General features: G+C 51.8%; 5 protein-coding genes across 5 annotated transcripts in view; 2 read left to right on the top strand and 3 right to left on the bottom strand.

Moving 5' to 3' along the window:
• Positions 1-724: 724 nt before the first annotated feature.
• SLC29A3 (solute carrier family 29 member 3) lies at positions 725-9909 on the top strand. The gene is made up of 5 exons (XM_018079887.2): positions 725-973; positions 4381-4463; positions 5188-5414; positions 6416-6578; positions 7230-9909. Exons 1-5 carry the CDS (start codon positions 725-727, stop codon positions 7897-7899), a joined length of 1392 nt encoding a protein of 463 aa, XP_017935376.2. The 3' UTR covers positions 7900-9909.
• An 18166-nt stretch (positions 9910-28075) lies between these two features.
• On the top strand, positions 28076-211879 carry CDH23 (cadherin related 23). The gene is made up of 68 exons (XM_029962592.1): positions 28076-28142; positions 32418-32495; positions 63470-63612; positions 66854-66901; positions 67122-67214; positions 103028-103222; positions 107136-107264; positions 114121-114199; positions 123700-123812; positions 125728-125916; positions 134165-134314; positions 135092-135250; positions 149642-149706; positions 150261-150498; positions 151057-151162; positions 151552-151679; positions 154843-154915; positions 155165-155281; positions 155642-155754; positions 157885-157992; positions 159223-159412; positions 160087-160232; positions 160708-160927; positions 161868-162020; positions 163123-163236; positions 164390-164538; positions 172421-172481; positions 173350-173498; positions 174552-174687; positions 174884-175272; positions 175365-175466; positions 176001-176003; positions 177007-177156; positions 177894-178022; positions 178132-178260; positions 179190-179417; positions 194780-195001; positions 195084-195203; positions 197003-197183; positions 198046-198179; positions 198427-198636; positions 198789-198896; positions 199392-199494; positions 200329-200454; positions 200541-200744; positions 200966-201424; positions 202269-202385; positions 202893-203117; positions 203201-203370; positions 203617-203754; positions 203910-204029; positions 204455-204632; positions 205355-205566; positions 206111-206305; positions 206559-206669; positions 206832-206961; positions 207130-207393; positions 207489-207650; positions 207757-208013; positions 208261-208358; positions 208446-208566; positions 208739-208818; positions 209104-209144; positions 209445-209505; positions 209904-210033; positions 210115-210237; positions 210421-210534; positions 211418-211879. Exons 1-68 carry the CDS (start codon positions 28076-28078, stop codon positions 211742-211744), a joined length of 10080 nt encoding a protein of 3359 aa, XP_029818452.1. The 3' UTR covers positions 211745-211879.
• On the bottom strand, positions 166270-166686 carry CUNH10orf105 (chromosome unknown C10orf105 homolog). Its single transcript, XM_008931932.2, has one exon. It carries the CDS (start codon positions 166684-166686, stop codon positions 166270-166272), a length of 417 nt encoding a protein of 138 aa, XP_008930180.2.
• On the bottom strand, positions 182832-193217 carry VSIR (V-set immunoregulatory receptor). Its single transcript, XM_018079961.2, is given in 8 exon segments — positions 182832-183542; positions 183800-183987; positions 184408-184435; positions 185891-185998; positions 187257-187304; positions 188002-188308; positions 188310-188455; positions 193076-193217. Coding segments are annotated over 8 exon segments (927 nt in total). The 5' UTR covers positions 193140-193217; the 3' UTR covers positions 182832-183504.
• Positions 211880-212950: 1071 nt separating the features above from the next.
• LOC103764990 (prosaposin) overlaps positions 212951-215969 on the bottom strand; it is an 8208-nt gene continuing 5189 nt past the window's right edge. The window contains exons 6-14 of the mRNA XM_029962591.1: positions 215602-215772; positions 215287-215343; positions 215071-215079; positions 214847-214954; positions 214561-214647; positions 214283-214459; positions 213827-213907; positions 213574-213681; positions 212951-213495 (exon numbers count right to left, since the gene is read on the bottom strand). Of these exons, the coding sequence (XP_029818451.1) occupies positions 213460-213495; positions 213574-213681; positions 213827-213907; positions 214283-214459; positions 214561-214647; positions 214847-214954; positions 215071-215079; positions 215287-215343; positions 215602-215772 (834 nt within the window). The 3' untranslated portion in view covers positions 212951-213459. The remainder of the gene's footprint in view (positions 213496-213573; positions 213682-213826; positions 213908-214282; positions 214460-214560; positions 214648-214846; positions 214955-215070; positions 215080-215286; positions 215344-215601; positions 215773-215969) is intronic.

The raw sequence follows: 215969 nt of genomic DNA, 5'->3' as shown, positions 1-215969 counted from the left end.
CCCTGCCGAGCCTCCCGCTGCCTCCCCGGCCCCTCTTCCAGAGCCGGGTGACGTTGCTGTGTCTTTATGAGTCATTTCGCTCAGCCCGGCTGACGTCGCGTTTAGTTTACGAGCCGCCCCGCACAGCCCGGGTGATGCCGTAGTAGTTTACAAGTCGCTTCGGAAAGCCCGGCGGTGTTACTACGAGTTTACACCTTGCTCTGCGGAGCCCCGCGGCGCTGCTGGTTTGCCGGCTGTTGGTTTTTTTGGAGCCTCTCATGAGCTCACTGAGGTTTCCTGCTCCTGCAAGGCCGAGGGCACGGGTTAATTATTAATTATGGGCGGAAATGTGGGTGCTGCTGGGGTGGAACCTACCATGTCCAAGTCGCTTTTCCCAAGTCTTTCCACCTCCATGCTGAGCCAGTTCAGCTCACTCATGCAGCACTGGGGTGCTCGGGCCCCCGGCACAGGTTGCACAGAGGAGCCGTGGCTGCCCCATCCCTGGAAGTGTCCAAGGCCAGGTTGGAGCAACCTGGTCTAGGTGGAAGGTGTCCCTGCCTGTGGCAGCGGGGCTTTGGAATGAAGATGACCTTCCATCCCTTCCAACCCAAACCACTCTGTGATCCCATGATTTGCTGGGGCCAGGGGAGGATGGAGCCCACCCACAGCAGCCTGTGGGCAGCAGTTTGTAACCCTACTGTGATCACACCCTCGCAGGTGGTTGTTTTTGCAGCGTGCCAGCACAATGCACCCGGCAGCCGGCAGCGTCCCCCCAGACCAGGAGCCCCTGATCGAGGAGCCCCTGGGGAACAGGTACAGCCGGCCCAGGCCAAGCGACCACTTCCATGGGGCCTACGTTATCTTCTTCCTCCTGGGCATCGGGTCCCTCCTGCCCTGGAATTTTTTCATCACGGCAAAGCACTACTGGATGTACAAGCTGCAGAACTGCTCGGACAAAGCCGGCCCAGCGGGGCAGGCACCGTCGGACCTGCGGGTGAGTGTCCTGCTTCCAAGGCAGGGAAAAAAAGCTGCTTCCCTTCCTGACTTGCTCTTTTTCTCCCTCCACCTCCCCAGAAGGTGAGTGAACATCTCCTGGGGTCTCACCTGCTGCAAACCAGAGGTAGAGGTATATTTGGGGAGCACAGATAGTAGCGAGAGAGATGCTTAAAACCACTTTGGGGGGGCTGTCTTCTACCTGCATTTGGAGTGGTAAGGTTTAAGGTGTGTCTAAAAAATCGGGCTAAGGCTGCCTTTCATAGGGCAATTTCTGCAGTGCAAAGTAAAAATATCTTTGTGGTGGGTTGTTCTTTTGGTTGTTTTTTTTTTTTTTTTGTCCTTCAAGATCTGGCAGGTGTGACATGAATATGTCCTTGCAGCAATAAACATTTGGCTTCTGGCATATGGGGTGAGGAGCTTGTCACAGGGCAATTGATGAGACAGCCTTGGGGGGGCACGTTTATAGCCTCCCTCTTTCTCCCCAAAAAAGCTGCCTTCTCTTGCTCCTCCTGCCACAGCAGGATTACTTCCCTGTGGCCCCCTGGCAAAGCTATGGCTTTGTTTCTTGGTGGATGGAAAAAGTGTTGGAGTGTTGAGGCTGCATTCCGTCCTCCTCCTGAGGCCGAGCTTGTTCAGGTGGTTTGGGCACTTTTTGTTTTCATATAAACACAGAGCCAGGTGCGACGCCCACGTTTGCCCTCTGATTTCTCACCCCAGTACACCCACAGCTCTTTTAATTTTAATAATTATTAAGCCAGCTGCATTTTTGATGAGGAGGAAGCAGAGTGCTCCTACCAGGATGCTGAAGTACAGGTCTGCTGGTGTAAATCGCAGTACTGAGCAGATTAAACCGATGGAGCCCAAGCCCCTGCACTGCCTAAAGACCAAAGCTGTCTGCCCCTGTGCTAGTGAGGGTGGTCAGGGAGGGGTGATGTGTGCACAGAGGGGGTGAAGCATGCTCTGCCACCACATGGCATGGTGTTCTCCCACATTCCCTGCATCCCACCCACTGTTCATTGCTTCTACATCACACTGGTCTGAGGCAATTCTTGAAAAAGCTGGTTTTAGGTAGGGTAAGTATCCCTAGGTGTCTTCTGGCAGAGCTGCATTCCTGGTCAGATCAGCCATTGCTTTGTTGAAAAGGTTTTTCTCCTCTTTCTCCGTGGCCACGGGACGATGCTTTTTCCTCCTTCTCGTGAAAAGCAACGTGGCTTTTCCTGCAGTTGAGCCTGATGAAAATTAAACCAGTCAGCCCCATTTCTGCCCTGGGATTGTGAGTCCTGGGGCTGCAGCAGGAGGGTTTACCTGCCCACGGAGCTTGATTCTAGAAAGGTGCCTCTCTTCCTGGCTCCAGCCTGCTCCTGTCTCCAAACCTGCTCGCTGCTTCCAATTTCATGCTCTGTGCTCCAGGTAACACTCCAGTGCCTTCAGCCACCATCATGGACCTGGGTTCCTTTTCCAGCCTGGCAGGAGCCCAGCTGCCAAGTCCAGGCTGGAGCAGAATAAAAACTACTTTGCAAAAGCATCTTGTGACTAATTTGCCACCATGATGCCTTGTTCTTGTTTGGGGTTTTTTTAAGGCAGTGTGCTTGGAGGTGCTGTAGTTAATATGAGCTTAAACACTGCCATTATGTGCCTCAGCTCCATGGCTGAGGGATAACACCTTCCCCCAGGAGAGGTGGAGCTGGGAGGAAGATGCCAGGTTTGCTTTGGGGTTTATTATTATCTGGGCTCAGCAGAAAGGGAGAAGAACTAGGTGTAACCTGCACTGCCAAAAATGTGCTCTGAAAGTGTCTGTGATGAGTGGGAATATCCACACAGGGAGAAGAGTTACCACTGGAGGTGGATTAAAACCAACGAGCAGGAGAGATGATTATGGAGCCTGATGTTTTCCATTGGTCCAGACAAGGATTAAATTTGCCACCCACCATTCTGCTGCTGCATTAAAAACATTTAATATTTGCCCAATTTTCTTCTCACTGCTGGTGTTAGCCCATTTGTTGGGAATGAATGAATGCTTCTTGGGGATGCTCAAAACACAGCATCTCTGCTGGGTTACTTTGAGTACACTTGTGCTCGGTGCAAAGTGCTACAAAGTTATTTTTCCTCCCCAAAAGCAAAGGAAAATTAACTTGGAAGTACATTGAGTATCCACTGGATGGCTTGGGGGTTTATTTCAAGTGGGTTGGTAAATAAGTTGTAGCCAGCATTTTGCTTTGTGTTTCCTTCTGTAATTCATCGTGGGGCTGTGGAGCTTTGAGCCTCCTGCTTGGCCAAGCCGGTGCTGTAAGCACAGGCATTTGTGTCTGTCTATCTGGACCCTCTAGGAGTGATTATTACACTTCCTGTTGCTTACAGTGAACCTTCTGATAGGGAAGGATAGATGAATGTGCTTGTAAACTGATTAAAATGATACAAAGCTGTAAAAAGAAATAATACAACGTGCAGAGAAAATGCGCCAAGTGCCTTCTCGTGCTTGGACATGATGGGCCCTGTCTCTGTAGCTGCATAACTGCAGAAAATGAAAGCCTATATGACAGGGATACGTAGGTCATTGTCTTCTTTGTGATCCTTGTCCTACCTGCTTGCTGAGATTCCTGCAGAAAAAAATGGGATTAAGCACCTCGAGGGGAGGAGAGGGAGCAGGCGCGCTTTGACACATAAAGTGGATTGAAAATGTAAGCATTTGGCTGCAATCTTGGCCAAGAAATCTCTCTCTGTGCTGTGGTTATTGCTTTCTGTGCTCCCAGCCTGACCTCTGGGCTGGTGGGGATTCACTGGAGCTGCTGCCAACCTGCTCAGATGATGCACAAGTCCGTGGAGTTAATGGGTGTGGAGTCTGAATAGAGTTTCTCTATGAGTTTTATGTGTGCAGAGAGGGAGAATGGGAGGGAAAGTCATGTCCCTGTGTCCCTGCTCAGGCTGCTTTGGCATGAGCTTGTTCTCACGTGTGGTGTCCTGGTTGTTCCCATCTTGGGCTTTCGAGGCAGTTGGCTAATCATAAATCAGGACACAAAAGCATTAGTATTATTAAAACCAGCCCTCAAGGACAAGAAAACAGTCAGGGAGTTTCTCCAAAATGCTGGAGCCAGCAGGAGAAATCCAGCCCTCCTTATTTCAGGTGCTGCCCCATGGGGCCAGTGTGGTGGTATGGCAGGTATTTCCTTCACCTTTTTTCCTTCTGAATTTGTGTCCCTAATTTCCTGAAATAGCCCAGGGCTAAGGGAAGATGAACTCCAGTATTCCCATGGCCTGTTGCCCTGAATAGTTTGCAACATGTGCTACAATGCAACGAGGTGGACACCTACACCATAACTCCCTGTTTAGGACCTGAAATTCGTGTGTTGTTCTTCCCCTCCCCACCCAGTCTTTTTTACTTTGTTTTTAATTTTTTTCTCCTGGCAGGACTATTTTGAGAGCTACATCTCCATTGCTTCCACTGTGCCCTCGGTGCTGTGCCTGATTGGAAACTTCTTGCTTGTCAACAAGTAAGTGTTGCTCTGATCCTGGGTCCCCAAGCCGTGGCTTTCCCTGGCTTTGCTTCTGCCTTTCTCTGGCTTCAGTCTTGATTCTCAGCTCAGCCTGCCCTTCCCTCAGGGGGAGGCCACAGGGCATCCTGAGCTCAGCCTCCCTGTGCAGCCAAAATTCCCCCTCCCGCCTCTGCCCGAGTTGCAGCTAGCTGAGATGAAGCAGGGTGAAGCACCTTGCTCCCCACCACAGCACCCAGACCTGCACTTGGCTTCAGTAAATCAGTTCCTAATAAATTCCTTGGTTAATTGCTTGGAAACAAGTTTTCCCTCTTAAAAATACCCTTGTCACCAGGGGACCGGCTGACAGAAGCCATGCTCATTCAGGCAGGAGTGATGCCTTATCCTTGTCTTACCAGCCCCCTGAATTGGGTTAAGAAATGGACCATCTGCACCTTGTTGCAAGCTTGGCTTAAATCTACAAGGACCTCAACCCTTCATTTGTACCCTTCCTTAACCCAGATCAGGTTTCCAGCCATGTGTTTGTGTGCCTAATCTCCAGATCTCAGCTGCTGGACTGGCTCCCTGCCTCTCTCCACCTCCTCATTGCTTTGTATTCCTCATCTCCCCCCACCTCTCTTTATTTTCTTCCCTCCCTCTGGCGGCAGAGGAGTTGCTGTGCCCCCTGTTGCACCTTCATGTTGCAGTTTAAAGGCAGGAGTGTGCTGTCCCCCGCTGTCCCCAGGGTGCCTGCCAGCGTGCGGATCCTGTCCTCCCTCTTTGTCATGCTGGCCGTGTTCCTGGTGATCACGGTGCTGGTGAAGGTGGACACCTCAGCCTGGACCACCCCCTTCTTCGCCCTCACCGTGGGCTGCGTGGCCGTGGTCAGCAGCGCCTCCACCGTCTTCTCCAGCAGCATCTTCGGGCTCAGCAGCTGCTTCCCCATGAGGAACCTGCAGGCCCTGATCTCAGGTGGGTGACCCCCGGCCCTGCCGGGATCGTGCACTCGGGCTTCCCCCTGGCTTTCTCTCTGTCTCTCTCCTGCATCTGGGGCTTTGTCACACGGGGTTTATTTTAGAAACTTGGCTTTGCCTAATGATAAAGGGAAGTTGCTGATGGAGAAACACGCTCGGTCACATGAGCTTTGGTTTCTGTAAATACCCATAAACTGACCCTGGATATTTGCTGGCTGCAGGGAGAAAGGGAGAAGGAGATGACATCCCTCTGCTTTGCTATTTCCAGCAGAGGGATCTTCAGCTTTGCCTTGTCTCCTCCTCTCTTTTTAGCATTTCCATGCATTTCCATGAGTGATGAGGGGCAGGTTGGGAGCTGTGAGTGATGAGCTCCCTGGAGCTTTGATAACATTATAAATGTGCTGTGGAACGGTTGACAAACCAAGAGGGGAAGGGGAAAAACTCAGGATGGAGAAATTTTTCCTGGGGCCACGACAGGAATGTTTTGATGAGTTTATCCCAGAGGGGGAAAGCACCACATTCCTGAGATGACATTCCTGCTGCTGGTGGCTTGAATTCCCATCTGCGGGAGTGCAGAAGGGAGGTGATAATGTGTGTGCCAGTGGAAAGATAGGTTTAGGCTTTGGAAAGGGTTTGTACTTTCTCTGCAGGACTTGGGACATGCAAGCTCAGCAGATTGGTCCCATCCTGACCCATGTGTGTGCTGTGGCTGTGCTGGAAGGGGATGCAGGATGGGACCCACAGACACCCATGTTGCAGTGAGGTGTGGAAATGGAGAGGAGGTGATGTGTGCAGCTGCTCCCTCAGCCGGGTTTGGGGACCAGCACGAGGGGCAGGGGGTGAGCTCTGTCCCCCGGGGAGCTGTGCGTGTTGGAAGGTGTGAGTAAGAGGAGGATGCTGGTTCTGGGTTCCCCCTCCTGTTCTCTGTCCCTCACCTGTGCCCTCCTGGGTTGGTCTGGCTCAGCGCCAGCGCTGAGCTCCATCTGCTCCCGCACACAGGCCAGGCCATGGGCGGCACCATCAGCGCCGTGGCCTCTGTGATAGACCTGGCAGCAGCAGCCGATGTCACCGACAGCGCCCTGGCCTATTTCCTCACTGCTGACATCTTCATCGTGGTCTGCATCATGGTGTACCTGCTGCTGCCCAGGCTCGAGTACTCCAGGTGTGTGCGCCCGCTGCCAGGGCATCCCGTGGGCACGGGGGGGTTTGCTGCTGTCAGTGCCGAGCAGGATTGCTGGGGGGATCCGTGGGATGCTCTCTGTGCTGATCCCTGCCCTGTCACCCCTCAGCATCCCAGTGGGAGCGCTCCGGCGCCTCCAGCCACGCTTCCCCATTTCGCTGAAACCACAGACCGAAACTGGGTTTCTGGCTGAGTTTCTGCCAAGCTTTCTCAGGGGCACCAAGTGCTGATTCCGGGGCTCCCAAAATCTGTGGAGTCAGCTGAGAGCTGTGATCTGGAGGCAGCCAGCCAGGCCCCCACAGGGCATCCGTCTCTGCCACATCCTGCACTGTTGTATGTGACCCGTTGGTCTCGTTGGTGCTTGTAACCCTCAAAACCCCCTGCCCCCCAAATGCCTGCATCCCCTCTGTGAACCATCAAGGGTGTAATGCGATCCCCACAGTGAGGAAAAGGGGGTGGTGGGTCTCTGAGGGTTTCATCTCTCTGTACGAGGTGGGAGCTAGAGGTGGGATGTAATCACTGGGTCCAGCGGGCATCCCTGCATCACCAGCTTCTCTCCTGCTCTCTCTCCAAATCTCAGTTTGTATTCCCCTTGCACACTGCCTAATAGGCTCTCTCCTTCTCTTTCTCCAGGTATTACCTGAACAGCCAGAAGGAGAGCCCATCTCTGGCCACTGTGCCACCCGACAGCTCCGCAGAGGACAAGGCAGAGCCGGGAGGCACCACAAATTCCTCCTTCCTCACAAGAAGCACTGGCATCCCCCCACTCCGCCCCATCCTGCAGAAGACCGCCCTCCTTGGCTTCTGCCTCTTCTACGTCTTCTTCATCTCCATCATCATCTTCCCTTCCCTCTCCTCCAACATTGAGTCAGTGAGCAAGGACTCGGGAAGCCTGTGGAGCACCAAGTACTTTGTGCCACTCACCAGTTTCCTCCTGTACAACTTTGCCGACTGGTGTGGGAGGCAGATCACGGCCTGGATCCAGGTGCCTGGCCCCAAGAGCAAGTTGCTGCCCGCCCTCGTCCTCCTCAGAACCATCTTCCTCCCTCTCTTCATCCTCAGCAACTACAAGCCCCGCGCTCACATCCGGACAGTGCTGTTCAACCAAGACGTCTACCCGGTGGTCTTCACGGCACTGCTGGGGCTGAGCAACGGCTACCTGGGGACACTGGTCATGGTCTACGGCCCCAAAATCGTGCCCAGAGAGCTGGCCGAGGCAGCAGGGGTGGTGATGACGTTCTACCTCATGCTGGGGCTGGCTGTGGGGTCTGCCTGCGCCGTTTTCGTGGTCCACCATGTGTAGAGAGGCAGCTGGGGCAGGAGGATTCCCTCAGTTTGTGGTGCTGCTGTTGGATATTCAGGGAATTTTTTTGCCCAGAAAAGTCAGGCATGCCGTGGTTTCGAGGCAGGCTGCCTGTCTTGGGAGGGGGGTGGTTGCATCCAGGGGGATGCAGAGGGAAAGTCTCCCTTCTGGGAAGGGGTGTCCCCTGTGCTTGGGGACGTCCCAGCAGACATGTCACTCTCCAGCTTAATGGAGCAAAGAGACCAAAAAAGCCTCATCCTTGCCAGGGAGCTCAGGGAAGCACCAGAGGCCCTCACCCCAGTGCCAGTGAGTGGCTTGTTGGGGCCACCACGCTGGTTTTAAGCTGAGCCCAGGACTTTTGGGGGCACCTTGGGTTTTGCTACCTCGCTGTTGCAAGTTCAGCCCTGCAAGGGTTGGGTGGTCTCGGGGGGATCCCCCATCACTGAGCTGTGATGGTGGTGCTGAGCTAAAAGGGGTTTGAGCCCTGGAGCACCTTAACACAACTCTGGGAGCAGATAGCAGCCGTGACAGGGATCAAGGCACCGTTTTGCACACATTTCATACAGTCATTCCAAAAAAAAAAAAGACATATATAAGGGAAACCTTTCCACTTGGGACTCTTGCTTGCTTTAATTTCTTTCAGGTAAAATGTAATTGAGGGATCATCCACATCCCAGCAAGGTGCTGTCAGTGCTGGAGCTGTATGTTGTGGCCAACCTGAGAGCATTTCTCCTGCTGTGACCATGGGGTGGTGGTTGTGGACACCAACTTACCTGTCTGACCTCCAAGGAAAGTGAAATGCTGAGTGGTCCTAGCCTGATGTTTTTAAGGTGGCTTTAGTCTGTGTTGAGAGAGGTCTATGGAAGGCAGGGAGAGGTATTAGAGGGGCTCTGGTGTGATGTTCTCAACAGAAATCTGGTTAATTCATGTAGACAAACAGCATATGGTCTCCAGATGTTTTCAGAGGGGTGAGCTACTGTGACACCCAAAAATACAGACCACCCAAAGAGGACTGGCTTTTAAAGTGGCTTAAACTCCCATATGCTAGTGCAGCCTGGCCTAAATCCAATTATTGCATTTATTTTCTTAAATTGGCTGGATTTATGGTCTAGGAGAGGTGAACTGATAAGCAAAGGTGTGATGGCAGAGCTTTACATTGCAGTGATGCCTGAGGGGTGCTGTCTATGGAAAATACTTCCTTTAAGACTCGGTTATTAGCAGATGTTCTAGTAGTGGGATGTTCTCTCAGTATCTCCTGCTTGTAGTAGTGGTGGAGCTCCTGGTTGGGGTTGCCAGGCATCTCCATGCTGGGCTGGATGTGGGGCTTTGCTGGGAGAACAACAGGATTTAGGGTGGTTATTGCTACGGGGTGACATGTAGGATTGGTGGACATTGGGGTTTTTTTATAATAACCCTTTCCAGCATTTAGTTTGGGCCTGTTGGCAATACCCACACAGAGCTTTGCTTTATGGCTGATTTTTATTCCAACATAAAATCCAGACACAAGTGGAAAATGTACCGGGCATGTGGCAATGAGGAGCAGCTTTGTGGCACATGCCTGGGCACGTGTGGGCTCTTAATCCTGTCCCTTTGGTGGGTTTGGAGCCCTTCAGCCCCCACCACCTGGCCAGGGACTGCCCTGACCCAGGTGAAGGTCCATCCAAGGGTTGAGGGTAGGGATGCTGGGTGCTGCTCAGGGGGTCAGTGCTCCCATCGCCTCCCTGGGCACTGGAGTAATGCAGTAGTTGGTCAAAAAGCCCAAACCAACTTTGTGCTGGCAACCAAAAAGTCCCTTTGTGGCCTTTATGCGTCCCATGTGAGAGCCTGCCCTGTGCTCTGCTCTCCCCAGCTTGTATGTTTTCCTCCCATCCAAGGAATGATGAGATTCTGCTTGTTTTCTCACTGCTTTGCATTTCTGCTCCTCCTCTCCTTCGTGTTACAGACCAAATACCTCTTGAGGCAGAACTTAATTGTGTGGTACCATTGCTAATAAAAATAATTCTTGATCCTGTGCAAGTGTTGGTGTCTGGAGTGATTTCTCTTGGAGATGCACTGATGCACGGAGTTTTAGCTGGCATTTTTCCTTCTGGTCATCCCTCTCTCCCAGCCTAGATTGCAAACTCTGAGAAATCACTGGCAAGGGCCAGGTGAAGGAGCTACAGAAGAATTCCTTTGAGAGCCTGGTTGTTCTAATTGAACATCTCCAAATGACGCACAGGTAGGTGTGGAGAGTATTCTCATGGCAGGGGGAAGTGAGCAAAAAGGGAATTTATCCTTTGGTTTTTGGTGGTATTCAGTTCAGGAGGGTTAGAGAAATGAGGGGAAAAATCAAATAGGGCAAGAATCAGCTCTGTGTATAAAGCAAGGAGTGCTGGTGGGAGTGCTGTGGGATGGGGGTGGATGGTGCCAGGAGCCTGAGCCATGAGCCTCTCGGCGATCCCCCTGCAAAAGAGGATGAGTAATTTATAGGGAATGGCATATAACAACAGAGAAGTCATTACACTACCTGAGTGAAGTCACATCTGCTGCTCAGTGTGGGCTATATCAAGGAGCTCAAGGTAATGAAAAGTGGGATGAGGAGGGAAACGGTGGAGGAATGGAGGATGGTCTGTCTTGGGTACACCAGTCAAAGTGCAGCCACAACTTATGTTTTTAGGGTCTTCCTTACCTGCCCAAAAGTGCATTCCCAGGCTTCATTCCTTCGATTAACACCATCCCCTCGGCTGCTGGAGAGAGACTGGCAGGGTTGTAGATGTTTTCCCCATCTCCCAGCCCAGGGAGGTGGGCGGTGCCGGCGCGCCAGGGAAGGGCCACATGCTCTGCAGGGCTTGGCCCCATCTCCTCCCTGGCTGTGAATCGAGCAGCTCAGGCATTGCAGAACTCATGAGGGTGAGCCCACGATGTGGAAGTGAATCCAAGACAGGCAAAGACATCCCTGCACTCGGGGCCGGCATCGCTGCCGTTCCCACCAGGAGCATGGAGAGCCCCAGTGCTGCAGAGGGCTGGCAGCCCGGCACGGTGGGAATGCTGTCCCTGCCCCATGCCGCCTTTTCCAGCAGCCTTTGGAGTTAAATCCAAGTGGCTGAGGGGGGATGAAAGCTGGGAACTGGCAAAGCAGCAGCAGCAAGGCAGGAGGGCGTGGGGAGCAGGAGGGGAATGGATGAAAGGGCAGAAAGCAGAGGGGACGCATCTGCAGCAGCTTCAGCTCAAAGGAGACCCACTGAGCCTAGGCCTGACCTCTTTTTGTCCTCTCTCTCATCTCTGTGGTGCCAGCTACCCCTCCCTGCTTCACAGCTGGAGCAGTTAAGTGTTGGTATTTGGGGCTTTAAAGCAAACAAATGTGCTGGAGGAGGAAAAGGGAATTTTTGCTTTGGAGTGATACTCATTTCCCATCATTGCAAGTGGCTTTCCCTCATTCTCTCTCATGTCCAAAGCCTTGTCCAGCCTCTCCTCACTCAATGGAGTGCCCCACAGGGTAGAAATGCTGCCTCTGTGACACCAGGCTTTGCATTGCAGAGGCTTTGGGGCAGTGCTGTTACCCTTTGGGAGGGGGGAAGCACCTCTGAAACAACCTCATTATCCTTCAGCATCACCTCGGTGGTGGCCAAAGAGAAGATCTGCTGCCTCCTGGCTGTTCCATTGCACGTGTTTTGGGGCAGGACTCATCCTTTCAGTGTTTGGACAGGATGCACTGCAGGTCAAAAGTGGGATTGCCTTCGTTGGACCGACTGTGGGAATGGAGACTACTGGTGATACAGGGGCAATGAGTGAAGAGCTGTCACCCCACAGCAGAGCAGGTGATGCTCTCTGACGCCTCTGCAGCCATGGCAAAGGTATTTTCAAGGTAATTTAGCTCTTGGCACTTTTTCCCCTTTGTTAGGGAAGCATCTTCCTGGAGATGGACATGTGACTCAAGGGCTTGAAATCCTTGGGTGATGAGGCATCAGAACAGATTGCCCAGAGAAGCTGTGGCTTCCCCATCCTTGGAAGTGTTCAAGGCCAGGAGCAGCCTGGTCTAGTGGAAGGTGTCCCCGCCCATGGCAGGGGGTTGGAACAACATAATCTTTAAGTTCACTTCCAACCCAAACCATTCCATGATTCTATGAAATGTGAGTGGTCATCCTCTTCAGCAGGGGCTTGGGGAGGGTCACCATCCCCAGCAGATGAGCTGAGCTGGATCCTGACCCTCTGTAGGTGCCCCAGAGGAAAAAAAAACTTGGCTTTGAAACCTTGCCAGCCAGCTGCAGGCTTGCCCGGCTGCTGTTCTCCTTTTACATGTTTTATGGAGTAATTTGTACTATATTTACACAGCAGTGATAAACAGTTTTTAAAATGGAAGCAAAGAAAACGCTGCTGGATGAATTGTTACAAAAAAGCCCTGTTTGCCATTCCAGCAGGGGGAAAAAAAGGGATAAAAATCACCGTCCTAGGGACATGCTGTTCGTCAGATCTGGGTATTTTTTCCCTTGATTTGTGTGCCTAATGTGAGCAGAAGAAGTCGCAGATGCATGCTGAATTCTGCAGGGAACATATGCATGCATTTAAATCATTTACAGCATTTACTGGTGCAATTGTAAAGCACATTATTTTTCTGCATTTGTAATTAGGCTCCAAACAGATGGTGAAGGACTGTAGCTCCTGATTAGACAGGCTTGTGCTCTGTTGGACGGCACTGCAAGAACAAACTGAGATGAGAAACTTTTCCTCCTAATTTATCACGCCGTGGCGGGGGAGTGGAGGAGCTGGGGCTGGCTGGGCATGAATTCCAGCGTGCCTGGAGCAGGCTGGGCAAAGCTGAACAAGCCATCCCCCTGCCCTCCCTGCATGCTGATGGATGGGGCGTGCAGACCCCCCTCCCAGCTCATCCTCTATCCCGGATTTTGTGACCACCCCCCCTCGCTCTGCACTGCACAGCTTGGGGTGCCAGCAGCACGGGAGGGAGTGTCTGCTGTGACAAATGCTTTCAATATGAAGCAGGCTGTTGGGGGGTACCCGAGAAGGGGCTTTGAAGCAGGAGCAGCCCCGGGCTTGTGGCTGCCTGGCATTAACTCCGCTCTTCAGCATCGCCTTCTCTTTGCCACCCTGGCGAGCCCTAGGCGTGGTGAGGCGGGTAGAGCTCTGCTGGGGCAACCTTGGGAGTTTCCCGTTGAATATTCATCTCCAGGACCTGGCTCCCATTTTAACTGCATCACCTTGGAGACCTCTCAGACTCGTTTTTGCCCTTAAACAGCACCAAAAGCCCTTCATGGCCAAAGTGCAAGTACCTCCACGCTGAGTCTGGGGGCCGTTGCACACACTGTCCCTCCAGCTGGGCAGGAGTCACCCCTCACTATAGTCACCCCACTGCCCTGTACTCACACTTCATCACAGGTGTGTGAACCCAGCCAAAATGGATTGAATGAGAGGCAGCTGTAAGAGCAGAGCATGGCAGAAGAGTATAATGTCAGACTGAGCAGCTCAGGTAGACCCATGGGGCTGGAAGTGGTAACACTGGGCAAGCAGCAGAGGAGCCCTCCAGGATTCCCTTGAGGCAACAGTGTGACCAAATTTCCTTTGTGTCCCCTTTTCTGGTTCCCCCCAAGTTGTGGACATGGTGGTCACCTTCTCTTGAGTTTTTATCCTGCTACTCCACTGGGTTACTAGCAAGGGTAAACACAGGTGTGCCCAAGGGTTGGCCAGGAGGGAGGTCATCGTCTACCTGGCACAGCCCTCTGATGCTCCCTGACCCCGAAGAGGGAACAACCTGGACACACAGCTCAGAGACCACACTGCAGGGAAGGTGACCCAGAAGGGGGGATGACGGCAGGGGACAGGAGCCTGAGGTGGGGACATGTGGAGGGCTGTGCCTGTACAAGGAGGCTGCGCCTGCACGTGGATTCTCTGTGCCTGTAGATGGCACCTTTTCCTCTGCTGAGGAAGAAAGAATAAACCGAGCGGAAGAAAGAAACCCGAGCAGGTTAAGGTAGGGCTCAAAGCTAAGAGAAAGATGCCTTAGTGTGTGGTGTGAAGAGACTCGGGGTAGTTATCTCCCAGCCCCCCAAAGCTGCCCCCTCTCGCTGTCGCTGCCCTCGATCCAGGTCACCTGGATCAGCACTGAATCCTCGTTACCTCGGAGTTTACTAACATTCCCCATCAGTAGGAAATTACATCAAGGGCTGTTTCAAAAGCCAGTGGAAAGTGCTTCCAGCTGCACGGAGGGTTGGTACAAAGGGGTTTTTTGCCCTCACTAACCATTTCTGGATGTAACAAGCCCAGCCTGGGGCCACAGGGTGCTCTGGCACCCTTGGCAGGGGACAGGTCCTGCTGGCTCTGACTTGGGTTGCAAAGGGAGACGATGCATTCTGCAAATAGGCTGCTTCAGGCTCTGCAAAGGGCAGAGCTTCCGAGCTTCAGCCAGGTCCTGCAAGGCTTTTTGGGGCTCACACTTTGATTCCTCTTGCCATGTGTTACCACCATGTGTAGCCCCCACTGCCCTGTCCCAGCTGGAGCTGGTTTATCCAGGGATAGCATACCTGGACCCACCTGTAAACGTGAGCTGGTGAATGATGCTACAGAATTAGGCACGTGCTACAAAGGTGTGCCCAGCTACCACCCTTTCTATTGTCTCCAGATGGACTATCACCTTACAAAGATGCAATTTGAAACCCAGTACTTTTAAAGGGGAAAAAAGACCCCCAAAACCAGCTGCTTTTCCAGCACTTTTCTTCTCCAGAGAGAGAACTCCAGCGATCCCTTAACTTTGTTCAGCTTTCTCACCAGCCTCCCCCACTCATAAATTCCTAAACAAACAGCATGATCCTAATATTGGCCTTAAAATTCTGTGTGAAATGGACCTGGAAATTAATTTCACACTGGAAAAGCCAGCACTGTCAGCCACAGCACAGGTGGTCAAAAAGAAAACTCTATGACTGCTGCACAAATTAATTCTGTGACACGGGCAAGAGGGTAGCACCGGGAGGAGCTGCCCCCTCATGCCACCATCCCAACCCACCCCATGACATGGCATGCTGGAGGGCTGTGGGAGATGGAGGATACCACCATCCCTATGGGGCTTGTGGTCTGAGGGACACAAAACCACTTTGCATCCCGAAAAGTAAAAGAAGCGGGGGGGGGGCATGGGCTGCATGTGCTGAGCATAAAACCCTCCTGCACTTCTGCACAGGTTTTATTTACTGGGGAAAAAAAAAGGGATGGCAATTTGGGGAAGCACATCAAGGGATCCTTGTGGGAGACTGCTGGGAAAAAGGAGGCGTGAGGAAATGACTGATGGCACAGTATTGCACGGGCTGGTTGTCAGGCAGCTGATGTCGGTGCTGACCCTGGATTCCACAGCAGTACATGGTCCATGGCAAGCAGAAATAATTCAATACCTTGGTGGGGCAGGATTTTCACGTGTCCATATTTCACCCTCTTTCCATGTGATATTTCATCTATTTAGAGACAAACAGTGATCCCACCGCTCACAGCAGAAGGGCTGGGGAAGGCAGAGAGAGGAGTGATACACCGTGGGGAGAGCTGGATGCAGGAATGTTCCGTGGTTAGATGGAAAATGAGCAGGGGAGAAGCCCTGCAGTACAATTTCAAGGTTGAGTGAGTGGTGCCAGGAGGCTGTGAAAGGCTCTGCCGAGCTGCTCCATGTTTGCAGGCAGGGTGGAGAGGGGAGGTCACAGGATTTGCCACCCAAAAAATCAGGTTTATAGTAATGAGCCCGTGGAGAAAGGCTGGGAGAGCAGGGAGGTTATGCCATCCCTTCAGCTCCCTGCTTCAGGGTTGGCAGTAATTACGGTGGCCTCCTATCCCAGTAGCAACTGGGAGCATCCCTCTGCTCACAATGCATCACTTTCCTTTATTCCCTTCTTTTCCCAGCTAGGAGCCTGTTAAAAGGCACATCCCCCGTGGGCTGGGTCTCAGAGAGATGTGGCTTTCTTCAAACAGGAGCTTGGGAACATCAGCTCAGTGAGTCGGTTTGAGGTCCAGCCTGCACACAGCTATTGCTGTTCCTGCCTGATTTAAACCGAGCTTGACAGGGAGGTACAGATCACAAGACACTGAATTCCTGTGGGTTTCATGAACCTAGGCACTGAAACCCCCCTTAGTCCTCCCTTGCCTCCTGCATGGGAAAAGGTGCAGCCTGTACTCCACTGGGAATGGGACCAGGAGCCCAAGCCAGACCCCCAGGCCAGGGGGAACTCAGCTTTGTTAGAGCTGACTTATGTAAAACAGGTGACACTTCTTCAAAGGAGTTGGGATGTGAGCGGAAATCTGTGGTGTGAAGCCAAGGCGTAGGAACTGGGCAGAGATTAGGAAGAAGAGAGGTGTGCTTCTATTTAAATAGAAACCCTGACCTGAATTCACCAGGAGAGTCGTTAAGTGAGACATCCCCTGTGCAAAGGCAGAGGGCTACAGCCATCCAGGCCTGAAACGTGTCTTCAAGTTGCTTAACACATGGTTTTGCTTTGGTTCCTCCCCTCTTTTGCCATTTCTTCCCCTGATTAGTTCTCTGATTGTATGGACGTGCCTGGGATGAACATAATGTAAATATCCTGGCTGTAGGCTATTAAGAAGGCAAGGAAGGGCTAGAGATCCCAGGAGGAATAAACTCCCCAGACTGCAATGGGCTCAGCTCAGCAGGATGCTCAGAGCCCCACACGTAACAGCCCCACTCTTTGCCCTCCTTGTGACCTCCAACTTCAGTGCAAACTGGGGAGGGCAACTCCTTAACAAACCCAACACAGCCCAGGTGTGATGGGAGGAAATTATGTGCTGGCACCTTCATTAGGGAGCTCATGGCACTCACCTGTTTGCCAGGGCCTTTGGTTTTTAACCCCTAAGCAGCTGCAGGTGTGCCAGGGCTGAGGGGAGAGCACCAGGACCAGACCTCCGCCCAATTCAAACCAATCAGCCCTGTGCTAATTGCATAATTAGCAAAAGCTGCTCAAGGGAGGCAAAGGCATAATTACCCCCTCCTGCTCCTGTAGGGGTATTTGCCTACTGATGCTCCAGGAGGAGAGGTGTTGAGGTGAGTAGAGGGGAAGGCCCCCCCATATCCCTGTAAGTGTTCAGGGCCAGGTTGGATGGGGCTTGGAGCAACGTGGTCTAGAGGAAGATGCCCTTGCCCATGGCAGGGGGGGTTGGAATGAGATGATTTTTAATGTCCCTTCCAAACCAAACCATTATAGGATTCTGGGATTCCCAGGCAAGGCTCAAAGATGGGCTTTAGCAGCACAAACTGCACTTGCTTAGTGTTTTAATTAAAGAGGTCACGATGGGGTCTGGTGGGATGGTAAAGCTCCTCCAAGTCCCCCGTGGTGGGAGGCTGGTGTGTGTAGCAGGGCAGGACCCAAAGCCCTGACCCTCCTGGGATTCAGGGACATGGAGTCACCCCCTCGGCATGAGGATTGATGTGACTGCAGGTGGCTTTTTACGGCTTTGTTGCTTCCGAGAAGGCAAGAAATGGGGCGTAGCAGTGAGATTTGGCTTGTAGGGAGGTCTCAGGGCTGGAGGCAGGAATGTCCTGCCAGATTTAGGAAAGCTGGGAGGGCACGGGGTTGGGGAGGAGCAGTGGCAAGAAGGGTTAGTTGGAAATGTGGATCAGCAGCACGGCAAATACAACACGGTGTCTGTGGAAACCGAGGAGGCTTCGGGTGCCCGGGGGAGAGGAGCTGGGGAGGGACATTGCGGCTCTCTTGGCACAACGTGCCCGGATCGCCTTCCCGCTCATGTATGATTTACGTGCTCCGGGTCCTGCCGGCTGCTGTTGCACACGGGGCGGATAAATAATAATAATATTAACAAGAAAAAAAATAATTCAAGCCACCGAGGCTGAGTTGAACTTCGAGTAACCAGCGCCTGCCTCGGGCTGAAGTTATGTTTGAAGCAACCGCTGTCTGGGGGCGGGGGGGCGAGCCCTGGGCTTGAGGGGCGATCCTGGGATTTGGGGGGCTGGGAGTCCCCAGGGAGGGATCAGAAGGGGTGGAAGGTGGAGCCGGCGCTGAAATCCTCGATACCTGGGCAAGGGGCGCTGCGCCGCCCGCGTCAGCTCCTCTCGGGCTCCTTCCTTTCCCCTCCCTTTCCTCCTCCTCCTCCTCCCTCCTCCTCCTCCTCCTCCCGCGGCGGCTCACGCGGCTCCAGGGCGGCGGGGGGGAGCAATGGGGGGGGGTCGCCGCTGACACCGGACCCCGACACATCCACCGCAGGTAATGCCCGCCGCTTTTCCTTATTCCTCGTGTATTTCTTTATTTGGGAGGGGTGCGGAGGGGGGGGCGAGGAGGATGCGCGGAGGCTTCGGCATCACCCCTTCCCTTTGCCGGGGGGCGGCTTTGCGCGGGGTCCCTCTTGCCAAACCTCCTTGATTTGCTTTCGCTGAGGGGACAGCTTTTTGGGGGGGTGAGCCCTGCCATTACTGATATTGTTTTGGAGCGCGGGGAGTCGCTCAGCGCGGTGGTTTCAGCGGCAGGAGAAGGGGGAGCCCAACCTTTCTCCCCTTTTCCCAAAACTAATGCTGTAAATGTGTGATGGGATCTGCTGTCCTGCCCCCGAGGGAGGCAAACGCGGTGCCCCCTCCCTCCCCCATCCCCGTCTCTAATTTGCAGTTTGGGCTGCTGAGAAGCTGCAAAGTTTCTGGGATAAGCCGGGGCCGAACTTCTTCCCAGACGTGGGAATGCTGCGCCGCAGCCGCGAGTGGGGGCTGAGCCGCAATGGGAGCGGTGGGATTTTTAAACCCCCTCAAAACATTATTTAATAGGAAAGCAGCGTTTTAAAACGCTGGATCTCTTCAGAAAACACTTTATTTGGAATTTCCCCGCAACCCCACGATTCTTGACTTGCTGCTCTTTTCCTTCATCCTCCACAAACCCCGCAATCCTCTTTTCTTTAAATACATGTTCTCTTGACCACCTTGCCAGCCACTCTCGTTTCCCCAAGCTGCTGCTTCTCTCTTATCCACCGGTGTTTTCCGGGAAGGGGATGCTGGAACGGGACATTTCCTATGCTGATGCATGTTTTCTTTATTGTTGGTTTGGGGTTTTTTTTCCCCTGTGCTGGGGGCAAAGCCGTGTCTGGCAGCAGATTCCCTGGGCAGGAGGGATGTCCAGGGGGTCAGGAGGGCTGCCGGAGCTGCCGGAGGCTGCGCGCAACAAGCCAGGCTCCTTCCCCGGATCTTCCCGGTGCGTCCTGCAGCAGCCTGGGATACCTCGTGCAATGTAGCCTCGGCACGAGATAGAGCCGGTGCATTAAAAATGTTTTAAATTTATTTTTTTTGGGGGGGAGGGATGAGGGGGATAAGGTATTCCCATGGGAAACTGGCATTTGCGAAAATCCAGGTGAGTGTTTTGACAGAGTGAGTTTTATGATTGTCTCTCCTTCCCCCCTGTCCTGGGGAACTCGGGGAGGAGAAATCCCTTTGCAATTCCATTTTCCTTTACCGCCTTCCTCCCTCTTGTTTAGGAAGGCAAACCGGAGGTTTTGTAGCACAAGTCAAGATTGTGTAGTGAAAATATACGTTGGTTTGTCTGAAGACCAGGTTGTAAAACACTCTCTTTGTGGGAAACGGTAAAAATTGATGAGCTCTCGTCGTTTCAGATTTTTTTTGGTGATAAGTGGGAACGGCAGTGTTTGAAAGAGGTGGGAGCTGTGGGGCTTGGCTGCTGTGGCTGAGCCTGGTAAGGGCACCCAGCCCATGTGCCAAGGGGCTGCACGTCCCTCCCAGGAGCATCCCCTGGATACAGCAGGGATGGAGGCAGCACCAAAACTATTTTCTGGCTGCCCAGCTGCAATAATCTCCAGAGTAATGTCCATGGCATGGCAGTTTCTCTGCTGACCCAGTGGGAGTGTGCAAAGGAAAAGGGCACTGCAATCCCCTTCAGAGCACACCCCTGGAGCAGCTGGGGTGGTGAGGACCTCTTAACTTAAAAAGGATTTAATTTATGAAGTTTCTTAGATGTTCTGTGTAGATGGTCTGGAGCACAGATTATTTTTGAATTTAAGAAGCTTTAGGATATGGGATTGTCTTGATGAGGGGCTGTGACCTCTTATTAGGGTGTAAAACATCCCAGCTGCTCGCAGCCAGGATATTGCAGCCGGGCTAATTGAGCTAGAGCTTTGCTTTGGGAGCATGAACAGTTCCATGTGCAACCTAAACTTCTTTGGTTTTTTCCCCAGTACAATGTCTTGCTTCTTCCAGTTAAGACTTAATAATGTTGCAGGAGAACTAGGGTTCGTTTTGGGCTTTCAGGGTCCAAGACCTACAAACGCGACAATTCCTGCCTTCATTGTTACGTTGTTATCCGACTCTATTTCAGTGTATAGATTCTGCAGCTGAAATGGGGAGAAATCAGGAATCCCAGTGGTTAAGACTCACCCAAATCTTGCAGATGTCCTGGATCTTGCCAGTGGTCTGGTAAGGACCAGGATGCTGTGGCAGGGACTGGAATAGCATTTATCCACGGGCTGTGCTGAGCTCTAACTCTGGGCAGGAAACACTTGGTTGTGGAGCCTGGTGGCTTTCAGTCCACAAAAGTGAAAATTAGATACTGGGAAGAAATCCTTCCCTGTGAGGGCAGTGGGGCCCTGGCACAGGTTGCCCAGAGAAGCTGTGGCTGTCCCATCCCTGGAAGTGTCCAAGGCCAGGTTGGACGGGGCTTGGAGCAACTCAGTCTAGTGGAAGGTGTCCCTGCCCATGGCAAGAGGTGGCACTGGATGGTTTTTAAGGTCCCTTCCAACCAGAGGGGCAATCCTGGGCACACATGGTCTCTTTTGCCAGGCAGCCTCCCAGAAGCATCCCTTTGAACCCGTGTCCTGGGAACAAGGACCTTGCTGGCTGTGTCTTGCAATGGAAACTGCTCTGGGTGTGGGAGGGCTGTGCTGTCCCTTCCAGAGCCTCTGCCAGAGCCTGAATTGCTTTGCCCTGATCTGTGTGTTTGATATAACAGCTGCTCTCTGGGGCAGAAAGAAGTTCTGCTTGGAGTATGCCGGGGAGAGAGGGGCACTGGGGGCAAATTCCTGATGGAAATAGAGGGATATGCTGGAGCCTGGGCTGCTGCACCTATGGAAAAGGCATGTAGGAGAGAGACTGAACAGCTTTGAGGGTCCTCAGCCCCATCTGGGGTCTCAGGAGGGCTTGCATGAACAAACCTGTCACCGTGATGAACTACTGCCATTAATCCAAATAACTCCATCTCTGCTGAAAGCCTTTGTCTTTCTGTTCAGTCTCTGCTCTCCAGGGCTGCTCCTCAGGATCAGGGGATGCCTCCCAAGTGTCCCTATCTCTCTTTCCCTGTGCTGGCTCTCCCACTTCGTTTTCTCCCTGATCCTGCAATTCCAGGCAACGAGTGATTGGCCCCAGCGTGCCCGCAGTGTTGCTCCATCAGGCAAAGCTTCCCTGTTCTCAGCTGGAACAGCCAGCGGGCCTTGAAAAGGTCTGGAGCAGCAAAGTGCCTCTCACTGGAAGTTAAGTGAGCTTTGTGTGAAAGCAGCAAGGACACTTCCCTCTTGATTTGGATGAGGAAAGAAATGGCCTGAGAGCCTTTGCAGCTCTGGTTGCTCAGTGTGAAGGGGGTTTTGTGGGTTTTCTTAGGGTTGTTGTATTTTTTTCCCCTCCCTCTGAAGCATCCCTATTTCCCACTCTTTTTAAGGTCTGCCATTCCAGTCACCATAATTCCAAGCAAACAGCCTTGTTGCTTCCTTTTAGCAATGTAAACATCCAGCACGGAGCTTAGGAGTAGCTGGAGGCAGGGAGATGGGATGAGATCCCAGGTGCACGCACAACCCAGGTCCTGGGCTGGGAGCGGTGTCTGCTGCGCTGAGTGTTGACCAAGGGAGATGGAGTTAAATAACTCACCCATCCTCTTTGGCAGGGCTTTAAAAGGCAGTTTGGTGGCTGATTGTGAAGAGCTGGTGGCTCTGAGGCTGATGACTTGCTCTTGGGGTTGATGCTGAATTCTTTACCGTGTCGCTCACGCTGTCACGGGGGGATCCCTTAGGGTGACGCTTGGGCCGTGCTCCCTCCTGCTGCAAAAAGGTGATGCTCACGTTGAAAGCTGCACCTGAACGTGGCACAGAGGGAGGTGCTGTGCCAGTCCCTGCCAGCAACATGCCTCTTTTTTTTTTCTCTTTAATTCTACTTCACACATCTTCTCCTCTTTTTTCCCTCTAAACCCCCAACCCCAGCGCGTCTGACGCGGCGCAGGCAGGAGTGCCCCGGGATCGGTGGCAGTGGTACAGTTGTGCTCACAAATGATGTGTGGCAGCTGGAGCATGTTGGACACTCCTGCGTCGTTTTGATGGCAGTGCTTGGAAGTCCAGCCAGGCTGCTGCCCACCCTCAGTCAGAGGGAAGCCTTCCTCTTCCAGGCAGGGCACAAGAAGAAAGTGTCTGGCATCCCATTCCTGAGCAGTCTTGGAGTCAGGCCTTCAGCATCCTTACATTTGCCACTTTGTCCATTTCTGTATGTTTTTTAAGAGCCTGGAGGGAGATTCCTGTCTTGTAAGACCAGACTCTGTGTGTCACTTCACTGCATTCAGCTTTCTACTTTCTCCCAAAGCAAGAATTCCCACCCTTCTTTCTCCCCCCTCCTTTTTTTCCTCCCTCTTTTTTTCTTTAAGCCAAACTCTGTTGCTGTTGGCTGCTTTTCCACCTTTTCATCTCACGTTAGCATCATTTGCTCCACAGCTTTGCCGTGTTGCCTCCGTGTTGGTGCAGCCCAGGAGAGCCAGGAGCCTGTTGGCTTGGTCTCAGTGCCCCATCCCAGCCTTCCTCCTAATTCAGGAGCTGCTGTTCCAGCTGAAGTGAAGTTTTGTGATGGAAAATGGTTGCTATGATGCCTATGGTGATTAGCAACCGGTGCTGGAGACTCCATGGAGCCAGTGCTGCCCCACTTAAATAAATTGGGAAGATGCTGCCCTCGCCGTGGAGGGATAGGTGGCAGTGACTGATGCAGCAGGGAATGAGGATTCCCTTCCTGAAGCTCCCAGGGTGTTATTTTAATACTGAATGGATGCAGAAGTGAATTGGATGCATTATTTGACTTTGCTTGGTGATGCCACAGTTTTGTGCTGCTGTGGAGGAAGGCAAGGGTTGCATGTTGCTTATGCAGAGTTGTTGGAATTATCTTGTGGCAGGGACTTGGAAAACCAGTGTCCCTTTCAACCTGGACAAAGCTTTCCTGCATGGACTGAGATGTTCTAAGATGTTTTCTTCTGGGCTTGGGTTTTCGGTTAAATAATGTGTTAATGTTTCTTGCAGCTAATGTTTGTTTCCTATGGGAAAGCAAACGTCTGGAAGCCCCAACCAAAACGTCCTGGTTTTGAAATGGAAATAAACTGCTGGAACTGTGGGAAACACTTTGGTGTTATGAGTTGTTAGTCAGTAACAGCTCCAGCTTTTTCCCTGGAAGAAACAAGGTTTGAGTACCCCAGTTGATGCTGGCTAGGATGTGCAGAGCTTTGTGGGGAGAAAACACCCCTGTCTCCGACCTCAGCCTTACTTTTGGGATAAAGGAAGGACAGAGAGTGTTTTCCATGCTCTTTCTCCTGCAAGTACCACCTCAGGGCTTAGGTGGGTCATTGCAGGTACCAGCAGCTGTGCCCTTTATTCCCTGTGGGCATCCATGCTTCCCACCATGTGCACACCAATATCCTGGCCTGTATTTATTTAACAAGGAAATTTTATTTCCCCTCGCTGCAGGGAATAGGAGAGGAAAAAAAAAAGGGCAAATTTTTTCACTGGGAACAAATCTCATTTTCAAGAGTCCTGACAAAATGAGCCATAAAATTACAATATTTCAAAGTGCTTTGTAATTCTAGCGGGGACGGCTCTTCATCATGGAATCTGAAAGCTCAGAAAATATAAAACTCATTAGATTAAAATAAACCACCTACCGCACGAAAGAAAAGCTTATTTATCAATATCAATTTACCTCTGATTACCCTGTTCTGCAATTTGTTATTTTTGGGAATTATGATTCGGGTATGGCTCATGCCAATATGGGGGTGGGAATAAAAAAATAAGAAAAAAAAAATCAAAATTAACTTGTAATTTTTTTTTCCTTTTGAATCCTGCTTATTGTAAAGCCCTGGCCAAGAGGCAATTGTAATAAGAAAAGGTGGATTTCTGGTGGTGCTTGTTTTTAAGGAGCAGAGGGATGGGGAAGCTGGGAAAGCAGAAGTGGTTGTTTTTTGGTGTGAGGGATGATGCCAAGTGCTGTGCTTTGCTGAAGGGGGGTCTCAGGGGTGCTTCCTTGGATGCGTGTTTGGTGGCTGGACCGTCTCCTGGCCACTCTTCCAAGGGGACCACAGTGGTTGGAGGAAGCTCGGGAGAGTGGGCACGGATGGGGTGCTGGGGAGAGAGGTGTCCTCCAGGAGCTAGATGGATTCCACGGACACGGTGGCATCCTGGTGGCACCTCAGGAGCGAATCCTTTGGAGGGATTCCAAATCCTTTGGAGCGAATCCTTTGGAGGGAGGTGGGTGGGCAGCGCCGGCCGCCGGGCTTCCCTTTCTGGGGGACGTCGTTTGTGTTTCATCACCGGAAAAGGGGCTTTTTGGGAAGGCACGTAGTTTTCTCCCGTGGAAGCCGTTTGGGAGATGCTTTGATTTACACTTCCATTTCTTCTTTTTGCTCCTAGAACAGCGCGGAGCAAAGGGGGAGAGGCTGACACTGTAAATCCTGAGGTGCAAGTGCTGCAGTGCTGTTTGGGGAGGGGAAGACCAGGTTGGGGGGAGAGGGGCCAGGGACTCAGGGAATGATTAAAGGAGCTCAAATGTGGAGCATCTCTGCCAGCCCAGCTCCAAAACCGCAGCTCTGATGGAGGCAGTGGAGTGTTTTGTGTGTGGAGCTGCTCTCATATCCAGGGGCCCAGCAGTGCCTGTGAAAATAACCACGGCAGGAGCAGAGCCCTGAAGCTGATGCTTAGGCACCCCAAGAGCAATCCATGGCCTGGGCTTGAGCAGTGGGAGCATCTCAACTCTGGTTTTTCACAGAGGTGAGGTGGTGGGAGGCTCTTGGAGGACCACTGGCATGGGGGCATGCCAAGGGCTGGAGCCAGCACTGGCCGGTCTCCATCTGTGTCCCCACATTTAGGGATGCAGTGGTGCTGTTTAAGTAGCAAAAAAGCCACTTCCCGGGCTTGGGAAGGAGGCATTTGGGGAAAGCGGGCTGAAAAACCTCTGCTTGACCTGAGCTGGTTCCTAAACTTTCAAGCCTTGGACTCATTTGTGGTGTTTCCTCTGGTTCCCGTCCATCACCATTTATGGAGGCTCTGCTGCTCCGTGTGCCCCAGGGAGCAGCTGCCAGCAGATGGGGAAACCTCTGGTTTCACATTAGTGCTTTGGCAGCCAGGAGGCAACAGTTGAGTTCCCAGGGACGACTTGCCCAGAGACATTATTATGCTGGAAACCACACGGAATGCTTCCTCCAAAGAGCCTCTTTCAGGCAGAAGGTGCAATTTAATATGCTCTTAGTCACAATTTTTAAGTTCTCCCCGGAGACTTCTCGATCCCATTCCTTAAATTTGCAATATTCGAGTGAACCATCTCGGGGAACCAGTGAAGAGCTGCAATATTAATGAAGACAGGGAAAATCAAAATGACATTTCAGGCAATTACTTACATAATGAAGTGACTGACTTGGAATATACAATATTTAGATTTATCAGGACACTCGAAAGGGGATGCTGTCAGCTGCCTTGATTTCTGCATCACGTAAATTGTTTTTCCACTGCCCTGTTGCTTTTTAAACACGGGCTGTGAAGCCGGAAAATAATGTTTCCGCTCGCTTGGGCTGATAGTGGTGCTGCTTGAGAGGAAAGTTAGTGTTCTCCTCAATGGCATTTTGGCACTGCAGAAGACAGAGAAACTCATTTCTATCCTATCCTCACTGGCTGCAGCACAGCGAGCTGGGGCTCTGCACCCCAGGGTTTGATGCTGGCCAGGGGAGATGCAGGGGTCTGAAACGGGGATGTTGTCTATATCTGAGATTTTCTCCTCCCCAAAACTTATCAAAACAAGGGAGGAAATTGAGATGTTTGGTGTTTTGCTCTATTGGAAGAATCTGTTCTGCTTTTGTTGGCCGGATCTAAAGATTTAAAGGGCCTGTTAGGATGCCTGGCTCCTGGGGAACTGGTGATTTTTGTTTAGAAATTGGTTTTTTGGATGCTCTGCTGATACTGAGCACTCAGAAATCAGAAGCTTGTTGAGGGGTGGAGGTTTGAACTCTCCTGCCCTTTCCCTGTTTGCTGGGGAGGCTGGCATGATACACCTAAAAGTGAAGCCCTGCCAACCCCAAATGTCTTCTCAGGCTTGCACTGAAATTCCTAAAGATGCACAAAATACACCACAGCACCGTTTCTCTTGCCTAGGCACAGACCTTTCCTCCCAGATGTTTTCTCGTTGCAAAATAGCTGAAGAAATTAGAATTTCAGGCCCTTTCTGCGGTGACAGAATTGTTATGAGCTGTCTTCTCTGACACATCCATCAGTAAAACTAAAATACGTGCAGCTATTGCTTTGAAGCTCCTGTAGGAGCATCCACGAGGGTGCCCATGAATCTCTTGGGGGGCAGTGGAGTGCAGAACCCTCCACCTTAGCTGGGCTCCCAGCTGCAGTGCCACGTGTTGGGATAACTGCCTGCTGGCATTGTATTTAGTCTGTATAGAGCAGGATGCTGTGAAGGGAAGGCTGAGCTGCTGCCTTTGGGGTAAATGGAGAGGAAAAAAGTTAAGCAAGGCCAGGCTGGATAAGGCTGGGAGCAACCTGATCTAGTGGAAGGTGTCCCTGCCCATGGCAGGGGGGCTGCATCTAGATGGTCTTTAAGGTCTCTTCCAACCTAAACCGTTCTGTGCTTCCATGAATGGTGGGCAAAGGTGGTACCTCGGGTTTAGGGATGAGCTGTCTGTCTGGATGCTCCCCGGGTGGGAATCACACGTGTCACAACAGCATTTTCAGGTCTGTTGCTTCAGTGATCTGTCCTCCAAGTGCTGCGAGCACCAGGTGAACCAAAACTTGTTGTGCATAGGACCAGTTGCAAGTGTAACGAGTCCCTGCTTGAGCTGGTGAATGGAAAGAGGGATTTATTACTCGTTTCAGCCCTCTCTGCTCTGGCCAGCGCTTGATCTCAAGTGGGAGCTGCTTCCGTGTTTAACTGCAGGTTCATCTCTGTGCTTGCTGTCCCCAAGGATGGCTGTCACCTCTGTGCTCTGTCCCTGGGGCTGCTGCTGCATGGATGTGCCGTGCTGGTGGGGGAAGATTCCCCTGCCCCACAACTTGCACAGCACCCACAGAAAACACAGAGAGCTTCAGAGACGGGTCACTGTAGTGTCCTGTCAGCCTCAGGTTCTCACGAGCTGCCTGGGGGTTTCCTTGTGCCTGTCTGCTGTGTGCCATGTATATGATTTATGCTTGCCCCTCGGGTGGGATGTTTTAAGATCCACGTGTACGAATTTACTTCCAAAGTGGGACTTTGCTGAGGTTTTGTGGGACTGGTTTGGAAAAAGCTTTGGATGTGGTGCTCTGAACCCTGAGCGAGGATGTGGCGTTGTGTGTGCAGCTCCTTGGCACTGTTTTATTCTGGTGCCTCATCATGAGGAGCCTTGTGCTGTATTGAATGGGAAGCTGGGGAAATTTGGGAGGCAGAGATGCAGGCCCGTTTGCCAGCCTCTCTGCTTCCCGTGCTCCTGCAGTGGCTGTTCTGCAGCCACCCAGGTGGTTGAAGAGGTTTGAGGGCCTCTGCTTTGTCCTCCCAAATCCTGGTGCCTCTCCAGTGATTCTGGGTCAAGCTTCCCGTGCCGCTCTGCCAAATCATCTTAAATCCTTGGTGCTGACAGCTCGCTGCTGTGTCGCTCCCGGGTTGCAGCAGCTCTTCCTTACCCTCAGCATCTCCCTTTGGTGCTGGAGCAGCTCATCTCAGCTGGGGCTCCTCCTGTCCTGACCACGGAGGTCACCGTGGCTCATCCCCTCGCAGCAGAGGAGCCCTTGGAAAGTGGGAAAGAAAAAATGGAGCCCCCGCCCCAGGTTAATCCTGGTTTTGATTTGGCACTCGCCAGGAGGATGGTTGGGGCTGTGTGACCCCAGAAACAAAGCGTTGGTGTCCTGAGTGTCCCCTGGGGCACCGAGCCTGGTTTGGAGAGACAAGGTCACATCCATGGAGTGCTGGACTTGACACTGCCTTTGTTCTTTGACAGGAACCATGAAGCGTCGCGCTGCCGCCGGCAACTTGCTGCTCCTCCTCTTGCTCCTGGAGCTGGTCTGTCCGGGTAAGTCATCCTGATGTCTGTCCAGTGCTCTCTCCCTGCTCGGGGGCTCAGGTTTGCAAGGAACAAAGGTAATAATTGTTGTGTTTGTGGTCTCCTGATGGCTATGCAAAGCAGCATTGCTGGGGTGAAGGAGGGATGTGGCTGGTATGGGTAAGCAGATCTCTGCCTGCATCCCACAAAGTCCTGGGGACCTGCACATCATGCTCCTGCTTTTCTTGCAGTCATTAGTGACTGCACACCTGGCATCAGATGGCCCTTCCTGGGAGAGAGCAGGTGGGGCTGGAAAGAGCCTTGGAGGAGGATGGATGTTCTGGTGAACCCAGCAGTGGTAGTGCTCCTGGTGTATCTCAGTTGCGAGCCCTTGGCCAATTAAAGGTGTGGATTCACCAAGTCAAAGCTGGTGGTGGACCTGGCATCAGGTCAATTTATGTAAATAAACCCTGAAGAAACCTAGAGGGAGTGATCACAGGCAGGATGTAAAGCAGAAGCTTGTTAGCTGTTCAGCAGCAGAGGTGTTGCTGGCAGGGCTCTCTCTTTGCTTTCAGCAGCAGAATTGTTACCTGAACTGTGCTTTAATATATACTGGAGGGGAAACAACTCTTCTCCAAGCCGCAAAACCCCTTGTCTAATTCCAGATGGAGGGAAGACAGGGTTGTGGGTTGGCAGAGCCTCCACAGTCAGCTCTCTTCCCACTGTTTCTCTGGGTCTTCCCTGGCATGGGGGCTCCTGGCAGGGAGCTGGTGGGACAACAGCCTTTTGGTGTAAAAAATGTGCCTTTCAAGACAGGTTTTGGCATATCACAGGGTGCATAAGTACTGGAAATGTACAGCAAAGCTCCATGAAAATTGGGATTGTTACACAAATGGCCTAAAACCCCTGGGTGCTGGTGGGGGAGAGGGTGGCTGGGCAGGAGCTTGCCTGTGTGGCTCTTGCTGATAAACAATAGCGAGTGTGTGTCCATTTGATAGCACTGTGCCCTTTGGAATAAAGGCTTTTTTCCCCCTTTCTTCCCCTCCTGAAGCCTCAAGATGGCTTGCCCAGATTGGCAGCCTGATTAAGCAGTCAGTGGATGACATTAGCTGTGACTGACAGGCGCAGTCAATCTCCCTCTGGTGTCGTGTTGGATCAAGTGTAGCCTTGCTGGGTAACTGCCCTGTCACTCCTCTGGAAGGGGGGAAAATAAGTAAAAAAAGACAACACAGCGAGTCCTTTGGCCCCTGGAGAGATCACTTCCCACAAGTGTCCAGTGTGTCCCATTGGGGTGGTGGGTTTTGTCTGCCTGGTTGGGGGCTTGCTCCTTCGTTGCAATAACAAACTGCAAAGCCTTGAAGAGGCAGCACATGGAAACAGGGATTTGGAGGCTTATAGCAGAGCAGTGTTCCAGTCCTTCTCTCCTAAACCCTGCCCAGGGCTTGGTTGTCATCTCCTTGATAAGCAAGTGCTGGCACAACTCCTGTCCCTGGGACAGGGAGAATTGTGTGGATGCCCTGCCATGCTCCCTGGGGACTGCAGGTGATGGAGCTCCTCTTCCCAGGAGATTTACAAAGCTCCTGGCAAAGCCATGAGCTGGGGAAATGCACAAGTGCAGCCTGAGTGGGCTTGGAGTGTTGTTTGGAAGAGGCTGGTTTAGCTCTGGCTTGGCAGTGGGGTCTCCCTGCTCCTACGTGGCTACTGCTGCAGTCACTGGAGATGAGCAGAGACCTCCATCCTCTCAAGTTAGGAGGGACTAAGGGGTCCAGGACTGCCATGCTCTCACACCAGCAATGGTCAAGGATGTGAGTGCTGACTCTGGAGGGCAAAGCCAACAGCAGGTTTTATGGGGGTAACGTGGAGCAGGCATGGAAGACACACACCTGCAGGGAAGAAAATCCCCCAGAGCATCAAAACAGCATTGATTGTGATCCCTGGGAGCCTGCTGGCAGCTTGTGAAGGAGCAGAAAAGGGTTACAGGTGTGTGTGATGAAGTGATGGTTTTCTGCCAATGTGCAAAGAGCCATGTTAGAATCACAGAGGGATTTGGCTTGGAAGAGACCTTAAAGATTGTCAACCTCCAACCCCCCTGCCATGGGCAGGGACACCTTCCACTATCCCAGGTTGCTCCAAGCCCCATCCAGCATTGCCTGGACGCTTCCAGGGATGGAAGCATCTTCATGGCGGCCTCTGGACTAGCTCCAGCAGATCCACATCCTTCCTGTTCTGAGGGGACTCCTCCTTTTGTTGAGGGCTACAGGCATGGTACATCTCAGGGTGTAACTGGATGGTTGTGTAAGTCTACCAGAAGGAAAATCCAGCTGCTGATCCACTAGATGAAGCCACAGATGATGGTTGGATCACAGTGATGCCTTTGGGAAAGCACGAACTTGCTTTTAGGATACGTGGCATGTGGTCGTGATTCCCAAATTAAATTCTGCAAGAGGGCAGGTGTCAAGAAAGTCAACAGAACATTGATAGCTCTGGGTTGAATGTGAAAGGAAAACTCCTGGCCATCCTAAATTGAGCAGCAGGACACGTGTTGGGAGCCTTGTGTTTTGCAGAGCAGCTCAGTACCTTTCGGCAGCACCCAGGTTATGGGGGTAAGAGCTCGTGGCCACATCTGAGACAGGGAGAAGTCCCTGCAGGCATTCCATGGATGCAGCCCTTGGCAGTGGTCTGGGCTATGGGGGAGCTGGAAGTAGCCGTGGTTGGGATGTGAGTGTTGAGACTGGCCAGGGAGACAGGGCTGATGGGGCTGTGGCTTCAGCCACAGCATCCCTTTGCTATTTTGGGGGCCTGTCTTCCATTCATCATAGAACACATCTATCAACATGACCTATTTTTTTGTAGCATCCAAATGCTTCCTCTCCATCTCCTCCCATCACGCACTGCCCTTTGGAATTCTGGCAGTGTAGTGACAGCCCTGCTCTTTATCCTGGGATTTGCAGCCCAAAGCAGTGGCCTGCCTCCAGGCCCTCCTTCTGCATTTCCCAGCTCTCAGTTGCCACTCACTCTCCTCTCTTAACACACAGATCCTGCGTGCTGGGTGGTTTGGACACCTCCCAGCACCTGCTGCAGCTGGGTTTGGAAAGCACAATTCGTGTTTAGTTTTAGTGGTGATATTAAGAAATGTATTTTGAAATAGAGGGGTTTGCAGAAGTGAGTCCTTAGTGCTAAGGGCTGCTTGAGGTGTTTTAGCTTCATTTGCCCCCTTCAGAGCCTGCTGGCCCCAGCGTGGGCAGCCAGTGATGAGGGTGCTCCAGAGCCCCCAGAGATGCCCTTAGCTCTAAAATAACCCACTTTGTCAGGGTGCTTCTCATTTTCTTTCCAGATACTTAACTCCAGAGGCTGAGATTTAAATGTGCCTTTGCAACAGCACTGCTTCCAGTGCTTTCCCACTTCTCAAGGTGCTTAACCAACCTGGTGCCTCGGGAAAGAAGGCAGTGCTGACTGAAATCCTTGCCTTGTTATGGAGGGAGCCCTGGAGGAGCTTGGGCTGCTCCCCCATCCTGTGCCCATGTCCCCCCAAGCAGGTTTGTTTGGATGCACACCTGGGACCTGTGTTTCAAAGGTCTTAGGAGCATCTCCCTCTATTGGGAGCTTGGGCAGGCAAAGGAGATGCTGGTCTCGTCCTTGTTTCTGAAAGTGGGATGCCGAGCACACTCAGACAAACCTTCTTGGAAAATCGTTGTGTTTCTCTCCCTGCCTCCTTTTTCCCTGCATCCCTCGAACAGTAGATCTTTCCTGGTTGACTCTTTCCCTGGCTCAGGCTACAGCTGTTGCTCTCCTACGTGCTCTGCACTTGACTCTGTCACCTAATGAGGCTGCGGTCCGGGGGCAGGCTCGGAGCTTCCAGCTCCATAAAAAGGGAGTGGAAAGAAGTGAGCCTGGTTATTAAAGGTGAAAGGAGGCAATTAGAGGGAAGGGCGACTGGGTGATGGGAGAGGGAAGGTGCAGGGGGTTTGCTGGGGTTGCTGATGAGGCGAAAGGCTCTCGAAGGCATTAATCAGGCAGTAAAACAGTAATGGATGTTCCCAGTCCCTGAGCTGTCGGCTTCCCCCTTCCCCTCTGCCTCCACCCTGCAGAGGAAAATACCCAAACCAGAAAGGCCTGTAGAGGGAAGTGACTCCCCAGCTAGCTTCAATGGGGGACCTCATGGTGCTTTCTGTCCTCCTGCTATCCCCTATCTCAGGGTTACCCCACACCATCACAAGCCTGGTCCCCCGTGTGCATTCCCGAGCCTTTCCCAGCTGTGCTGGCCCATGCCAGGGAAATAACTCCTTGCTTTTGTCCTCTCCCCAGGTCAGGGCAATCGGCTGCCATACTTCATCAACTACTTCTTTGACACCTACCTACTGATCAATGAGGACACACCTGTGGGTAAGTAGGATGCGCCCATGGGCAGGGGGGTGTCTGCTGCTGCCTTCCCCCCCCCTCAAATGGAAAAGCATTGAAGGAATGCTTTTGTTTTGATTGGCAGATGTAGCTTTTCTTTCTTTCTTTAGCTGGGGATTGGTTTTTAGTAAATGCAGAAATCGACCCGGTCACTCTCGGCGCCTTTCCAGGCTCTCAGTCCATTAAACTTGTGGTCTTCAATCAGGGCTCGTGACTGGCTTCTAATGTGGGAGGAATCGATTGGGAGCGGAGGGCATCTGGGATGGAGGCCGTGGAGGCCCCTTCTCACATCTGCTGCTGCCTCCAGCTGTGCAGCCTGAGCAGCACCCTCCCAAAAAAGGGCTCTTGCTGCACCCACGTCATCCCCAGAGCTACTGAGGGTTGGATGATATGGGAGAGGTCCCCTCTAGTGACCTCTCAGCTCAACCAGGGCTTTCAGCTGAGCCTTCTGTCCCTTCTTGGGGTCCCCTTGGTTGCATATTTGCAGCCCATGGTGTCCTGCTGAGTGGGATTTAGGGTGGCGTCAGAGCAAGCAGGCAAGACATGGAGTCTTGGTAGCATGTTTGGATAGGTGGTGGAGGCTCCTGGGTGGTAGCTCTGCACAGAGATGCATCCTCAGGAGAAGTCCTGGAAAGGGAGAAGGAGGGAGAACTGGTTGGGAACAGCTTAATTGAAGCACTTCCTCTTGGAAGACCTTGTTCTCCAGGTACTTGAGCTTGAAATGCCTTTCAGGAATTGGACTGAACTTCTATTTTGTCAGAAAATAGGGGAAGATTTCTGACAGTCTGCTTTCCAGTGAGACCTTGTGCAAGTCAAATTGCTTTTGGAATTACTTTGGGGGTTGAAATTTATTTTTTTTTTAACTTTGTGTTACACTGTGTATATATATATATATATATATTTATATAACTGACTCTTAAGAATATTGGCACCCTGAAATTTTGTTTCCAGATGCACTGGAGAGAAATGTCAGCCTGGAAAGTGTTGACAAGCAGTGTTTCTTTGTGTCCTGCTGTGGGTGGGTGTTCTCTGAGTTCAGACTTATTAACTTTTAAAAAAAAATAGGTATTGTCTGGAAACACTTTTCTTGGATCCTGAGTGTGAGTAGCAGAACAGTATGTGGCGCCGGTTCCCTAAAAAAAAAAGGTGCCTCCTTTTTCGAGGTCTGCTCAAGTGCCCATCCCCGTGATGTCCCTCCCCACAGCATCCCCAGGCTCAGCCCTGCCTCACACGAGACCCAGCAGCTCCCTGCTTGCTGCCTGCTATGCCGAAAGGGATCTTAAGCAACAATTAAGAGATCATTCCCCCTCTAATCACTTACAAGAGTAAATTAGTCTTGTCAGGAGCTATTAAGACAGAGAGCTCGGAATTCATTAGGCGAGATTGGGCTGAGGGAGCTGCTGGTGCTGCCGCCGGTCCAGGCTGATTAATTTCTCCCAAAACATCATCAATGCCCATCTGTTTCATTTAGGTCTGGGGAGAGCAATTTTCAGGTGGACTGACCCTCTAGTCAGTTATTTCACCCAGAAGTAATGGGAACACACACACAGGTGTGGAGGGAGTCGGAGACGTGAGCTCCAGGAAGGCAGAGGTGCTGGGCAGGGAATTGCAGGAGATGGGGGGAGATGCCTGGAGAGAAGGATGAGGAGGAGGGCTGATGACTGGTTGGGCTGTGGAGGCATGGGCTGGAGGAGGTCCTGAGAGAGCCCAGGCCAGCTGCCAGCAGCTGTGTGGCCGTGTGTTCTGCACAGAAAGCGGGAGTACCGGGTTAACAGCCCTTGGAGGAAGAGTTTGAAGGAGAGGGACTGTCCATCTTTATCGTGCTGCTCATTACCTTAAGCAAAATCATTCCAAGGGCCATTTCTTTTAATCCCAAACCCTTTGGAGGGCTGTGGATAAGGGAGAGTGGTGTGGCTCTGGATGCCAGGTGAGTTGCTGGAGGGCCCTGGCGAGGTGTGATGTGAGCTGGGAGGGCGTTGCTGCTGCTGGGGTTACCTGCAGCCCTGCATTTGTCAGAAGGTGGGCATGGGCAGGCAGCACTCTGGGCTTCTCTTGGTTGGGGTCCCTCCTGCTGCCAAAGGAACGTCCTCTTAGCATAATGTAATGACTGCAGTCTAATTGCCCAGCAAATGGATTTGCTGTGAGCAGGACAGGAATGGGAAAATGAAGATGATCCATCATGTCAGGTCTGTAACTAGCCTTATAACCACCTAGCTTGGATTCACCCGAGTTTCTCTGAAAGCTTTCATGCCTCAACGCCTTGCAAAATGCATGACAAAAGAGGCCATTCAGACGAGTGCAATTCCACTTTCCCTTCATCCTAGCGATAACATTTTAGCATGACTGGAATAATGTTGTCTTAAAAGAGTGGGAAACACTTTAACCATTGCACTTGAGGTGATAACATGCACTTGGCCTTGCTCTTGGGCCATGTCATGTCAGGGACACAGTCACTTGGGTGGGCTGGGGACAATGTGTCCCTCCTGCTCGTCAGACCTTGGTAACACATGCCTTGCTTAAAACCAGGAGTAAATCTGAATCTTAGGCCAGGTTGGATGGGGCTGTGAGCACCTGTGGGAGGTGTCTCTGTTTATGTCAGGGGACTGGAAAGAGATGATCTTTCAGGTCTCTTCCAACCTAAACCATTCTGTGATTCTGTGAAGGACCGGTGTCCTCTGTAAAGGCTGAGCAGTGGATGACATGGGGAAACCCACTGGGATGAGCATCCCCTGGGCAATGTGTGTGTGAAAAGATGCTGGTGAAGCTGCTGACAGCACTGGGGACAGCTGACAGGTGGGAGGGCTGGGCTCTCCTGGGACTTCTCCAAGGCTGCTGCTTGATTCCCTGAGTTATTCCTGGACAGCAGAGAGCACAACTGAGGCTCTCGGCTCACTGGGATGCTCTCCTGAGGGCCACTGGGATGCCTCCAGTGACTGGTGGGATGCTCAGCCCTGGGTCCCCCAAAGTTGGCTGCCTCAGCATCTCGTCCCGTGTGTGAACCCGTGGCAGAGCAGGGCTGAGGAGAACCCCCAGCTCAGCAAGTCCCACAGTCAGGGCTCTGAGAGCGACAGCCTCGAGGGGTGCTGGCTCAGCACAGTGTGCAGTGACCGGGGCTGTGTTTGCTGCTCAGAGCCTCCTTTTCCTTCCCTTTGGCTCCGTGCCCCTCCCAGGAGGCACGGGTTGTGCCCTCCATCCCCTGGGCTCCCCGTGCTCGGAAAGCAAGGCGGATGGATGGCTGACAGGGAATTTCAGGGGTCGCTCCTGCCCCCTTTTTGCTATGTGCAGTTTTTGCTGAGCTGAGAAACACCGTGGCTCTGGGTATTTCTCCACTAAATTAGGAAGGGCAGAGCTGAACCTTGCTCTTTTTAAGCCCTACTTCAAAATGGGTTGTAGTGGATGTTTCCCATGAAGTTGTGTCCTGGTGTTTCACAGGTTGTGGCTCTCATTGTGCCTCTGAGGCTGTTGCAGCCTAAGAGGAGCCAGGGATAGTGGAGTAGCACTGAGGTGTAGATGTACTTTGTTGGCTGGTGGTGATTAAAGGGTGTAGGTTGGCGTGTGACACCTCGTGCCTGCTGGGATGGAGAGTTATTTCACAAGAAAACTGAAGAGGAACATGGTATTTAGCAGGCAGGGTTCTGGCTGGTGACTCTTCACGTGGATCTGAGGCAGCACATCCCTCTGATATTTGTGGGTGACTTGACTTGATTCTCCATCCTAGGCGAGGACCAGTCTTCTCTTCTCCAGGCAGGGAAGGCTGCCATCCTCCACACACAGTATCTGCCATTTCCAAAGCAATCCTCTCTTCCAGCACATCCTTTTGCTGCAGTGCTCTGGTCCTGGACAGCCAGATGCTTTGGCACTCAGGGATGGTCCCCGGGGGTGCTGGGCCACTCAAGCTGCTGCTGAAGATATGGTTATCTGTGTGGTATTGAGCACGGGCTAAACCTGTTTGATCCCACAGCTGTAGGCATCTGTAGGCTCCTCCATGGCACTTGCCTAATGCACCACGGGAAGGAAAAAGGAAAAAAAAAAAAGCTGGCTCTCTGGTCTCTGCATCCTTCTGGGCTGATTAAATCGTTTCAGAGCTCAGATATCCATGCATGAGGCTTGGGGGCCATCTGTTGGGGACAGCTTTTGATGGACTGGTTATCTGAACACAGCACAGCCACGGGACCCTTCTCCCTTAAGTGTCTCCTGGCCTCCCCCCCCAACTCTTGCAGGGATATGCTGCTGTTGCTGGAGAGGGAGAGCTGTTGCTGCTCTTGTGTCCTTCTTGCTCAAAATTAAGTACTAAAGCTAAAAAGAGAAAAATTAATGTCGGTGCACCACAGGGTTAAAAGTCACAGTGGCAGGACCAGAAAGTACCCTGGGCATGCTGTTAATGAGGTGCTAATTGGGTAGCAAGGAGGTGGGGCTCAGAGAATGGCTTTAAAGCTTGGGGTTAACGCCTCCAGGAGTAAAGCAGCACGGGGCACATCGGGAACATGAGGCAAGAGCCTCTGTGAACAGTACAAGGTAGGCTGGCTTTTGGCAAAATTTGGCACGTTGGAAGGTGCTTTTGGAAAACGTGGTGGCCCCTGGTAGTAGAGTGGATGGAGAGCTTGGAAAAGCCTCCTTGACTGTAAGAAATGTGTATTAAAGCAGTGGCTGTGCCCTCTTCACACCGGTGCTGCCGGGAGCTCCCTTCCCATGGCTTCAGACTTGGCTGAATCTGTGGACTGGGGCCTCTGTGCCTTTGTTTGGTCTAATTAAAGACAGCCCCTGCCTTCCCTTTAGAGGTGCTCTGTCCAAGGTCACTGTGCAGTGGATTAGACTTCCCTCCAGCCTCACCAGCTCCAGCCAGGTGTCACTGCCCTCCCCACAGCCAGGGCTGCGCTCAGCTGGTAGCAGGAAAACCATCCCTGTGTTTTGTGTATGTGTGTTAGTTTGCTGGAACAGCTCCAGAAATGCTCCACAGGAAAGATCATGCCCTATCAGGAAGGCAAGGTGGGAATGTGAAGTGGGAGGAAGGTGAGAGCTGAAAACCAGGAGACCTTTTCCCACCCCAGCGACACCGATGTTGAGATTGGTCGAGATCTGTTTGTTGAGGGTTTTTCTTCTAGTCTGCAAAGCTGATTTTCAGCCAGACCAGCGTTCAGGTATAGTTGATGGTGGGATTACTACAAGATAGGGAGGACTTATAAAAGTCAAGATGGTGCAAGGAGAAGGACTTGGGGGTGCTGGTGGGCGAGAGCTGCACATGCCCCAGCTGTGTGTGCTGGCACTCAGAACCCCCCTGCCCTGGGCTGATCCCACAGCAGGGGCAGCAGGGCAGAGGGGGATTCTGCCCCTCTGCCCCTCAGGTGAGACCTCTCCCCCCTGCAGAGCTGCCTCCAGCCCTGGGGAACAGCACAGCAAGGACATGGAGCTGCTGGAGCCAGTCCAGAGGAGGCTTTGGAGATGCTCTGAGGGCTGGAGCCCCTCTGGTCTGGAGTCAGGCTGGGAGAGCTGAGGGTGTTCAGCTGGAGGACAGAAGACTCCTTCCAGTGCCTGAAGAGGCTCCAAGAGAGCGGGAAAGGGACTTGGGACAAGGGTCTGGAGTGACAGGACAAGGTGAAATGGCTTAAAGCTGGCAGAGGGCAGGGTTAGATGGGATATTAGGAGAAAATTCTTTACCCAGCAGGTGGTGAGGCCCTGGCACAGGGTGCCCAGGGAGGTGGTGGATGCCCTATGCCTGGAAGTGTCCAAGGCCAGGTTGGACAGGGCTTGGAGCAACCTGGGCTAGTGAAAGGTGTCCCTGCCCATGGCAGTGGACTTGGAATTAGATCATCTCGAAGGTCCCTTCCAACCCCAGCCATTCTGTGAAGTGGGCAAGGGAGGCTGTCCTTCCCTTTGCTCTGATGTTGCCTTGGATCAGCTCCAGCTGATGCTGAAACCACGGTGCTGCAGATAAATAATCCCCAGCAGGGAGGGCAAGCACAGAGCAAAAGTGGGCAAGTGCATGGTGGGAGTGGGTCTGTGGCTGGTTACAGAGTTTGGGGACTGACAAGGGAGTGAGGTGTTCATAATGGCAAAAGCCCCACAGAGCTGTTTATCTGACAGAGAGAAGGTGAGCTGGCGAGCACAGGGAGACCCTAAACCCCTTGGTTTTCCTGCTGGGTGGGCTGGTGGTGGTGGTGTGGCAGGTCCTTGTTCATCACCCCTGTGGGGTGTGTGCCTGTGTGCAGCTGACAGAATTGATTTGGCCTTTTACAAAGGATCATTACAGAGGAATACACCAGGCTGTGGCCACGGGAGAGACTGCGTATTTTTGAATAGGAAACCTGCCTCACAAGCTTTATTCTGGATATCACCGAGGTTCCCCTTCAGAAAGGGAGGCTGTGGGCATGTCACCTTATCACCTTTGCCTTGAGTATACACGGAAAGTGATGTTATCACTCAATGGCTGTTTACTGCTTAAAACTGAATTTTCAGGATTCTCCAGTGCTCTGTGAAGGAGCAGCCTTGTTTCTAAGTGTGGTAACAACCCTGATGGACAGCAATATTTGAGGAGAACTTAAGAAGGGCTTCTCAGCTTTCCGAACTCAAACCTTGTTTTCCATCGCTTGTCGTTAGAAGGCCCGTTGATGAAATTACTTGTTGAGCTGCAGAAAGTACAGCGTCCTTAATGAAAACTTAAGGCTAGAAAATCAGTTATTCCTAACATCGGGAAACTCAAGGAAAAAAAAAAAAAAGGCCCCACTCCCACCCAAACCCTTAACCCTGCGTCATTAAATTAATCACTTCATCAATCACTTAAACCTTCCTATCTGCTTTGCTAATAGGCAATAACGTTAATGCTTATGTTTAAGAAGGGGGAGAGAGAGAGAGGGAGAAGGAAGAAAGTGTATTTGCAATATGGATTCATTAACATGCCAGGGTAACCTTGCTTCTGGCAACTGCCTCGTCAGGCCAGCTAAAGGTTTGATCTCGCCACCTTTTGAGCCCTTGCACGGGGTCTCAGCTCTTTCCAAAGACACAGAGAAAGATGTGTGAGTTTGGTAATGAGGTCTGGGGTGATTTTTTTATGTCTGAGATGACTTTAGCAGCACTAATTATCTGCACAGCGTTGTCTGTAGGAGCTTCATTTGGGGGCTGGCTTCTTCTTGGCTGTGCCCCATTCCTTGTTACTCTGGAATGCCTGGGCTTGGATGTCGATACTGTCCTAGCTCAGTGAAATTGTGTTTTTCCTGGCTGATTGGAGGCATTAGCACAGGTGACAAACCTGGTATAGAGCAGGAATAACAATGTGAGACAATCATAGGAAAGCAAAAAGCACAGGGTAGGGGGAAAAGTATCTATGTATGGATATGTGTGTATTTATTCAAGTTAGGAGACTCTATATATGTATCTTTGTGGAGGTATTAATCTTTTAAGGGAATATATTGTGAACCAAGAGTATTTCCCTGTACTGTAGGGAAATACTTGCATTTCCATACACTCATAATTTTTATTTTTGGTGGAGAAGTTGAGCTGTGACTTCACTTTGAATCTGTCAATGGGCTCTCGTTAAAAAAAAAGCTCTGCTTGTGATAAACAGTGATAAATATGCTTGTCAGAAACTTGATACATTTGGGTTGTGTGAGCTTAAAACAAGAAGGAAAAAATCCCCCAACACTCCATTACCCCCAACCTCTGTGTTTGCACTCAGCATGTTCATCCCACGTATCTGCAATCTGGATCTGCTCCACCACCCTCTGGCTAATTTCCTTCACTGAGGAGCAAAGCAAGAGGATGTGAGGGGAGGCAGGGCCATTCCCATGCCTTCCCCAGCGCTCAGGAGGAGCCCGTGCCAGGCTGGAGGGGAGCGATGGAGCGTCACACGCCACACTCTGCCCTCGATGTGCTTTGCCGCCCAGCCCGGGGCTGGGTGAGGTGGCAGGTGTGTTGGGTGACAGGTGCTGGGATGGATGGTTTGAAGATGGGCTGGCATCCAACTGCTTGCACAGTTCACAGTTTATCCCTGGAATGCTGTGGAGGCACACAGCCAGCTCCCGAGGCAGCCGGGTGAGGTGGTGAGAGGGCTGGAGCACCTCTGCTCTGGAGCCAGGCTGGGAGAACGGGGGGTGTTCAGCCTGGAGAAGAGAAGGCTCTGGGGAGACCTTGGAGCCCCTTCCAGTGCCTAAAGGGGCTCCAAGAGAGCTGGAGAGGGACTGGAGTGACAGGATGAGGGGGAATGGCTTAAAGCTGGCAGAGGGCAATGTTAGATGGGCTACTGGGAAGAAATTCTCCCCTGTGAGGGTGGGGAGGCCCTGGCACAGGTTGCCCAGAGATCTAGATAGATAAATACCTGAGTGTTCAAGGCAGGTTTGGAAGGGGGGTTTGGAGCATGGCAGGAGGTTGGAACAAGATGATCTTCAAGCTCTCTTTCAATCCAAACCATTCCGTGATTCTATCATACCCTCAATGGCTCTTTTTAGACAGTTTTTTAGACTCGTACAAAATTAACCTTTTAGATAAAGGTTAACATAATAGGTCACTGTGGAAACCCTTGTCTTTAAGAAATAAAAAATTCAGACTATTCATCATCACCACCACTTGGCAGTTGTTGCCACCTGGTGTAAAAAAAGCCAAAAATCCCAAAGAAAAAACAACAACAAAGAAGGGTAAAAAATGTCCAGCTTCTTTTCACCTGCGTCAAGATCATCTGAGAAATTAAAACGTGAAAATTCACTTAGCGGGTCCCCATTATGGCAAACCACCACATTCCAGTATCAAAATCAGCAGGTAGAAGAGAGAGAGCCCTTCTGGAAATGCACATAGGTGCCGTGGCGCTGGGATTGTGGCGCTCCTGCTGTTGGGAAGCGCCTGGCTGGAAACCTGCCCTTATCCCCCTGAGCATCCTCTGCTTGGGGCCAGGGTGGTGGGAGATGTTGCTGTGTTGACTGTGCGGGGTCACCTCTAGGCAAACTTGTTTTATGACGTTTCCCATGATTTTGGGGACCGTGGGTCACCTCAGTGTTGTGGCACCAATCCATCCCCTCCCCATCTCCCGGCTTTTAAACCGGTTCATCTCCAACCTGTGCTAATGCACCTTTTCTGCCTTTTAGTGGCTTAATGTGCTTGATTGGCAGGGGGAGTTAATAAATTGGTTCCTCCTGTCAAACTGCTCCAGTACATTGATGGCTTTTGAATTAACCACTCGGGGGTGGGGGGGAATAAAGCCGGAGCCAGCGTTGTTGGACAGCGCAATGCAAACATCTGCTCCGCTTGCAGGGTGGTCAGAGCCGTGAATAAGCTCCGTGCACTCCCTCTCCTAAAGATTTATTAATATTGCTCAGTACGCGAGGGGGAAAGATTTCAAACACTTGACATTTAATGGTTAGTAACTCAATTTTATTCCATTCATCTGCATGGGTTTGTCAGGTGCCTGCTCCGCCGAGGCTCTGGGATTGTATCACGGAGGTTGTCTCGCTGCCTGCGTGCAATTAGGGGGGTGATTCGGTGCCTGAGTGCGGAGAAACCTCTTTCTTTTTCCTTTCTAATTGATTATTAGCTTTAAGGTGAGAGCTGGTGTTATGGAATGTAATATCCTCTCATAAGCAGTGATGCAATGGTGTTCCTTGCTCCGCTGTGTTGGTTTCAAGCAGTTAATTTGAAAATAAGAGGGGGGGGAAAAGATTTTAAAATGTAGAAAGTCCAAGGGAGACCTAATTTTGGGTGTGGGGAGGAGCGAGGAGCATCCTCCCAGGCAGAGATTGATGGTTGTTCCTGATGATTTTGGGAAATAGAGGGGAAGAAATAAGATATGGCAGAAGACTGTAAAATAAGTAACAGCACTGCGGAAAACCTTGACTCTGGAAAACGCACCTTTTCCCACATGACAGCAGTGTCAAATTAAACCCATCCTGCCGGATAAAACAACATTCCCTCACAGAGGAGCACGGATGTCCAACTGGGTGCAGTGGGGTGGTAAGGCAAGAAGCGAAGGGACCACACAGAAGGCACCATCCTGCCTCCGCATCTCTCCCACCAACCCTGAAGCAGCTTTTCCAGGGGCACAGAGGGCGGGGAAAAAAGCATCTCCCTGGATTTGCAAGCTCTTCTTTCTCTTGGAAAAATCGTTGCAGTGCCATCAGGTGCGGAGTGGGCAGGGACAGTTTGCAGGGAGCAGAAGCCACTGCCCATGTACCTCGTACTTTGGTGGGATGGAGGAAATAGTCATAATTAATTAAGGCTCTGTGTTGGAGAGGGCAAGGGGAAGAAAAATTCCAGGCTGATATCATCACGCTGAAACAGGGTGATCTCATGGAGCCATAAAAATTGGCAGGATCCTCCAAGTTTACGCAGTGCTGGCAGCAGAGTGAGCCTCACCAGCGCTGAGATGCTCTGCAGCCGGCTTTTGGCAGATACAGGTAGAAAAGGTGTCTCCTAGGAGAGAGGGGAGGCTCCTGCCTCCCCAGATTTTAAGCCAGGAGCTTGATTTTGCATTCCAGGTTGTAAGCTGGAAGTGTATTTCTTTTATTTTGCTTTGCACGCTGCTTGTTTCACACCTTGACAAAGAAGAGACAACATCCTGTTGCAGAGCAGGCTTGCAAGGTGTGGAGGGAGAGCATTTAAAATGCAATTTGCTGATTTCCTTCCTTTTTTGTTGTTGTTAAAGAAATCTGTGTTCTTTCAGTTTCACTCAAGAACACTCTGTTGGCTCTGGGAGTTGCTGGAGTGAGTGATTCAGTAGCTGCCCGTGGCATTTCATGTCCCTATTCCCAGTGTTTTAACCTTTGCTTTATTGTGGCCCTTGGTTCTGGGGAGCAGCTTTGGGATCCTGCTTGGTGAGGGATGTGGGCTTTCTTTTCTGCCTTGCTTCTGCTGGGTCTTACTTCCATCCCATGGCACAGAGCCTCGTATCTTATGCTGTGCAGAAGGAAACCCTGTGAGGGGCTTGTATGGGATGTGTGTGGCAGAGTCTTGAATGCAATTAATATCCTGGAGAATAATTTCCTGCTCTCGGCCCTTGACTGTTTTTTTAACCTTTTCCTTTATGGCTAAATTAAAAATACTGATCCTTCAGGCAGTACAGGGCAGTGCTGGGGCTGACACAGCCAGAGATCTCTTCATTACAGACATCAAGGGAGGGTTTCTTTCTTCAAAAGTTTCTCCTCTTCCAGTGCCTTTTCCATAAGGGACAGATTTTGCTGGTTGTGTCTTTATACTCAGCAGTGAGTGCCTGGCTTTTCTGGCTTCAGCTTCCTAAACAGAAGCAGCAGAGTGGGAGAGAAGGCTCAAGGGTTCACAGAGAGCGGGTTAGTTCATATTGAAAGCCAAAATTGCTGTGCTTGGTGGGCATCCTGCTGTAAAATCAACTGGAATCTGTTGGAGAAGTTAATTTCTAGTGGTGGTATTCCCCCTCCCTATCCCTCAGAAATTTAAGCTCCCCCCAGGGACCAGCAATACTGCAGATGGTTTGGGCTTGCCCCTTGTGTATCCTGCATCCTGAATCCAGTGGCATCATCCAGGCGAGCAGAGGGACAGTTTTCGGTGTGATGTTGATCCCAGAAAAGAAGGAATGGTTTTGTGTCCTGGATCTGCGTTCAGCCTCTTTTGAACAAGATGGAACATCAATATTCAGGTGCCCTGGTTGGAGGGTGCTGTGGGGTGGTGACAAGGGGTGGCTGGGGGACCTGCTTCACCAGGCATAGGCTCATCCCTGTTATCCGTGAAACCCACTGCCTCGTGCAAGTGGAAGTGGCCCCAGGTGGTTGGATAATGGCATCCTTAATTGTGCTCTGAACGAGATTAACTTCTTATCTGGCAGTTTGACATCTTTATTGTTATTAATGTGTGAATAATAGAGTGTGGTGGGTTTTTATGCATCACTTTGCTAGCAAATGTTTTCCTTTTGTTTAGTGGTGTCTGTTACTTTGCCACCTTCGGATTCCCAGGCTCCAAGGGCAGAGATCCCTGAGGTCAGGGAATGCTGCTTGTATTTCTGTCCTTATTAAAGGGTAATTGCCATTGCATTGCTCCTCTTCCCCTTGACTTCTTCTTTTGAACTGTGAGTAGAGGTGGTGGCAAGCAACTCCTCTGGTGAGTCTGGAGCTTTTCGTGACAGTGGGAGGGGTAATGGAATGGGACACAGGGCCTAGGGACCATCTAAGGCCAATTGGAAGGAGCACTGTCTGTGGGCAGGGAAGGATGGCTGGCACTGCTCCAGAGACAGATTATTATAGCCCTAAAAAATTTTAGGGCTATAAACCTATACCCTATATGGGTATAGGTTTGCACCATTTCCCATTGCCTGGACAAAAGGGAGAAAATGATCAAAAATGTTGTTGCCTTACAGTGGGGAAAAAAGGGTTGGTCATGGGAAATGGCTGCTGCTGGGGATGAGGAGGTTTGGGATGCAGCTGAGAATGAGAGGACTTGAGATGAGGTTTGGGATGCTGGGATGCAGCCAGGGATGAGTGCAGGTGCCCAAGGGGATGCAGCCAGGGATGAGTGCAGGTGCCCAAGGGGCTGAGGGTGCTGTGGCAGAGGCTAGAGCTGTGTCCCAGAGCAGTAGGGAAGGGGAAAGGAGCTGTGGAGGGTGGGAGGTGGCTGCAGTCTGTCAACTCCACAAAAAGTAGTTCCTGTGATGTAACTTGCTATTAAATGGGATAACAAGGTCAATAATGCCTTTGCCTGGGAGAGCTTCAGCCAACACTTCTATCAAAACCAATATTAATTTTCACTAATTAGGAGCTGCAGCTAATGAGTGTCACAGCTAATTTACCTCATCCATAACGAGGGAGAGGAGGGGGTCAGGCACCTGGGATCAGAGCCTACAAATCTGCCTCCTCTCTGCTCCCCCCTGCTCTCTCTGCCCAACATGCTTTTGTCACCTGGGTGGCTTCTGTCTGTGGGGACGCGGGGATGTGTGTGTGTGTGTGGTCCCCCCTGCCTTCCTTGGGGTGTGGGAATGCTTTGGGAAGGCAGGGAAGGAACAGGTGTTGGCTGCTCCAGCCTGAAAGCGATGGAGTGACTGATCAGGTGAGGCAGAGAGCAGTCGGCATCCTGACGTGGCCCAGCTGGCAGGGTGGGCTGGTGCCAAGGGGGAGGTGGGCAGGAGACCCACTGGCTGCTTGGAAGAGCATGGGGGAGCTGCTGGAGCTCAGCCCAGAGAAAAGAAAGAGCTTGGAAGGATGTGCAAGGAAAATTTTGGAAAAGAAAAGGATGCCTGTTGTCCTGAAGGGGAAGTTGTACCTAGCGCAGGTTCGCTCTTGAAACTCTCAAATTAATTTCGAAAGCCTTTAATGTACCTTTTATCCCTTTTCTCTTCTATGCCTTTTATCCACACAAGCCAGCCTGGAAAGCACCCTGAGCACCAAATGATGAAGTAGTTAGTCTGTCACTATTCACACAGTCTTCTGACTCACTTAGGGAGTCTCTCTCTCTGATGTATCATTGCTGTGGGTCTTTGATTTCGTGACGAGTGTTGCAAACATTTGTGGGATGAATTTTTGTAAGCAGGTACCTTGGAGCTTTGCAGATTGTTTTCCTGCACAGGTTGCAGGCAGGAGCATTCCGTGGATCTTGCCAGCAGTACTGATTTGGAATTATCTCTGTCTAGCCTGTAAAGTTGATCTGACGGCTCAGGCAAGGGAAGAAAGGGTACAGCGATCATCGTATCCCTCTGAAACATCTTTATAGTCTATGCTTTCTAAACAAGCTGGAGCCTAAGAATTATCCACAGGGATTATTGCTTTTAAATAAGAATACACTGGAGAAATTTGTGGTCTGCTGTCAGAGAGCTCATTGTTCGGGATAGCTAAAATTGACTGAATAAATGATCATCAGTTTTATTCGCGTTGCCCTGACTATAAACCTCAGGAGTCTTCCTTGTCGGAATTGATCTGTTCTGCTGGCAAAGCAAGCAAGCAGCACGTGCACCATCAGCCCATCCTAACACACGTTGTAGGAGAACAGAAGGGCTGTTGCCTTGTCCAAGGCATCTTTCGTAACAGACACCCTCCTGTTCGGGGTGTCTGAGGCCTTGAGAAAAGGGTTTGGCTTTTAGGTGTGTCCAGAGAAACTTGCCTAGCAAAGTGATGTGCAGGGAAGAGCCTCTCTTGGAAACCATCTCACCCAGAGCATCCTTTAGGAGCATCCCTTGAGGCTCAGGTGGGAATTGCTTGTGGTCCTGGCTCTCATCCATATGAATGATGGGCTTTGCCTCTGGCAGCCCACTGAGTTGTTTTTGCTGCCAGTCCATATCCAGCTGCCCAGCTAGTCCTGGCTTGGGCTGTTTTATTTGATTTTTTTTGAGCTGTTGATCTGTGAAATTGCCACTCAGTCTGTGGCAGCTCCTGGCAGGTGTTTTGCCTCTACCTGCTCCAAAACTTGCTGTACCTACAAATGCCTGGGCTTCTTATTCCTCACCAGCTCCTCCCACATCTGTCGTCAGTTGTTGGGGCATTTGTTCCACTGATTCCACTGTTTTGAGCAAAAAGACACAGTTTGCTGGTGTGTTCTCAACACCAGAGGCACATTTGGGTAATCTTAGGGGGCATATCCCATCCTAAAGCAGTTATGCAGTGTGGCTGTGCTGCCTTTGGATGGCAAATTCGTGGCATTTTGTTAAAGTGCTGGGTGAAGTTGTGTTTCCCAGGTTTTACCCTGATTTTGGTGGCACCTGTTGGCTGTTGGAGCTGCAGTACCAGCCATGATACAGAACTAATAGTGTGGTGCTGACAGTGAAATACAGGCAAACAGCAGCATGCCTGAACTGCGGGATGGTGTTTGTGCACAGGGAGATGTCACCTCATGCATCAAACGTCTCGTGGCAATGGATCCTTGAACAGGAAGGGCTGGAAGGAGATTGTTTTACAACCCTCTCACCTTTGCTCTACGTGCACAGGTGGGACTTGTGCTGGGTTGGATGGTGGGCTTTGGCTGTGTCTCTGTATCTTTACCCAGTATGCTGAGGATGTGGGATATGTGAGGAGTTCAGGGTGGGGGGCTCTCACACCTGCAGGGGGTTTTCCTCCCCAGTGAGAAGCTGTAGGCAGGGCTCTGCTGGCATAACATGGTTTCCCACTGAGCAGATGGGATCTGTGGGACTGCCTGAGCAGCTTGAGGCCGGGCATGGTATCTGGTGGCTGTCCCCCTCCCCTGCCCTCCCTTGTGCCCTTTGCTGGGGCCCAAGGTGGCTGAGAAAGTTTCTTTGAGCTTATTGCCCGGGAAGAGCGACCTTCAGGCAGAGTTCCTGGGGGGGAAAAAAGCTTCCCCAACCGTGACAGATTTGACTATAAATCTCCAGATTAATACCCAGGTTCCCAAGGTCTGTCATCCTGCGTGCAGGGGAGGCACGTGAGCTGCTCAAAACCAACGCGCCGACTCATCAGTCATTTCGCGGGCGTGTCAGGGGCTGAGGCTGCGGGAAGCCTGGGGGCACGATCCTGAGGGGTTACAACATCCTCAGCTGAGAGCATGCACAGGCATCCCAAAGCTTGAGAAGCCTGGGATTATGTCGTGGGCAAGAGATGGGAGAGAAGGAGGTGGTTTGCACAACCGCTTAAAAATACCTGGGGTGAGGAGGCGCAGGTCTGGAGCCTGGAAGTGTCATCTCTGGGGAATGGCTGAGACCCCCAGTGTCTCTTTTTTCACGGAATATGCTGAGTTGGAAGGGACCCACAAGTCTCATCCAGTCCAACTCCTGGCCCTGCACAGGACCCCCCCCAAGAGTCACACCATATCTCTGAGAGTATCATCCACACACTCCCTTGAGCTCTGTCAACCTCAGTGCTGTGCCCACTGCCCTGGGGAGCCTCTTCAGTGCCCAGCTACCCTCTGGGGGAAGAACCTTGTTCTAATATCCAACCCAAACCTGCCCTGACACAACCTCAGGCCATTCCCTCAGGTCCTGACATTTCTTCTTCTTCTTCTTTTTTTATTTTTTTTTTTTTTTGGTTATGGAAAGAGTCAAACTGGTTTTAAAATAGATTTTCCATGGTTATCTCTTATTGGAACAGGTATTAAGTTAGTTATGAATTTCTTACACTTTCAGACCTAGGAAAATCCTTCCCTTATTCCTTTTACATTCACTCTTGGTTGATAAGGTTTATTAGCACTCTTTAATAACCACAGATATAATCTCAGCCCAAATTTGAAGAATTTATGGGAGCTACCTAGGCCAGGGTGCTCTCTGTATCCTGTCAAGGACAAGGGCTAGGATAAAGGATAACCAAAGAAGAAAGAGAAGAAGAATGGCTGTGTTATAATGGAAAGGGAGAAAAGAGGTGCATTTCTTGCATGCCTCTGTGGCGTGGTTGGAGTGGTGGATTGAGTTTATTTTGAGGGGTTTTTTTAGGTTTTCAGCTGTGTCTTGTGCAGTGGAGATTTCCAGCCTCTGGGACCGTGTCCCCAGGGCTGCAGGATTGCTCATCCTCTCAGATCTGATGCACTGAGACTCAATCACGGGGATCCATGAGGTCCTTCTGCAGAGCCGAGGGGCCAAATGTCTGGCTGTGGACAGGAGTTTTCTGAGATGCTGTGAAGGGGCTGGATTTGCATAAGTTGGAGGCTGGTGCTCCAAAGGGGCTGGGGAAAAAAAAAGTACCCCTCAGGGCAGAGGGGTCTCTGATGTTTACAAGTAGCAAGGAGATGCTGAATTTGGTGGTCAATACCCATTTCTCCCTCAATCAGGGCTTCAGGGGAAAGAGAAGCTTTGAAAATCTTTACCCTGAGCAATTGAAAGAAAAAAGCCTGAAACTGTTACTTATTGGATCACTTTTCTCTTCACAAATTTCCACTTTTAGAACAGTCTGTGAAACCTCAGTGATTGCTTTCTTTTTGCCTTCAAACAACCCAGCAGCTGGGATTTCACATGGAGTTTTGTTTTCAGTTTGGATTGTAAAGTTTTATTTGGTTTTACATGTGACTAAGGGAGGTTTTTTTGAGCACTGGCTGATCTGGACACCAGGTGAGGGGTTTGTGGGCTCAGCCACCCCTTGCAGCTCTGACCCAGCTTGCAGAAAGGTCACTTGTCACAGGTCACCTTGGCCACGGGGAATCATAAAATCCTGGAATGGTTTGGGCTAGAAGGGACCTTGAAGACTATCTCATTCCAACCCCCCTCTGCCACAGTCAGGGACACCTTCCACTAGCCCAGGTTGCTCCAAGCCCCCTCCAACCTGGCCTTGGACATTTCCAGGAATGGGGCAGCCACAGCTTCTCTGGGCAACCTGTGCCAGGGCTCCCCACCCTCACAGGGAAGGATTTCTTCCTAACCTTTGTCAGTTTAAAGCCATTCCTCTTTGTCCTGTCTAGTAGAAGACCAGAACTGTTCCTGTAGCAGGTTTGTTATTTCAGACATGTCACAGGTACTGTATAACCTACGGTTGTACACTGTCAAGGAGGAGTCTGGGCTTGTTGCATGCCCAAGGGATAACATCAGTCTTGGAAAGAGCCCTTCACTGCTTCCTTTTTCACCCTGTTTCTCTTGCTGCTGTGCTGAAATTCCTGCAGCAAGTGTTTCCTGGGGTTTTGAGACAAAAGGCAGCTGGGCAGGTAGGATCCTGAATCAGGAGCCCCGTGGATTCTTGCAAGGTGCTGCGGAAGTGACTGAGAGATGTTTTTGCTGGTGTTTGGCATGAAGTCAGTTAATTCTGGTGTTCAACTCTCTTCTTGTTCCCTTTGTGACAACTTCTGGGCACACTGGTTTGTGGTTTTCTGAGGAAATTCAGGCAGGCTGGATGCTGTGTGTTTGTGTGAGGATTTGTTTTTGTGCAGGTGCTTCCGCAGACCCTTGGAAAGCTCTTTCTGGAGGTAGTTTACATTCCATCAAGATGCAAAGGCATTCCCACCTGACCACAGTGACCATTTACATGGTGTGAGCAGTCAGTTGCCAACACTCAGAGCGACAGTTGCAGGAGCATTTATGAGAAATCCTTTGCCTGAAATATGTTTTTAATAAACCATTCACCGAATATATTCAAATAACAAATAAATTCCTGCAAATCCGAGTCTATTTGCAGACAACTCGCAAATGAGAAAGGCTAAATTAATTGAATGCTTTAGTCACTGGGGATAATGGTCCAGCTGTAACAGAACTCTCCAGATGTTTGTTTGCAGAAGAGTGTGCTTTCATAGGAAAAGAAAAACACTCGTGGGTATATTAACTCAGAAACAAGTTTACAGCTGTGTGCTTGCACGCTCTGCCTTTGCACTCCCACCAGCCACTGCGGAGCTCTGTTCCAAGGTTTCCTTTTGCAATAAACAGCCTCTTTATTTCTTGCTCATTGTCCTCTTGGCCATGCTTAGGCATCTGTGACGTCCAAAGTGAGGCAATGGCCCTGTGAAAGCCTCCCAAGCTTCAACAGTTACCACCCTCACTGTGCTCCAGGGTGTACCACGTGTTCAAGTACAGCTGGACCGCTGCTGTTTCCAGTTCAGGCTGCTGTGGCTTGGCTTTTCCCTTTGATTTGGGTGGGTTTGCTGCACAGGACCGTAGATTGGGAGAACAAGGCACTGTGTGTGGAGCTTGCAGGGATGAGTTGAAGAGCTTTGGTCGCTGGATCTGGTTTAATTTCATCTGAGGACTGGAGCTTTGCCCAACTCCTACCAGAGAAGCTAGGCTTTATCAGTATATTGGAGTCATCAGCCCAGTGAGCTTCATCCGTTTCCCTCGGTCTTGTTTCTGTTGTTAAACAGCCCAAGCTAGTTTTGAAGCCCCGTAGCCGAAGTGCCCCATTACTCACAGGAGAGAGGACAATGGAACGTGGGGCCGCTCTTAAATGTCTCTCCACGTTGGTGTCATTAATAACAGCAACACTGGCACCACTTGCTCCTAAATAGCCTCATTTATCAACAAGCAATTTACTGTGGTGACGCAGATAAGCTCGTGCCTCAGATACCCAGGCATCACCTGCCAAGTCTCTCCCCACCTCCTCTTTGGCATTTGAGAGGGAGGAAGAGGGAGGCATGGTAGGAAATGCTCCATCCACGTTGTGACAGTCGTTGCCGGCCCCAAGGAGTTGGGTTGTGCTTTGAGTCTGGGACCGATGGATGAAGGGCTTGATGAGTTGCACGTGTTGTGTTTCTCGGGCTGTCACCTTTGAGGAGTGACTTCAAGCACCTGGTTGTTTCTCTTGGTTCTCTTAAAGGTTTTGTTTGCTTTTGTTGTGGCTGCCCCATTCCTGGAAGTGTCCAAGACCAGGTTGGGTGGAGCTTGGAGCAACCTGGACTAGTGGGAGGTGTCCCTGCCCATGGCAACGGGTTGGAACCAAATGGTCTGTAAGGTCTCTTCCAACCCAAATTGTTCCACAGCTCTACGACCCAAGGGGAGAGAGGAGCAGGAAATGTAGCCTTTCCAAAACTGCTGCCTTGGGTTTCAAATTCCTGGCCCATTACTGTAAGTCTTGCTTTTACTGCAGCCATATCTTGGAGATCAAGAGGTGCTAACTCGGCTCTGTAGAGATAAATCAAGAAGGGATTTTGCTGCATCTTCATTGTAACAAGACAGAATTCATCACCCAGCACATGTTTTGAAACCTCAGAGAGTTACAGTGACAGTCCAAGGCCGATTTGATTACGGATCTGAAGTCTGCAGGCAAAAACCTGACCGCTGGTACCATTTCCTTTGGCTTTGGGACTTTGCTCCAAAGCACACTCTGGGGCAAAAGACCCTGTGATATTTGAGCTCTATGTATCTCAGTTTCCCTGAACCATTCAGAGAGCAGAGCAGCTGGGCCATAGGCAAGTGCAGCACGGAAGGGTTTGTATTCCCTGTGAGACTGAGAGCCTCGGGGATGCTTCAGCTTTTGTAAGGCACAGATGAGATTTCAAATAAGACATGAATGAATCCAGCTCGCACTTCACTTGTGCAAGTGTAATTTGCTGACGGGTTTGTTTTGTTGTTTTGTTTTTTTTTCCTCTTTTCCCCATTCATATTGATCAGCTCCTCAAGCTTGACAGGGCTGCTGGTGGAGGAAAGCAGTTCAGCACTGATGTTTGTGTGGCTCTTAGCAGGGCCTGTTGCAATAGGGCAAGGTGCAATGGTTTTAAACTGAGAGTGAGTTGATTTAGATTAAATATAAGGAAGATTTTTTTTTTTTACAGTAAGGGTGGTAAAGCACTGGAACAAGAGGCCCCATGCCTGGAAACATTCAAGGTCAGGTTGGATGGGGCTCTGAGCAACCTGATCTAATTGAAGATATCCCTGCTCGTGGTAGATGGTTGGATTAGATGCCTTTAAAGGTCCCTCCCAACTCAAACCATTCTGTGACTTCTCCATTAGCATTGCTGCCTTACTGTTCTGGGGGTGTCTTATACCTTACAGGTGTCCTGCAGTCCTGCTCAGTGCCAGGGCAGTCCTGGGACCTGGTCCATAGCCATTGCAACCTAATGAGCTTTATCTCTGACCTCATATTAATTGCAGAACAACTTCTCTTTTCTAATTAACACAAAGCTATGTTACCTTGTCTGGCTAAGATGCAAAATACCGCGTGTGTCACCTTACTCATAAATCATTTATTTATACCAAGTAGCAAAACACCTCATTAAATAGACTTCTGGAGTCCTGCTTTTCTTCTCTTTACCCTGGTGTGTTTCTAGAAAGCTTGAGGATTGTGGGTCACCTTCATCTTCTGATCTCCTCTGCCTTCCTGCTTTCTTGTACAGTGGGCATGTACCCCTGTTTTTCCAAGCTGAGGAGAGATAACCCCCACCTGTACGATCCCAGTGCAGCTCCTGTTGGTTTATTGCATCCACTGAGGAGAAACTAATCCCTGGAGCTAGGATTTGATTTCAGTCAGCAGAGCTGGTTGGTGCTCTCTGGACATATGGTAACTCTGTGTCTTCCACATGCTCTGGACCCTTTTTTTCTGGGAGGGATGGCAACATCTCATCTGTCTTGATGGCACGTTTTGGCTCAATTTATATTCGAGGCAAGCATTGTCCAGTCTTTCCTAGTGAGAGTGCGTGGCTTGCTTCAGCTGGCTTTGTGTCCAACTGGCAGATGCCTCTGGAATTACGGATGCTCAGCATCCCTGCTGCTCCTTGGTTTTAGCTGGCAAGGCACCTCTGGGTGGTCAAAAAGGGAGGGTGCAGTCAGTGAAACTTCTGGGAGGAAGGTCTCCTTGTTATGTCCATGAGGACCCTTAGCTGTCCCAAGAAAAGTGGTTCATGGTCATGAGGGGGACTTTTCACAAGGCATGGGGTGACAGGACAAGGGGGACTGGCTTTGACTAAAAGATGGGAGATTTAGATTAGATATTCAGAAGAAACTGCTTCCTGTGAGGGTGGGGAGGCCCTGGCACAGGTTGCCCAGAGAAACTGTGGTTGCCCCTGGATCCCTGGAAGTGTCCAAGGCCAGGTTGGACAGGGCTTGGAGCAACCTGGTCTAGTGGAAGGTGTCCCTGGCCATGGCGGGGGATTGGAATGAGATGGTCATTAGGATCCCTTCCAACCCAAACTATTCTGGGATTCTGTGTTTATGGGACAGCTCTCAGCCATGTCTTTTAAAGAAAAAGGGTTGTGTCCCTAAGGAGGAACACTTGACTTTCCGTAATTTATCTATAATTTTCATGAAACTTGTAGGAATGCTGTGTTTTCTGTGGTACAAATCCTTCTCCCACCTTTGGCTCTAGCTTGCCATGGAGACTGGGTGTTGTTTCCCTCCACACTGGCACCTGTGACAGGGTTTCCTTTGAGTTAGGTAAAAAATTAACTTCTTTCTTTTTGGAGTGAATTGGGGACAAGGCAGGAAGGAACAAAGGAAATATCCCTTATTCTTTCTGTGCTGTTTCTGAATTCAAAAATTAATTAGAAAAGGATATTCTGTGGATTTAGGGTTTAAACTTTGTGTCAGAAATGTTAATCAAGACTGCATTAGGTAGGTTTTCCTTGAGGAGTTAGGGGGGAGGGTGTTAAGGTTGTTTCATAGTTGGGCAGGAGGTATGTGGAGCAGAGCTCGTGGGGGTCTTTGGCCAAGCAGAGGGAATGGGTTTGCCTTCAGAGGTGGGGAGCACCCTCCTCTCTGCTCCCCAGAGCTGCCAGAATTGGGGTTTGGATCTCACCCAGTCAGTGCTGCTATTCCAGGGCTGGTTTGCTGACAGCTTTTCCAGACCACTTTTAAGAGCCCCAAGGCAACGTTGGGGCTTTTTTGCCGTTATTTAACACCTCAGTAGATTTCACTGCTGGGATGTTACTGCAGACCTCAGATTTATGTTGTCCTTTTCTTTTCTGCTCCATCCTGCCTCCTCCCACCTCTCTACATGTGTCTCATGAACAGCTGCTAGTCACAGGAGGGCAGCTCCAAGGAGTGAGGCTGCACCTGATATTTGGGGTTTTTCCAGAATCCCCTTCCCTGGTCTCGTGGGTGGAGCTGTGTGGGTATGGATATAGATCTCAGGCTGATTTCCAGTTGCCAGCGCTGGGAAAGAAAGACAATATTCCTGCCCAGGTTTAATTGGACATTGTCTTCCCTGTTCTGCAGTGTTGCCTGTGCTCCTGAGAATTCCCCTGGTCTTTAGGAAGCTTCAGGGTTTGTAAGGCACCGAGCGCTTTCCTGGACATCTTGTGCATTCAGTCTTCAATTTATGCTCTGCCATAAAATATTGAGTTAATTTCATGTGGTCTCCCCTTTATAACTCCAGGATGCTCAGTGCTTATCCTTCCCTTGGTGTTTATTCCTCCCTCCCACCTTTCGTATTTATTCTCTAAGTTTACCAGACATTGACTATCCACTCTAGAAAGTGTAAATACTTCAATTTCCCAATTCCCTGCTGCTCGCCCTGTTCTCTGACCCTTCTCAGACAAAGGTGTGAGTGAACCACCAGCTAATTTCCTTTAAAATTAGTTGAAAACTTAGTGCCTTGAATGGTTGGCTCACCTGCAAAGCTCTGCTTGGGAACAGGACCACATCCTAGCTGCAACCAGCTCCTCTCCTTCCCCCTCTTGTTGTGGGGATGAGGAGAGAAGGACAGATATCAATAAAAGTGAATGAGACTTTTTGACAGAGCAGCTTCTGCAAGGGGAACTTTTTATTTTTCATAATTTTTTTTAAGGGTGCAAACAATGGATGGAGCAGAATTTGCATAAAACTCATTAGAAAAAAAGTACAAGTTTCATAAATCTTGTGATAAATTAATGCGATATCATTCCGAACATGATGTATTAATTTTAGGATGAAATGAATGGGTCTGTGATCATTGTTGGTAATTATGAGGCTCCCAGGCAGTTTGGAGAGGAAATTATTTTTAAGAGGGTTTTTTGTAAGTGTGGGGACCCTTTTCCCACTGGGAATATCTTAACAAACCCAGACTCCTCCTTTTACGAGTGTTTCTTTTCTTATTTTACTCTCCTGGGTGTTTGGGTGTTTTATTGGGGTTTTCTTTTGGATGCAAGTGTATTTACTTCCCTCCTTCACGCTGATGCAGCCTGTTCTTTGGCTGACAAAAGAAAACAAAACTCCTTTGAGTTTTTGGCCTATTCTTTATGTTCTCTCTTGTCCCAGGGAAAACCTGTGGGGTTTTAAGTGAAATGGAAGGCAGGAATTACTGGATCCTAGTCTGAGCGGGCAGGGAGAAAGGAGAGGCAAGGCACCCCTGTGACACTGCTGCTTGCAGGGGGTTTGCCCAGGGATGAGCATTTTCTTTTAATCCCTTTTTCCCAGACAGATTTGGAGATACCAGAGCAATATTGAGGAGTATCAGTGATTTTGGCAGCAATGTGCCAGTGTGGTTGGAGAGTTCTGATTAATAAACCCCTGTCTCCAGCCCAAGGAGGTGCCAGTGAGTGAGCAAAGGCTGTGCCCTCCATCCACAGAATCATGGAATGACTGGGGACAGCAGGGACCTTAAAGCTCATCCAGTTCCACTCCCTGCCATGGGCAGGGACATCTTCCACTAGCCCAGGTTGCTCCAAGCCCTGTCCAACATGGTCTTGGACACTTCCAGGGATGGGGCAGCCACAGCTTCTCTGGGCAACCTGTGCCAGGGCCTCCCCACCCTCACAGGGGAGAATTTGTTCCTAATATCCCATCTAACCCTGCCCTGTGCCAGTGGGAAGCCATTCCCCCTTGTCCTGTCATTCCTGCCCTTATTCAAAGTCCCTCTGCAGCTCTCTTGGAGCCCCTTTAGGCACTGCAAGGGGCTTTCAGGTCTCCATGGAGCCTTCTCTTCCCAAGCTGGACACCCCAGCTCTCCCAGCCTTTCCATCCACTGAACACACACACCACCAGCGTGAAGCCACATGTTTAAAAGTGGACATGGAGAGCTTGTCTGATATCTGTGTTGCTGTAAGACCTGTTTGAAGGTTGATGGAGGGTAGTTGTTCTGTCTTACCTGTGTCAATGTCAGTGTTGACTTTATTTGGAAGGATGCCACTTCTGTGCCCATATTCATGCCAGCACCCAGTGACTGCGTGCATAGCACCTACCAACAAAGCCTCAGGATTCTGTTTGTTTTAATGGCAATGTCTAGAAATTTCCATATGCCGTTGATTTTTTTGTATTTTCCCCCTTCTTATTTGTCTTATAAAGTTAACCAGAGTGCTCAGTAAACAGCCAAGTAAACCAAACAAACCCTCTGTATGGTTGCCCTCAGTACAAACACTCGGCTCTTCTTTACCTGCTGTTGCTCCCTGCCTCTTAAACAGCTTTAAAACCCCTTTTAAACATCTCTGTGAGAGCTGGGGGGACCAAAGGCAGGCGATGCCTCTCTCTGAGGTTTACCACTGCCTACCAGATCTGCTTATGGATTCTGTCTTCACCCTGACTCCTCACTTAAATAACTAAATACAGCAGAAAAGATGCTCTGCCTCTGAGCATCTGAGGAACTAGGAAAAACTCCTCTGCTGTGCCTTTCACTTCCCAGCTTGATAAACTCCCTCAGAAATGGTTTTGACTGCACGTATTTGTTTTCCCTCTTCCCTGTCACCCCTGGGTTTGGCTCCTTCCTCTCCCATACCTGACGGCAGCCGTGCACGTGGTTCCCGGACCAGCTGCTCCAGGGCTTTCCCCCCCTCCACCACTGGTGAAGAGCTCCTGTTTTTCTGATGGCAGGAGCTGCTCTTTTCGTGTTTCTTTATTACGAGACCCTTTTGCAAAGGTGCTGGTGTCTCCCTGTCCTTTTTGACTCGCTCTGCAGTGTGGTAATTGTAGTGGAGGCAGCCTTGGTGGAGGGGAAAGCTGATGCTCCCCATTAGCATCTGGAAAGAGAAACTGTGTAATGTTGAGCTCAGCCTGAATTGTAGGAGTGGAAACTTTCTTTGCTGAGTCCTTCTGGAAAGTGTTGGCTCAAGGGGTTGAGCCCTTTCTGAGAAGGAGGTCAGGGAGTGTCTGTTGAGGTTGTGCTTACGGAATGAGCTTGGAGACAGGCCTGGAGGTGGATGAGTGGGATGCCTGTGTACCTGTGATGTGCTTTTAGGTAACCCTGAGCATAGCTGAGTGGTGTTGACCAGGGTTTAAACTCAGCACGGCTGTGTGGCAGGAGTTCTGCTATTACTGTTCACCCAAGGGGTGCAAGAATGGAGATGGAGACACCCTGGTGCCTGCAAGAGATTTCCTGATCCCAGGTGTGCTTTGGTTGCCCTCCCAGCCCCCTCCCTGGCATTGCCCCCTGCACATCAAGTGAGGTCTCCTGTGCTCTGTCCCCAGCTCTGGATTTGTCCTTTCCAGGAAAGTAATCCCAAACATGGAAGAAGCTTCTGCTTGCTGTGACCTCCCACTTGAAACTAGATTTTGCTTTACTTTCTTTGCTAGGAAGTCACTGTCCTTTCCTCTCCCTGCCATTGCTTGGAGGTTGCTCAGCAGCACAGAAATATTGACGTTTCTTCTTTTCAAAGTCTTTGGGAAAGGGCTTTCTTTTCCCCCTCTTAGTTTTTTTTTTTTTCTTTTTCTTTTTTTTTTACCTGAAAGTTGAAAGAGAAAATGAATTAGAGGTAAAAAAAGGGAACAGGTGACAAATGAGAAGAACAGGGTTGGAATTTCAAGATCAAATCCTGCCATCAAGCACATCAGAGGCCAGGCTGCTGTGATGAACTGGGCTAACTGGAGATGCCTGTGCTGGGGTGACTGGGGCAGGAAGGCAGGACCAGGTTGTCCCAACTGCTTTCCAAGGAAGGAGGGGGAGCCGAGGAAATGCTCTGGCAGCTACTTTGGAGCAAAAGTGTGGTGGTGACCTTTGTGTCAGGGGACCCCTTGCTGCAGGGTGCGGTTGCTAAGATGATTTTTAACAACATTTCTGCTGAATGGCTGCTGAGGGCCCCCTGTGCCAGCTCTTGACTTTGATGGAGGACCACAAACACTGCTCTTGGTATCAGGGCTGTCTCCTTCCTGCTTCCCTCCCCAGCGTGTCTGGGGCCTCTGATCCGTTTGCTGCTGCTCCTTAGAAAATCCAGGGAAAAATCCTGCAAAGCCCCTGGTCCCTGAGCTGAGTGCCCATGGTGCTGGCTGGCAGCTCTGGTGGCAGCCAATAAGCTCTGTGGTGACTGTGCCTGCAGATACGACCCAGAGCTCGGGGAGCCAAGGGGAAACGGTTTTTAACTCGTTGTTAAAAACAAGGATTAAAATGCTTTTTATATGAAAGTGTAACTGATGCCTGAAGTCTTGAGCCCAAAAGCCAGTGTAGTCAGCAGAGACATTCCTATTAACTCCACTTGGGTATGAATCAGACCTTTTAACAGAGAAGCTTATTAAGCAACTAATGAGAAACCTGCCCCTTCTGTTGGATCCCAGTGCCCTCCATCCCACCCCAGCCCATTCCTGTCTGGACTGTGTCAGCATCTTGCTTGGGCAGCTTCTTCATCCTCAGACTCCCTCCCTGACCCTGAGAGTCAGTGCTTCCAGAGCCCTCAGGGAGCTCTAGGATCCTCCCAGAGAGTGAGTTTGTTTTTTCTCTTCTCTCATCCCCCTCTTGAAAGCAAAACCAATGGAGAGGAATTGGGATGGGCATAACCCCTTTTCCTGCTTTCCTCTGTGGCAAACTGGAAGGGCAAGAAAAATATAGAGGTTTACAGCTGCAAGCAGGATACTGAGACAAGAGTCCCTCTATAGGATGGAAAAGTAGACCCCATGAAGCAGCCACACTAAAAGAAATGTAACAAAATCCGAGCAGGAACAAAACAGGAGGCAAAAACAGCAAGGAAAAAAAAAACCTCCTGAGGTCAATCAAAGTTCAAGACTTGGAGAAAGAAGAAAATCTGTGTATGTGTGAGAAAGAGGGAGAAGTAGCTGTGATTGAGAGAAAGGAGGCAAAAGGAGACGAGATAAATTCTGATTATCTGGTGGAATCAAGACACTTAACTGCCCTGTCTGATTCCTGAGAGGAAACAAATGGAGCCTATAACTTTGCACTGCAGAAGGATAATTTGTCCCTGTTTCCTCAGCCCTTGCTGGAGCCAGGACGGTGCTTGGGCTGGAGGAGGCTTGAACAGCATCCTCAGCACGACCCCAGGGACAGATGGGAAGGTGTTTTTCTTTGTGAGCCACCCTGAGAGGGGTTTCTGGCAGATGTGGTGCTCTACAGAGCCTGTCTGAGCAGGCCCCTCTGCTTCTCGATGATTTGCCAGCGATTCTGACACTGGAGGGTTTTGGGAATGCCAAGACCCAGAGCAGTTCCACTGTTGCTTCCGTGAAAGAGGGTATGGAGTGGAGCTGAGTATTGCTGCCTCTGGGGCTTGCCTTGGTCTGGCTTCACCTACAGGTGGGACAACAGCAGCTCCCCTGGGATCACCCCGGAAAATGGGAGTTCTGGTGCTCTGCTGAGTGGTGGCCCTGGTCCAGATGCTCCAGCTGTGGAGCTTTACCTTGTGCTGTCCAGCCAGTCTGCTCATTTTCTGTTGGTGCAGGAAGTGAAGAGGGGGGGAAAGTAGGATAAAAGAAATAAATACAATTAATTGGTGCTGAAGAAATCAGTGGAAGGCAGCTCACACAAACTTCTCTTGTGATGGTGGAAGTGGTGAAGTTTTAATACCACACTCCTAAACTTAGGATTCCCTTGGGGTAAAACTTGTAAGAAAAATTGGGACAAACCAACTGTGAAGTCTCACTTCTTATTTCGGGCTCTATTTCTTATTATCTTCTATTTAATTTGTTATTTTGGTCTGTATTTTAGACATTTGTAATCCTTTTTTTTTCCCTGTAACGAGCTGGAGGTGCTCTGAAGGTAGGATGGTGATTACTTGCCTGATGGAGGGGTAAGGGAATGGGAAAAAGAGCTCTTAGAATTTGGTATCTCAATTACGAGGGTTTGTTTAGGATGGAATTTTCCTCTGTTACAGTGCAGCTCACACTTTAAAGTTCTGAGCTGCCCTATCCGTATCCTAATGAAGTTTTTTGAAGAAAAGTTGAGAATGTTCCTGCTGTGTTTCCCTTTTCCTCCTTTACCCACTGAATCTGTCCTTAATTTTACTCCTCTGGGAGCAGAGGGGGGTTGATCCCAGAGTGCTGTTTCCCAGGGATCTGACTTCACAGACTGACAGGTGCAGCAATGGGAGGTGGGATGCTGTGCTCTGCCCAGAAATGCCATGCCTCCCTCTCCAGGTTATCCTGAATTTAGGGGCTAAATTCCTTGGCAGTGAGAAGTAGCTGTAACGCAAAGAGAGGAGAGTTAAATATTTGTTTGCTGGCTGATTGATTGATTGATTGATTGGTTGTACAACTGGGTTTGCAGCACACAAACAATAAGCACAGCTATAATTAGAACTGGGTGGCACATGATTTTCCTATTCAGCAGGAATTTTAAGATCATTTCCCTTCCAGAAGTGCAACCAAGAATTCTTGGAGTTTGAAGTGTTTGCCATTCTGGAGGGAATTGCAGATGGCCTGTTGATCTGGGAGGGTTTGAATGGGATGTAAAGGGTGCAAGGTAAATTGTGCAGAATAAAGAGGCATGACCCTGGATTTACTTTGTCTTCACTACTGGCTTTCATTTTTGTGGGGGACTGACAGAGTCTTGTTGTTTCTTGAGGAAAAGGAACCTTTGCTAAGGATGACTTTGGATGTCCTCCAGCATAAAACCAAGCTAGTACCTTGTTTTATATTGAGGTTCCAAGGTTTGAGAAAGTGTAGGGTCTTAATTTCTATGGTGTTGGCTGCACTGAAGAAGTGGGAGCGTTGCAGATGAGCAGTTTGGTCACGTGTTTGGATTTTGTCTTTGTCCAAAATGTCTTTGATTGTGACCCATCACTCACTTGCACCTGTGTTGGTGGAAGGAATTTTTTCCCGGTGGTTAATTCTAGCTGCTCTTTTTGAAGCAACTGCTGTTCCTTCTCCAAAGAGAAATTTGTCTGGGTCGGGGCATTGAGTCTTGCTGTGCTTTCATGGAAGAGTCATTGCTAAGCGTTACATTTTGTCCTCAAGACGACCTGAGTCATCTCACTCTTCTTAGTCAGAGATGAGGCAGTTCAAGCTTTTAAAGCCTTTTTTAAGGGAAAAGCACTTTTGCTAGCTCTTGAAAGTTTGTGGCTTCGTCTTGCATCCAGTCTTGAAGATCCACCCAGCCCAGCAGCTTGTAAAATTGCAACCTTGGCAGAACCAGCTCTATAAAAGTTACTCCTGCATGCCCAAAGAGCATTGTGGCTCTGCCAGACAGGGCATGGAAGGAGCTTCATGCACCTTGCATGCTTGGACCCCCATACCTGCAAGAATGGCCTTGGGATATTCTCCACTGCAACTGTGGCCCACCAGCCTTCTTTGAAGGTGTTTGGAGCAGGGTCATAAAAGCAAATACTTACCAAACAAGCCCCAGTTACCAAGGGCTTCTCCTGGCTGCTTGGTCCTCCCTGTTATTTGCCATTCCTGTTATTTGTCACCTGAATTTGAACCAACAGCAATTTTACATGGCACCCAATGAGGTGGGTGGCCTTGGGACCTGCCAGACAGCTGGGTCCTCACTCAAATGTGCTTCATCAGTGTTGCAGGACACTAAATTTTTAATCATAAAGTCATGGCGGGTGAAGTCAAATGCCTTATAGGAGTCTATTATTTCTTTGCAGTTACCTTTATCTGCCAAAATTGTAATCTCGTCAAAGAATAAAATCAGGTTTGTTTGACAAGGTCTATTTTCCATAAAATCGTGTTGACTGGCATTAATTATGTTCCTATCGTTTAATTTCTTATTAATGGAATCTCGTATCAGCTTTTTCCATTATTTCCCCTGTGATTGATGTAATTACCCAACCTCTCTCTGCTCTCCAAGCTGCAATGCTGCTTTTGCCCTCTGTTCTGCTGGAGCTTCCCTCCCCTTCCCAGATGGGTGAAATTTGGGCCTCTGTTCTGCTTGGCCCGGTGATCTGAGTGCTCTTGTACTGCCAAACTTGGCCCATGCAGAGTATGTGCCCCCATCCTCAGGGCCGTGTGGCCGAGGAGATCTCCCATCCTTATCCCCCCATCCTCAAGGCCAGGCAGCCAAGGGGATCTTCCATCCCTGTCCACTAGCTTTTTCCCTCCTATTTGCTCCCCCATCCTGCTGAGGAGAGCACAGAGAGCAAGTGGCTGGGTGGGCGACAGGCAGCCACCCATGGCGAGCTAGACATGGCAGGCTTTGAAGGTGCTCAGAGGTGTCGTGGAGAGGCCAAAAATGATTCAAGGGGATTCTTCTGGGTCTGAAATAAGGGGGTGGTGGCTGTTCTTTGCTTTTGTTGCTGTATCTGCTGGTGGTGCCCCTTGGCAGGGAAGAGTGTGAAGGAGGCTGGTCAGTGCTTACCCAGAAGAGGTGTGGGTTCCTCCACTGTCTCTAGTGCCAGAAATGGCCTTGCTTGGGCTGGACTAAGATGACTTTCTCTTTTGAGAAGGACGAGGAAGGAGAGGATCTGTGGTCCAGCTCATCTGTGCCACACAGAACAGTCAGACCATTCACAGCCTGAATCCCCTTGAAGCACTGTAGCACCAAGGGAGAAGAGTTCGGGGATGGTTTCAGGCCTTCCACAGACCTGCCTTCTCTGACATGCTGAATGTTTTCAGGATTTCTCCCTCCCTGCCCAATTTGGCTCATGATTTCTCTCCTCTCCCCCTCTCCCAGGTTCCTCAGTGACTCAGCTGCTGGCCCGGGACCTGGACAACGACCCGCTGGTGTTCGGCGTGGTCGGGGAGGAGGCCAGCAGGTTCTTCGCCGTGGAGAGTGTCACCGGTGTCGTGTGGCTCCGGCAGCCCTTGGACAGAGAGGTAATGCTGAGAGTACCCTCTGCTGAGGGGAGGGAAAAGCCCTCTCTGCTCAGATAGGTGGTGGCTCTGCACCCTCGGTGGGTGTTGTTCCCACACGGAGTTGGGAATCCAGATGTGCCCCCATCCCTGGTCACCCTGTCTCTGTCTCCAGTTCAATGGGGACATGGGGAAATAAGCAGGGAGCTCTGGTTTGATCTGGCTTGCTGGTTTTCCTGGATGCCAGAATAATACCTGTGACTCTGGAAGGAAAGGAAATAATAAATGATCTACCAGAGAGTCAGGATGCTCCTACAGTCAGGGAAATCTATGGACTCTCTCTTTAAAGCTCTATTTAAATTAAATCCTTTGCTATTTAGAACAGTGTGTGAAGAGATGTGAGGTGTCCCTGCTTATTCAATCTCATCAAGACTTTTCATCCTCTTGTGGATTCAGGCTGCTGGATGCTAAATTTGGCAAGATTCTTGCCTCAAAGCTGTTTCACACCCGTTTTCCATGGCAGCTTTGGTGTACAAGGATGGGATCCCATCCAGGTGCCTGCTTTACTAATCCCTGGCCCTTGCCGCATTCCTGGAGCGAGGAAGAAGGGACAGCACAGGCACTTGGACGGGAGCTTGGGAAGACTGGGAAAGTACTCCATGACTTGGGCAATGTGCTTAATTTCCCCTGTGCTTGTGTTGTCTGTATTTAGTGCTTCCTTGGCCAGCAGCAGCGTGGTGAAGATCAAACCCATTAACACACCTCAGGCACTGGTGGTCCCAGTCAGAGCCAGCCAGAGGTTGGGATGTGGAGGAAGCAGGGTGGTGGATGCTGCTCAGGCTGTGGTGGTGGGGAGGGCAAAGCCAATTTCACAGCATTAAGAGCGAGGCTTTGGGAAGATGAAGTGTTTTTCTTCACCCCTCTCCCCTCCGCCTCCCCGTGCCAACAGCTGCTGGCATGAGTCATAAATCTTCCCTTATTCAAATGCCTCCTGCTTCCCCCCACTCATGATGCCAGCCTTAAGCCAGGGAGGGCGATCAAGAGATTTTAGGGGTCTTTTCATGGAGGTTGGGAAGGGAAGGAGCTGAGTACAGCTCAAATTTGTGGATAGGCTCAGCTGGGAGAGGAGCCTGTACCCATCAGCTCATCCCAGAGGCTCAAAGTCAGAAGAATACATGGAAGATGGTGAAGACAGACCAGTGCATGGCTTGGTATGGGTATGGGAAAGGTCTAAAGGAGATGGGAAAGGTGTAAATGGCTATTTGTGGTGGAGGAAGCAGGACGGTGTGGGAGGGAAGGGGTGGATGGAGGTGGGCAGCAGGCTGGGAGCAGAGAACCAGCAGCCTGGATGCACGTGATCGGAAAGTCGGGGGAGAGAAAGCCATGCAAGAAAAGTGCTGGGGAAGGAAAAGCAAGGAATCAATCCTTGCACAGTGGGAGAGAAAAAGAGAAGCTTGAAAAGGGAAAAGGAGTCATAGCAAGGTAAATAATGCAGGAAAAGGGGAAATAGAGAACAAGAGGAAGGAGTGAATGTATAGAGGAAAAATGATTTTAAAAAGTTTTGGGTTTGTTTTTTTTTTTACTTCTAGGAAGATTAGAAGGAAAACATTTTTTTTTTTAAAGACAGACCTTGAGGCTAAAGAAGTATCTATTAAAATAATTTGAGACAGAAATTAATAAGTGGCAGATTTCTCGGATTATTTTATTAAATTTTTGAAATTCAAATGCTCAATGGGTTGTTTCCTGTCTCCTGTTTTAACTTTCTTCCCTATTGTGTTGTCCCTCATGGATGAGTAGGGGGAAAAGAGGACTGAAAGGCTCTGATGCAGCAGGGTGGGATGTCACGGGGAGCAGAGGATCTCCTCCTCTCCATCGGGATTTCAGGTCTTCCTTCTGCCTACAAGTACTGTCCCAAGGCAGGAGCTGGGAAAGGCTTGGATTCCTGGCTGTTTGGATGGAGGGGGGCAGATGTGGGGACAGGAGGAGGGCACGCTCTGGGGAGCTGTTCCCTAAACCCTTCTCTTAGAGGAACTGCTGCCCTGGCACAAGCAGAGCTCCTGCTCTGGGCACTGGTGGCTGCTGCCTGTCCCTGAGTGATCTCATTAGGGATAAATCAACCAAAGCTGCAGCAGGGAGAGCCATTTCAAGCTTCCTTTCCAGCCTTTCCTGAGTGATGCTTTGGAAACATCAAGTTGCTGTGCTCCAGCAGCTCAGACAGGCCAGGGACACCAGAGGTGGGAAGGGATGCGGGATGAGGGAGGGATTGTTGGGATTGGAGGGGAACAAAACACCAGCTGGTACCAGGTACCAGGTAGGTGTGGTGGCCTGAGTCCTCTGGCCATCCCTGCAGGATTCCTTGGTAAAACATGAGTGAAATGATTCCTGGTGGTTAAGAAAGGCCAGGAAGAGAAAGTCTGCCTCCACTGGCAATATCCTCCTGCCCTGATAGAAAAATAGTCCCCTTCCCCACTTGTCCCTCACCTCAGTGACTTTAATATATCCCCATTTCAGACCAAGCTGTTAATGTAGTTAAAGCACTAAGGGGCAGAGAGGACTGTACAGTCATTTTCATAGGATTTCAGCCAGTTCTTACTACAGACCGTGGACTTATCCCAGTATTCCCAACAATATGATAGATAAGTTGGGAAAGCAGCAGCAAGATTTAGAAGTCCTCACTGACACTGTGTTGCACTGTCATCTCAAACAAAAACTGACTACAGAGCTTTTACTTCGGACTTCTTCCTCTTTTTGCATCATCTCTGTGTCTTGCAGGTGAAGATGGAGCCGGGTCACAGTACACCTTGGGTGGAAAACTGCTTTTCTCCCCCTTCCACTCATTCTTTCTCGCTGCCCCAAGCAGTCAGCCCATGGCATTAGGTGCTGGGTGGGTGTGCAGAGAGAGCTGGGGTTTGCTGGCACCTGCAGAAGGTTAAAGAGTGGGCTCCTCTCACCTACTTGAGCCTAGTTGTCTGTTTAAATGCTCACCTGCTAGTCAGGAAGTCAGTTCCTTGGTCCCTTCATCCCTCTGAGCCAGGACAGAGCATCTCTCTGTGCCTGTGGAATACATGGGAGCCCCACTGGCATCCAGATTTCTCAGCATTTCCTTTCCAACTCAGGTAATGGCACTCAAGCGCCTCTTCTCTTCTGGAAGGTCCTGAAAGCATTTTGTGTGTAATAATATTGGCTAAAAGTCCCAAGCCTGCCATCTGCAGATAAACGCTACAGTATCTTTAATTATGTGTTTTTTCTTCTCTTTCCCTTTCAGACTAAGTCAGAATTCACGGTTGAGTTTTCTGTCAGTGACAGCCAAGGGGTGAGTGTGACTTCTCATTTCATGGTCTGTGGCACGGATGGAGGGGAGCAGGGAGGGTGAGTGTGGGTCACCAAGGGACCTTCTGCATCACCCCAAGGGCCTGGGGAGTGGGGTCACCCCTTGGTCCAAAGCCAAGTCAGAAAACACAGCCACAAAGTGCAGGCTTTAAAGGCACACATAAAGCTGGCACATAACCCTGCTCTTATCCTTGTGACTGCAGGTGATCAAAGGGACAGTCAACATCCAGGTGGGAGATGTGAATGACAACGCCCCACAGTTCCACAACCAGCCCTACAGCGTCCGCATTCCAGAGGTAGGGATCAGCACAGCCTCTCCCTGCAGCTCTTCTCTCAGTGGCCACTCTTGCTGCATGGTTGCCAGCACAGAGCTGACTGTATGTGAGGGCTGCTGATGTACAGGACTGTCCTCCTGCCCCGGACCCTTGTGGGGTTGGAGGAGGATTAAACCTCTGGAAGTTACTGCTGTGTGAAAATGGGCAGAAGCCAAGTGATGGTGTTGGGGGAAGGCAGGTGGAAGAGGAGATTTGGAGCTTTGTGCAGCCTTGGTGACAATATTTCTTACGACAAATGGGAAGTTTGAAAGTAGGTGTAAATGAGAATATGTGTCTTTTCCTCTTTCTTTGAGCAGGGGGGATATGCAGCTCTTGTCACAGAGGTGACCTGTGGCAGGAATAACTATTTCTCCAAATTCCTGAATTCTGTCAGAGTACTACTCAAAGGCTTCTGCCCTGGCTGGTGATTTCCTTTAACAGTTCCTTAGCAGGACTTGTCCCACAATGTCCCTGGAATAAAATAGGTAGGAAGGGGCCACAGGAGATCATCTGGCCCAGACTCCCACTAAACCAGCGAGAATTTTTATGTTAGATCAGGTTGCTTAGGGCTTTATCCAGCCAAGTGTTGCATATCCCCAAGGACAGAGTTTCCACAACCTTCTGCTGCTCTCTGTGCTGGCCGTTGCAGGGGAGGTGACATCCACTCCTCCATCAGGGAATGCTGCTGCACCTGCAGCTTGGCTTGGCAGAAAAAGGCCAGGAACTTACAGGTCTGATGTGAATTTAGACTTTAAAGATGTGGTTGCTGGTGCTAGGAGGAGAAGGTCAGGATATTCTATTTGAAATAGGGGATTAGTAGGGCATTTGACATCTCCCAGTGGAGGAAACGTCTTCCTCTTGTACCCCAGTGCCAGGGCAGAGCCAGTTTTTCCCAGATCGTGCCTCGAGGTGTGGGTGAGGTCACATGTGCATTAAGTGTGTGAAATCAATCGGCTTTGGTAATTGAGAGGTACAGAGGATTGTGTTACCGTGGCGTACTTAATATGCCAGCTGCTGCTGCCCCACCGTGCTGGGCTTTGATCCCCCCCTGTCCCTCTGCTGAAAGGATGAGGTTTCTTCATTAGAGTTCTCGTGATGTATGAGCCAAGAGTTTCAGTCTCATCTTTGTGCCAAGTCATCTGAAACCTCCCTGTGAGAATGACAGTGGGTCAGAGTCAGTTCTGCTGCTCTTTAAGGCACGAGCGGTGCAGAAACGACTTGGACAAACCCACACGAGCTGCCCCTCGCTCTCACCTTTGTTTGGGCCTCTGGGGGCTGGTAGGGGGCTGTCCTGCCTTGCTGCTGGTCCTCCCGGTGCTGCTCTGCCTGCAGAGGTCTGCAAAGCAACAGGAATGTCACTAGGACTGCGGGAGAACACTCTCCTCTCTCCTGCCCTCAGATTTATCTCCAGTTTTGCTGTTCCTCTGCCACAGAGGACTCCCTTCTGGTGAAAAGAGATGGAAATGGGTTTCTGTGTCTCCCCTGGGCAACTGGGGCTGTGTTAAGCCCTCGTGCTAGTTTGGAATCATAGAAATCCCAGAATGGTTTGGGTTGGAAGGGACCTTAAAGCTCATCTTGTTCCACTCCCTGCCATGGGCAGGGACACCTCCCACTATCCCAGGTTGCTCCAAGCCCCATCCAACACTTCCAGGCCTTAAGCACTTCCAGGGATCCAGGGGCAGCCACAGCTTCTCTGGGCAACCTGTGCCAGGGCCTCCCCACCTCACAGGGAAGAATTTCTTCCCAATATCTCATTTAAACCTACTCTCAGTTGAAAGCCATTCCCCCATGTTCTATCACTACATGTCCTGGTATGTAGAAAATAAAGGCTGGCTGAGGAAAGGGAACTTCCTCAAAATAAAAGTAAATAAAAGAACAGGAGGCTGAACCTTAGAACCCCTCTCTGGCCCATCACACGTGGGATGTGGTTCTGCTGGGAGGGATTTCCAGGACCACCCGGCTGTTTGGGGTACAGCAATCCCAGTTATTCCCCCCCATTTGGCTGCTGTGCACTTGGCCTTGGGAGGTCTGCTCTTCTGGAGCTTGGCCTAATCTAATTATAAGGTGGTGTGTGCCAGTTTCCAGTTTCTGTCCGTGATCTTTAACCAAGGGCACCGATCAGAGGTAATGAGCCACAAATGCGTTGCTCCGCCAGCATCCTGGAGGCACTTCTGTTCTTCTGCCAGGGAGAGAGCCTTGCCTTGCCTTGCCAGGCACTGTGAGAGCAGGAGATGGGGTCCCACCACCTTAAGATGACCCTCCAAGGGCTACAGCCCACAGGAGATGTCAGCAATAAACTTCTGCTGTGTGTGGTGGCATGGCTCTCAAGGAGGTGTCTGCTTGGCTTTGACACCTGTGCTGAGCCGCAGGTTTTCCGTGTTGCTTGTCAAAGCTGGCAGTGGAATGTGCCAGAGGACACTCAGGGGAACCAGCCCTGGTAGGGGGTGACAGTATCCCCAGGTCACCCCATGCTTCAGGGTGAGCAGTGAGGGTGCAGGTACCAAAATCTGCCTCAAAGAGCACCCAGCCCAAATTGAAGGGCCTGTGGATGATGAATGAAGAGGGGCTGGAGCCTGGAGAGAGAGAGAAGAGGCAAGTGTGGCTTTGAATAGACTGGCTCTGTGCAGATTTGGCAGCTAATGAGGGTTTTTCTCTTTTTAATTTTGAGATAAATGGATGTATCGATTCGCAGTTGTCGTAGCTAATGGAGCAGCAACCGAAAGGCTATTTAAGCCTCGCTGCTGTTGTGTGGCGCTCGGAAAGTCAAAAGAAGAGTGTGCATAAATAAATGGAACATGAAGTAAACTGACCTTTAAAAACAATACTGCCTCTAAATACCCATCCTGGTGTTTTACGCGGTCCGCTTGGTGTGAGAATGGGAATTTATTTGGGCATGGGCTGCGGACTGTGATCCCTCCCTGGCGTGGGGAGGGGGGGGAGGATGCCCAGTTTAACTGCGAACTCCTCCGCACCACAGCGGCTCTGAACCCCCAGACCAGGGATCGCTCCGGCGTCAGGCTGATGCCACTGGTGCTCTGAGCTCGTTGTGTCTTAATGGCATCCCTGGCACCTGCCTGGAATAGCTGAGGGAAGGCCCCGTGTCGGGAGAGGGATATTGCTGCAGCGTAATCGTCCAGCCCGTCTGGGCAAGGGCGCCCCGTGATTTGCTTGTCAAAAGGCACCGAGGCGGCACGGGCGCTCTCAAGTCTGTAAAGAAAAGGGGAATCCTGCTAGAATTGGCAACTTAATTCACCAAGCTGGCCTCGACAGAGCTCATTAAGTTCTCGTGTATTCATTTCAGGCTAATGGCTGTCATGCTGGCTGCTGTTTGATTTGCCGTAATAGACTTTTATGGCTTTCCAGTTTGCGAGGATGTGTGTGCCTGTGTCTGTGCCCCGTGGTGCTGCTGCAGGACATTAGTTAGCCACTCGTGTGCTTGCTACTTTGACCTTCAGGGTTTGCTCTCCTCCTGAATGCATCCCTTGTACTTCACCTCCTGCTCCCTCTCTTTTTTTACCCTCCTCACCCGACCCCAGGGTACCACGTTTCTGGGAGTCTCAGGGTTTGGCTTTTAAACAAGGAGAGATCTATTGCCAAGCCTGTTGTGGCCATGCCTCAGTTTCTGACAAATCCAATCTGCTTTATCTAATCTCTTTTTCCATTTGACTGGATCTGTAGGGAACTCAGAGTTGTTGGATTGTCATGGTTCAGTGCTTTTAGGTGAAGCGAGCAAGCAAAGTGGAGCCAAGGCCCTGTATTGGTTTTGTGGTACCCTGGTGTGATGGTGAGATCAGGGTGGACTGTTCCCCCTGGATGCCTGCTGGGCTTTCCTGTCCCAGTTCCAAGCAGGAGATCTTCTGGGGTTTCCAGACAACTTCCCCTTTGCCTTTAACAGGCTGCCCAGGGCAGTGGTAGGGTCAGCATCCCTGGAGGGATTTAAAAACTGTGTGGATGTGGCACTTGAGGACACGGGTTAGTGGTGGCTTTGGCAGTGCTGGGAGAATGGTTAAGCTTGATCCTATAGAGGGCTTTTCAAACTTAAATTGTACTACACAGTGAACAAACTTCAAGTCTAGTACCATCTTGGTTTTCCCTCATAATCCCCCAACATCCTGAGCTTACTGATCAAGTTGAAACCATCCATGGCCTTTTCTTGGTCCTGGAGCATCAGTAGTTCTCACATGCTGGCATAAAGGTCACTTCACTGTTGGTTACTTTGCTGAATGTTACCTCAGGAGATTTCTGTTGGGGTTTTCTCTCCTTTGGTGCTCTCCCCACCTCAACCCTCCTGTTATATTTAACACAGAGTGATTTATGAAGTAATGTTTATTACATTTTGGGATTACAACCCCCCATCCCTGGGACTGTTCAAGGACAGGTTGGTTGGGGCTTGGAGCAACCTGGTCTAGTGGAAGATGTCCCTGTCTGTGGCAGGGGGTTGGAACTAGAAGGTTTTTAAGATCTCTTCCAACCCAAACCATTCCATAATTCTATGCTCTTCCAGCAAAAAGCTGGCCTCAGCTAGCCTATGGGCCAGAGACTACCACTCAGCACCCCAACCATTCATGGAATGACAGTTGCACCACAAAAAAAGCATCTAACTTGATGAGGACATAGTAATTATAACAGAAGTCTGTTTTCAAAAGGCTTATAACCACAACCATCCGCCTTGCCAGTGTGCTCATCTCATCCTGAATTCAAGCGAGCATCCACCAAGTAAGAGGCAAGGCTGTGGGAAAGGAGTTTAAAAATGGACAGGGAAGTTTCTGGGCAGCACACAGCATCGTTGAGTCAACTACAGTCCAGCTTGCAGGTGTCGCATCTCCTGAGCTCGGCCCTGATTTACCAATTTATTGTAATTGGGAGCTGCCAGCAGCAGCAGTCCCTTCTGCTCGGGGAGCAGCCTCTGGGATTGAGCCTTCACAAGCTGCTGGTCACCGTTTCCACCCTTAATATGGTGATGGAGTTGAAATCGTGGCTTTTACAGTGTTTTTTTCTTAATTGCTCAGAAAAGTATTTGGCGGGGAAGGGGGAGAGAAAGGAGGGGACTATCACTGCCCTGTCCCATTACACAGCCTGGATCCAGACCGTGCTGCACAGTGAGCAGGGGCAGGGAGGAGCAGGGCAAGGCCCAAAAGCCCTTGCTGTAATTAAAATTATTATTTTGCTTTAATGGCAATAATGCCAGTAATTACATCAGTTTCCCTGCCATCCTGCCTGGGCTCTTCAGGGGCTCGTATAATTCTATTGCCGTGCTCGGCCTGATGCCGCGCATACGAAGCAGCTGCAGCGAGTGTGAGCTCCCACTCCAGCTGCATTAGCCATTCCCTTCCATGCTCCCAGCCACCTTTTGGGGCTTTTTTTTTCACCCCCCCCCTCCCCTCCTTTAAATAGCGAGCCTTTTCAGTGAAGGTGATGATAACAGAGCTGATAAAGAAGATGTTCCTACCACACCGCAAAAAATGGGCTACAATCATTTCATTGCTGGCTGCTTTCCTTCCTTGTTTCTTTTTTTCTCCCCCCCCCATCTGTTTTCCCCCCCCCCCCTTTCTCTCCACTCATTGTTTTCCTCCTCTCCTTACCTTTATGTTTCTGTGTTGAGTTTAGAACTGAACAAGTAATTTACAGTGAATAACTTATCCCCCAAATCCAGCCTTCCCTTCCTTCCACCACCTTTGAGCGTGCAAAACTTGCAAGCATCTTGAACAACTCCTCTGCAAATCAGATATACTGTTATTTGTTTATTCAGGGTGTTTTGTTGGGTTTTGTTGTTTTTTAAAACTTCCTAGAAAGGCAACAAACAATTTAGTGAATTATTCAAGCTGTGTTCATTAAACAAACTGGTTTTCCTTCCTGGGTAGACCAAGCACCTCCAACTCTCCTCCATCCTGGCACCCCATTGGCATGGCCAGTGCTGCTGATCTCTCACCTCCAGTGCCTGTTGGAGAAGTAGGAGGTGAGGATTTGACTGGTGAGGGGATCTCTGTTGCACAGGTATGCTGTGATAACCTGCAGGTGAAACGTTTCCCAACCTTCCCGAGCATCCTCATTTTTATTTGTGGCTGGGTTTCAAAATGAGCCTCCATCCACCCCGAGGGGTGACAAGATAACTGGTTAAATCTCCATTCTGGCTCCACGGAGCTGGTCACCATGTATTTCATAGAATCATGGAATGGTTTGGGTTTGAGGGGACTCTAAAGATCATCTAGTTCCAACCCCATGCTGTGGGCAGGGACACTTTGTACTAGACAATTTGTTTTGATATTTCTCCTTTCCAGATATTATTATTATTATTATTATGCGTTTAATTACTTTTCCAACCTTGTCCAGCAAACTCACGGAAGCGGAGACACGTTTTGAAGGGTGTGCCTTCACTTCAACAGCCTTTAAGTGCAGCTGTACTGCTCACTTCTTAAAAACCCATCTTTTAGCTGGATGAGGTAAACCTTCTGAGAGGGTTTCATCAACTGTCTGATCACTGGGTAGAATATAATATCCCTCAAAGAAATCATGGCTTCTCCCCTCATCTCTCAATCCCAGCCTTCATGATCTGCCAAGATGGAGCTCTTTCTGTGTTGAATGTTAAAACACATCTTTGCATGGAGAAAATTGGCAAGTCAAGATTTAGCCAAAGGTGTGGTGGGACACCCGTTGTTGTCAGTAATTGAGAGACTGTGCAAGGCCCATCTCCTGGCTTGCACTGGTAGGGAAGAGCAGAAAGAAGGGAGCTGAGGAACTAGCAGGCAGAGAGGGACTGAGGGAGGAGAACAGTGCACAAGTCATTGGGTTGAGTTTGCGCTGACGGGTGGGACGTCGTGTGTGTTTGGGTATGTTTGGCTCTGGGGCGAGTTTGTAAATATTCATAAAAGTCCCCACTTTCCACATGCAAGCAAAACAAAAATGGGCTGGGAAGTACAGGCACTGTCTTGGGCTTTCCTTCTGGCTGTCAGATGCTGCCAGTGTCCTCGGGCAAGAGCTCGGAAGCACAGCAGGCACCAGCTGCCATCTTCTCCCTGCTCTTTTCCCCCAGGATGGCAGAAAGGGGCTTAAACAAAACTGACTGCAGTGCATTGAGTAAAACAATGTTTGGGCTAAAGGGTTTGCACAACCAATATTGTAGATGTCATAGAATCCTGTCATCATAGAATCCTGGAATGGGTTTGACTTGGTAGGGAACTTTAAAGGTCATCCAGTTCCACCCCCTGCCATGGGCAGTGACACCTTCCACTATCCCAGGTTGTTCCAAACCCTGTCCAACCTGGCCTTGAACAATTCCAGGGATGGGGTAGCCACAGCTTCTCTGGGCAACCTGTGCCAGGGCCTCACCACCCTCATTTTAAATAACTTCTTGCTCTGAAGCCCTGGTGAGACAGAGTTGGTGCTCAGACCTGGAGCATCCTTCTCTCTGAAGGTCATCTGGGAGCAAGTTTTTGTCGTTGTCGGTGATGCTTTTACTGTGGTGTCACATGGAGAACGTCAGAGGGTCTCGAGTGACGTCCCAGGGACAAAGAAAGTCTCCACTGTCCCTTGTCTGGATTCACCGGTGCATAGGAGACCCTGGTCCTTTAATACACGTGACCGAGGAGGGGAATGAGAGATGCAACAGAAACTACTGGGGCGGAAAACTCCAAATGGCGTGGAAGTAATGTGTAAAGTGTCCTGGAGATAACAGTCATTTCCACCAGGCAAAACTTGGGCTCCTTCTGCAAGGGTACTGCAGCAAGGAGGGGGGCAGCCTGGAAATTAGAAATAGTCATGCTGTTCTGGCCAGTGTAGTACTGGAGTGGGAGAGGGGGACAAGGGAAAGCAGGAAGGGGAGAAGATGGCAGATTTAGAGCTGGAAGGGAAGCCAGTGTGGGGCAGCAAGAGATTCAGTGCCTCTGTGGAGGAGCTGTCGTGCTGGGAAAATAGGAAATAGTCTTGAGGCAGAGGAAGTGAAAGTGTGCAGCAGCATTCTCTGAGCATGGGGAACCCAGACAAAGAGGGGAAAGGTAACTTGAACAAACCAGTCATCATTACTTGTGGAAGAAACGGGAACAAGGAAAAGCAGCCTCACTCACTGAGTTCCTTCATGTGGGTACTGAGACCATGTACCTGTTGATTTCAAATCTCTCCTAGTCTCATCCTTGAGGTCAGGACAGTGTCTGAGCTTAGAATGGCTGATGCCAAGTGGTGATGGGTCCTCAGGATCCTCTTGGCCCTGTTGGCAGGGGGTTGCTCAGACCAGGCATGTTCCTCTGGAACAGAGGCAGTGGCTTGTGGTCCTGCAGCTCCTCTGGCTCGGGCTGAAAGGTCTCTCCCCCTTTTCCAGGGGACATTCTAGCCCAGCTCTCTCAGTATAATTACACTTACACATCTGGGCAGCAGATGGCTTCAAGGTCTCTTCCTTGTCCCCTGCAGGAGGAAGGGCTCTGTGCTGCTGGGAGCGGGCAGAGGAGCGAGGAGGTAACGAATGTGACCTGCTGGCAATTAGTTTTGTTTTATCTCCCTTTCCTCTGGTAACCATCTTCTCCCAGAAGCCCGGGATGTAACTTATTATCTCGTGCCAGCCAGCAAAAGCCGCATCCTGTCCCTTCACATCCCTGTTTTGTTTGCCTCCCTCTCTGTGCATCACCCTTGGAGCTGGAACATGCCTGGCATAGGAATGGTTATTAACACGTTCAGGTGGTGAGGGCACTATGTGAGTGGCAACAACTCCGTGCCAGGAAGCAAAAGACCCGTCACTGAAAATATATTTAATATTTTTTACCCACGTAATTGTGCAGTTTGTTGGTTTGGGCTCCTTTTCCAACCGCAGCTCCTAAATTAAGGGATGATTGAGGTCGTGCTGGAAGGTGCTTTGCGAAGGGATGCTGGAATTTTGGGATAGAGACTCTTTCCCACCTTCAGTAACCAAGATCAGCAGCAGATCCAGGAGGTAGGCACATGTTAGATCCTCACTTCGTGCAGCATAGGGAGGTGAAGCTGGAGCTGGCACAAGAGGCTTTTTTTTTCAGTAAAACCACCATTTTTAATTAAGATGGAAATATTTGGGGAAAATGTTGCCATTTTGACAGCAAAGCTGGGGAGAAATAGCATTTCAAAAGAACCATAAAAATCGCTCTTGCAATAGATTCATTCCAATTTCTTCTTCAGAATTGCATTTTGTGTTTTATTAGTTTGTAATGTGTCAGTGACAGTCATGTATAATAAGCTTTCTACTGCTGGTCATACTTTGTGATAAAATAATAGACTAAATCTGCCTCTCTATAAGTTTTTTAAATATTTATGTGTGAACTGAACTATTTGTATCAGTTTTGAACTATTTTCATTACAAATGGAGGGAATTTGATTTAAGGAGAAGTTTCAATCAGGATTAGGCGGCCATTATTTAATTTCAACCATTAATTGCTGTGGGAACTTGAAATGTGGTTGATTTATTTTGTCAGTGTGAATAATGAAGAGAGCAGGGAAAGTGAATATAGGGTTCAAGGCAATTTTGGTTCAAGGTAAAGAAAAAGGGAAGTTTGTAGTTTTGGGGATTTGCTTTATGGGAGATTTGAAAAATTTATTTATTTTTCTGAGTGAGGATGCAAACCAAATGTGGGTGGAGGTGGGTTGAGGTATTGGGTGGGAAGGCTTGGCCTAGGGACAGTGGGATGCTGAGCTGCTGGCTATCTACAGAGCTGATCCCCACCTTTGGGATGTTTCCCTCAGGCTCCCAGGACCAAGCAAACACGCAGTAAATGAGTTTTACAAATACACTTTTGTGGTTCTCCTGCCTCCCTGCTCCCCCGTTCCCAACTCCTGCTGCCTTCCTGCTGCTCCATCTTGCTCTCCAAATGTCAGGCTCTGCTCTTTCTTCAGCATGAGCGGCTCGTGAGGCGGTTTGGGGCACACACGTGTGTACAAAGGCTCTCGACAAAGGGCTGTGCAACCTGGGGCCGTGCCCTAGTGCAGTTTGTCTCTGAAGAATTAACAGTGAAGAGGTGCGTGGATGAGAGGAGAGAGATGGTGGATGTCACCTTGTGCAGGATGATGGTTGTTTGTCCCTCTTTTCCAGCCTGTTCTGTGTGGTTGAGGGGCCTCACTGAGATGCCAGGAAGGTGTGTTCAGTCACAGCCTGACATCTCTGAGCTCAGGTGACCAACAACCTCCTTGTTTTTCAAACCTGCCTTGGCTTTCATCATATGTCACTTCCACAGGCTTGTCCTGCAATTTTAAATCAAACTGGAAAGGGTAATGGGAAGGAGAGGAGGGAGAAGAGGAGCAATTAGTTAAGTCAGCCACCTCCTGCACAGCCTGCATGTGGTGAGTCTCAGTTGCTCACATGTGTTTGGAGGCACCTCCTGCCTAGGTGACCTGGAGTCTGGCTGTTTGTGCCGGGGTGGCCATCAACACTACCTTGCAACTGGCATTCAAGGAGGAAAAAAAGGGTTTGTAACTGATAGGCTGGTATGCTTATCCAAGGGATGCTTTTTTAGCACTCCTCAGTTCATTACCTTGAGTGGAAGATGTAAATATCTTTCCCTAATTAGTAAATCTTTATTTAGAGGTAAGTTGAGAGCGTAGTTCTCTGAGCTGTGGAAAAAGAGGGACCTACCTGTGCTTCATCCCATAACTGGAGCTGGATGAACAGCCTGAAAGGAGAACTGGTTTTGCTGCATATGTGATTTAGACGACCCCAAACCTGCACGGGTCAGGAGCTACTGAGCCAGCACTTGGAAAATCACTCTATTAAACGTGCTGGAAATGCATGGCCAGATGTGTGTTTTCAGGTTTTTCAGCCTCCCAGGAGGAAAAGCTGCCCCACTCCATGATGTGCTGCCCGTGCCTTGCCTTTGAGGGGGGCTGAGAGGGTTGAACACAGAGCTGTTCCACTGCAGTGGAGAGCTGATGGCCCGTGAAACACCCAGGGGGTTTTTTGGCCGGTTGGGAAAATAGCAGGACAGGTGGATGTTTTGTTTTCCCTTGTCTAACTCACACCTTTGGGGAAAGAAATTTTGCAAAGAGGCTGTTTCTGCTGGTATGAGCCCCGTGGGGATTGCGGCCCTGCAGTTCACCCCAGTCCTTGCAGTCTGAGGGAAATGGGTGTTGGGGAGAAAGGCCGGGAGTTGTGCAGGTGGGGATGAGCATAACTGCCTTGCCTGCAGGGTTCTGCGTGGGTCTGTGGACTGCCTGAGCTTCAAGAGGTGGGCTGGGAGAACACTGGAAGCCTGATTCCTCCTCACGTGATAGGGATCACCAGCCTGGTATCCCACCACATGTCGCGGGGCTTTGCTGCAAGGCTTTCCCTCGGTGACCTCCTTTCCGAGGACCTTGAACACAAGACTTTCCTGGTCTGAAGGGCAGGAGGTACTCTTTCATCAAGGTTGCACCTCCAGAGCACGTGCTTCATCATCTGTCCCTCATCATCACCTTAACCGGTGTCTTGCCGTGCGCTCACACATCGTCTTTGATCTGCTCAGACAATGTCGGGAGGAGGTCAACTCTTCTCTGGAAGACAGCAAACCTGTTTTCCACTTAGTTGCATGAAGCATTGAATGCTTCACCGCGTTCTTTTGTTATGGTGACACCTCTGAGGAGGAGTGTGAAGTGTCTGTGCTGTGCTGACCCATCTCTGTGGGGTGTACGAGGTGTTCGGCGACCTGAGTGGGAGCGGTGGGTGCTGTCTGCTTGCACCTCACGTGCATCTCCAAGGAGCCTGATATCCACCTGTTTGGGGCTTGGACTGTGAATGGTAGGAGGGTGGCTGGCAAGGAGAGGAGAAGGCAGCCTCGAGGAGATCTTGGGGAAAGGCAGGGAGAGGAGAGCGGAACCTCACGCCGGCTGCAAAGTCGCATCCCTTCTGCACGTTCGCGCTTGAAGCTGGGCTGCGGCAGGCAGGCTTCGTTCTGAGGGGGGATTTGGTTAAAGAGCCTCATCGGAGCGTTATGGAATCGGAATGTGAAGGGTAATTGAGCTGAAATCCATTCTCTCCCCGCAGCCCGCGCTGCAGGACCCGCTGAAGGGCCCTCGAAGGCCAGCCTGGGGATCCTGCTGGAAGAGCGGGAGGTGGGAGTGCACCCCCTGGGCTGGGTCCCCTCAGCCCCCTCCCTGGGCTCGCAGGCAGGGGTGGGAGATGGTCACTACAGAGGTGTTGCAGAGAAACCAGACTAGTGACAGGTGAATGTTTTGTGTGAAATGGGCATAGAAAGGTAAAATGCTCCTGAGCTGCAACCTCCCTTCTTGCAGGCACTGATCCACCCTCCAAAGGAGTCCCTGCGGCTCAGGTGGCATCTCCCTGTGTCCTGCTGTGGTCGCATCCTCTTGCTGTCCCCCTTTCTCACTCAGGATGTCCACCATGCAGCCCTGTGCTTCCTGTGACAACCAAATGCCACCCACGCATGGAGGTGCTCCAGAGCATTCACTGGTGTGGCCAAACCAGTCATATTTTGGAATAATCAGAAAGACTAGATGATTGAAACTTTTAACAAAAAGAAGAATGTTGCTAGTTGGGATTAATGTAGTTATTAAACACAGCGGGGCCCTGGTCCCTCGTCTCTCTAGTCAAGGGAGTTTGTGGGAGGGGATGGGGGCTTGGAGAGCTGCTGATGTCGCCTCAGGGAGGGGATTAGCAGAAGACCCCTCCATTTTGGACCCCTGGCACAGCAACAGCGTGAGGTGCTCGGCCCGATTGTGCACCTTGTCGTGCGTTATTGATTGCTGAACAGGCACAGCTAAGTGCCTCTCATTAATATTTGTTTTGGTCTTTTCCCTGAATTCTGATGAGTGGAGGAGATGCTTCTTATCTCTCTCCTGCAGGTTTTCTTTCTAGAGGATTCCTCTGGCTGGTGACAAACCTGGGCTTTGTAGCAGCTCGTCCCGCTTTCGGGAGGAGGGATGAGTTAGTAGCTGACATGAAATCTTGGGAACTATGCAGAAAGAAAGCAAGGAGCCAAAATTAACACCAAATTAAGAGGTAAAAATGCCTCTGCTTGTGTCATCCAGGTGAAATATGGAGTTCCAGGCTTGGCTAGGTTTGTAAATCTCTTACAAGGAACTCTGGGCAAGTAGGTCGTGCTGGCTAAACTTTTAAATATATGAGCTAGAAGGACTGATGGGAGCTGTGGAGCAGGTAACCAGGGAGTGCTTCTCAGTCAGTGCTTTTGTAGCTGGCTGTGAGCCTTCAGACTGAGAGTAGAGGCTGTGGCCAATTGACACGTCCATAGCATCACAGAATACTTTGGTTTGGAAGGGACTTTAGGGATCATCCTGTTCCACCCCCTGCCATGGGCGGGGATACCTCTCACTAGCCCAGATTGCTCCAAGCCCCATCCAACCTGGCTTTGAACACTTCCAGGGATGGGGTAACTGTGCCTTCTCTGGGCAACCTGTGCCTAGGCCTCTGCCTTTTAGGTAGTGTGAGTTCTTATTTCTCTCCTCTGTCCCTAACCCTGATGTGGGTGGATGACTCTTCCCTTCCCTTTCAGTCTCCCTTCACCCAGGTAGCAGGGACTCACCATGGCCACAAGGGCCTGAATTGTTGGCTTATGACTGGTTTCTCTCATCGACTGAGTCATGAAAGGGATTTCTGACATTTGACTGTAGCTTGAATAGGGCAAAGCACTATTTCTTTCTGTCTTGTATAATAATGCCTTGTTTGTTAGGCTTGACTTAACTGCAACTGGTACACCCAAAGCTATTGAAATGATTCTGAGCAGCCGTTTCTGTCTGCTCAGGTTGTACTCCCAGGCACTTAGGTGCAGCTCCTGGAATGAAAGATTTCTGGTATGCCCAAAAGCAGTGAAGAGAGCTGTTTTAATGTTGTTGCTTCTCCAGCTTTTCAACGGAGAGTTGGGTTCAGGTCTGCTCTGAAGTGATATTAGAGTCCATGGAGCATGAGAAACTGCATTTGTTTGTGGGTTACAAATGAAGACCTGTCAAAAACCTTTTTAAGCAGTGACAGAAGTTTTTCTTTTTCATGATACATTTAACTTTTAAAGGCTTTGCCTCACAAGGAGGTTCAGCTCTTCTCCTTCTCCCTTTCTACGAGCTCAGAAAAAATGATCAGCAAAAGTTACTCTTTTCTTTTTCCTTTGTCTCCCCATTTGTTTGATAGGGTGTTTGGATCCTCTGGGGTGCTCTTGCTTCTGGAAAATGGGGTGGCCAGGACTGAAGGGGGCAACAACACTGGGAGAGAGGGGGACTGAGACATGGGCTCCTCCTTGTGCTTGAAGCAAGTGCTTTTCTTATGGGCAAAGGGTGCAGGTTATTTCCATCGATTTGGTGTCAGGAGATGTTTTGCAAAGGATAAATGTGTTTATAGGATTTTTGTTGTAAGAAGTAGGACGTCATTCCTGGACATGGGAGTTTGCTAAAGGACTGTCACATCAGCTCTTCATCAAGGTGTTTCATGTTGCAGCCCCATTCCGAGGTGCAGGTGGCGTGTGAAACATGGTATTGCTCATTGCTGTCTGCTGCAACTGAACCTTTTATTGAGTGCAGACTCTGGACAGGCACTGGGAAGCTGGTTTCAGACACCGTCCCTCAGTTTTTGTGCTCCCAGATATATCCGTGCCTTCTGTCTGAGCATCTGAAACATCTGCCTGGCTCTGGGTTTAGAAATATAATACGACTGGACACGTACAGCATAAAAAAGAGTTGTCAGAGTTGATGGGATTGTGGGGGTTTTTTGCCTCCCTCCAGTCTCAGCTCAAGAGTTGTCTTAAAGCATCTGTGGGGAAGGTAAGAAGTTGTCACAACCAGTGTTTTTGTGGAAGCTCAGGAATGTGAGCGCTCTGTCCGGAGTTAAATACCACAGGAGGACGGGGGATGCCAGGATATGGGCTGGTGGGTTTCAGCTTTGATGTGGAGAAGGTCTCCTCTTGTTTAGGTCCTTCTGCACCAGGGTTGTGGGGAGGATTCACACCTCTGTTTTCCTCCCATTTACAGGCACAGGTGGTGTCACAGCCTCAGTGGGACTGGTCAGTGTCAGAAACCCAAAGAGCTGCCAGCAGGAACCCTGGGAGGGGGTGAGGAGAAGGAATTAAATAGAGGAGGAAGGAGAAGAGCTGCATGGCACTCACTGAAGTAAATCTGCCTGCAAGGACCAAAGGACCTCACTTAAGGAGAAGAAACATGCTCTTGAGTGTTTTGGGGGATTTTAGCCATCCAGTGGGATTCCTTGGAGGGGAAATGGTGGTGGTGACACATGGTGGTTCCCTGGATATCCCAGACAGTCTGAGAGAATGAGGTGTTCATTAACTCATTCTTCTCACACCTTAAGTCCATTTATTTCAGTTTCCTTGGGCATCTTCTTTCTCCCCCTCCTTTTTTCCTTGGACAAGGGATGGGCATCCCTTGGCTGTGGAGTTGGGAGAGTGGCTTCCGCTGCTGCCCCATCCTGTACCATCAGGGTGGAGAGGGTTAAGCACACCCAGGGCTGCTCGGGGTGCCCCAGGCAGCATTTCTGCTCATCTCCAGCTTGTGGGGGAGCAAGAAGGTTGGCCAGATCTATTTTCCTCTGGGCAGTGGACAGGTAGGACCCATTCCTGCTTTCCCTCCTCCAGCAGCTGTGAGCACAACTGCTCATGCCCAAGACTGTGGAGCTGTTCCTGCTCCAAAAACTGTTCCTTTCCATGTATTTTCCCCCAAATTCCTTTGATCTCGATTGCTGAACTAACAGCAGAGTAGATCTTACTTGCTTCCAGCTCGGCACATTCCTGCTCTGTGTCTCTTCTCATCCTGTGCTCCCACCAGATGCTTGGGCTGCTCAAGGCCCTCTGCTTCTGGGGTGTCCTGTGGTCCACAGGCATGTCCCATTGCCTCAGAGCCTGTTCCTTGTAGGTCATCTCATATTCCCTGCCATAGTGGTGAATGGAGGGCACCAAATATTTCCTCTCCGCTCTCCCTTGCTGTGTTTTTCCAGCAGGGATTTCTCTCACCAAGCTTGCTTGTTCTAGGCTGTTCATTTTGGGTTGGCACGCTGAAAGTGCTTTCATTTAACAGACCTTTTATCAGGGTTGATTTTCTGTTGCTTTTTCCCTTTGGGTGTGCTCAGGGGAATTTATTCTTTTTAACAGGTTTATTCCAGTGTCAGGTATTGCTTTTAAAAGGCTGAGAGGGGGGGCTTTGATTTGTTGCCTGGAAAAAGTATTTGGTTTCTTGTTCTATTCTTTGAACTGGGAGGGAGAAAGGAAGGGATAGAGGGATGGAAAAGAGAAGGAAATAGCAACTTCTGCCTCTCTAGTGACAGCTTTTTCATCCTGTACATGTGTTTCACACTTGCTTGTGTTCCAGTGTCACCACTGGATGGGTCCTGCTGCTGGTCCTGCAGGAATCCTAATGCAGAGAGGGTGCCAGACGTCTCCTTGTGTATTTTAGGTGGCACATCTCTATTTCCTGCAGGTAACCAGTACCAACACAATTACCCATCTGCATGGCTGCTGGCTGGTGTTACTATTTCTGCTGGAGCTGTGCTGGTGTTATCAGTTGTATTCCTGTAGGAATAAGCACTTTTTCAGCTCTTGTTGTGAGGGTGTGAAGACAGTGATTCTCTCTGATTTCTCAGAGAAAATGTGTGAGCTGACTGAAGTTCCCCTATGAGGACTAGGGGACTGGGGGCACGCAGACAGGAGGATTTTATTATTTTATTATATTTCTTTCCAGTGCTATTTTGCCTTTATTTCTCCATTATGTTCCACAAGTCTCGAGTTTCTCATAAGCAGAGCTAGAAGCAGGGTTTTGGTTTGGAGATTTGGTTAAATCTCTAGGAGGGAATAAGTTGAGAAATACCCCCATACATCTCCCTTGCAGCTGAGGGCAAATTTAACCACTGATTCCAGAGCTTCCGAAAATGGCTTTGTGTGAAAATGAATTTTGGCCTCTCAAAGTTCAAACATTTATCCTGAGCCAGAAATACACACAGATTTGCTCTCTAATTTAATAAAGCCATCCAAATAATATGATTTCTCCCATAACCATCGTTTATGTTTCACAGCAAAATGATAATGAGAAAGTCATTAGAAGTAATAAACAAAACAAAACCCACACAGCAAATCCTTCACCGAGCCTGACTGATGGGAAGAAGAGCAGCATTTGAGTCTTAGGCCACATAATGTTTGCCGGGTGCAGCTGTTTTGAAGTAGATGTGTTCTTGAAACATTATTTTGCTTGTTGCATTTTAATGGGATTTCGCTGGCAGAGCAGGTGGGCACCAGCAGAGCGTGGGGTTGAATCCTGCACCCGTGCCAAGCTGGAATTTCTGCTCTCACCCCTTTGGGAGTTGGTTGCAATGGGTGATTAACAGGCATCGTCCACCCCAGATCTTCCTCCTCATCACAGCTTTGACAAGGTGCTTTTTTTAAAAATTTCCTACTTAAGTCGAACCAAGTAAACTGAATGTGCTCAGAACAAGAACTACAGCAAGATATCGAAAGTCCTCTCTTCTTTTTATTTATAGCTCTGTGTGCACTTAGGCTGCAGCCTTAATACTTCTGGGTTATCCTCAGCCAGGTGAATTTTTCTTTGGCTTCAGTGTTTTGCTTCAGTGGGTGTAGAGATTGTATATTAGAAAAAAAATTCTTCACTGAAAGGGTTGTCCAGCCCTGGCACAGCTGCCCAGGGCAGTGTTGGAGTCACCATCCCTGAAAGGATTTAAAAGATGTGTGGATGTGGCACGAGGGGACATGGGTGAGTGGTGGCCTTGGGTGAGTGGTGGCCTTGGCAGTGCTGAGAGAGTGGTTGGACTTGATGATTTTAGAGGGCTCTTCTAACCTCAATAATTCCATGATTTTGTGTGAGGTGGCTTTCATTTTGGAGTGCTGGCAGGGCACAGCAGAGGAGTGGTGTGCTGTTGTTGGGGGGCTGCTCCCACTGCCTGTGCCGGGAGCTTCTGCTATTCCATGAAGTTCTGCCTTGGGCACAGCATTTCCAGAACCAACATCACTGCAGTTATTTGGCTGACACAGCCACGCTGTTCCAACTCTGGCATTCATTCTTTTTGGCCCAAAATAACCCACATCTCTTGCTGCTGGATGTTCATTCGGTGCCTCTTGTCCAGGTGTTGGGGGAGGGATGGGATTTTGGTAACAGCAGATATCTTGTGGCTTGTTGGGGCTGTTGGGCTTTCTTACAGGTCTCTTTCATTGGTTTTCTGATTTGAGGACACCTTTTGTTGGTTTTTGTGCTTTAAAAACTCACAGTGAAGGTAGGTGGACCCAATAAATGCCTTCTGACACAGACAGGGGTGGGATGCTGGAGGAAGCAGGATTTAGTAGTGCAAAAGGTTCAGCTCAGCCAGCGTAGGGTGCCAGGAGTGGCGAGGAAGGAGTTTTCTCCTGCTGTCTCCATTTCTCTGCTCCTCCCATCCTCTATCCCTTATCCCTGGGCTTCCCCATCCTTCCAGCTCCCAGAAGAGCTCCAAGGGCTGGCTGTGGCACTGGTGGCGCTGAGCCAGGTGTGCCAAAGCTTCTCTGAGCTGGAGGCTGCACGTGCAGCTCCATCTCTATTCCTGTCCAAGAGGGGCTAATGCATCCTTATTTTTTGACCCTCCTTCTCTGACCTGAGCTAAGTGCTAGCGAATAACTCCTTCAATTAAAAAAACAAACAAAAAATCTTTCATTCTTCTTACATTTAATAAAAAATAAACGCTAATAGAAGAAACTCTGCTGGATAAAGGTTTTTGGAGAGCATTGCTCTTTTCCTACTATATAGTCTGCCTGAGGAACTAAGTGGTGCTAACCCAGAGATATAACTCCTCTTTTTACCCTCCTTTGAAAAAGAAATGGTACATCCAAGCTGTCCCTGGGCAAACTCTTGCCTGATGACATTTCAAAAATTGCTCTTTCAGGCTTTTCCTCATCTCCCCCCCCAACCCTTGCTTGTGCTGTGGTTTCCCTTCTCTCTCCTCCTAAAAGAAAATGTTATTTATATTTTCACCTTTGAAAAAAGTAGTTTTAAATAAATAAATAAATAAACAGGCTGGAGCTGCACAATGGTCAGAGAGGAGACAGTTCTTCTGGTTTTCACTCATTTTGCCTACCCAGATATGCTGTGAACTTAAAAATCCTCTGAGAAAACGAGACTCCTGGGCCTCCTGGCTGCTTTCATCCAGGAGGAACTTTTGTATTTAAACATACTCAGTACTTTGAACATGAGTTTCCCCCAAGTCACTGAGAGCAGCTTTCAGGCTGTGTTTTCAGCAGCCTGATCTTGGCAGAGAGCTGCTGGGTGCCTGCAACCTGCGCTCAGTGGAAAGCTGGAATGCCCAGAGGCATCCTTGTTAAAAATGAGCTCCCTGTTCGTGTCCAGAGGGCAAATCCTGTTTTCCAGGAGACTGATCCTAAGGATGGTTTGGCAGGTGTACAGCTGCTGCAGCAGGAGAAGTGATGTTGTCCTGTGTTGGCGTCCTGGCTGCTTGGATGTGCGGCTGTCCCTGGAGAACAGGATGACTCCTGCGGGAAACGGACTCTCCCGGGGCTGAAAACAGTAGCCATTGTCACTTGGGAGTGCTGGAGGCGATCCTGGTGTCTCCCTGTGGCTTTATGGAGAGGTGTAAAACAGATCTACTCATCATTTTTTGGGGATGTTGAAGGCTCTGTGGGATGGACCTTGTGTGTGGGTACAGTGTGGAGATTGTGATTTAAAAGGTGCCGATGGAACATGAGACTGCCTTTTTTTAGGGAAGAAGGGGAATTCACAAATGTGGTCTGTTAATGGCTGCAGGGATGCTTTGGATAAGAAGAATTGTAACCCTGCATTTCCTCCTACTGCCTCTTTTTGCTGCATTTCTGATGGAAATGTCAGTGCAGAGGCCAAAATGCCAGAGGTGGCTTTACCTAAATCCCTGTCAGGATGTTACTGCCACTTTCACCCTCAGAGCAGGGAGCACCTCAGAAAGAGGAGAGCTCCCTTTTGCAGTGGGGGGTCTCGGGGGAAGGCATGGGGTGATGGGACAGCTGTGTTTTGCTGCCAGACTTCTCAGTTCCTGGCAGAGGTGTGCCAGCATCCCCAGGCACACCCTCGGAGCGGGCCCGGCATCTTTGCGAAGGCAATTCTCATTCAGCAAACTGTTTTGGAAATAGTCAGTCATCAGGCACTTATGGATCTTTCAAGCCCCTTTGTCTCCCTAATAATCCCACCTCTTGGGAGGTATTGATTCTCCGCTGTTGGCTGCCTCTTGGTATTCCACAGTCTGGTCTAGTCTGTGTAAATCGCTGCGCTGTCATTTTCACGCAGCAATTACTTGCTCTTGATTTCTTACATCCCAAGTCCTTTGCCGGAGATCTAAGCTCTGTATTGACAAACCACCCTGGAAGAAAGAGAGGGGGTGTCAGGGTTTGGGAAGATGGCTTACACAACAGAAACTTTAGGGAGAGTTTCCCTGGGGTGTGATAATCTCAAAGGTGCTCACCCCGTATTGTTTTTTTTTTTATCATCCAACGCATGAGGGATGCTGTGGCTTCCCCACCTCTGACTTTTATGCCTTGCTTTTTGCTCATGCCAAAAATGTAGGAAATCCTTCGCCTGGCTGCTGGGCAAAGGATTCAGCCTGGAGAGTTGAGGGCAGCTGTTTTCCAGGTCATCCTCGGTCCTCTGCTTGGGAATGAGCCCCTCCCAGTACCTGAAGGGGCTACAGAAGAGTGAGAGAAGGGCTTTTGACAAGGGCCTGGAATGACAGGACAAAGGGGAATGGCTTCCCACTACCAGAGGGTGGAGTTAAATAGGATATTGGGAAGAAATTCTTCCCTGTGAGGGTGGGGAGGCCCTGGCACAGGTTGCCCAGAGAAGCTGTGGCTGCCGCATCCCTGGAAGTGTCCAAGGCCAGGTTGGACAGGGCTTGAAGCAACCTTGAAGCAACAGTGGAAGGTGTCCCTGTCCATGGCAGGGCGACAGAACTAGATGGTCTGTAGTGTCCCTTCCAACCCAAACCATTCCATGATTCCTCTCGCTCTCCAGAAGGTCGTCCTTTGATTTGGGGTTACGGTTCACCCATCTGGGAAGGAGGGGATGTGAGAAACGGTTTTAGTCCCATTTTAGGTGATTTTTTTTTTTTCTTTCTGGGTGGGCAAAAGCAGAAGGGAAGGATGATTTGCAGCCGTGGGGTTTCCTTCAGGAGACGGGAGCCGCAGCCCCCCAGAAGTGGCAGTGGCTGTGTTTAACCTGGCACAACATCACACCTCCAAACCTGAAGGCATTTTGTTATTAAAGCAGCATGGCTGGGCAGTGAGGGCTCTCACTTGAACAGAATCCCCATCCTAGCAGAGAATAAATTAAAAAGCCAACTGGCCGCGGCTGCCTGAGGAGCGCCGGGACCAGAGATAGGGCCAGAAGTCAGATAACAAACAGTGTCCAAAATTGCAGCGCCTGGTGCATGGCGTGAAATTAAAACCTTCTCTGCCTCCTCCTGCATGTGTAACAAAACAGCTCCTGCCACAGTCTGCCGGCACCAGGAGTGAAGAGGAGAATAATTAAATACGTGGAGGTTTTTGCATCTTCCAGGGGAAGGGATGAGGCTTTTCTGCAGTGGACCTCAGTGCTTTGATCCTGTAGCCAGGCTGAAGCTGGAAGTGCCTGTGGGCTGCCTTGCTACCCAGAGGGGCAGGAATCTGCCGTTTTCCCCTGTTTTGTCGACTTTTCCTCTGAGTTTGCTCCCTCCACTTTCCCTGTAGGGCTCAGCAACAGCCCTGGAATGTGCCAGTGTCATACTGACTATCCTCTCCCAGACCTTGCTGGCTTTCCAGCCCTCGGGAAGGACATTTCTCTGGAGTTACCACCCAGGAGTGATGAAGAGGGCAGCGCTGTTTAATCAAAGTTACATTAGGTGAAGCTGATATTATTCACTCTGCTTTATTGCAGCTATTTTTACACGGGGGTTAGAAGTTAATACTACCCAGCAAGCCTGGTTTTGCTGAATTCTGGCAAGCGCCAAAATCCATCAGCACATCCAGACAGGGAAGGAAAAGAGCCCAAGCAAAAAATAAACTCGCGAGCTGGACTAAAAAAACAGTCAAAAACCCAAACCTCTTATAAAAACCAGACCTTGATAATTGAGGGGCTGGTCTGGAAGGGCAAAACCCAGCCAGGACCATCAGCTGCAATCAGCAGAAGGACGAGGGGCTGCAATCAGCGCGGGAAGGGGAGCGGGAGCTCTAGCAGGAGGGCTCGGGGGGACGCAGACTTGTTTGTTCCCTGCCCTGGTAAATAAGCCTGACTCTTTTCCAGCCCTCACCCTCAGCCAGTGGTGATGTGACAAGGCTTGGTCTGACTCTGCTGGAGGGATGTCAGCACTCAGGAAATGGCTGGGACCGAACGCGGTGTCTGAAAGGGAATGGTTTCAGCAAGGAAGGCTTTGCAGGGTTGTGTGGGTTTGAGGGTTTGTTTTTTTTCCCCCTCAGGTAATGCCAAAAGTTTAAGTTAATTCCTTGGATCTGGTGAGGGTGTTGGCAGAGCTGGGATCTCCTCTGTTGGTTGCAAAAAGACGTGATGAACTGGCAGAGGGAAGGAGGGAGTTGTCTCCCTGTGTTTCTAGGAAAGGGCCAAAATGCAGCTTCTTTTCTTCTCCCTTCTGTTTTCTCTCTCTTTCTCTTTTTCCCCCACTTTTCTGTTCATTAAAACAGAGATCCCTTGCTGGAATGTACTGTCCACGCTGGTGCTTTCTAAGCTTTTTAGTGGTTTATTATCCCTGCAGGAGGTGCTGTGGTTAGGCTGTAGGACCCCATTGTCTTGGTTCTTGTGATGTTACCAGGGGCACTCAGAGATTGGGGCCCTGTTAAAACAAAAAAATCAACACACCGAGTGCTTTTATAATAAAACACTGGGTATTTTTTAAAACCACTTAAGGTATTTTTAAAATCTCCTTGACACAATTGGTGTCACCGATGGATTGCTTTGACCCCTCTGCTGATGTGACTTCACAGTGTGCTCGGTTCTTTGGGCTGGATTGTAAAGTCTGGTTCCTTTGGCAACACCAGGAGAAATTAAAGAGAAAAATTGTTTGCCTCAACATAGAGTTTATGAGGCCTCGGGCAGATACTTGGAATTGCAGAAAAAAACAGGTTTTGGGGGGTTTTGCTACCATCCCTCTCCAAATCAAGCTTAGGGGGGAGTTTGAAGGGAAGCTCAGGTTTTAGGAGAAGATTCCTGGTGTTTCTGGGTGCCTTGCATTGCTCTTGGGGATGAGAGGTTTAGGAAGTAAGAGAGAAAAGGAAAAAAGTTGTTATTTTTAACGTGGTGATGCTCCTAAGCCATGTCCAACATGATTTCTTTTGTGGGTCTACTCGATAAGCTGTGCTTTTGAAAACTGTCATTAGAAACAGAGTGTTTGTGCTGTGATTTAACCGATGAGGTGACCAGCCCTGACCCTGTCCCTTGCAGATGTTCCCGCCGTGCCCTCTGCAGCTCACGCTGTCTCCTCAGCTTGAAAGGTCACCCCACCTCCTGCTCAGGTTGTTGCTCAGGGATTTAGGAGCAAAACCAGCTGATTTCATGGCTCAAAGCTGGCTGTGACAGCAGGAGCAGGTATTTAAAGCTGTGGTGTCTCCAGGGTATCAGCTTGTCGCCAGCACCTGCTCTCTTTGGAGCCACCTCTTCCAAAGCAGCTCCTGCAGCCTTTGTGCTGATGTGCCTCATTCGCAGCTTCAGGGCAGCTGAAGGAGAGTGTGGCACTTCTGGGGTGCAGAGCACTCACCTCAGCTTTGGGGCTTTTTGCCTTTGCTTTCCTAGAGTTTTCCAAGAGTGAAGGGGATGGAGAGGGAATCTTTGGTGGGCTTGGAGACTTGAGCTTGCCTAAGACTGACAGACAGCGGGTTCCTGCCAGACATTGGCAATGAGGTGATGACAAGGAGGTGAGTGAAGATGTGAAACAGTAGAAGAAGAGAGGGGAAACTGATTTATTTGTAATTATTGTGAGTTTTGTTTAAATTTGTAACCTATAAGCCAGAGTTGCTAAAGAAACAGAGTTGGGAAAATAATCTGTTTTCTTAGCGGTGAATGAGGGCAAAGCCAAGGGAAGAGGAGAACTGAAGTGATCCATGTGAGAAGAATAGACTTAACCCCATTCCTCCTGCAAGGTTTGAGGGGATTAAGCTGGGTTTGTGCCTGTTTCCCTCTGGGCAGATGCTGCCCTGAGCTGAAGGCTCTTTGGCCTGGGGTGACTGAAGAGAATTCCAAAACACTGCTCCTTTAATGCACCCTGACATGCCAGTCAATGCAGACAGTGAGCTGAGTCCTCTGGGAAAAGCCTTTTCATTAGGAATCCTGCTGGACAGGGAAGCAGCACAACATCCCAGCTGATGCTCCAAGATCCCAGCCTAGATTAGAGGAAAGCAAAACCAAACCAAAACAACCCCGAACGTGAATGATTCCAACAGTTTTAATGCTGCAAATGAGCCCTGTGTGTTTTAATTGCAGCTTGGGAAGGCATGTTTCTGACCAGGATAGAAGAGCACTGGCCATGTGGCTACACAGCTGCATCCCATGGTTTGCATCCCTTCCTGTTGCTCCAGGAGCTCAGGTGCATCACTCCTACACATGCTCCTGTCACAGAGCCTTGCAAGGAAATGAGCTGGAGGAGTGTGAAGCAAGGAAGGCAGTACCTTAGAAAAATCCTTTTCCAAGCAGCCTTTTCCCCATCACGTGCATGGAAAACCTCAGCCTCGCCGAGGGCGGTGCTGGGAGCAGATCTGTTCAGCCTTTCCTCAGGGGTAGGGTCTAAATCTTTTAATCTGATGCCAAACGTGACACTCTTGGTAAAGTCACGAGGTGTGTGATGCTTTATAACTCCCTGTGCTGTAGCCAGAGGTGAGGGTTATGTGCCTCTCTCCCTGTCCTCAAGAGGCTGGTGACTTTATTGGCCCTTTCTTTGCTATTACCTTTCCACTTCACAAATACCTGCTGTGTGGGGCTGTGTGGTTGTGGTTGGCACAGTCACAGTAAATTTTGAATGTTAGTCCTCAGTCTCTGTTTAGTTATGAAGGATGCTCTTTCCTTCTTCCAGAGATGGACATCAGTGACTGCCCCAACAGAAGGTGCTGCTTCGCTTTCCAAACCTTTCTGTGCTCCCACTTGTGCCTTTTCTTCTTCTTTTGAGGCAGGTTGACTCCTTATGCTCCATGCTCAGGCACCTTCTCTGGGGACCAGGAGCTTATTCAAAGTGTACCTTGGAGCACTTGCACAAGTTTTCCTGCCAGGGCTGCAGGCTGAGGTCTCTGCTCTCCCCAGGTGGAAAAAAACCACTTACTCTCTTAAGAAGGTGTGAAAAAAACAACTGTGTGTGCAGGGGAAGATCACAGAATCCCCAAATGGTTTGGGTTGGAAGGGACCTTAAAACTCATCTAGTTTCACCCCCTGCCATGGGCAGGGACACCTTCCACTAGCCCAGGTTGCTCCAAGCCCTGTCCAACCTGACCTTGGATACTTCCAGGGATGGGGCATCCACAGCTTCTCTGGGAACATGTGCCAGGGCCTCACCACCCTCTGAGCAACATCTAACTTAAATCTCTCCTCTTTTAGTTTAAAGATGAGCATCATCTGCTTGTAGCAGAGGGCAGGTGCTGTCCTCAGGGTGCCTCACCCTCTCCGTGAGGGTGGCACTGATGGCAACAGTGAGGCAAAGCTTCATGGATTCAATGTGTAGCAGGAAGATTTTGGGTCAAAAGAGGTAAAGGTGGGGTGTTGTGTGTTGATAAACCCATCTTTCATAGTGTGCCTGACAGCAGAGAGGAGTTTGGAGCGTGGGGCACATACCATTCCTTATGTTATCACACTGGGATGCAGCATGAGCTGGAAGACTCGATGCTTTTCTTCCCATATCCTCCTCCTTGGCATTGCAAGCTTCCCTGTCTTTTTTGTAAGTCTCATTCACTTGGTCTTGCTCCTTCCTGGCTGTTCCTGCAGTTCGAGAACGAGTCAGTCTTCACAGACTGTATTTTAAAATGCTGTTCCCTGCACATTCCATTGTCCCAGGCGTGTGACTGTCCCCTCTTCCTGTGGCAGTGGAAGACAGGGAGTTGGGGTGCCAGCTCTCGTGGGAGAGGGTACCCACACTCCAGCCATGTCTCGACAGAAGAGCTTCATGCTGGAATTTGCTGTTTCAGCACCCAGCAAAGCCTGATGAGACCCGAGCTGAACCGGTATCGATCCCTCCTCTGGTAATGAAGCCATGCCTGGGAAGACAGGGAAGTGTTTTTTATGTCAGCACAGCTGTATGCATTTGCTTTCGCTTGTGTTGAGGGTGATACCTGCTCTTGCAGGAGTTTCTTTTTGATGGATCTTTGGGACCTTCAAATCCCAGAGCTCCAAGAGAGTTGTGGGTTTGCTTCCCTTCTTTTCTGAGGACACTTTACTCGCTCCTCCTGTGGTCATAAGCGAGGCACTGTGCTGGGAAAGGGACTTTTAGCTTCTCTACCAGAACAGGGGATAAATAAGCAGTAAAATAAATAAGGTGGTAAAGCAGGCAGGTTTCTTGTCTGCCTGGCTAGAATGGGAGGGCAAGAGATGGATCACATGTGGTAGATCTGAGGGTTTTTTGAAGATTCAAGAGAAGGACATAGCGAGTAGTGCTGGGATAAGAGAAGGAGATAGGCGGTGAGGTGATGTGAAAGCAAGTCCCAATTCTCCTTGGTCACCTTGGTGATCCTTCAAGGTGACTCAGGAGAGCTTGAGAGCCAGGGAAGAGCAGATACAGGACTGGCATGGAGCATCCACAGATTTTGTGTATATATTTGGAATATGTTGTGTAAATGAAGACAATACCTAATGATTCGTGGCTATTATTTGAAGTGTCCCACTGTTACAGATTTATTTGTCATTTCTTGTAGTAACACCGATGATAATGAGTTCATTTGTATTAATGCGGGTGTCGTGGACTTCCGTTGATATTCCACATTAATTAATGTACCATTAAAAGAAAGTGGCACCCAATTAATATCAAGTAGGAGCGATACTGTCGGTGTCCTGTCATTAGGGTTTCATTTGTAATGCACTGTATGAATACTCTGCCTTAATGGAAGTCATTTGCCATCCAGAGCATCACCTGATGGGCTGCCACGGGGTGCCAGAAAGTGGAAGTTAGTGGCAACTGCAAAACAAAACAGGATGTTAAGAAAATAGGATCTGTCCGGTTTATGGCATCACCCCCAAGAGGGAATTGGAAAAAGGATTTCTCCTCTCACCCCACAGTGAATGCTGGCTGGAAGCAGTAAATCACTCTGGTGATTTGACTTTGCTACTCTAATTTTGATATCGAAGGGAGGGGTAGTGGAAACTCTCACTGGATTCCGCAATTTGCTTCCCTAAGCAAAAGCTGCCTCTGCCAGTGCAGGAGTCCAGACCTTGACTGTGGCCACCTGGACCCACCTGATCCATGCCCACCATCTCCAGCAGCAGGACAGCCAAAGGGGTACCGAGCCATCTGCCGTGGGTGCCCTTGCAAGGGGGGAAATGGCTCCAAATGCCCTCTTCCAGCAGGAAAATCACACCAGTAGGAGTGATACGGTGCTGCTGAAGCCAGGAGCTCTCTGACTGACAGGTTTTCACATTCTTGGCACTTGTGTCTGACTTTCAAACGTCTCATTAGACCATCTTGGGCTCCCATCTGCTGTCTCCAAAACTGGGACTGACCTAATAGCAGCCGAGGAGGGAAGCATAGACTGCCTCCCAGCCCTTGCTCTGGCCCTGCCTGCTCCTTGAAGGCTGGACATGGGGAATGGGAGAGAAATGTGGCTTTTCTGATGAAATTTGGCTGTTGGCACTGAGTCAGTGAAGTGGTGATTGTGTCACCACCCTTCTACCCCCTCCTAGGGCAGGGGGAAACGATTGACTTTTTCTAGGTGGAACTAGATGATCTTTAAGGTCCCTTCCTACCCAACCCGAACCATTTTAGGATTCCCCTCCTGGGCTTGCCCCTCAGGATCTGTGCTGCAGAAGCAACTGGTGGAGAGGTGGCAGAGCCATGTGCACCCAGTTTTTGGGGATGCCACATCATCCATCAGTCATCTAAGCTCCGTGTCGGCAAGGGCAGGGTTATCTTCAGTGGGAAATGGGACAGCTCTGGGCTGGAAAAACAAAGGAGCTTTATACCATGGCATGCCAGAGCATCCTTTCCTGTGTGTGGCTGCTTCACCGTTGTCCTCCCAGCATGGCACATTGCCATGTGGGCTTGTTGGTTGTGTTGTCCCTTTCTTCATCGCCGTACGTTGGGTTGGGCCGTGTCTGCCGGGAATAAGCGCTCTCGGCTCTGAGTGTGGTTATCCAGCAGCGAATTCCTCTCCAGCTCCTATAGTGCATCTATTCCAGCTGTGTTTATGGTGTTTTCAAAAGCCCCTCAATTGAATTATAGCTCTGCGGTGGCCGTTTGCCAGTGTCACCCGATAATGAGGGAGGTCACTTAATAGAGATAGCAACAGGAGATACATATTAATGAGAGCTCATTGAAAGGTGGGCTGAATTTCAACCAAAAAAGAAATTTTAAAAAGGGAAATTATCAGGTTTTAGAATCAAACTTTAAAATTGGAAATTGCTTGGCTTGGAGGCGCGGTAATGCAATTAATAAATGTAATTAAAAGTGCAATTAAGAAAACAGGAATTGGAAGTCTGTGCACATCCATGCGAGCATTTAGAGCTGGCATGCAAGCGAGGGACCCAGTCTGGTGGTTGGGATGGCTCCTGAGATGGAGCACAGGGATAGAAACCAAAACCTGGGGCTGGTTTGAAATGTCGGCAGGGCCTGGATGAGGGGCTGGCACTTGCTCTGACTCTGCTCCTGCAGCTGTTTCTTGCAGCGAGACCTAGGCAGGGATAGGTGACTTAAATCTGTCCCAGGCAGCCCAGGGATGAGGAGAGCACTGGGAATCCGTGTCAGCTCTGTTCCTCAGCACCTCTGAGATCCAGAGGCACTGAGCCTTCCTTCCCGCCTGTGATGAGACAGGATCAGCGGGAGAGCCTTTGCCTGGAGCAGAGGGATGTCTGAGCCGGCTTTAGCGCAGCACAGCGCTCCTTTCACACGCCCCACTGCACGGTGGAGAGGCAGGGAGAGGGAAAAGAGCCACCAGGAACAGCAGCAGAGAATTATTTAAGAGTAATAGGTTGACCAGAGCTATAACAGGAGCACGAAGCAGCAAAATATCTCCTGATGGGAGCGGTCAGCTCCCACCTTGGTGCAGGGGGGGAAGCAGGACCCAAAATAGGGCTGGCAGGGCTGTTTTAGTGCTGATGCTGAGATCAGAGCTGCCTGCTGCTCCAGCCCTCATGCCCGTCGCGGTGCCCCCCAGTCCATCTGCGTCGCCTCATCTCCCCGACCTTCAGACAGCTGTTGGGCCAGATTGCCTGCCGTTTTTCCACATTATTTGCATGGGTACAGCACGCGCGCATCGGCATCCTAATCATCCCCACCAGCTTCTGCTGGGTGACTTTGCCCTGGGAGGTCACGTGGAGGTCCTCTGCCTGGCCAGCCACTGGAGAGGGGGTGAGCAGGCGTGGAGGGACCGGCCCCAGATGAACCAAAATAAACATTTCTAGTGCCCAGCCAGAGCTTGTAAGGACATTGTCATGGTTTAACCCCAGCCAGCGGCTAAGAGCTGCACAGCTGCTCGCTCTGTGTGTTGGAAAAATGGATGCATTTACAGGAGTATCTGAAAAACTAACTCCCAGATCTCCTCTCCTTCATCTCCCACCTTTATTCTACATGACTCTGACCCTGCTATAAAAAAGTCAGCGCTACATGTTCCCCCTCTCAGCCCTTTGCCCACAGGGCGCCTGGTGTCAGGCCAGCTGGACGAGACTGATGGATCAAGGCACATCCAAAGTGTTGGCGGCCTGTGGCCCGTGAAATGGTTTTGCTGTGGTGGAAAACTCTCAAAAGCACTGTGCAAATCTGCTCCCTCAGCAGGGCGAGCAACTGCCTGGCAGCCAGAGGGGTTTATATGCTGTGGGAGCAGGTGCTGCAGGCCTGGGGAAATGGTGTGGATGCTGGGCTTTCTGCAAACAGCCTTTCTCTTTTAGCCCTGTGTGAAGGAAGAGCTCGTTCACATGAACCATTTAGGTTGGAAAGGACCTCTAAGATCATTGACTCCATCCATTAACTCAGCACTAAACCGGATCTCCAAGTGCTACATCCACATGTCTTTTAAATCCCTCCTGGGATGGTGACTCCACCACTTCCCTGGGCAACCATTCCAGTGCTGAACAACGCTTTCCATGAAGAAATGTTTCTTGTTGTTCAATCTGAACCTCCCCTGGCACAGCTGGAGGGGAACATTTGGTGGCAGACGAAGAGGAGATTGTGCTCTGACTTTTTTCAGGTACCCTGCCCAGCTCCCCTCATTTTCAGCTGTGGCCATGTAACCTGCCTGGTGGGACACATCAAAAACTCATGGAATGGTTTGGGTTGGAAGGAACCTTAAAGAGCCACAAGTCCTACCCAGGAAAAACCTGCTCCAGCATGAGCTTCCCTCTCCACGGGCTGCAGGTCTCCAGCAGGACCCTGCTCCATCCTGGGCCTCCCACGGGGTGGGTCACAGCCACCTGCTCCAGCATGGGCTCCTCCGTGGGCTGCAGGGGGGTCTCTGCACCCCGATGGTCCTCCATGGGCTGCAGGGCTTCAGCTCTGGCACCTGGAGCTCCTCCTCCCCCTCCTTCTTCACTGACCTCGGTGTCTACCTTGTTGTTCCCATGTTCTCACTCCACTCTTCCCTGGCTGGAATTCTTCCTGCGCCACAACCTTCTTTTCTTAAATATGTTATCCCGGAGGTGTTACTGTCACTCCTGAGTGACTTGGCCTTGGCCAGTGGCAGGCAGTCCAGCCTGGAGCTGGCTGGCATTGGCTCCATGGGAGAGGGGAAGCTTCTGGCAGCTTTTGACAGAAGCCACCCCTGTAGCCCCCCCCGCTACCAAAACCCAACCACAAAAACCCACTACATTAATGCACTTTATAGCAGGATTCATAAGATATTAAAGACCAGAGTGAGATGTAAATATTTTTAAAAGTCCCTTTTCTGTAACCCCTTCTTCAGCCTTAACTGCCCTTTTACAGAGAATATTGCATAAGGGTTTGGTGTCCCAGCTCTCGGGGTTAACACGGGGTGTGTCTGTGTCTGGTCACTTGTGCTGAGGGTCACACAGGAGGTGACAGCCCAAGGGAGGTGTTTGTTGTGATGTGCAGTGCTTGGGCCATACCCACGACGGCTTTGGAGTGAAAACACAACTTTCTGGGAGGATGTCCAGAGAATGGACCAGGCTCTTCTTGGTGGTGCCAAGCAGTAGGACAAGAGGCAGAAGCTGATGTGCAGGAAGTTCCACCTGAATGTGAGGAAGAACTTCTTTCCTGTGTGGTGACTGAGCGCTGGAACTGATGGCCCAGAGAGGGTGTGGAGTCTCCCTTACTGGGGATATTCCAGAACTGTCTGGACATAATCGTGTGCCGTGTGCTCTGGACTGGCCCTGCTTGAGCTGGACCAGATGACCCACTGTGGTCCCTTCCAGCCTGACCCATTCTGTGATCCTTTGTGGTCACTCAAAGACACATATTGCTGCCTCACCTCTGCACTGGTAAGAGAGAGGTAAGGTCTTGGTGTCTCCTTTGCCTCCTCCTTGTGCAGCAACATCCTTCTGTGTTTGAACAGGGATTTTAGAGTTGTTTGTTCCTGAAGCAGAGTGGTCTCCTTATGATTAGAGGTTTGGGCTGCTGCTGCTTTTGGTTTGGACCCCTCCCAAGCTTCTTCTAGAAGTTTTTTTTTTTTTTTAATAAGAGTTTGAACCTTTCTTATTCATTTATTGCAAAATAAGGGAGGCACAAATGACCTTGCTACCCAGCACCTCAGAGCCCTTTAACTCCTGGAGCTGCTCAGGGGAGGTCTGGGTGCTGGAGCTGCTCCTGCTGAGCCATAGGATGAAGGATGTGATGCTGGAGATGGGTCAGGAGTAGGTCCCACTCCTGCTTGCCCTCCTCCTCCTCCACGGTGGCATCTGTCTGCATGTTTATTTTTATCTCACATCTGCTGGTGTTGTAACAAAGATTTAATGATATGACACAGTTTTTCACCAGTTCTTTTTTCCGTGGTGAATGGAGCTTCCTAGCAGGCTGCTGGAGGGAGCTGAAAGCTTTAAAAAGTGACAAAATTTGGCGACTCGTGTGGAAAACTCACCTGCTTCCCACAAGCACCTGTAGGCTGTTGTCTGCCTGGACAAAAAAAAGATAGAATTTGCTATTTTTGCCTCTTGGTGAGATAAGCATAACTACAATTAGTCTTTGTTAATGAAGAAAAGCCCTGAGGAATATGCAGAAGAGTCCTATAAGTGGCCCAAATGCTGAAAATGCAGAAATAGGGTCCAGTACAGGGCTTTCCAATGGCATCTCCCTGGGCTGTGTCCTCTGTCTGGTATTTACTGTCAAACACAAGCCCCAGGCAGTTCTGTTTATCCAGATGTTTTGCTTCATTGTTTAGATGATGGGCCGCATCTTTTGAGAAATAAAGACTTTGGCTTCCTGCTGAGGAATATCCTGAGTCTGTTTCACCCAAAAATGGCAAGAGGATTTTAAAGGCATGTCTTTCTTATGCTTCTTAAGGCAGAGGGTCTGAAATTCCTCCAAGTCCTGACTGTGCCTGCCTGGGCATGAGCCTCTTTCCCTGGAGGACTGCTGGTATGGGATGTCTGCATCCCACAGCTGGTTTTGCTGGTTTGGGAGGATTTTATTTTTTCTTTTTTGCCTGAATTTGAGCTGGGGAAAAAAAGATGCATTACACAGAGCACTCCTTTAGTAACAGCTTTGCATCCTTTCACCTGAGTGCTGTTGTGAATAAGGACGTGTGTTCAGTAGTGAAATATCCCCGCTGACCTGTGTGTTTTGGGCAATATCAGTGATTTCCCTCTCTATATCTATGCTACGTGGCTTCATGCTCCTGTAACACTCCTCCTATTGCCTGGAAGCCCTCCTGCATCCCTCCTAAATTCACCAACACCGTGCTTTGCTCACGCACCCACCCTCGTGCTTGTATGTGCACACTGCCCCCAACAACAAGGTCCTGCTCTGGGGTCCCTCCCAGCCCCTCAGATGCTTTGGTGTAAAAGCCTGTGACTGATTCCCAGGCCCAGCCAGATCTTTGTCTAGAGCTGACACCGTGACTGTTTGGCTCGGGCTGTCTCCTGGCCAATGAAGGGACCTGATCAGCAAAGCTGTAAAATAAGGATGAAGCCACGGTAATCACCAAGTCAGAGCTCAGACAGTGTCTGCAGGGCCAGAGCTGACAGCACCAGAGCCAGCGACCTCTGTGTCCCTCCAGGCAGCTTCTCCTTTGGAAGGACAAGGAGATGAACTCCCTTCAAAGCCTGCTTTGGGGCTATTGTATGGAATACAATGCAGGGGAAATCAAGCTCTCCTCTTTCACAGCCAGCGGAGCAGACCCCTAATCAAGGGTGACCAGAGCGGATTTGCATATTAAAAGGAGTGGCTAGGGGCACTTAAAAAGAAGAGGAAACACATTCATCAAGGCCAGCTTTATCCATATGAATATTATTATTCCCAGGGACAATATGCCCCAGACCCCCCATCATCTACTCTTGTGCTGCCTCTCCCTGTTAATGGTTAATTTCTAACGCTCCATGTCAGGACACTGATACCTTCAGTGGCTCTGGGAAGGAATTTGAGAAGGTGGTTGTTGGAGCATGCGGAGTGCAGTGGTGGAAGCAGTGCCCTGGCAGCCGCAAGAGGAAGGCTGTGGATGCTCTGGAGCTGTTCCCAGATGGTGATAGCTTGGGGGAGGCAGGTGGCCCTACAAGAGGGGTGGGGAGATGCTCTAGTTGTGTCTGAAAAGGTGTCTTGGGAGTGCTCAAAAAGCAAACACTCACCACAGCCTCCCATGAAGGACTTCTCCATCCCAACACACCCGGCCCTGAGATGACGAAATCCTGGTTCCCAAGCAGTTCAAATGCACAAACCAGGATTAAGTTGCTGTGCATGTGGCACAAAGTCAAGGGTTTACATGGCAGCAGGGCAGATCTTGGTTCAGCATGCCAGAGAATGGACAACTGTAAGGAAAAGGGCAGCAAAATTCTGGGACAAATGGGCTGGGGAGGATGTGGTGTCTCCATCACTAGAAGGCTCTAAGGATGGGAATGAATTAGGTGTAGCATGGAGACAGGTTTCTTTTTTGAGGTCCTTTCTAGCTCTTATCTTTTTATGCTTTTGTGACTGCTGATCACCAAAAAACTTGAAGGTGCTTTAAAAAATAATCCTAAGACCGTGCCCTGTGAGGCTTTCTATAGCAGCTTGATTTAGAGGAGGGAAAAAAAAAAGGAAATGAAAAACCTAGGATGGAGCTGCAACCTGTCATACCTCAGCAGAAGAGACACTGATGAAAGGGAAGTGGAGTTTTGCTGGAACCCGAGGTGAGCTCAGGTGTCAGAGCATCCCTGCAGTGCTGCATGGCTGGATCCAAGGCCAGGAAGCATGAGGGATGTGCATGGGATGAGTGTCCAGAGCCCGGATTCGTCAGTGTGGGTTGCAGAATGTGCCCCGGGTTCCCTGCTCTGTCTGACCAACCTCGTACAAAATCCTGCTACCTGCCTTTGGGGCGGGGAAATTCAGAGGCTTTGGTTCTTTGCTGGTGCCATGCCCCACTGTTAAACTGGTTAAATCAGATGTGCCAGCGTGGAGCCCTGGTGACCAGGACAACCTTTGATTCACTGCAAGCTTCGTGGTTCCCAAGAAACCTGAAAATGGTGGCTCCGTTTTGTTGGTCAGCTTTGGCAAAGGTTTTTATGGGAAGCAGTGCCTCGTCCTCTAAGCTCTGACTCTCCTCAAGCCTCCTCTCCATCTTCTCAGCACTCCATGATACTTCTCTGTAAGCTGAGGACTAATAATTTAGTATGAAAGAAGTTAACAATAAAACACAGAGACTTGGGGAGAGGTTTGCAGAAATAATCCGTATTATCCCAACCGGCCATAACCAGCTGCTGCCCGGTCTTGCTTCTGTGACCTTTGCTGTCTTCCCTTTTGGGGTTTAGCTCCTTGTCCCCCCTTCCCATGGCTCTGACTGCGTCACAAGCAGAGGGACATGCCCAAGGTGTCATGATCCATCTGTACCTGCAGCCTGGGGCCCCAGCAGAGCCTTTTCGCTTGTCTGTCTGTGCTCTTGCCTTTGGAGAGAGACAAGAATATGCATTTTAAGATTTGCATAGGAACATGCAGCTGTTCCACCAAAAATGGATAATTGTTCTCCCCGCTGCGAAGTTAAACAATAAGAAGTGCCAAACTGCACTTGCCATTGCTGATTTTGTGCACTCAGCTGCATATTTTATGCATGTAGATTAGTTCCAGATTTATGACGATGTAACTGTTCATGCCTGTGTTAATCGGGCCAGGTTGTAGTTGCTGTGGAAACTACAACTTTGACTTTTACGTTAAGTTCTGTGGTGCATTTAATGCCTTTTTTTTATTATTATTTTTTAAGTCTTCCTATATTTAATGCCTTGTGGTGAAAATCCTGAGGGAATTGGCATCAAAAATAAAAAATGCCTTTGGGCAGAAAGCAAGTTTCAGCAAAGAGAGCAATTTTTCTGGGAAGTTGGGATATGTGGGAAAACATGGGTTTGTGATAGAGTGCCATCTTGACCATAGCTGTATAACTATTATTATAAGTGTGTAACAACTATTATAGCTCCTGCAATACTGTCATAAAGAATGCAGCTGTATAACTTCTAAATGTCCTGAAAACACAGGACTGAAGTTGTCGGGTCTCTAGGAATTCCCTCTGGCGGGTAGAGGAAATTGCTGAAGTGTGTTTGATGGGGAAATGGGCAGGTGCACAGTATTACTGATGCTTATCGTGTCTTTCCAGAACACCCCGGTGGGCACTCCGATTTTCATCGTGAACGCCACGGACCCGGACCAGGGGGCCGGGGGCAGTGTGCTGTACTCCTTCCAGCCCCCTTCCAGCTTCTTTGCCATCGACAGTGGCCGTGGCATCGTGTCGGTGATCCGAGAGCTGGACTATGAGGTGACTCAGGCCTACCAGCTCCAGGTGAACGCCACGGTGAGTCCCCCTCTGGCTGCTGCAGGGCTGAAAGTGGTGTCTGCGGGGGCTGCAATGGGGAAGGAGCTGTTGCTTGTTTATTTTATTGCCCTACTCTGGCATCTCCTTGGGCATATCTGGTGTTTTCTACTTAGCGAGGTATTGTAGCAATGCAGTGCCTGGGTAGTTTCAAATCTGTGTGGAGCACAGCTACACCTCTCCAGCAGCATCTCAGGCTTGTCAGGGGCTTCTGCATGAAGGGGAGCAGCTCCCTTGGTGATGAAACCCAGTACAGGCCATACAGACCATTCATAGAATCACAGAATGGTTTGGGTTGGAAAGGACGTTAAAGACCATCTCATTCGATGCCCCTGCCATGGGCAGGGACACCTTCCACTAGACCAGGTTGCCCAGAGCCCCATCCAACCTGGCCCTAAACATTTCCAGGGATGGGGCAGCCACAGCTTCTCTGGGCAACCTGTGCCAGGGCCTCAGCACCCTCACAGGGAAGGATTTCTTTAGTATATTAATCCCCCAGGCTCATTCCTTGTACATCATGGTTTATTACAGGTGGATTTACCTGTATGAAGTTCAGACATCATGAGTTAAAGTTTTGGTGGACAAAGGAGAAAGCTAAGTCCTAATTGTAGTCAATACCATCATACTGGGAGGGGACCCTTGGGAGATGCATCCACCATGGTAAATTCATGGCCCATTTGAATGGGAAACTTCTTCCCTGGTGTTAAATCTAGTGAGAGTTGAGAATGTGGAGCAGCACACAAGCAGGTGATCTGGGTGGTGGTTTCTTCCCATCTCAGATTCAACAGAGGAAGGTGAGATTCAGCTCTAGAATACGTCTGACCAACTCTGCACTCAGGAGAGGGGGGGAAAACCCTCTGTGACTCCTGCAGGCAGCTGGCTAGAACTCTCGAAGCATGTGATTTAATCAAGATCATTGTCTTGATGCAGAACCACAAATGTCAAGAGGACACGGGAGGGCTGTCCAGGGCTGCTTTGCTCTTCACGGTGCCGAGATGGGGCACTCACAGACTGCAGGGCCACAGGCAAACACCACAACCTTTCAGCCCAAGCCCTGCATGTTCCAGGCTGTGGAATCTCCCCCAGAAGCTTGTTCTTTTTCTGAAACATACCTCATGTTATTTTTAATATTCCAGTGGTGAGCGGGCCTCTCTTTGTTTCCTTATTGGTGTCTGTTGCTGGCACGCTTTCCTGGGATGTGCTGTTGAACTGTCTGGCAGGTTAGGAAATGTGGGACCAAACATCATCCATGATGGAAAAGGGACTTTCTTCCATGGGTCTGGTTTCCTCAAGGATGCAAGGATGTCACTTTGATCCATCCAGTTCCATCTAGCCCCATATCCCAGCGAAGATAAAATGGGGGCATATCTGGTACTTCATAGAATCACAGAATGGTTTGGGTTGGAAGGGATCTTAAAGCTCAGTTTGTTCCACTCCCCTACCATGGGCAGGGACACCTTCCACTAGACCAGGTTGCTCCAAACCCTGTCCAGCCAAGCTTTGAACACTTGCAGGTGTGGGGCAGCCACAACTTCCCTGACAAGCTGATACTTGCTCTATGTGCTCATGGCATATAGTGATTTCCAGCTCAGGGAAAAAAGACTTAAATATTTAAAGTCTCTGAACTTGGCTGGATGGCAGCTGTGGGCATGTCTCCTTGGCTTGGTCAGTTGTAGTAATCCCTAGAAGAGAAGTGATGAGAAACTGCGGGGCAAATCTATGCCAGGGGAGAAGGATGAGAGTCACAGAAGTGTAACAGGAGCTGGAAGAGCAAATGCAGTCTCTTGCCTGCCTGATGAAGAGTTTGCATGGTCCGGAGTGGGAACTGGGCTGATGGTGAATTCAGGGTGGCTGCAATGAGAGCTGGGGAGCTCAGGTACAAGGCAGGAGTCATTTCACACCAGGGAGGGAGGCAGGCAGCAAGGGCAGACAGAGGCAGGAGAGACAGTCAGTGAGGGAACTGGAAGTGTGCTCGCTTCTTCGGTGATCTGTGATGCCTTAAACAAAACTTAAGAGGTGAAGGGGAGGGGAAAGAAAATTATCTGAAGAAACAAAGGACTTCAGCCTGATAACACTAACAGCAGAGTGGAGTCCAAAGTAAGCCTCCATCCCGACCCTGAACACCGAGGCCCGCGGGTTAAGAGGATAATGTACAAGCTGTGTTGTTGAATACGGTTTAAATTAACATTAATCTTCTGGCAATCAGCCTTTGCTGCTACTCAGAGCCGCTTTGCAGGAGTGTGTGGTAACCTCTAATGGTTGCTTTCCAGCACAGTGCTTGATTGGGGGTAAGGAGAGATTGATTTCCTTCCCTTCGTGTGCTCTCCCTTTATTCCTGCGCTTTTAGCAAAGGGCTGTGGGCATTGGGGACACTTTTGAGCATCATGGGATGAGACTTCAGCAAGAAAAGCACGGGCAGCAGGGCACTGGCAGGAGAAGCTGGTGGCAGTGCCTACTGCTGTGGCATTGGCTGCAGGGAAAGGGTCTTGCTTTGGGAAAGTGCTTGAGGCTCCATCCTGATGGGATGTGACGGGGTGAAAGGGAGATGATCATAGAATCATGGAGTGGTTTGGGTTGGAAGGGACATTTGAAGGTCATTTAGTCCACTTCCCTGCCATGAGCAGGGACACCTTCCACTAGACCAGGTTGCCCAGAGCCCCATCCAACCTGGCCCTGAACATTTCCATGGATGGGGCAGCCACAGCTTCTCTGGGCAACCTTGCCAGGGCCTCCCCACCCTCACAGGGAACAATTCCTTCCCAATATTCCGTCTAACTCTGCCCTCTGTCAGTGGAAAGCCATTTGCCCTTCTTCTGTCCCTCCAGGCCCTTGTCCAAAGTCCCTCTCCAACTCTCTTGGAACCCCTTTAGGCACTGGAAGGGTGTCCCTGGATCCTTCTCTTCTTCAGGTGAACACCCCCAGCTCTCCCAGCCTGGCTCCACAGCAGAGGGGCTCCAGCCCTCAGAGCATCTTTATGGCCTCCTTTTGATGCCCTTCTGGTGCTGAGTGGCCCCAGAGCTGGATGCAGTGCTCCAGGGTACTGATGGTCCTGCTCGGAGCATTTCAGTGTTCAAGGACCACGACTGGTCCTTCTGAGACCTCTGCATGCTTGTGAGCTGCTTGGCAGAGCAGGGAGGATGGTCACCTCGATCCTGCCAGTCCTCAGGCAAGGTAGGAGGGGAGAGGTTTGTAGCAGCCCAGGAGAAAGGATGTTGTTACTGTGGGGGTGAATCCTGCAATTCAGGGTTTCCACTCTGCCTTCTGTGTGAGAGCCCGGGCATCCTGCGAACCCAGGAGCAGCACTGGGTGTACATACCCTCTGCCAGAGCTTGGAGCAGCAAATGCAGAACAGAATAAAGCTGCTACTGCAAGGCAGCCCATGGGGTTTGGAAGAGCAGTGGGAACACGAGGGAGCTGGTGGACTTGGGTCATGTTCCAGCTGATGGAGCCCAAGCTGTGCTGAGGCATCAGCACTGGTGGTGGGTATGAGACACTCTGCTATGATGTGCTGGTGTGAGACACTGCTGGCAGCCACCCCTGGGTCTCACCATGCAGAGGGACCCTGGACTGTGTCTGTGTTAGGAGGGGATTTATGTTTTGAAGTATATTTTGAACAGTGTTGCTGCATTTTCACTCAAAATGTGATGAAAACTAAATTGGTGTTTGCTTTATTTTAAAGGACTGATGCTGGAATGAAATGCATATTGTGTTTCAGCTTAGAGGGAGGTGCAGTGGACAATAATTCCAGCAGGTAGCTTGAAAAAAGAGATGATTACCTCCACTATTCAGAGATTCTGGCCCAACTACAACTGCAGGAGACTTAATGCTGCTGAATAATTCTGCGGTTCCTGATAGAAATCCTTTCTCTCTCCTCCCCACCCCTCATTTTTTCAAGGACCAAGATAAAAACAAGCCGCTGTCTACTCTGGCCAACCTGGCCATCACCATCACGGACGTGCAGGACATGGACCCCATCTTCATCAACCTGCCCTACAGCACCAACATCTACGAGAACTCACCTCCGGTAAGGGCTGTGCTTCGCTCTGACGGGCAGGACCGCGGGGTTTCTTTCTGAAGCAACGTGTTTCCAGCCAGCTCCAAAACATTTTGCCTTTTTTTTTTTAAAAAAAAGGGAACCTAAGCCAGGGAGTTTAGGAAGGCTGAACCCCCAAGTCAAATATTTTCCTGAGCTTTTTTTCTTAAATTTTACAAAGGCTGTTCTTAGCAGCCAGTCACCCTGTTCCCTCCCCACAGTCTATCTGCATGCCATTTCCAATAGAGAACTTGAAGGAAAATTTAAACGCTCCTGAAATGAGGCAGTTTTGAAAATGCCAGAATCATCAGCCATTTCAGCACTTTGAGTCTTTTCCCCCAGGTTTTGCCAAATTGATCCAATCATTTTAGTTCTTCCGAAACTCGGTTTGTCAGCAAACTCACTGTTTGTGGAAAAACGTCTCCCAGTCTCTAAATACAGCAGGGATGGGGGTTTTTCCCCCCCTAACAACAGCAGACATCAGGGCCTTGGGAGCTGTTTGCTCTGCTCCCAGCAAGGGTGCCCAGGGCCTTCAGTCCAAGCACCAGCCCTCCCCAGTAGCATCCACCTTCCCAAGGCACAGCTGTGCATCCCATCACTTTGCATATAGGGAAATATTTTTGTGCGTGGATGGAAAAACCTTCTGCCTTAAACAACGGCATGGTGTGTGCCCATACCATGTGTGCACCCCATAACAACTCTGGGATCCCAAATGCCTGATGGCTCAGTTCACACAGCGTAAGAGGGAATTCCTTTTTATTCACTCTGAGCAAAAGCCCTGACATGGAGAGTGCTAGATCAATAGGGCTGAGTCCTGCTGTCCCAAATCCTGTGGTCAGACAGCACATTACCCATCTGCTGGCTCAGAGATGGCCAAAAAATGGCTTATTCATGAATTGCTTGCACAAAGTGAAAGTTATGCTGAGATTAGGGTGTATTTTTGGTATGGGCAGAGTGAGCTGCAGGGAAATAAAAAAAACCACAATTTAGATCAACCTTAACTAGGAGGAAAAAAAGCCTTAGATGGAATGAAAGAAATGGAAAATCCACGAGTATAAAAAATTGTAGACCGCATCACCTTCATGGAGTGACCTGGTATCCAGGAAAGGGCATCCCCTTCAAATAATAATATATTTTAAGGCTCAAAGATCTCTTTGTGTTGATGCACTGACATGTTTTTCCTGGAATATACGATGTTTGCAGTAGGGAAAGCAGCAAATAACCACAGTGTAACCCTGATACAGGAAATGAAGGAAGGAGTGCTCACCAGGCAGCACTTTTCAGGCGGGTTTAGAGATTTTAATTTCTCTTGGCAACGTGCAATGAGGTGTCCAAGATGGATAGGTGACACCAGAGACACGGTGAAGAGGAAGGTTGCAAAACATGAGGGCTGCTTTGAGTGGTTTGGACCCCAAGTCCCAGCCTTCCTGGGAGAAAGTCCACTGCTGAAACAAGGGTGTGGGGTTTAACACAGAGTCATTTTAGGCTGGAAAAGACCTCAAAGATCATCAAGTCCAAATGTTAACTATGTGCAATTTTTATCTCCCTGTGGAAGTCTCATCAGCTCTGCCTCATCCCCTCCAAGAGAGCATGGAGTGAGAGAACATCTTGGTTATCAAAATGATAACAACAAATTTGGATGAGGAGCCTGGCCTTGGTCAGTGGCTGTCCAAAACCAGGCCTACAGGTCAAGCCAACAGGCTGCAGTGCATTTTTGTGTGATGTTTACCCTGACGTTGGACTCAGCAGGTCAAAATGTGCACGACCTCTTCCGTCTCAGCCCCAACTCTACAGAGCAGGGCCTCACTGCTGCTCCACCCGCCCGCTCCCTGTCTCTCTTGCCTCTCTTTTTATCTGTGGTGCACAGCATTTCTGTGTTCCTCTATCAATGTATCAGGCGAGAATACCTCATCTAAAGTGTATACATTACCTAATAAAATCCTTCTTATTTGGGATTATTGCATCAAATTTTAATTTCCTCACTCGAGTAACAGCATGTCAGCCGGCCCGGCAGTGAAGAGTCGATAGAAGGTGAAAAGAGTGGATAAACTGCAGCAAATTACCGCAAACAGATCTCTATCAGCCCTTTGACTGGAATTGACTGGAATTAAGAAGTGAGAAATGGGATTTTTTTTGCCGTGGCAGCTTTCTGAAGCGCTCCCTGCCCCCCCTCCTCCTGCTGCAACGCTGGGCTGTGCTTCGCCTTTCAAGTCCCTAATCCTGTAAGAGAAGAAGAAGAAGAAAAAGGGGTGGAGGGGCACGAGAGGGGAGAGAACTGCTGTTGTAGCTCTTATTTTTCTCAGGCCGGGATCTGGAAGCATAATTTAGAAGCATTTTGGGCAGGTGCTTATTCTGACACTGAGAATAAAGCAATTTCTTATCGGGCAAAGGAAGAGGACACAGCGGGGAGAGACTCTGCTGTCCCTGGAGGTGTTGTATCTTCTTTCTTGATGTTGTTTATCATCCCAGCATGGCTCAGACATCTCTCCCAGGGCACCTGAGTGCACCAAAGCTGCCTGCAGCTGTGGCAAAGCTTGGTGGCGTGTTTTTCATCCTCAGAGTGTTTTTTGGGTGTCTGTCCTCACAGCGTCTGTGCGCCGGTTGATGCTGAACGTCACTGAAAGGCTTGTCAAGCCCCAGAACAGGTTACCCAGGGAAGTGGTGGAGTCACCGTGCCTGGAGGGATTTAAAAGACATGTGGATGTGGCACCTGGGGACATGGTTTAGTGGTGGCCTTGGCAGTGCTGGGGGAACAGCTGGACTCAGTGATCTCAGAGGACTTTTTCAACTTAAAGGGTTCTGTGATTCCGTGTCCTCCAGACAAGTTGATGGGGTTGGAGGGAGAGGGGCCATTTCCCCTTGCAGAGGAGCTGTTGCTCTGATGAGCCCCCACTTTTGGACCTCAGCTGGGGCATGGTCCAGGCAGCACCACAGCTTCACTTTAGGGGAGAGAGAGGAGAAATCCACCCCCTTGAAGACAACCTAAGGCTGAAGACAGCCTATGAACATGTGCTTCATCCCACGGGGAACCACGTGAAGGTGAGAGTGGGGGCAGATCCTGTTGGCACTTGGTCCCAAGCCCAGCAGTTGTATCCCCTCGCGATAGGATGGTACAGCTATGTGTCAGATATCATTAAAACAGTTTTAATTCTTCAGCACCATCCTCCTCCTCCTCAGAAACTCCTTGGGTTGAAGAAATAATGTAGAATCGGTGCTATTTTTGCCCTAGAGTCTCAATAGCTCCGAGTTAATTCTTTCTTACAATATTTCCAGCCCATCAGTGTGAACACTTTATTAAAAGCTCAGGGTTTTATTAAAAAAGGATTGATTTACTCCTGCCCCTCTTCAAAAAACCCTCAGATTTTGTTTGGATAATGTGCCACTCTTTATTTTCTTTGCCTTTTTTTTAAGCATAGGCTTTCCCAGATTATTACTTTTATAAACCTTCTTCCTCCTTCCCTAGAGGGAGAGGGTTATTCTGCTCTCTCTGTACCACCAGCTGAACCCTCTCCCTGCAGCCACTGTTGTCTGCAGTAGGTAGGTGAGTTGTGACTTGTTTTAAGAAAAGTCAGGAATATTTGGGACTTTCTGGGAGCTGCAGGTTCATGCCACAAATACCTGAGGGCAGAGCTGTTGGCACTGGAAGTCAGCCTGAGGTTTCTGTGAGTAAGTAGAAGACACCAAGACATGGACAGTGAAAGGAATAGTGATGTGGTCTGATAGGATTTTGGAAGATAAATTGGGAATTGTTGACATGTGGTTTGTTAGGGGATGATCTTTGCCATCGTGGTATGGCTGAGATGAGGGATTTGGTTTGTTTGGGCTGTTTTCCCACTTCCAGCCCCTCCTCTCTGGGTAGTTATTTCTGCTGATGTGGTGGGCAAAGCACTTTGTGGCCATCACAGGTACCAAGTACTGAGTGTAGCCTGTGTGTAGCACCACATTTTGCATCACATCCTCTCACTCCAACCCATGCTGAGTGGGAATACTTCCTCACCACAAAGGCAGTAATTGCCACCAGCGACACAGATAAACATTGTGCCTGCCCTGGGACACTTGTCCAGCCCCTTCTCCAGAAGGATCCAGATTGCTCCTAAACACTGTGGGTGCTCAGGGAGGGATCATCCATCCCCAGGAGCTGGCATCTGCCAGTCTTGTGGATATTGGAAGAGTCTTGTAAAAGACCTGTCAGGATTGATGGAAACCAGGTGGGATGTGAAGAGGTGCCCAGATCCCCGCCCTTGCTGTGGTTCCAGGAAATAGCATCCCTGAACAGCAGGGAGCTCAGCACCACTCTAACACGTGTTCCTTGGTCACTGGTGAAGTGTTGCTCATCTTCAGGAGGAGCTGGTGAAGGGGCTTGTGGGGAAGGAGGAGAAACACAGGGCTGTGAGGAGAAGAGGGGGAGACCCAACGTCAAACGCCACCAGCATGATAGTCATCATCACAAGCTTACCAAGGACAGGATGAACCTCAGCGTGGCCTCTTGTAGCCCTCATTCCTGGGATCAAATGTCTGGATAATTTCTTCCCTGTGGGCATCTCTGTGGCCCACGCTGCTGAGATATCTGAATGAGATTCCCCCTCCACCCCTCCCAGACTTTCCCTGCTGCCACATCCACGCTCATCCTTTTATCTCTCCCAACAGCCCTTCTTCCCCTTGGCTCCTGCAGGAGGGGCCTCTCCCGCAGATAAGGCAGCCCATTGCTATTCCCTAGCCATGGCAGGAGCCCTGCCCTCTCCTGCAGCTGCCTTCCTCTGCAGCGTGCACAGCAGGACACAATTCCCATTCCATGCTGCTCCTGAGCTGTCTGACAGGTGATGAGCGAGCTGTCAGACAGAGACCCAGTGCCTTCACCCACTGCCCTTCCATGGAGGAGCTCCAGGTTTGCCAAGGAGTGAAGGGAGCTCAGATCTGCCCTGTGGAGATGGGAGATTAAAGCTTGGATGAAGTTTAATTCTGCTGAATATGATTATAATATATAATACAATATAGGCTATATAGTACAATAGTACACAATATAATACAGGCTATATAATATATATAGTAATATATAATACAATACATAATTTATAATTCAATAATATATATTATATATATTATACTCTCTCTCTATATATAGTATAAATTATAATACAAGCAAGAGAAAGGTGAGACAGAGCACACTGGATTGCATTGCCCTTTTTTTTCATCTCTATTTTGACCTGCCCTCCTTTCCACATCCCTTGTTCTGCCTTCCCACCTGCTCTTTTCCCACTTTTCTTGTGCTCTTTATCTGTCCGTGCTCCTTTGGAAAGCACAGTTATTGTCAGTGATTTAGAGGCTCTCCGGGTGGCTGCTGAGCCTCACCAGCCAAGCGCTGCTCAGAGGCTGGTGACCTGGGATTTATGGCTAATGTTCTCAGTTAATAACATGGATTTACTTAAGGACTCTGTTGGAATGCCCTCAGAGATCAGGGAATGGGCAGCCTGCCTGGCCCTGGGAGCCTGCTTTATGGCCAGTAGTGGCATTGAGCCCACAGGGGCACGAACCTGGAAGCCAGGGAAGACGGTGAGTCCCTGTTTTCCACTGGTGATGTTTCTGCCACAGCTTTCCCTTTGGCCTTCAGCTGATGGATTGAGGGGCAAACACGGGGCTGCCGACCCGCTCTGCTCCCTTGTTATACGTGCAAACACCTCTGCTGACATTTCCTTTTGGGGGGGGGGGGGGAAATTAAAAAATTTGCTGCTTTCCCCACTGTTAATAAGCCAGTGAAAACAAGAACAGCTGAGTTGTAAATTTTTTCACACTCCATTAATTACGGGCGCGTGCGTGTGTTGGTATTCACAGGGGCTCACTGCACTGCGGCGGGGGAAGTTGACTTATGGAGTTGACATAAGCGGTGTGGTATTTTTGTTTCAAGAGCTAAATAAGAATTTTGGGTCACTTTTATGCTCTTTGTTGCGTTTTGGGGGACACTCAGATCTTTCCGCTGGGCTATAGAAACAACCTGTCCCACAGGATGGAGGATGAGTGGGTGAGCTGGCAGCTGCAGAACCTCCTGCCTGTGGGCAATTCCTGGTTCTCAGCATCTGCCCAACGCTCCTCCTCCTTCTCCTCCTTGAAGGTGTCAGTGAAAATCTCTGCAGCTCAGTTATGCAGTTGGCCAGTGTGAGCATCCCGTGCTGCCCGGGGTGCCTCATTTGAAGAATACAGGGAGAAAGGGACAGGTTGAAATTGGGAAGCCAGCGGTAGATAAAACTGTTGTAGTGACCAGTGCTGAAGGTTGTGATGAGAGGGAATTGTTGCCTTTGGTTCTTGAGGGACTGCAGAGTGAAAATCCTTGTGGCAGAGGAGCATGTGCTGTTGCCTGCCAGCTGTGAAGCTGTGAGGAGAGTTGTGCTGCACCTTCAGTTCCTCCTTCCTCTGCTTCCTCAAGCACTGGTAGCTGTGCTTACCACACTGACCCTGCTTCAGATGTGACCCTGCTCCTCTGAGCAGGGGATGAGCAGCACAGGGATGGAGCCTGGTGGTGCCCTCTCCAGTCCCTGCAGACACTTCCCCTGGTACAGTGCAGCTCACCCTGCTCAGGGGGTTTGGTTAGAGGGTGTGTTCCCCTGGTCATACCCTCAGCATTCCCAGCTCCACCCTGGGATGGGTTAGCAAAGTTCTGCAGCTCACACTTAAGTGATGGGTGGTGAGCCTGAACTGCTCCACGAGGCGGGTGGTGGGACTTTTCCTTGTCCTAGGACAGGTTATCCAAAGCACTGGCCCGCGGTAACAGGGGCAGTGCCTTGTCAGGGTGCCCTGGCAGCCTCAGCAGTGCTGCCTGGAGTGGCTGTGACACCTGTCCCCTGTCCCTCCCCAGGGCACCACCGTGAGGATGATCACGGCGATCGACCAGGACAAGGGCCGTCCCCGCGGCATCGGATACACCATCGTCTCGGGTGAGTCCTGGGGGACACGGCGGGCAGCCCAGCAGGGATGGAGGAGCTAACCCCGCAATAAGGCACATCCCATACCTGAGAAATCATGGAATCCTAGGTTGGAAGGGACCTTAAAGATCCCCTCGTTGCAACGCCCCTGCCATGGCCAGGGACACCTTCCATGGGCGAGGTTGCTCAGGGCAAATTTGACGATGTGTCGTGTTGAAACCTTTCGTTCCTAACGATGAGCTACAAGCAGCTCAGCTTCACGGAGGAGATTTTGTGTTCAGGGGGAGAGTGGTACTGTTTACGGACTGAATGGCTCCTGGTGGTTTCTGGGGTGTTTCCCAAAAGTTTCAGAAGCTGGGATGCAAGGGCTGGACCCATGAGGGTGCAGAGCTGGAGAACGAAGCTTAATTAAAGTGATGGTGGGTTTTTCCTTCTGACGGGCACATGGATTGATCCTGTCTTTGCAGACTGACTCTGAAGGCCAGGAACCCTTCCCAGGGTGGGTGAATGGATTGCTGCAACTGCATGGGTCCTCATGGATCCCCATGGATCCTCACTTGGCAGTGCTTGGCTCCTTTGGCTCCATAGCTTGGGGACCTCTGCTGATAGCAACCGAGCCAGAAGCAGGGCAATCCAGGCAGGCATTTCGAGATAAAACATAGGTGCTCTAAGGAGAGACCAGTTTTTGGGGTAGGATGTGACTCACTTAAGATGCCTTGAGATCAGCAATCTCTACCACACCCAAGGCAGACTTTGATGCTCGTTGGGCTGCTCTCACACACTGCTTTGATGAGGACAGACAGACTACTCAGGGTAACCCAGGCATGAGGGACCAGCTTGGTGGGTCTGGGTTATAATCCTGTTCCTGGCATTGCTTTTGAGGGGGTTCTTCCCAGCAAGAAACGGCAGCAGTGCCTCCCCTCCCTGCTGTGCCACATGCTTGGGTGCTGGCTGGCAGCTCCTCTGAGCTACACGTGTGGAAATAATTTTCCAGTCTCTGTTCCTTAAAGCCCAGCCATTTCAAACCCTCTTTAATCAACCTCAGGGGTCAAGGTGATTTCACCCTGACTTTCAAGTCCACTGATCCTGGCTGCAAGTGCCCATGTTGGTCTGCCTTTGAAGATGCAAGGATTATTTATTCCTCTAATTCCCTCTGCAATTTACTCGAGAGATTCTCCCAGATTGTGGGTATCAACTGGCCAAAGTGCAGCAGGGGCTTTCTTTTGGCTGATACAGGATCTTCTTCACTGGAGACAGGACTGAAACATCAGTCTAATTCAGAGGCTGCTGAATTGTGGTGAGAATGGTAAAATAGCCTGGCCATCCTGGATGGGCAGTGGGGTAGTGGCAGGGAACCAGGATGCTCTGGGATCCGGGTGACAGTGCAATGTGGAGAGACATGCAGGCAGATCACTGCAAACAGCCTTGAGTCTGCTTGTGTATGACAGGAGTTCAGTCCCTGCCCCCAGTTCTGCCTGGTGGGGGGGCAGCTCTTGAATGGGAGAATCAGGCAGAACATATCAAAGAGTGATTAAACTACTCTGCACTATTATGTTTTTTGCCCAGACATGAGAATTGCAGAGTGTTATCCTAACTGACCAGGACCCCTTCTCCTGTTGGCTCCGGGGTCTTGTGGAGTAGGGGTGGTGGGAAGGATGAGCCTGTGGATGGACCTGAGGGTCCAGACACGGGACTGGCATCTAATGCACTTCCAAAACCCTGCTCACCCAAGGCAGGCCATTTTTTTTGGCAGGCAGGTAAAGCCTAATTAATTTCTCATTATCCTCAATCATGATGGTAAAGGTCAGCGAGCATTTTTGCGCCTGAGCTGGAAAATTTTTATGGCAATTCTGAAAAAAAAAACAAACAAAAAAAACCCCCCTAACATATGGGAATGGGGAAGCAAATTAAATTAGAAACCAACCATAAGCAAAAGTGAAAGTGGCCAGTGGAGGTTGTAATTATACCTGGCTCCTCAGCTCCCTCCCAAGAGGGGAGGCGGCAGTGATGCTGCTCCCATTTCCCTGCAGGGAAAGATGATGCCTTTCCCTGTCTCTCCCAAGGTTTTGGGCACAGGGTTGGCATCTGGCTGGTCTGATTTTACCTTTTGGGCTTGAATGTACAGCAGTGAGAGAGCTGAGAAGCAAACCCGGCCATTTATCATCCCTTCGGTGTTGGTATCTAAAGCTTTGGTATGATTTGGAGGTGGGGTATAAAAATTAATTTGGAATTGCCGCTGTCCTATCTGGTTCCATCCCTTGGGATGTACTGCAGCAGCTCTTATTTATAAAGCCATCTCCAGCGCAAGGTCCTCTCGTGACAGGAACATAATAAAACTAAAAGATTAACCATAACCACATAAAATAAGACTTAAGATCTAACTTTATGCCGCCAGCTTACAAAGCTGTTAAGGCTGAAATGCTGGAGGAGCACTGGTCTAGCTGTGTCCTGGCTTTGGCTAGTTGTCCTCTTGGGCACGTGAGCCTGCCTGGATGCGCTGGGAATAATTTCCATACCTAATAGAGAAAAGCCATTCAATTGTTTCTCCCCTTTCCTTCCCATAAGAGTGTTTCAACCACAGGAAAATGTACTTTTTTGCCTCACACTTTACAAGGAGTGGGCTCACCACCTTGGAAAAGGCCAGTTGAAGAAGACATCCGAATTGAAACCTCTCAGTTCATGCCCCTCGTGACAACAGGCTGGTCAGCGCCAGTGCTCCCATCGCTCTGAGGGGTGTTCCTGCTGCTTTTCCCATGGGTGCAGGCAGCCCGTGGCCAGAGCCCTGTGAAAGCCCTCCCTCCCCAGCTGCTTTGACGGGTTGGAGATGCTCAGCCGCTGAGGTCAGGACTCTGTTTGAAGGACAGATAATTAATCCAGCAAAGTAATCCACAGTTCCTTTTTGGCAGATTTATGGAGATAGCCTCTGTACCGGGGACTCTGCCTCATCATCTTTCATTTCCCAGGCAAAGCGAGTGACTTGTTGTATAACACGACCTGTTCTAGATAAGACTTTTCATTTAGGGGAACTCTCCGGGCTAACGGAGATTGATTTTCCCGGTGGAAGCCGGAGGGCCCCGGTGCTCTCGGCAGGTTCAGCCCTGCAGTCGGCACTGTGTTTTCACGTTTGCTGCCGCTGCACATCGCCTGGGGCACAGGGAATCCTCTGGCTCTCCAAAGGGAGGATTTTTATCGTGAGTTAAACAGCAATTTAATTAATAGGCAGAAGGAGACTCTGGCCCGCGAGCTCTTATTAGGAAATCGCGTTGTCTCACAGGTAGCTCTCTCGTGGTAAACTTTGGGCTTCATTGATTTCCAGGGTAGCAGGAGGATGTGAAGGTGACCTGTGCTGCTTGTGTGGGCACTGAGGGGTTAACCCAGGGGAAAGGGTTCCGAATGTCAGTCTCTGCCTGCCTGACACATTTCAGGTGTGGTGATGGATGGGCAATGGGGGATTGCACAAGGGCAATCCATACGTCCTTCCTGGGGCTTGGAAAGTCCTTCAGGAGAGAGGGGAGTGAGTGTGAGGCTTTCAGTCAGCGAGCTGGTCCTCAGGGCTATCCACAAACCCTTACAGTGGGGTTTATTTTCCCCCAAAGTGGATTGATTTAGGAGACTGATGCAGTTTCTGGCAAAGTGCTCCCTTCCTAAAGCTGGTGCATCCCAGGGGGAGGGTGAATTAAAAATCATTGTCTGCACAATGCGATAGAAGCGTGAGTTACAAAAGCGGGAGGGAAGCTGAAAAGAATTGTCCTCCACCTTTCTTCTGGATTATCTGCTAAGGAATAAAATGTCATATATAAAATAAATAAATATTTATTAATTATATACATTTATATAAATAAAAATCAGTGCAGTAGCTCTCAGAACATGTTTCCCATGGTCTTAACAGATCCAGAGTGCCCCGATGCCTTCTTTTTGAAAGTGCAGAACAAATCCTTGAGGCAAGGTTAAGTGGCCAAAGAAGTCTCCAAGCCCTCAGCTGCTGACATTGCCCTTTATAGTTGGACCTAACTTAATAAAGAAGACAGGGGCAAAGCAAGCCACCACCCTGAGTCCCTTAACTGGACATCAGGGAGAATCCTTGGAAATGGGACCTGCTCACGTTAGTATTCCCATTGTCTACATTGTGCCAGCTTTTACCACATTCGACTCGCTTGGTGAACTACCAGGGTGTTGAAGTCCTCATAAATTACACCTGTTGGGAGGGCCTTACAGCATGATTTAAAGGCAGGCATCACAGCAGAACATTTCTGTAGGAGGACATGCTGATGGGTGGAAAAGTGCATTGCGCTGAGCTATCCATCAGAAGCTGTTTTTCCCACCCTGCCAGTGCAAGGGGATGAGACAGCACAAAGCAGAGATGATGGTGTGGTCACAGTCCCTCTTTTCCTGGCTCAGTTGCTCCCCATCTTCCTCCACGCTCCTAATGGTGTTTTGTCGTCACATTGGCATCTGGCTTTGGCTCCCTGGCAACCCAGAAATCACTGGGAAGAGATATGATTGGGATAATGGTTGGCGTGGCAGGTGGTCCCCTAGCAAATGGCCTTCGGTAATTAAAACTATACATTCCCTTTTATGTGTAAATAGGAAACAAAAGTGTATTTTCTGTTTAATTTCTGGGACTTCCTATATAACTTCTTGGGATTTAATGTGTATTCACAATTGAGCAACCTGGGTTAGTGGAAGGTGTTCCTACCCGTGGCAGGTGCATTGGAACGAGTCTCTTCCAACCCAAACCATTCTGGGATTGGCAACCACTGGAGTAGGATGAACCTGCACTGTCTCTGTTCATGTCAGCGCTGGAGAAAGCTGGTTCTGAGATGGCTTTTAATGGAGGATTTTTGAAAAGGTGTTGAGCCTGGAGATGCGAGGTTTGTGTTAAAAAGCACATTTTTGGTGGTCTGGAATAGTGAATGGTCCGAGAATGGTGGTTGTGGTCCAGAACGCAGCGTCCTTTTGTGTGAAGAATTACACTGAGAGCAGAAGGTCTGTAGGCTTTGTTCTCCTCTCTAGGGCCCGGCCACAGCTCCCAGGGAATTTGGGAGTGGGATTGCACCTCGGGTGATAATTGGCTCCTTTTATTTCCTTGAACTGTACATTCAGTTCTAAAAAAGGAAACCGCGCGAGCATTTAATCCGAGCTACTTTTGTGGCTCATCAAAATCAGAAGTTCTGCTGCTAGTGCTGGAACACGCAATTAAATCTTTTGAGGAAGATACTAAAAACATGCAGAGGAGTGCCAGCACACAGCTTTGGGCTCGGATCCCTTGGCCCAGAGAGCTGCACCTTCTGAGAAGAACAGCAAGCCAAAGTCCCGAGCAGGAGAAACAGGCACCGTTTCACTGTTTCGTAGAGCATCTTGATTTCATGCACAGCTCAGGTTGTAATAACCCCTTTTCCTGTGGAAATAACTTGTTGCCTTTGAATTTAAGCCCAGGGCAAGGTACTTGCCCTGGCTCCCCTGCATACGGCCCAGGGGCAGACACTCAAGGTGAAGAGCAGCGAGGTAGTCACGGCAGCTGATGGGCTATTTGTACGATAATAACTGTGTCTGTTGCTGACTCTGTGAACCACATCCAACAGCATCTATTTCAGTGCTGAGGAGCCCTGATGGAGCACATTTTGATTAATAAATTATCCGGCACAAGGTGTGTGATGGGTTCCCCTTTCACATCTCATGAAAGTCATCCGCTCCAAGTTCAGTGGCTCAGCAAGCCCCGGGCCTTTCCAGGATGCAGCTTCCTGATATGAGCAGCCCTTTGTGTAGAGGGGGGCAGGAAAATTCTCCTGCATGGGACTTTCCTGCATGGTAGCTCTTCACTAGAGCTGGGCATCAGCTGTGTCTCTGTCTTGTAGGGATTTGAGCAACACTCAAAGGCCAAAGGGGTAGAGAGGAAGGAGGAGACATTTTTTTTCCCCTTTTCTTTTTTCCCCCCCTTTTGGGTTTGAGCCAGTACTTTTAATGGCCTTTTTAAACTGTGAGAGCTTGGCTGAGGGCAATTAAACATTATGGCCCTCATCTATAAAACCCCTCGTTATAGAAGTGTTTCTCCAAAATGATGCCTATGCCACCATCCGTTCCTCAATGAGCCTGGGAAAACACTGTGAATGGGCTACTGCGATCCATTCCAGTGCTCCCAACCAAGCATCCTGTCAGTCCCTGCCTTCCCAGTCCCCAGTCTGGCTGTGGATTGTGTGCAGGAGCTGCTGCTGTTCCTGTATCTGTGCACAGATAGACAGATGGGAAAGTTTTCCTTCCATTTTTACCCATAACAAGGAGTTGGGCTTGTATGTTGTGAGCAAGACTGTTCCTTGCCAGGTGGGAGCACCAAGTCTGCCAGAAATGGATTCATATTGCAGCCCCAAAGCTCATCCTTATTTTCTTGTCATTGTTCACACCTTTCCTCTTGTCTTTTTGAGTATTTTAAACATTGTCTGCCTTGTTTTCCTTCTCTCTGTGCTCCCTTTTGCTGCTCAGCCTTTCCCTTCCCATCCTTTAATTTCCACCCCACCTCTGGTCTCTCCTGCTGTCCCCTACCTTGTGCAGTGTCCAGCTCCCTAGTTTGCAGTAGTAGCAGAGAGGTAGAAGTGGAACCTGCCTTCCCATGAGGTGTCCCTCTCCATGAATGCTGTCTCCTAGGCAGCCTCACATTTATTTTCTGCTTCCTGCCCTGCTCTCCTTAAGGGCATCCTTGCTGTCCTAGCACTCAAAAGGAGAGCTCCTCCTTTGCTGATGAAGGACCTGTTTGTTCCTTATCCTTGCTTGCTCTTTGCAATGGAGCTGGATCACCAGGTTCTCTGTGAATGTGCCACATCCTTTTCTGGATGGAGAAAGAGGTGGAGAACATGTCAGCCTCTGTTTCACAGAAACCAGAGAAGAGTCTTGGGCTCCCTTCTCAAACCAGAGGCATAGAAATGAAGTCCTTGGTCTCCTCAGAATCCTAGAATGGTTTGGGTTGGCAGGGACCTTAAAGATCATCTAGTTCCTGGAGAGATAATGGGAGAGCCAGGATGGAGGAGAACTAAAATAGAGGTGGGCAGAATGAGAGACTGGGGGGAGGAAAGGCAAAATTGGCTAATTTTCCCCCACCTTGTTTTTTTTCCCCCTTGCTCTGTGGAAAGTGAGGGCATGTGAAGATGATTAGAGAGATTTTTGCAAAGAAAATACCTTGGGAGGATGTGCCTTGTTTGGCAGCGTGAGTGCTTCAGCAGGGATCACTGGTCAGAGGGATAACAAAGTGGTGGTTGGAGAGGTATTGTAGAGGAGATTAGGAAAGGCCTCTGAGGGATGAGTTTGGACACACCACTTTCCCTTCAGAGACTAATTTGGAAAACCAGGAATTCTCTGGAGCTCAAAGGTCACCCCAGTGGGCATCAAATGCATGGCTGATAGTGTTGGGGAGGCTGAGCTAGAGAAAAACCTCCAATGTGCATCCTGGGGGGTCCTTTGAGTCTAGAGGTTAGTTGTCCATCCTTCAAAAAATTACTGTGCTCAAATATGAAATTCACAACCATCTTTAGGGCACAGAACTCAGTGCTGTGTTTAGTCAAATTCCTGTCCCATTGACCCAATTCCACTGAATTCCGTTGGTCTCCACATTTCATTACACTTCATGTTAGGGGGAGATGGCCCCGATGCAGAAACGTTGGCAGCCTGGCTTCCTGCAGCATTTAAATGCCTCACAGCACAGTACAATCCATCTCGTGGAGTGTCCTTCAAAGCTGATGTTGGAAGAAGCTTCCTAAAGACTCAGCCGTAAATTACATAGCAAAGGTGGGAAGTCAGGATGGAAAGAGGGGAATTGTCCAAGGGAGAAGATCAGAGATCTTCATGTACAGGAGGAAAAGATTAAAAAAAAAAAAAAACCAAGATTGCTGCTAATATTTTAAGTAGCCGTGTGCCAGTTCATTAAGCTGGCGAGTGGTCAATGGGGCATTTCAGATGGAGAGAAGAGAGGACCAAGGACAGAAACGGGAGGAATTCGTTCCGAGAGGAAGCTGTAACAGCTTGGTAATGGGGGAGAAAGGTGTTATGGCACTCAGGGCTCTGCGAGAGAGAGGAGAGGCCAGGGTGGCTCCCAGGGTGGGAGGGACAGGATGGACAGACCTGGAGGCTTTGGCCATCCCAGGAAAGGTGCAGCTCTGCTCAAACAGGGATCAGAAGGGAGCGAGGTGGATGCTGAGTGATGGGAAACAACTTTCTGTGGCAGCAGATCTGTCTTGCAGCTCCCTTCCAGGGAAATGACAAATGCTGTGTGAGTTTCCTTCACGCTGAGATGTATTGAGAAGACAGGATTTATTTTTTGGTTATTTTTGACTGGGGTGACTGGAGCATACCTGCAGGGTTTCCTTGCTCCCATTTGGGACTGGATCAGGGCTTTTTGGATGCCATGAGATGATGGGGGGAGTGTTGTGGGTGGCTGTATGCCTGTATATAACCTCCTCCTCGGTCATCACTAATTCAGCAGCCTGCTCTGGTTTTGTGTCAGGCTGGTGTCAGGTATTCCAGGCTCCACATACCAACTGCTTGCTTTTGTCTGGCTGACAGAGGGAGCACCTGGAGTTGCCACAAAGTCATTCCCACAGCAGGACATTAGTCCCTTTAGCATCTGCTGGCCATGATACTCGAGTGTTTCTTAATCCTATCTGGGTATCTAATTCTAGAGGAGGAGTCAAGCTGGGATGGTCCATGGAGGCAGCCCAGCCCTCCATGGCACCCTGTCTGGTTACTTGCATGTAAGGACAGGCAGAGGGGCCAAATTCGGCTCCAGCAGATGAAAACAAAGGACCATGGGGTCAACAAATCTGGCAGGAGCATAAAAGCAGGGCAAGTGCCTACAGTACTTTGCTAATACTCTCCCTGGCTCCAAATAATCCAGCTAAGAAAATTCCTGAGCTTTGTGCAGCTTCTCTGTTACTTGACAGAATTTTTTTCTTTTCTTAACCTCTGCAGCCTCTCCTTGAAATCAGATGGGCTTGTATCATCCTCAGCATCCTCTGGCAAGAGGCTCCACAGTTAAACTACTGCTTGTTATGTGGAGAATTACCTGTGATCTTGTTCTGTCTGCACCTTCCTCTGACTAACCTGGACTGATGTCCCTGAACTCTTGTATTTTAGGAGAGATGTTCTGCCAGGGTCATGGTACCCTGTGAATGCAGGTGCTCCTTCCCAGGGGAGCACCTGGTTTTGGCTCTGCTTTCAGCTTTGCTGCTGCATATTTTAATAACTAAAGCCCTTTGAAATTCTTCAGCTGCCTCCAGCATTTGCAACTTTCAGCTGATGAAAGAAGAGCCCCATTTTCAGCCCTGAGCTAGGGCAGGTGAGAGGAGGAGAGGACTGTTACAGCCATGACATTTTAAAGCACACTGGGATGAGGTGCCAGGTTTGCAGAGCCCACTGCATCCTGTGCCCAACTTGGAGCTCATGTCCTCCTGCTTCCCTCCCTGCATTACCCCCAGCACCTTTCGGGATCAGCTGTGCTTGTGCTCACACTGCCTGTTATTTTTCCTCAGGTAACACCAACAGCATCTTTGCACTGGACTACATCAGTGGGGCCTTAACCCTGAACGGGCCCCTGGACCGGGAAAACCCCTTCTACAGCTCTGGATTCATCCTCACAGTGAAGGTGAGATCTCCTCCAGCAGGGAGGCGCACCAGAGGAGCAGGATGGGGAGGGCATCCTGCCTAGGGACAACTCCTCCTCTGAGGAGGAGCAAGCCTGGGACATGTTGCTTTCATGGGCATGCAGAGCCATGATGTGCTGGTGAAGCCAAGTGACATGTTAAACCCTTGTCTGGTGGCCCAAAACATGATGGAGTCTGTGTGACGTATAAGGGTGTTTTTGGTGTCCTGCCTGCTCTCCTAGTAGATCTGCCTGTGGTTGTGTCCCAGATACCTGGGATTGCAAATAGCACCAGACACATTCAGGCACTTAAATTGTGACACTTTTTTCCTGTCTCCCACCTTTCCCCCCCAAAAAAGCCCTGTATAAACATGACATTTTGTCGTGTCAGCAGGCATCTTGTGTGCCTGCCCGGCACAGGGGTGGAGTGATGCTGGAAGTTGCCTTGTCAAGGAAAGGCACTGGAGCATGGTTTTCCAGCCCCACCTGAGAGCGGCTCCCTGGCTCTGCTCGCAGCCCTGTAATTAAAATCAATACCAAGCTGGGCAGCTGGTTGGAAACACATTTAGAAGTATGGATTCTTCTGGGCTGGGGTGGGGGAAAATCAGCAGCAGCATAGGAAGGGTCATTGATTGGGAGGGAGGCAGCCAGCACAGCGCCTTCTCTTTTTGGCAAGTGTGATGCTTTGTTGGAGCCAAGGCAGAGGGACAAGAAATCACCCCTCTTGGTCCTGGGCACAGCTCATATACTGGGGCTTTGTGCATGGAGAAGAGATCTCCATCCCTGGTATCTCTTCCTTTGGGCTTTTATAGTTTCAAAAAGGGAGAAAGGGAGGATTTTCTGATTTTAATAGGGACAAAAATTAATCTTGGAATGGTTTGTGAGTCTGAAAACTTGCCCGTTTTCCTCCCTGGATGGTAATGGAGTTCCAACCATATTCTGTTGATCCAATAGATTTCTGTTTCCTCTCCCCACAAACTTTGCATCCTCCTGCAAGTGCCAGCTCTCTGTGTCCCACATCCCCAGGACCCAAAATGTTCTCTGCTGTTCTTGTCCTGGAGCACGCAGTGAAAATACAGCTGGATTGCTCCTCGTTGGGATCAGCCTGTTCTGCTGTTGTGTGCAGAAGCAGTGAATAGCAATGAGCCGTGTGGGTCGTGTTAGCGTTGCTTTTCCATGCCCACAGCAAAGCAAGATTATCCAAAGGACAAGAGGAGGGACTCGGCTTGAAAAGGCTGTTTCACGAGTCTTGCTTCTCTGGCAATAAAATCTGCACTCTTTCCTTTTGGGAAGGCAAAATTAAAGTCCTTCTTGAGACCGAGGTGTGATGTGGAGTCATGACTCAGCTCTGTATTTAGACACATATTGCCAAACCTATTTTAAGGTCTAAATCTTCTTTTCCTCTGTGCCCTAGTTTTGTGTCCCTTCAGTAGTACTATGGTGTCTGGCTCCCTACTCTTGGTCCCACCTCAGGGCATTGCAGAGGGGAGAACAGGAGTGCCCTTTGCTCCATCCTGCCTTCCCTTATTTTGTGGACTGTCCCCTACATCTCACAAGGGATTTTTTGTTTGTTTGTTTGTTTGTTTAAATGCTTGTGGCTCCTTCTTGTCCTTCAGCGTGACTCCAGATGATATGGGCAAGTGAGAACTTGGCCACAGCCATCCCAAGGGAAATGTTAAGATCCTGGGAAGGTTTGTGAGAGTGCTGTGGGCCTGACACAGGGGTGGTGGGAGAGCTGGGCCAACATCTCTGTGTGTTAACGGGTCAGCGGTGTCAGAGCCAACTGAGCGTCCTTTCATGGCAGAGTGGAGGAGGAAGAAGCTGCAGGAGTCTCTCGTCAGGACATGCACCACGCACACCTTCTTTTACATTTATTCTTTTGGAAAAATAAAGGCTCCCTTGGTTTCTCTCCTGGCAGGGGACAGAGCTGAACGACGACCGTACACCCTCCAACGCCACCGTCACCACCACCTTCAACATCCTGGTCATTGACCTCAACGACAACGCCCCTGAGTTCAACAGCTCCGAGTACAGCGTGGCCATCCCAGAGCTGGCCCAGGTGGGCTTTGCCCTTCCCCTCTTCATCCAGGTGCAGGACAAGGATGAGGTGAGATATGCCCTGCCGCGGGAGCTTTCGTTTCTCCTTTGCAGGGTAGCACTGGTGTGGTTTTGGGGGGTGCAGGGGAGGTTGAGTCACTGGTGAGCCTGTGACAAGGTTCGTGGTTATGTCCTGACACCCACTTCTTCAGCTCTTACTGCTGGCGTTGCTCTGCTTGCTGGGTACCTCGAGTGCAGATTCCCTCCCCTGGGCCCAGGCACGGTACGAGCTTTAATGCAGTCAGGATTGTACAGCCCCTGAGAGCCAGAAAATAGGATTTTGTGGGATGCTGATTCCCGCCTGCTTCTGAGGGCTCTTGTCGGGCAGTGCTTTGCCAGTCTGGTTCAGAAAAGGAGGAGTTTTTCTGCTGGGCTCACAGGGCACCTGCCAGGGGAGGGAAGGACAGGAGCTCTGGGCTCTCTGCCCCGGGAGGGATGGGTACTGCCGCTGTCAGGGAGGGGGTAGGAGATGCCCAGTAGCATGGGGAGGACTGGGATACCAGTTCATCACTGCAAACGAGCCAGGAGCATTGGAGGCTTGTTCCTCCCTCGTGTTAATGGAGCTCCCATTTGTCACGCGCCGATCCGTGCCGTGTTCAGGATTGCAGCACGTTTTCCAGCCCTGGGCTCGCAGCCTTCAATTACTCTGATTATTTGACTTGTGCAGTTCACGTCTGGCTGCCTCTGTGTGCCAGTCCCCTCCAACCCCGCCGCGCTGCCTGGTGTCTGCTCAAACGAGTGCTGACACCTCATGGTGAGCTTTCCGAAATCCCTCGGAAAGGCTCTGGCTACAGGCTCCTGCAGCCCCTATTCCTCTTTGGGCTGAGCGGGAGATGAGGGGAATGGGTTTGTCGGAATAAATGGCATCGTAAAATGGTTTGTGTTGGAAGGGACCTGAAAGCTCATCTCATTCCAGCCCCCTGCCATGGACAGGAGCACCTTCCACTAGACCAGGTTACTCTAAGCCCTGTCTAGGACCATGGCAAAACATCATCAGGATGTTTTCCTGGTGCTTTAGGCAAATGATGTGATAGCACCAAGGAGTGGGAAACGGAACATCTCCGCCTGGCCCCCAAAATACCGGTGGGTCAATTAAAATGTGCATCTTTTAAGATGCCTTTGCTGGCAGAGATGATGGATTTGCTATTCCCCAGCCCTGGGTGGAGTTCACCCCGTCTTGTCAAACCACCCAGAAATCCCATTTTTTTTCACCTGAAGTGAATATGACACAGAACTAATAATCTGCTTGTGACATGATGTCACTGTCCAGGAGTTATGAGTGCAGCCTGAAGAGGTGCAGATGAGCTATTAAGCTGATAAAGAGACTGTTTTTTCTTGAAAATGTCAATTGCTAATAAAGAAGATATGGATATGACAGATGCCTAGGATAGTTTCTGAATAGAGCCGCTGTCGTGCTTTCTGAGAGATGTCAGCAGATCCATTCTTGAAGGGCATTGTAACACTTCTGTTTGTGCCAGAAGGATGAAGTATCTGTCATTATTTCTGGTTAAAAGCTCATTTTACTGGAGTGACTCCCATTCAAGAATTCACTTTTCAGCCTTGCTAATTTTAAAATGGGAGAATAAAAAATAGCCTTGCCTTCCCCATCGCGCCAGCAAAAAATAGACACCATTCTTTTGATGTATTTCTTTAACTTCCTGAGATTTCCCCAAAAGAATTGGCTGAGATTTTTAAAACTGCTGAGAGAGGGCCTCTTGCACTAAGGGAGTCTGAAGGAGTTTTACTGTACACGTCTTCAGAGACCACCACAATAGCACAGATTGCTTTGACCGTGGCATTATTTTCACTGACAAGAAGCAGAGGAGAGCTGATTCTTGGAATATCTGGAGGGTGGAAAGTTATAAGCAACTGGGTTTTTCTTTTCTGCATTGTCCTGTGGTGGATCTTCCTTATATATTTGCAACTGGGTTAACCGTCGAGGTAGCACCTGTGGGGGGGGAAAAACAGGGAGAAGATACTCAGGTTGTTGCAAATATGTATGTGAAATAGAAGTGGGAGTATGCCTGCAGTCAGGCTTGTTCTAGCACTGCTTCCCAGACAGTATATTTCTAGAGGTCTCAAGACCCCCAGACTTCCAGTAAAAAAGCTGCAGAAGGGGAAGGTAGTTGCCTGACGGTGATAGTTTGGATGCTCAAGTACCTCGTGAGAGTTGGGAGGTTTTTATAAACCATCTGGATTTGAGGTAGCTGAGATGGCACCGGGCTCTCTCGTGTCTCTGTGAGTGCAGGGGTGGAGGGATGTGTTGGCAAGGACCAAGGTCTTCAGGCAGGAATGTGACTGAGGACGTGGCTGACAGAAGCTATTTCAGCAGCACGGCCTTCATGCTGGAGATGACACAACTCATTTGTGTAAGGGGCAAGGGAACACGGGAAGAGAAGTATACACATCTCCAGGGAAAGCAGATAGATAAATAAATGAGAGCAGATGGGTTGAGACACAGGAAATCAAAGCTGGAGTCTTTGGGAAGATCACTTTGTTCAAGTTTTGTCTCCTGCCTCCCAACTTATGTCATGAAGTCCTGGCAGAATCTGTTGGCAGATTGGTTTCTTTCTTGAGTCAAGCCACCCAACCTTGTTCTGGCCCCTCCAGAAAATTCAACACTATTCCTTCAACCCATGCCTGGACCTTGCCCTGGGCAGGGGTCCTGTAGAGTTGGATGGTTTTGGGGAGCCTGCCTGTCACTGCACCCCAGTTGTGCCTGTGCAGAGCTGGGGAAAGGGGTGTCACTTGGCTCTGGCCCTTAAAACACACTGCATGGGTTGCCAAGGCTGCTAAACAAGGTTTTTCATAACCAGGCCCACATAGCCCTTTTTAATGGTGGGGGTTTTGATCTTTCTTTCTTCTGGTGTGTTTTGGACAAACTCAAATGATGGCTTTTTGAAGGGGTTAGATTAAACGACTCAGCAAAGCACTTGAAAATGTATTTACGTGCCACACAAGACCATGCTTGAAAGCCTGTGCTTGGATTTACCTCTGTGTTTAAGTGCCTTTCTGGAGCCTGGCTGGCATTAACCTCTCAGACAAGGTGCCTAAGCAGGGGCCTCCAAGGAGAAGCCCCTTCCTCTGAGTCCAGCCCTTGCAAACTCCTGGTTGCCACCCCCACCAAACGTGGTCATGGTCTTGCCCCAAGAGGAGCTGGTTGAGGGCACGAGGTGGGATGGGGAGCATCTCAAGAGGACGCATTTGGGTTGAGCTGAGATGGCCCCAGGCGTAGATTTGGGGTACAGCCAAGAGGTGTTCAACCAGGAGTGCTGGTTTTACCTTTTGCATTCTCTATGACTTATTGAAAACACTTCAGCATAAGAGAAATCAGCACACGGGGTTTGCACGGGGTTTTGGATCCAGCCTTCTTGAGCAGCCTGGTCTTAGTGGAAGGTGTCCCTGCCCATGGCAGGGGGGTTGGATTAGATGAGCTTTCAGGTTTCTTCCAGCCCAAACCATTCTGGGGTTCTGTGAACCAAGAATAAAAGCATTTTTTCTGTGCAGCTGATTTTCTCTCCCTGCCAGATAGAGAACAGACCCTTGAAAACCTTTCCAAAGCCGTGTGAGAGCTGTTTGTGAAAATCCATGGAAGTTTCCCAGTATTTAGACTGAGCCTATACTCGGCTGGACACCTCAGAAGACCAGTGTGTATAGACACTCCCAGGCTGGGGCTGAGCTCTCCTGTCATTCACATTGTGGTCGATCAGCAGGGACAAATAAATCCTGTGTATGAGACGGAAGATTAAAGCCTTAACTTATCTGCTTTTGCAGCAAGGTTTGTTTCCAGGTTGAGAACATGAGTCCCAAGCTGTGGAATACTTTGATGTTAATTCAGAGGGCTCATGTGCTCCTGGGCTGGCTGACATGGGGGCACATGGATATCCTTTCTGGATATGCTGGATTTGTATACCTGGTGGCTTGATGCAGCATCTTAGGGTGAAGGCACGGGTTTGGCCATGCAGGAATAGCATCAGGGCATCCTTCAGGGAATCCCCGTTTCCCATGGCTGCGAGATCCATGGAGTTAAGGGAAGTGGCAGTGTGCTTTCCCAGGGCATGGCAGGGAAACCAGCTCTTCCACCAGGCTTCCACTTGATTTTCCTCGGCACGGTTGAGCGCAGAGGAAGAAAAGGGCAGAGGCTGTCTGGAGCACCAGTATGATGGTCTGACATTTTAAAATAATTTTGAGACAATCCTCTAAAATAAGCATATTGAGGAAGACAAATGGGGAGTTTAAAATAAAGCAAAGCCAGGCCGTGGGCTCTTTGTTGCACAGAGCTCCCGCCAGAGACTCGCGTAGGGGCATTGTATGTGCCCATGCGTGTGCAGGTGCAATGTGTGAATCATCCAGAGCATATATATGCATATGACAGGCACGAGCACTATAAATATGATCTACACAGCAAGGAACTGTAAAGGGGAATTGACGGCGCACGAGTATTCTCTCCCAAAAGTGCCAGCTGCCAGTCGGGCTGAATTAGATTTCACAGGGGTTTTTGCAATACATGGAATTCACCAGCAAATTACCCTTAAAGAGGGAAAATCAATCATTTGGAGCAGAGATAAGCTGAAGGCGAGGCAGCCTCAGATTGATCCCGTCTGTGCAGGCGTGTGTGGAATTCAGCAGATAACCTGGGGAGAGCAGGGAAGGAGAAAACTCCTCCGGGAGGGAGGGAGAGGGCAAGAACTGAAGCTCAGGATGGACAGAAGGATGGGAGAGAAGGACTGCTGGAGTGGGGAGGAGGATCAAAATGATTGGGGAGCATTTTGCTCCAGCATCCTACATTGCCCACCACCCCAGCGAGTTCCTTACGGATGCAGGGGGCAAGCGCCCGTGCCCATGAGCCCTCAAAAGGGTTATTGGTGCTGGGTGGGTACTGGAAGCCCAAATTGCCTGGCAGGGCAATGGGAGAGAGGCAGGCAATGCCAGAGAGGCTGTTCAGAGCACTTCAGTTAAATACCTTGAAGTAGGTGGAGAGAATAAACCCCTTTATGCCTTGTGTTTTCAAAGGAAGGATTTAAGTGCTATTTGTCTCTGACTCACTAGAACCAGGCATAAAGTATCCGAGCCCTACAAAAAGATACTAATTGCTATCAAAAAAGAAACAACTCTTTTTTTTTCCCCCCCCTTCCTTCTCCCCCACTCCTGAACTCTCAGCTCTTTCATTGCTTTGTGGACTTCCCAGAATGAGGGGAAGCTTGTTGTAGGTAATAGCCTGTGCCTAGAAAGTGGCTGGTAGGAAAGCTGGAGTTGCACTGGATTTTGTGCTTCAGGAAGGCAGGGAAAAAGCAAACTGCATGGAGCTAGGGTGGAGGGAAGCAAAGGCAGCCCAGTACTGAGGGAAGGTGAAGAGGAGAAAACCGAGGATCCCAGGTTGCTTTTCCCCAGTGTAACTGGCTTTGTGCTGAAAGTAATTGCAGGAAGTCAACCTACTGATGCACCTCAGTGATTTCAGAGGTTGGTGTGGTTGTCTAGGGATTTGAGTTATTTTATTTTTTACTTTGTTTTCTTGTGTAGCCATTAGTAAGTGATGCTAAATACTTGCTTTGACTGCAGAAGGCTGAATAATTTCTGGAGCATTTGCAGGTGGGCTCCCATGAGGAAGGGGTGGGGTGGGAGCAGGAGTGATGAATGAAGCCATTGGGGGACACTGGGTAAAAAAAGCAGGGATAAAAATTATGATCCATCCAGTCCCAGTTGAAACAGCTGATGTGGGGGTGCCCCTGGCCTCCTGGTGGGAGAAGGGGTTTCCTGATCCATGGTGAACTGTGCCCTGTGAGTGCGGCTTGCAAGCTGGGAGAGCAGATTTTTGGCCACGATTCAGAGCAGGTGCATGAGCAGGTCCCTCACGATGCTTCACACCTCTGGAGGGACACCCATACCCACCTCCTGGCATCTCACAGCCTCCGCTTCTGCCCTTGCCTGTCAGTCCTACCTGTGCCCAGGGTTATTCCCTCTGCTGCAGCCCCCTGGAATTTCAGAGGGATATCGGACACGTGGGGCTGCCAAACAGGTCACAAATGGTTCAAAAGTGAAGCTGCTCAGTCAGTGGTGGTTTTTTTGGGAGCGGGGTATCGGCATGAGGCTGATGCTGTCACTGGCAGCAGGGCCAGGGCGCGGCTCCCATTACACGCTCCGAGGAATACACAGGCGAAGAGCAGAGTTGTAATTATGCCCAACTGCAGCTACAATTGTCTTTTAGCTGAATTGACATGAAATTTCCATCGGTTGCAGCGCCAGCTACGGCTGGGAGGAGGCTTGATTGCTGGGAAGGAGGCAGTGGGCAGCAGCCTCGAGCCACGGCAAGGGCTGGCCCCACGTGCTGGCACGGGATGAGAGGAGCTGGAAAACGTGTGGCTGCAACCCGGCTTTGGGCAAGAGCAAACTTCCCTCCAAAACCCATTCTTTTATGGCTCCATTTGTTTTGGATGGAGACAGGTTTATTATTGTAGGGTTGCTAAGCTTTGGCAGGTGGCTCCTTAATTTGTGGCTCTAAAAGAAAGCAGACGACCTTGTTTTCAGTGATAGGGGAAAAACTGGAGCCATGCAGGAGCTGGTAGGTCAGGGCATGGAAAGGGGAAGGAGCAGTAAAGCAGGTCATGCACTGATAGCACCCTGTGCATCCCATCCTCATCCTCAGCACTGCAGAGAGATGATGCTTGGCTTGATCACTGCCCACCAGGACCTTTGAGAGCCTGGGGATGCAGGCTTGTTTTTCTTCTTCCCAACCACATTTCAGATCCATTGTTTGCTCTGGGTGGCAGGAGCAGGTAGGAAGGGGTGAGGAAAATGTAAGCAGCTCCCCGTGGCTTCCTCTGGAGTGGGGGGGTCCTTGCTGTGAGCTGGGTTTAGCCAGTCCCTTCTGCTGGGCAGCTGATAACAATTTGAATATTCAGATTTGCTTTCAGGCATCCACAGGGGGCTCGCAGGCTCCGGGAACCAGGAGCAAGGAAAGCAGCATGGGGGCCAAAACAAAAAAATAAATAGCTGAAAAAATATATAAATGGCAACTCGCTGCAGCCCTCCCAAGAGGCAGCTGTATTCCCCTTCCCCAGACCTCACGTGGGGAGACTGAGGCACTCGAGGGGCTGCTAATTAGGAATGGTGGGTATCTGGAGGCTGATCTCCATCCCCAGCTGGAGGGGAATTAATCCACCCGGCTCTCTTCGTGCAAATACTTGGATTTCTTTTGATGTTTCAACTTTTATCTCATGCCTCCAACAAACTGACTCTTCTCTGGTTTCCAAGAAAATCCCTTGGATCTCGCCGCCACAAAGGGCAGGGAGAGCACCGGGTCCTGGGAGAGATGCTGAGGGCTCAGCAGCACAGCTAGGCAGAAATTCCTCAATAAAATGGCTTTTTGTCACTGGTTGAAAATGGTCATTTGTTGTAAATTGACATCCTAAGGTTAGGGTATGAAATAACGGCTCGGGGAGTAACGCTTCCTTCTGCCCATCCACTGTATCCTCTGCTCCCTCCTTCCCAAGTGTATGTCCAGGGTGTCAGGAGCATCCCTCCCTTCCCAGCTTGGCAGCAAAACAGCTCGAGGAAGGTGCCAGTCTGCCCTGAGACGCTCCCACCATCCTCCAGCAGAGCATTGTTGGGCTCTGGGTGCCGTTTTGTGGCCCTGTGGGTGCCCTCAAGGACTGCTCCTGCTGTGGGGCTCTGCTGGATGTGCTCAGCTTGCCCTCAGCTCCATGGATTGGGTAGAGGTGTAGGAAGAAGGGCAGGCCAGGGATTCTGCTCATGTTGCCAGCTCTCAGCAGTCACACTTAGGCAGCTTTTGCTATTAGTGCCCCTTCGTGCATTTAATTGGCCCCTTTTTCTAATAGGAGGGAGGTCGCTCAGGGAAAATGGGAAATTCAGCTCTGGCAGCTTTCTGAGCTTACTTTTCACGTGCTCTGCTGGGCTGTGCTTTGGGAAGGGTACTGTGCCCAGAGCGGGGCTCCTGAAGTGTCAGTATGGTGGTGGTCCTGCTGCTTTGCTGGGCTGGGGAGAGGAGGAGTTTTTCCAGCTCCCAGTTCAAGCTGTCTTACAGGAAAGAACCTTCTGCATGGGAGAGGCACCCACATTGTGCCCCCAGCCCCAGGCAGTAAAATCCCAGTGTATGATACACTGTGTAGTGCATGCAAACAGCAAAAGGGGCTTTCCCTTAGGTGTGTGCTGTGCTGGTTCATCCCAGGGGCGCATTCCCATTCCTTTCATGTCCGTGTGCATTTTGTATGAAACTCCAGCCTTCCTCTTTCCCTGTCTAGGGACCCAACAGCGTTTTTGAGGTTTACCTGGTGGGCAACAACTCCAACCACTTCATCATCTCGCCAACCTCCATCCAGGGGAAGGCGGACATCCGTGTCCGTGTGGCGGTGCCACTGGATTTCGAGACCATTCCTCGCTATGAATTTTCGGTAAGGCTGCACCTCTGAGCTCTGTGGGGCATCCACAGTTTTCAGTGTGACCTGAGTGACCATTAACCACCTTCCTCTCTCTTGCAGTACTTGAAGGGGGCCTATAGGAAAAATGGGGACAAAAGTTTTACCAGGGCCCGTTGTGATAGGACGAGGGGTGATGACTTTAAGCTAAAAGAGGGTTGATTTGGGTCAGCTATAAGGAAGAAGTTTTTTTGATGAGGGTGGTGAAACGCTGGAACAGGTTACACAGAGAGGTAATAGATGTCCCATTGCTGGAAGTGTTCAGGGTCAGGTTGGATGGGGCTCTGAGCAACCTGAAGATTTCCCTACCCATGGCAGGGGGATGGACTAGGTGGCCTTTAAAGGTCCCTCCCACCCCAAACCATTCTATGATGATCGACACTGTGAAACTCTGTAGCACTGCCAAACGGCCAAAAACCTGGAAATTATAGTAAAGCAAAGAAGGAGGTGGGGAAGAGATGTGCTCTGCACCTTCTCTTTCCAGCATCCAAAGGCTCAGCTGCAAGAGCTTAAGCAGAACAGGGCCATAAAAGCTTTATAGAGCATAAAACTTTGTTTTAAGTGCACCTATCAGGCGCCGAAGCCCTCCCCATCCTCCTGCTCCAGCTTTGCTGGTGGGTTGCCCTGAGCTGGCTCATCTAGTGAGGGAGCTCAGGAGAGCATTGTTTTCTCCACTAAGGAAGGGTGGGTAACTCTCCCAAGCCTCACAAACAGCGTCTCCATCCCTGCCCTTCGCTTCCCGTCTCTGCCCAGCTCTTTGCGAACGAGAGCGTCCCGGACCACGTCGGCTTCGCGCGCGTGAAGATCAACCTCATCAACGAGAACGACAACCGCCCCGTCTTCAGCAAGGTGCTGTACAACGTCAGCCTCCTGGAGAACACCACCGTGGGCACCACCGTCCTCCAGGTCCACGTGAGTAGGAGCATTCTGGCTCTCTTTGCCGGGTCCTTGGTGTGGCTCCACGGTGTCCGTCATCGAGGCACAGGCTGGGGAGCCTGGTAAGGAAGTGTTAGGAGATGCTGATGGTGGGGGTTTGGAGCAGATGTCTTGACTTTTCCTGTCCTCTGGAAGATGCGTATGTGGTTCCCACCACACCAGGAATTCAAAGAGAGTCCTACACTGCATCTCACGTGCAGATACTGCTCCCAGCAGTCATGGTCATGGTCTTGGTGAGGGTTTTGTCACTGCTCTGTTTTGAAGCACCAAGTTCCTCAACCTAACAGAGGCCAGCTGAGCCAATGAAAGGGCAAAGGATGGAAAAAGAGGGGAATGGCTGTATCTGGCGGAGCGTGGTATGGCATGGTTGGCAGCAGAACAGTGGTGCAGAGGTGGAGGTGACAGCAGGGGAGGCATTTCCGTAGCGCTCATCCCTCCTGCGTGGGTTGGGTGGAAGTACCCAAAATTCTCATCAAGCAGACACATTTCCTGATGCTTGAGAGCAGTGTCAGTGCCAGTGTGGAGCACAGCAAGAACCACAACAAAACCCTGTGCTGAAAAATGAGCGAAATAGGAATCAAGGCTCCTCTGGGATGGGGAATATCACAGCAGGGAGCACCGAAACCCCTGCTAGGCTTTGGGTGCAGGGTGTTAACAGTCTAGTTACTACCACTGTTGTTAGTCATTGATGAGTTTGCTTGGCTCCCTCTCCAATGAATTTGCTCTGGCTGCCCTCCTGCCCCCCCGTTACCCCCTTGCTCTCCTGAGACACAGCCCCTGCTCTCCCATCCGTGCAGGCATGATGATCCAGGGTATAAAGCTCTGACAAAAGAGTTGGGTGTGTGTGCCTGTGCATAAGTGTGTTTACTTTACAAACAGATGGTGTGAAACTGTATAGAGCCCCCGAGCTGTTCCCATCTGACAGTTATTAATATTTCAAGCAGATGTTTAGCTAGTCAGGCCGTCAGACACTAAACAATGAGATTGTTACTGCGGCTCCTCTTTCCCCAACTTCCAGCTATGCCAGCATTTCAGAGTGAACACAAAATGCCAGGAGTTGAATCTTCTATGATAAATCAGAATGGATGCAATTAGTGCTGAAATCCAAATTGCCCTCCCAGCTGATCCCAAACTTCCAACAACCCTCATAAAGTAGCAGCTCCTCCTGCTGTGGCCGCTTGCCTTTGCTGCAGCCCTCTGCTCACTGCCACGGCGCTGCCCGTCTGCGCCACATCTCTGCAACTGTCCCACGTGCCACAGACTAAAAGCCTGCTTTCCCTGCTAATGAATTCCTCCTTTTCTTTTTTTCCTTCTTTTCCACTTGCTTGAGAGCTCCTTCTGGATATTCCCCCACAGGGGTTAGGGATGGGGTTTTTGTGGAAAGCCTGGCCAGCCACATGGTGTGGGTGGACACTAATAAATGACATCCTCACGAAAGGGGACTTCTGTTGACTCCCCTCTTTTTGTGCTGCAGAAATGCTCCTTTGTGCAAATGAGTGCAGGTTTGGAGGTATGATGGGTTTCAGGGTGCTAAGGACAAATCAGGTGGCTTATGGGGTTGGGATGAACAGGGGAGTGTGTGGGCCAAGCACAGCTGGCTGGGCAGAGCAGTGCCTGCAGGGAGGCAAGCAGCTAAAACCGTGGGAGCTGAGGCAATGGGAGATGGCTGGTCTTCTGCCCAGCCCAACATCCTGGGGAAGGAGGAGAAGTTGCTCCCAGAAGCCTCCAGGCTGTTTGCCCCTCCTCCAGAGAGTGCATCCCGACTAGTCCCCCTTGGCTGTGCTTGATGGGGTGTGTGTAGGCGAGGGGAAAGGCACTTGGCTTGGCCAGCCTGGAGGGGAAAGACAAAAAGAAAGAGCAAGCAGACTTCATTTGTGGTGACAAATGGCCATTCGTTTCTACGGCATTTCAGCTCCTAATGACAGTGACAGCAGAGAAACGTTGCCTGTTACACGTATAAATCAACTGTAAAACAACCCAAAATGCAGGCAGCCAGGAGCTGCTGCTTGCTCTCCACTCCCTGCCTTTTTCCCTGTACCCAGAGATGTGTGGGCTTGGATCTGTGGCTTCCAGGGCAAACCTCTGTCACCTTCCTGGCACGGCACAGCCTTGTTTGCCCTCTGAGATTTTGTTTGCTCTTTGTTTTGCATTCCCTCCATCTCCCTGTCCATCCATCTGTCTGTTTAATTCTGTCCCTAAAAGACATTTATCTTCTAGATACAGGTGGTCATTTGCTTGCACGAGAACATCTGGAGTCCAGACTCCACGGAAACAGCTCCTGCCCCGTGCAGGGAGCCCTCAATGTGCCCAAAGGCAGCCTTGCCTCCTGCTTCCATACTCTTGGAGCACAGGTCTTATGAGGAGTGTCTGAGGGAGCTGGGGGGGCTCAGCTTGGAGAAAAGGAGGCTCAGGGGGGACCTTCTGGCTCTGCAACTCCCTGACAAGGAGGATGGAGCTAGGTGGGGGTCAGGCTCTTCTCTCAGAAAACAAAGCAACAGCACAAGAGGAAATGGCTTCAACTTGCACCAGGGGAGGATTAGACTGGATAATAGGAAAAATTTCTTCACTGAAAAGGGTGGTCAGGCGTTGGCACGGGCTGCCCAGGGAAGTATTATAGAGCATGAAACATCCCTGGAAGTGTTCAAAAAACATGTAGATGTTGCGCTCAGGGACATGGCAAGTGGTGGGCTTGGCAGTGCTGGGTTAATGGTTGGATTTGATGATCTTAAAGGTCTCTTCCAACCTTAATTATTCCATGATTCTTTAGCTGTGTGATAAGCCCCTTAGGCCAGAGGTTCCTTGTGTGTTTGCTTTTGCACAGACCAGTGTGAAGGGCTCCTTACTCCAGCCAAAGCTTCCAGGTAATATAAATCATGGCAATTTGGAGTCACATGTCCATTGCAGCCCAATGGCTGAGCAGAGGGGCAAGCAACCTGTCCAGGGCTCTGCACTTATTAGTGGCCTCTCTCCAGGCAAACTTCTCTTTTTCCCTACCCCAGACCCTGCTGTGCCAGGAAAAACCAGGCTGGCGAGGCTTGTAGATCCCATACAGCAGCAAACACCTTCTGTGAGGCTGGGGGTGAAACAGGGAGGTGAGCAGAGCTCAGCCTGAAGATATGGGCCAGTTCTGCCCCAGCTACCAACAGATATTGAAATACTATTTTTTTACTGAAACAACTGGCCATGAAGCCTTTTAATAACGTAACAGAAAAGGTCAGAAAAAGAATTTCACACTTCTTGAGCAAGCAGGCAGCCGGTATAACTTCATGCCTTCCAGGAACGAGGCAGCGAGAACATACACTGCACCCTGAATTAACTGGGGCTCTGACACCTCCACCAGGTGCTGCCTGCCTGGGAGGCTGGTGGCTTCTGATGGGTGCTGGCTTTCCTAATAGTGGGAGCAGGCTGGAAAGATGGACCCTGGAGAGGTGTGATGAGCAAGGGTGCCATCTCTGGCATGGGGCAGAGTACTCGGACTGTGTGATAGGAAGCCCCGGGCAAGGACCCTGCTTGAGGGGGATGAATGGCTGTGGAAATGGTTTGTTTTGGCAGGGACCTTAAAGATCATTTAGTTCCAACCTCATTGCCATGGGCAGGGACATCTTCTGCTAATCCTTTAGTCCTTGATTCCAGAGGCAAGAGAAGCCCCCAAGTATGTGTCCCCATGCTGCTGTTTCTCTCTGTCCTGCTCCAAGCTGCCTCACTGCTGGCAGCAGAGAGAGTAGTATGAAAGTTTCACGACCCCCCATGCACATCAGCTGAGACGGGAGAAAGAGAAGTCTCAGGGCTCCATGCCCAGTGGCTGTGAAGAGGACTGATGCTGGTCAGTCATCAGACCAAGTTGCTCAGGTCTCTGCTCCTTCCTTTCCCAGGGGTGGAGGGTTTGGAAGCCCAGGGTCCCCTGTGAGCTCAGGTGGGGCTCCCCTGAAGAGCTTCTGTGGCCTCGGCAGGGGAAGAGGCACTAGGTGGAGTTTTCAGCCATGAAGATTTTTCGGGCAGGAGAAGCTGTGTAAACATGGCTTTGCTTCTGGGTTCACCAGTATCCAGCCCAGCTTCCAGGGAGCTTCCCCAGCAGGGAGACGAGGAGGGGGGTCCAGCCCAGGATCCCCCCTGTCTGTTGGGGGCCGTGCCGGGGTCTGACACCAGCCGTGCCCCTCGCGTGCGGTGGAGGATGCTCAGCTGGGGAGTTGAGGGAAGGTGTGACTGTGTGTTCACGCCTGTCACCGGGCCCGTGGCATCTCCAGGTCCTGCTGCACCGCAGGGCTGGGGGTGTGAGTGCCGTGACAGGGGAGCAGAGAGCACAGTGCCCCTCCAGACCTGCCTTGGGATACTGCTGCTTTACCAGCAGCTGCCACAAGCTTCCAAAAGCCAGGGACCTGCATGGGGGCGTAGGCACGTGCCCCGCTGCCCATTGCTGATGTATTTGTAGACCTGGAGGTAGGAATTAAGGGGCAGGAGGTCTCCTTAAGCTCCTCGTACGCTACAGATCTGCACAGCAAAGTCCTCCTGAAAAGCTCCGATAACCAAAATCATTAAAGCCCAAACAAACCAAGAGTAACTTGTTTTTGACACAACAATGCATTTGATTTGCCTTGAAGGGTCTGGAGAAAAATGGTTCTCCAGGGAAGTGTGGAAAGTAATCCTAGCTCCGTGATCCCTCCTCTCCGCTTTATTTGCCCCGGTTTGGCTTGGCTGCTCAGGCTGGGATTGGTGGCTGTGGGCTCCATCAACTGGCTGACAAGCAGCAGGGAGCTGGGGGGCTGCTGTGTGCCCCCTCCCTGCTCACCCTCCCTGGAAGATGGCTAGGATGAAGATGGAGGCTTGCAGGGAATGAATTACCCACTGCCCACCTTCAACCCCCCCACAAGGGGTTAATCTCCCAGCAGGCATTAATGCCTGCAGTTCCCAGTGCTTCCCAGCCAGCTTTTCCTTTACTCTGGCCAGGTCAGGCGTGGATCAGATGAGCCACTCTTTGAAAATCACATCAACACCTCCCTGAGATGGTTGTGTAGCTCTTTGTCCAATTAACTCTTGCTGAGTTAATGACTGCCTTCTCTCTGGAACCAACTCCCCACACATCCCTGGGAGGTTATGCTCCTTGCCTTGCCTTGGTCCTCCTTACCCTGAAGTAGCTCTGGTCTGGGGTTCATGACAACCACCCTTGAGGAGTCTGAAAGGGATGTGGAGACTTTCTAGAGCTTCGAAATATTTCCCCACACACGCGACATTGTCGGGCAAGCTGCCAACGGGCTTTCCAGAGTTATCTTTTGGAGACTCTCAGGAATAGTGTGAGCATCTCCAGCAGACCTCAGACTATAAACTACAGTGCCCAATTCAGCCATCAGGCATCGATTTTGGTGTCGGAATGATTTTCTGTATCTTGTGATATGCAACAAGGCGGGTAAAATAAGCACCGTATTCCCTCAGGGCTTGATAACCTGAATCTCTAAGGCAGCCTTGTGCTTAAAAAAACCCACTGCTTTCCCTTTTTTTTATGAAATTCGGATTATAATTTTCAGATTATTCGAGGGAGAGGGGGAAGAGGTGGTGTCTCTGTCTTTCTGGCAAATGCATTAGCCTGTGTATTCTTATGTATGTGTGCATATATTATTTTATATAAATATATATGTGCACTGGTTCACATTCCTGGGTAGTTCTTCTCCCCTACTTTCCCTGGATTGTCCCCTCCCTGAACATTGTCGCTGAGACATCCATTCACCTGAATTCTCATCTTCCCCCTCCCTGCCACTGCATTTCCTTGGGAGAAGCCTTGTTAGGAAGAATGTAATGAAGTAAATGCGCTAATTAACCTTCCATTACTCTCCTCATTAAGTCAGCCTTTAATTTGGTTGGCAAAGTTCCTCCCCTTTACCACTCAGCTGTCAGTTTTCTCCTGCTTCTTCGATCTCTCTTTGGCCTCACGTCGGGGACGGGAAAATCGATCCCGGCCTGATTTTCTTTCCCCTTCTTTCCAGCCAGCTGTAAACGCCAGTCAACAAGAAAGTAATAATGTACTTTTCCCACCCTGGGAAGGAGAGTTGCAGACATCAATAAGCAGCTATTTAAAATGCAAATAGCTTTCTCAATCAGCTGTCAGCCTTTGAGTTTGGCCGGGGTGCGGTGATGCCGCGGTTCCACGGGCTCCCACATCCCACTGTAGCACTTTGCAGCAGTCCCAGGGCTGCTTTGGGGTGCCCTGGAGAGTTGCATCCTCTGAGTTTGTCCGACCTCAAGTCCTGACGTGGGTGGGATGGGGCTTTGCAAACCTGTGGGGTTCCTCTGGTTGCCCTCAGGACTCACCCCACCCCGCGTCCCTCCATCTCTTTGGCCAAGGGCACTCACCATCCCCTCACATCTGTGTGGCTGCCACTGTCTGTTGTTTCTTGGTGATCTCTAAAGCTTTTCTTTCCCCTTCTTCTTGGAGAAAAAAAGGAATGCAGGGGCAGAAACAGTTCAAAATGTAAGGCGGTAATAGAGGCTGTAGCTCGGAGGTGCTGGTGGGTGAGAGGCTGTGCCAAGGGGCTCACCCTGAGCTCTGTTTCTCTCTCACATGGGGATGGTGGCTGTGTGGACCAGCCTCAAGACCTACACTGCTCCCAGTTTTGGGAATGTTGCATGGAGTACAGAGCATAGCCAGCGAGAGCAGGGAGTGAGGTGGGGAAATACCTTGTAAATCAATGGATGGATGAAAAGGCTTCCAGGGATGAGCATAGTTACAGCTTCTGTGGGGAATCAGGTGGGAGACAGAGCACACCCTGCCCCGTCCGTGGCACCTGAGGTGTTCTCCCAGCGTTAGCCTGGAGAGTGGTGCAGCCCATCGTCTCAGGTGGTCTGCAGGACAGCTTTCCCTGATGCTACCATCAGGATGGCACAGGCCTTCTCAACCTTTTACAGTGGACTGACTGTTTAAATTTTGCGCAGAGGATTGAGTTTGCTCTGTGGGAAGTCACCTCCCCCACCTGTGTCAGGAGTAACTTGCACCTCTTCTGCCTTCTCATATGGGTTAGGGGGGCACGGGATGGTCAAACATTGGGAGGACCCTTGGGTATGTCCCCATCCTTTCCTTCTGCTTTAAGTGAATGGAGAACGTCTCAGAAAGCCCTTGCTGGAGAGGGGGAATGACAGACAGGTGGTAATTGCAGACTGCCAGCCAAATGTCCAGGGCAGGCTGTGTGTTACAGAGGCTGAAGCACGGGGAGAGGATATTTAGGAAGTCAGGAGGGCATTCAGAGGACACTGGTGGAAATATGAAGGCATGGCTCAGCAGCAGCTCAGTGGAGGCTGGAGAACTCACAGTTGGACATTTCTGATGTCCCACAAGCCTGGACTTTGTCCCTCCTTCCAGCCCTTCTCCCTTACCCTGGTCCACACAGCTCTCCCTTCCAGTCAGCATCTTAATTGATCTTGTTGTTCTCAATCCCCCCCCCAGTACTCTGTCTCCAGCTGTGCTTAAACAGAACAAAATCTCTTCCAATTTCCCTGCTGCTTAAAAGAAAATTGAATCCTTTATCTGCCAGAGGAGAGGGAAACTGCAAACACACGAAACAGTGAAGAGTTAAATAATCAAAGCAGACGATCCCAAATTGCCTGGAAAGTTAAACATGAATGGCTTGTCTTCTTCCTGGGTGCTTCTGGGGTTTTTACAAGTATAAAAAGATGCTTGCACTCCTTGTTCCTGTTAAATATTCTTATCAATCCTGCTCTGTAACTAAAGGGAAGGGGAGGAGGGAGTTACCAGGTAGCAGTGTGATTGACGGATCTGAAGTCTTCGTCTTTCTGTCAGGGCCCAGCGCTCTTTGGCTGTGTTTATCTCTTTAATCTAAATATCAATCCATAAGACCGAAATGGGGTGGAATAGGAATCATGACAGCCCAGGCGTTGAGGAGAGAGAGAGACACTTACTGCAGCTTGTGCAGCCGCTCCCTGTCCTGATGGAGCTGTCAGGAGAAATGCACAGTCAAGGCACAGAGGTGGGAAAACAGCACAAAATCACAGCCTGTGCCCTCTGCCCCCTCCCCACCACCACCCCCCCCCAAAAAAAAAACAATTCAGCCCCTGAGATGGGAAAGAAAATCAGGGAGCAAATGCACACCTGCTCCTGTCCAAATTGCATCCTACAAAGCACAAGCCGAGCAGCAGGATTCCCCCCATGCTTCCCAGTGTTCCCAGTAGGAGGTGGAGTTGGATGTTTTTCCTTTGCTGCTGGCTTTGCCTGGTGATTTGGGAGGTGGCTGGGAGTTAAAGGGAGAATTTTTCCCAAGGTGATGCTTTCTGCCATGTGAACACCCGAACTCACACCCCCTTCTCAGCAGTCCGTGTAGGGCAGTTGCCATCTTCACCTTGATATATTCTCTCCCACCCATAAAGTTCCAACAGAGCCAATGCTCCTGGGATTTTAATCTGTTTTCCAAGCTGGCTTCCTCCATACCCTCCCAAAACATCCAAGGCTCTGTTTCCTCAAGCAAGGGACTCCCGTGGGAATCAGCACCCAGCAGGTGCCATTGGCTGAGTGATGCTGTGACAGAGACAGTGTCACCCCCCGACAGATGACCTTGTGCAGCCCCTGGTGACGCTGGCAGGCTGCTGTTTGGGTCTTAAGGGGAGGGAAATTTACCTGAAAATGTTCAGGAACCCTGAGATGTGTAAATCCACCTCCTGAGATCCCTCACATCATCCAGAGGCCGCTTGTGTCCCAGGCCGTAGGTTCTGCTGGATCTTCCTGTGGCTGGCTGCTGTGTCCTAGAAGCAAACCTCTGTTATCTCTGGTCACAGGAGTAAAGCTGAGGCTCTCCATGCCCTAAGATAGCCTTGGGAAGTGGCTGTTGACTGACTGACTGAGACTCAGGTGTAGTTTCCAGCTCCAGGGAAGTGAGGATGTTGTCTTTTTGTTACACGTCAGCCTATGGCTTCTGGATCACAGTTTTCCAAGGTGCATCTGCATTGCTCTCTCCAGGAAAGCCTCTGCATGGCAGGGATGTGTTTTGGTCTTGCTCTTCTTTGCTGAGAAATAAAATCCCACTCTCCAGCTGGATTTGCTTCACTCTCAGAGCAACCAGGAGCTGCATCCAGCTCCAAGGAGAATTTCCTTCATTCCAGCTGGACAACAGTTGAGCTTTGCTCTTCCCTTTCTCCACACTGGGATTCAAGATGTTCATGTCCATCTCCAGGCAAGGACCTGTTTGGCTCTTTCCTCCTCCTTTTTTTAATCCTCCCTCTCCCTGCTGGGCCCCAGGTGATGCCCCTCACCTGGATGAGATGGAGTTGCAGATCATAGGTGGCGTGACTGGCTTCCTGGAGCTCTTGCAAATACTTTAGAGATCACTGAGGATTTATATTTCCTCCGCTGGACTTTGACCTTAATTTCTTCCATTTTGCTGGGCTGTAAAATTCATTAGAGACCCAACAGCAAAGTGATTGAGATGTCAAGCCAGGCAATTGTGTGGTTATTTAATCGCTCAGATGTGCCGCTTGCCATTTAGGTGGACAACAGGAGAATATGAAATCAATACGGTTCATTAGTGGGGGACTTGAGCCCAGCTCCAGCGCCAAGCTCCAGTAAAACCCACTGAGGCGGGCATCTAAATGGTCTTGGTGTCACCAGGGAAAACCCACGCTGGAGAAGCCTGTTTCTCTCACTTTTGAGCCATATCCCGTCCCCTCGTGTTTTAAACCCTGGTCTCCAGCCATCCCAACAGCCTGGCTGCACTAAATCACTCCCCGCTAAATCATGGCTGCCCAGGCAAGTGTTAACCTCGCCTGCGTGGAGCTGATGTTGCAGGGAATGCTGTTATAAAACACAATCAAGGAGGCTCTTGTTTTCCCTGGTGGCTGGCAGAAGAGGTGGGGAAAAGCTCTGCCATTCCCAGGGGGGTTGATTGACTATTTTTTCCCCCCCAGCCAGGTTCACTGCAGCCCTCTGGGGTCATTAGCACCGATTGAGCTCCCTGGCCCGGTGCGTGGTTTGGAGCTGCTGGGGAAGTGGTGGCAGCGGCAGTACCTCGGCACTGCCTTGATTCCCCACTCCCACCTCCCTCTTTCCCAGCTAATCACACTGCTGGGCTCCGGCACGGCGATGCCAGCCATCCACCACCTCTGCTCCTGCCTGATTGCCACCTCCCACAGGGCAGCCTCTCTTTAAAAGCCTGGGAAAGAGCACGGCCAGGGCAGGCAACACTGACAAAAGAGCTGTTTTCCGACTAAAGTCATTCCATAATAACTCTAAGTAGGTTTTCCTTTGGTTTCCTGTCCCAGTTTTGCAGCCCAGCGATTGCGTCTCACAGAAGGTCTTGGCCCTTTGCGTTTCTCTCCCCCAGATCACAAATCGAATTCCAGTCCTAGTGGATACCAGCAATTAGCTGTTATTCCCCTGGGACCCGAAGGTTGCATTCGGGAAGAGATGTTTGGATGATTGCCTGGTTAGCACACACAGGTTTTGGTGCCTCCAAAAGCCAGTACGATGCCAGGCTATGGCTCCGCACCCTGGGATTCTGGTACCGCCCTCTGAGGAGCACATGGCTGCCCACTTAGCCCCAAGGAGCCCCTAGAAAACCAACAAAAAGTAGGAAGCAGGTGGGAATCCTCTTTCTATTTGCTTTCCTAAGCCCCAGGCATTTTGCTGGAGCAGAGGTGCCTGGGTCTCAAAGCCAGGGGAGCAGGCAGGGACCAGCCTCACGCCCGGTCACTCTGGTACCCTGACAGCTTTTTGACGTCCTGTAATTGCTTTCCTGCGACGACTCTTTTAAGCAGAGAGCTCCTGGCCAAAGCAATTTGCTCCCCATCAATTTTTATTTCCTGCTTTGTGCATGTGAGGGAGGGGAGGGAAAACAAAGAAAGCGAAGAACAAACAGAGCTGGGACCTGCTCTGGCAGATCCGCACCGAGGGAAAGGTGGAGAAGGGTTTGGCTTCTTTGGTGCCAGCAGAGCCGTCTTCAGCCAGGCAGGACATCATCATTCCAATTGCTCACCCCTGCAACCAACTTCCAGCTGCTCATCCCTGTCTGACAGTTTTGGGGGGAGGACTGCCATCCCAGGGGCTCCGTGGGGGATCTGAGCCACCTTGAAAGGCTCTTCTTGATTCTTTAAGCCCTTCCCCACTCCTCCTGCCGTGCTCCCTGAAGCTGCTGTGAGTAGAGTTAATCTCCAGCAGTTTAAGGAGTCGTTGAGTGGGGCTGGCGGATGATGAATGTCGAAACCATTACCGGGTGAAGCTCCGTGGAGCTGTTTAAAACTGAATTCTCCCATGTAAATTTCTGCTCCATCAATCCTGATGACATGTCAAACATTGCTATTGTTTCCCGAACAAATTGGACGACATGCCCTTTCCTGCAGATTTGCCCACGAGAGCAGAACCGCTCGCCAGCTCCTCGCTTTTGTCTCCGGCTCTGCCGGCCCTCCAGCCGGAGGGGAAGGGTGGATGTGATGGCCCGTGGTGGGATAAAAGGGAGACATCCAAAATATTTGAGCTTGAGGGATGGAGATGGACAGAGAACTGGGCTGTGGATATTTTTGTGTGATTCGTGTGCCGAGTGCCCACACTGCAGCTCAGTAAATTAATCCTTTGGGTTATCCAGGCTTCCTCTTCTTGCCGCTCTCCCAGAGTTTAGCTGCACAAATGTGGGATTTTTTAGAAATGGTCTGCGCCGATGACAGCTCATAAAAGTAGAGATGTGGACCTGCGTTTTCATCCTGCCCTTTTGCAGGCTCCAGTGGGCAAATCCTGCTTTAATATTCCGGGCAGAAGAGGAGCAGCGGTAAAAGCCATTTGATTGCCTCTCCAGGTGGAACCCCGGGAAACTTCCAGCCAGATGCCTTTCCTCCCCCAGCTGTGGGGATGGATGTGTGCATGCTGGGGGGGAAAACCAGTCAGTGATGGGGAAAAGCCACGGGAAAACAGCTGGTGCCCAGGGACTGCCATCAGCTCGGTGGGATTTGGGGTGTTCTGCAGGCGTGTGCTCCCCGGGAGCCCTTGTCATCACTTTGCAAAGGGAGTGCGTGTCGCCTCCCCAGGGTTTCGAGCATCTGAGCATCTCTTTTTACCCTCGGAGGGAAAAAAACCTGGTTATGCAGAAACAAGCATAGATCCCGAATTAAATATGCTGAGCGTGCATCGTTTGGCTTTTTGCATGTTCCCTGTCACGCTCAACTAACCTGCTCCGCTGCCCAGCATTATCTCCTTGATGTTCAGCTGCCAGGAAAGCCAGCCAGCCAGCAGCACCTTCCACCTCCCTCGGTGTAAATCAGGGTCATTAATTAGCCCAGCTGGTGAGGTGGACGGTGAGGCAGGGTCAGGCTGCCCACCCTCCTGGCTCCTTGGGAGAAGGTTGCTTTTCCTCGCTGGCACCTTTGGCATCACCACAGCTTGTGGTCCAGCCACCCTCCTGGCTCCCCCCCCCCAGGGCTCTCATTCGGAGTGCCTCCATGCTAACCTTCTTTTAACCTTCCTCCTTCCCTATCTTTTTTTTTTTTTCCCCATCAGAAAGAAAATTACACTTTCCCAGTGTTGTCTGTCACTGCAATAAGCACTTACAAGTGCAATTGTAGGGGGCCAAATGAAGGGAATTTGTTTTGCCCGTGCTTTGTGGTACTGTCAGGCCCCCTGTAAATCATTATCTCATCAACAGCCCATCCAGGTGCATGGAAAATGCTTTTCTGGGCTTCGCTCTCGCATCAGCCACTTAGGAATTAATGGGACTGAGGGATGCACAGAGGTTGTGGGCATGGAAGTAATGGATAGGAAAAATCTTGGCTGAGAGGTTGAGGGCTGGCTCATACCAGGCAATGCGGAGGGTGCTCAAGGCACTCAAGGATTCTGGGGAAAGAAGACCCAAAAAAGGGGCTGGTGGCAGATGTTAGGATGGGGGATTAACACCAGTACGAGTTGGCTGAGGGATGCTAGGGCAGGCAGATGGTGGGTTGACCCCTCTTCTCTCCAGGTGTTTCCATATGGAAATGTTGCCAGGGTCTGCCTGAGTTGGAGCACCTTCATATGTGTCTTGTGAGGGGGGAGATGCACCCCACAGGGACTCGTCCTCCAGGAGAGGGTGCTGCTCACTCTGGGCATCTCTCCAGGCAGATTTGGGCAGGCTTTTCCCATTTTACTGAACACAATTCAATGCACATGGAAAAGAAATCACATCTTGGCAGTGGAGAGGAAAATCAGCGAAATCAGTAGGCCTGGAAGGCTGGATCCGCCAGCGCACCCTTCAGCTGGTGTAAAGCAACAAGATTTCACTGCTCGGGCTGGGAAGACCTTTGAGGAGAAAAACTTAAATAATCCTGTCTGGTTTTCATGCCTTTTCTTCTCTGTCATCCCGTGGTGTGGCAGGTAAGCAGCACATGGGGGTAAAGCCGTGCTCAAGCTCCTACTCTGCTGTCAAGGGTAATCAAGGCCATCGATAAATCAGGAAGGTTTCAGGAACAGGCTGTGTTCCATGCCACTCCTAAAATACAGCCTTTTGCTGGTATCTGGACATAAAATGCGTCTTTGACCCTGCTTTTTCACAGACCTGTTGGTCTCTGAGTAATCCAGACAGGACTCAATTTAGAAAATATACTGGGGTAGAAAAAGGATATTTTGGGGCCTGCATTCCACTTCTCTCACCTAAAAATAAAATTTTCTGCTCCATTTTCCTGCTGCTGCTCATGCATATTTTATACATTCATTAGAGCAAAGACTTTAAAACACACATAAATCTTGCCTTGCTTATCCAGAGCTGACACAGGGAGTTGTGCACACCTTCCCCACAAGGAGTTGGTCTCTTAGCTGTGAGCAGCCTGCTCCTGCTCCGGCAGCTGCCGGGGAAGTGCATGCATCCTGCAACATCCCAAGCCATCCTGAGCCATCCACGGGGATGCAGCAGATTTACACCCCCTAAAGGGTTATCCTCATGGAAATCAAGGTTGAAATCCCTTTCCTTGCCTTTCCAGGTCTGTATTTTAGCCTGGGGGGGGGGAATTTTGAAGCAGAATGGGTGTTTATTCCTCTCCCTGCAGCCTCAGGCATGCTGCCAGCCTGGAATGCACAAGATGTGGGATCCCAGCTCTTTGCCTTCACAGGGACAGGATGGGTGGCCCTCAGGAGTTACCCGTGGAAACCTGTATTTCATGTGTGCTTTCCAGCTTAGCTTAGTGTGTAAGTAAGTGTAACATTTCCCACTGCCAAAGGTTTCTGGACCAATGCTGAGAGATGCGGATGGAGGGCTGTTAGCTGGAGCAGGCTGGGAGTCAGGGATGAGCAGGATAACCCAGGGGAGTGCAAGCAGCTCCAGTCCTGCAGCTTTTGGGAAATAAATGGCAACACACAAGGTGTGTGTAATGCAACATTTCCATGAATACCTTCATTTATTACTTAACTTTTATCTTTTCCAGGCAACTGACAATGACGTGGGCACATATGGGAAAGTCAGTTATTTTTTCAGCGATGACCCTGACCGGTAAGTGTGACTGACTGGCATGACTTGGATCCTCCCACATCCTCTTCTAACCTCACTAGGAAGTCACAGGGCAATTAAGGGCCTTGGTTATGTCCTACCTGCAAGATGCCCTATGAAACCCTCTCTCTGCTGTCTCCCAGAGGGCTGAGTTAACTTCAGCACATACCTTGTGCTCTGCATATTTTGCTAAATGGGGACCTACCAGCATCAACGTTGCTTGAGACCAGTAAATAAGTTTGCAGTGAGTTTCTGGCCCTGGGGCACCACTTGTGACCCATTGGTGGTGGGCAGTTGGGGGCAGCATGTGGGCTGCCCAGCAGAAAGGATTTGGAGGCCTCTGCACCCCTCTGCTCTACCTGTAGAGCAGCACTGAGGGTTTCGCCCCCACCAGCTGCACTGAGCTCCTGAAGATGCCCTGGGACCTCATATCCCTTGGAAAAAAGTCATGAACTTCACCCATTGCCATGCAAGCTGTCAGGCTGCTGCCACCCCACCTCTCCATCTCCAGTGTGTGGTCACCAGGGCTTTTCTCCCCTCCTCTCCTGTCCCCTCAGTTTCTCCCTGGACAAGGACACGGGTGTAATCCTGCTGACGGCTCGGCTGGACTTTGAGACCACGCAGCGCTACACCCTGACCGTCATCGCGCGGGACGGCGGCGGGGAGGAGACCACGGGACGCGTCAGGATCAACGTCCTCGATGTCAACGACAACATCCCCACCTTCCAGAAGGAGGCATACCTGGGGGCCCTGCGGGAGAACGAGCCCTCCGTCGCCCAGGTGGTCCGGCTGCGGGTGAGGGACTCGAGTGGCTCCTCCGCTTGGGACGTGCAGTGGGGAGACAGGAGCGGGTTAGAGTCATAGAATGGTTTGGGTTGGAAGGGACCTTAAAGCCCATATGGTTCCACCCCCTGCCATGGGCAGGGACACCTCCCATTGTCCCAGGTTTCTCAAAGCCCTGTCCAACCTGACCTTGAACACTTCCAGGAATGGGGCAGCCACAGCTTCTCTGGGCAACCTGTGCCAGGGCCTCTCCACCCTCACAGGGAAGAATTTCTGCCCAATATCTAATTTAAATCTCCCTCTGTCAGTTTAATATGGTCAGTGCCTGTGACGGGCTTAACAAACATTTTCCAAAGCAAGTCCCAGCAACTGGTTTCTCTCTGGGGTGAGAGAAGCAGGAGAGAGGAGGCTGGTTTTCAGACCCCCTTGGGGCCCCTGATGAGCACATCTTCCTCCATCACTTCCACTCTCCTTGGGCCCGGCCTGCACCTCCCATCCCCTGGACTCTCTCCTGTCACATGTCCCTGGTATAACTTCCATGCTCATGTCTTCCCTCTGCTCACGCCCCAGGCATCCGACGAGGACTCCCCTCCCAACAACCAGATCACGTACAGCATCGTGCAGGCGTCTGCCTTCCGCGACTACTTTGACATCACGGTGTCAGAAGGGTATGGAGGTAAGCACTGGTCTGGCACCACAGTGCCACTGACGAGCAGCAGCACCTCGGGCTCACAGCCCCACAAGCTGTCATGCCAGAAACCTTTAGGAAGCTATTCCAGCAGTTCCTCTGCTTGTCCTGACCTTGTCTGCAGCGCAGTCTTTTGGAGCAGGACTTGAGCTGAGCCACTGTGGAGCCGTGTTCCCATGGGTGCACAGCTCGCTCCAGGTCATGCCAGTCCAAGGAACTCAGTGATGCCCAGTGCTCGTGATTTTGGGGCACTGCCCCCTCAAACAGCCACTGCTGGCCCTGGGGAGGTGATGTTGATGGACCACCCCCTGAGCGTGCCCGCCGTCCTGCTCAGTGCACGAAGACCCTCCTGACTGCCCCACTTTGCATCCTTCCAGTGATCAGCGTGAACCACCCCCTCGACTATGAGCAGGTGGCCAATGGGGTCATCTACCTGACTGTGATGGCCAAGGATGCTGGAAAACCACCCCTCAACAGCACCGTCCCCGTCACCATCGAGGTGTTTGTAAGTACAGCATCTGACATTCCTCTCATGGTTTCCCTGCAATTGCTCCATAGCAGTGCTGTTAATTCATCAATAACCCAACAAGACTATCCCACCCCATGGATATGTGTGCGTGGATTGTGGTTACATGTGTCTCATATATATGCCATATACATTTCATGTGTTGTATGTATCAGTTAAAGTGCTGTCCCTGACATCTGGGAAGGTCTGAGGGACAAAGGCTGACTGAGAGTGCCTCCGAGGGGTGTCACCATGAACAAGTGCAGACGGGCTGTCCTGATCTCATGCACCTCCTCCCTCTCCTTGGCTGTGCACAGTGCACTGGGAAGCCAATGTGGGAGACACAAGGTGAGGGGCAGAGCTGAGAACAGGGCGGAAATCCATCCTCTGGAGGAGGGGTTGCTGCTGGGAGAGGCGAAGCATCACAGCGTTCCTCAGGAAGATTAGATCGGAGTGTCACTTTGAGGCACGTTGTGGTTTGAGGATGTGTGGAGGGAGGTATCGGTGATGGAGACAGTTTGGTTGATAACCCGTCACTCTCGCGGTGATGGGATCTGTGCTGGGCTGGCGGCACCGTCAGCCTGGGAAGGTGAAGGAGATAAAAGCCCACGGTGCCGTAAGGTGGGAGTGAAGTCCCATGAACACGTCTTTCCTCCGGCTTCCTCACTGCGCTCCAGAGAGGGGGAACAAGGCAGTGCCGGGGGAGTTAGTGGTGGTTAAATACATCCTTCTTCCCACATTGTGCTTTAGACAGCATAAACACTTCTTTTAAGAGACCGCACTTCAGTGGGTCATCTCCCTGGGTTGAGTCTGTATGCTGGCAGGGTTTAAATAGCTGTCACTTTTCCCATTCTCAACCAAAGGGAATTTCTCTCAACTGGAAAAAGAAAAGGAAAAAAAAAAAAGTCAAAAAATAGGAAGAAAATGAGGGGGAAGCATTTCCTGACGGCACTTGAGGAACAAGAGCCGTGAAAAGGCAGAGCGAGAGCGAGTGTGGAGGGAGGTAATTTTTTTTCATCCTTTGGTTGTTGGTTTTTAATAAAGAAGTCAAACTCGCCTTGTAGATTTCCCATTAGGGGACAATACGCTTTTGTAGAGGGAGTCGCCGAGTCAGAACTAATAGTGCGCGCCGCGCCAGGATCCCGGGAAATATCACTGCTAATAAGGTTCTGCCTCGCTCCCTGCCGCTGCCGCCCCGCTCGGAGCGATGAGCCGGTGACTTACAGCCTGCCTGTGTCTGGAGGAAAGGGTTGTGTGCGCAGTGTGAGCATCCATGATCCTCAGCATCCTTGGAGACAGCACGGAGGGATAGGATGAGGGGGATCTGCTTCAACCTGGAAGAGAGGACAGGTTTAGATTAGGTGTTAGGAAGAATTTCTCTGCTTTGAGGGTGCTGAGGCCGTTGCACGGGTTGCCCAGACAAGCTGTGGCTGCCCCATCCCTGGAAGTGTTCAAGGCTGGCTTCGATGGGGCTTGGAGCAACCTGGGATAGTGGAAGGTGTCCCTGCCCACAGCAGGGGGGTTGGAATGAGATGAGCTTTAAGATCCCTTCCAACCCAATCCATTGTGTGATTCCATGATATGATGGCTGTCTGAGAGTGAGGGTGTAGGGAGGAAGGCTGGGGGTCAGGAGAACATGGGAAGCTCATCTTAGCTGATTAGGTGGATGACCTCATCCATGGGAGCAGAAGAGTGCTGGGTTCTGTTTGGCATCACCTGGCATTGCCTGCGGGGAGCTTTGGAGTTCATATTGCTGAAGTGGGAAATGTCCTTCTCAAGTAGGAGGCAGGTGCACGCCAGCTCTGGCCAGATGGAGAGCCAGCCAGAAGCAAGCCCTGCCTACTCAGGAGAACGCTTGCCGGGCTGTAGCACTGCTGAGCCTGGCCTGATGATCTCAGGAATGTTAATGACACGACACAGCGTCTGCTCTGGCTTGTGTCCACCCAGCCTGGACCACGGCACAGCTCACCCAGGCCCAGCTGCAGGTGGCGTGTGGATGCACGCTCAGCTTCTCCTTCTCCTTTGCCTTTAACCTACCCAGACGTCCTGGGTTTGCCCTGGATGCCCCCCACCCATCTCTGCCAGGAGGAGGAGGAGGAGGGATGGTGAGGACAGCACCCGGGCAGCTGGCAATTTCCTCATTGCCCTCAGAGGAGGCGCAGTGAAAGCTGAGTGGCGCAAAGGCTGATTAAAGACCACCTGCCTCCAGGAACTAAAGCAGGGGATGGAAATTTATTTGCGGTACGATGGGCATCGTCGGCATGTGAAATTGCTTCAGATATCAAGTTTGGTGGCAGCTGAGCCTGCAGGTCCATCAGTGGTGTCCAGGTAGAAAACATCTCCAGAGCAGCCCCAGGGAATTGGTGAGGTCCATAATGGTGTTTTAATATCCTGGCAGCTCTGTCCTTCCCTCCATGGGCGATTGGGTTTGGTTCATTTAAGACAGATTCTTAACAATGTTTAAACGGCATTTAAGGCCCCCTGAGGGGAGCTTTAAACCAGTCCAAAATCTGTTTTGAGGGATGTTTCAAGCAATTGCTCCTGCCTGGTTTCTCCAGGACATTTCTCCAGTGGTCAATGGCAGAGACAGGATTGGAGGGAGCTGGTATGCAAACCAACTTCCCCCCAAAAATACTGTGGCTGCCCTCTCTGCAAACACTCACAGCATTCCTCCTCTGAAAGAAAGGCAGCCAAAGCTCACCAGCTCACCTGGCCAGTCAAGTTTGCTTTGTGGCCAGGGTGACCTGGATTACTAGGGAGGAGCAGGTCCGTGCACGATGCTGCCGTGCTTCCTCTGGTGCCTGAGCTTCCCAGGCCTTGTGGTGGAGACAGGAGCAGCTTGGAGAATGCTCATCTGCCAGTGGCAGTGGTTCCTGAGCCTGTGCCCAGGGTGCTGAGTGATAAGGGAGTCAGTATCATCCCCACTGTAGGACTCAGCAAAGTCACTGACCATCATCTTACCTCAGCCTCAGCTGCCTCTACAGTGAAACCACTGCTCAGACCTGCAGTGCCTCACCCCCAAGGCACCTTCCCTACGCTGGCACTGTGAGCTGGTCACACCTTGAGATGCAGTTGGCCAGGAGCATCCCCATACCAGACTTTTGCAGCTCTTGACTACTTTGCCGTTTTCCCAACCAACCTCTTGACCTTCTCTTTGCTTCAGGATGAAAATGACAACCCCCCCACGTTCAGCAAGCCCTCCTATGTGATAACCATCATGGAGGACATTATGGCAGGTACAGGCCATCCCCCTGCTCCTTCTCCAGGTTCCTAGCAGGGCACTGGGTGCCTTACAACCAGAACAGGGTGGGTGATGCCTTTTTGGGGAGGTATAGCCAGAGACCTGGTAAAGTTCCCTAGCTGTGGGGGTTTGGCCCCACTGTGCATGCAGGAGAGGGGACCCCTTGGCTGGGTGAACTGCAGGAGCAGTGTGGGGGATCAGGGCAGTTCTGACCCATCCCAGCCCTCGTTTCTGCCTCCCCAAGGAGCCACAGTGCTGTTTCTTAATGCCACGGACATGGACCGGTCCAGGGAGTATGGACAGGAGTCAATCATCTACTCCCTGGAAGGCTCCTCGCATTTTCGGATCAATGCTCGCTCAGGTGAGACTCTGGACGCCCTCTCCCCCTTTTCCTTTCAGTTCTCTCTTTCACTCCTTCCCTTGCCCTGCCCTCCTCTCTTCCAATCAGCCTGCTTAGGAGACCCACAATTTAAGAGATTCACCAGATTTCAGACACCACCACTTGCCCAGTTGCCATGAGAGCTTCGGTAGAAGCATCCATGGAAACTCAGCCCCTGGTGGGATTGACACCTAAGGAAAGGCTTGGCTGTGAAGGCTTCTGTTAGCTAAGGAGCTGCCAGGGTCCATCTTTTTGCATCAGAAGAAAGGGTCCATTTGGGGAGTATCCTGGCCCTGGTTTTGAGTGTTTCTTTTTTTCCCCTGTCATCTGCTGTGGCTGCAGGAGAAATCACAACAACGTCTCTGCTGGACCGGGAGGCCAAATCCGAGTACATCCTCATCGTCCGGGCAGTGGATGGAGGTGTGGGCCACCATCAGAAGACAGGCATTGCTATGGTGAGTGTAGGAAGGAGTGATTCCCATCTCCTCTAGCCACTGGTTCCCCTCTGGGGCTGGGACAGGGGCGGCTGCGGTGCCTCATTTTAGCTGTGTGAATGGGTGAAGAGCACACAGCAATCCCTGCCCTCTGGACTGCCCCCAACACTGCTCACAGATTGACTCTCCAGGCTGTGTAGACCTTGAAATCAGCTCTCTTTTCTGGAAAACCACAGAGGAGCCACTTGATCTTCCAGAGCTTTACGTGTCCAGCTGCCCTTGTGGAGGTGGTAATGGGTACCTATTTCACCTGCAGCACGGCTCTCTTTGTTCATGCCTCTTGGGAAGAGGCTGAGTTGGAGAGCCTGTGGGCACACTTAGTTATTCCTGGTGACAGGAATAGCAGTCTGTTCACATGCTGCCTGGGTCAAGGGTTTCCAGCCAGCCTGGAATGCCTGGGCTCCTCGTAAGGTGCTGGTGGAGCTACAGGCTGAAGCCTCCTTCTTTGCTTTGCCCTTCACAGGCATCAGGGAGCCCCATTGTTGGTAAAGCATTAGTAAAACTCTTTGGAAATACCAGGAGGTCAAAAGCCAAGGATCCATCTCAATTGGACTTAATGATTTTAAACGTCTTTTCCAATTTTATGATTCTGTCTCTCAGTGCTCTTGGCTCTTGTCTTTTTTGGGACATTTTCTTGGCACCATTGGGGTGCTCTTGCTCCCGGGATGTTCAGTTGGGTTGCAGCAGAGATGTCCCACACAACACAGGACAAGGCAGAAAAAATTGTGATTGTGTTGAGGAATATCCCTGGAATAAATGTCATTCCTGCCAAGGGCCTTCAGGAAGTCTGTGGTAGCAGACTAGAAGTTCCCTGTGGAGCCTCCCAGAGGTCGGTGATGGCACCAGCATGGCCTGTGGTATGCTGAGTTCCCCCCCGGAGCTCTGGATGAGACTATGTTCTCCTAAATAGCTTTGCTGAAAGGCAAAACAAGGGGTGTGGGGGGGGGAAGCCTCCTGATTCCCAGGAAGTTGAAGAATATTAAAACTCGGTGAGATGAGGGCGACTGAGTAAGTTTGTCTGCTGCCATTAGCAGGGATATACACGTGGAGCTCAAAATAATCAGTTTCGATCGGTAATAAGGGTCTTGGGTGATGGACAAGCATGTGGAGTGCTTGGGTGAGTCACCACCAGCCTTCTCCAGGGGCCACCGTGTTGCCTTGGCTTGTCCCTGGAGATCGTGCTATCCAGACTCACCTCTCCTACCACGGGGTGGCACCAGCAGCTCAGCCTGGTGTGACAGCAGGACACGGGGACTTGGGAGCAGAGAAGACCCTGGAAGCTCCACTGAGACCCCCTGCTTAGGACCCCACTCCCCTTGAGCTGCAGCTCTCCCCTCAGACACCTTCATGGCCTCACAGGCTGGATTGAAATGGGTGATCTGGGGAGGTGAAAGACTCGCAGGCAGTAGGATGCATCCCACAGACTGACTGCTGTCACTTAGATGCCATTTCTCAGGCTGAAAACGAAGATAGGTAACACTTCAGAGCACCGTCCTTACCCGTGCTCTCTCGTCTTCACATCTCCCACCCCTGTACCCTCTCCTGGCTTCTCATTTATTCTTTTTTTTCCTTCTTACTTTTCACCAGTGACTCAGGTTTTTTCTTTCCTTTCCTGCCCCATTCCTGCTGCATCCTCTCCCCCCCTGATTTCAGTCCCCCTCCCAGTGAAATAGCTGTTTGAAAACACACCTTGTGCCCTGCGATTGGTTTTAACAAACACACGCGGGCCAAACCCACCTCAGATATGCCAAGGAGCCTTGGCTGTGAAGGTGCAGGATGTGGGCTTTCCATGGTTTTTTTCCCTCCAGGGGGAGAACATAGAACCATGGAAATATTTAGGTTGGAAAAGACCTCTCTAAGATGATCAAGCCCAACCATTCCCCCAGCACTGCCAAGCCCAACACTAACCCACATCCCCAAGTGCCACGTCTACGCATCTTTTAAATCCCCCCAGGGATGGTGATTCCACCACTGCCCTGGGCAGGCTGTTCCAATGCCTGGAAGGTGTGTTGGGGACATCCAGGGGACACGCTGTGCCACCCCAGGAAGCTGTACCTCCTGGTTCAGTGCTGCCTCCTTGCTCTCTCGCAGGTGAACATCACACTGCTGGACATCAATGACAACTACCCCACGTGGAAGGATGAGCCATACTTCATCAACCTGGTGGAAATGACACCCCCCAACTCAGATGTCACCACAGTACGTGCGAGGGAGGGTGGTGGTTGCACTAGAAGCCTGGTGAGATTGTCACCAGCCTGGCTGGAGCAGGGAGTCACCTCCAAATGGGTGGCACCTCCTGACCGGTGTCACCTCCGAGCCTGTGTCATCTCCAGTCCAGCACCATCTTGCAGAATTCCATTTAAAACATTACTCCTGAACCTGCTACCTGCTGCCCATTCCCTGTGTTTCTTCTCCCTGCTGGGATATTATTTTTCCTCTCCAAATTGTGTGGATTTTGGCCAAACTCTCCTTTTCTTAGCCTCGCCTGCGACCTCCTTCAAGGACCTCTCTGAAAGACTTTGATTTACAGCCTTTCAAGTCCCTCTGGCGAAATAAAAGAGAAGGAGAGGGGGAGGCTTCTACTCCATCATGCCGAGAGAAAAATGATGGGAACAGAATGGAAAATAAATGAGGGAAAAGTGAAGACAATCCACAAAATCATATAAGGAGGAAGGCTGGAGAAAAAAAAAAAAAAAGGATTTTTTTTTTTTTTGGAGGAGAAAAGGTCTGGCAGCACTGCCCGAGCCAGAGCACAGTGGTTTTCTCTCCTCCACACAGCACCAGCCCCGCTGCTCGGCACCAGCTTGAAGTCATCTTGCCTTTGACATCCCAATTAGTTGCTGGGAAAATAATTATTTTGTCACCGATCCGATGTAAATTCAGCTGCAGGACAAGCAGCGGGAGCTGGGGAAGTTATGAGTGCAATGAAATTGGTTTTTTTTTAATGTAAATGTCCCCTGTAATAAAAAATGTCACAGGGAGAACAGTAAAACACAGAATATCTGACGTGGAGGAGAGCTCCACCAAGGAATTACTTCCAGCATTCTGGGTGGGGCAGCACAAGTTTCTCAGAGTGCCTCTTTGTCCTGTTTAGTTTATTTTTCTGCAGGGTCCTTGTTTTTTAGCTGGTTTTATTCAAAAGAAGGAAAGCCAGGTTGATTGCTTCGTGCTTGTGTCTCTCTTGCCATGCCATCACCTCCTGGGCTTACAGTCCATTTCTGGGGACATTTAACTCCACTCTCGAGGGTGTAAAATCCCTGCAAATATCATGAAAATACAGAGCTGGATGGAGGAAGGGGAGCTTCTCGCTGGTGCTGGTGCAGGGAAGCCTCTCGTGTGAGCTCAGATTTGTTGTTAGACACTGGAAAATCCATGTGGGAGTTAATTCCCAGCACTCTGCTTTAATTCTCTGCTGTTTCTCCATGGCAGGTGGTGGCTGTGGACCCGGACCTGGGGGAGAATGGCACGGTGGTGTACAGCATCCGGCCTCCCAACAAGTTCTACAGCCTCAACAGCACCACGGGCAAGATCCGCACCACCGGCGTGCTCCTGGACCGGGAGAATCCCAACGCCCAGGAGGCCCAGCTCATGCGCAGGATCGTGGTGTCCGTCACCGACTGTAAGCCCCACTTCCATCCCACAGTGCTCCCTCCTCGCCCTCCGCTCTCCCTCACAGGTTGTTTTCACAACAACAAGTTGAACCTTTGAGCCTGGGAAGCAGGAACTCTCCTGCCCCTCAGCCTGGCTCCATCGGCATCCCAGAAAGTCGGTTGAGCGGGTGGGGGAAAAAGAGCTGATGTATTTTTCTCTGGAAATCGTACATTAGGGAAACTTGGTTTTTTTAGGAAAAAAGGTAGAGATATGAAGATAAATTTCTGTTTTCAGATAGTGATAGAAGAAAGGGTAACGATTTTAAACTAAAAGAGGAGAGATTTAGATTAGATGTTAGGAGGAAATTCTTTACTCAGAGGATGGTGGAACAGGTTGCCCAGAGAAACTGTGGCTGCCCCATCCCTGGAAGTGTTCAAGGCCAGGTTGGACAGAGCTATGAGCAACCTGATCTAGTGGAAGGTGTCCCTGCCCATGGCAGGGTGTTGGAACTACATGGTCTTTAATGTTTCTTCCAATCCAAACCATTCTAGAATTCCATCTAGGGGTCCATCCATGACAAATCAGGAGCATCACCCCCTTCTTCACTACTGTCTGCATAGGGAATGAGGCCTCCTTTTTAGGGAAAAGGAGTGGAAACAGCTCGAGTATTAACCTTGAGACTCCCATTCCTGGCCTCTACAGGTGGGAGGCCACCCCTGAGAGCTACCAGCAGTGCCACAGTTTTTGTCAACCTGCTGGACCTGAACGACAATGACCCCACTTTCCAAAACCTGCCCTTTGCTGCCGAGATCGCCGAGGGCCTTCCCGCAGGCTCCTCTGTCTTCCAGGTGAGTGTGTCCCACTGCTGCCATGCCCCACACTGGGAGCTGCTGCCATCGCTGCCATTGCTTCTGCAAAGCAGGCTAGCAGTGCATCCTCTCTGTCCTCTCCATCTTCTCTATCCTCTTCTTCTCCTTCATCGCCTCCATCCTCTAGCAATGCAACTAGAGGCATGCAGAAGGGGTTGTGCATCCCACCCTGTGTGCTGGCTTCCAGCAGGGGGGATGCTTCAAGTCCTCTTCCCCACCTTCTCCATTTTTTCCCATCCTCTCCCTCCTCTCCATTCTCTAACAATTCAATTGGGGGGATGCAGAAGGGGTTGTGGCATCCGCACCCCGCGTGCTCGCTCCTGGCAGGGTGGATCCTCTGAGGCCTCTTACGTTTCATCCCAGCATCCCTGGGGGCAAAGAAACACTCAGGGTTTCTGTACCCTGATTTTCCTTATCAGGAGATGCTCAGGCTCCCCCCTGCTCTCCCCCCCAGGTAGTGGCCATCGACCTGGACGAGGGCCCGAACGGGCAGGTGACGTACCGCATGCAGGTGGGGATGCCCCGCATGGATTTCCTCATCAACAGCACCAGCGGGCTCATCACCTCCACAGCCGTGCTGGACAGGGAGAGGATCGCCCAGTACTACCTGCGGGTGGTGGCCAGCGACGCCGGCGTGCCCTCCAAGAGCTCCACCAGCACCCTGACTGTCAAAGGTGGGGGCAGCGAGACCCTTCCGAGCTGTGCCCAGACACACAGACCCCTCCGTCCCTCGGTGACAAGGACTCCTCGCTGGAGGAGACGTGGTTTATATGGGAGACACGCAGAGGAATCAGACGGATCTGTGATCTGAAAACAGGATCCAGTCTGGTTCTGTGTACGACAGGACGCAGGGAGGGCAGCCCATTGCTCTGCTGTCCCCACAGGCTTTGTGTCTGCCATCAGCACAGTGCAGAGACGGGGAAAACATGGTCTTTCTGGCAGGGCCCCCAAATTCTCTGTTGTTTTTTCCTCCATTCCCCCATCCCCAGTGTCGCTTCTCCTTTCAGCCTGTCTTTTGCTTCAGCATGTGATTCCCATCAGCTGTGTGCCTGGATAGCCCACGCACTCCCAGTTCAGAGCTGGACCATATCGCGTGGTCTGTCTTTAATTTAATGTGTTGCTGTTTACTGGCTTCATGTGAGCCTAGGGCTGAGGATGAGCAGCATCTGGAAATAAACTGACCCTGGATTGTCCTCGGGCCTGAGTTTGGAAAAGAAGTTCCTGGTCCTGTACCTCCAGAGCTCTCTGCCATACACCAGGAAATACTGACCTTATATTTAAGCCCCAGCTTTCTCTTCAAATGGGCATGGAAATGGGTTTGGTGCAAATACTGAATTGAGTTACAGTGATGTAAGGTGGAGGGTTTTTGGCTGTGAGGAGGGTGATCTGTATGTATCAGAGGCTGGTAAATACAGCCTGCAGCTGTGGGGACCAGTCCTTACAGCTGCTCTGCAGGCACCCACACCACACAAATGCCAGAGAGAGTCAGGCAGAGCATTCCCTGGGATGCTCAGGACAGCAGACAGGAGCTTTGGGAGCCTGGCAGACATCAGCCTGGCCTCTGCAGGAGGGGCAGCCCTGGAGGGGGACACTCAACTCTGCTCCCCTTTTCAGTTCTGGACGTGAACGATGAGAACCCCACCTTCTTCCCAGCCGTCTACAACGTGTCGCTACCTGAAAACGTGGCCCGGGATTTTAAAGTGGTCCGGCTCAACTGCACGGATGCTGATGTGGGGCTGAACGCCGAGCTCAGCTACTTCATCACAGGTATGAACCCCACGTGAAACAGGAGCTTTGGCTGCAGGGCTGCCCCAGACCTTGGCCAGGGTGTTCTGCACTTCAGCACTGCCTTTCCCAGCCCCTGCAAACCTTGTCCGGCATCGCCCTCTGCTGAACAGCCCTGCCTGGCTCCTGCCATGCTGACCACTCTGCTGTCCCCTGCCTGGGGGCGACCACTGACCCCCAGCGTCCCTGGGACACAACCAGGAAGGGCAGGACATGGCTGGGGAGCAAGGGCTGGGGTGGCATTCCCATGTGCTTGTGCTTGGAAGCCATAAATGGAATTTTGGGGCACTCTATATCCCTGTGTGGTGGTGGGGTTCAGTGGCAGCGATGCCACCCGGGCAGTGCTGGGCTCTCACTGCAGCTGCAGCTCCTGCAACAGGAGACTGGGGAACCCCCTGGCTACACTTTGATTTGCAAACTGTATGTGTGGCATTGAGCCCGCAGGAAGAGGGTGAAATCAGAAGTGTCAGCAGAGAGTCCTTTTTTCCACAGTAGTAGCCTGGCGACTCATGTCGCAGCCCCTCCGGCCTCACTGCGAGTGAAAGGGGGTGTGTTGTCCCACAGGTACCGCAGTTCACATGCAGCGTTACCCCAGCTTGCTTCCAAAGCGTTCAGGAAATGATCTGGCCCTTCTATGATTCAGCTTTTCCTACGGCCATTGGTTCTGTGAGGCTGGCACAGCGTTCCATGAGGCAGAGGGAAGGTGCTCTGCCCACTTCTGCTGCAGAGCAGCTCTGCCTAGGACAAGATACGAGATCATCCTTCCACAGCTGGGCTGACCCCGTGCCCAGGCTGCAGAATCCAAGGAAATGGCCTCAAGTTGCACCAGGGAAGATTCAGATTAGATATTAGGAAAAATTTCTTCACTGAAAGAGTGGTTAGGCACTGGAACAGGCTGCCCAGGGAAGTTGTGGATGCCCCATCCCTAAAAGTGTCCAAGGTTGGAGTGGGGCTCTGGGCAACCTGGTCTAGTGAAGGTGTCCCTGCCCATGGCAGGGGATCGAACAAGATGATCTTTAAGGTCTCTTCCTACCCAAAACATTCCAGGATTCTATGATTCCTTGGTCCTTGTCCTTTGCTGCAGGTGGGAACCAGGATGGCAAATTCAGCGTTGGCTTCAGGGATGGGGTGGTCAGGACAGTCGTGAGTCTGGACAGGGAGACCGTGGCATCGTACACACTGATTCTGGAAGCCATTGGTAAGGATTTCCCACTGATCCCATGGGACCACTGCCACACAGCTCCATGGGGTGGCCGTGCAGGTGTGTCAGAGAGGCAGCAACCTCTGAGGCACTCTGTAAACCCCAGCCTGTGCTTGGTGTTAACATTTCACAACTCATGTGAATTAGTATGTCCTGGTCCCACCATAACTTTTTCAGACAGTATATTCACCTCTCAGGTTTGCCCAGCCCCTTTCCCCTGGGGAAGGTGGGGCCCCCCAATCCTGAGAGGCTCTGCACTGTCCAGGGCAACCCTCCACCCAAAAATGCCAGCACCACAACAACCTTCCCCTAATCCATGCCAGCCCTTGGCTCCGTGGCTGCTGATTAACCCCGAGCCACCTGGCACGTGCAGAGGGCCCGTGTGCCAAACACAGCTTGGCTGTCACCCCCAGAGCTTTATAATGACATGCCTCTTTACAGAGCACTTGGATGCCCCTTTTGAAAGGAGAAATAAGTGACCAGTCAGAAATCTCGGGGGCACAGCATCGCAGGTGCCACGGGGGCTGCAGCAGGGATGCTGCACCAGCTGGGCACACAGGACCAGATCCCAAGGGGTAAAGGGTCTGTTATGTTCCTCCGATGGATGTCAGGCTGCCTGTGTTTTCCCAGGAACCAGATCCCATGGGCTCCAGCTGGGTGGGCTTAGCACTCACTGCATCAGGCATGTTGAAAAAAACAAACCCAACCGATGCTTCCCAGTGCCTCATCCTTCCTGCAAATCCAAGAGCCATGCTGCCATGTCCTTGTCTATGGAACATCAACGTATCCTGGTGCTCCTTGACTATAAGCTGAGCTGTGGCTATGGAAAACTCACCAGACCCCTACCTGTGTTCATCTCCCAGATCCCTGGCCTCCAGCAGTCCCTTCCAGCGCACATTACTCAGTGTACAGAATTGCAAATCCTCTCTATCGACCAGTTGCGTTTCCAGCCTCGCTGGGCTCCTTGGCAGAGCTTGGGGGTGGTTTGGCTTTTCCTTTTCCTTTCGGGATAGGAAAGGAAAAAAAAAAACCAAAACACCCAAACCCGTGGTTCAGCGTGGGATTTGGAAGCTGCAGAAAAGACGAAGGATTTTAGTTCAGAGGTAGAGGTGACTGAACCTCCCCCCCCTTCCCCTTCCCTCCCGTACAGACAACGGCCCCACCGGGAACCGGCGCACCGGGACTGCCACCGTGTACGTGACCGTCCTGGACGTCAACGACAACCGGCCCATCTTCCTCCAGAGCAGCTACGAAGTCAGCGTCCCCGAGGACATCCCGGCCGCCAGCAGCATAGTACAGGCACGTGGCTTTTCCACCCTTGGGTGGGAGGAGGGGGTCCCCCCACTAACTGTGAGCTGCAGGAAGCCCAGGGCAGAGATTTTCTCTCTCTCTGTCAGCGGTGTCTTCCCCTGGAGAAGTGTGTGTGAGAGAGGTGTGTTCTTGCTCACAGAGACTGTGAGCGCTGGGGAGAAGGCAGCAAAGAACAAGGGAAAATTAAGAAATTCACCCCATTTCTGCAGGGGGGTGAGAGGGGAAAAGCCAAGCCCTGTGCTGGCGAGGCCACTTTGGCTGCATCCCTGCTTTCTCCCTTCTCACAAGGCAGAGATCTCAAGGGGGAGGGAGAAGAGCGCCTGCAAAGAGATGCTCGAAGAGGGGTTGAAAAAACGGAGGGAGAAAAGCATTTGGACTCTGCTTTCATTTTTGTTTCTCTTTGAGGGAGCAGTGGCAGGGCTGAATGGCTCAGTGAGCAGCGAATGAATGCAGGCATTCACACCGGCCTCCCAGGCCTTCCAGCATCCCTTCAAACCCAGGGCTCTTCTGGAGCGGGCACCAAAGGCTCTTTGCAGAGGGCCCTGGGAAGGCTCCTCCTGCCTGAATACCTCTCCCAGCACAAGGAAAGGGGCAGCTTTGTCCCCGGCTGTGGCAGGCAGGGTGAGTCACGGGGAGAGAAGAAAGGAGCCTTTTGCCTGTTGCAACAAAGGTTTGCTGGGAGCCGTGTGTCGTGCTCAGGGTAACCCGTCCCCAAGCAGGAGTGCTGTGGCTCCTCATCACCTGTTGTGCTGTGGCACGGTGTAGGTGATGTCTCTGGGGTCAAGCAGCTGCCCGTAGTCCCAGAGTGGAGTTGTAGGCAGAGAGAAGCCCTGCCTGGGACTCCTCAATCTGAGCTGATTTTGCAAATCAAAAGAATGGAGGAAACTCGAGTCTGACTGGCATCAAAGTGCCTTTTCTTAGAACTCGCTTCCCAAAAGAGGGCGGTACCCCTCCAAGTGGCCCTTTGTGGCAAAGGAGAGGAGGTATTTGGGGGAAGTTTGTTTTCTGCAGAACAACACCAGAGGGAAACAGAAATGGATCATCACCTGGCTTTACTTTAATTTCCACCTTCAGTGGGAACCATTTGTTACAGAAGGTCTCTCCCTTCAAATACATCCCCGCGTCCCTACAGCAACAGGACAGTTTCTGAATGTTTCCCCATCCCTTTCTCCCAAAGCCAGGCAGTGCAGGGCCAGAGAGCAGGAATGTCCCAGGCAGCCCAGTGAGGTGCATGGGAAGGGGGAAGGCAGGGACCAGGCAGCACACTGGGGACACGAGCCTCCCTCCACCTGCTCAGGAGCACAGCTCAGTGGGGAGATCTCAGCTGAGGATTGCTTTTTTGTGGAGCAGGTTTGCCCTGGGATGCCCCTCTTTAGGCAGCCAGGTTGCTCCGCTCTCTTCCAAGCTGTTTGTTCAGGTGCAGCACAATTTGCACAATGTTTTCCAAAAGAAATGAAGCAGCAGGATTTTTTTTTTTGGCTGCTCGGTTATAGATGCATGTGGGTGTAGTTTGGATGCCTCCACCTTTCCTGACAGGAAACAGTAACCTGGAAAGCATTTGGAAACCTGAAATTGCAAAATCTCCTGTTGCCTCACAGAGCCACTGCCTGGAAATGAGTTGCTCAAAGGGGCTCTGACAGGGTGCCCAGGATACCAAGGGATGCTTGAGGAGGGAACTGAGCCTGAACCAAAAGCTTGGGAAAGAACAGCAGAGCGAGATCACATTTTGGTGGACTCCATGATGTCCCAGTCCTGTCTGGCAGGGGAGCTCCTGGGGCAGGAGAGCTGGCTCTGAGACACTGGCTTGCTCCTCCTGAAGCTGCTGATGGAGCCCCTCAGGGAGCCCAGGCGCTTCCAGAGCCTCAGCTGGGGCTCACTGGCATCCAGTGGGTGGTGGGGCATCCACTCCTGGGGTCCAGACAGGGACTGGTCCAGTGCTGCTGGCTTGCAGAGGGTGACAAAGATGAGGAAGGTCGCCAGGAGGAGGAAGATGCAGACGAGTGCGACGATGACAGACAGTGGGTCTCTCATCTCAGGGGATGGGATGCTGGGTGGGACCAGCTCCGTGGTTGAAACCAGAAGCCCAAGGAGAGGTGGGGTGGGAGAGGTCCCATTGCTAGAGTCCTCTGTGCTCATCTTCCCTGCAGTGCACAAGGTGATACAGAGAAGTGACACAGGAGATTTCACAGAATATTTTGCATTGGAAGGGACCCACAAAGCTCATCAAGTCCAGCTCTTAAGTGAGTGGCCCATACAGGGATCAAACCCACAACCTCAGTGTTATTAGCATCATGCTCTGACCAACTGAGCTAATCTCAGGATCATACCACCTAGAAGCAGGACAGGCAGCCACCCTGTGGTTAAACTGATGGATTCTTGTCATGCCTTGATGTGCAGGATTTTCCCAGCCATGTTTTCTGTGACACAGGGAGATGGGGGGTCCCAGGAGACCAAGCACAGAGATGGGATTTATGCCTGCAAAGTACCTCCCTGAACTGAAGTGCAAAACCACCTGGCAAAGAAATCTATCACACCTAGTGCTATGTACACACGGTGCCATGGGCCCTATGAGGACACCTTTAGGGAGCACGCACATGTTGCATGAAGATCTTCTGGAAGAGATAAATATCCATGCACTGCAGAAGATCCAAAACCCTCCCCCTAGGCTGCTGGGGTTTGGTTCTTCTCTGTTCCCCAGAAATGTGGGTTTGTTGGATTGGCTGGCATTTAGGGGTTTTTGATTATTCCCCCAAGGAAATCGGATACTTGGTTAAGGCTCTGCCCTGGTAATTCCCCAGCAAGCTGTGGTATTGCACTGGAATTGCCTTTATTATTTTTCAGGGGTGAAATGTAGCACCCTCACCCTGCTCATACCAAAAATCCTCGTGTCGGGCATTTTGCTGACCTGTTTTCAGGTTCAGACATGTCACAGGTTTCTCAGCCAGTTCTACAGAGTGATACAAAGCAGCTTCCCAAAGCCTCATGGATGACAGCTCTTACCTAACACTTGATGGTGACTGTCTTCTCCTTTCCCTGCCTGGTCAGATCCTCCCAAGAGCAGTTTGTACCCATCTTTTAGCTCCCATGCACCCTCCAGTCCCAGACAGGCTGTGCCAGAGGCTGGCATCCCCCCAGCTCAGAGATGAGGGCTGGGGAAACCTTGCTGTGCCAACTCTCTGCCATGGCCTTGGTGCTCCAGCCTGTATGCTGGAGGTAAAGCTTTATTACTTTCCTACAGAGATGTGGGAGGTAGAAGAGTGATGGAGAGCTGTTTGGCTGGTCTGTGGCTGGGCAGCCTCCTGGCGAGTTTGGATTTGGATTGAGCCAATTTAAAATAAGGACCTTGGAGGGGAAAGGCAGGGCTGCAGGGACTGCCAGGGTCTCTGGGTCTGCTCTTGCAGCCACCATCCCAAAGTCACGCAGGTGTGTGTAGGCAGCAGCCAAACATTCACTGTAAAACACTCAAAAAGGGGAGGAAGAACATCAGTGACATATCTTTCGTCGTTGTTTGGAAACTGTGAGACGCCCTGGTGAAGACAAGCCTCGTGGAAAGCGAGGTGCTGTCTCAGGAGAGACGAGCATCGCTCACCGCCCGAATTACGCAGGAGGAAACAACCTTCAGCAAACGCTGTGGGACCTGCAAAACTGAGTGCTGAGGGGGTCAGGAGCCCTTGAACTTGGGGCTGTCCGTGCCCCAGCTGTACCCTCTGGGTTACATGGGTGAGCTCCTATCTCTGGTTTGCCAGGACCCTGCCTCAGGATCTCTCCTGCAGGATCTGTGCTCCAGACAATGAGCTGAGATACAGAGGGAACAAGATCAGAGGTTTCCACTGGAGTTGGGTGCTGGGTTTGAGGCACTAGGGAGATGTGTTTTATTTCTGGAATACTTTGCATCACCTGGGGTTGAGCTTTCCAGGCTATGATGCTGGCAGCCTCAGGGCAAGGACTGTATCAGACTGCCCAGAGCTTGGGGGCTCTGGGGAGATGTAGCTGTTTCCATGGGTCAGAGCCAGGTCTGTGCTTGGAAAATGGGAATTGCAAAAATTCTCAGCATCTGAGAACAGTGACAGAATCCCTGTGTGTATTGCAAGCAGGCCCACGGACTAGGGCTCTTGTCATCTCCTCCAAAGTGATGTTTTCCCCTCTCTTCACCCCAAAAGTACTTTTTTTATCATGCAGCTGCTCCTTGCCTGGCTCAGCCCCTTCCCCTCAGCTTTGGGAGCAGAGCAGCCATCCCAAGGACCCCCTGCTCCATGTACAAGCTGTTCCTCTGTGCTGCCCGGGCATGGAAAATGAGCAGGCAGGGCTGCAGCATATCCCACACCAAAGGCAGCCTGAATCAAGGTTTCCAGGGCTACCTCAACGCTGGCATTTACTGACTGCACGTGTTCAGCTTGGTGACCTTACATTGTTCCTTAAGAGCCAACGGGGAGGCGTGGGCAATTCCTTCAGGCTGTTTTTCACTCCCTTGGTCCTGGCTGCAGTTTGTGTTTTAAATTCACTTGACAGTGTTCCATAGAAACCCATCAGGAGGGGTAACTGATGTTTTCCCAGGCTTTTTCAGCCGTGCCCTGTTCTCTTGCTTCCCATCCAGCCTCTCCTCATGCCCAGATCAGCGGCAGAGCTGCAGGTCCAGAGAAAGTCTGGGCTTTCATAGCATCACTGTCCCACCCAAGCCCCACATTATCAACCCTGGTGGGTTAACACGAGGTTTGTCCTTCCTGGAAATCCTCCCCAGAAGGCTCATCCCTGCCTGATCAGTTCCAAACATGACACATCCCCATGAGCGCTCAGGACCCAGCCCTGGGCACGAGGCAGCTGAGGATCAGAGGGAAAGATGAGAAATTGCAAAAGGTAAAATGCCCCTGGGGAAGGTGGAAAGGAAGAAGAAATGGTTGTCATGCATGAGCAGTGGAGAGGGTTATCCTGCCCAGCACCAGGCACTGCTCCCTGGCCTGGCCCAGCTGCCTAGTTTGGCGTGAGCTTTTCCATATGCTTTCTCTTCCTTTCCTCAACCTGCAAGGAAGACGCTGTTTTCAGGCACTGCCTGTAACAGAGCTCTGGTGAAAAGCAGCTCCATTTCCCCTCCCTGTCTTGCTTAGCGGCGCTTTCCTGGAGCTCCCCAGCTTTTCCCAACACACTAAGTCTTTCCACGTGCGGGAGGAGGTGATGCTGGAGGGTACCAAACACCCAGCTTCCCGACCCGGATGAGCGGGTACCGAAAGCAGAGGACTGTGAGTGATGCTTTTCCCCATCTCCCTGGTTGTTAAGCGGCAGAGCTGCAGCCACAGGACTTCCCCACCACCGGGACAGACAAAGCAACGCGAAGCGGGGGAGGGAGAAGGGATACCTGACCTCACTCCCACCCCAAACTTTGCATCTCCCCCCATTTGCAGCTCTTTCCCCGGGAGGCTGGAGGGCTGAAGGCACAGCCGGGGGTCTGTCTCTCACCCCTCGGGGAGAGCCCGGGGGGCCGGCACTGGGTTTGCTGCAGGGGTTCGGGCTCCCTACCTCTCACCGGCTGGCCGAGCCCGGGCTCTGACTTCCGCACGCCTGCCTTGCGCCTCTCCCACCGCACTCTGCCGGCTGCCAGCCCCCTCCTCCTTTCTGGGAGGGTGGGAGAGAGATGGGGACAGCCTGAGCATGCAAAGCCGAGGGGCCCTGAGCCCCTTCCCGGGCTCTGCCAGTGCCGCAGTGCCCCGGAGCTGTGTCCCCCTGGAGTGAGAGGTCGAGCCCCCTGGGGATGTGTTTCCCAGGCTTTGTCCCTGTGGAAAGGCTAAATGGTACGTTCTGGGCCGAGCCCCCTGTGCTGGGGAGGAGGTGGCAGGCTGCCTGCCATGTGCCTGCTCCCCCTTTTCCTAGCAGCTCTACTCTTTTCCCATTCTTTTATTGCCCCCCGCTCCTTTTCTGACACCTTTCCAGTAGCTGGGGGTGTTTGAAAGGGGGCTGTGAAAAGGACAGCAGAGGGATAAAGCAGGCTGAGACACTGGTACTCAGCTGCACAAGGTGCCTTCCAACTGCAGCAGAAAGAGCTTTTCTCCCACTGCTTGCACTCCAGTGCCATTGTTTTCCCAAGTTTGGGACAGTCTGTCAAATCACCACTTCTCCGCTGGGACCTCAGTGGGTCAAAGTGGCAGCAGCCAAGCTTTTTCCAGGTTGCAGGCTGGCAGGAGCACGAGTTGCTTTAATGCAAGCTACTGGGTTTTAACAAAACCCAAACTCCCCATTTACTTGCAGAAGTTTCATGCAGGAAACACTTGAGGTGAGCTGGGAAGAGGATGGCTCAAGGGGTGTTTGCAGGGTGCAGTTGGCTCATCCTGAAATGCATTTTCCTGAGCGCAGCAGCTCAGGGAATGTCACAAAAAGCTGCAAAGCTTTGCCTCCCATCTCTTTGTTTTTCCTCCTCTGGCTGCATGATAGCTTTTCCCAGGAGGGAGCCAGTGCCATGCCAAGGCAGCCGGTCTGCCTGGGCATCACTTGCCTGCTGCTCTGGGGCCCATCCATCCCACGAGAGAGGAGTCAGCCCAGTTCCTGCCCAGAGACAGCCTCAGGGTGGAAGAGCTGGTTTGGGAGGGAGAACTCCCCACTGTGAAAGGAAGGTGTCTGGGTCCATGGTAGAACGTGGAATAAGCCACAAGCAAGATCTGATCTGGTCTGGGACAGAGGAAAACAGCATGTGTGGTGCAGGGATGAGAAATCCAGAGAGTTTACAAATGCAGAGGTCAGTATTTTCCAAGCCTTCTGCTGACTCAGGGTGTTTTGGTGGAAGGGAGCAAGAGCAGTTCAAAGCATCTCACAGACACATTTCAGAAGAGCATCTCTTGACTCCTGTAAGTGTTGTGGGGCTGGTGGTGGAAGCCCTCACCATTCCCACTGCACATGCATCCTTTGCAGCCACACTTCCTCTCCCCAGCACCAGTCTGGGTGCAAAGCCCCACCTGCCTGGGAAAACAAAACTGCTGGGTAACATTATAGGGAGAAGATGTGGCAGAAGATGCCTTGCAGAGGGAAGGAGGAGGAGGATAAAGGCTGAGGCATTCCCTGTGTCCTCACTGTGGTGATTTCCATGCAGCCACGCTGCGGTCGAGCTTTGGATGCTCTGTGGGAAGTTGGGTTTGCAGAGAGAAGATGCAGCAGCTCAGTGCCAGCTGGGTCGTGAGCCCTGTCCTGCTGTTCCCCACCAGATCCCGCTTCCCAGCTGTCGGAGGTGGCTGCTGGCTGGGTTTTTAGGGAAAGGACTGCAGTCTTGTTCAGTGACACCGGAGGGGACCCATGCCTTGGGTTTCCCAGGACAGACAAATGGGTTATTCAGTGCATGCCAGGACTGTGCAGTGCATCACAGCTAAGGGGTGCTCCCACCACTGCCCAGGGGCTCATGAGAGCTCAGCCTGAGCACCAGCATGCTCTAGGCTGGTTGCATTCACGTTTCTCTTGGCAGGTTTTACGTATGCTGCTGCTTGGGTGACTCGCCGGGATGCTGTGGGCTGTGTGCCCACCCGACGTGGGAGCAGCTCTCCCTGCCCAGCTCAAATCATCCCAGAAATACCCCATCCCAATGGCATTGCCACTGGGACAAGCATTGGTGTGCAGGGCAGGATCCATGGAGGCACCTCCACCAGTGCACAGACCCCTGGGCTTCATGGCATGGTCCTCAAGCTCAGCTCCCACTTCAATCCATCCAACAGCAAACCCAAGCCCACTATCCCTGCTGTCTGGTGATGAGGGGAGGATAACTTACTTTACTTTGCAGCTGATAAGCTCCCTGGCTCAGGTGAAGGAGCAGGATGTCCAGCCTCAGCAGGGTGGGGGGACTTGTCACAGTGTGAGATTCTCTGCCCTTCACCTTCGCTGCTTTTCTTGTCTCATGAAGGTGAAGGCCACAGACGCGGATGAAGGCATTAATGGGAGAGTTTGGTACAGGATTGTCAAGGGTAAGTCCAGGTGCCCCCTTGTGCATCGGTGGGTTTGTACCAGGCTCTGGCAGCCACATGTGCAGCCTCAGGAGGTTGTGCTCTCCATCCTTTTGCACTTTGCAGCCCACAGAAACATTTCCCCCACCCCTAAGCGAAATTCCAGCACTAGTGTTAATTGCTGGAGGATGGACAATAGATAGAATCCTAGAATCGCAGAATGGTTTGGGTAGGAAGGAACCCTAAGGACCACCTCATTCCAATTCCCTGACATAAGCAGGGACACCTTCCACTAGCCCAGGTTGCTCCAAGCCCCGTCCAACCTGGCCTGGGACACTTCCAGGGATGGGGCAGCCACAGCTTCTCTGGGCAACCTGTGCCAGGGCCTCCCCACCCTCACAGGGAAGAATTTCTTCCCAATATCCCATCTAACTCTGCCCTCTGGCAGTGGGAAGCCATTCCCTCTTGTCCTGTCCCTTCAGACCCTTCATCAAAGTCCCTCTCCAGCTCTCTTGGAGCCCCTCTAGGCACTGGAAGGGGCTCTAATGTCTTCCCAGAGCCTTCTCTTCTCCAGGCTGAACACCCCCAGCTCTCTCAACCTGGCTCCTTAGCAGAGGTACTCCAGACCTTGGAGCGTCTTCATGGCCTCCTCTGGACTCACCCCAACAGGTCCATGTTGTTCTTATTTGATGAGATTCTGTAGCTCCTCCTGGCTTGTCCCAGGGCCAAACCCTGATGTAGCTGAGCCTGATGTAGCAGGAGGTGGTGGGTCTGGGGTTGTGCTCAGTAATCTTCCTCTAGAACAGCCCCTTGGGGAGGGCTCAGTGTGTCACCGGGATGGATGTAAGGGCAGGGGCAACATCCCTCTCGTTTTTTCTCCCCCTGCCAGGAAACGAGCACAACCACTTCCGCATCAACCCCAGCACCGGGCTGGTGATGCGCGGTGTGCGGCACCTGGACCGGGAGCAGAACTCCTCTCACGTCCTGGAGGTGGAGGCCTACAACACGGAGCAGGGACCCATGAGGAGCTCCGTGCGGGTAAGCACCTCACGGCCACCGAGGGCTGGACAGCAGGGGAGTCTGTGCACAATATTTAGGATGCTTTCCAGCCCTGGCAGTTGTGCAGGAAATTAGAGAGAGCTGACATGGAAATGCTGACGGAAAGTCTCCCGAGGGCTGCCCGTGGGTGGAGAAGATCTTGTTAAGGGGTTTGGGGTTTTTTTTTTCTTTTTTCCTGTGACATTTTGGCACAATGAAGCTGCTAAGTGTGCTGCAATCACTGTCAGAGGGAGTCTCTGTCTCACCTGCTCACCCGGTGAGATGCAGGTCTGCTGCCGGGAGGAAAAGCTGGGCCTTAGCCTGTTGAAAACTCTGTCTCCTGGCCAGGCATCTATTTAAATAATCCAGGACCCAGTGGTGATAATCTTTAGCCGTGACACACCAGCTTCCCATGGTTCCCACCAACCCAGACCTCCAGTTGCATCTATTTTTAGACTCAGTGGTGGGATGGGCTCTGGCCGAGTGTGACATGCCAACAGCACCAGCAGCAGGCAGAAAACCAGGAGGAGAAAACAGGTCCCCTGGGGAAACAGCATCTCGACCTACTGAACTTTGAGCAAAATTTCCCACCGAGTCACCAGCATTTCTGTGTTGTGGGGTCTCCAAGGTTATGAGCAGGGGATCCCAAAGGACAGAGGAATTGATGTACCCAGTGTACCTCCCTCCCACCAGGGAAGGACTGAGTCACTCCGACCACAGGGCTTGTTTAAATTTGTGATGTTAAACCGTTTGTGTTCACTCTCCATCACGTGGTGTTTATAGAAGAGATTATCATAGAATCCTAGAGTGGTTAGGGTTGGAAGGGACCTTAAAGCTCTTCTCATTCCAACCCTCCCCTCCCCCCTCCCCATGGTCAGGGACATCTTCCACTAGACCAGGTTCCTCCATGCCCCATCCAGCCCGGCCTTGAACACCCTGAAATGTTTCTCCCCAAACACCACAAAGGACGTATTCTCCCCTCACCAGTGTATGCTGGGTGAGGGCTCACAAGCTTGCCCTGCTCACCCGTGGGCTCTCCGGGGGGTTCCACAGGTGATCGTGTACGTGGAGGACGTCAATGACGAGGTGCCGGTGTTCACCCAGCGCCAGTACAACCGCCTGGGGCTGCGGGAGACGGCCGGGATTGGCACCTCCGTGGCGGTGGTCCGGGCCACCGACCGGGACACAGGTAGGCAAGGTGGGGGTGAGACACACCCAGTGTGGGGGGGAGCGGTGAAATCAGCCACTGCACGGATCCCGGCATGGCTGGCATGAGATCCGCACATGGGACGGGCTCCGCTCCGTGGCGAGGATTGGCACCGGCGGCGCTCGCCTCTTCAGGGTGCTTGGTCCAGCCAGCTCTGTGGTTCCTGCTCCCTCCCCAGGGAACGGTGGTCTGGTGAACTACAAAATCGTGTCGGGCGCAGAAGGGAAGTTTGAGATTGATGAGAGCACGGGCCTCATCACGACGATAGAGTACCTGGACTACGAGACCAAAACCAGCTACCTGATGAATGTCTCTGCCACGGACCAAGCGCCCCCCAACAACCAGGGCTTCTGCAGCGTGTACGTCAGCCTGCAGAACGAGCTGGATGAGGCCGTGCAGTTCTCCAACAGCAGCTACGAGGCTGTGATCATGGAGAACATCCCCCTGGGCTCCGAGGTGCTCCGGGTCCAGGCTCGCTCCATCGACAACCTCAACCAGATCACCTACAAGTTTGACCCCAACACCAACGCCCAAGCGCTCTCCCTCTTCAAAATCAATGGGATCACTGTAAGTAGCCACAGCGTGGTCCCTCCTGGCTTGGCTGTGCACCATGAATGTTGATGTTGGTGGCCAACACAACTGTTTTTCATCCTTGGCAGGGTGTGATCACGGTCAAAGGCCAGGTGGATCGAGAGAAAGGGGATTTCTACACCTTGACAGTGGTGGCTGATGATGGAGGACCAAAGATTGACTCCACGGTGGTGAGTAGCATCTCCCCACCATCCTCTGTCAAGCTCAGATCACCTTCCTCTTCCTCTAGCATGGGACAGCGTGTCCTCCCCGCTCCAGCTTTCAGGGCCTGGAAACCTTGATCTGGGGGGAAACCAGCTAAAACAGTTTCAAGGGAGGTAAATTTAGGGGCCTTGAAACACTTTGTGGTTTGTGTTTAACAGGGTTATATTTGGCAGCTGAGCAGGGGGTGATTTGCATTTCTCTGTCAGGGCAGGAGGCACATCGGCTGCAGGGCCAGCCCACAGGTCCCAGCAGCTGTGCTCTCCACACACTGCCCTGCCCTTGTCTGGATCTCTCCCAGGGCGAGGGGCAAATCTGCCAACCTTATCTAGAAAAAAAACAAAGAGATGCACCAACAGAGGAGCCCCTGAATCACTGCGGAGGGGTACCTGTGGCTGCTGACACTGCTGTGGTGGGATGCAGGGTTAACCCACACCTCCTCATCCCCCACTAACTCCTCATTCTTTGTGTTCTCTGTTTCCCCCTCTGCTCTCCTCCAACAGAAGGTAAGCATGTCCGTCGTGCTGGCATCACCCTGGGGACCAGAATCCATTCCAAACTCCACCCTGAGCTGCGGGGAGGGATCAGGGTGGACGTCTCCATCCCCGTTCCACCAGCACCAGCCTCCCTGACATCCCCCAGGACGTGGTGCAGCTCCTGTGAGCCATCCTGCTGCTGCGAGCGGAATCGCAGTGCCCTGATCCTCCACTTGGGACAGCAGCTGCCGGATCCGTCCTGGTGGCTGAATGAGCTCTCCCTGCTCCTGGCTCTCTGTTTTTAATTCGGCAGCAACAATAACTGAATCACCCCAAGGCGCACAACTCACTCCCGGCTTCCTCCCGGGATGTTGTCCTATTCAGCCTGGCTGCACCTGGGAGCTTGGGGCACCCATAAATAAATCCCCAGGAACAGAAAGGCTCTTCCTCTCTCATTTCTGTGTCCCCTTGCAGCACTTTGATTACAAACTCGATGAGAGCATTTCCTCTGGCTAATTGTGGCCGAGGTGGCCAGGTCCCCTCCAAGCATCTTGTGCCCAGGTGTCTTTTCCCAGGAGGGAGCTCAGGTCTCCTCTACACCCAGCTTGCCCTGTTTGATTTAAACGTGCTCAGCTCTGCCTTCCATGTGCCTGTTGAACTTCAAAGCCAACCCTGCCTGACCCTGATGCTGTGAGCACGGATGAAATCACTGCTTGTGAAAAGCTTAGCAGGAAAGGGTCACCCTGCAGCAGCCTGAGCTGCTCTGTGCCCAGCTATTTGGAGGATAAAAAGCAAAGGATGCTCCACAGAACAAACTACCACTTGAGAGCTGCAGCAGCCTTTTGCTGTTTCTCCAGCCTCCAAGCATCCCTCCTCCTCCTCCTCTGCAGGCAGGGATGTAACTTCAGCCCCTGGGCTCAAATAGCCGTGTCATTCCGTGGTGGGTTGAGGATGTGCCAAGGTGTCAGGGTGACAGGTGAACAGGGGGTCAGCTCCTGTCTGTGCCCCACCTGAGCCCCGTGCATGCCCACAGGTGACTATCACAGTGCTGGATGAGAACGACAACAGCCCCCAGTTCGACATCACCTCGGACTCGTCCGTCAGCGTGGCCGAGGACAGCGCCGTCGGCAGGAGGGTGGCCGTGGTCCTGGCCCGAGATCCAGATGCAGGCAGGAATGGGCAGGTAGGGACACGTTTGGACAAAGCTCTTGGGCACATGGTGTGATTCCTGGCGTTTTCCTGTGCACGGCCAGGAACTGGACTCGATGATCCTTGTGGATCCCTTCCAACTCAGGATATTCTACAGTGAGGCTGGCACAGCAGTCGTGAAGCTGCCTATGAGGCTGTGGTACTGTTTCACTGACACAGAAATACCTCCACCAGCATCTTCCCACCCCTTCCCCTCTGCATCCCTGTGACAACAAACTCTGGTCATTGATGCCAGCAGTATTTGTGGGGTTTGTGCAGTTTCCCCAGTCAGGACCTGCAGCGCAAAAGGAAAAACATTGTCCTTGGGCTCTGGGGCAAAGAGCTCTGCAGGACACGTGTTGAAAGGAGCCCAGCAATCTGAAAACCAGCTGTGGTCTCTCCAGCCATGGGAGCCAGCAGTGAAGTCCTTGGCAGGCTGAACAGGAAGCTCGCTGACATTTGTTATTTTCATTATCACACAGACAGGCATTAATGAGGTCCCGTCACCCCCAATGACAAAAATTGCTGACAGCGTAGGAGCTGTGGGGTCAGACGGGTGCTATGGGGTGGCTGCAGTAAGCCAGCACACCTGTGGATCCCAGTTCATTGGACCCTCTAAGAAAGCTCAAAGACTTCTTGAGTTGATGCTGGGTTTGTTTTTGTAGGGTCCCTTTTCTCTCCTCACAGCATCACTTTGCTTGCCCTGTCTTTCTTTCCCTGTGATGTTTCCAGGTGACTTTCTCGCTGACATCAGGGAACATTGACCGGGCTTTTGAGATCCGTACCACCAACAACACCTATGGTGAGGTGTTTGTGGCACGGCCACTGGACCGGGAGCTGCTGGATCACTACACCTTACGGGTGAGCACCAAACCTCCCTGGGCTTCTTCTGGTTTGAGCAGCGAGGCTGTTTTCTTGGAGCTGTGAGCTTCAAAATAGCAGTTTTTTGAAAATCCACCCCCACCTGCAGATCCAAGCATCGGATGGCGGTGTGCCTCCCCGGAGGAAGGAGCACACCCTGCGAGTGAACATCCTTGATATCAATGACAACCCCCCTGTCATCGACAGCCCCTTCGGCTACAACGTGAGCGTGAGCGAGGTGAGCACCCAGCCCTGCTCCTCTCTTCTTCCACCCTCCCAAGGGGAAATGTATCTCACCACCTTGGGTGATTTCAGGGTAGGTGAGCCCTTGCAAACCTCACCTTGGGTCATTTAAGGATTGGTGACCTGTTGCTGTCCTCACCTTGGGTGATCTAAGGGTTGGTGACCCCTTGAAAGCCCTCACTGGCGATGGACTCCTAGTTCTGGGCTAGGAAAAAGCTCTGCAGGCAACTTAAGCCTGTGAGGCTGGAGGGACCAGCCGGAAGAAGAAGTTGCTACACACCCATGGAAATGCCGCTGAAGTGACACAAAAGGCAGCACAGTGCAGAATAGGAATGGCTTTCAGGAAGCAGCTTGGCAAGGGCTAGATAATGAAGCAATAAAACACAATCAGGCATGAGGAAAGACAACTTATTTCCTGACAGTTTAATTCCTGGACTGGAGGGGGGGGATTCTCAATTTGGTGATGAAAAATGAAATGTGAGTAATAGCCAGTGCCACTTAGCTGTGAGGAACTGCTGCTCATGATTTATAGCTTCACATTAAGGTTATTGCCCTGTTAGGGTTTTCTTATCTATTTAATACGTGTTCAGAGCTTGCTGAAGAACAGAATTTCTGTTTTGATTTCCTCCATAATGGGACTATCCAAAAATAATTAGCCGAGCTCCGAGTCCATTACACAGCCTTCACCTCTGCACACACTGTGGGTTTTATGCCCTTCCAGGCTGTGCCAGACTAGATAAGACCTAATGTGCAGCTTTCTGCTGCGCTGCTGGGTGTTGGGGCAGCATGTCTGGGCCTCAAGCACCTCAGTGCCTGGAAAACCCCTCTCTGTATGTTGGAATTATGTTATTAATCAGCTGCTGTATATGTGATGAGGCTCATGTTGCATATCTCTGCGGCTCACCCCGGCGTCTCGCCCTGCAGAACGTGGGCGGTGGCACGGCGGTGGCCCAGGTACGCGCCACCGACCGGGACATCGGCCTCAACAGTGTCCTGTCCTACTACATCACCCACGGGAATGAGGACCTGACGTTCCGCATGGACCGCGTCACCGGCGAGATCGCCACCCGCCCCTCCCCGCCCGACCGCGAGCGGCAGAGCTTCTACAGCCTCGTGGTCACTGTCGAGGACGAGGGCAACCCCTCCCTGTCGGTGAGCCACCAGAATGGGCCTTCCGGGGGGAAGATGGGGCTGGGCAGCACTGTGGGAGCAAGCTCAGTACTGAAACACCGAGCGTGGAAGAGTGGAAAAGGCACAGGCTATGATGTTCTGGGGTGCGACTCGGGGTCCAAATCTCCTGTGCACAGATTTGGCTCAGGGCATCCTTTGGTGCCTGGTCCTGCAGGATCCTCTCATGCAGTCATTCATTGAGCTCTGTCTCCCATCTCTAAATGCCAAAAATGTCACAAGCACCCTGATGGGAAAGCGTGCCGGCAGCTGCAGGAGATGTCCTGCTCACGGGCTCTCTGTGGGCTGAGTCTGGAGGGTCTCCAGATGTTGTTCACCCATCTCAGCACTGGAAGTGGCTGGAGCAGCAGCTGGACCGTGGTTCAGTTCACTGTGGGCTGACGTGTGCCTGCTGAGGTCCTTGTGAGTGAGAAGAACTCTGGTAAATTTGACAAGGGCCTGGAGTGACACTGGCTTCAAACGGACAGAGGGCAGGGTTAGATGACATATCAGTAAGAAATTTCTTTCCTGTGAGGGTGGGGAGGCCCTGGCACAGGTTGCCCAGAGAAGCTGTGGCTGCCCCATCCCTGGAAGTGTTCAAGGCCAGGTTGGACGGGGCTTGGAGCAACCTGGGCTAGTGGAAGGTGTCCCTGCCTGTGGCAGGGGGTGGAACTGGGTGAGCTTTAAAGTCCCTTTCATTCCAAACCATTCTAGAATTCTGTGATTAATTACCACTGTAGCCATTGTAGTCTACACCTTGTGAGATTTGAGGAGCTCATTAGTCATGTTGCTGCCATCCAGAGTGTCCTGCCCACGGTGAGCAGGGGCTGATACAAGACCCCATCCATCATCCTGTGGTCAGGGGAGGTGACTGTCTTGCTCTGTTCATTATTTGTGCCTCTAAGGAGGATTCTGGCGTGACAGAGTCAAAAGAGCAAATACCGTCAGGAGCATTTTCCAGCCCTTCTAACCCCAAGTCTCTGCAGGGAGGTGAGTGAGCACCTATGTGCACAAAGAAGCCCAAATGGTGAGATAGGCTGACACCCTGCATGACACTGCCATCCTTTCCCCCCCACCCCTCCACCTGCTATCTCTCACCATCTCTCTGCTCTCCCAACAGAGCTCTGACTGCAATACACTTTCAGGAAACAGGTCACAGCCAGCAGTGCAAACTGTGGCTGTGATTCTCACTTCAGGCTTTGCACTCTCAGCAACTCCCTCCTGGGTAGTTCACACTCCTGCTTCTACATCACCATCTTTTCCATAAGCTGTGTTGCCACTGAGGGTTAAATCTTGGTAAGTCTCTTCTCCCAGGGTGAGAGAAGGCAGCTTCTGGTCACTGCAGCACCCAATTACACCAACTCCTCCTTGTCCCCATCACCCCAATACCACCAGCTCCTCCTTGTCACCATCACCTCGGCGCTGTGGGAACATCACTGATGGTGCCGTGCTGAGGAATGCCCTGTGCCGAGCCGGAAAATCCCATTGCCATGGCAATGCCCTCTTGCCTTCCCAGTGCCAGAGAGGACAAGTGGCACAGCTTGTCGCTTCCCGCTGCACAAGTGGGGTCCCAACAGCCCTGCGTGTCCTCGGGGGTTCTGCTGTGTGACCACCACGTCACTGGCACAAGTTATGCCGACACTGACAATCCAAATCCCACCACGCTGAAGTGAAACAAAGCACCCAGTGACCTGATTCCTGAGTGGGGAGAAGAGTTTTGGCCTGTCTCAGAGCTTGAGGACACTTAGGTCTTGTGAAAGGCAGCCCGGCGTGTCGCTTGGTGCCTGCTGGCCTCACGCCTGGGTGGTGAAATGATGTCTGTCAGGGGTTTGCTGGCTGCCAGAAATTATGGTTTCACAAGTAGGTCCAGGCTGATGCAACAGTGCACAAAAGGGGGAAATTGTTAGTAATTTGTCCATGTGCTTTGAGATTTGGCCTTCTGAGTGGGGAGAGGCAGAGAGGACAGAGCTGGGAGAGGACCTGGAAGTCCCACAGTGATCTGGGATACCTAGAACAGCAATGGAGCGTAGAAGACTAGCCAAGAGGATGCTCTTGGGAGCTGGAAATGCAGGGACAAAAGGATAAAATGCTGGTAATTAAAGGAAAATGTTTACCCCAAAAAGTATTGCAGGGAAGAAAACCTTCCCAAGCTTGGTGAGCTACAGCTGGAAGGTCTTGGTGTCTGTGGGAATTGCAGGAACCACCTGCAACCATCATTTCTTCTCTCATCTAGAAGTCTTTAGTTTTCCTTCTGGCAAGTTTTCCAGGTGGGAAACGGTCCCTGATGCCACTCAGTGCCCCAACATGCCGCACCAGTGCTTCTGGCAGAGCATGGCTGCTCGGCTCACCTTTGCCTGCAGCACTGCATATCCCGAAAAATGAGATTCCTGCTGCACAGAGCAAAACCTGTTTCCGACAAAGCTTTATTCTGTCATCAAACAATGCGTTCGTTAGCAACCAGAGGGACTTGGAGAGGGTTTCAAAGCGGTTAGGGCCCGGGGGCAGTCAGAATCCTGGAGTGCCTTTCCAGCTGCAGCTGCTGGGACAGGGAGAGGGAAGGGAGAGGGAAGCGCCGGAGGCACTGGGAAAGCTTCCCCAGCAGAGGCGGTAAGGGACTGAGCCGTGGGTGGCAATAAAGCCCCAGTCCTGTGCTCAGGAAGTTACATCCGAGGTGTGGGGGTGGTGGGGGGTGCTGCCTTCTCCTTCATCCCTGAACCATCTTGAAGGTGCTCTTGCTGAAGCCAGTGCTGGATTAATCACATCCTGCAGCAGCTCAGTGTGTCCCCAAGCCCATTCCAGAGGCAAACGCTGTTTCCTCCAGCCCACAGTGTGGGAATTGGGGTGCTGCTGGGGATGCTCTGCCCTGGCACGCTGCCTGGTACAGCTACTGCTCGGGTCTGACACTGTTTTGATATGACTAATGTTTTCGTTTGTCTCGTGGTGATTTTTTTTACCCACTTTACAACAAAAACAGAAGCAAGAGAGGAAAAAAAAAGCCAAAACCAAACACACTCTTGGAGAAACAGTGTCTACCACAATGTTTTATCTCCTTGTCAGAGCTGAGTCTCACTCTGGAGCCTGACCCACGGCCACTTCTGAATAAGCACTGCTGGGTTCAGATGAAGAGAGGGCACCTGTACAACCCCCAGGGCATCACAGTGTCCTCTCACAGTGGCCCCAGGGCTGGCTGCTCTGGCCATGCTGGCCCCAGGAGGCTCAGGGAAATCCATCCGTGGCATTTCCCACTGCCTGTTGCATTCCTATGCCTCCACTCTCCACCCAGGCTCTCAGCCACATCACGGGAACATCCTCCAACATCCTCCAGATGAACTTTCTAATTGATAGGCATTTGAAAAAAAAAACAACAACCAAACAAATGAAAACCATAAACATCCTTTTTTTCCTTTTAATCAGCACTGATAATGAAACAAACAGAGAGATAAATTCCCCTGATCCCAAGACAAGGATAAAAACTGCAGCAGAAATAAGGCTCCTCCTGGCATGTGTCCAGCTGAAAAGGCGGCAGCATCCTAAGTCCATGGCCATCTCAAAAGGCTGGCAGGGAAGGAGGGCTCCAGTGGCAGCAGGGAGCCTCTCCCCTTCCTGTTTTGCAGAGAAAAAGGTAGTACAGGGTTGGCTGGTGACCCTGTTTGGTTTCATGCTGGATAAAGTACTTTACCATCCACTCCCAGAGAGGATGTTCAGTCAAGGATGCAGGAACATGTTGATGTTGCAGATCTTAAAACCCTGGCAATAAATTAAATCCTCAGGGAAGTTTCCAGGTATGGGACATCCTTCCATTCCCGCATCCTCAATTTTCAGCTAGTACATAAAATGTGAGCAGTACAAAGCCATGCTCTTCTCCATGGAAACAGGTAGCTAAAAATCAAACTCCGTACAAGAGGGGTTCACTTCCAGTCCCAGGGCAGAGGCAGGATGGGAGACAAGGGCAGGGATCCTGCACACAGCTTCAGATCTTAAGGGTTTGCTGCCCCTGGCCCTGCCACCCTCTCGGGGGTCTCGGCTGGATGAGCATGGCATGGTCTGCAGGATGTGGTTTCCTCTGGGGTCTTTAGGCTTTCAGGGAATTCGGTGAGTCAGGAACAGGATCTGGAAAGGGCAGACCAGGGATGTTAGTCCAGCTTGCAGCTGAAGGGAGCGGCCAAACTCTGCTTTTGCATGGAAAACAGAGGGTTTGGGTCCTTCCCATCTTCTAAGCCATAGGACTTGATGTCCCACATAACACAAATACAAGCTGATATTTAACACCCCTTCACTCCCTCCTTTCCCCTTCGCTCCCTCCCCCCCCTCCCCTTTCCATCCCACCTCTCCTGTGGTGGTCTCCAAGGGGGCTCAGCATCACTCACCCAGCGTTGGGAAGAAGCATTCCCCGGGGCCAGGGGGGGACAGGGGGGTGCTGGGCTCCGAGAGCAGGTGCCGGCCGGACTCGGAAGGCAGCCGGCTGGCCATGTAGGAGAGCTGGGGCCGGGGCCGCGGCTCCGCGCTCGCCGACGGCACCGCCTCGAACACGGGGTTCTCAATGCCCTGGGCGCTGCTGCGGGAGAGGACAGGGATGTGCGTGTTTATTTCAGGAGCCTTTTTTGTCCCCAGGGTTTTGGAACAGCCAAGCGGGTTCAGGGGGTGGCACCTGAGCTGAGAGCAAGTGGGGAGCCCGGTGCAGGGGGGAAAGCTTTGCTGAAGTGGTTTCTTGGCTCTCCTGGGGTGTAGGGAGGTGCATGCCCTAGGCACAGGCAAAAAGAAAGGAGGCACTTCCCATTTGGAGAGAGGGAAGAGAAACAGTGGCTTCCCAGAAAGGGATAGGGCTCAGAGCGTGGGTGCCATCAGCATCCCCTTCTCTCTGCTGGGCTGAGGATACCTGCTGGCTTCAAGGGAAAGGAGGACAGGACAAGACCCTTGTGGGGCCTGGGATGCAGGCAGAGGGGGTGTGAGGAGGTGAGGGGATGAGTTTCCTTACCTGTCCATCCTGACGAGCTCATGGGCACCTGCCAAAGACAAAGTGGTTGGGGTGAGTGCTGGCAGCATAAGGCCCAGTGTCGGACCCAGACCCACTGCCAGTGCTGTGTTCTGCTGTCTCGTTCACCTCCAATTCCTCTGCATTCCTCTGTCCCCCCCTTTAGCTGTCTACTTTGCTCCCAACCCTCCTTCTCTGCATCCCTCCCACCTTGTTTACTCCCCAACCCAGCTTCCTCCCAGATTGAAACCGCAGGCGCCAGAGAAAGGGAAGAGACACTTCTGCAGGCATGGGGTGAAGTGAGATGCAGCTGGGGTGCCTGGGCTGCAGCCTGGCCCTGCTCGTGCCCAGATGCACCCACCACCCACCTGTGACACCCTCCTGGGGCTCTGCAAAACACCACTTGGCGTTTGGCAGTCCCTGTGTTTGGCTGGACAGCACTCTGTTGTGTATTACCTCATTCCCTCTGTGGCAGCAGATCCCACAGCCCGTGTTTCTGGGCTGTGCTGGATGCCTGCACAAAGATCATCTCGAGCCAAGCTGCTCAAGTTTTGGCCCAAACTGTGCCAAAGAAAAGTGCTGTGTGGAAATAACTCGGCCCATCATACTTGAGAATCAAATCCCCCTGAATTTTGCCTTCCCTCCAGGGTGAAATAGCATCCAGGTGATGCTTTGCAACAGGGAGGTGGGAGCTGCACCCCAATGCTGCACAGCTAAAGGGGTGCATGAAGGGGATGGATGTCAAAAGCCCAGTTCCCAGTCTTGTGGCTGGCATTGTGCCCACGCCTGCTGCAGAAACCACTTCTCCAAAGGGTTTGCTCAGAGCCACAGAGCCGCCCACCAAGCTGGGTGAGGAAAACCACAGGGCCCCGCTTGCCCAAGGGCTGATGAAATGCCTCTGCCAGTTTAGGTGGTGCCCCTTTCCGCTTAATTACCGAAATCTCTGGGAGCCAAGCACGGGTAGGACCTGGCAGCCAGCTATGCCTCAGCACTGCCTGGTATTCCAGGGCTGGGGCAGCAGAGGGGAGACCTGGCTTGCTGCAGTCCTGTTGCCATAGACATATCAGGGGGCTTTTTAAAGAGGAGGGGGAGAAAAAGTGCAAAGAATGCTTTTTCAGTTGCTTGGAAGGCAAAGCTTCTACTTCAGGTGTGTGATGGAGGGAGGAATGAGTAAATGAGACAGCTCCTACAGTGGATGTGGAGGAAAGGGGTCTGCAGGGTGCATCTTTGCAGTCTCAGAGCCCCCAGCATGCTCCCAGGGTCTCCTCCTATCCCACACTCCTCACCAGCAGCCTTCAGGCATGCCTAGCCCTTCCCAGACAGCTCTGCAGGAGACACCTGGCAGGGACCTGTCACTGGGCCGCCTTACGCTGTGCCCATGGGACTCGGAGCAGCCAAACCAGCTGATCCCAGTGGGGCACATCCCATCTCATCCTTGCCACCCTGATGCAGCCCAGGAGATGAGAGGGGTGTCCCTGGTACTTACGTCTGTTGGTGGCGGCTTGTCTCTGTTTGTAAATGAGGAGCAGGATGAGGGGCAGGCAGAGGATGCCCACGATGCAGGCGCCCGTGGCCAGTGCGGCGGCCGTGATATCTGTGACAGAAGAGGGCAGACATGGAGAGGGCTCACCTGCCATGTCCTCGGCTTCCTCAAGCCAGAATCACAGAATTGTTTAGGTGTAAGAGACCTTTAAGATGCCCAAGTGCAGCGTGGGGCCATCCCACGCTGCCCCACACGGGATGCGTTGACAGCTGTGCAGATAAGCTCTGAGACATCATTTTAGAACCTTGACCAAAGTCCTTCACTGCTGGAGGACACCCCAAGGCCCTTCTTTGGTCTTCCAGATATGAGGAGAGAAGCCCTGATAAAGGCCCCCAGCAATTTCAGAGTGCTGGCTCCAACCCATGGGCAGCCTCACAGTGCTCGGGCATCAAAGGGCTCGTTAACCTGCTCTCATTAACAAATGTGCCCCTGGAGAACCTTACCCATGGAGGCTCACAGAAAGGCTGGCAACCTGTGGGCACATCTGTGGCCATCAGGGTCCTGTGGATGGCTCCTGGTGGGGCTGAGGGCTGCCTAAACCACAGGCAGGTTCAGCTCAAGCCCTCCTCTCCTGTGCATCCCTCTGAGGAAGCAGCTTCCTGCTCCTTGTGTCTGTGTTTTAGTGGGGGGCATTTTTCCCTTTTTTTTGCCTGGCAGGACAGGGTGTCCCAACACCTGAGACTAAGGGTTTGGAACAGGAAGCACTACTTGTGAGAAGCAGGGGGGCTGTTTCCCTTGTCTGGGCTGGCCCCAACAGTGCCTCAGAGCATTTTAGCCAAATCTGCCCATTTAGCAGCCAGAAAATGGGAGCAGACAGAGCGACCCACCAAGAAACCACCTGCACAGTGAAGTGTGGGCATCTCCATGTCTAGACACAGCACTGGCGGAGCCTCACGTTTTCTGAGCACTCAAGCAAGATTTGGGTTTCCCCTGCTCGAGGCAGAGGTGGCACAGGCTTGAGGTGTTGCAAGAGGTTCCTGCAACTCTTTACCTTTCTGTCACTTCCCACCTTCTTGTGGCAGCAGCTGCCAAAGCCCTAATTGTGTTTTGGGGCGGGAGGGGGGTGGACTTGGGTGCTTTAGAACCACAGGGTGAATGATCTCCAGGGGCTTCAGGACAGTCATATCCTGGTGATGGGCTGAGGACGTGCCTGTCAGATGCACCCTGTGGGGACAGCATCGAAAACCACCCTCCCAACAGTGAGGTTTCATGTGGACACTGGTGTTTGCAGCAGCCAGCGATCCCTAGGGAAAAACACAGGCCAGGGTGGCGAGCAGCACATTGGAAAGAGGGTTTTTTTTCCCCGTACCTTTGCTGGTGGCTGTATGAAATGTGCAGTTTTGAAGCCCTCCTCTGCCTGCAGAAGAGAACAGAAAAGCATGTTACACCTCAGGAGATTCACTCCTGCCCCACAGGACTCCCAGACTGCTGGCTGTCCTTGCCTTTTTGCCCCTGATATTAAGAATATCACCCCCAAAGCAGGGGTTTAATCCTGGGAAGCCTACGCAGAGATCCCTGCTGCAAGACCCCTCTTCCCTGTGGCAGTGGGGCCCATCCCTGACCATGCAGCCTCTTTTTTTTTTTTGGTCTAAAAGACAAATTATCTATCCTAATGCTGCAAATCAAGGGCAGGAGATGCCTTCCCCTCCCTCATGCCTCTCCCACTGGGCTGGTGTCCCAAGGTTATCTACAAGCCCTCATTTGGGCTTGCACCACCAGCCAGCTCCTTTTAAGCTGAGGTTTGTTTTCCTCTCTTCCAGAAAGAGGTTGAAGAAGATCAGTGAAACTATGTACCATGGATTTTACTGCATTCCAGCCTCTCGAGTTATTATTTTTTTCATTTTGTTTTAATGTTCTATTGCTCTCTGGCCCTAATTCAAACATTCAACATCTGCTGCTCTTCGACTCTTGCAACATGGCTTGGGCTTCCAGCATTCCCACTCCTTGCCTCCCCAGCCCTGATGCTGCACCCACCACCTCTTTTTGGCCCCCCCGAGCCCTGATACACCCTGGCACGGATGCAGAGCTGGCAGGGGCCCCCCTTGCTCCCTCACCTTGCTGGATCTGCAGCTCCACAAAGCCGTGAGCAACCTGCATGGTGTGGGGCTTGCCGTGCTCCCGCCTCAGCTCCGCGGCATAGCAGCAGTAATTCCCACTGTCCTGCAGCGTCAGGTTCATCACCACGATGTGGAAGGCACCGTGGTGGTCGGGGACAAACTCCACCCCGTGGTGCCGCTCGAGGGGGGATTTTTGGGTGCTGTTGCCCCCAGGCTCGTGGTGCCTGCCCAGGTCGTGGTGCAGCTCCTTCTCGGTGACGTTGCGGCATGTGCCTTCTTGTCGGAGCAGACTCTGGTCGCCGGTTGCTGCTGAAGTACCAGGTCTTGCTAGAGCAGGTCATTGGCGGTCGCGCAGGGAGCCCGCTGATCCGGCAGCTCAGGGTGACGCTTCTGGCCCTCGGCGCAGCGCCAGAGCGAGTACGGGTGGTGATCAGGAAAGCTGCCGGCCCTCCTGGGGAGAGCACAGCAAGGAGTCAGACCCCAGCCTTACCCCGAGTTCGTAGCAAAATGGGGATCCCTCCCCAAACAAGCACTGCAGCCCCACCACCACTGCTGGCAGAGGGTGGTGAGGCCCTGGCACAGGGTGCCCAGAGAAGCTGTGCTGCCCCCATCCCTGGAGGGTGTCCCAGACCAGATTGGACAGGGCTTGGAGCAACCTGGGCTAGTGGAAGGTGTCCCTGCGCATGGCAGGGGGGTGGAGCAAGATGGTCTTCAAGGTCCCTTCCAACCCAAATCATTCCAGGATTCTGTAGCAACATCTCAGCAGGGCTGGGAGCACAGCTTCACCGTAGAAATAAACTCTGGAGGAGAAACATGCTTTAAATACAGTTAAGCAGCAGCAGCAGGGAGGCAGAAGCTCGTCTGGGGCCATCAGAGCTGGCAGAGGTGTGGGGCAAGGGAGGCAAAGCATGTGGAAAAGAAGTGAGGCAGCAGGGTTATGGCCCATGAAGGAGGAAACACAAGTGCTGCTGGGCCAGCTGCAAAAAAAATAAAAGGAGAAAAAGTAAACAGAAAAGAGCTAGGAGGGGCTGCCCCCTGAGATGAGGTGGGGAGCAGGTCCCACCCTCCTTGTTTTTCAGCCCCAGGGGAGGAGAAGGGGGAACTGGCTGACGCTGACAGTGAGGAGCTGCTTGAAAATGAAAACAATTTTCAGAAAGATATTCTGGAATGTGGGCGGGAGGCCTGGCAGAGGCGCAGGGGCGAGGGGCACACCACGACATTGCTGGTCTTTCCCAGGACGTGGGTGGAGGGCACTGGTGGGAAGGGGAAAGTGCATGAGGGGAGAGGAAAGAGCAGAGACAGGAGAGGTTTTGGTGCTCTGGCCCTGCCACCGCTTTGTAACAGAAGGGCAAATGTCACTTCAAAAAGAAAAAGCAGATTCTGGGCTTATTTACTTTAAATTACTGTGGAAGGGAGGTTCCTGGGGCTGCTTTGCAGCAGAGAAGATGGTATGAGGACAAGATGTTTTTTCATTTTGGTAACATCCTGTTGTGCCATTAGCTCCGCCACCGTTTGGCTTTGAGGTTTTTCGCTTGCTATATCGAGTGGGTGTCACGGTGTGCTGGGCCTGCCCACAGGCATCCAGCTGGGCCAGAGGCTCCCCATCACTAGGCAACCCAGAGAAGCATCCTACTCTTCCTCTGGGTAGGGTCACTGTGTCACTGCCTGAGAGAGTGAAACCGAAAAGCTGCCTTCCAGCCCTCGTGGTTATTTCTGGTTATTAGGTGATGGTGCAAGAACAGCCATGAAAGCCCCAAGTTCCTGCCCGAGGGTGCTCTGCAGGGAGAGGGAGGGTTTGGGAAGGAGATCTGCTTCATTACACTCCCCTGGTCGGCAGCACAGGGTGCCAAGGAGCCCCACGGAGCCAGGGATGGCGTGACCTTTGCCAGACCTCTCCAGCTAATTGCTTCCTGCTCCCCACAGCACGTGCAGCAGCACATCCCTGGAGCCGCTCTGGGGCACAGGTTTGTGTGGCCCGAGCTCAACGCTGCCTCGTTCAGACTTATTTTCAAGCCCTGACTCCTCCTCACCCTCAGGTGCTGCTGGGGCCAGGAAGCACGGCTGGGCTGGATGGGTTTTGGCAGGCAGCAGAGCAGGTCTCCCACCTCCTTGCCAGCCCACTGAGCACAAAAGGCACCTCAGATGTGTTTTGTGATACCTGCGGCAACGGGAAGTGCCCCATTCACATCGGGGGTCTCCCGGGAGCCAGAGGAAGGGAAGCCAGGGCTCTATTGAAGGAAGCCACACTTCCAACACCTTCCAAAAGTATCTGCAGGAGTCTTTTGTTTTCCACACTCAGCCCTCGAGTAAAGCTGTCCCGCTCATCCCCACACAGTTTGCAAAGCTCTGTCTTACTAAACCGTCCAGCTTCCACCTCCGGAGCTTGATGGGAACCGTCTGGATGGAAAGTCAGCACCGCCCACGCTTTCAGCAGTGGGGAGGGGCAGAGGTTACTATGTGTGCTCAACCTTCAGCATGAGCAAGCTCCCTTCATTCTCCCAAGCAGGGGAAGGCTCTCAAAAGCCACGAAGTGTAGGAGAAGGCAGCTGGCAGCCCACAGCAGCGCCAGGGAAGTTGGTGTTCCCTCCCCAAGATGTAATGACGCTTTAAAGCCATGCTGGATAGCAGATGGTGCCCAGAGGAAACAGCTTCTGGTGGTGTCACTATACTAAAGCCCATGGATCTTGGGCTCTGAGCATGGTAGAAGCCCAGGAGATTAAATTTGGCTCCATCCACACCCCGACTGAACAATTCCCTTTGAAGTCAGAGCTGCTGGCAAATGCCAGAATAAAGCCAGGTGCTAGTCTCTGCACATCTCCAGCTGAGAGAGACTGGACCTACTGAGGGCCGTGCTAGATCTGTTGTCTTGTCACCATCTGGTAAAGACAGAGGAGGTCTCAAGTGGGTGCCAGAAGTGCCCCTCTTCCTCTTTGACACCTCAGTATCTTTGTCTCCAAGCAGTGGTGTTGCATTGGTGCCGTGCAGAGCCCAGTGCAGCACTGGTACATCCCTGGTGCTGCCATCACCACCTCGCTTGAAACCTGGGAGATCTCCTTTCAGACAGAAGGAAATGCAAAAAAGTGCCAGACCTTGTGTTTCTTTGCCAACCAACATCTTAAATAAATTGGGATTTCACACCAAATTCTGGGTCAGTGACCAAAAGCCTCTCCTGGCTGCTTCTCCTGAGTTTGGTCCCCTGCTCTGGCAAGCAGGTGTTTGATCTGCACTCATGTACCTGACAGGAGTGATTTCCACTTCAGTCTGCCTCTTTCCACTTCAAGAAGATCTGTGCAGAGCAGGGGATGGAGCCTTTGGAGAGGTTCACCTGTTGCAGAGGAGGGGCTGCTGGAGAGAGAGTGGAGCGCTGGAGCAAGGAACACAGCTTTATTCCCTCTTCTGGGAGCTTTTGTAACAGCCTCACATCAAAGTTCCCCAAACCCCATCATCACCGTGCTGTCATTGTGCTTCAGAGTTATCAGCTGGGTGAGATGTGCAGAGGCATCCACACCTCTGCACAAGTACTTACAGCAGAGAAGGAGAAACTTACTGAAGATGCCCAAGATGCCCCTGTTAACAGCCCTCACCTCCTGCACCCCGAGGAGCCAAATGGCTTTCCAGGGGCACCCATCATGCAGGCAGTGGCAGGAGAGCAGCCTGGAGCTGCTTCTCCCACCGGAGGGTCCTGCCTTGCTCCTCTGCCAGCGCAGCTCTGAGATGTGATTTTGGAAAGCCCAGCTCAGCTGCCATTCTTTAGGTGGAGAGGAGCCGCTTCCCCATCTGTCTTGTTGCCAGCATCTCCAAACTGGATGTTTCCAAGGGCTCTACTTCTCCATCAAGCCCCAGTAAAATTAGGTGGGGGTTCGGAAAGTTTTGGCAGGTGTGTGGCTGCACAAAGCTCAGTTCCTCTGGCACCAGGCTCACGTTGATCATCACCATCCAAGCTTGTTGCATTGCAGAAGGCCTGAGGTTCAGTCCCAGCACCCCAGATGCATAAATGAAATTATTCAAATCCCTGTGGAGATGCTGGGAATCACTCCCTGATGCCGAGACTTGGATGAGAAGCAAAGCGTTGTTCAATCCACACCAGCCTTGGTGTCCCAGAGCAGAGAGAAGAAGGGACCTCCCAGCCCCGTTGCAGTGGGGCATCTTTGGGCATCTCTTCTTCCTGGGGATGTGCTGGCAGTAATCCTGGAGACAGTCACTTTCCTGTCCTGGGAAAGATGGTGAAGCAAAGCCCGATAGGATTCTTGTCCTCTGCCTGCGCAGGGCAGGGAGGGATCACGGTCCTTCCCAGCTTCCTTCTCTTGACTCTTCGTCCACAGACGATATGGGGGTTTAATTGTCACCGCCCCTTGTGTCACTGCCTGGCCCCGGAGCCCCGAACATAAACGCTGCCTGCCAGGGCTGCTGCAGAGTCAGGGATGGAGCAGCCCCATCCCTCCCATAGCATCCCCCTGATAAGCAGCCAGTGAGCTTCAACACTGGGAAGGGGAGCTCGGCAGCCACACTGTGATCCTGGCCACGGCTGGGTGCCCATTCAGAGAAGCTGCTCGGCACGTCCGAGCAATTACGGCGGAGCGGAGCATCCTCGGAGAGGGCATCCCGGCCCTGCTCGCACAAATCCCCTCTCCCCGCTCCCCCAGGGCTGACGGAAGGGTCTTCTCACCGTGGCACAGCCGGGGACCCCCACAGTGCCAGGAAAAAGTGACGTGGGGGAACAGAGTGGCTTTTCCAGCCCGGGGTCCCCAGCGGGGGCTGGCGGGGACAGAGGGTGGCTGCTTTCCTTCCACGCATGTTAGATCAAAGCAGAGGAAGAAAGAAAAAAGCAGCCTCAGAGTTTTAGAACGGCAGCTCCCCTGTGGCCCCTTTACCCCGACACAACCTCAGCATCATGTGAAACGCTGGCTTGAGCCCCCCCGCACCCCACGATCACGGGGGAAGAAAGCAAATAACCCCCTAAACGCCCCAAATTCCTTGTGCCGAGGCACAGCCCCGGGCCGGCGAACACGGTGCCCCAGTGAGAAGAGTTTCTCCGGGCAGGGAGGAGAGAGGCAAGCGAGCTGGAGCTTACCGTGGGAAGCGAACAGGCAGAGCGCGGCCAGCAGCAGCCTAGTTCGGGGGGACGTCACCCCCATGGCAGCGGGGTGGCCGGGCAGAGGTGGCCTCTGCGGAGCCACCGCACGCTCTGAGCAGCCCCGCCGCGGCAGCCGGGCTTGCACACACAGGAAATTTCATTGCGATATTGCGCAGGGATGGAGAGAACGGCGAGCACCCCCAGGAGGTGAGAGGCTGCAGGGAGCGGCGGGCGGGAGGACGGGGGGAGCACCCCACGGGTGGGTGTCACCGCTGTCCCCACCTCTTCGGGCAGAGGGGGCGTTTGCTGGGTTTTTCCCGTTAGAGCATCGCTAAGAGCAAGCCAGTCCCTCTTTGCATGTTTTTGGGGTGCTAAGGAGGATGCTGGCCGTGCCGGGGGACTTGTGGCTGTTGGTCTCACGCCTTTCCAGGAGGAGCTGATCCCTTGGGGCTGGCTTGTAATTACTTTACTTGCAATTATTGCTTTTCTCGTGTTTGTGAGGATTAAGCAGGCAGAAATCCTCTTGGGATGGGTAGGAGGCAGCTACAGGGAAGGGTAACTCAGAGCAATGCCAGCTTAGAGAAGGGAAGGAGCTTTCCCAAAAAAGAAGGGGAGCAAAACTTCCCCCCCCCCAGCACTTTTACACAGTGAGAGACCTTTATTCTGCCCTCGAATAGCGAGGCAGCCCCGTGATCTGACACATAACTCCTCCTGGAGCTTCTCTTCAAATTCCAAAGGCATCAACAAAATCTCTGGCTGCAGCTGAGAGCTGCCTCATTTCCAAACAGTATTCCCTGGAAAGCGGAGCCTGAAGACACGGGGAGGTTTGCAAACCACAGGAAACTTTGCTTCTAACCCCCTCTAAATTTGAAGTGTGCAAGAAAATAGAAAAGTAGCTAATTACCATGTGGCTTTATGGCTTTTACAACAGACACGGCTGTGATGCCCTTGCCAAAAATGTAACTCTTGGCTGGCTGGAAGAAATATCTTGCTGTAGCTATGAAGTCGAGACTCCAAGAGAATGGTTTATTGTCCCAAGATCCCACCTCTGTGCATGCCTTTGTCACCTCCCCATCCCCAGGTGGGGTGACACCCCCAGAAGACAGCCTTCAGTCAGGACATCCAGGTGCCTGTGCAGGGCCAGGAACAACTGGAAGGGGATGGGGTCCACCTGAAGTTGTGGTCAGCAGGTAGATGGTGGGACCATGGGAGGTCAGTCTAGTTGTCTGAGATGCTTGGTTTTGTTCCTCCCCCGAGCCGTGGCAGCATCGTCTCCGGGTATTTTCCATCGACGTTGTCACACTTGTTAATAACAGCCAAGGCAAGGACTCACATGTCTCTTCCAAAGGAAGGGGTTTGGCCTCTGGTTTTCCCTTTGCCATGAGCAATGTTATCACCTGTGATTGCCAGCAATGGTAAACTGTGTGAAAAGGGGAAGGATCCTCCAGAGATGTGCTTTGCTTGGGAACAAGGGTGTGATTTAATCTCGGGACGTTTATCTCTGTGCCCAGCAATTACCTGGAAGTGCGTCTGCAGCCACGGCTCATTTCATTTTGAGCCCTGCACTGTGTTTGTGTCTCTTGGCAGGGTTGAGCCCACATTGGTCATTGACCTTGACAGATCCAGCCTTTCCCAGCCAACTCCAGAGACTGCACAGCAAATCCCTCCGCAGTGTTTAATGTGATGTCCCCTGTCCCACAGGCCACCACCACCGTGTATGTCACCGTCCTGGATGAGAATGACAACGCTCCTGCTTTCCGGCAGCAGCTGTATGAGGTGACCCTCGATGAAGGTCCCTCCACGTTGAACGCCACCCTGGTCACCGTGCAGGCCCTGGATCAGGATGAGGGACCCAATGGCACGGTGGCATACGCCATCACCGAGGGCAACATCCTGGGTACCTTCCACATCAACAATGCCACGGTCAGTCAGGATGCCGGCCCCATTCCAGACACGTCCCTGTCCTGCTGCCTTCACTCCCAGCTGCCCTCCCCTCTCCTTGCAGGGAGAGATCCGCACGGTGAAGGAGCTGGACTATGAGATCAGCCACGGGCGCTACACCTTGATCGTCACCGCCACCGACCAGTGTCCCACCGTCTCGCGCCGGCTCACATCGACCGCCACGGTAAGGAGCTGCCGGCGGGGCTGCGACACTGTGGCCTCTCTGGGGTCAAGGAGTTCCCTCTCGTGTGAGCAGTTTCACATCTCTTTTCCCAGTGGCCACCAGTCGCTTTTCCCAGATGTGGCCAGTTTGCCCAGTTGCTGTCGCCCTGCTCCCTCATGGGTATTCTCAAAGCAGGGACATGGACAAGAGACACTTGTGGGTGAATTTGCCTGAATATTTGGCCCTGCAAAGACATAGAGAACTCCTTTTAAGTTGCATTATGTTTTCTTTAGATGTCTTCTTGGTCCTTCCTCATGAAAGGACAGCAGGTAGTAAAGCATTGCTATAGCATTAATTTCTACTTTATCTTTATCTTCTCAGGTTACTTATCTGCTTTTAAAACTCCCTTTTCACTCCTTGTAAGGAGGGTATTTAAATCCTCTACTTTGTTTTTTTGTTACTTTGCTCTATAGCTCTTTCTTTGTTTCCTGGACCACAGTGACCTGAACTTAGTGCGCTGCTCAAAGAGTGGGGAGGGCAAACGAGCAGCTCCAAAGCAAATATTTTGCAGGAATTGATTATTTCTGTGGCCAAAACCAAAATCTGACAGGTTGTAGAGCAGATGTTGTTTGTGCCCAGATGGGTTAAACCTTGTGTCTTCACTCCCTTGGACCATTATCCTTCACCAGGATATCGAGCCAAGTGTTTTGTAGTCCCCCAAAAGGTGCAAAGTTAAAGAGAGAAACTGAAGGGGAGATACCAGTGTGGGAGATTTCCATGGATAAAATTTGTCCCCACAAGCTCTGGTCCATGCTTGGGCAAATGGGAAGCCCTCAGATTTGGGCCTCTGATACTGTCCCGGCCCAGGAAAGCTGCAGCAGGGACAGGCATGGGGTTTCACTGCTGGCAGGGAAGGCAACAGCTGCTGGCATGATGCAAGTGAAGGCAGAGCTTCCCCTGCACTTGGCTCAAGCAGAGACATGGATTTGGAAACCCCCTCAGCAACAGTCACTGCAGCCAGAAGGATAGGAAACACCCTCCCTACATGGCCCAGGGAGTTTGTGCCAGCACCATACAAAAACACAGCTTTTAGGAATTGTTTAAGATCCCGAGTGATGGGAAGTCCATCACCCTGATAAGGCATGCCAGTGTTTGTTTTCTCCATTGCTAGGAAACGGAGCAGAGACTTGGATATACTCTCTGTAAAGATTAGATTTAACCCGTAACAATTGCCCATCTGATGGATTTTACTGTCCTTTAACCCAGGAGGTCAGAAAACTCCCCATTTCCAGTGTCTTTCTCATAACCACCTTTACCACGAGTGGTTTTGTTGAAATAAGGATGCAACCTGCAAATTTTTTTTAAGTTTGCTTAGCACTAGGAATTAAACCTTTCTGGAGGAAAAGGAGAATGCAAGTGTGCAGCTGGCTGCAGAGGTTGGGTCTTTCCAAATTCATGGCTTTGGTGGTCAAACCCTTGTCTGTGGGTTTTGTCTATCCAGTTTGGGTTTTAGGATGTGAATGTGGGCTTTTGCCTTGACTTCTCCATCACGATGTGTGGCCCAGAGGTTTAACAGTGTCCCCCCCCCGTGTGCAGCTGGAGTTTCACAGTGTGACTATAGGATGGGCATGATCAGGCATAACTGTGTTTGAACCTCTGAACTGTGAGCTGGATGTTTGGTGAACCCAGAAAAACCAGAAGTAGAGGAGATATTTTGCAATGCTGCCCATCCATGGCTTCCCATGCTCATGGCCGGTGGGCCGGTCTCCCCTTCCATCCCTCTCCTCTCACAGCCCTCAGCTTCCTTGTCCTGACCGCAGGTGCTGGTGAACCTCAATGACATCAATGACAACTGTCCCACCTTCCCCCGGCCCTACGAGGGTCCCTTTGACGTCACGGAAGGACAGCCCGGCCCACGGGTCTGGACCTTCCTGGCCCACGATGGCGACTCGGGACCCAGCGGGCAAGTGGAGTACAGCATCGTCGCCGGGGACCCCCTGGGTGAGTGGGGTCACGGGGACACAGCCTGTCCTGCTGGCTGCCCCGTGGAGGAGCCTGGCTCAGGGAGTGTGGGGCGGAAGTTTCAGAAAAGCCATCCTCCCTCCAAGCAGCTGTTTCTGTGAATTCAGCCTTTCGACACCAGGAAATCCTGTTCTGAGCAACAGGAAACTTAACCTGTTCGTGGCTGGACAGGGGGGTGGCTGGGGCTTGTGCAAGGGAGGGGGGAAATCTGCTAAACAATGAAGACAAAAAAAAAAATAAATCGAAAGGGCAAAGAAACAAACCACAGAAAGAGAAACCTCACCCCTGTGGAGTTTGCAGGGCGTTTGGGCACGATGTTGCTCTGCATCCCGTAGCTCCACCAGCACCCTGGGGCAGGTGGCAGAGGAGCAGTGGGCATCCCAAACTATGGGGACATGGAGCTGTTCCTCCGTGAAGGGGGTGATGATTTCAGTCCAGGGAATCTGGAAGGCAGAGCCCAGCTGACCCCACTGCAAAGCTTTTCCAGGATGACGATGACATGGCCCCTTGGCCTGTGGGGAGCCTGTGCTGTGTGGCCCACCTTGCTCTGGCCATCGCAGGACATGGACGGGCTGTTGACATCTTCAGAAAGGCCGAGAAAAGGGGCACAGGCACCCCTTTTTTGGGCATTCACCCCCTCCCCTACTCCTGCTGGTACCTAGGGGTGCAGTAGCACAGTCCCAAGCTGCCACAGTCCTCCCATATGTGCAATAGTGGGGCATGGGTTTGTCCCCAAACCTGCCGTGGTTCCTGTGTCCCAGCTCCCAGACAAGCCATTCCCTTGGGGAGCCAGGCCATTTGCAGGGACGTGGCACAAGTAAGGCCCCGCTGTCTCCGGCAGGGGAATTTGTCATCTCCCCGGTGGAAGGAGAGTTGCGGGTGCGGAAGGATGCGGAGCTGGACCGTGAGAACATCCCCTTCTATAACCTCACCATCGCTGCCCGGGACCGGGGGGTGCCCCCCCTCAGCTCCACGGTGAGTCCCCTGGGGTGGCACCAGGGGCTTTGGGGTGTTGTCCCCCCCTTCCCAGACCCTTCCCTCTGGTCTCTGTCTTTGTTCTCCTCTTCTCCTCCTCCTTCCCCTTGTCCCTGGGGCTTCCCTCCCCCAGGCTGTACTGAGCTGAGTGGGGAAGCCCACCTCCTGCCTGGGGAGGGGTGCAAGGAAAGGATGGGAGGGGACAGAAATAAGTGCCAAATGCCTGCCCCGCTTCTCCCCCCAGCAGATCCTGGTGGGTGTCCGTGTGCTGGACATCAATGACAACGACCCTGTGCTCCTCAACCTCCCGATGAACATCACCCTCAGCGAGAACGCCCCCGTCTCCAGCTTCGTCACCCGCGTCCTCGCCCGGGACGCGGACAAGGGGCCGAACGCCCTCCTGACCTTCGACATCACCGCAGGCAACACTGAGAACGCCTTCTACATCAACAGCACCGTACGCCCCGGGGGGTGGGATGGTGGGCAGCCCTGGCCCCAGAGCCCCACCTTCCCTGGGCACCCGTGGGATCCGTGTCCTGGCAGGAGGTGCCCTAAGGGAAGCGTTCCTCACATGCCTTGCACCCGTTCTCTCCCTTTCTTTTCTGGTAGAGTGGCGTTGTCTACGTAAACCGCCCGCTGGACAGGGAGCGGGTGGCAGAGTACAGGCTGACCATCACGGTGAAGGACAACCCCGAGAACATCCGCAATGCCAGGCGGGTAATTATGGACACTGCCAGGACCTCCAGCGGTGGCTGGGAGGGGAAAGGGGTTCCTGCCATGGCTAAAAACAGACAATGCCTTTACCCACAGCATTTCCAATAGCAACCAGCCCCAGAAAGCATCTGGGGGTCACAAGGAGGGGACTGCAATGCCACCCTCAGCAGAGAACAGGACTAGTAGGATTTAGGGCAAGCCCAAGATCGCATGTTGACTCCATGCAACTGCAGTAGATGTCGTGGAAGGCAGGACAAAGATGGGCTGGAGAGCTGGACAACCACAAGGATACCAGGGCATCCTTTGGCTCCGCTGTGATGTCTCAGACATCACCCTTTGGGATGCCCAGCCCAATGAGGGTCCCTGCACGCCCTTGAGGGTGGTCCAGGGAACACAGCATCACGATCACACAGCTTGGACTGGAGGTGGGACAGGGGGAAGGTGAGCTCAAGGAAAGGACATGATGGTCATCGCCCTCTTGTCTCAATTGTCCTTTAGGATTTTGACCTGCTAGTCATTTCCATAGCAGATGAGAATGACAACCGCCCCCTCTTCACCCAGAGCGCCTACCAGGCTGAGGTGATGGAGAACTCACCCCCAGGTAGGTCTCCCTTCACTCCCTTATGTGGCTCCTGGAAACTCCCTTTGGGGCTGGGTGAGGGGAGGTGTCTCCTGGCCGTGGTGGAGGAGGCACAGCTCTGAACAGGGCTAGGCTGCAGGTCGGTGGGACAGGGATGCTGAGTTTCAGGGACTCCTGCCGACTGCCCAGGGAGATCAGCCTTGAGGAGGGGCTGTGCTGCTTGTGAAAACCCTTCCTGGCACAGGTCAGAAATGGGCCCCACTTGGGAATTGCTCAGCTGCAGAGGGCAAGAGGTGCCCAGGGGCTGAAGGGAGCCCTGGGGGCAGCCTTGAGGGCACCCACCTCCCCAGCATCCATGCAGGGGATGGGCTGCCATGTCTCCATCACCCAGAGCCACCTTACTCCAGGGGTTAGAGATAAAAGAGTCCAGCCTGTCCAGGTAGACACTTCCCAGACAAAGGGCTAGAAATACTGGGCCTTTTCTCTTTTGCCTTCCTGCCATTTAAATTGCTCCCTGCTCCAAGACCTCAGGTATCCTGTCCCACCCTTGTGGGACATCCCAGGCGAATGGTTGGTGTGCCTCCAGGTGACACCCTCGGCAGCAGGGTGCTGGTGCTGCCCTATCTGATGGATGTATCTGTCTGTTTGTTTTTAGTTGGATGTCCCACCGCCTCTCCTGGGCTCACGAGTCGGTCTGCAAGGCTGAAGCAGCTCCCCCCCACTGCCTTGTACCCCATGAGGCCCTGCTCTGTCACCTCCTCCATCCATTCATTGCTGTCCCTCATGTGTCACCAGGGTGGGAGGAGGGCTCAGTAGGGGGTTGCCACCCACCCTAATGCTTATCATCCCATCCAGGGACTCTGGTCACGATGCTCAGTGGACCCATCCTAGCTCTGGATGCTGACCAGGGCAGCAACGCTGTGGTGACCTACCAGCTCCTGAAGTCATCCCTGGATGTCTTTATTATTGACAGCAAGACAGGTGGGGTGGCTCAGCTGGTCCCTATCTCTAGCCCAGGGCCACCAGGCGCCTGTGGGGTCTGTCACCAGGTTTTTCCCCTTCTCTAGGTGTTGTTTCAGTGAAGGTTGGTGCTGTGATAGACCGAGAGGCTTTGCTGGACCCTCACCTGGAGTTCACGCTGGTGGCTCGTGACGTGGGGGGGCTGAACAGCACTGCCAGCCTGGCAGTGACCATCCTGGATGACAATGACAACCGCCCTGTCTTCCAGCCAGCATTCATCACAGCACGGCTGCTGGAAAACAGCCCCCCAGGTCAGGGCTGGGTGTGAGGGTGGGCCATGGGGAGACCTGGGTGTCCCCCTGGGACTGTGAAGATCCAGCTCCCAGTGTCACAGTTGAGCAGGATGGGGTTGAAGGGAAAATCTGGGAATTGGGGCTGCCCACGTTGCTTGATGGTATTTGCCTTGGGGTCAAGGGCTTGTTACTGCTGCCCTCCAGCCCTTGCTTGAGAGGACTGTGTCCCACCTTTCTAGGATTCTCCGTCCTCCAGGTGACAGCCACGGATGCTGACAGTGGCCTTAACCAACAGCTGGATTACCGGATTGAGAGTGGTGGCCAGGACAGGTTCCTGATTGATGCCACCACGGGGGTGATCCGCGTGGCCCACACCACCATCGACCGGGAGGAGCGGGATTCCTACCGGCTGGCGGTGGTGGCCGTGGACCAGGGCACGCCGGCGCTCTCGGGCACCGCCACCGTCAGCATCGTCATCGACGACATCAACGACTGCCGGCCCGAGTTCATCAACCCCGTCCAGACGGTCAGCGTGCCCGAGTCAGCTGCCCCCGGCACCGTGGTGGCCCAGGTGACTGCCATCGACCGGGACTTGCACCCTCGCCTGGAGTACTACCTGCTGGAGATCGTGGCCCGTGACGACACGGACGCGCTGGTGCCTGAACAGCAAGGAGCATTCACGGTGGATTTTAGGACAGGTAGGAGAGCGGGAAGGGTGGCACAGGCAGTGTGGACCCCTCTCCTTGTTTCTGCTTCTGCTGCTTCTTCTTCTTCTTCTCTGCCTGGAGGTAGGTGTCCAAGGCATGGGGAGATGATGCACCTCTCCTGCCTCCCTGCTGTCCTCCTCCAGCTGTCCCGTCTCACCCTGCCCTGTCTTCTCTTCCCTGACTGACTGACTTAATTAACCCTTTTCTTTCTTTCCCGGCTCTCAGCCTAGCAGGTTTGTCTCTGTGTCTGTGCTCATTTGTGTCTCTGTGCCATCCATCTCCCTCCATCTCAGCCACCTCCACTGGCAGCCCCACTGCGGGCCAGGGGCTGCTCAGCCTTGGCAGACTGGACATGAACACCCTCACTGGGGGAGCAGGAGGGTCACTCCGGGGTAGGAGGTGGGCTCTACTTTTGGGGAATAAGAGCCAGGAGCACCCCACATCTGGAAAGAAAAATGCCCTTGTTGGAAAGGATACAGAACTAGGTTGTTAAAGATGCTGAGCTGAGGTGGATGGGGCTGTACAGGGAAGCAGCAGCAGTTGCTCCCAAACCCCTCTTGGATGCACAACCCAAACCCTTACCTGGCTGAGGCCGTGTGAGAACCTGTTGGCTGGGCAGAGCGGAGGAGACAGGAAGGCAGAAGGTGGAGAGCAGGGGGAGAGAAGTTGTCTCCTGTAGCTATCAACTGTTTCTCCCACTTAGCCTTTGGAGAGGCAGGAGAACAAGTGCAGCCCAGGGTGCAGCAGTTGGGTGGTACACACTGCCCTGCCGAGGGTCCTTGGGGCAGGGGGGCACAGGCACAGCCTGTGACATCCATCTTTTTGGCATTCCCAGGAGCTGTGAAGGTCAAAACTCCCCTCAACCGTGAACTAGTGGCCTCCTACGAGGTCACCATCTCTGTCCACGACAATGCCAGCGAAGTCATCGACCGCTCGGTCAGTGTGCCCAACGGTAAGTGGGGGGACAGGGCTGGCAGTTGCCAGGGGCCCTTCCCAGGCACCAGTGCAGCTTCTGTGTAGTCAGCAGCTCTCCCACCTCCCTCTCCATCCCAATCAGTGGCAATTCCAGAGGGAGTAATCCCATAAGGTTCCACCCTGAGTGGTTCTACCCTGAGTGCTCCTTTAGAGAATGCCCCAGACATCCCAGGGCTGCACTGGGAATGGAGGGGACCATTTGCCTGTAACTGTAATATGGGAGACACCCATTTCTTCATTACCATCCCCACCTTGTCTTGCCACCCTGCTCCTGGTAAATTCTGTGTGAGAAGACACACACAGACCAAGGTATAGTGGCTTTGGGGAATATTGCAATTTCTCGTGATGAACAAGCACCACTTGGCTCTCCTGGAGTTTTACACTTCTGGCTTTACACCCTCCTTCCTCTCATCCTTCCTTCTCTTCTCTTCTCTTTCTGACTCCTTCTCTTTCTCTCCCTCTGTGGTCTCCACCATGGCCACAGCCAAGCTGACAATCAACATCTTGGATGTCAATGACAACACACCCCGCTTCCGCCCCTTTGGGGTCACCTATTTCACTGAGAGGATCCTGGAGGGAGCCACACAGGGCACCACGCTCATCTCCATCTCAGCAGTGGACCCAGACAAAGGTGCCAATGGGCAGATCACCTACGAGCTGCTGAACCTCTCTCCGGAAGGTTATGCCTGTCTCGAAGACCAGTCAGCAGGTCGGTGGCCTGGAGAGGTGGGAGTCTGGGGCAGGGTGGTGACATTGGGCAGGTTTCTCATTTCAAGGTCTGCCCTCCTCCAGGGAAGGTCGTGGCCAACAGGACAGTGGACTATGAGGAGGTGCAGTGGCTGAACTTCACCGTCCGAGCTTCCGACAACGGCTCTCCCCGCAGATCCGCTGAGATCCCTGTGTACCTCCAGATTGTGGACATCAATGACAACAACCCTATTTTCAGTCAACTATCCTACCAGGTGAGCTGGGCTCCCCTGTTACACTCCATGTGGGGCTGGGCAGTGATTACCAGGTGAGGTTCTCCAGGGACAGCTTCTCTTCCCTCTGTGCTTGGACCATTTGAAGAAGATGGTCAGCCCAGCAATGCTCTCTGTGTGAACAGCTGGCTGTGCCCACCCTTGGATGCCACCCTACACCCTTGGCTACTGCCCACTAAAAGAGCACATGATGAACCAACCAGTCCTGCCTGCTTCCTTTGCTTGCAGAAAGCTGTCTTTGAGGATGTGCCACTGGGGACGGTCATTCTGACAATCAAGGCCACCGATGCGGATTCTGGGCAGTTTGCTCTCATCCAGTACAGCCTGGGGGATGGAGAGGGCAAGTTTGGGATAAATCCCAACACGGTAAGGAGCCAGCCAAGGCTGGAACAGAGTGGGGAAAGGGAGGGGAGGCTGAAATGGTCCCAACTTGTGCCTTGCTCCCACACCTCACCTTCTGCCCCTTCTCGAGTACCAGCTCTGCCAGACGAGGTCCACCTGAAGGTCTCTGTGTGCTGCAGGGTGACATCTACATCCTGTCAGCCCTGGACCGGGAGAAGAAGGATCACTACACCCTGACAGCTGTGGCCAGGGACAACCCTGGGGATGTCTCCAGTAACCGCCGGGAGAACTCTGTGCAGGTAGGACTCTCCTCCTCCCACCACCCTTCATGTGGTGGTACTAGCAAGAAGGTGATAAAGCTGCAACTTTTTTCCTCAGTGGGGAGGAATTAGGCAGAAGGAAGAGCAGATAACTCCAGGGGCTGTGGCATGGGTGGTGCAGGGCACTTTGTGCCACAGGGTACAGCAGGAGGGGACGGAGCGGGAGGGGCAGGGGAGGGTGACACTATTGTCTACAAGTGCTCCAGCATGAATGGGGGCCCCAGCCATGGCAGCCCCCATTGTTGGAGGCAGGAATTCAGCCAGCAGAGTTAAACAAACAGCAGGAAGGGCACCGTGCTCGTGCTCAGGCAGCAGAGCTGCGAGTCACAGCAGGGCTACGGCCCCTGGGGGCTGCCCAGCCTTCTCCAGCCTCCCCTCACCCCACTGGCTGTGCTTTGTCAAAGGTGCTGATCACAGTCCTGGACATCAACGACGTCAGGCCCCAGTTCAGCAAGAGCCACTTCAGCACCAGTGTCTACGAGAACGAGCCGGCGGGGACGTCGGTGATCACCATGACTGCCACCGACCTGGACGAAGGGGACAGCGGCGTGGTGACCTACAGCATCGAGGGTCCTGGAGCAGGTAGCTGCTGGGGACAGGGGGCTCTTCCCCAGGGAGGAGGGTTGCGATGAGGGAGGAGACACAGGCGTCAAGCCTACACCCCATCTCCTGCAGCTGGTTGGGAGCAACATTCCACACGCGCTCTGGGAGCAATCCTGAAAGCGTGAGGCTGTCGCTCCTGCTCCACCGTTTCTTCATGGTGTGGGATGTTATGACTTTGCTTGCCTTATCCTGCAGCTCAGCCTTAGCTTATCCTTGTCTCCCCCACCCCAGCAAGACTTGCTATGTACACAAGTGTGTCTTGGAGCAAACTCACTGCCTGCTTTAGGTGAGGGCTAGGAAGGGCTAGGAGGTGTGGGTGGATAGTGATAGTGCCTGAAATCCTATATCTGCACACTGAGAAATTATAGAAATCAGGCAAAAGCCAGCATAAAGGTAGAGGGAAATGGCAGAACATCCATTTTCCTGAGACTGATGGGCTCCTCTGGCTCCACTGTCCCAGCCTGGGCAGGAGGGAAACACAGACAGGGGTGACCAGGGAGTAGGGCCGAGAGACAAGGATGTGTCAGTGGGCAGGGATGCTCCGAAAACCCTGAGACACCCCTGGCTGCGCTCTTCTCCATCACCCCTTGACAGGGATTTCCCACTAGTGGGGGGTGTACTTCAGCTGCTACACTCATTTCTAATAGTTTATGTGGTGCCAAGTGTCCTGAGCCAGAGATGTGGGTTTTTTCTGCCCCTAGAGGCTTTCAAGATCAATAAAGACTCCGGGCTTGTCACATCCCGGCGGCGCCTGCAGTCCTATGAGCGGTTCAACCTGACAGTGGTAGCCACAGACAAGGGGCACCCCCCTCTCTGGGGGACGACCATGCTTCACATCGAGGTCATTGACATCAACGACAACCGCCCTGTCTTTGTCCGCCCTCCCAACGGGACCATTCTGCACATCAAGGAGGTAAATCCCTTGAGAGGAAGCAGGGTCATGGCATGTTGAGACTGGCTAGGGGCGCTCCTGCTTATCAGCAGCAAAATCCAATCTCCCATCTTCACTGGGGATGGAACAAGACCTTGATTTAACATGTGGCAAGAAGGTTTGGGTCATGGGGCTGGACGTTCGAAAACAGCCTCTCTCCATACGTGTGAATGGGGATGCTGGGACAGTTTTGGGGAACAGAAACCCCAGCAGCACTCAAAATAAGTGAACAGTCAGCCACTGCGTGCAGAGCCTGTTTATAAACATGGTTTGGAAATGCTGACATTTAAGATGTTTCTCCTTTCTGGGAAGCTGAGCTTGACTCAGCCGGTCCCCAGTGCGTGCACGGAGCACCCACCCCGCGGAAGGGAATCACAGCTCCATGTCTCCAGCCCCCACCTGGACTTTGGGTAGTGGGAACTTGCTGACCTCCAAACCCAAGGGGTTTTGGACCAAGGGGGTTTGGAGGGGTGGGGGGAGCAGGGGGCTCACATGCAATGCTGAAGGGCTGTGTGTGTGCAAGCAGGAGATCCCCCTGCGGTCCAACGTCTACGAGGTCTATGCCACGGACAAAGATGAAGGTCTCAACGGAGTGGTGCTCTACAACCTGCTGAAAACCGGGGCAGGGAACAAAGACTGGGAGTATTTCAGCATCGACTCGGCCAGTGGGCTGATCCAGACGGCCATGCGGCTGGACCGGGAGAAGCAGGCAGTGTACAACGTGAGCCAGGCGGGGTGGCCGGGGCAGTCCTTGAGACTGTGGGTCCAGTGTGGGGCTGGTGGGATGCAGGTGGTGTGGTGGGAACGGGGTCAGCTGCCACAGTTGTGAGGATATCACACTTCAGCAGGAACTGGGTGGTTATCGTGTGCCATCGGGGAGTTGCATCCTGGTGGACCAACTCCCAATTCCCTGTTGAATCCCCCCAATATCCCAGGCCAAAGGCCCAGGATGGCCCTTTTGCCTCTCTCCCCAGCTGATCATCGTGGCCTGTGACCAGGGCCAGCCACCCTATGAGACCATGCAGCCCCTCCAGGTCGCACTCGATGACATCGATGACAACGAGCCCGTGTTCCTCAGGCCACCCGTAAGGCACCAGCATGAAGGGGGTGGGACACAGGGGATACAGGGATGGTGGAGCAAGCACAGCCGGGTGTCACCATGGTGGGAAGCGCGATGGGATTTGTCTGCTTTTATTTAAAGCAACCTCAGTGCTCACAACATTCCTTTCTCTCGGGCGCTCTGGCAGAGGGACAGTCCCCAGTACCAGGCACTCTCCGTCCCAGAGCACTCGCGGCCGGGCACCGTGGTGGGGAACGTCACCGGGGCGGTGGACGCGGATGAGGGCTCCAATGCCATCGTCTACTACTTCATAGCAGGTGGGTGCTGAGATGGCAGCTCTGTGCCCCCCTGCACACCCCTCACCGAGGGTCTCCATTACTCCCATCATCTCCTTGCTGCCTCTCTGCCCTAGTCAATGGGCAAGGTGGCATTTTGGAAATGCCAAGCCCAAAGGGGACTTACTGGGGACCCCTTTCTACACTCAGCTGGGAATCAGGAGAGCAACTTCCAGCTGAGCCGAGAGGGGAAGCTGAAGGTCTTGAGAGACCTGGACCGAGAGAAGGAGCCATACTACTCCATCATTGTCAAAGCATCCAGCCAGAGGAACTGGTCCCCTCCCCGGGGCCAGCGGGCAGGCAGAGCCCAGCTCTGGGACCTCAGTGGGGACCTGACCCTTCAGGAGGTGCGGATCTTCCTGGACGACATCAATGACCAGTCCCCCCAGTTCACCAAGTCGGAGTACACGGCGGGTAAGGAGTGCCAGGGGCTGGGGGGGCACCAGCAGGATGGTGGGGCAGTGAGAGCCAGCTTGGCCCCAGGTCCCTTTCCCATCTCTCTCTCAAAGGGGTTGCCACCGATGCCAAGGTGGGGTCAGAGCTGATCAGAGTGGTTGCCGTGGACGCCGACGTGGGCAATAACAGCCTGGTCCTGTACAACATCCTGGGTATCCGCTACATCAAGCAACACTCCAATGACTCTGAGGAGGTGGCCAACATCTTCAGCATTGGTGAGTACCCTGCAAGCACAGGGCTTTGGCCACAGACATCTCTATGGCCAAAGATGTTCCCATGGCCAGATGACTAATCCCAGGCTTGTGACCATCCATCCCCCAGGAACCCTTGATGGGATCCTGCGAACTTTTGACCTCTTCACGGCCTACAACCCCGGCTACTTCGTGGTGGACATCATGGCCTCTGACCTGGTGGGCCACAATGACACTGCCATTGTGGGGATTTACATCCTGCGGGATGACCAGCGGGTCAAAATCATCATCAACGAGATCCCCGACAAAGTCAGGCAGTTTGAGGAGGAGTTCATCAGCCTGCTCTCCAACATCACGGGCGCCATCGTCAACACGGATGACGTGCAGGTAACCATCCACCTTGGAGGCTGCTTTGAGGGGTTGGCAACTCCCTTCCAGATGCTGCTTGGGAGGTCTCCTGTGTGAGAGTCCTGTCTGTAAGCCATAGACACCTCTGAGCTCTGAAGGTGATGGATTGGATCCCAGGGGTCCAGACTGATGCTTTTGAGGGTCTCCTGCCACCTTGAGCAACCTCGGGGCACACCCAGGAGGAGACGCCTCTCCCACACTTGCAGACCTTGTTGTGTCTCCCCAGTTCCATGTTGACAAGAAAGGTCGGGTGAACTTCGCACAGACGGAGCTGCTGATCCACGTGGTGAACAGGGAGACCAACCGCATCCTGGACGTGGAGCGGTACGACCCCTGGCCCATCACCCACCCCGTGGGGCCTCGGGGACCCTCATTAATGCCAAGATGCCGAAGCAACCCTTCTCTTCCCAGGGTTATTCAGATGATAGACGAGAACAAGGAGCAGTTGAGGAATCTCTTCAGGAACTACAACGTGCTGGACGTGCAGCCTGCCATCACTGCCCGGGCGCCAGATGACCTCTCAGCTCTGCAGGTAATGGCCCGGCTTGGGCTGGAGATGCTTCTCACAGGTGGGGCCACGTCCCTTCTGATGGGGACTGGTCGTGGACTGGAGAGATGTTTCACCCTCATAATTTCGAGTGCGTGCCCACCACTGGGTGCTGGCTCCATGCCAGAGGTTTCCACCACCCCTCTGTCTCTCCCAGATGGCAATCATCGTGCTGGCCGTCCTGCTCTTCCTGGCTGCCATGCTCTTCATCCTCATGAACTGGTACTACAGGACAGTGTGAGTAACACCCAAGCTCTGCCCCACCAGCTGCAATGTCCCTGTGGGCCAGGGACCCACGTGGCTGCTCCCAGCCCTGGAAATGCCAGCAAGCAAAGGAGGGCTTCAGCTTCCCAACACCTCTTCTTCCACAATATATCATTTTAATGCTGACAGCACCTCTCCCCTTCATGCTTACCAGCCTTATGGTATCCCTGTGTGAAGGGTTATTGCAAGTCTGTGTGTCACTCTCCTTTTCAGCATCTTCCTTATTTTCCGTCCTCATTCGCTGTGTTTCTTTTGCAGGCACAAAAGGAAACTGAAAGCCATAGTGGCTGGCTCCACCGGTGAGCAGTGTTTGGGGTGTCCCAGCTGCATGAGAGAGGGGGTGCATGGAGAGCACAGAGGGGGAACACAGGGAGAGCGGGGGATGCATCAGCAGTGATCCTGCCCAGCGAGGCGTGATGGTGGGAGGCTTTTCCCAGCATCCAGGCTTTGCATTATCAGCCACATCCCTGAGTGTTTCTCACACCACTGGTGCCTTTCTGGTTGCACAGTTTCCCTCCCTGGTAAAGAAGTGTCACACTGTGATTTGCTGCCCAGCCCACTGACGGGCTGTGCTGTAACGGCCGTCCCTGCCTTTGCAGGAAACAGAGGTTTCATGGACATCATGGACATGCCAAACACTAACAAGTACTCCTTTGATGGGTGAGTGCTTCCCTTCCTCTCTAATGGGCAACCTCCTGGGGTTGCTGACTGCTCCCAAGAGCAGCCAGAGGCATTTGGAGGTGGAGACGTGATGTCTCGCTGCTCTGCTCTGTGTGGAGTGTGGCTCTGGCCCTGGGGCACGTGCTTGTCTTGAGAGCTTTCAAAGCAAAAAAAGCTTGTGCTTTCTCCTGTGACTCCATCTCTGCCAATCCTGACCAGGTCTGGGGCAAGCAGAGGCGATGAGCAGGTGTTGGCACACATCTGGATCCAGAGCAGCCAAATTCCTACCTGCGCAGGGCAGGAGGAGGCAGCACAACCTCAGCATCTGGGCTCTGGATGGGGTATGGGATACTGCTGCTCTTTGCCTGCGCTGATGGCTGTTCCCCTCCTCTGGGCAGGGCCAACCCCGTGTGGCTGGACCCCTTCTGCAGGAACATGGAGCTGGCGGCACAGGCGGAGCACGAGGACGACCTGCCCGAGAACCTGAGCGAGATCACGGACCTCTGGAACAGCCCTGCCCGCACCCACGTGAGACACAGCCCCCGCCAGGACACATCTCCCCACGCCTGTCACCTGTGCCACCTCCTCAGCTGCTCTCTCCTCCTGCAGGGGACCTTCGGGAGAGAGCCTTCGGCCGCCAAGCCCGAGGACGACCGCTACCTGCGCGCAGCCATCCAGGAGTACGACAACATTGCCAAGCTGGGGCAGATCATGCGGGAGGGACCCATCAAGGTGAGTGTTGGGTGCAGGCATCCCCCACCGAGGGGTCTTCTCCTACTGCTACACCTTCCAGGTCCGCAGCGGCGGTGCCCGAGGGTGATGTCGCTCCAAAAACTGCTGGCATGAGGCCAGCCTCCCTCCCTCCCATCAAACTGTGTCCCCTGGGTAACCCCCCATCTCTCCCCCTCCACCCAGGGCACTCTCCTGAAGGTGGTCCTGGATGATTACATGCGCTTGAAAAAGCTCTTTGCCCAGCGGATGGTGCATAAGGCCACCGCCAGTCAGGGGGACCGCTCCTCGGTCTCGGAGGTAGAGGGGTGTGCGTGGGCATGGGGAGGTGCTTGCCGTGCCCTCTGGGATGCAGTGTGTCTTCCCGGTCCCACAGGCTGCAGTCACTCCATGTGGCCTGGATCCCCATCACCCAGTGGTCCCCCTGTTCTCTGCTTGGCCAAAATGAGCCAGATGTTGGTTTTCCACTGAGATTGCTGGTTCCCCACAGTGCCCCAGCTCTCTTGACCCTCCGTGTTTCCTCTGAGCATCAGCAGCACCTTCTTCCCTGGTCTGTCCCTCCTGAAGGAGGACCCCTCCTCTTTGTGGGGTGACATCTGTCCATCAGCTCTTCACCTCTGCCAAGGCTGGCCAAAACTGTGGGGGAACATCTTCCCTCCCTTCTGCTCCTCTGAGCCTGTCAACCCCAGGAAGGTGCTGGTGTGGGGAGAAGCAAGTCCTTCTGCAGCCTTCCACTCCTTCATGGAGAGCAAAACGAGGGGCAAAGAGAGCAGAGGAGAGCAGTGGGATGGGAGATGCCTTTCAACCCTTCTGCCTTCCATTATCCATGTTTTATCCCCCTCCAGCACATCCAACTCCTTTTCCTGTCTGCCTCCTACCCCACCACCCTCATACAACCCAAAATCCCAACCTGGGTCCAAACTCCTCCTTGGCCACTGTGAGGGCTGCTGCAGGACACAACCCAGCTGGTGGCCAGTGCCTGAGCTGGGACATCCACCCAAGGATTGAGTGACCCAGCTGGAGATCATGTCCTGGTGATCCTCATCACCGCACTCTGAGGGTGCTTCAGAAGAGGAGGGCCCATCCCTCCTGGACTCCAGCATTGCAGGAGGTTTGGAGCCAGGGGATCCAGGAGCTCCTCTGGCCACGGCGGTGATTCTCCCACTCCATGGCTCTTTTGCAGCTGATCCAGAAGGAGCTGGAGGAGGAGGAGGAGGAGCGCAGTCCCAGCCAGGGCAGCCTCCGCTTCCGACACAAGCAGCCGGTGGAGCTGAAGGGTCCCGACGGCATCCACGTGGTGCATGGCAGCACGGGCACGCTGCTCGCCTCCGACCTCAACAGCCTGCCCGAGGACGACCAGAAGGTGCTGGGCCGCTCGCTGGAGACTCTGACCGCTGACTGCGGGGGCTACAGCGACCACAACGCCCGCACCGAGTCGGCCAAGTCCACCCCCCTGCACAAGATGCGGGAGGTGATCATGGAGAGCCCTCTGGAGATCACTGAGTTATGACGAGCGGCAGTGGTGGCAGTGGCGGTGGTGGTGGTGCTCCTCTAGGCAAGCCGGGGCCGGCAGGGATGAAGCACAGACCAGGGGGGCCGTGGTGGGGGTCAGGGGCACCCCGAGACCGGTGCTTGGCCCCTTCTTCCCCTGCAGAAGGAGTCCAGGCTGACCGGTGCAGATCGCTCCAGCAGCCTCGGAGAGCTTGGCCCCGGGAAAGGGCTCTCAGGACCGGAATGCTTTTACTCGCCTGTCATTTATCCATGAAAGCATTAATTTTTTTTTTTTTATTTTTCTTATTAAAACAAAGGAAAAAAAAGGGGTTTTTTTTAAGAAAAAAAAAAAGGAAAAGAAAAGCTAAACGAATCCGATGAGTTCAGACGGACGGGGGGGAAGGTGCGGTGAGGATGGGGATGATGTGCTGCTGCAGCATCCCTGGGCCCAGGCTGGGGACCAGCAGCTGTCACATCTCGACCATGGGCATGGGGAGAGCCGGGGCAGTGTGGGGAGAGGCCAAGTCCTTTTTGGCATTAACGTCACCTTTCTGGGAAGGAAAGACCCAAAAAAAATAGAAAAAAAAAAACCAAACCAAAACAAAACAACAAACCGAAGACATTTCTCCATTTTGCTGGCTTTACCAAAACTTGTTACGATGTCAAAAAAGAGAGAGACTGACAATAACTGGGGCTTCTGGATGTGGAGTGCTCGTGCGTGTCTTTTGTTGCCCTTTTCTTTCCCCTTCTCTCTTGCATTTGGGTTTGTTCGTTCGGGGGTTTGTTTCCAGTCGTAACCTTGTGGAGAGTTTCGGGCACGGTCTGTTACGGGACTCAGAAATACACTGTCTATGGCTTTGGGTAACCTGTGTGTCGTCCTTCCTCCCCAGATCCATCACACCCAAATCCCCTTTCAAAGAGAAAACCCGCTTACCCTTAATTCACCCCTTCAGTTCATCATCTTCACGAGATGCTGCGCTGGGTGTTTCTGTGCCCTGGATTTTAGGGGAAGCATTAAATGTCCTCTGGGTTTACCCACACCCCCAGCACAGAGAGGAAGGAGACAACCAGCCAGGCTCACGGGAAGTTTATTTGTGATGAGATGCTCCCGTGCATGCTCAGGACCAGGCACTGCAGGCGTGCCCCCACTACGGTGGGGAGGGACGAGCCAGCACCCCGCTGCCCCTCACCACCACAGCTGGGCCAGCACAGAACCCCCCACGGGAATGGGTGCGTGGAAGTAAATCTTTGCACCCAAACTCACTCATTTCATATTCAGGAGATACTTAGTATATATGATATATACAATATGCTTATATATTAAGTATCCCCAGATCTGTGGCATGAGGCTGCTGCTGGCCTGGAGCGAGGGGCCTGCGTTTGGGCAGCAGAACCCACTGCAGCCCACAGGAATGGCTCCACATTGCAGGATCTGGTTCAGGGTGGGATGGGGCTGGGGATAGAGGTGGGGATGGGGATAGGACTGGGGATGGGGATTTTTACACCCTGAGAGACGTCAAGGATGAATCCCCAATCCCGAAAATACTAACGAGTCCCTTAACCTGATTTGGAAATCCAAGCCCCAGGGGTGGAAAAGGAAGTGGCAGAGGCAGCTGGGGTTCCCCACAGCCCTCCTGCCATTGCCCTCCATGGGTGCAGGCACGTCCCAGGGGAGGGGAGCCAGGATCCTGAACCAAACGGCAGAGGGAGTCCAGCCAGCTGGGGAGATGGCTCCTAGTTCCATATGTGACGCCGGCAGTGTGCGACGGCCTGCGGGAGAGATGGGGAGGGAGGGAGGTGGGATGCAGGGACCCCCGGCCAGCAGAGGGGGACACGACTGACACTTACATTGCACTCGACTGCCGTGGCCATGTTCTTGCACCAGTAGTGTGGGCCCCAGGCACAGGGGTCCGAACCCAGGAGATCCTCCTTGCGTGAGTCGCACGCTCGGATTTTCTGCATTGCGAAGGAAAAGGGTGAGAGGGAGAAGAAAAAACCTCCATGAGCACCCTTTGACCCCCCCGCCCTTCTCCCATATCCCAAGGTTTGGACCAAAGGTGCCCATCTTGGTCTGTGCTACCCCAGGGATGAGGACACTTACAGTGCAGACGAAGGTGGGGTCCATCATCTGCACGAAGAGCCGCACGGCCGCGGGCTCGTACTGCAGTATGAGCGCTTCACACTGGGGAGGAGAGAGGGGGTGAGCCCGGGGGGTGTCAGGCGGTCCCTGCCAGGCAGGGTGTGCCCCCAACTCACCTTGCTCGCGTAGGGGCATGGAGCAGCATCTCCCACAGCCCTTCTCCCAGCACGTTGCCACAGCTCCTCTCAGCCGTATCGTTCTCAGCAGCTCGTTGTCCAGTAGTTGATGAACGATCTGGCCAGACGTTGCAGGAAAGGCGCTCCAAGTTGATGCCTCATCTGCCAGCTGCTCCAGCAGGGCGCAAGCCCCCTGGAAGGACCTACGGAGCACTCAGCACCTCTCTACGCTTAGCTCCCGCAGGGTGGGCAAGGGGGAGTCTGGGTGGCCAGCTCCTCCCCGTGTCCCCACAGCTCTCACAATGTCCCCGCCGCGGGGGCAGCAGTGCAGCATGGTGCACACGGCGGCTGGGTCGGTGGCCTCCAGCAGCATGATCACCACGGCTTTGCCGTAGGAGTTGACGAAGTCCTTGCACTGCCCGATGACGCCGTGGGGCAGCATGTAGCACACCTTTTCAATGTCATTCACCAGTTGCTCCTGCCGGAACAAGGCAGAAGAGGGAAACCCCCACTCCTCATTGCCCTTTAACCCCCCTGGTCTCAGCCCTCCTGCCCTCGGAGCGCAGCGGTGGGACTCACCTCCGTCATGTTGTTCTCCAGGAGGCTCTCAGCTGTCCTCACAGTGAACTGGCACACCTCACACAGCGGAGTGTTCCCCACCCTGTCCTGTCGGGACAAGGTGGTGGGATGCATGCCAAGCCCCCTCAGAGCCACCCTCATCTTATTCAGCCATCAACCCCCATGTAAGACATTCCCAGCCTTGGAAAAATGGAGATGCTTGAGGAAATAAAATGCAAAATAAGGTTCCCCCTTCACAGTGTTTAGATTTTAAGGAGCGTGGCAGAGTTGGGGCACCCCAACTTACCCCCAGCATGCTCAGAACCTGCGTCACCTTCTCTGTGAGCAGTGTGTGGAAGGGCAGTGCCGAGGTGGAGGCACAGAGTCCCAGCTGGCCACACAGCTCCATCGGGTCCTGGGGAGGGAGACATCCCAAATCAGGTGGGCATTACCCACCGGGAGGGCGAGCCTGCACCCTCCACTTCCCTGTGGAGGGAGATTTCAGCCTGTTAGGGCATGGGTCTCACTTACCTCAGCCTGCTGCCAGTGGACGGGCCATAAAATGGCAAGAAAAAATGAAAATAAAGAAGAATTACGGTGGTTGCAAGCCAGAGAGAAGGGGGGTGAAATATTTTAAAGTCTGTGGGAGTTTAACTTTAAAAAGGGAGCATTTGCTGATGAGCCCCCCCACCCCTCAACCGGCACCCACTCACCCCTGGCACCCCGGAGAGCCGCTCACCCTCTTACCAGGTACCGCAGGAGCTGCGCGGTCGTGTCCACGTACTCGGCCAGGTAGTGCTTGCACTGTGAGAGGGAGACACGGCATCAGTACCTGAGAGAGGACGCCCCACCTGGGCAGGCATCTGCAAAAGATGCTCCCATCCTGCAGTGACATTGAGGAGGAGGAGGAGGAGAAGGGAGCCCACCCCTGGAGTGTTCAAGGCCGGGTTGGATGGGACCCTGAGCAAACTGGTCTAAGTGGCATGTGTCCCTGCCCACAGCAGGGTGGTGGAACTGGGTGGCCTTTAAGGTGACTTCCAAACCGTTGTGGGATTCCCTTACCTGCTGTGCCAGAGCAGGGCTCAGGCCCTCACACACCCCCTCAGCATGGGCCACCAGTGTCTGGGTGAAGGCAATGTTGGCCCCCAGCTCCAGCTGCACGGCTGACACCAGCTGCAGGCAGTCCCCACACACCTCTTCCATGTCCTGCAAGATACAGGGACACATCAGTACCTTCTGAAATAAAACCAACCCCTCCCCAATGCCTGCATTTTCAGGGCTGGGATTTAAATGCTGGTTGCAATTTGAGGCAGGTCTTTGGCCAGCATCTTTCTGGTTCCCCCTGCATCCTGCAACATCCTCCAAATTGGTGAGACTCCAATCAGAAATCATTTCAGATGTGCAATAGTTTTAATTTTAATTTTTTTTTA

The sequence above is a fragment of the Manacus vitellinus genome, unplaced genomic scaffold (assembly GCF_001715985.3).
Source record: "Manacus vitellinus isolate BGI_N305 unplaced genomic scaffold, ASM171598v3 scaffold_48_pilon, whole genome shotgun sequence".
Lineage (NCBI taxonomy): Eukaryota > Metazoa > Chordata > Aves > Passeriformes > Pipridae > Manacus > Manacus vitellinus.
Note: the sequence above shows the minus strand (reverse complement) of the source record. Positions and strands in the feature narration are given on the sequence as shown.

What these genes read in the sequence shown, in the direction of transcription:
- SLC29A3 (XM_018079887.2), top strand. Translation starts at nt 725, where the DNA reads ATGCACCCGGCAGCCGGCAGCGTCCCCCCAGACCAGGAGCCCCTGATC. An exon ending in AACTTCTTGCTTGTCAACAA is followed by an intron (nt 4,464 to 5,187) that starts GTAAGTGTTGCT and finishes CGCTGTCCCCAG; the next exon opens with GGTGCCTGCCAGCGTGCGGA. An exon ending in CCTGCAGGCCCTGATCTCAG is followed by an intron (nt 5,415 to 6,415) that starts GTGGGTGACCCC and finishes TCCCGCACACAG; the next exon opens with GCCAGGCCATGGGCGGCACC.
- CDH23 (XM_029962592.1), top strand. Translation starts at nt 28,076, where the DNA reads ATGAAGCGTCGCGCTGCCGCCGGCAACTTGCTGCTCCTCCTCTTGCTC. An exon ending in CAATGAGGACACACCTGTGG is followed by an intron (nt 32,496 to 63,469) that starts GTAAGTAGGATG and finishes CCCCTCTCCCAG; the next exon opens with GTTCCTCAGTGACTCAGCTG. An exon ending in CATCGAGGGTCCTGGAGCAG is followed by an intron (nt 204,633 to 205,354) that starts GTAGCTGCTGGG and finishes TTCTGCCCCTAG; the next exon opens with AGGCTTTCAAGATCAATAAA.
- CUNH10orf105 (XM_008931932.2), bottom strand. Translation starts at nt 166,686, where the DNA reads ATGAGCACAGAGGACTCTAGCAATGGGACCTCTCCCACCCCACCTCTC.